The sequence below is a fragment of the Hippoglossus stenolepis genome, chromosome 1, assembly GCF_022539355.2.
Source record: "Hippoglossus stenolepis isolate QCI-W04-F060 chromosome 1, HSTE1.2, whole genome shotgun sequence".
Lineage (NCBI taxonomy): Eukaryota > Metazoa > Chordata > Actinopteri > Pleuronectiformes > Pleuronectidae > Hippoglossus > Hippoglossus stenolepis.
The window spans coordinates 5,535,844-5,791,812 of NC_061483.1; the positions used below are offsets into that span (position 1 = coordinate 5,535,844).

Below are 255,969 nucleotides of genomic sequence, written 5' to 3' on the forward strand. Positions count from 1 at the left end.
GACACATTGTTGGACTTTTCTTTATCACGTGTCCTTTAGGGTTAACAATGTGTGGTAATGTAAATATAAGTTAGTAAATATAAGGTCAGTTTTTGTCAGTTGAACCTTCAAAGTGATGATGTTGACCCTGTTAACTCTAAAATGTTATCTTTATTTAGTCAAACGTAAATTTGTAGTTATCATTCATGATTCAGAAAGAAAAACCTGCCTGAAAGGTCGTGGTGGTTATGAGGCTTTGGGTCGATGCTCAGTAAAAGAAAACGATTCTAACAGGAGAAGCTGAGACTGAGGGGAAGAAACAATGAACCTCTGATGAAGTGATGAAACAGTTCAGCTTCATGTCAGAACACAGATGCACTGGTGGGTGGAACAGCTTCAAGTTGGCTCCTTGCAGACGCAGTTTATTTCTTGGCGGACGCACAAAAACCAAAAACATGTAAAACTCTTAAACTATCAACTATTAAAAGGATATTTCCTCCACGTCCTTCTTCTCATTTCAGATCGTTATTACTTTGATTCCAAGCTGAACATCCCCACCGGCGACTTCGAGGAAGTCCTCCATGACGATAAGGCCGCGCTGGCCTGGCTCCTGGCCCTGCGTCGCTTTGGCATCGTCCGCCTGAAGGGGGCGCCAAGAGAGCGGGGCCAAGTGGCCAGACTCTCCGAGAGGATCGGTTATCTCAGGCTCACATTCTACGGGTAAGTCTGCATGACGTTCATCCACTTCTCTTCTCCAGTCGGCCTCAGCCAAGCCACTGTTTAATAATCTGACTCGCCACTAAATCTTGCTGTTGAATGTTCCACTGTTCATATTTTAGCTGGAGCGGTGCCCGGGAAACGTTGTTGGAGAAAATCAAACACAAAAGATTTTTATTTACATCCTTTATCCAGGGAATCGAACAAGGCAGGAAGACTTTTTTGATAAGATTTCGATTTATATCGTTTAATGTTGAGGAAGATCGTCAATGAGTCAAGTTCTCTGCAGCATTGATTGATGTTTGTCTCCATGATGAGCTCAGTGAGTGTCTGCTGCCTCCTTCATCATCCAGACTTCATCTCTTTGACTTATTGCAGAGCTGATTACTCGAGGACAGAGACGGAGAAAACAACCTAAAAGCATTCCAGCGGTTTTTAAAAATTTTTTTTAAATCAGAATCAGAATCAGAATTCTTTTTATTGCCAAGTATATTTACACATACAGGAAATTGCCTTGGTGTGGTTGGTGCCTTTGGACATAAAAACAACAAATCGGACATAAAACAACAATATATACAGAAAAAACAATAGGTTATGTTATGGGCACGTGCGGTGCTAAGGTGCAGTGATTGGTTCGGGATAGTTACCAACAATATATAAGTTATAAGTTATGTCTTGAGGGCAGAGTCAGTGTGATGCAGGGGCTTGTTTGTGAGCCCCCACTGCCATGGGAAAAACTGTTCAGGTGGCATGGGTTTTGGTCTTGATGGCCCGGAACCTTTTTCCAGATAGAGTCTCTGGAATAGGTGGTGGCCGGGATGGGAAGGATCAGCAATGATGCGCCATAACCTCTTACTACAGTCCTGGAGTGGAACAGGTGTAGGAGAGCTGACAGGTCACAGCCGATGACCTTCTCAGCTGACGAGATGATCCACTACAGTCTGCCCTTGTCCTTGGCAGTGGAGGCCGCTTGAGCAGATGGTGATTGATGAGGTGAGGATGGACTCAATGATGGCCGTGTAGAACTCGACCATCACTTTCTGCAGCATGTTGAATTTCTTCCAGTTACCTTGGGAAGAACATCCTCTGCTGGGCCTTCTTGATGATGGTGGTGATGTTCTCCAGCCCACCTCAGGTCCTGTCACAATTATAGTCCCCCAGGAATCTGAAAGACTCCACTGTTTAGCACAGGGGAGTCGCACATGGTGAGGGGCAGTTTGGAAAGCAGGCTCCTCCTGGGGGCTCTGCCTCATCTCTACAGTTTCCAAGCGTTCAGCTCCAGGAAGTTCTGGCTGCACCAGGAAGCTTCAGAGCTGTCCCACTTCCTCTCTCTGTGGCGGCCTCGTCCCCATTGGAGATTAATCCAATTAGGGTTGTGTCGTCTCTGCAAACTTCAGGAAGTTTGACAGAGGGTGGCTGGAGATGCAGTTGTTGGTGTAGAGGAGAAGAGTAGAGGGAGCACAACCTTGTGGGGCTCCAGTACTTGATGGTCCGGGGCTCAGAGACAAGCTTGCCCAGCCTCAGCTGCTTCCTGTCTGTCAGGAAGTCAGTGATCCACCTGCAGGTGGGCTCAGGCACGCTCAGCTGTGTCAGCTTGTCTCGAGAGGAGAAGAGCTGGGCGATAGTGTTGAATGCGGAGCTGAAGTCCCCCAAACAGGATCCTGGCGTAGGTCGGGAGTCAAGGTGCTGGAGGGGATGTGAAGTGGAAGTCCCATGTTGGCTAAATTACGTACCTGAACCTGTTAGCTCTGTGCGGCAAACTGCAGTGGGAGTCCGGGGAGGTGGTTGGTTATGGCCTTGAGGTGGGTCAGCCTTGCGAGGCGCTCAAGGTCTTCATTACTACAGAGGTCAGGGCGACTGGTCTGTAGTCATTAAGGTCTGTGATCCTTTGCTTACCAGAGGAATTACCTGGTGCACTCAGTCAGAACAGGGGTTTGGAGCGTAAAGCTTCTTCCTCTGCCAGCAGATGAGCTCATGCTGCTGGAAGTAAAGCGGCTGCAGACTAAAGCTGAAGTCCGGCCATCACAGAAACTAGACTGTTTTACGAGCCGGGCATCCAAACGAGGCATGCAAACAGAACAGGGAAGATAACTTTACCTCATTAGCGCTCGACTCCTTTAAATTCATTCCTGTGGCTTATAGAACCCCCTCAAGAATCCCTGCAGGTTCATCTCATCTTTTTTTTTCTCCACACAGCCTAATTGTCACCGCTGATCTTCCAAATCCAAAGTTAAATAATGAACGTGAAGTTTATTAATGAATATTATCTTTGTCCTCAGGCACACATTTCAGGTCCAGGACAAAAACATGGCAAACCATTTGGCCTTCACGTCCAAACGGCTCAGTCTCCACACGGACCATCCTCCGTTACACTTCTCACCAGGAGTGAGTAAAACCTCACTTATGAATTCATGTTCTTGTTTTGACATTTGGCTTTTATGGCCTCCGAGTTGCAAATTGAGCATTTGTGTGTGTGTTGGACTCTTGTAGGTGCAGTGTTTGCACTGCATCCGCCAGGCCGTGGAGGGGGGGGAGAGCGAGGTGGTGGATGGCTTCCACATGGTCGAGCTGCTGCAGAGAGAAGACCCGGAGGCCTACAGGACCCTCACCTCCACCCTGGTGGACTTCTCCGACATTGGGAGTGACTACTGCGACTTCCTGCTGCAGTCCAAGAAACACGTCATCGAGTGAGTGGAGACGAACTGTCACACCACATGTTGTGGTTTTACTCTCATACGTACGCACACGTGTAGCTTCTGTGTTTGAGGCAAAGATTCAGACCCTACACAACAACAGTGAATCACAAAGAAAGATGTGTATCTCACCGGCGAGGGCGTTTGTGTGATTTGAAATGCGACACTGCCATCTGCTGGCTGGGAGATGTTCTCAACACGGCCTCACACTGAGCAGATGTGTGTTTCAGCTGCTTTGTGATTATTCATTGTGTTGGAAAGAGATGTTTAATAATCACACACCTCAAATAATTGTGATTAATAAATAATGTCAGAAAATAGTGAAAACTGTCTATAGTATTATAATATAATATTAATGTGTGTAACTTTTAAAATATGAATGTTTCGTCATTTATTATATTAAACAAAATATCCCATAATACCATAATTAACTGTATTTTTATGGCACTTTTCTTAACAAACCTTCAAAGTTCTCAGTTGAAAGAAAAACATTTAAATGAAAAGAGTGACTAGTGACTTTGATGTGTTTGCTCTGATCAGCAGTCAAACAGTTTTTTTAGTTGAACATTGAATGAATTGATCAGTCGACTGTAAAACTCCCGTGTTTGATTGCTTTTCCTTCTTCTTTCTGAGCAGCGTCGATCGTACAGGCCAAGTTGAGAGGATCAACTTCAACAACTCCACCAGAGACTCGGTGCTGGACCTCCCCGTCCACCAGGTCCAACCCTTCTACAGAGCGCTGAAGGCCTTCAGCGACCTCATGAACCGCCCAGAGAACGTGGTCAGCTACACGATGGAGCCAGGTCAGTGGACGACACCTTTCAAACTGACATGTATAAGTGTGAGAAGGTTAGAAGGAGTGAACATGTGAGTTTCTCAGGGAAAAGTGATTGAAGAGGAACAGAAAAAACACCAAAGGGCCATAAAATTATAACATTTCGAGCTAGCAGAGTATTTTTTGCACTTCCAGGGATTTAATGTTCCAGTTAGTTCTCATCCTGAAATCATTTGTAGGATGTTTGGAAACGAGAACAGTGGAAACAGCTGAACAAGTGAGAACAGTCACATTATTCCTGTATCGCTCTCACGTAACGAGACCAACAGGCTCCACCCTGCAACACAAGGACAGTAGGTGTGTGTCTGTCTGTCGTTGTGTAATCACGGAAAATTAGAAAACAAACCAAACTGTCACAGAAAGATTCGGCTGAAGTGGAGACGTTTGTCTATTGATCAAAAACCAGAGAAGAAACAGCTGCAGATAAAAACCTGAATTCTGTGTCGACTCTGTAACATTTAACATTTAACCTTTTAAACATTTAAATCACGTTGTAGTTCCGTCTTTTATTTTACGTTTTCATTCCTGTTGCACCTGTTTCTTCTGCAGTTTAAAGACACTAGAAGAGAAATTTAAAAACAACTGTTAAAGACGACAAATTAATTCCTTATATTTACTGAAAAGCAGTGGATGGAAACATATTAATGTACTTTTCTTTTCAAAATTTGGTGAAGATTTATAATAAATTTAGATCAAAATCCAACTCCAAATGTTTTTACTTATTTCCTTGTGAGGCTGATATCTGTAGTTTGCAGCTTAAGCCTCTTTCTTTCAGCCTGATGTCTAATCACGAAAGTAGTTTAATAATAATACAGATTATATTATATGATATGATTTGATAACATAACAAAATATTAATATGAAGCCATCAAGTGCTTGAGATCCTTTTTTACAAGTCAGTTGGAAACATGGAAGTAATTCTAACTGAATTATCTGAATGAAGTGGAACGAAAATGACAAAATAACATATCTTATTAAAACAAACTGATTCGAATGAAACAAATCTTCACATCTGAACTTTTTCATGTTTGTTGTATTTCAGGTGAAATGGTGACGTTTGATAACTGGCGCCTGCTCCACGGACGGAGGAGCTACGTCACCAGGCCCGACTGCTCCAGACACCTCGAGGGCGCCTACCTGGACTGGGACGAGGTCATGTCTCGCCTCCGGTTGCTGCGCAACATCGTCCACAAGCACACATGAGCTCGGCAAACCAAACGGTGACATTACGTTTTTTTAAAAAAGGATCTTAGCTAAAGAATAGGAGCTAAACTACATATTGGTGTTGAAGCGCTGAGGTGACGGGGCAACGTGCAAAGGTTCTGAGATATTTGTTAACAGTCGAGAGCCGAATCTTAAGTCGTACGCCAGGAATTTATAAAGCAAACAAACAGCAACACTACAATGCAAAGACAAAAGTTTTTTTAATGATTAATTTCACTGCTTTGTCTTGTCCAGCAGGGGGTGCTGTAGCCCCCTCATCACCAGACTATTGACGAAACATTGTATAAGATTATAATATCATTATAATGATGATTTTGAGTAAATTATTCGAGGATAAAACTTCCTGGTTCTTGTTAAAAATCTATTTACTTTGCACCTGATTTAAGTTACAGTCGGCCATTTTCTCTGATATCAAATATCGATAACGCTACATAGAAATGTTCAGGTGTTGAAACTTAAAGTGAGTCTCTTCAGAAATGATCTCTGGGTAGATTAAGCGTTTATTTTTCTCTTGCTGCTCGTTTGAGAATCTTTGTTCCGCTGGTTTTTAATCCTTTTTACATTCAAATCACTTAAAGCTCTGAATTCTCCTTCAGTCTGAATCTTGAAGTTGCCTTAAATCCTGTTTTAGTCGGATTTCTTTCACTCGCTGACAAATCCATCGCCAAACTCCAGATTTCAGGATAAATGTCTGTAGGTGATCCGGCAACAACTCCAGCCAATCAGAGCGCAGGAGACCAGTCGTCCCAGTCAAGGTTTCTCCAGGTGAACGTTGAGGTTGTGACTCTCCCGTTGACAAACAGTCGTGTGGTGTGAACTCTCAAAGAGTCCGGATCACGAGACAGGAAGTCGTGTAGTGTGACGCTGCTGGTTCCCGAACAGTCGCTGTTCAACATTTGTAAATTAGTTTGAAGTTAAGAACTTTAAATATCTCTAAATAACCTGGTTCGGAGGTTTCAAGAAACTGAGTCAAACTACATCTTACTTCATTATAATTAGTACAAGTTTCCTGTTTCTGCTTTAATGTGAGATTTCAGATTCTCAGGATGATGCTTGTTTAAAACTCTTGTGCCTGAATGTGATGGTGAAGTTTCTGTTAAATATAAAAACTATTTCTACAAAAACAAAACGCATTTCTCGATGTTTTTAGCAGAATAAATACATTTATTTTTTCTTTTCATAGAAAGGAACAAAATCTTAGTTTGTAGATAAACGTTTCAGCGCAGAACTTGGATGAAATGATACGAGATCGATTCTTCTTTTGTGTTTGTTTTGCAGGTTTTATGTTTTTGTTTCTTTTTCTCTCTTTGATGTTGCATGAAAGATCAAAGTGTTGTACAAACGTTTGTAAAACTGTGGCATCACTCGCTTGAATAAACGTCATCGAGCTGAAAGGAATTTCTCCACGTCTGATTCTTTTTACCTTCATCAAAGAGTTCATGTTCTCATCCGTCTGTCACCAGGATGAAGGAACATGTTTCCACCTCCAGGTCCGTCTGCTCCCTGCGATATCGTGTTCACAAGAATCAAACATTCACTTGAACTCAAAGATGAAGAGATTTCTGGGGTCAAAGGTCACTTTGACCTCACTTTTCTGTTTTGCCTTGTGAACACTGTGGTGGCAATTTCTGTTTAATAATGATACTCTATTGTATAATAATACACACATAACATTGTCTCTCGGAAAGTTCCAGACAACACCTGCAGGTGGGCTCACCCCCACACAGCCACCTGTTAACAGTGTATAGAATGAACACAGAGCATACGAGAATCACTTCACTTATACAATCAGAAGCCCCTCCCTGCGAGGAGCCAAAAGGTATTCTTCAGCTTCCTGATGTCTGACCAGGTTGGGCAGAGTTCCTGTCTCAGATCTCCGTCCCAGATCCCTGGTGTGAGACAATCTGTCTCCGAGATCCTCTAATCTTCATTTACAACATCAAAAGACCCCAGTCCTGTATACAATGCAGAGTTCCCCTCACCCATCTCTATCAGACACACTAAGTAAAACCCCTGCAGTGAAGCAATTGCCAAGTCACACATGTGGGGGCCATAAACACTTATAGTCCCCTCTGCAACTCTTGTAAGTCATAGAAAACTATAACTAGAATTTGTTATCTACTTCTTCTAAATACATATCTGTTCTTCTATTAAACATTACACAAATGCAAAATCTGCCATTACAACACGACATCTCCAAAATAACTTGAGGGAGTTCTCTTACATTTGGCAAAAATAATCTTTTGGTTTATAGTATTAACTCATTTGATTTTGGTGGCTGAAGGTCAAAGGTCAAGGTCACAGTGACCTCATGTTCTGTCAATGTAATTTATCAGGACGGCCTGTAGGGACTTAATGAAAACTGTTGGGTCCTGGCTGAGGTTCTACGGAGTTCTACTAAAAAGCACGAGGAATCCACGGAGCTTCATTTGGGACAACTTTTATTTATATTGCCAAAGCTGTATATATTCTATAAATACTTTTTCAGATACTGGAATACTTCCACCTTGCATCTCAGTAGTCGTGACTTCTCGTTACAGCAGCTGGCCAAGTACAATGACAAGAGATGAGCTGGAATAATCCAGTTTGTAAAACAAAAAAACAGTTTTTAGCAAGCAGAAAGAGCCGTGTCTGTTCCCGAACAATTTCTAACAACTTCCAGATCCGGTTTGGTCACGTTCACACCGACATGCGGTGTCATTTCATGAGAGGAACAACATTTCATCAACATCCCACTGATCATTTTCCTTTTACAGCAGTTAAGTTACTAAAAATACGAGCATGTCAGAATCAAAATAAAACCTCTTTCCAGTGACATGGCTGTACCGATACATGTATATTGCTGATCAGGAGAAAACTGTTCACCACAGGAACGCACACGTGCACACACACAAATACACACAATTACACAAACACACACTCACACGTACTCTCGTTGTGATGGGACCAGATTTAACACAAAACAGAGACATTTAGAGACGGTGTGTTTTCCGCAGGGAGCAGGAAACCCAATAGGGGAAAAAATTCGCTGCCAAATTTGTTTTTTAACATTTTGATGCAGTGATGTCAAAGCAGGTGGTTTTTCTTGGTTGTTCACTCTGGTTACAGTTTGTTTTTCTTTACTAATATATTGATCATCTTTACCTTTGCCGAGCAGGTTTTCATGTTTTCGTTACTCAAACTACTGAACCGATTTCTATGGAGTTTTGTGGAGCGTTGGGACTTGACCCCAGGAAGAACCTCAGTACATTGTTAGGTCACATCTGGATAAACGAGCAGATCCAGGAATTTTTTGACCCGCTTCTCTTTAACATGATGAGACGAGGTGTTCGTCCTCTGAGCTGTTTGAGTTTTACATCATTAGTTGGACAAAACAAAAAACTTTTCAGACTTTTAATGAATCGCTAATGAAAAGAATCATTACTTTGATGACAGATTCTTGGTCATTCTTGGATGGATGTAGTTGCTAATTATTACTCAGAGAAAGTGGCTTGAAATACCTGGATATCATTTTCTTTATTAACAAGTGAAACTAGGTCCAGTTTACTTATTTTGAACTCTGGATTTCATTTGGATGAAATCAACATTAGTCTCTGACGAATCTAAAGATAATAAAGTTTTAACTCTGCCGCTCATCGAAAACGCCTGCTGTGACATCACTGTTTGGGGGTGTGGCCAGTGCCAACGCCCTGGTTTGTACAGTTTTTTCCTGTTTGTGATCTGAAGTAGATTCACTTTTAAAAAGACAAACACTAAACAGTCATGTCACATTGAATCGTCATATTCACATCAATCGAAACGTAAAAAAAAAAAAAGGAACAAAAGAAATCTTACATCTTACATTCTCCACCCTGTGAAGCCAGTGAACTCCACTAGCTCTGGCAATGGCTAACTACTCATTAAGTATTGCACATCTAGCAAATGAACAATTGGTAACATTACTCTTTTTTTCCAGGGAAATGTACAGTCAATAAATGTATATATTAAATAAATACTATATATAGAAATATATATATAATATTTATTTGTCACAGGAACATGCAGTTGATAACAGAGCACGGACGAGAAGTTTTACAGCAGAACTAGAACAGTTAACTCAGCCTGGACGGCCGAGCTGGAGAACACACGTCTGAGAACACGTCACATTACCGAAGGGTTCAAACACCTTGTAAGAAGCGTGTACATGCGGAGCTCCGGTGCGGTTTACAGAAGCGTTTTTCAGCGCGGGACGTCCTGCACGATGAGAAGCTCGCCCCCCCCTTCCCCAGTTTAAACTTGGAACAGACTGGAACTTTACAGTAACCACGGAATCACAGAACAACTCACACAGTCGTACGGAGACGAGAGAGGTCTACTCTGCAGTAGAAGTCAAGGCTGTGCACGGGACCTGCATGCACTGTGTGCCTCAGGATGGGGGTGGTCGTGGTGGTGGTGGTGGTGGTGGTGGTGGGGGTACTCCTCCACAAACTGTTGAGTCTTGGCAGCAGGAACGACAGGAGACGTTTCACAGAGTAGAGTCGTCACTTCTCTGGAGTTTAAGGAGCAGGCAAACATTTAGCTAGGTCATCAGAACGACAGCGACGAGGAGCTGGAAGTATTTACATGACATCACGGACCAAACACGCCATCACAAGAAGATCTAAAAGGGGTACGAGGGTCTCGTATATACACGGGAGAGGGGGCGGGGGGGGAGGGGGCAGGGATCGTGTGCTTAGAGTAAAACTATGGATTGTCAGAAAGTCTGTGGTTTAAGAGCCGAGATGCCGTTTCAAGTAGAGAGGCACACAGAGGACGATACGGGAGGGGGGGACGGGGGGAGGCGAGGGAGGTGTGGACTAGCTGGGAAGGGGTCTCGGCGAAATAATCTTGGGTTTCCCTTCCGCCTCCTTCCCCTTCACGGCCGCCACATAGGAGAAAAGGCAGAGGACGGAGTAACAGATCTGATGTGCCTGCAGACGCAGAAGAGAAACCAAGATGTGAGGTGACGTCTGTGGTAAAATATCACAAGGTGCAAAGTCTCTGAAGCAAACTAACTCAAGATATAAAAAGTTGTCCTGTGGAGACTCTGACCAGTAAAAGACACTGGAGGGGTTTTTCCTCACTGGTGTTTGTTTGAACATCTCCAGGTTCATGATGCTCTGATGTTCTGCTCATGGCAGCGAAGCTCTAACGGTTCAGTTCAGACCTTGGAACCAACATCTGTCCTCAGGAGATGTGATCACATGTCGACAAGTCCGTCTGTTCACACCTTCAAAAAAACGTTTCCTGAACGTTTCTCCTGTTGTGATCAGATCCCACTTCTCTGAATGTGGTTTAAGTGTTTAGGGCTCAGGACACATTCAGGGGCGAGTTCAGACCTGAACCTATGATCAGATCACTCAGGACAGATGTTGATATCAAGTCTGAACTGAGGTGGAGCAAAGTGCAACAAAAACAACCATCAGGCAAACCAGGATGTAGAGATTGCTCAATTAAATTAAAATTAGAGTCTCCCAGTTATTTTTATGAACATGAAATAAGTTAAACACGTCTGTTCAACGTCAAAGACACGAGAAATCTCCACAGGGCATCTTTTAATATCCGTCCTTAATCTGAATTTCACATTTGCCTGAATTCAACTCAGAAAACTTTCCGATTCACCAGTGGAATTTATGTAAATGCTTTATTTACAAGTAGAGAATCAACAGTTTATTCCCAGATTATCTCCTGGGAAGTTTCCCGGAAACAAACACTAGAGGACTCACCATGGGCGTCTTGTACTTGTGGATCACCACTTCTTTAGTTTCAGGAACTACGCCGATGCAAGAGACAAAACAAAGAATTCAAAGGCAGCAGGAACCTCAGTGAGTTCATGTCTGAGACATCTGGGGTTTCACAGAGATGGACAATCAACAAGGTGTTAAAGAACTGAAGAGGAGCTCCACACGTCGGTCAGGAGGACGTCCAATGTTTGACAAATGGCTGCTCTACTTTTAAAGAAGCAGTAAAATCCTGGTCGTGTTAAAAATAGATCAACAATCTGCCAAACGAAACACTGGTGGTGAGACGCTCATGACCCACGAGATGGACGAAGGAAAAACACAGATGTGTTATAACAAGAGACCAAAGAGTGTGAAGTGTCAAATAGGAAAAAGAAACCAAAAGAAACCAGAGCCCGATCAAAGATATTCTGATAGAAAAAAGTTTTTACTTTTTCTTTTTACAGATTATAGTATATAAATATATATTGGGGGTAAATAGAGAAAGCAAATATTATTGTACCAAATTGAGCTTTAAGCTAATTTATACTAAACGAATATATCTATGTACTTGTGTGTGTTAGAATATCCACTGATATGATATAATTTTGAGACATAATATTTTTCTCCCTAAAATAAACTCCAGAGTTGGTCGGGCTCTAAAATGACAAACAAAAAAGAGAAAACAGGAAGTGAACTGAAAGTCAAACGACAGGAACAGAGAAGCAGCTACGAGGACAAAGACCCTTTGACCCGGGACCATGTCCCCGTCCACAGGACTTTTCATTAGTAACTGTGAATCCAGAGCAGAGATGAGGAGGCGGAGATCTGGAGAGATGAAGGGGGCCGGGAAAACATCCTCCCCTCCCCTTATTTATATATATTTATATATTATCTTTATATATAAATATAAAAACAACTCCAGTCCCACCACAGATCTCCACTTGAGGCAGAGACGTCAGAGAGAGAGAGAGAGAAAGAGAGAGAGAGCGAGGACCAACGTGGGGAGGAGGGAATCTGGGGTTCAGCTCCGCAAAAAAACGAGAAACAAAAAGAGAAGCGGAGGGAAAGTGAGAGAGAGGATGGAAACTAAACGATGGATGAGGAAATATTCAGCACAGAACTGGTTTGAATAAGAAAGGAGAAAGGTGACAACACTTTACCTGCTGGAGAATGAAGGTTTTCATAGTGGCAAAGATGAGGGCAACATTACAAAAGCAGCACAGAGACACGACAGTAACCCAGCCTGGCTCTCACACCTCAACCTGCTCCTCATACTGATGATATGTGTTGATCTATAGATCAGATATCTGTTACCCTCTTCTCTTCAAGTCTTTTAAAATACACGTCTAAACTACTGTTTGCTTCTTATTATTGTTATATTTGATTTTATATATTTCTGAGGCCTTTTAACACTGAAGTATCCTGGATATGTTTTTTCAATGTAGACGAAACTAGTGATTTTCTTAGTTTAAGAACTAAAACCTTTACATTTTCTTTGCTCACGGTCAAATGGTGATTTTCATTAAACCTTGTTGAAAACCATTATAAACACTTTTAAGCTTGAATGCATTTATTGATTTACTCATTTACTTCAGGGGAAATCTTTAACTCATGATGCGTGAAAACGTTCAAAAAAGTTTATTAACCAATTCTCTTAAGGCTGCGGATCTTCTATATTTTCATTTCTATTCAAAGTCCCATATTTGACCATTTTTTGTGTTTTATTTAAAGAAACATTTGTGGTTTAAGAACCTAAAAACATTTGAATCTCACTCTTCTGTCTGGAGCAACAAAAGGAACATTTTGTGTTGGTCTTGGAGAAACTTTTCTGATTCCTGCCTGTTTTGGTGAAGTAAAACTAACATTTGAAAATAGTAGCCAGGCTGTTGTGTCCTCCCACTTGTCTCCACGCAGTAGAGACGTGTTTCTGTCCCTCTTTAACGCCTCCACGAACAGTCGCTGGCTCTAAACTAAAGAAAACCACATCCTGTACAGAATTCATCCATCACTTTAACACCTGCAGACATCGGTGGCTCAGCTTTTCCTCCAGGAGAACGAGTATCCAATTTATTGAACCCCTTATTCGTCAATACGTTTGCCATGAAGCTGAGTTACTGCCGTGCCGAGTACAGGCCTAGAATCAATAGATGGTGTAATTACCAAATTCCTCCAGGACAAAGACTCCCTTCACTGTATTGCACTTTTTAATGTGACTCAGCTCTATGAAAACCTAAAAACAAACAAAAAAACAAACAAAAACAAGACAGAACATTATTAACTCAACAACACTGGATGAGAAGTAAACACTTTGTATTTAAGAAATGTTAAACTGGGTTTTAATCAGTATGAAAGGTCAAAATAAAAAAACGACTACACATGGATGCAAGCTTTTAACGGCTAATGAAAGAAAAGAAAGTCACACTATGAGAAGTTTCCATGATCGAACGCATACATGGGCGACGGTTAAATGAGGAGAAATGCACCGAGTCCGCTCAAAGCTCGGGGTGCTAATGACTCGTTTCATCAATGAAGTGTGTCACAACTTTAAAGATTACACTTATATTGTTAAACTGCAAAGTGATTTCTTTCTTTTTTTTTTTTAAAACACAACACATTTCTTTTTTTTTTTACGCTCAGTGATGCAATATGGGCCCAAATGATGCAGACATGGAATTTCCATACAAAAATGTAGACAAGGACACAAACTTAGATTTTGCCAAAAAACAGCTACGACAGTCAAAAGGAAAAGATAGAGGAAACAAAAAAAGGAACCCAATAAAGATGTAACTGCTAATAAGCAAACACAGCAGAGGTTGTGTACCTTCCGCTCCTTGCAGGGGGAGAGAGCATGGGAGAGAAATGGTTTGGATTATTATCGGACAGAAGAGCACAGACACTCGACGACACTCCCGAGAGGGCGCTATCCGCAGGAGCCTCGTGCGGAATTCAGATCAAGAGATCTGGCTGAGAGGTTTCCAGAGCCAATATGAGAAAAATGAAAAATAAAATAAAAAAGGTCACAAGACGAAATCGGCCCCGTAAAGGTAGAAAATGGAAGAAAGAAAAAAAAAGAGGACTAGGGGTTTGACTAGGGGGAGAGCTGGATTCACCTTCTGGACTTTAAACATCTCAGTCCCCCAGAGCCCTCCATGCCTCCTCCTCCAGCAACAAGGGCTGGCACCAACACCACTTGCTCACACAGCAGCACCGATAAACTGAGGGCAGCTGATGGAGAATAAACGCCGCTACGGCGAGGACGTCACCTCGGACACAACCACGATCGGTGCTCATTCACTATCGTGAAGAATTTAGTTTTGGGTTTAACTCCTAATGAGGATGTTCCTGCTGCGGAATCGCAAAACTGAGCCTCTTTAGGAATAAAAACCACTCGACCCCTTGAAATGTGAAGCACAAAACTTTAACGTGAAAAGTAGAAGCAGGAAGAAGAAGCAGGAATCATAACAGTGTCAATTAAAGGGTCAGTTCACTGAAATTATAAAACATTATTATAAATCCGTATCTGATTTAATCTGCCCTTGTTTTAATATATTCAATCTTCCTTCAGCTTTTTATCCCTCAACTAAATCCTGAGTGAAATATCCGTCACCGCTACTTTCACCAGCTAGTTGCTGTGTTTATCTTCCTGCTGTTCGATGTGCGACAGGCCGAGGACACTGGGTTTTTAGAGCCCGTCTCCTGAAACAAGCTACGACCGACAACAAACACCAGGAGAGAGTGAACTGAAAGGGTCGAGATGGGAGCTGGAAAGTCAAAATAATGAGCTGAGAGATGCTGAACTGCTTTTGTACAAAGTGAAACTATTTCCTCTGCAGAGAAGCATTAATTTGTAATACCGGGCGAATCCACCTTTATAATAAACAAACCCCCAAGTTGCAAAAGCAAACAGCATTTAGTCAGGGCCCAGCTCTCTGATTGGTTAATTGCATGTTATGTCCAAAACACAACCCTGATTGATTACAAGACTAAATACAACCCTTTGAACCACACGTCTAAACATTGGACATGACGGCTCCTCCAAAGTGAAGCCAAATCACCTGGATCGCCACTTTATGGATTATAAACCCCACATCCTCTATGCTAACATGGTTTCTGTCATTTCTTTTCCCACTGATGAATATTCTTGTTCCTGTTTCTGATCAATTTGGTCTTAATCAGTTAATTGATTGATTAACTTGATTGACAGCTGAGACCAAATCGAGATGTGTGACTGGGACCTCGACGCTGCAGCTCCACCTAAAGATCACAACAGGATATTTAAGCTTCTCTTTTGTAAAGTGGGAGGAAGTAGACATGTCGTCGGTCTTTATATTCAGTCCATACTCCTGCTGCAGACACTTTTTGTGCCATTAAACGAGTGGATTTCTACACAGACTGTATGCACTTCAGACTTAGATCATTAAAATAGAAGCCAACCATCTCAGACCAGGACAAACTTAACCAAAACTGTCGTGGACAGACACCACGAGCGCTGAAGAACCGAACGCTTGTCTAATCTGAGTGAACTGACCCTGAAAATCACGTTTATTGTTGAGTTTAGTTTAAAGACGCAGGACGTGTGAGGAGAAACGCTGCTGTTCAAGCTATCGGACTCTTTTGTGTTGTTGTGTTAAAAGATGCCGAACACTTCTGACGTGTGTTAACAGCACGAGAGGCTGATCCTTCCGCGCGGTCGCTCCTCAAGACTATTCACCTACCGCACATTGTACAATCACAGCTTCACACACCTGAGAGGACAACGTACCGTCTATCGCTACCTGCACAGACGTGAAGACAACACACGACGATGTTCAAGGGTCCCAACTAAAACGTGGAAGTTGCTATTAAAGAGCCAATTATTAATGAAAAGTCGTTGCTGGAGATCCTCCATCGTACCACTGACGCACAACACACACACACACACACATTAACACTTCATCTCCTCCCACACAGTAAATGAACATGAGGTTTGAGCACCACAGATGTCGAAAAGAAACTCGTGTGGAAGGATGTGTTAATTAATGTTTGGGGGAAACGCATGCACACAAAGACACACACACACAAACAAACACAATCTGAAAACTTAAAAAAGCAAATCCATAAAAGCAAAAAAAAAGCACAAACGGAAAGTCTTCCTCTAAAGGAAAAAAACATCAGATGGGAGTAAAGGCCAATCAAATATTGTGCGATCGGTCGTCTCTGCCGTTTTGAATGAGATTGAGTTTTTAATGACAATAGAGGAAGATCTGACGAGATGACGGGAAATGAAACAAACACGTGAGACGAGCAGAAGGACGGGATGAGCTCTGAACCATCAGGAGGGATTTCTTTGTTTTCATGCCCTCGTGTGAGATGAAAAGCAGTTTCTCTGCGCTGGTTCAGCCCTCTTACCTGGCTGTGCATGAACTTAAGGTTGATTCCTTCCAGTGTGACCTGCAGCAGTCCACCTTCGCCCGTCTTCATGTCCTGGACAGGAAACTCTCCGCCCAGCTCCGGCCCTGAAGGAAACCACAGCTCAGAGGTCAGAGCTGCTGTGGATGATTCGTTCTCAAAAAGCATCCAATAAAACCACATGCTGCCGGGATGCAGAAATCTTTTAGCCTATTCTAGTTGTGGATGAACATCGAGGGGATTTAAGTTAAGATGCTGATGAGAAGAACTAATTCAAAAACGTAGAAAATACAAAGAAACAGATTTTTCGAGCTTCTGCAGAGATTGACCTGCTGAAATAAAACACTGGAGTACTCAACCAATCAGGCATCTTCAGCACTACAAGCACCCCCCCCCTAAAGGTAAAGTACGACCGCCGAGCAGAGACGAGTGCTTTTATTTTGATATAAAATGGAACAGAAGGTTTAAAGGAATTCACAGGACTGCAGAGCAACACAGAGCTGTCATGGAGCTTGAAGTTTCCCCCAAACTGTCTGTTACGATTTGTTCAGGTCGATATGAAACTTCTTTTTGTTGCTGCAGCTCATCCAGAGAAACATTTTGTGAGAAGAGCAGGTTGTAAGGACAGTTTTTGAAAGAGTCTAAGAGAAATAAAGACAGAGGAAAGAAAGAATAAGCAAAAAGACAATTCAGCACAGCGAGCTCGCTCTCTCCTCACCTGGTTTAATGCTTTGCTGTCTGGCTGCAGCTCTTTCCATACTGTCTTTAACACAGTAGTAGAGTTCACGACACTGGAACGCAAAAAAGCAAAGTTATTAGAATGAATCGGCAACGTTCTCCTCCAGTGGATTAAAAGTACAGGTCGTAGGTATCCTGACCTTTTTGGTATAGAACTTGTTGAGCTGCGTCTCTTGGCCGTTGCGTCTCCACAGACACAGAACCTTGGTCTTGGGGCAGTACGTCATGTTGATGAGTTTCTCGTACCACCAGCGTTCGTAAACTGTGCCGATGTTGCTGCGCAGGACGATACAGTCGTCACAGACCTGAAACAATCACCAGTGAAGAGTTAAATAAGTTAATTTCCACAGAGCTGATTCATCTGTACAACAGAGATATTTTATTTCAACAGAAATTATGTTTTAATGCTGTTATTTATTCCAGCTCGTGTATTTTTACTGATCAATGTTAAGACAGCTTCAAAAAAACATATAAAAATAATTATCTTGATGTTTTTTATTTTTCAAATTAAAAGCCTACTTATGAGGAACAGCAGAAAAACATTTGGTGTGAAAATCCTAAAAGAAAATACAAATTAATTCCTTATCCACTCTTGACGTAAGTAAAAGATAGTTTGCAGAAGTCTCTTATGTCACAAATAAAGCTCTATTCATAGTTGGTAAAATGGTGGTTGGTGAACTTCCTCTACCTCCATGAAGAAGATGTCTCCTGTGGTGTCAGTTCCGGCGTGAACAACAAACGTTTGCTTCTTGATGTGACGGCTTCCACTGGGCCTGATGGACCACTCACGGCCATTCTGAAAATAAAGCACAGACCAATTATCAATCACACAGGAACATTAAAGGTTTCCTGGAAATAACCATGTAATTAGCTTCTAATTATCAGGAAAACAAAGACAAAGTTGTTACGAAGTTATGAAAGTTGATTTTATAATTTATGCCGATTATCTGAGGCATGTCCATGAAAGAAAAGGTCAATTTAAACCACAGTAATTATACATTGGTCTTCAATTTAATGACAGTTCTTTTATAATGAATGTTTGTTTGTAGACAGATGTTCACCTCCCCACCCCCCCCACCCCCCTGATCCAGCCTTAATACATGTAAACGACTGGATGTTAAAGCAACTCCCTCTTTTCATCTTTAATAAGAACCAGATTACACAATTCTTTTGAGAGAACTTCTCAGGAAACAATCATGGACGCACGGAGCCATAAACCGAGGCAGCAGCAGCTGCATCAACTGAACAAACACAGGACCGATATTCACCATGTTCGCCAGTTTGTCCAGCATCTCGTTGATCTCCTGGCTGTACGTGAGGCCGATGTGGGACTTTCCCATCAAACGTCTCACTTTCTTCCTGATGTCGTTTGTGGTCAACTAAACAAATATTAAAAAGGGAAACAAACAGCAGTAAAAATAATAAGTCAAACAGGAAATTAAGTGAGTGATTTAACGGTTTCGTGATAGGAATAACAAACAGGGCTCCGTACTTTCATCATGAGCATGTACGCTATCATGTTGTGCAGCAGAGTAGCCAGAAGTCTGTCCTCGTCATCCTCCAGACGCTTTCGGTCATGATCTCCCAGCGACAGGTATCTGTGGTGACAGACAACACACAGGAGGGAGAATTAGGAGTTCAAGGGAGGTGCTGGGATCAAACTCACAAGAGGAATCTGGTAACTGTGAATAGGTGATGCTAAAATTATCCAAAGATGAGGCAGAAAGAAAACGTCAGCCGTGTGGAACCTTTCGATCATCTCCTGAGGCCCCTGGTCCATCCCCATGCCCTCGCGCTCCAACATCACAGCGTCTAGGAAGGCGTCCTCCCAGAACTGCAGCTGGTCCCACAGGGTGGAGCGCTCTTTGCCTGAACACACCAGGACAGAGCACGTTCAGCTCCACATCATCACAGCTGATCCATTTAAAAACAACCTAGACCACGTAGGTGCAGCCACAAGAGAAGCTTTAAAAAGATTTCTGTCCCGATCGAATCGACTTAATTAAAATCGACTTAAAAAGATGAAAATGTGCTGAAAACAGTCAGCAACACAAAACATGCACATGTATATGCAACTGATATAAATATAATAATAATGTAATACATAATCTAATGTAAATATTCAACTGTATAAGACTATTTATACATTTTTCATGTTGTTTTCCACAGTTTTGTTGTGAGTTACTAAAAGTTTTACTGCAGGTAATTAAGTAATGATGTTTTAATCTGCTTTCAATCACGGAAAGGACATTTATTAGACATGCAAGAAAATCACATTATAATCAATTAGACCCGTTACAGTTACACATTAGAATGCTTATTAAGGGGATTTGTGGTGAAGCTCGTAACAGATCTTATAAAACATTTGCTCTAATTAACCTTAACTATTTGGCAGCTTTTTATAAAAGGAGCATTGTTGTATTTATAAGAAGAATCTGATGCTGCCTTTAAGTGCTGCTCAGTCAATAATAACTGAGGAAATAATATTTAGTTTTATTTTGATAGCGGCTCTATACAAAATTATTAAAACCTTACAACGAAGTTCATGTCTCAACTTTAAGGGTCAAACAAACTGTTTTCACAGGAGGTTAAAAATGTGTTAAATATTTCACTTGTACCTTCAGTTTACCCCCCCCCCACTCGTATATCATCAAAAGAAACTAATTAGTAATCTTGACATTTTCCAGTCTTATCCAACAGGTGGTGTCTCGTTTGAGTGCGCTCGAGTCATTATTACATTTCCGACAGCACTTGAAGGCAACGTGCACTCATCCGATACGCGAAGCCATGAAAAAGCTTTTAATCCAAGTCGGTCGGACGACTGTGAAAATGCAGGTGAGCAGCGGTGAAAGTGACATGAGTGGAAACATCTCGATCTGCCTGTGAGGGGAAACTCTGACCAGATTCTGCAGCTGAGCTCATATTTCCACCTCTATCACAGACGTGCAGATCCCCAACAACACAGGAAATACCCCACATCACATCAAAGGTAACACACAGAGACCGGCAGATCAGTGGATACACCCCCCCACACACACAGGGAAAAAAGGGCAAAGGCAAAAGATTAGCCCTACTTAGAGAAAAGGTTTCCATGGCAGCATCCTCTAGTTGATCCCAGACGGAGCTCTTATCGCGGCCTGGAAATATTTCCCAGGAGGAGCAGCAGGAGGGAAGAGGAGCAGCGAGAGCAGGGGGGGGGAGAGTTAGTCGAGGAGGTGAGGAGGTTTAATGAGAGCAGAGCGAGCAGAGAACCAGAAGAGGAACAAGAACCAGGACAAACAAGGACAGACCACGTTTAATTACTCTTATCTTTAGACTTTGACCTCAGAATATTAAACTAGAAATATATATATATCAGCACGGTAAAATTCTAAGAGCAATGATCTTATAAGTGTTTATCAATGAAAGAATTGTGTTTCCTTAAACATTCAATCAAAGTTATGTGTTATTCCTTTTATAATCTGTTTTCACGCTTTAGCGACGTGTCATTTAATTAATTTGATATTTTTAAATTTATCAAACCTGTCACACTATGAAAACTATTCTCAGAAGGCGTTGAACACAACTTCCTCCTACTGAGTTCCTCTTCATCACTATATAAAGCTGGACAGTTACATCAGGCTGTAACCTCATCGTTACACAGCTCATTAACATGACACCACTTCTCTGTCATCACATGTCTGACTCTTTTCCTCTAAGAAAACTATTTTCCACTTTTATCAAAAGTTCAAATTCTAAGGAAAACCAAAGCAAATGACTCTTTACCTTCGTGGAAAGTACCTTTTAATATTGTTAGAAAAAGCGATGCAGAAAAATCAGAGCAAACTACCGTGACAGAAAAAGTGAGGGAGTGAGTAAATGGAGGAATAAATATTCAATCACACATTGACTGACGTAACTGTGAGAGAAGGTCTCTGAAGCAGACGGTGGAACGTACCCAGCAGGCCTTCACAGAGGTAAATCCTCATACTCAGGTCCTCCAAGGGCTGAGGGGGGGGCCCCTTGGACAGAGCTGGGACGGGATCTTTGACGCCTGGTTTCAGAGTGTGAGTCCTCCCCTGAAAAAACAAGACAGGGTCATTTCAGTGAACTAAAGAGTGGAAATTAATGTTTGATTTAAAGGATTCAAGCCTCTGAAACTGGGCACCCGAGCTAGGTGAGCCCCAACAGACTATCATTCATAAAAGAAAAATCCAGAGCTTTTAATTTTCCAGTTTTTTAATTCACGCAGAAACCCTCCAGTGATTAATCTCCAGGCGCCTTCTCTGACTTCATATTAAGCTCATAATTCAATTAACTAACAACCAAATTAGATTTACTATCTCAACAAAGAGGGGGTATAACCTGCACATTCCCATTATCCTGAGTCTTTGACTTACAAACACTGAGCTGGTGGCTGGATTGGTTTCTATCTCACTGTCGGAGAGCGTCCCTCTGGACTGAGTCAGATGAGCAGCCATCCTCCCACCGAGGCCGTCTCCCGCTGTGCTGCTCAGGTCACTGTCGGCTCCCAGAGTCTCCCCCGAGCTGTTGCTTATCTAAACATAAAGATCCAGGTGCACGGATGAAACACAAGTGCAGAGGATTTTGTAGAACTGGAGCTTCAGGGACTCAGATTGATGCCTAATCGCTCTGTGTGGAATAAAGTGGCTTCAAACTAACAGCATCTGAAACCTTCACGTGTGGTGTGTTGTGTATGAGTTTCCAGCTCTTCTTTGAAATAGATTTTTATAGAATATTGATTTAAGATTCTGTGTTTTCAAAGGTTGTCCATCATTTTTGCTCAGTTCCTTTTGTATGCATGAACTTTGTCTAATGACGGTTTGATGCATGAGCGATGTTAAATATATACACACACACATAATATACAGGAATTTGCAGCCCTCAAACTGAGTGTCATCAATTATTTGTCCGACTAGTAAGTTTCATGCTGCTAACAATAAGCTAAACGTGGCAACATGTTTTTATAATTATAGATTTTCAAGAGGAAAGACAAGAGTGACAGAGTATCTGAGTTTTACAGATATATATTAGTATTGTGACATATGTATGTTGAATACAAAGGGACAGAGTATCTGAGTTGGCCGTGCCCTACCACTGTGCTGGCCTCTGAGTCCTGGCTGGTTGTTCTCGTCAGGATCGGTGGCTCAGAGCTCGTTACCGACTCAGTGTCGCTCTTCTATAATTAGAAAACATAAAGACAGAAGAAAAGAATTTGGTTGTTGTCATTATCACTATTTAAGAGATAATATGCAGCTTTTCTCTTTTTTCCCCCCATTTGCTAACCTGAGATCCAGATGTGACACTGAGGCCACTGTCGGCACTGATCTGTGACTTCTTCTCCTCTGCATCGGCCACCTGGGGGCGCTGCTGCTTTGCGCCTTCAGACCCTGCAGGGCACACATGATTATCAGCAGGTCGTCGTGAACAGAACCTACACGACCTTCTTACCTCGAGGAGTCGCCTCACTCAAAGCCACCACCACAGCACAGCAACACTGACGCTACAACCATCTAAAAGTGCCAAAGCCTCCATTTCAACACTGCATCACACCGGAGACACAGCGAAGCAAACAGTAGAACACTACCTCACTCGGGGCATGAAATGATATTGAAGACTTTAACTTCCTCCAGGTAAAAAAATACAGACAGTTATGCACTTTATATTTTTCACATTTTCTGTATCCAGTGGTGAGTTTGTTTTTTTCTAAAAAGACCAGACAGAGAAGTGACAAAAGGGGGCAAGCAGAGAGTGCAGTCAAATTGGGGGAAAAGTTACAAATGAAATAAATAAAACAATAAAACTGCAAGAGCGTGACATTAATTCTCAGTCAATGCTGCAGATGTGGCCCAAGTTTCACCAAAACCAACAGACACAGGCAGTTAGGCATGCAGACAAACTGATGGACGGTAAAGGAGACATTTTCTGTTTCAAGTGTGATTTGTATTTATCAGGTGACACGTCGATCCTGACACTTCCTCGTTTGTCTGTGTGTGTTTTTTTTTGTTTTGTGACACTTGAATTTTGAAGATATTTAATAAAAATGTTGGCTGTAAATAGGTAATTCCCAGCAAGCCACTTGAAACTGGAAAAAATACAGTTAAAAGAGCGGGACAGGGCGGCAAGTTTTCATTTCTGTTCATCGGGATGCAGGGAAATAAAGAAAAACACACTGGAAAATAAACTTACTTTGCTCAAGCTGAAAAAGTGACTAAAAATAGCAAATACTTGATTCTAAACGCTGTTAAAAATATATAAAGTTCTTGTCTGACTAAAATGCATATAACCATCACATATTAAAGTCATGGCTGCTGAAGGAACTGAGAAAACAAACCAATACATCCTCATCTTAAGTCTTAATTAAACACAACATGAAACATAGTTCAAATTGTGTTCCAATTTCTCACAACACTTCATCTGTGAGAAATTGTCTGACCCTAGTTGTCGTGTAGCCAATACTGCAAATTCAATGAAAACTACTTAATATGATGAATTAAGTATCATGTTCACTTTGTACAAAACATCAATATATTCTTACTGTAAAATGAAATTACCCCGATCGACCTCTTCTCTCACATGAAGACTCTAAGCTGGTATATTATGGGTTATCCATTGAGTACATGATTATTAGGAGCATTATTAGATTTTAATTGTCCATCTGTTAAGACACGGGTGAGGCAGGTGAGAGAAGGGGGTGGGAAAAGGTCAACAGCCGAGCACCCCATTTGTTATTCTTTTTTTATTTTTCTGGTGTGTGAAAAGTGTCTTACTCTGTGGTTTTTCCAAAGCTTTTTGCTTATCCTGGTGCTTGCTCCACAATTCTACCCAAGATGCATTGCAAGCAAGGAGAGAAAGACAGAGAGAGAGTCAGAGAGCGGATTGAAAAGGCATGTATGGTGGATGAGCATTCAAATCAAAACAAAGAACTCAACAAGCAGTTAGAATCTGTCATTGCTAAACATAGGCGTGTTGTAATGTTTGCATGTAGCTGTGGTTTAAATCTGGACAAGATGAAACGTTTGGTCTCTCGTCGTGTGGGTCCACCGTGTGTGACAGCTACTACGGTAACATTACAACAGCCAGAGCTCCGGTTCCAGAGTCCTGGAGAGCCACACAGTGAAGTCCGACCGAGCTTCGGCTCCGAACCGCAGGACACTGACGCCATCGACTGCATGTGTGCGGCTCTCCAGAGCAAAGGTTAGAGAGAAAGAGAGCGACAGAGAGAGAGAGAGAGAGAGAGAGAGAGCTGGATGATCCGGAAAAAAGAGCATGGGATGGGGTTGAGAGGCCGACTAGCCAGCAGGTGAAATGGAGCAGTTGCAGAAGCCGGGATGCAAGTCTCAAAGCATTCTGTAGAATTGAAGGTGCAACTTCTAAAAACAGGAAGAAAAGGGGTGCAGGTAGGAGAGGTGTCAGGGTGGTTGACTGAAGAGTGTCCCCCGTATACAGACCCAGGAGAATTCTCAGAGAATTAAGAGGTAGAGAGAGTGTTAAAGATTTTCTCAATCAATTGGTTCTTTGGTGACCAATAAAAGAAGCAGTGAAATTTGTCTCTTTACTGGGACTGTTTACTGGGGAGCGATGCTTCCACCCTCCATGCTAATAGCAGAGGAGCTGCCGTTTTGTTTCTACAGCACGCCTCGCAGAAACCTGCAGTAACAGGCACAAGACCGGCACCGATTTTTGACTTATCGATGCACGTACCTCCGGTTTCCTTCGCCCACTACTGCAGATTTAGGATATTGGGAGACCAAAACAAAGACATGCATTCAAGGTGCTAAGAGGCTGACAACAGAAGTCCAGAGGGGAGGCAAACAGGGGCACAGATGTTTGAGGGAGGGGGAGACAAACACACGCAGTCCAGGCTGAAGGACAGGGAAATATTCCAGACACTTTTTTCATGTGACATCACGTCTACGATGGAAAAATGTACAAGTCTGAAAATTCAGACTTTAGATTTTCATTTTAAATCATTTTTTTAGGTTTGAAAATCATTACTAGACACAGAAATTCCCCTCAAGTATTTTTATAAAGGGGATTTTCATGTTGTGCTGCTGCTCCAGTGTTTGAGGTCAAAGTGTGTGGAATATTTTAACACCTGTAAGAATCTATCTGAAGGGATTTTTCTTTGAGACGGTTGGAGGGGGGTGGGGTGGGGTGGGGGAGACTGGTGTTCAGGTTGATGAGCTTGTAGGGGGCTGGGTAGGGGGGGAATCTCACAGTGCACATGCAACCGGGGCCGGAGTGGTGTACACACCAATCGAGGCAATAAAGTTCTCCTCGTTCAGACTCCGGGTATCAAAATGGCGGTCTCCTTTCCCCGTGGGGTGGTGCGGCAGCTGCAGGTGGGGAACATTCAGGAGGCCCTGAGGTCGGGCAGTCTCCATACGACCAGACGGACTCTCTTTACTCCCCGGGCTGCCAGCACTGTCTGTGGGGCTTCGCTTGCGCTTTTCTGGGTCTACACCGAGTTACCGGGATTAAGGTTCCAAAGACAGAGTTCATCAAGTTAAGAAGAGAAGTGGGAGAAATATGTGGGGGGTGCAAACTGGGAGAGGGTTAGCAGTTTTACACAAAGAAGGAAAAACAGCGAGGAAATATTAGCTTTGCAGTTACAGTTAATGTTAAGAGTCAAAATCTCGCATGCAGCTTAAAGCTTAATATTAACACAATGCAAAGACATGGAAACGTGTTAGTAGAACAGGGCCACTGCTACTATGGTTCCCAGCAAACTTCTAATAAATTAATCAAATGTAAACATTCCTGTGCTAAACACCTTTGTGTGACGTACCTTTGGTTTGATAATGTGTCCGTGCTATTTCCAATAGGCTGAAGACACTGGCCATTCCTCCAAGGCCTGCGTTTGTGTACGAGTGCTCCAGACTGGAAACTGTGCACTTCAAGATGTCCAGCATGCCTTTGTAAACCTTCCTGCTCACCTCCTAGAGGCAAGACACAGTGACACGGCTTATAATGAGTTCAACAAGACAAGTGACAATACAAGTAGCTCCTGGTCTGACGATAGAAGACCTCAAAAGTCTTTGAGGTTCATTGCAAGTTCACTTAAAAACATAAGAGTTGCCACAGGGGCAAAAACAAGCATCTCACCACGTCACGTATGATCTCCTGTCGGGCATCTTCCTCCGACTGGACGGCTCTGTTCAGTTTACTCAGAACGAAGACGCGGAGCTGCTCATTCTCCAACAGGCGCCGGACCTTTTTCATGTTGAGCCAGCCGACCCCCTGACCATCGAGAACACTCTGCACCACCTCCTTCAAGAACTGCTGGTTCTCACTGGGAAAAATAACAGTTTGTGTTTAGTTCAACGGAGGAACAGGAACTTTTCCTGCCCGCTCCAAGTAAAATGTACAGAAAAATGTCAGATTGAGCCAATGTGAGAGTGCAGCAGGAAACATCCAGAAAATTCACAGCGAGCAAGTGGGCGTGTCTAACAAATAGAATGCAAATATCTCAGGATGAAAAAGAGGAGTCATTTACGAGAGGACGAAGATGTCAACTTGGAAAGACGACGAAATTCGAGAGTTTTTGGTCATAAGGGTCGACGCCGGTGTTGATGTGCTGTAAACACAAACAAGTTATTTCCACAGGGGAATTTATACGTCCTGTCCTGACTCCTGCTGCTCTACACAAACACCACTGCTCGCCTGAATGTTCTGGACATTATTCTCTTGTTGTGAAGCGTCTGACCTGCACCCTCTCCTGCTGCGTTCTTCATATGTGAAAAACAAACTCTGCAAAATGTCTGGACCCAATTTTCTGGTGTTGGTGTCTGAAAGTGGCGTGGAACATTCGGAAGAATCCATTACCTCGTGTTGTTGACTCGACCTTGAGGAGAGGGGGACTCTCTCTTCACTGTGGGACTGTGCTTGATCACCGAAGACTTCTGGTCAACGAGTGCTCGCGGTGCACGTGCGCCTGGAGGAAGAACCACACACATCAGGAACCATAAACTAGGACAAGAAACTACTTTCTAACCAAGTTGTTTTTTAAGCTAACACATCAAATACAAAAGAGAGCAGTTGACTGTGTGAAGAGGACACACACACCTGGAATCTACTGAAGGTTATCTACTGCTGATCAGACAAATTACTGGAGGTGCTAGAGTCTATTATTACAACAAGAGAGGTGAAGGGCAAATCAAACAGGGATGGTTCACACACCACACACACACACACACCACACACACACACCACACACACAGGTGTCCCAATGGTGCTCTTGGTGGTGACATCACACATTAGCAGCATAGAGATGTGAGGTCAGACAGAGGACAGTCTGAACAGCAACTACATCAGTGACATCATGCATGAAGGAAATAAAGAGATGAGTGGATGATAAAGAAGATGATGAGCCACAATTCAAGGACCCGAGCTCATTATAATACACATTGAATTGATGCTGCTCAGCATCTGCAAGTGAACATCTTGGGTCAATCATTTTATCATTATATTATATTTCCCTCCAACAAGGAGGTTGTGTTTTCATTGTCATCTCTTTGTCGGCCTGTCAGCAGGGTTACTCGAAAACTACAAAACCTATTTCCATGAAATGTTGTGCGTGTGAGGGGGTTTGGATCAGGACCCAAGGGAGAACACATTCAATTCTGGAGCAGATCGGAAAAAACGGGCAGATCCAGGATTTTTTTTCACACTTTCTATGAAGTAAATAGGTTTTACTCATACACAGGTTGATGCTTTTAATTAGTGTTATTACATGAGAATGTTTACAAGCTGTCCTCAAACTGTCTATTGCTACAGTTCCTCTTTTCAGCCTCTGTCTGAAAGACTTGGTTTTAGCTCGTCTCTCTATACGACCCCCGTGCTGATAAAGCCTGCTCTGTTGGTATTAGTCAACTGCTTCCAGCACGTGTAGGAAATGTCAGCTTCTGCTCCCGCTCTACATGGCTCTGTCAGGGGGTGTGTCGGGCTAGTAGCTAGCAAATGTGAGGCCCTAATGATGTGACATCACGGTTCCATGACAGGACTCTCTGGTCCTCGAGATGTATTTGGGGTCACTGATGTGTCAGTACTTCATTCTACAGAGATGAGTTTTATCTCAAGTGGTCCCTCTCCTCGGTCAGTTGTCCAACTCCAGAGCAGAATAAAGACTAGAACATTCACACCACCCAGTCCCCTTCTGTTCCTGCCATGAATCTCAGACTTGGACTAATCAAGAATCATCCACTGTGTAATGCTGGTGTTTCTTATCCCACCTCAGGCACTTGGCCTTGTTTCTGTGAAGTATTTTAGAAACGACTTCTCGTCCTCTCAGGCGACTACAACAGAGCTTCTATTCTTTATTTAGAAAATTCTGCATCAGTGAAAAAGCTCTTTCATTTTCTATCTTTCAGGAAACTAAACTTGATGCGTACGTATATGCAACTTGATCACAATACTTTCTTTGCAACCAAAGATCTTTTTAGATCTTTCGAGAATCAATTAAGCAATTCTATGACCATGATTTCACGTTCACTGCAATACAATAATCTCTAGACAACACTTGAAATGAAATACAAGAAGTTAACGTTTTCTTTAGGACGCTGAAAAATGCAGGTGAACCAAGTACAGTCAGTCACGTCACTACTGCCCACACTGTGAAAAGTGCATTCAGTGGTCACTCCTGTGTGGCGACACAAGATTTCTAACGTTTGTATTGTGGTTTTCGGTCGTGGTTTCAGAATCTTTACACAACTACAACCAACAGGAAGCTGAGACAATCACAGACATAGAAAGAATCTCTGTGGTAACAGCATCGGTCACATTTAACCCCTCATCTTACCCGGTCAAGCTGAAATCATAGTAAGTCAAGCTGACAGACTCTCGGGTGTCTGACTCATGTTAAACAGTTATTTATAAAGATGACTCATTATTAAATATGTGAAAATGTATATATTCATCAAATTGTGTGATGTCTACGGTTAAGAGATTTCTTTCTACACCATCTAATGGTATTTGAACATTCCAAGCGCATGTGTGACATTTCACCTTTTTTATTCCAGTTCTCTCTGTGGCTTCGTCACATAATTATATTCTCCTCTGGACTAAGGATTAAATTATATTGTTTCTGTATATCAGCAGCTCTAAGGAGCAAACTGGCCCTACGGATAATTATTTGGTTAAACTTGATGCATAGGAAAACATTTAGACTGAAAGACGAAACCTAATGGAAAGCTGCATGAAGAAAAAAGGAAGGAAGAGAGAGACTCAGTGGGTGAACTCTTTCAGTGGAAGCTACAGGTAAAGTATTCTACCCCTGCTGGCCCGCTGCATTGATTTTATAATTGGATTGTCACAGTTTATGCATCGCACGATAATGGAAGCACTGCCTGATGAGCAGTGTGCAGGTATGGGGGCGGAGGGCTGAGGGTAAGTCGTTCTGGAGATGTTCTCATGTTTGTTTTGTGAAATGGATTTCTGATGTGCAGAGATCCAGATTATTCTCTTCATAACTTGTAAAGTTTGTTTTCCTTTGGCAATTTTTAAGGGTTTTTAATCACATATTGGTCATCTGTAAAGTCATCAAGTCTGTCAGCTTCTTATTTATTCATAAGTGATCGACTGTGACTAAGCAGACTCCTGAGATCTGCGTCTGTTATCTTGGAACGTGTCTGTGCGCTGCGTTACCATTGTTGCGGTATTATATACGAAAGTAGCACATAAATAATGTACAGTTATGAATGTGAATGATTGTGACACCAACAGAAGCAAAATCCAGCAACAAATCCTGCAGGATAAGTAAGGAGACGTTTCATGTTTTACAAAAGAGAAATAAAAGTGGAAAATGGAAATGTGTAATTTTCTTTCATTTAAGAAATATATATATATATATATATATATATATTATACTTCCCATTGCTTTCATTATGTATTAAGTTTCAGGACTGCAATTATATCAAATGCCAGCTAATGCATCTTGAGCTAAAACTAATAAAGTCTGATATATTACTCCTTCCTACATTCACCCCTCCAGGACGTTATAATGTTCAGTTTTTAATCACGGGATTATTGAATGCATTCTGTGGAACTCTTGAATTGTAATGCATTATATCGACATGTGTTATTTTCGCATAGACTCACTATTTAGTAAATGGGGTAAATAGTATAAACACGTGTCCATATGATGCAACATCATCAGCCTCCAAACTGATCATACAGTTCAACCAACACATCTCGGAATCCTTCATGAAGGAGCATTTATTGTGGGATGTATTTTTAGCTGGGTGCCTAAAATACATAGCCAACTGAGCTTTGCAGCATCATGCCTCATCTATAGAATCTGCTGTGCTATCCAAATAACTGCAATGCCCGGGAACCATCTAGACAACCATTATGTTGCCTGATGAAAGCCTGACATTCACTGATAAAAAAGAAAAAAAACCCATTCAGGTTCAGAATTTGCATAATTTTCACTGCCGTCACTGCTCATTGTGCTCAGCACAATTAAAGCTTGATTAGGCCCAACCCCCATATGTTCTCTGCGGGAGCGTAAAGGACAAGAAAACAATGGCAAACAATGGATGTGGGTAGATTAGCTTCATCTATTCTATTCTTATCCTGTAACTCCAACATCTGCTTCCGTGTTTTGTACTTCATTTGCCTCCCTGTGGCTTTTTCAATTTTTCCTGTGATTGCTGATGTTGGTTCAGGTGTATTTTTCTAATGAAATCTATTCAGAGTCACTTGTGATAGAGTTACTTCAACAAATAAAACCAGACGTACTGTGGAGTGAAAAAACAACAATCACTATGAATGGCAGCATGGTAAGACAAAAAGACTCAATGCTCAACTGGATCGTTGATGACACACACAGTGACTGGAATGAGGGACAGAGAGAGGGGGATGCTGGGAGATGTAGTTGACTGGCTTGGAGAAGCATGCAGCTCACTCGATTAAAGGGCAGAACCCACCTTCTCCGCTCCCCGGGCCGGCCTCAGTAATAATCTCCATTAGAGAATTTAGCCCAAATACTGCACACAAAACCCAGAATTAGTGCCGCGAAAGAGGTGGACAGAGAGAGGGACACCGGCCCAGACACAACCAGTCTGAACATCAGCCCTTAACAGACATGCACACTGAACATGGCGCCAAAACAGAGAAAGAAAATGAAAGTAAAGAGGAAAAGGGCAGACAGACAATAGAATAAATACGTACTGATGGTGTGTCAACCCTGAAACTGTTTGAAAAGATGTGTTATGCTGTATGTGTATAAGCTCATATTCTTAGCAATGACTGGAGATGTTTTTCAATCACCGGGAAGAAATCGTATTTTGAGCACAAAGACAGAAAAGATAATCATGACTAACAGAAGTAACAAGTGTGATCTTCAAAGATTCATCACCGTTTCTGTCAAAACAGTCTTAGACCTCAAAATAGGGAAAGAAACACACAACAATGGAAGCCACAACACACGCAAGCAAAGCAAAAACACATGAGCATGGGCGGCAGGTGGGATTTAAACTTCCAACAGCAATCCAAATACATATATTATGTAAATGCGGGTAACACGGATTAAACCATCCTTCTGTGGTAAGGATGTGCAGATGCCACACCAATAACGGTTTGTCGTCACACGTGAAATCCTCTGACTATAAATGCATCCAAAAGACTCCCACCAGTCACACAGAGGGGAATGGCAAAGGAACGGAAGGGGAGGACATGGATAAACATGATTATGGCATTAAAAGGGGTCTTCTATCTTAGTCCTATGTTAAGGAACAGGGTGTAAGATAGGGAAAAAAGGTCACTTCAAGGATAAAGGAACGCCTAAGTCAGGGGGCTGAAACAAACTACCACACCAGACGTAACATACCCGGGCTGTCAGGGGAATCTGAACGACAAAGACAAAACACATCATGTTCAAAAGGAACAGAACATTTTTTTTTATGGCAGCTATTCCACACGGAGTGGAGCTATTGAGTTAGGTTACCATGCTCCACTTCTTTTTCTCTCCGTTAGAGTGAAAATCCAGAAAAACAGAATTCATATTTCCGTCTGATTATTAGCCATTAAGTGTCACTCCCTGTAATTTAAGCAAATCTTTAAAAAATGTATGGGCTGTGCAAAATTAACTTATTTCAGAATAGTTAAAGTAATTAATATATATTTTGAAGTAAAAGGACCAGATTATCATCATCTAATGTTAATTCCATCTCTCCTTTCCCGAGTTGCGATTTTTAAATCCTTCTAATTTCACTAATCACGTCGCACTTGATGTGAATTGTCGAGTAAACTGTTTAATCCCATTTGATGTAAATACGATACCTGACCGTTTAGATTCTCTCACTCATTGGTTCCCTTCAAAAACTGCCTGTGCACAGATTTTGTTAAATTTACATATGAACAACTAATCAGTAGTCTGTAGCTCATCTCAACAACAAATCTGAAGTCTGTTTTTTCGAGTGGATTTTCCTCTTAAGACTCTTGAGAGAAAAATGTTGTTTCATATATCCTCAATATTCTCCTTTAAAATAGTGCCATATCCATTTGGCAATCCAGAGGGAAGGAAGTCAGGCTTTAAAAATAGCTCTACAAACCTGCTTGATCCATTTCCTCCTCAATATCAATATTGAAATATTCTTTTATCCCCAAAAATCAAACAGAAAAAGAAATACAAACAAACAGTAAGTTAATTAGATAGAAAAATAAAGTTAAAAACACTTCACTGGGTCATTAGTTATGGTTGTTAATGCAGAAGCACTGCTCGCTTTAAACAAATGACTAGATAGGGTTTTTAATTGTTAGAATTGTATGAATGCATGTGATGTGATCTACATTAAAAATATCCTAATAAAACAGGTAAATAACTGCAAACATGTGATGTGATGAAAAAAATGACATTAATGGTAAAAAATATTAATTTATTGAAAAGTATCCTTAAACTTTCCCTCAGGTACCTGTATATTTTAACAAAACATTTTTCTAATCACCTTAATAGACACAAACACCAACTTCCTGAAGTTTACATTGAACAGATGTAAAAATGGTCACATCAGCTGTGATGTCCTACCTTTCAGGCTGGGAAAGGGTGTGGATTTATCCCTCGCTGCCTTGTTGGGGAGGGCGAGATTGGACAAACTGAAACTGGTGCCATGGTTCTTGTACAGATTGCCTGTAGTGGGAGTGACAAGAACCATAGTTATGTCTTTAAGAACATATCACATTGGTCTGATAAGAGCTTTTGGTGCCTTGATTCATCATCATCCACATAAATCCGCCCACTTTTCATGTTTTTCTGGATTTCAGCTGAAAATTAAATGCAAATATTCTTACTGGCAAAGGACATGAGTCCACCGAACCCATCATTGCTGCTGTTGGAGATGGTGGAGTTTGGCGAGCTGTTGCGGGAGTCTCCCTCCCCGTCAGACTCTCCTGGAAGCCTCAAGCTACTGGGACGTAACGGACGCTGCGTCCTAAAGAAATGACCAAAAGACATCAGCGTGTGTCCAGGACAAAATACCGGTAACTTACAATATGGGAAACTGTCAAGCATTCACACCGCATCACAACATCACACCACCAAAGATTCAAGACCACCATGAATGGAGAGAGTCGTATGGCATGCTGGGTTTTGATAGAGAACATTGCATGGTGGGTCAGAGCCCATTTGAATGATGATAAAACATTCATTCAAGCGATGAACAAGTATAACACACTTGTTGCCATTGAGGTTCTGGTTGAATCGAGGGGTGTATGACTCCACTTGCTCCTCTGCATCAGGGTCATCCTCAGCGGGGAAGCCATACTGGGGCTCAAAGTACGGGTTATCATACTCTTGCTTTTTGTTGCCTGGGTCCTGCAGGCCAGTATCAGCTGGAGGCCTGAGGAACGGCTGACTGCCCAGTGCGGGGACAGGGTTCTGTAAAGCAGCGCTCGCCGATGCTTCAATTTCAGGTGCTTCCCCCTGCTCCTGAAAAAAAACGCACACGGATTAATGGGAGCCTCGTTCGACCATATTTATTCTTCTGATAAATACGACATTGAAAAGCTCACGACGCTCAAGTTGCATCTACAAAAACAATAAATATAACAAAAGTGAAGAAGGTTAGAGAAAAATACAGTTTCTAGAGGAAACACTTTGATTAGAAAGGTCACACACGTTGACTCCCTGGATTATTGTACTGGGACTGGAGCTTGCAGTTGTGCTGGAGCTCGAGCGCAGCGGTTGTCCATCGGAGGCTTCAGCAGGTCCCTCCCCACCAGGGGGACCCTCGGAGCCAGGACCTTCCCCGAATTCATGGAAGTCCTGAAACTCCACCTCACTGGCATCTCCCAGTGCAGCGTGGGTAGGAGGGTCCAAGCCTGAGACATCAAAGTAAAACACCATGAGGAGGAAAACAGCATGAATATGGTCAATGTGCATCTTTTAAGTCAAACAACTTACTGGGCGTATCTCCCTGGATGTCCCCTTGGATCATCTCGCTCACCAGGTCACCGAGTGAGGAGTAAGATGAGCTGGAGTCATCGTAAGCCTCACTGTCACTTCCACTGCAAGAAATAAAACTGATCAAAGAGCTGCCAAAATGAAATGACTATAGACTGTATACATAAAGATGGACTAACAAGTCAAAGTACACTTAAAATACATTTTTGCCAAATATGGTTTCTGTCATTTTAGGTAGATCTTATCACACTGATGCATTTCTAATTTTTAAGTTATTTTGTGCTATAAAAATGGGGTGAAATGTTGTGATTGACAGCTGAGGCCGACTCGCCACTGATGTATTGGCAGGACCTCAATACACCACAATTCATTTTTGTAGAACCGGAGGAAGTGCATGTCCTTCTTCCATCTTTACATAGTTTATTTTATGATTTACCGTTCGCAATTTGCATAAAGCAAGAACGCTTGGATGGGATTGCATTGTTGTGCTTAGATTGCTCTTTCTTACCTGTCTGTGGGATCAGATTCGTTGCCATCGTCCTCCAAGGGACCGGCCATGGCTTCAACCAGCTGGGAGCTCCCATCATACACTCTGTACGACACTGGTTGTAGCTGGTGAGCGTACCACTTGGGCTTATCTCCGATCAAGGATGGGTCAAACACATCTGCAACAAAAGTAGAAGGTTTGTCCAACACATTTTCTGTTAAGAATACTAAACAACTCAAATCAACTTAAATGGGTCTCACTGTTATGTATCCTCTGAAAGGCGAGGTTGGTGGGGTTGAGAGCCCACTCTCCGTAAAACTCCACTGCCTGCGTGTGAGAGAGTTTATCTGCAAAGCTAGAGCGCCGTGGCCGAGACGCAAGAAAAGACTGTGACTGGAAAGCCACCACTGGTCGGGGGAAGAGGCGCAGGGTACGAGTGTGCATCTGGAACCCCTGAAGAACGTTGGCGGAGTTGAAGAACCGTACCATGGCCACCCTGCAAGACAGAATTAATTAAGTTTAATATTCCTTGACTTCACAGACAGACAGACTGCAGTCACTGGGAAGAGACAGCGAGGACTCACCTGGTGGCTACATCCACTGAATCGACGTCATTGCCGTAAATCAGAGGGTTGAACTCTGTGGAGGACGGTGAGGCTTTGTCTCGTCCCGGTGGGAGCAGAGGCATCTCCTGACCTTCCTGGAACTTCTCCAGGTTCAGAATAGGCTGGGTGTTCAAACTCATACTGGCCAAGGCCTACGACAAGTAACGGTGACACTAGTTACAAACACAGCAGTGGATTTATAAACAAAAAAAAAAACACAGCGCTGCGATGGACCACCCCCACGTTTGGCATCAACATTTACTTTACAATTAATGGGACAATATATCATAATTTGGGGAAACAATTGGGACCAAAGTATCCGATTGCAAAACTGTAGGGGGTTAAATATGGAAATTATGATTCATGGGATGAAATTATAGGATGATTCAACTTTTTAAAATTGATCTCAATGGTAATCCCAGTAATTGCAATGTTTAAAAGGAAGAGGATAATAATCTATATGGTCCAAACTATAGGTTTTCTCCAATTTGACTTATTATATAAAGCGGCTGAAGGATCAGTTTTATGCATATTGATGCCTGAAGTGGGTGTGTCATTTTGGAGAGGAAGAGCACAAGGGAAGTAAGTCACTATGCATTGAGGGAACTGCTGCAGACTCAAGTGTCAATGTTTAGCTTAGCATAATGGAACATTTAGTTGCTGGGGTTTGGATGAATGTTAACTTTGTCAAAGTGATTAGCTTCATCATATCTTGCTTTGGTTACGAGAACACTCACTGATGCCAAGATAGATGCACGCACATTCAGTCATGCGCAAGCCAGAGCTAAGCAGTGTATCGAGAGGACTGGTCCGAAACATTCTGCGACACTTTTATGCATTTTATTCAAGTCTTGAGAGGAGGAGACAAGTAGTAGTGACAAGCAAAAACAATGTGAGAGAGAGAGAGAGAAGAATATCCGTGCAGGGGCATTACACATTCCACAGGAGGAGAAATAAGTAACCTTATTTTCAGAGGAGAAGATCTGCTTTTGGGTGATCACGGTCAACCTAACCAGACACTAGGAAGGGGATAAGAGAGATGCGAGGAGAATCACATGAAGGCCTGGGATGACAACTTCGTGACTGACACTGGAACAGCACATGACGGAAGAGTCACAACTGTGGCGCTTTCCCTTTCTTTCCTTTATCTCCTTTCAACAGCACTTCCTTTTTTTTGCTGACAGCAAAAACGCACACGAGAATCAAATAGATCTAACTTCATGAAAAAAATCCATTATGGATTTTCTCTTTTTTTTTGCTGTTTTTACCATTTTCCATACAATTCACTGAAGAAAGGAGATAAGAAAAGGTAAATCTGTATTTGCTTTTGAAGAGGTGATGGACAGCCAGGAAAGCAAGAGAGTGTCCGACAGGAAAGAGAGAGAACTGTCAGAGAGAGAGAGAGAGAGAGAGAGAGAGAGAACTGTCAGAGAGAGAGAGAGAGAGAGAACTTTCTGAGAGAGAGAGATCCAGAGAGAGAGAGAGAGAGAACTTTCTGAGAGAGAGAGAGATCCAGAGAGAGAGAGAGAGAGAGAGAGAGAGAGAGAGAGAGAGAGAGAGAGAAATGTGAGGAAAGGAGGAATGTTTGGTTTTAATGTTTAACGTGACAGACAGTGAGGGACACAGACAGGTGACCAAACAACCAGACTTCACCCAGAGAGTCCGGCCACTACGAGACACATGAAGACCATCCATGGTGACCAACTGGAACAAACCAGTGATTACAATGGAGTGGTGATGACAGAAACAAAAACAGCAGATCTTTTCAGACATAGAGAATAAAAATACTTGCACGACAAAAGTACCTGGAGCAAAACAAAAGGCTTAATTGTAACTGATAATTCAGATAGAAAAATGTTGGGTGAGCGGGAAAACAATACAACCAAACCAAAAGTAAACAAATGTGTCACTTCCTGGTGCAAGTATTTTTTAAAGTGGCTCTCAAATCAGCAGTGTTCTGCTTTGGCATCACAATCTGATAATCACTTAAACCATCTTCGGCGACATGTTCTCCATTCACAGATATTCAATATTGTGAGCTTGTTTCCAAATATACAACTGCTAAACTGAGGCTTTGCACACTCCTACACACCAGCCTCGCAGTCACACATCCGCACACAGGGAGAGAGCTGCTAATCACACACAGCTAATGAACCGGCTCTGATTCAAGGCATGTTACACAAAATAATCACTATGTGCACGGGATTCTAACTTTAAAAAACATTCTTTGAAAGTTTCAACAAGACATGAAGTTAAGTTTGAATAAAACACACAAGGAAAGGTCAAATAAAAGTTATAGTTTACGGATAAAAACAGTTTCAGGGTGTTGACTACATAGCTTGTGAAGCTTTAGGGATGGATCTGTAAAGCAACTAAATTATGATACTGGAAATTATGATGCTTAAATTGTGCCCCTGCATCATTTAAATTGATGATTAAAAGTAAAGTTATTATAAGGATTATAAAATTAGCATTGGTTTTAGAACAGTGGAAAAACAATGCCTGGGTACATGGTAATCTAACTGACGATCAACAGCCAACGGACAATATGCAAACTGAATGATCACTTGTTTCCATATCTGCAAAGATGTGAAGGGACTTTGTATGAGAGGGCGTTGGTATCACTCACATGTTAGACGTATGAAAAGGTCTTTCCATGAATCAGAACCTGATGTTTTATTAAAGGGACCCGATTATGCTTTTTCAAATAAATCCTTTTTTATCCCAAACTCCCTGTTAGGCAGCACGTCAGCTGAGCCTCTGCCTCAAACCAGCTGTATTAGCTCAGGCCTCCTTAAAAGCCTGCTTTCCTCTGATTAGCCGAACATCTGGACGCGCGCTGAGAGGCAGCAAACTAGACGCTTGCGAGCACCACCTCATATTTTAAAGGACTTAATAACCAAAGCTAATTAACAGGAAAATAATTGATTTGAAATGGCTACTCTGTACATGATGGAGCCTGAATTCGATCTTGAGTGGGCAGCAGTAACATCCACAGCAAAAAAACATGACAGCAGGATTCCTCTACTTGAATAGTATTACGCTGCTTTCCTACTTAATGTGCAGCATAACGGTGGATTCAGTCTTTCAATGACAATCTGTGTGTAAAAATTTTTTCACATGTGCTCCTGTTTATAGTTGTACATGTGAGAAATGCACAACGGCTGCTGTCAGGAAACACCAAAGGTAACGTTGCTAGCAAAAAAAATTTCTGTCACCAAAACACTGTGTGGTGAACCTGCACCATTAGTTATTTAAATGCAGGAGTACATTAAATTAACATTAAATGTTAGTACTACTGATGTAGACTGTTAAAGGAAAACAAGCTGTGGTTGTAGATGTAAAAAGTAGCGGGAAAGTGTTGGAAACCTTTCAGAGCAGTTTTTGTCTCACAGTAATTAACTGTGCATATATCAATTCTTAGTATGTGAAACCTAAGCCACTTTTAATATAAAAATCTGAAATTGTTAAAATATATGCATTACATTTATATAAATATGTTAATTTCTGACAGGAAATAAAGAAAAGCATAATAGGTCCCTTTAAACAATGAGGTTACAGGGGTAAGTTAGTTACTACAAGTATTTCTAAAGGTTTTTGCTTGGGGAGCAGGGTCCTAACATCTGCTTTTACCTCCAAGAGCTAGAGCATGCAGAGAGAACAGGACGAAAAAGAACAGGAAAAAAAAACAAACATTTGTTCATGTTAGTGCACGCCAAAACCCTTCTCAAATGCTGCCACACTCATGTTCAATACATACAACTGTGTTGAGGAAGGAAATCCCTACTCTTCTCACTGCTGAAAGAGAAGTTTTATGCTTCTATAAGACTTCAAATCACAGGTCACAGGAAGATGCATCAGACGGTGGCTCCACAGGAGTCCCTGAGTTCTAGAAACGTCTCAGCAAAATGCTGATATGTAGCAGTTTGACTGGTTTTTGTGCCGACGGCCATCGTGTAAGAGAATCAGAGAAAGGTCACACAGAATCTAAGAGGAATCAGATTTGCAGTACCTGTTTCAGATGTTTCTTAAGCTCGCATGCTTCCGGCTCTGGAAGAGGTGGTAGCAGCTCTGCATTGGTGGGTGCAACAACCTGCCGGCAAACAAACAGTCCTCTTTAATCAATTCTAGAAAACGTCCCTCCAGGAGCAGGTTAATTAGACATTATCTGTCAGCTTTCCCTGGACATGATGAAAACAGACAAAACGAGATCAGGAGGAGGAGAGGGAACTAATGTTGATGTACCGACCTTGCTGCTGTCAAGGTCCACAAGCCACACATCATCCGGGATTTTGAAATCTGCTTTGTAGAGGAAGAAACTTGCTGGAACGCCAATAATGTAGGGAGTGGGGGCAAGAAGGAGCTGAGGAGACGAGAAAACACACCAGTCAGTCACAGTTCGATGTTACAACCTCAAACAGCATTTGCAATTAAAACAGCAATAAATAGAATTATAAAGCACATTAAAAAAACATCTGTTTAATTGCAATATATCTTTACCTGTTCAGCTGAGGCCATACATGTTGGCAGTAGAGGGATGACAGGGAACATGTACTCCAGAGGGTAAATCATGGCCACAAAGGCCATAACGCTCATTGATAAAGCATTATAATCTCTGGATTGAAGAATGACCTGAGGGAAAAAATACATACATGGGCGTTATTATCTTTATTTTACTGTGTTTCAATACAATTTTTTTAGGTGTTTACTGCCCTGTTTCCTTCATATTTAAATGAACAGACACACTAACACCTCTTGACGGCTTCTTGTGTTGCTCTATTACATTACGATGGTTTATCAATACCTCTTCTTTCTTGTGTAATGTTAAGATGTGAACAACCATTTGACCGTGGATTCATAACAGCAATATTCAAAACTGAGCTTTTGGGAGAAACTTATATCTGCAGCATGAAGTGCTTGAAAGTAAAAAAAAAAAACTCCGACAGCACTTAGTTCAGACTGACTGAATTTAATGATGCATTGAATTCATCTTCAGAATAAAAGAAAATGGATGAATACAAAATGGCCGAGTTTGATACAGATGGTCTATGGACTGTGGGGAGGAGAGGGAGGAGAGAGGTGCAGAGGCTGCAGACAGCACTGAAACCAACCAGTGACTCCACATCGGACAATTAGGCTGAAACACTGAATCACACCCTCTTGCTTTTCAGGCTTTCCATCTTCTTATCTCCTTTCTTCAGTAAATCGTAGACTAAAAATGGAAAATGATAAAAGAGCGACAGCCCCCCAAAAAAAATCTAAATCATAATGACGTTGTAGGAATTGAGGGTTGCACAAATACGTTTTCATATTTGAGAAATGCTTAAGTGACAGAAAGGCAGAGAAACAACCAGTGTCTCTCCAACACTGAGGTCTCTCCGCAGTGTGACTGAGGCTGTAAAGCTGAGATTTGATTGGTTGTACATGAGCCTTTGTATCAGTGTCACTGTAAAGCAAGAGCAACAACACCACACCACCTAAGAAAAACACAGATTCCTATAATGTCCCTACGAATGCCTCCAGTGTTGGAGATAGGAGAGACAGAAATGAAGTCCTTCCGTTCAGTCACTCTGTGTACTCAGTCTTCTATTTACCCATAATCCTTTGTCCAAACTGCTGACGAATTGCTTCGGCGAGCCTCCATCTAACAGAGAATGTCTGATGAAGGACACTCAGGACATTTCTAAGGAGGTCGGTATGAATAAATATAGCTCTGCTTATCCTTTCTCCTTGAAGCATTCGGTCTGGTCTTTAATAAAACCCCACAGGGGATATGGTTGCAGTTTGAAGCCATGCACGCACACATCTCATGTTCCTGCTCCGTAAACATTGGTGCAGAAAGCAAAGATGGACCTGATTGACAATTGATTGGCGGCTGTTAGCATCCTGAAGTCACCGCTGTGCATGTCCCTACCTTGTGCTCTAGCAGTATGCAGCTGAGGACCTGAAGACAGGCGTCCACCCCCAGCAGCTCCAGGGGCAGGTGCAGGGGGAAGTCGACCATTGAGAAGCGGGAGTTGTCAGGCAGGGCGAAGTTGAACGGCCGTTTGAGTTCATGGGGCAACACTTCCACGTCCACACGTCTCTGACCCGCCACGGGTACTGGTGAACGCAGCAACCGGTACATCCAGGATTCAATCTCCCGCAAGTCGGCCAGCAGCTGGCTGCCTTTCTCTTCCACCGTCAGCGCCCCAGTAAACACTCGCCACATGGTGTCCCTGGAAGTGGAAGGAAAATGGGAAAAAATAGATTAGAAAAATAAATAAATCCGGGCTCAGTGCATATGTCAGGGTTGTTTTTACATTTGTTCGGATTAAGTTCAGGGAGAAATTAAATCATTTCCAAAAGAGCAACAAGTTTGCCCCTAACTTCAATATGATGTTTCTGCATTGCTCATTTAGTTTATCACATAATCCACCACTGGAGGATATTAAAGTTTCAATTATATTGAATTTACTAATACATGCACTCAACAGTGATGTTAGGGTTAAAAACTGAAGCGACCACGAGGCCTGAACAAACACCCGCTGAAATCACTAATACGATGAGCAAATGAGACTGAAACACAGGAGAGGCTCTTAAGCAATTGTGAATTGCAAAGTATTGATGTGTAAACCCTCCACTCTACGCACACATGGTGTCATTAAACCCTTTCTCAAGTGTATGCTCTCTGCACGTGTGGCAAAGTGGGAGATAAATCATTAGGCCTTCGGAGCCCTCCCACCAACTGCAGCTGCTACCCAAAGGCAGCCGCAGACCTCAATCTGTCAGAGCCGCCATAGCACAAAGCGCTTGCAGCCATTATGCAATGGCCTGCCTCCCTCTCCGTCATTGACACACCGCAGCTCAACCAACCACGTCTGGGTAAAAAGGATTCTCAGGTCGCTTCAGCCGCTGGATAGAACGGCTTTTTCCAAGGTTGTCAGATAAATGAGAGACATGTGGATCCACTGCAGCATTTTACCAGAGACAAATACAGTGATGGTCTGAGATGAGCTGTGCATTAGCCACTCAATTACTGTTAGTGATGATGAGAAAGCTGCACTGGTTCGACACCTATAAATACACGACTGAGGAGAAAACACGGGCACCAGTGGGTGAAAACCAACAATCACACTGGGCCGAAGCCAGTGTTAAGTGACAGCCTAATTATCACTTTGTCACTCCAATGTTGCAACCTATTGAGTCACCCATGGCAACAGAGTAACCCAACGAGCACTGCAAACTGCCGCATCACAAAGTCATAACCAAATGGTGTGGGTTTTTTTTACTGCCTCATTTCTGCAGCTTTAATAAAATATGAATCATCGGCCATTTTACCACATGAGCAATTCTTTGCCTCAAGTCTAACAAGTGAAATGCCATGCTAAATGCCATTTCACCATGTCGCAGTATACCATGCAGTGACTAGGTTTCTTGTTTTCATTTTCTTACTCAGTGTAATAACTTCTTATTACATTACAGTATTTATAGAGCACAAGGATCACCACACCTTCACAGTCATAACATCTAACCTTTAAAAACTGTCTTCAGCTAAACCGGTGACACTGGTTGAAATAATATTTGCCCGTAACGCAAGTTTCTCAAAACAATCTGATGCAGTACACTGTGAACACTTTGGTTATTTATCATGAAGGTGGAGTGTAGAGAGAACTGTGAAAACATGACGAGCTGCAGATGGCCTGCAAAGCTGCACGGGGCCGCAGCACAAAGGCTCCTGTATTAATTCTGGAACACAAACATACAGGTGGACGATGAGGGAAGCAGGTGGGAAGCATGAAAGCGTGTGAGCAGCAGCAGCACCAGACATGACGTGGAACCGACACATTGTCATGTAGTCGTCTCCTTTTGTGATCTTTTCCAGAACAAAAAAATGCTGAATTACAGCAAACAATGATTTTAAATAACGCATACAGCCTTTTGTTTGTAATGAACGAATGCACAGAATATATTTAATAGCTAACAGATGATGAAGATAGTTATTGGCTTTAGCTACGGACTGATTTATTTGTTGGCAGATAAAAATCAGGTGATATGATAATATCAGTATAAAAAGATCTTAGGAATAATTGCCAAATTTACTTATATAATGTAGTGTAAACTTTTTATTCCCTAATATCAGTATTTGAATCAGCAGCAAAATATCCATATATTAGTTGGACTCTACAATTTACCTTATTTTCTTGTGTTATGAGCACTATTTATTATTTTTACAGGTGTGTATGTACATGAAATAAAATTGTTTATTAATGGCCTATTGTTATTTCTTTAAAGTTTTTCCACACCCTAGTTCTGGGTTAATGTACAATCAAAGGCTTCATCCTTGGTGGTATGAATGTAATCGACAAATTTAATGGAAATTAGCCTATGAAACCATGAGGTCTTGTTATCAAAGTTAAGACTTAGACTCAAGGCACAAGAAAAAAGTATATATAATATAATATATGATCAAAAATAATTCATAAGCATTCACCATCCGACAAGCATGGATGTGCATTTTCATAGCAATTAACTATTAGAAGTTTGGTATTTGTTTAAACTGTATTTCAAGGACTTTTGATAAATGATCTATTAGCTGGAAACCTGGCTAGTGGAAGATTTGCTAAGTGACACTTAAGTAAAGAAAAAAACACGAAAGAATCACAACAACTTAAAGGCAAGCAACACAAATGAGTTGCATCAACAACATGTAGAGGCAATCTCAACCCTCACCTCTGGGTGGCGCGAGGCAGCCCAGCCCGCTGCGTTAGCCTCTGACTGCAGCAGTCCACCAGCCTCTTCAGAATATATAGGCATTCCCTGAAGGTGGAGAAGAACGGGTAGTGGCTGAGAATGCACAGCGAGGTCAGCGTGCTGTTGCGGTTCCTGGGCGCCGTCTTAGCAGCGCTTCGTCTGTGCTGTGGGGATTTGCTGGCATTTAGCTCGGCACCTGGTTTTCTGCCCTCTTCTCCGGAGGCAGGCGGAGCTCCGGACTCAGCATTGCTAGGTGGAGCTAACACGGAGGATGAGCCTCCGCCACTTCCATCAGACCCTTCACTAGCGGTATCTGCTGCCTGTGCGGCTGTGTCTGAGTGGCTGCCCTTGTCCCCGCGGGCACGGTGATGCCCTCGCTGAAAAGAGCGGTAGAAGTTGATGCAGATTCCATAGCGGGTGATTCCTGAGTCTTTGTCGGTAAGAGTGAAAACAAACGAGGAGTCGTCGCGGAGGCTAACCCTGCGCTGGCGGATGCTAAGGCAGCCCTCCGGTTGGCAGAAAAACACCACATCTGGTGGGAGTGGGAAGTCAGGGTGGTCCTCCAGCGGGTAGCGGCGAAGGAGCTGAGGTGTCTGGGCCACAGTGTCACTGCTAGGTTGCCTGGAGGGGTGACAGAAAAACATTTGTTACGTTTTTAAAGAAGCAATTTACAGACTGACGACAAATTAAAGGAAAACCTGAAAGATTTGCAACAAAACAGGATGACAAAACCCCAGAACAAAGGGCACATGAGGTCACTGAGAATAAAAATTATGATCTTCGCAGTCACCAGATCTCAACCCAATTGAACCCTAACTACAGTATGGCAGATTGTCTGAGCTCTTCGCCTCTGTCCATTTGTGTATTTGTGGGTTGCTTTGTTGTCTGTACGATTACGCAAACATCTCTGAACAGATTTCCACGAAACTTGGTGGAGGGATGGGACACGGGCCAAGAAAGAATTCTTAAAACTTTTTTCATAGATTTCCAAGGAAATAATTCTTGGATCCTCTGGCAGTTTGAGCGGTGCAGTTTGGTGAAGATCCAACCACAAATCTGGATCTGGTGAATTTAAATGTTGTGTCATAAGGGGACTGTTGGGTCATGACCAAAGTAAGTGCTCTACTGTGAGCCATTCAAATTTACTTTATTGCTGTACCCATCATTAGCTCTAGGTGGTTGAATAACTCTGATGTAATCTGTTTTCCCTCATAGTTTTAAATTGAATTTGAAACGGCCATCAACTCATGAGAAGTATTTTATAAAAGAGGAATCAAAGCCAAAGTCTTTGCTCACTTCATAGTAAAAACGCAATGTCTAGACAAAGTCCTGACAGTAGTCTGTTGGTTACAAAAGCAAATTCTTAGCTATATTTAGCTTTTGAAATCCAAGAACTGATTTGAAAAAAATCGAAATCAGGGAAACTTCACAAATTACATGCATCTCACCCCATAACAACTCTGAAATTGCCCCTGAAGCATATCGCTTCAAATCCATGAATGTTACAGCAGAGATGCTCGGTGGCCAGCTTCAAAAACACTAGCACCCTGGACTGTTTGCTAATTTTACAGTGTTTATATGACTCATCCTTTTCTCCTGTGGATACTCTGCTTGAAACAATGTGCTACTATGCTACATTATGCATGCTACATCAACTCCAAAGCAAAAACCTGAGAGTGTTAACACAGGGGTGGAGGAACCTCTGGCCCGCAGGCCACAATACGGCCCCCCGAGATAAATACATAAAAAAGCAACTAATGAATTCTAAAATCCTCATGACCAGGGCTCGAGACTAACGGCACCACATCGTCTCAGGAACAACAAAATGTGAACAAGATGAACAGAGATATTCTCCAGGATGCCTCCCGGGAGAAAAGAACTAAATAGTTTATATATTTACTGATTTATTTTTTAAATTATTGCTCAGCCAATGGCAAACTGAATCCAGTGCTGACTAGTGAGCACAGCAGAGCAATTTAGTGTCTATAGCAAAACCTGAAATGAACTGACACAACACCAGTCAACCCATCTGCTCAGTCACAGGTTGTTAATAAATATGTAGCTAAACAAAGAACTGCTATACAAGAGACAGAACGACCACAGGGGGGACGTGCTACTGTCTTTTGTCGTCTCCTAAGCCTCAAACACGTAGTCACATGGTTTGTTTGTGGACAACAGTGGTTGTGGTTTGTGTAATTTGGACATGTGACATGTTTAGCATTAATAAACCTGATCTGATCAGCTCTGGAGCTGCAGGGCGGGGGGGGGGGGCTGCTCGCCATGAGCACAGCCTGAATCAGATTTCACATAGCGTGCAATAAGAAGAAGTAGATCAAGAGATTGTATTTCAGTTCACCAGAGAAATGTCTACAATTACTGAGAGCAGCATCTCTAGTCTTTACAGATAACTCTTTTGTTTTAAACAATATTTTTGAATGTAGCAAAACAAATATAATTATTGCCTCTGCCAAGGAGATTATGTTTTCACCCCGGTTTGTTTGTCCGATTGTTTGTAAGCAGGATTATGCTTAAAACTACTGAATGGAATTTCACGAAACTTTTAGACAGTAAAGACGATACGTCTCTACAACCTGACAGATATTCCCTCAGCTGACATCACTTAACTTCAGTTTTCAAAGCAATGTTTAGCACCACCCTTATGTCTAAGCTGAGGATAACTTTAAACCAAAACTACTACTTAAAGTCAGATTAAGTTCTTACCTTGCTCCAACTACGACTAAGTAGTCGAGAAGGCGAGGGCACATTTTCTTTTTCTCCATCTTGGATTGAACCCGTCCTGTATGTCACGGCATCCAGGATATGTGTTCTGTCTTGAGTCAGTGTTGTCTTTCCAACCGCTGCGACTCGCTCGTCATTGTGTTGATCCCAAAGAAATGACTAAGTCAGACCTGTAACGCACAGAGAAGAAGAAAAAACATTAGCTCAGTTAGAGCTCACGTAAAACACAAGTCTACTGACGTGTCTCATCTTTTACCTCTGTCAGAAACTCTCTATCCAATTGAAAACAAACAAAAAAAAAATCACTTTTATAAGAGTGATTCTTCAGTTTGAGAAATTGTGATGTTGCGCTGTCCATGGTTGTTGAAACAATTAAATAACCCTTCATGGCCACCGGCTTATTTTACAAACCACCAATGTCAGATCAGCAACAGGATAAAATGAAGCCGCACTAAATGATTTGGGAGAGTTCATGATTCGTGGAAAAATGTGGATCAAGAAAACATGACAGAGTTTTCATGTTATGAAACACCGCTGTCAAACTGCTGAGAATGTAACTGCAATGTCACGTTTGACTTAACTAATAAAAACATACCTCAAACAAAATGTACGGTTCGTTCTTAATAAACTTGCTGTGAGTGTTTTTAGATTCTGTTTTGACCATTGTTTCAGCTGCTTGTTTTTGTGGGGGGGGGATAAGGATTTTTCATTAGCGGCTCACTGATATAATAAGCAGCTTAGGGGCCTTAGTGGTGAAACAAGCAACAACCCCTTCTCTACTTGTAGTGTGGTCTTTACAGGCCTGTGACTGACAGGTGAGTGGAGCCTCTTGAAATTGGTGCATGTGTAAAAAGAAAAACATCCCATCTCATAATGGTGAATTAAGTAACTAATTCTTGGCAATGCGCCTTTTTCCTGATCCGACATCCTATTCTTCCACTAAGTTTGTTGGAAAGCCACTCAGTAGTTTTTTGCGTAATCCTGCTAATAAACAAACCGGCCAACAAACAAAGCGAGACACAAAGACATAACCGTGTAATTCAATTATTATATTTGAAGCAATGTCCTCAGTCCTCCTTCTCCGCTGCCAAGCATCAGCTACATCTCTGGCCAAAACAAGTCTCGTCATTAAAAACCCAACATTTTTTTGCATCAACAAACCAAAACAAATCTGGTTTCTTCTACTGGATCTTGTCAAACACAAATTTCCTTTGGTCCGTCAAAGAATTACAAAATGGGATTTATCCTCAATAACCCTTGGATCACAAAAGCACACACGCGTTGCCCGGCAGGAATGAGAAATGTCTTTACTTCTGCCTACGTCAATTGCCGGTGGCAAAGCACCAGCTCTGATCCGAGCACACAAAGCCCTCTGTTTTCTCTGCAAATTGTATTTCATATATCATTCAGCACAATAAGCCATAACTTCATCTGGATGTGATTTCTAAGCTTTGAATTTGGACAAAATTTGTTGTTTCAATTCATCTTTATAAAGCTTTAATATATTTTAGTTTAACTGTTGTATAAATTACCACGCAGGCTATTGCTAGAAATAAAATTCAGATCAACGATGGAATCGCTCAACGATCCCAGTTTAAGATCTTTTTTGGTCCGTTTTTTCCTCTGGCAAGTGAACAAGGCAATTCTCTGACCTCTCCAGTTTCCCGCTCTGCTTTACAGACAAAGCTCCTCTTTCATATCAACTCAAATAGCTCTGTTAACAGTAACTTTATGCACCCAAAGAAAGCATCTCGTGTTCGATTCTGGATACAATGCCTATCAGGGGAATCCGCACAACACCACGCTCCTGCAGCATACCATGAAACTGAGACGACGGTAGAATTATGGAGAGATAAATAATAAAAACTAGGGTCAGGTGACGATTACATGTTATTTTTCACTGACCCTCTTCCAGCCGCTGCTCTGCTAACATCAATAGTCAATTTCCATTATTCCCTCCATAAACTTAGCAACACTGTAATTCAAATCAATTCATGAACCAAGGTTGACCTGCTTAGTTCTTGAGCCCAAACATTTACATAAAGGGTTGATGATGATAAAAGGGGGGGGGGGGGAGAGTTGGTTGCCTGGCTTCACTCAATATGAAACCAGCAAGTCCTTGAGATGTTCGACTGCAAACACGAGACGGGAACAAGGCTTCGGAGCATCATCAAAACCTTCGATACCAAAACACATTCGATCTAGTGAAGAGCTTACACGAAGGAGACAATCGGTCGACTGCCTCCAGCGTGTACACAGACGAGCGGCTGTTCTCGCTCTACCTGGCTGTGTTAGTTGCATATCTCATGCAAATGTGGGTCACGTGACATCACAAAACACCACGGCAGTAACAGCCCAACCACACACAAGCTGTTTCAGGAGCTCGAGCAGCAGTGTTTTCTGTGGGGGAGAATTTACTGTTGACTTCGGGCTTTTTAGCTCTGAAGCAGAACCTTTATATACACACACACACACACACACACACACACACACACACACACACACACACACACACACACACACACACACACACACACACACACACACACACACACACACACACACACACACACACACACACACACAACAAAAACCTAAAAAACACACTAGAGAGAGAAAGTATAATACACCCCCCCTCTAAAGTCCTCTTGTAGTAGAAGTACTCTTGTGGAGGTGATGAGGACACATTAACAACTCCATTCAAAAACAAACAAACCAGGAGGGAGGGGGGGGTCATGATGGGCTCAACTCTACAACCACTTGCAGCGACACAATCATTCCCACTGACATGTCATGTTGTGCTATGAGGTGCAATAATGTGATGTCACTGACATACACTGACCCACAAACAGAGGCCAGAGGTCAAGATGATAAGAAACCATCTGCTTTCTTTATGCCTGTTAGTTACCTGCTGTGTACACCACTGTGTTTCACACCAGCAGGGACACAACCAGCATCGAATAAAGCACAGTCGCTGTCACGTCCACGACAGATTTCACTCAGCATGACTGTTAAACGTTGCTGCAAAATGGCGCCTCTACTAACAAGCTGTTGCTCTTTGATTCTGAGGGACGAATAAAAAACCAAAACGCATGCGTATTAGTAGATTCTATTGTACTGTACATGTTCTGTTATATCATACGGTGTTATACACATTATTATATCTGTCACAGGGAAGCTTGAGGTGTTAAAACATAACTGTGAGGACAAGCTTCCTTCAGCAACTGGAACAGATGTTTGTAGAAAAAGAAAAAGCGACAGTGACAGGATCTACTTGGTGCCACAGCGAGCGGCGTTCAACTCTGACAAACACGAGGCTGAGCTTCAGAAACTCCACCCTGAAACACAAACATCGAGAGCAGCTTTCCACTGTCTCTTAAGGGCTGTTATCCCTGCACTGATAAGCTAATGGATCAGTAATTTAGCCAGTAGGTGTAATGCGTTCCAACTGAGAAAAACCTGGGCGGTTACACAGCATCGTTTATACATGAAGAGGTGTCAGTGTTAAAACCACCACCCCTCTATCACACTAAAGAGAAAAAAAACGGAATATTATCTCTTTTGACATTTTAAATAATCAGGCAAGTCCGCTGTGGCTTCAAGCTTAATTGTATTTACTTTTAAATGTATTCAATTAAAAAAATAAAAGGCCACAGCCCATTAAAAAAAAGAAATATTTAAAAGGCCTCATAATTATCTTGACATTAAAAATAAAAAAAACAAGTTAATTAAACAACTATTAACATCGGGAATTATCCAGACACAGTGTTGTAATTGGGGCTTTTTTAGAAACGTCAACCTGATATGGTCGTGTCAGCTGCACCATCCCTGTGTCACGTTTCCAAAAATCGTATCAATGTCACACGGGCACCTTAAAGCAGCCCGACTATCTGGCACGAACAAAAAAACCCTCAAAGGCAACAAGGTAAATGACAGGAGTGTTTGTATTTAGGTGGCGAGAGGGACAATAAAGTCACACATCCTGACACAAGCTGCCTCTAACCCCCAACAGCCACAGCATGTGATGCAGCTGCGTCCAGTGGGGGTGACTTCATCACAGAAGGCTTCAGATGCATTATGGGTATAATTATGTCTAATAGCTCTACTTTTGAGTAAGGAGCCATTCGCAAATTGACTTGGACTAAATGTCAGCTAGACTCATTTTGAAGGAAGAAGAAAACAAAGCTGGTCCATACTCGATAGGGTCGAGATAGATTTTTGGCACTATAGCCTTAATTGATGGGACACAATCTAGGCGAGGTTCTCAAGCATCCACCCAAAAATTTTACTGATTCTTTCTTAGGTCATGACCCATCCCTCCACAACATTTCATGGAAATTGGTTCTGCAGTATTTGAGTAATCCTGCAGACAGACATCCAGACATACGGCAATGAAAACATAACCTCCCTTGCGGAGGAGGATAAGAGTAAACAGGCTGACAGTATTTGAAGATGTGGTTCGCGCTGCACCACACAGTGAAACGCTGAAACACGTCGTTTTGAGGGAGCTTAACGTCACCGCTCATCACACTTGGTCAAATTATTCAAGTGCTCCCCAAGCCTGACAGTCTCCTGCTGCTCTTTGCATGTTAATGAACAAGAAGGCCACAGTAAACTGTCACTTAACATTAACGAGGATATCAGCACTAAGCAGCTAGTCAGAGCACATAACCCCGTGTGGGAATATTCTATTTTACTGTATTTCTGCATACTACTGAGCACATTGAAGGGTTGGAGGGGTAAACAGTTCATCCTTACTCACAGAAATGGTTAATTACAGGAAGTAATCACAACATATCGCAGAGCACACATGGAAACCTTTTTATCTCAGGTCTGGAAACGTAACTGCCTCCTGGTGCGAAGCCAAAATGGCCATTTTCTGAAGCAGGACCACATCATTATTTTTAGATGAGGATGGAAGGACTTCACCACTTCACTGGTTGTATTGAGTGAGTGAGCCTTGTATTGAACTTTGTTTCGCTCTCTCTCTCTCTCTTTTAAAACAAAAAACACGAGATAAAAGAACCACAACAACAGTGTAATCTTGAAAAGGGGGGAGATAATGATGTAGGTTAACACGACAGATGAATCTGGTCGGAGTTGTTCGCAGGCTGCGCTCTTGCTGGTTATGTAAGTGCGGAGGGGAAGATGGATATGATTCACAGTGTTTCCTGCCAGTCACAGCGACCGGCAGCAACTAGCGATGGAGACTGTTGAATTTGTTTTAGCCGAGTGACGAAGCACAAACGAGAGAGAGAGAGATGAAGTGTAGATTAATAATCAAGTATTGATCGCTGCACACTCACTTTTAGAATTAGATTACCCACGCCTGGTTTGTTTATTACATGCCTGAAGAAATGCAAGAACTGATTTATTACCCTGTCAATAAAACTGGTTAGCACAAAATTGTAGCCTAGACCTCTTTACCCCCCCCTCTCTTATTATGTATGATATTTTAAAGACGTCGTCCGGGCTGTGACCCCCATCTTGGTTGCATTATTCACTTGTAGTGTTAGGTTGTGTGTTTGTCTCATAGACAACATGCACGACATGACAGCTCCTTTTAAAGTGAAGCCGAAAGTGTCTAAATCGCCCCCTGGTGGCTGGCTGCGGAATATGTCCTAAACCTCCTCAATGTTAGTGGTTGGGAAAATCTAAATACAAGTCTCAAAGATGGTTTCTCTCATGTTAGGTCGTTCTCATCACTGAGATCTGAGCACGTGTTTCTGCAGAACCTCGCACAGACTCTTTTGGCGTGAGATGCCAACATTCGTATCAAGGATTAGCATCGTCCATGTTTATATACAAGTCTGAATGAAGATGAATGCATGTGTTAGAATCTGTGTTACATCCTCTTTGTACCCGTCTCACTCTGGTGTCATAACAGTAACAGTTGAATGTGATGACAGGTTGCATTTGGGGCCGGGTGCGATGACTCAAGCCGTCATGTCGAGCTTGTACTTTCTCCTGAGAAACAGGGAGGGGCCTGAGCTCAGCGTGTGGCACATCAAGACATTCAAATACAAATCGGGTATTGAACAATTAACCATGTACCGATACCTTTGTCAATCCACATGTCCATCTGTGTCTAATAATCAACCAGGACAATATTTGAAGTTGTAAAATAAATTGAATTATCACTTGGTATTTTTGGGGGTCACCTTCACAAATGTGCTATTTATTCCAGACATGTATGTAACCTGTCATGTGACACTATCCCAGTGTCATAACGAAATACTATGATACAATATAAATATATGAATGCATGTGCTTTGAAGTTAACAAATGAAAAATGAACACTCGTGCATGACAACTAATTATGGATGACTATTTTTTATTCAGGGTCTATTTGGTGTTTTTGTGGTCATGCATAAATCAGTCATGATAAAAATTCAATTAAAAAAAACATCAAGTAATTCGTTTCCATGGCAACGGCCAAAGCTTCAAAGCATCTAGTCTTTTGGGAATAATTTGGATGTGGAGCAGTTATACAAAAAGAAACCACCTGATAATTACAACAGGATAAACAGCTCTGTTATATGGAGGCCAACAATTTAGAGCTACCTGGAGGAATCACCAGACAAAATGGCTTTGACGCACTTGTATTTTCTACGATTATTATATGTGAAGATATAGCTTCAGCCGACACCTGTCATATCTCCAAATATAAATATATTATACTTAAAATATTGTATTGTCAATATCTCCATTAGCACATACTTCTTCACAGTGACAGCTTTGCAGTACTAGACTTTCATCTCACTGCAGTGAACTTATTCTGGACCTATATTGACATTTTATAATTCTTATGCTCTTGTGTTTGACTGTTTTGTTTGATACAGGATGCCTGGATTTCCCTCGGGGTCAATAAAGTATCCATCTATCTATCTATCTATCTATCCATCTATATTACATTTATATTCCTTTGTATATTTTCTGTTACTTAATCGCTTCAGTGTTTTCTATCTTATTCCTTGTAGAAATTGTTTATGTGGACCAGAATAAACAGAATGACAGAATGAATGAAGTCTCACCCCTGAACGGTAACTAGGATCTTCTAGATAAATATACTGGCTCCTCTAACACGTACCAACTGTGAAAGATAGAGGCTGGTTGAAGTAGAAATACTCTCACAGTAACTGAGTGCGTGTACTTAGTTACTTCGCACTACTGCAGGTTTGACATTGAGTAAAAACAACCCAACAGAGATCAGGCCTCAATGACAAACACGTTTTGACCAGTGTGGGAGGTTAAAACCAGTTAAACCCCCCCACAGGAGACCAGTTCAGTGGAGGTTTAGAGGGAATTTCACCTACAACCTATGGAGATTACAGACGATGAGCTGGAGGTAACTGGGCTAATAACTAGAGATGAGGCGATGCTAACATCTCCCGGTGAATCCCACAGATCCGAGCCTGTAGCCGCAGGTGGTGTTTCCGTGTCCCCAGCTCCGGGACGAGGACCCGGGCCTCGTCCTCCACATCCCTTCCCCCGAACCTCCATCCTCTCACCCCCGCTCCGCTAGCACGACGGCTGTCACTACGCCACGGGTTGGATTAGCTAGCTAGCCGCCTAGCTGCTAACGCTAGCGTCCCCCCGCGGATAACGACACAAATGGATAAAACATGGTGGATTGTTAGGAGGTGGCTTTGTGTGTGGTGGTGATGATGGAATAAACCCAGCGGGGTTGAGCGGCTCGGGTGTCGGTGTGAAAGAGCGTCCTCACCTGGCCGCGTTAGCCGGTTAGCCGCTAACGCTCGCTGCGGAGCCAGCTGCTGCTGATGACGGCCTGGGCGGAGGGTGTCCTGCTCGGTCACGGAGGGAGAGAGGCCGCGCGGGGCGTCTGGATTCGGGCGTTTCTCGTGAAGACCGCGGTGTAGCACCGGGTGTGGAGGACGGGTTGTAGGGGCGAGCTGCGCCCGTGTGGTCCGGCGGGCAGAGGTGTGACTGATGATGGGAGGAGGTGTGCGTGTGCGTGTGTGTGTGTGTGTCCGCCTCTCCGCTCCGCTGCTTCGGTCAGTTCCGACCTGCCTCCTTCACAACATCCCCTCCGACAGCACCGTCAGTCCGCAGGGAGTTCCGCATACTCACGGTCCCAGAGGAGGGAAGCGACGAGCGGTGACACAGCCAGCAGGGGCGGACATCAGAGTCTGTGGTGACGGTGACAGCAGCAGTAATGTGTCGGTCAGGTTTTCACTGTGTTTTATCAAATGACAGGGCCGGTCCCAGCCTTTGTGGGGCCCTGTGTGTATGACGCCCCCCCCACCCCACCTCCATTCTAACTATGGCCAAGATCTCCGGGTAAAATCCGTGACACAACGGGAGGTTTTCTGCACAACATAAGCAACAAATCCTTCATATTATTACTACAAAAGAAACTACTAAAAAAAAAAAATGTTAAGAAAAAAATCCTGTGCTTTTATTTTGAAGGGGATTTTGATGGTATATATTGCTATTAGTCAGTTGTACACTACTCTTCAAGTACTTACTTAAGTTACTGAATTGTTATGTATGTTGTAATACCTTGTGACCGTAAGATGCACTTTTTTGGTTTTTAATTAAAATGCAGCTAATTGAGTGTCAAAGGGAATATTTCCCTCTCGAGCATCTCCACCTGCTGGTCGTTTTGGTTTATCATTGAACTTGTTTTTTTGTGTTGGCATACTGTGATATTCTGGACTATCTCAGGTTCAAACTGCACCATCTTTTCATTAAATACATTTGAGAAGTTGAAACTTTTCCTCGATTTGGGTCGCGGCTTGTCATTAAGGGGGGATGGTGGGTCCTGAAGCCAGACCAGTTGAGAACCACTGGTGTAGAGAACTATATAGTGAGTTCAAAAAAACTTCTTGGTTTTAATAACACATTTTTCTTTATTTTAGTTACTTTCTAAAATAGATACGATGTATGACAGCTCCCTAAAAACGACACCTGGTGGCCGGCTGCAGTATCGGTCATAAATCAAGCCTCAACTGTGTTAGTGGATGTGACACACGGACCAAATTTTAAAAAGTCAAAGTACACGTTAAATACATTTTTCACAAAGATCATTGTAGGTAGTTATTGTCCCACTGATGTACTGTATATTCAAGTGTTAATTTTTCTAGTAAGTTTGTTTTTACTTTGTTATTAGGCCAGTTCTAACAAAGTAACCGGATATATAATAAAATTCTATCTTGACTGGTGACAAATATCTGTGTTCATATAGTTTGAGGTGTCCAAACCCTTTTGGTATAAATGTTCAATGTAAAGGTCTTTACCTTTAAACACAATCTGATGTTTTTATATGTCATGCATCATGATTATAGTGCAGTGCGCTACAACATCTTCTGAGATCAATGAGGAAATCTTTGAGGGACATAAAAATAACTAAAAACATGGTGAGATAAAGACAAATTAATAAGTTTGACCCCTTAAATCAAGTCCCTGAGCATCAACACGTCTTAAGTCTGACGGGCAAACAAGTGATTCCGGTTCCAAACACATAAGCACTACAGCATAGCTTTAATTTATACTGTACATACAAAACAGAAGGTCTTCAGGAGTTACAAGTATTAAAATAGGTTTGCATTTCTATATATCAATATTGTTTAGTGTCACCCTTTGAGGACAGGAATTAAATGAGATCAGATGTCACTTACAGTATATACAGCAAAATTAACTGATACCTACATCATTAACATAACATGTACACCAAGAAACAAAGATTTCAGAGCCAACAACTTGATTCGAGTACAACACGAGAACATTTGTGTCCGTTGACCTGTGGGTCATTAGAACATGGTGGGAAACTTGCAAAGGCTCCTTTTAAATTCAGTGGTTTGAAGTATTTGGCCTCAAACAGCAAACCAGAAACCAAAATGGCAAACTTTACATTTCACTGAAACCCAAAGTTAAGTTTTGCAGAACTGAAACAAATCACTTATAATCTGCTTCTTTTAATTATCGATCCATCTGTCAAAAACAAATCCAAAAACATTAATACAAATGTTAGAGAGGGGGTGTCAGAAAATCCATTACAAACAAATGTGTTCCCATTTTGAGGCTATTAATAAAAAACAAAACCAGGTTTTTGAGAGGGAAGGCAGAAGGCTTCATACAATACATGGTCATATTTTGCCAGGTCACCGTGTGTTAGTGCCGAATGAAAGTGATCCTCAAGAAATTATTTTTACACGTCAGACTGAAATTAAGTTTAGGGACAAAGTTTGTGATGTCAGATGAACAGTGCAGCACATGGGCATGGAGCTGTAGATGTCTTGAGTCCACCTGTATGAACTAAAGCTGCTTTAACTGTGACGACTCTGCAGCTTGAAAATCATCCCACTGTTAAAACAAGCATGTTTGAATTCAATCAACCAACCAGGAGGGTTTTTTTCCATTCACATGCTGCTCAATTGGCCATTTTGTCATTTAATCAATCAAATGAAAAGAATCAATTGTATATATATCACAGATGGATTGAATGGCAGTTTACACAGAGGTCTATGTTTTTTTCCATGATACGAGTGGATCAGTGAATCCTGTGGTTTTTCCATTGATCTCTTCAGACTGGGTTTCAAAGACACACACACACTCCTCTCCTGTGCAACGGGGAGGGACATGAAACAGTAGAATCCTTTTCAGACAAGACATTTTAACAAGTCACAGTAGAACGTTGATGATGTCATTGTTAATGTTATAAGCAACACGCGTGTTTCTACTACTGCAGCATGCCAAAAATATCTGCTGTGAGAAAAGGATGATTTAAAGAATGATTTGACCATTAAGGAGGTTTTTAACTGAAACAAACACGATGCAAACAGACATGTTGGTACTTTACGTACAAATAGAAATAGAAAAAGTCTGCAATTCAATTCATCTGTCACCAAGTGCTTTACGAGACCAATTCAGATCAAATGAAACCTCATCCTGCCTGATGCCCCTGTAACCACACGGCTTTCACCTATTTGACAATGACAGTTCGGTTTTATCTGCTCATGTGAAGAATCATCGTCCCATTTTAGCTGTTAAAAGCTCATTTATTTAACAAAAGCCAAAAGAAACTGTCTCTGAACATGATTAAAAAAGCTCAACAAAAAGCTGAAAGTCTAATGTTGATACTTGTAAGTAGCTCCACACAGACAGCAAACACGCTGCAGTAGCACCGTCTCGTCCAGTTTCTTTTTTTTAAAGCCAGAATAAACATCACAACTATGTATTTACATTTAAATTCCTCTATCGACTGTTACGCAGCATTTTAAGTTTGCACTCCACAGGAGAAATGCCTGAAAATCACAGAATGAATATAAACATCTAGATCTCTGCAGTTACGACAATTAAAAATGTTTCTATTCATTTCCTGATGTCCTCTGCTCCACGTCGACGTAGATTTTTCTTTTAAAGAAGGCTTTGAAAAAGTCTGACCAGTTAAAGCTGTTTGTGTCGAGTAGCAGTTCAAGGAGGATACTCAGACGACGGTAGACCTTGTTTTTCTAATGTGTATTCAGTCACAGATGGTTTTTTTTATCAGTATCATTCGTATATTATCAAAATTAAAAGGCAGCTAATTTCTATGTATCCTGTTCAAACTGTCACGATGATTAGCCTATATCCAAATATGAAAATGATTGTACGGTTTAAGTATGAAATGAATAAAAGAAACTTCTTACATATACATCATGATGAATTAGGTGTTAATAGAGGTTCTTTCTATATTGATTCATGAACATAAACTTTGTGAGGGAGGGGTTTTTAAACTTATCGGAGGAGATTGACTTCCTTTTTTTAAACCAACTCTTCATCTTTACACGGAATTTGAAGACACTCGTCTATTTCGAGGTACCAGTGCGCTGTGTTGAAAATAGAGAAAATGTGTCACTTCACCATTTCCTGTCAACGAGGGCACGGTCTCTCTGTCACCTGCAGTTTGACTTTCTTGTGCGTTGGTTTGTGATTGTACAATCTCGTGGAAACTTCCCCTGTGTGCACTGAACTACAACACTTTTGTCCTGTGAAAATAAATATACAATTTACATGAAAGTTTTATGGGCATCTATAAATGACCAAAAGGGTCCCTTATGCACTTGGAAGAAAACTCAAGTCCTCTCTTAGAAATTAAAGAAGCGCCCCCCTCCCCCGATTCCCAGAGGTGTACTTCACATTACTTTACCTGAGCGACTACACCAAACGTTTGATTTCTGAACTGACATCAAAGAGAACAAACTATTTGTTGCCATATCACGATGCACAATACCGTCCAGGTGACCTACTGCTTCACCCCAACATCAATAACGTGAATATCAGATACGAATCTGCCGGAGCTCAACTCTGTATCCGGTTCCACCTATTGCACGTCTGCAAATCCCTGTTTTTCAGACCAAAACTTCAGCTGTAAAACGGAAAACAGCTCAAACCTGATCCAAACCTTCTGATGATTGTTAGAGGATGAGTACAGAACTGCACTAGAGAGACTTTCAACAAATATTAAATCAGATAAATGGCTTCGGAGCCTGATGCTGGTGTTCAATATTGCCACAATCATGTCAGCATCTACACAAGAGGAAGAACAACAAAAGGCTCGAAGAAAAAAGTAAGTGTCCACGTTTCTTCTCATGAACACAAAACCGTTCAGCAGTCTGTGTGAGAGCGAAGGGCAATGATGCTCTCCTGCCACGAGAAAATTAAATCTCAACGGCTTAAACCAGTCCGTGCGGGAAGAGGTCCGTGTCCCTGCTGGATGCCGTGTCAGTCTCGGACTTTAAAAGCCACAGGAGTGCGACACTAGGTTCGCAGTCACTCGTTGACGTCCCAGATTTCCGAGAGCAGCGGGGGAAGCTTCTTGTCCTGGAGGCGAAGGGCAAAGACCTGCTCCGAGTGGACGCTGCTCAGCGTGCGGAGGCTCACCAGCTTCATCAGCATGCGGGGGAACATCAAGTGATCCTGAGGAAACATTTAAAAAAAGTTTTTAAAACAGGAAGAGAGGACACTTTTTACCCTTCGATCAAGTCTACAATGTGTGTCGCAATGAGTCATGTTGCTTTTAGTTCAAATAAGAAAAACACAAAGTAACAAAGGCTCTGGTGCAGCTGCAGTAAAAGTTAAAACAGTTCCTCTATACGTCCTTTTCTCATCTAACACACAACCGAGCTGCTCAAACCGCCCCCGAGTCTGAACCAAAGGATTTAACCTCACCCCTGACCCAATGTGCTTGTTGTGATGACAGCAATGCTGACATACTGCCGGTCACAAGAGAAGTGCTTATGTAAACCACTCAGCACTTACATGCGGTCTCTTGATCATGATGTAAGAGCGCAGTGCGTCCACGTAGGGCTGCTGCAGCCGCTCCACCAAATCATGATCCTGCACATTTGGTCGATCTAAACAAAGTTCAACAAGCAAAACAAAGATTAGCAAACTGTTAATTCTCTAATTGCAACAGATTATCAGATTGTTTTGATCATTAAAGCCGTGTACATGGAGGATTCACTGCAGATTGTGTATGTTCTGAATTCTGACCTGCAGAGAAGATGTTGATAGCGATGAGCAGAGCATATTCGGCCTCGTCCAAGTGCAGGTCATTCATTCCTTTTGAAAACTCAAAGATGGGGTTGATGAACTCTAACTGAAGCCCTGCGGAGGAGAAGGTTGAGAGAGACACAGGGAAATAAGAGAGATTATTTTTAAAAGAAGAGAGAGTACACTGTGTCTTTAGCAGAGGGAAAGTAATTCTTTGAAACCTGAAACGTGAATTTGAAGTATCGTTACAGGCCTAGGATACAAATGTTCTATCAGACATACCAGTACCATACCATCAGGTAACAAGATGCAGCACCTCTGAATTACAGGCGGATTTAAAACGTGACTGTGGGGCTCTAATTGATTTCAAAATCAAAACATTCAAAAGTGGCTACGGCTGCTCCAACTTTATTTGAAGCATATAAAAACAAACAGGACAATCAGCTTGAGGGATATCGAATATTCATCTCCTCCATGAACACAAATGAGTAAATTCACCTGCTTTTGCGAAATCCTCCTTATTATAACTGAAATCCTTCAGAAACGTGATGCTGTCAATAGCAGGGTTGTACCGGCGTGACGTCTCCAGCAGCATGATCTGAGGGAGACGGACACATTCAGGTATTTGTTATATTTAGTTTTGCAGCAACATTTCCATCCATTCTAATGTTGCCTTACTCAAAAGAACGATTCTAGTCTCTTCCACACAGTGAAGCCTACAAATTTCTAATCAAACACTGGCATGAAATCGGAGTAAAAATCTAAAATCCCAGGGGTCAGTATCGGAAATGAGAAATCAATTGGGTGCATCCCTATAAATCAGGACAAACCTCGATGGTGGACGTCTTCAGCAGAGCGATCTGATCCTCCCTCGTGAGCTCCAGGAAACCAGGAAGCTGCTTCGCAAAATCCACGATCTCCTGGACTGACATGATGGCGAGCTCGGTGAAGTGGGCGAACCGCTGCTGACGCACTTCTCGGTTCTGCAAGTCCTGACTCTGAGGCCACGGCTGTTTGATGCACGCACAAAAAAAAATATACATTAACAAACACAAGCATATTTATGGATTGGTTAAGTTTTTACGAGAAATTGACGACAGATCATCTGTCAAAGTTCCTGCGCACATGAATACGTGTCGTCTATATAGCAGCTGTATCTTCTCCTTCACCTGCCAGGTTATAGCAGAATAACAGCCACCCACACTAAACACCTACGCAAATGCAGCATCTTGTTCCCCGAGGCGTTCACTTACCGTGACTTTTGGTCGTTCGAGGAAAGATCTCTTGTTGCATTGCTTCTGCATGGTCACCAGCTTCTCGATCATCTCCAGCTGCTGAGGATCCAGCGTGGCCACTTCCTGCGGAGGCGTGGGCGTGACCACGGTGGACGTGCGGGCCGCGTCCTCATCATGCTGCTTCTTCATCTTCTTTAATCTGATTTGCTCCTCAGAGAGGACACCTGAAGGTCAGAGGGGATCTCTCAGTTAAGAGGATCGCTTTCATTCTCATGTCATTCACTCTTCATGTCAAAGTACAGTGGAATTTACATTTTCTATATCTTTGAGCCTTTTGGTAAAAGGACAACTCACACTGCTCCAACATGCCGGCCTCCCGACACTTGCGCAGGCGACACTGCTGGCACTTGCGGCGCATGTACATGTCCATTTCACAGCGCCCGTTGTTCTTGCAGGAGTACTGGGCACTTTTGATGACGCTGCGTCGGAAGAAGCCCTTGCAGCCTTCACAGCTCAACACGTTGTAATGGAAACCCGAGGCCTTGTCACCACACACGCTGCACACCTCATTGCCCAACATCTTCGGAGCCGGCCCCTTCTTCCTCTTCACGGGCTGACCATCTACACACATGGAGTGAGGTGATAAATCATATTAAGTAGTTTGAAGCATTTCAGTCAGAGACATGCTTTTAGGCAGTAATGTGACTAAACAGGGATCCTGCAGGTTTCAACACGACTTTTTAGAGAATAGAGTAGAGAACAACACTTGAGGCGCTACATTCTCTATCAAACTACAGAAGGACACAGTGGGTGTGTACTGAGATCAGTTCTGACAATCAGTTCAATGTTGGTCTTGTAGTTTTATTGCAGCTTGCTAGTAACTGTATTGTTGAGACAGAAGTACAACACACGGAGACATTACAAACTATGCAGACCACCAAAATATTTCTGTTAAAAATAAAAACAACCATTATAAGGTGCAAAGGAAGCAGCATTAAATTGACGTTAATATAATTAAGATTTACCTTAAATATTTTGACATATTTAAGACCACTGCTCCCTGTGCACTTGAACAACATAATCAAATTAATAATAATAATAATAATAATAAAAAGTGTAACTATTAAAATCCAAACACATTCAATGAAACTTAGAAGAAAACCTTTCTCTGCAGCTAAGATGGAAAATTTAATAGAAACTTTCATTATGAAACAATACAGCCCGAGCTCACGGTGTTATTACAAAAAGATCTTGTCTGTGACAAACAGGTTTGTGCAGTGTGGAAGATAACACCAGCTACACACAGAAAGATACTGGATGACACATCACACACACGCACACAACACCCGACAACACTGTTGTATCAGGTGCTGACTGAATCTGCCAGAAAACACACAGCATCTTGACCAAATATATATATATATATATATATATAAAACTGAATCATCTACTGGAGCCATTTGAGTCATTCCTGCTCTGACATGATCGTTTTCAGAAAGGAAGAAAATAGAAACACAAAGGGCAGTGACATTAACAGAAACTGCCGTCCTGATTCATAAAGGGGAAACTTCATTTTCTTAAAGAAAACAATTTAAAGACTAAAGGATTCAGATGTAACATTGGCTCAAGTTGTATATTGAAGCCATTTCTCCCCTCTCACCTATGCTGCTGCCGGACGTGTCCCCAGCAGCTGGGTCCAGCTTGATGTCACTCGTCTCGACCGGCAGGGGGCTGCTCATCTCGGTCAGTGAAGGGCCGTTGTGAGGGGGGGCATGGAAGTCATCAGGCTGGGAGAGGTCAGCGAGCGACAGCAGGCCGCCGCGCTTCACTGTGGCGCCTCCACTGCTCTCCTCAACCATGCAGTCCAGCTGCAGCTCAGAGGCCCCTTCAAACACCTTACTCTCATCTGACAGAGGAGACACACACACACACACACACACACACACACACACACACACACACACACACACACACACACACACACACACACACACACACACACACACACACACACACACACACACACACACACACACACACACACACACACACACACACACAAAACCATCTTCAATTCCCTCGGTACGTTACACTGATACGTTTCCAGCACAAGTTTCCACTTGTCGTTATCAGTTTGGGCCATTGTCCAAAATAAACTTTTAGCGTACATTAGCCAAGAGGTGGTACACAACAAGCACACAAAACACATGGAATAAATACGATTTATGTGAAGGTAAGTATTTGAATTTCGGCCATTTAAGAAATGTATTTATTTATTTTAAAAAAAAACATAAATGCACATGTTTTGCTGCATTGTTAATTCTGTCAAATCAAAGCTTTCATACTGGCACATATCAGCAAACTGATATTGATTTGACAGTGAAGGGCTCCTATCAGCGGACATCATCAGCCAACTGATAAATGAGCCGGGCTCTACTGATAACATGTCAAAGAAGCGTCTCTCACCATGACCAACATCTGGGATATCAGTCACAGACAGCGTGGACATCTTCTGCACAACAGTTTGTCATTACGAAACCAACGTGCACCTGTGAAGCACAGACAAGAAGCAGATTTGATTAAAGTGGTAAATTTACGAGTATGACCACTAACCGAGGGGAAAGCTAAATCTCCTGAAGCAACATTATACCTGAGATAGACAGAAACACTATGTTGGCCACCACCTGTTACTTATCTAATGGTGCACAACTTGGATTCATGTCAAGTTGCACCAAACATTGTATTTAACTTAGATTTGAATTCATTGCACAGAGTTCTTTCTGTTGCCAACAGAAGTGTCATAAACAGGAGAGGATTTCTGTCACTATGGGGAGATTGTTTAACTGTATATAGGTTTTGTACAGATTTAAAACAGAGACGAGGTTAAATGACAAAAGTGAAGCAAGTTATCATTCAAGTTCTTGGAAATATCTAAAATATGAAAAGTCTTGTAGTCAACCGGGACCCTGCCGACAAATACGTGCATACAGGAAAGTCGACAGGCCGTGAAAGCAGAAATGAAAGTCTGTCATGCGCCCCATATGGATGCATTTCAGGAAACTGACTCAGCAGACACTCGTGCCTTATTATTTTTAAACAACCTGCAAGAAGGAAAATCAGGTTATAAAATATCCATCCTTCTGCAGTTTATCTCACACGTTAGCCCCTTCTGATTTTGTAATATTACATCCTTTTGTAGGATGAATGAAGCGGGTAAAATCCTCTACAACTGTTTATATAATATAACATTGTCATATGCATTTCCTGGAAGATCAATTCAATTCGCTGTTGCCTTAAAAAAAAGGCAAAAAAAAGTTTCGGAACATTGCTAAAAATGGTCCAATGCTACCAGAACAAATACTTTCAGTTCAATTTAATTATATTTTTATCGCACCATATTTATCTCAAGGCTCTTTACAAAGAAAGGGTGAGACACTGGAGAGTGGAGAGAAATAAAAATTCAGAAACCTCTTGCACAACCACTAACAGGGTGAACGGACACCTGCCTCTACAGGTTGAACTGGTACTTAAGTTTAAACAGTATAAAAGAAATCTATTACGTCATTATTGCTTAACTTGAATTTTTAGAAACCTGAGACGTGTTTGATTCCTTTGTGAACAATCCAAACTAGAACTGAACTGTTTCAAGCAAAGAATTCCTTGTTTATTTTATGTATTTTTTCCCGAATTTAGTTTCGGTGAACACATGAGAAACGCAGCTTAGCAACAATAGACAGAAGAGACATAATCACATCATCATCACCAAGAAAAATCTGTTTGATGTTAACGTGTAAATTCAACATAGTGACAGAGAGAGAGGAAAAAACTTGTGTGGTTTTTAATATATGACCACAAGCAATTTCACTTTTCCATGAGTACAACACAGGGTCATTTCTTAACTTCTCACAAAAGCTGATCACAGGTTCAAGTCAAAAAAGTCAAAATTTCCAATGGTAGTATTTACTGCACGACTGGATTTCTTTTCTTTTCAGGAAGAAACAACAAATGTCTGTTTTAAATTCCATAAACTCTGGTCAGACTACGTGGACGACAAATTAAAAGGAAAACTTCTATGGAACATTGAATGAAAACGCTAAAGTGGTGACGGCAGTAACTTTCCAAGCCCAACAGATAATCGCGTAAACATGGTTTTCATGTGGTGAAGTAGAAGAGCACTTGTTCGAGAAAGCATATAGCTCCACCAACAATCCCATACATGTCTGTCTAGCTCTTATTAAATAAGAAATGATAATCTGCACCATATTCTACAAACTTGTGGATGTAAACAGCCTAAATACGTCTGGTCTTTGCATCACAATTCAAAAATGATTTGTCTGAGAAACTCATGAAACTTTTGAACTTGCAATGTTCAATGATAAAAGAATTTCCTCAATGTGCCCCTTAAGCCAGACCTGCAAAAACATGGTTAAATGGTCCAGTAGTTTTTCAGTATCGCAGCTGAGACGCAAACAAACAAACTCTTTGGCAGAGATTAAGAGGCTATTGTTGCAGCTTTAAGATAAAAGCTTCCACACAGGATGTAGTAGAGTTTCATTTGTGGTTTCTGGCTTTTTCAATGATAGCAGTTATTGTAATAGGTTAATGCGAAAATGAGGAAAAGTATGATTATGACAAATACCATATTTTTCTAATATAATCGTCAGAATGCGGCAGTCACATTGCTATTTTACTGACAGAATCAAAGTCTAATAGGATTTTCTATAAAAGTCGACATTTAGAACCATTTAAATGAGAAAGCAATCTCGCTCTAGATAACATCAGTCAACAGATAAATAAAACCAGAAGGACCACATTTTTATACTAAGCCCCACTCCGCTCAAATGAACCTGCTCCACCGACTCTGTGACAGGCATCGATTTCCACTGATCTTACCTCTGAAGTCGATGTCTTATTTACCGCCGATGCATCTTCCCCACGCGAGTCCACAGCCTCAGTCTGTCAATGTCCCCGCGCCGACGGACGACTTGCTGGAGCGATGAGCCCTGATGCCAAAACCACCGTGAGTCACTGGGCTGAGGTTTAATGACTTGATATCTTGAAGAGCGCGAGGAGAAAAGAAGACAACTCTCTTTCCACTATGCCCTATGGGAGACAGGAGGGAAAACAGACAGAGAGGAGGAGGGGAGGGGGGGGTGAAAGAGGAAACACAAGAGGTTACTACTGGTCATGTATGGCTCCCAACTCCCCACAGAGCTGTGGTGTTCCAGCCTTTTTCACTTTTAGGAAGCAGATTTTACTAAGAACAGCCTCATGCCACAGACACACACACCCCTCAGAATAACCCCAAGCTTTCTACAGTTCTTTCAAAGTAAAACCACTAATGTGGTCCAGTGAATAAGATGAAATACTACCAGAAAGCCTCTCTCAAAGAAATGTCACACAGCATAAGAGAGGGGGGAATCCCAAAAGCAATACTACATCTAGATTGAATGCATCAATCAGTTAACAGTAAAAGACTAATGTGATATTCATATATTGGGAAACCACAAATCATGAGTCTAACGTCATGTCAGCATTGCAGATCATGATGGACGTTTTGATGAGATTTTGATCTTTCCGAAGCAGGTGAACAGCAACAGTTGTTTCACAGGCTGCGTATTGTCTGCTAATCCAACAGGTATCAAGTTTTATTGGGCGAATTCACATTCTGCGGTCGTAAAACATTTCTACTCTTCCTGTGACCTTATGTCATCCCCACCCTGAGTCCTCTGCTCCGGTCCAATGTCCCCTGCATCTTATCAGTCAGTCACCTTTGTCCGTGTGCGTGTTTTCATAGACGACTGGAAATGAAAGCACCAACGAAAATCAATCACAAACAGAATAAAACCAAAAGGCACTGATTATATTTTACACTTGACAACCTTGTCTCGTTACTCACACAGTCATGTGTTCAGTATACATCTACTAGTATGCTGTTAAAAAGCCATCACACGTATAATGAACCGGTTCCCTTGATTACAACCTTCTACAGGTGAATATAAGTTGCTAGTCAGTGCAAAACTTCATCATCCAAGTATGAAAACCAAACAGGATGAGTTCTGGTTGCACATATGTTTGCTGACATCAGATTATCAGGTGTAAATATAACAAATATAATATAATTGACTAATGTTTATTTAGCAATCACTCAACTGCTCAGTTAATTGTTAACAAATGAATCACCAGCGAAATATTCTCGACATTCCTGGATAGACAGAGGATGTGGAGACTAGAGATGAGGCTGAATATGCCTGGTCTGGTGTCGGCGAGTATACGTCTCTATGCACTGTTCTGATACCGCGTCCTTTAAGTATATGTATATGTTTTTATAGCAGTGAAGAAGTGATTTCTGGATAGTGTACCGTTAGACAGAGCTAGCTAAAATGTCTGCAATTTGACAATCTTTCACACTGGAAAGTTCCACGTGTAAAATGGCGATACGTACGCAGGACTTCAGTTTTGAGGGGTGGCGCTAGTGTTGCCAATTACAACTCTAGCAATCTCATAAAACCACTTCCATTCAGGGTTAGTAGTACGCAACTGTTAGAATATGTTCTACAAGTTGTGGTTTGTCTTTAATGCACTGGAATCGGATCGGTACAAAGTCCAGGTATCGCATTTGGCATCGGGAAGGGGAAATGTTTTATTGGAACATCTCAAGTGGAGACGTATCGTCCATCTTCCGTCTTTGATTTCACTGCAGATTTCTGCCCCTGGCTCGTTGCCAACCCCTCCCTAAACGATATAAAACCAAACACTGAATCTGTTACTCAATCAGGTTTTCCATTGTTGCTAGGGAAATAACAAACCCCCGAAAATATTACACCGATGTGACATTTTCCGTTGGAGAGAACACGTGGAGGGTTTACACGGCGTTTGTGAAAATGACTACTACTTCCCTCTCAGTACACCCGATTGTACAAATACAGTCAGCACAAGCGAGTGGGAAACGTCCTTTTCTCAAAGTCTCAGAGCCCCGGCGGATGCAACTCTCCCTGGTGAAGCAAAAACGGACAAACCCACTCAGCAACAAGTCAGAGTGAAAGCAAAGAGTCAGTGCTTTCGGGAGTCAGTGGCTCCACGGCGACTGTTCCCATGAATGAAACACGAAAACCAGTGATGGAAGAAGAAGTGGTCGATCCAGTGGTGCAAGGCCCTGCAGACCCACCCAGTGTTTTCACTTCTTCTCCCTGAAACAGCTCGTGTGGCTCGGGTCAACACAGGGTGGAGACACACGTCCGGTCCACCCGGGTTATTAAGAATGATAGAGATGTAACTCCTGACTCACACTGTGGGGGCAGGTGTGATCACCAACATGGAGGAGGAGAGAGAGCTGACAAAACAAGGGGCACTCAAAGACACGTGTGGGTGGATCAATGACATTCAGAGACGACCACGATTAGACAGACACAGACAACCACCAGGGATAAAGACAGAGAATTAGGAATCAGACTGTCTCAGCCCTTTGTCTGGAGACATTAGCCTCCACAGTTAGCTTAGGTAGATGTTGTCCACAGGCTCACGATGACATTTCGCAACCGGGAGAACTTTGTTGACGCTTAAAAGAGCAAAACAAAAGTAAAACGACTTAAATCACATGTGACAGGTTTGAATCTGACACCTGGTTAGAAAGGTTGAGTGGCTGTTTCCAAACCACAGACCTGCGAACATCACTAGCCAAGTTAGTTAGTTAGTTAAGAAGTCCCCTGCTAGTTAGCTAGGAGGTAAACACAAAGTTAGCCTGAACTTGGGCTTGTGATGACGTGAGTTTGAACGCGAGCGGTGAGCGCGGGTGGATACATGATAACAGATTAGCTCAGATTAGCTTCGATGCTCAGTCCGAACAAGGCCGATATTGTTCACGTTAGCTCAGCCCACCCGCACTCCGGAGGAACTCCCCGCTAACACCTTGAGCTCGGCTAGCTGAGCTAACGCCCCGGTGGCACGAGGAGGAGAAGAAGAAGGTGACGTCGGTGGATTTACCGGAGGTTTCCAGGCGGTTGTTGATCCGGTGAGGGCGACTCCGTCTCCGGCTGTGGTGCGTGTTGACAGCGGCTCTGACAACCGACGCTAGCGTGTTAGCTCGCTATGCTAACCAGCGTACATCCATCATGTGATCCAGCGGCCCGGTCTGAGGCTGCGGCAGGAAGCAGCTGCTCTGCCCTGCGGGAGGTCTTACAGGCAGCGGGGGTAAACGACGACTGCTCTGCCCTGCCGCTGGTCTTACAGGCAGCAGGGGTAAATAATGACTGGTCTGCCCTGCCACTTGTCTTACAGGTAGCAGGGGCAAATAATGACTGCTCTGCCCTGTCACTTGTCTTACAGGTAGCAGGGGTAAATAATGACTGCTCTGCCCTGTCACTTGTCTTACAGGTAGCAGGGGTAAATAATGACTGCTCTGCCCTGCCGCTGGTCTTACAGGCAGCAGGGGTAAATAATGACTGCTCTGCCCTGCCACTTGTCTTACAGGTAGCAGGGGCAAATAAAGACTGATCTGCCCTGCCACTTGTCTTACAGGTAGCAGGGGCAAATAATGACTGCTCTGCCCTGTCACTAGTCTTACAGGCAGCAGGGGTGTATGTCAGGTATCTGTGACCTGCTGTCAGTCTTACAGGCACCATGGGGGTGTCTGGTCAGTGCTTTGCCCTGCGAACAAGAGGTTCATGGTCACATCTTGCCCTGCGGAGTGTCTTACAGGCAGCAGGGGGCATGTAAGTGGTGATGTTCAGGAAGTCATACGTAAACATTCAATGTCCAGCTTATATATTATTGTCCCTCTTCTATTCTCTCATCTGTAAACCTCTTATTTACGTCCTTTTGTTTTCTAAGTGATCCTTAAACAAAACAATCACTTTGTCAGACATAGAACTTATTAAGAAAGTTCTACTTTAACCCCGTCTCAAAACTCTTTTTTTAAAACTGCATATTGACAGAAATATCTGATTGTTTTCCATTTGGCCAACTTACATGATGTTTTAATCACTGTTAATTTATTTATTCTGTTTTGTAAGGTGTGAAAGGCGCCTATAAATAAAATGTATTATTATTATTTATTATAATAATTATTATTACTTTACCTTTAAGAGCCAGAGAAAATAATGTATCTTCAGTTGCATTAAAAGATTTCACCTCCTGAATAACTACACGAGCCGCCGCTAGAGGGCAGACGCTTCCCAGGCAAGACGGGAAGTCAAAGCGGATGTGTACATTTTATTTCCGCCGAGGAAGAAGCCAGAGGAAAACAATCACAAACCACTGATGTTTGTTTACTTCTTCTTGCGCGTTTGAAACGTTTTTTACTAATAATCGCGTAGTTTTTTACCAGAAGCGACACAATGCCCGTAATCTGTGCGGCGACCGGCTGCAACAACAAGTTCGTTAAAGGGTCGGAGATACGGTTTTACAGGTACGTTTACACCGGAGGGGCAGAAGCTTCACGTTAGCTTTACTTTTCTAATTCGATTAAAAACGCAGCGTAGAAACAAACACGATTGACTTTGACTTTAAATCACTTGAATATAAATCACGTCCTCTTTAGCAGTGCAGTGTTTTCAGTCTCATTATTCTCTTCGATAACCGATTCAATAATAAAACCTGGTGCAACTCAACAGAGCTGATGTTAGCAGACGTCCTCGTAGCTATGATAAATCTATATTTCCACCAATTATCAAAACAATATGACATCATACAGTGACTTGTATGTTTGCTGGTTTAAGTGTTTGAGTGTCTGTCGCGTGAGAGGAGATGTGTGTGTCAGTCAGTGGAACAGGAAACACAGTGAGAATGAATAATGGATTCAACAAAAATCTGCAAATTCTATACACAAATGTCCTTTAGTCAGTTAAGACAAATGATCCAAATCTAATCGATGAACTGCTTTAAGAAAAAACAAATGGAACTGCCCACCTGTCGATCACTGAAGATCTGTGGGCTGATACTAAACATGCAAGAAAACTCCAAGAACACCTGAGAACATGAAGTCGCCTGCAAGAAGGAGAATCAATCAATCAATCAATCAATCAATCAATAAGGAAAAGACTTGGTTAAATGCAACAAGTGTTTGCAAGCGATGATACCTGCTGGCGTGGGAGGGTGCCCAGGTTTTTCGGATGTGCTTCAGTTATTGTTTAATGTCTTCCCTACTTTTTTATATTAAAAAGAGGTATTTCAATCGTTTTATTTCAAGTTGATCAGAAATCTAATTTGCTCAAACAACTATCAGCGTAAAGCTTAGCTATCAATAAACAAATTGAATATATTTAGAAAAACACAAAGTTGAAGGCAGTAATGCATCTTAAAGATGAGCTCTGCTCGTCACTGACCCTCTCGAAAAGATATATTGCTGGTTTATAATGATATAATGAAATTTGACAACATTTAATCACATGGAATTGTCTTGATTTCGTGTTAGAAAACCTGACATTCAGCCAGTTGAACTGTATCTCGTCTGCTGATGTTCGACAGAAAACGGCAGCACACATTAAACTTTAAAATCCGCTTCATGTTATTCCTTCGATTACAAAGAGCTTTCAGGGTCTAAATATAAATTCTCTGACTTGAGGCAGTGAACTAGAGGCCTAAAGAAATAATAGTACAATAACATAGATAAAGTAGTACATCTTTGACCGATTTGGAAAAGATCTCGTTCTGCTGTTAAAATGGTTCAAACTGGTTTAAAGCCGTCTCCTCCCTCTCCTGTGTCTCAGGTTCCCGCTCAGCAAACCTCAACTGGCCAGCAAATGGGTTCACAGCCTGGGGATGAAAAACTTCCTCCCGACCATCAACACCTGCCTCTGCTCAGAGCACTTCAGGTCCGACTGCTTCAGGGACTACAATGGCAAACAGTTCCTGCGAGAGGATGCGGTGCCCACCGTTTTCACCGGACAGGATTCCTCAAAGGTGCAGACTCACCACATTATATCGAATATTCCTCGGTGGAGTCTGTTTTCTAACTTATTTTGAAAGCGTGGTCTTTTCATTTTAAGAACATTATTTGTTCATTTCACGCTCAGATTTTGTAATGTTTTCCTTCAGAATCCTGCCGTCGCTTTTGCTCGAAACTGTTTGTCTGCACTCAGATTATCTGCTGCTGCACAAACAGTCTGTGCTTCAGTTCCAGCATTTCAGCAAAACTAAATGTGGAACGAAGAAATAATGCTCTCAAAAGGAAAGAACACGCTCTTGAATCAAGATAGGGAAGAAAGTCCATATTCCATCCTAACAACAGGTGGTGATGACAACAAGTCGCTCTGCTTGATAACTGTGAAAATTCCACAGATTGAACTTCGCAAACGAGGAGTCGTACCAAAGGAGACGCCCGTTGTTCCTCAGATCGGAACGCAAGCGGACAGAGACAAAGCGAGAGAAGCCGCCAATCTACGCAGAGAAAAGAGAGGAGGAATGAGGGTGAGATTTCTGCTGCTGCTGTCTGTACTGTGGGTAGATAATGTGTCACCCTCTGAATGATATAGTAATTACATCACCTAACATGTACTTGTACTTGTTGTCACAGGGGGGACGAGGTGGCCGTGGGGGAAAACAGCTGTCCGACAGGTGAGACACTTTTATTCTCACAGATCCATGACATTGTTGTGATAACAGACATTAATAAGTGAGAGAGTGTTTAAATAAATCCCCTGAGGAGAAAATGCATCAAGAACAGACTCTGATTAAAGAGACGACTCGTTGATATCAGTTTTTTTCCTCTGGATCACGCAGGCAGTCGCTCGCAGCCAAAAGCCGAGTGTACGACAACAAAGGGCGACTGCTCTCCAACGCCAAAGACATGTGTGACTGTCTGGACGTGGACTGTATGGGCTGCTTCTACGCCTGCCCCGAGTGCGGCTCGCGCAAGTGTGGGGTGGAGTGCCGCTGCGACAGGAAGTGGCTTTACGAGCAGGTGGAGGTGGAAGGTGGAGAGATAATCCGCAACAAGTTTGCTCTTTAGTTGACGGTGACTCTTAGGTTGTTAAAGATGGATCCAGAGGGATTCTGGGAAACGTTCAGCTCCAGGTCAGTCTGGTTTTTACGGTCAAGACTCTGAAGCTGTGTAAATGGATCTTCCACTTACATCACGTTCCACAACGCTGCCCCCTGTGGCAGTAAACGGAACAGAACAATGTGCGTGTTCTGCTGAATGTCGGATGTGCATTTCCTGGTTTTCTCTTTTCTTTGTCAGTTTTATGTAACAACTTGTGTTAATAAACTTTTAATATTTCACGTCTGCTCTGTTGATTTAATCGAAAAATCCGCAGAGGAGAGATTAACTGAAGTTTTCATGTCCAGCTGCTGCCAGTGAAATTATCTCAAGCTCCACTTTGTGCCAGTGAGATGCTGAATTTAGTTTCTTTCAAAAACATTAATTTACTTTTTTAATTGGATTATTGCAGAAGGGAAAAACATGAAATCATATTATGTAAGAAACAGGGAACTGACGCTAGGGCTCAGACGGTCTAAAGAGAAATTAAGGATTTGACATATACACATTTAATATGATCTGTTGTGCAGTTGGTGTTTATACAGTTTTGTTGTCAGATAAATATTATTCTCCAGAACAGTAACACTTCAATTCATGAGGAATAAATAGTGAAATTAGGAGCCATTCTAACCTGTAATGTTTTGTTTGGGTATTGAATGCAAAATAAACAAAGAAAGATAAAACATTTTGATCTTTGCTACAGTCGCGCTTCAAAACTCTTCCGTCTGTACGATCCCTCTCACTGCGTCTGCACTGAAACAGCTTGATTCCTCATGTTCTGGTCGTCACAGCCAGGAAAAACAAACAACTTTCTCCCGGTGAAGGCAAAGTGAAAAACTGGGTGAGATGTCAGGACAGTATCGTGACCTGTGATAAACCGGATACGACTTTAAATCTTACGCATGACCACTTTTACTCCAGAAGCTGAAGAATGAAAACATCTTTTGGCACAAACCTCCGCCAAGACCCAACAATCCCCCTTAAATCAACAACAATGTAAAAAAACGTCCAATCAGACAATGTTAAAGAGAGCGATAACAGTTCCTCCCTGACCCCCACACATCCTTTCACTAAGTTGGTAAATCAACCAACTAATGGACAAGGTGAAAACAACCTCTGGAGGTCATTATAATAATTAAATATATTATTTAAAGTGTAATTAAAAGGTCGAAGCTAAACCTTAAATCTAATAGTCCGTCTGTCCAGTGCTCAGTCTTGAGAGGTCTAGAGGAGTCCTTCCTCATTTAACATATTTTTAAGGATAAAAGCCATAATACCATTAAGTTTATCACAGAAGGAACCACCGGTCTAATGTTATTACATTCAACAAGAGGCTTTTTAACAAGGAAAGACATTAATTCACGAGTCTGTTAAAAGTCATCTCAGGAATCCTACTGCTATAAACAAACCCTTTTTTAAAATGTCAATATTGCTTCTCTTATTTCCATTAGGACAGGTTGTTTGATTATCACAGACTGGAGGCGTCCTGTCACGTCCCCCTGTGCACTAACAAACTGCAGCAGGTGAGCAGCATGACACAGCACTTCATCACGCTGCCAAGTGACGTCTCATTTGTACACATCCCGTCGTCCTTGAGCTCGGCCCGAGGTCAGGTGTCACAGGCCGCTGTTTCATTTCCCCTGTCTGTGTCCAGGGAGCAAAGGAATCACAACAGAGGGGAGCTTTTTTTTTTTTTTAAGATGTTGTGTAAATGAGACGATTTCGTGTGCAGGACGTTAAAGGAATGCGTTTTCAGTTATGCCGTCTTCATAATGTATCCTTATACAGAAGCTCATTTTTTAAAGGGGCTATGTATAAATAAAGCTTATTAATATTTATAAAACCGCGTCGGTGTGTGCAGAGAGCGAGTCATTCATCACAGTGGCTGACGTTTTGCTACAAACTCTAATTTAAACGGAGCAAATTGACTTTGCACAGAGAACAGACGATGCTTTAAGATGCGAGCCTCTCGTCCTGCCGGCTGCAGGCGGGGGCATCGATCACAAGTGTTTCCAGACTCCGCTCGTCACTGTCTGACTCTGTGACCCTCGGCCGCAGCTTCATCACCTCCCGTCTCGACGGCGGCGACAGTGTCCTGTCCCGGCTCCCCAGCATCAACCTGGCTCCGGTGTGAGCTGCCAGGGTTCTCACCTGCAGCTCATCCCCCCCCACACCCCTAATCCATCTTCACCGCAGTCCAGTCATCAATTACAAAACCCTCATCCTCGCCTATAAATCCCTCTGTGCCCAGGCACCCTTGTACCTGTCTGACCTCCTCCACCCCTCCACTCCATCCTGGAAACCTTTGTCATCGGACACGGCCTCGCTCTGCAGCCGCTGCACCATCCGGAGAACCTACAGTGACGGGGCATCAGCCCCCCCCCCCCCTCTGGAGCTCTCTCCCATCGGAAATCTGCACTGCCCCCCAATCTCTGGACACTTTTAAAACTCAACTCAAAACACAAAAACAAAACGAACCCAATCAAATGTTGGTGTGGATCCAGATCATCCCGGTGTAACAGGCCAAATTAACCCCCGCCCAGATTAAACCTGGGTATACTTTGGCCCAGGCCAGAGTATACCCTGGGGATAAACTGTCCTAGGCCAAACTATACCCGGGGGTGTAAAATAACCTTGGCCAGACTATACCCCTCCAGGCAGGGCCGGTCCTTCCTATAGGGGACAAAGGCGGTTGCCTAGAGCACCACCTAGAGGGGGGCGCCAAAAACTGCGCCTAGCAAAAACAAAAAAAAAATATATTTATTTATTTATTTTTTGCTGGGCAGAGTAATCTTTGATCTTTGTGGATGTTTTGATGTTGTTATCAGTGTTTAACTTTGAACATTTATATTGTAGCGAGGACTTGCTAGTCTTAGAAGTTGAAGTTTCAGGACGTAGTAATCTTTGATCTTTGTGGAAGTCTAATATTTTTTCTGTTTTTCTGGTTGAAGTAATAAAAGTCTATGTTTTAGAGTTTTAAGATTTAAGTCAGTTAGCTTTCTCACTTAACTTACCTGACAAAGCTGAACCCCCAATAAAATGTTGAAAAATTAAGTAATTCTTGTGTATATCACTCAACACTACTGATATCATGGGGGTATAATCTGGCCTGAGGGGTATAAATTGGCCTAGGCCATAATATACCCGGGGTATAATCTAGCCTAGGCCCCTTTAACCCCAGGTATAGTCCGGACTGGGGGTATACTATGGCCTGTTACACCGGCATTTGTTCTCACTTTCTTAAATATTGCGCGATAGGCCATTTTCTTATGTTTTCATTGCTTACGTGCAGAAGCGTCACAAGCTGCGTGGAAACATGAGCTGGGGGGTCCTTGAGAAGAGTTGATTGCTTAAGTCTGCAGCAACAACAACTCTGTGAGAACCCCTTTAAATTCTATGTTCAGTTATACAGGCCTGACTGCAACGCGCCATGGTTGGAAACCCCCCTGACAAGACCCTATGCTTCTATCTTTCTGGGGCCCTCAAATTCCCTTGAAACACTCCTGCTCACGATGTATGTTCATGTTTATGACCAGAACCATTCATGAGGGACTGAATCCTTCACGTCACGTTTTGTTTTTTTGACAACTTTTGGACGAACTGCAACTAAATGTTTCTTCAGACGTTCATGGTCCCCAGAGGAAATGTAGTAACTCTGATCTTAGTGTCATTTTGTCTACTCGGCAGCTCTGCTCTCATTCAGAACGATGCAATTTCCAAGAAAAGTACACGTCAATCTGCGTCCTCTGAGCCCTGTGTGTTTTAAGGAGTAGTTAATAAAAGATAGAAGTCATAATACGTGTTTGGGATCATGCTGGATACAACACTCCCCCAAAAACATCCACTGTCTTCAGCCTGACACAAACCCATCTACCACATGACTGCATCCATTTCCTCCCGGCAGCCGAGGAGGCCGAGCGACACACTCGTCTATAAACTTGATAAAATGTCGATGTAAGTATTGGCCGCAGCCGTCATCAGAGAGAGAGCGAGGAGAGAGCAGCAGCCTCCGGGGAGCGGCCGGACAAAAACAAGCTGCTATTAAAGGACACCAGTGACCTGAATGGACTGAAATCTGTCAGCAGATATCCAGCCTGCAGTGCATCGAACTGAGACTGATGAGCGTGTGTGTGTGTGTGTGTGTGTGTGTGTGTGTGCGTGTGACAAGGTCTGAAACAAAATCTATGCCAGAATGTGAAAAGGTCTCAGGTCTGTCAGGATGTTGACAGAGAAGATGAAGTAACTGAGCCGTCACAACTTTCTCTCCCTGATTAAAGATGGATCATAAGGACGGACGGGAACACGGCTTCCACACAGTGAAGCCAACGCGTTGCGTTCGCCCCCTGCTGGCTGGTTGTAGTAACGCTCATAAACCCCAACTTCTCAATTTTAGCGGATGGGACATGGGCCACACTAAAACTACAACTACACGGCAAATTAATTGTTGTTTTTTAAGTTTTTTAGTTATTTGATGTTTATATACAGTTCTGTGGTTGTCATACATTTTCTAATTAGGACTCAATATGAAGAACAACTGAGGGCGAAGGGATTGTCTTGATTCTTTTGTAGGAATCTGTTCTTAAATGACAACTTTGAATTTGACTCTATGATATATAAAATAAAATAAAATAAATAAAGATTAGATTAAATACATGCTATTACAATGTTATTTGATCATTTTCTTGTATTTTACATCAATCTGCAATATCAATAAATTTGACATGACTTGATGCAACATAAAAAGTGAATTACAAACCATCTTAAATATGAACAAAATTGAACAACAGTAGCTGTTGGGATATTTCAGTCTGGATGACGACAGTGAAAAGTGAAAAACATCGAAAATGATCTTCAATTGCTGCTTTTCTCTTTATTATATCACTTTTTTATTGAATATCTGTTGGTCCCAGGTCCTGATGTAGAGACATCACTTCAGGCTGTGAAAGGTTATGAGAGACATTTTACTGTATATCTTTTTACATGAACAAATTATGAATAATAAATAAAATAATAATTACAGGCCCCACAATTATCTATTATATATTGTTAGTGTAAGTTTTTGCCTCTGCTGCGATGAACATGGGATTTGGGCGTTGTTTTGGATTTGAGATATCAGATATCCATGATTTCCAACCTTTGCCTCAGGGTCTGGGACTGATTCATTCAATCCACCCTGAGCTGGAGAAGTTACGTCTTCAGGGGAATTACTCAGCTCTGGTTCAGGTTTCCACTCTTCTTCTGCTTTTTATCTGCCAATGCTGCCAGAAAATATAAATCTCTAATGAACTGCTTCAATTCAAACCTTCTCAGATTCCTTCACGTCACATCTGTCCTCTGCCGGCTTCACACCTCTGGCTGCTTCTATTGAAATAAGACACGTTGGTGCAGTGATAAAGTTCAGGCAGCTGCTCACACAGTATCTTAAGGGCACCGTCCATCTCCTGCTGCCAGCGTCGTCCTCACTCGTCACTTCAGCTGCTCTGAACTTTTCCTCTAAGCCTGTAAACAAGTTAAAAACCTCTCTCCTCTCCTCTCCTCTCCTCTCCTCTCCTCTCCCTCTCCTCTCCTCTCCTCAAATTTCTCTTCTCTCCTCTTCTCTTCTCATTTTCTCTCCCGAGCTTCCTTCAGTCTGAAGAAAACCTTTTCTCCCACATCTCATTCCTTTTCCAGCCTCATCGATCCTTCTGTTCCGTTATACGTTCAATCATTAATCACTTCATTGATTGTTACACTCTTTATGGCACTTTGGTTGATATCAAATACAACTTTTCAGATTAAGTGTAACTGCAATGAAAAGCCTCTGAGGGTGAAGGATAGCCTGTGTACAATGCTAAGATCTTATATTGTCATAATGCAATTTCGTTGTGACGTGAATAAATGATGATAAATGATTAGTTAATCTTAGTAAACTGTGGCCATCCTGTCACTAACATCAATATTGTCTCCAATATTTTCTGACCATATTTAAGTTGACCTATTTTTGTTTTTAATCCACATATTATAATTATTATTGACTGTGTGAGGAAGAGGGAGAACCCTGACAAACCCCAGCAGACACAGGGAGAACATACAAGAGGCGTTTTTGCGAGTCCCAGAAAGTGGAACACACAATTTCTGGAGAATCCATTTATGAGAAAAACAATTCTGCAGACCTTAAAATACACCCAGACTGTCACAACAAGCCCCGTGGTGCCACTCGCTCTTTTACGAGTGATCTTTTAAAGGCAATAAGAACCAATATTTCATTGTTTGCAGCTGCATATTTTTTCTCCCCCTCTTTATTTAGAAAAACGACTCGTCCTTCTCCCTCCCACCAGAGTCATAATTGCACCTTTCAGCAAACACGAAATACTAAAATGAATCAAAACACGGTGGGTTTTTTCCCAGTGACCTTCATTCAGCGCTGACAACACATTGTACCGTTGAACCTGAACTCGACGCCGTCCACAGTGAAGCAGCTGGTAAGTTGACAAGTCACCACACTTAGCGTCGTTATTAACAACTGGTCGTGTTAGTGAGTTAGTTCTGTCTTGAGCAGAGGCCTCCGCCTTGTCCGTGACACTAACAATGTGCAGACTCAGAAACTACACGTGCTATTGGCTAAGAAGTAAGGGCTCCTCCATCCTGTATCGTAGGAACAATGACGGTCCCTGGTGGACTTAGAGGCGGAGAGCTGATTTATTCTCCTCATTTCTCTGCAAAGTCCATTAGTTTGTCCATTAGTTCTGCTCTGCTGGGATCTGGGATTCCAGTTTCCCCCGAATTATAAAGCGAAGAGATAAAAAAAACAAAGCAGAGGCAGAACTGGTCCGTGTTTCTTCCCAGGGAGAGAATATTTCATGTTTTTTTGCTGACTGCTCACATGAACGTTTCCTCAATCCAAAAAGCACAGAATACCGGCTGTTTGTACTTTCCCTTCTTTCTGATGAGCAGTTTTCTTTTTTTTATTTCAGGGCAAATAATTCACTGTGACACAATATAATGGCTGAGATTCACAGGTTATGCCCGAGAACACAGAACGTACCACACGGAGGCTTTAAGGGGGAGTAGTTTTAATTGCTTATATGATACAACACATTTCAAAGATTAGGAAACAAACACTTGAGCGTTTATTTCAGTCCAGTGTGGACAGAGAGAGAGAGTGAAGGGTGGTCAGACAGCCGGGTATGTCTCCGGGAAAGGGGCTGCAGTCAGTGTCGTCCAGGTTACATATGGAGCAGTGGCAGTGTCTGGCCACAGGGTAGGTGACAGCCACCGGACAGCCGTTAATGTGTTTCACCTCGTACGACCAGTCACCGTTACAGCTATTCTGTTTATCCGGACCTTCTTTGCTGATGTAGACCGGATCCTGTCGTCGACGACAACAACAACACACACACAAACACAACGATTTCAGAGGAAAACAAAAAGTGAAGGAATGACAAACCCTTTATATAGATGCTTCTCAATTTTCAAATGAATAACATCTTATGAGAAATGTACCTGACATGTGACTTTTACCTGCAATCTTCACAAATCAATCAATCAATAAATGTTTGATGACCTAGTACAGGTTAGTACAGTAGATGATCAGAGCACAGATCAAATAGTAAGACCAATGAAAATGAAACACAAATGCAATAATACAACAAACGACTTAAAAGACTAATTTTACAATTAAATGATTACCCATGATCCCCGGCTTCCTAAATCAGAAAAGCTGCTGCATCAAATCCACCAAACTCTGTATAGAATTCTTCATATTTAAAAATTGTTCCTGGTTGATAATGGAGATAAACGCTGGTTCTGAATAACTTCCAAGTCTTTTTAACCGATCCACAGTTCAGCTTCACTAACTTACTGGACCTTATTGTGACGATTGGAGCTGCAACTCTCAGTGAGTTCCACATTTCTCACAGGAGATCGAACCCACTCACCAAAGTTACATAGAGCAAGAACAGACACTCAGGGTGAGGAGTGAGAATGAAAGAGGAAACATTCTCCACATTTACAGTGCACACGTCTCACTATGGACAAGTTCGAGGCAGAGCTGGAACCGCCCGTTACCTTGTTGTAGCACTGTCCTGCACACACGGTGGTGTCGATGTACTCGGTGCTGCCACAGCTCTCCACGGGGATCCTGACGTTGGTCGGACGGCAGTCGAAGCTGCAGCCCTGCCCCGCCCCTGCCACTGCCGCCAGCACTGTTGCCATGACGACCAGCTGCATCCTCTGCTGGGTGCAGCACAGACGTCTGCCACGAGAGGGGAGCAGGTCTCGCGTCACACATTTGAAACCGTGTCAGAGGATCCGAGGAAGTTAATGTGGGTTTAAGTGTGACAGTGATGCTTTTTTTCTAATAGATCAAAACTTAAGGTCAATTAAATAACTTTTTTCTGGACGTTTCAATCACATCTCAGATTTAAGGTTGAGGTACGAAATTTGTCAAACTCCTGACAAGCGTATTTGTTTTCAAGGTCAAACGTGAACTGTGAATTACATCTCTGCGTATTTTTGACACTATGAACAACACAAATTGGGAAAAAACCCCTCAAAGATTCATCTCTCCTGTAAAGCAGAGAATTAAATTAGGATAACACAGGAGATAAGTGGGGACATTGTCATTTTCAGTGTAGTTAGTGTTGTTAAAACGTTCTTCAAGCTGCGTCTTTAAACAACAGTCTGTAGAAAACAAGCGATCAGGGAATAAAGATGAATAAATCATAAGAAGATAAGAAGAATTTACATATTTAAAAAAAAACTTTTTAGAGTTAAACTCACCTGAGGTTTCATCCTCAGTGCCAAGAAAATGATTAAATTATAGTTGTCAGAATATACGATACCTTAAATAACCTCTACATACACGGAATAAATATTATTTATGAATACATATTATTTTAGCAACACTACAGTGATGCAATCAATATACGATAAACCTATGATAAATCATGTTTAGTAGTTTGCATGTAGTCTACACGAGTCCTGAACAGGAGACGTACCTTAAGAGCTCTGTTGTCGCTTTGAATCTCTGTTGTGAGTCTTGTTCCTTCTCTTACTCAGTAAACATCTGTACCAGCGTTCAGCCTGTGACTCTCTCCCTCCGCTACTTAAATAGTGCTGCACATAAATCCATTTAATCTGTTTGGCCTTGGTCGGGGGCTATTTTTCCTTCCCGGTGAGACTTAAAAAGGCGAATCCCAGTCTCTTTTCCTTCAACAGTTCAGGGATCGGCTCGTGGCTCAAGGCCTTTCCTCCTACACACGAGGAGGAGCGAGTCGGTATCTTCAGAGATCTTGTTTGGATTACGCGAGTGAATGGTTTAGATGGATCACAGAAACATAAACACCCATCTGCCCCCGCAGCGAGACGGAAAACACTGACAGTAATTAATACGCCACCCTTCTCTCTATGACTTTGTGTTATTTTTTTCCAGTGTGTCAAAGGCAATAACTTGTCTATGTATATGCACTTTAGTGATAATGTATACAAAATATGCGTAGCTTACTGAAAAACCTTTTTATTGCTTTCCATAAAATTCAAAATCAATTCATGACCAACTTAATTACAAAGCCTTTTCAGAGAATACACCAAAAATGTGACATTTTAAGTGTTTGTTGCATCTTCCAAATAATTCTGCCGAAAGTTTTTTTGTTTGTTGAAAAATGAGACCATCCAAGTGAAGCGGTACAGAGTGTTGACTTCAGCCCATTCATCTCAGGAGTGAGATTCAAAAACACTGTAATATTGAAAAAGACTCGGCCGGTGACTTGATGCTAAAAGAAAAACTAAAAGAGTTTCCCAAAGTGAATTTAAGAACTTTTCTGTTCACGATTCCAAAACTGATTCATCAACGTCTACAACTGCAGAGAGAGGCTCCATCAGCAGGAATAGATCCGTATGAATAATCAGACCCTGGAACATCTTTTATTACTAAGGTGCCATTTATTTTTCACTGGGATCCAGTGGTTGAGGGATTCATTAAATCATCAGGTTACAGGCTGGGAAATGTACTTTAAATATCCAAAGTAAGTTAAGTACAAGTAGTACTTTTCTTGACTCAATATAGTTTTTTGCAGCTGAAGATGCCTTCCGAACCTAAGGTCTGTTGCATTAAGTAACCAGAACAGCACTCAGAAGAGCAAACACCTCCATCAAGGCCTCTTGAATTCAATCAAGCTGCATTCACTTCCACACACTCATAGATATCAGTCCCCTTAATACACCTGTTCTCTGTCAAAACCTCCCTCGACCACAATATCAGAGAAAGTGATAAAGGATTCTTGGACGTGCCTCTTCTGTCCAGATCTACCCCAGAATCTGTATGGTTTCTTTCTCTGCTTATTTCTTATCCTTCAACCAAGTTTTGTGAAAATCATTCAGATGTTTTTTTTGCGTAACAAACAAACAAACCTCCCTGGCAGAGGTTTCTTTATTTGGTTTCTTACATTTACTTTTGTAAAAAATACTTTGCATATTGAAACACCTCTTCATTTAGACACTGTGTTACACACAACATCTATTGTCCATCCAGAGAGGGGGGGGTTAAGAACAGAGGATGCCACACCTTGTTGAGCCCTATGAGGCAAATTGTGATTCGTGAATATGAGCTATACAAATTGATTGATTTGATTAATTGAGAGGTAGAAAGCCATTCCACACTGAACTAATCATCTATAAGTCCTGCATTAAAGTGAAAGTATCCGCAAAATGTGCTTCAAGTATCAAAGTGACTCCAAACTGTGCTTTCAGTTCTTTTCTATACTCCTGCTTGACTCGCTTTCGTCAGTGTGTGTTGTGTTCAGTCAGCACTGCACCACGAGCTGGACACTCTGCAGTGACAGTGGAATATTGAGGCAGCAGCCACAGTTCATCCAACTGCTCCTCCGTCTGCCCTTGCGGCCTCCAGGGACTCCTTGCTCCCCAGCGTCCTGCTGAACTGCTGTACCTGCCTAACAAGGACTGCCAGGACTTTAACAGAGCGTCTGCCACGTCCTCTGAGGTGCTGCTTCCTTTAGGAAATCTCAGCTGAAATGCATCACTGCTGCTAATGCGGTTTGTCCTTAATGAACACCAGTCGTAGCTGATTAATCTCGTATTCGGAGAAGGACACATCATTAGTCATTTCCTGACTAGCTGGTAATTCTTCTATAAAATGAGTGCATCCGCACTGAAAATTGATGTATTAAGTGCGCAGCTGAAAACATTAGGGTCCGTGCCTGCGCTGCATTGATATGCTAATCACATAAAGTGGAACCTGGAAAGGGCAGGTAAGACTTTCAAGTACATGTCAATATTATGGGTCTAAAAATAGCTAATTTGTGCTGCAGCGAGCTCAAACAAAACAATAGTCTAGAGTATTAAAATGAGATTCCCCCGTGAGCATCTCACTTCTCTCTGCCGCAGCCGTAAGAGGAGAAGGCCTGCACTGTAATGTCACATTAAAGTCTCCTGGGAATCAATTTGGAAATGATGGATGAGGTGATGGTTTCAGTGCCCAGAACGATTTTCTGCTTCGTAACTCTTAAAACTGCAATAAATAAAAAAAAACATCACCTTTGGGGCGCGAGAGCTCAACCCAGTTTTTATATGAAGCCACATATAAAACAGCTCCGAGCTGATGCTGACATCACGGATTTGAGTCGTGGGTCATTGGGTTTTAACTTGGGGAACAGAATCTTCTCGCTTTTTTTATCAACAGGCCGTAAACCCAGCGATAACAGGACTAACAACATCCACAAACCCACTCAGTCACACGCCGCTCCCCTCCTCCGCCTCCCCTCGCCTCCTCTGCCGCTCCATCTGCTACAGTGCGAGCTCGTGATCACGGTTACAAACAGAAACACACTCCTGGAAGACAATTGTGTCGCATGCAAAAGAAAACCCACTGGTCGAGGCCCTGAACACACTGCATCACGTCCCTCCTCCCTCCACAGACGCCTCCACAGCGCTGCCAAGGACAAGACTTTTGTTTGGTGACTGTGCTGCATGTGTGTGTATGTGTGTGTGTGTGTGGAAGTAGGTGGTAGGTGTGTGTTTGTGTGTATCGACTGCTCGGAGATTCTCCACTGCCTCCTGTTCTCTCTGTTCACTCGACTGTTTTTAAATCCTGTTGGTTCTAAATCCCACAGAGATCATTGGTCCAAATTGACCTAAAACAAGCCTCCACACACCTGTGACACCTTCACTGGTCACCGAGAGAATCTGAACATTTCTTTTGAATTCATTTAACTAGTAAAGCTTTATTTTATGTCCTCATATTTATAAGTACTATATAGATATTTCATACGCAGCATAATGCAGGTGTTAGCAGATATACTGTATTATGTAGGGTTTACTCGTGACTCAGAAGTGGACAGTAAAACAAAGGTGTAATAATAATGTAACTCCTCATAGGTGAAGTTATAATATCTGTGTCTGTACCTAAGCACATCACACTAAAATCTATTAGATATTTCATTTTACTTGGTTTAATCAACTTATTACCAACAAGTAAGCTGGTATCAAGTGTCTGATGATGTGTGTCTGATCGAATCATGTGATGTGTCTGGTGCGAAAGACAATTTGTCTGGTTCTATTGGCAATGTTGGTGCAGAAAAAAGATACTAAACTTTAGCATCTGGTAATCTGCTTTTTTACAGGCAAAATCAAAAGGCAAACATTGTTCTCTTCATATAAGTTGACCTCACAGAGCTGGATGTGTTCACTGTGTGTGTGTGTGTGTGTGTGTGTGTGTGTGTGTGTGTGTGTGTGTGTGTGTGTGTGTGTGATGCAGGATGGAGTTGTAAACAGATGAAGCTCTGTTGCAGCTCTGGCATCAGCTCAAAGTGCATGTGAACCTGTGAGGCCCCTTCTATCCTCACTCCATCACCCTCGAATTATTACTGACCTCCCCTGGTGCTGACTGAGGAGCACACTCAATGAAGTGCAAGGAGTGAGTGTGCATGATGTGTGTGTGTGTGGGTGTGTGTGTGTGTGTGTGTGTGTGTGTGTGTGTGGTGGGTGGAAAATTGCCTCCATGTTGTGCAGGGCATGAACAGCTCCTCTAATATCTTATAGGTAAGTATCTGAAACACAGAGAGAGAGAGAGAGAGAGAGAGAGAGAGAGAGAGAGAGAGAGAGAGAGAGAGAGAGAGAGAGAGAGAGAGAGAGAGAGAGAGAGAGAGAGAGAGAGAGAGAGAGAGAGACGACTGTGAGAACGAGCTCTTTAAAGAACCGCTGAGTGATGCCTGCACCGTCAGCAGCACCAATTATTTCACAAGGTAAAACCATCTGCCTTAAATTTTCCAGATTTCCTCTTATGAAAACAAAGCAGGGCATCTTTCAGAGATTCGGCACAAGCAACCCAAAAATATCTGGTAGTAGAACTAGAGGTTTTAAAAAACACCTCAGGGAATGATTAGGATTCCTTAGAGGAATCGTATCTGTTCTCCGGTTCTGGAATAACACGCTGTTCTTGTCCTAATTAGAGTTTTTGAGTGGAATGGATGGACTGAATCAAATGGACAGGACTTCAGGGGCTGCACTGATTACTGCATATCCCACTTCCAGGCCTGCAGTGTGTACCTGCAGAAAGAAAAATCCAATTCTCGGCACAATCAAATTAAATCGGGGAGGTTCCAAAGGTGTAAATTAGACCTTTACTGTCCCATAGTGCACAAGAAAGGGGATCAAAATAAATCTGTGGTGGCAATCGAGTGGTTGATCAATAACAGTGACTCGACAGTTAGCTCGCCGAGATGCTGAGATCTTTTGTTTTTCAAACTCAGCACACCTGCTCTCACTATGTGCACTACTGACCAACACCATCCGCACTAACGTCTGCTGTAAGACTGTTGAAAAGATGGAGCTAAAAGTCACATTACAGAATAATGCAGAGTGTAATGATTCACTATCTAACCTCATCATTTTAAGTCAGAGTCCTTTTCTTCATGGTAAGACTGTGACGTCAATCTAATTGATCTAATAATTCCAAAAAATCTCTTGTGTGTCTGTCTGTGTGTATGTGACTCACATATTTCGAGAGGTGTTCATCTCGTCGGCTTCACACTTGGCGTGTGTGTTGTTCAGGGCCGAAGGAAGTGCAGAGTGGAATTTGGTGCAATTTAACAACAACTGATTTCTCCAGTTCGGGGTTCTGCGTACTGACTGTCCATTCACATCTATTTTTACAGAGTTATGAAGTCCTTGTTCCAACTTCGGTGTGTTCATCTGCTTGGAAGTTGGAATGTGTGAAAACAAACATGGACACTGTGAACACAATATGTTGTATTTGTGTGTTTAGGGCGTTAAAAAAACCCCACCTCGACACCTCTGTCCAATATTTGCATAGTAAACAAACAGCAAAGAAAGAGGATGTTGTGTTAGAGAAATGTTTCTCATAAGTTTGCAAGAGACAGAAATATAACAATTGACAAACACACATTTAAATCTATTTGGAGCTGATTGTAAAATTAAGTTATTTAGCTTATACTAAAACATTTCCGCTGACTTTCCAAGTTGTTGCTCCGACCTGAGATGTCAATTGTCAACATGTCAATTTTCCCAGTCGGGAGCAAACTTTCCTGATCACGCCGAAACCACGGGAACGCACAGTGAGTCGACGTGGTCATGTTTACCGTTTCAGAAGAGAAGGCGGCAACCAGCATCACCACAGATCGAGCAAACAGCCCATTCCCAAGAAAACAGGTTTAGAACGGGCACTGCACTGGTTTTATTTCTAATTGCAGACGTCAGCACAGACCTTTAGATGATTTATTGCATCGGCCACTAATCATCAAACTGCTTGTTTGTTTCAGGTACGACGCTCAAAAACAACTGTCCTTTCGTCAGGTATCATTATTCCCACAAACTGTGGAGAATACCTGTGTATGAATAATAGTTAATGAGGCCACATTTATAAAAAATCACCAACATATTCATTACACTTACTTGTCTGAGGGTTTCCAATACTCATCACTCAAAAGAGGTCATGCATTCTTAATAGCTTGTTTCAAAAGTAATGCCTTCTTTGACTAATTAATACCTGAACACATCGTCAACACGGCCATTTGTTAGTCTGCGTGTCGCGGCACAGTCTCCACACTCGTGACTGTACTGTGAGAAAAATCCGGTTGTTTCAGGTCATGTGAAAGATGAAGAACACAGGGAGTAAGGAGCTCTGCTGTTTCCGGGCCGAGAAGGTGACCTTTAATTATACACTGTGTGAATGTGGTGCTGTGGTTTTAAATTGTATTACTCTGATTAGACGGTGAGGTGTGTGTGAAAGTGATGTGGTCACACTGAGCTCATTACACCTCAGTCCTGTTGGGGGACATTTTCTGATGAGGCCCAGACTCAGTCACTACGTTTACATGGACGGGAATACACTGACCCAATTCTATAAGGTTCTATAAGGAGAAGACTGCTTGCTGATAGGATATCCCTTTCATATTCCTGTTTACAAGTTCATAGTCTGATTATGACTCACTCGCTTGTTTACACTGGAACCCAGGACATGTGTCGTCAAGCGGTTGGTAACGGTCACATGTCGATGTCGCTTCATGCGGGGAAAACTCCAATAAGACGTTATACTGTGATTAAACACGTCAACACAACCTGGCGACCGCAGGGCCCCCGAGCAGAGCGCTGCTACACTTCACGGCTTGTTGTTATTGTCAACTCTAGATTTATGAATGTTTTATTCTTTTTTCATTTCCCAGCACTTTTTTTTTTTATTAGAAAACAAAGTTTGGCTGAGATCTGAAAACCTTCAGACCTCTGAAAACTTCCTTGAAATATAACCCAACAGAGAGAAACCTGGAACAAGCAGGACTGATGTGAACACGTAGCTGTTGGCCACACAACTCTGCCTCCGGGATATGATGTTCATTCTTGCGTTAACAGTAGAATATGTAGAGGATGAGAGGAAAACAAAAACTTGTCGAATTCAAAGAGTCTTTTTTTCTGTTGTACGTTGCCTGTACTTCCTGGTTGAAGCTAAGACAAACCTCAGAGCTCCTGGTTATAGCCCTTGTTATGTTGATTTGCATTATATTTCCATATTGCAAGTTCATTTAATCTTTTCCTCCTGAAAGGTAATCAGTAAGTACAGTAATCAGTCACTCTTTCAATCTTCACTCATTCATCTCCATCTTCACTATGTTGCAATAATGCAACATAATCTTTCTTGGCTTCTATTCCACAGAAACATTAATTTGAATATAAATTTTACATAGCTAACTAAAGAGTCGGTATCAATTATTCACTTGCATTTTGTTCCAAATATATGCCACCTCCTATTGCTGCGTTTACAACTATTAATGACATAAACAAACCTTTGATTTAGAGGGCTGTTAAACTCTGCATTAACAGATCTCTAAATCAGTTCAGGAGAGAGAGAGCTGATCTTAGGTGCGTTCAAACACGAGTTCTGCCTCGAAGGGAGCAACAGAGGCTAAGTTGTATTTCCTCTTGGTTTAAAAGCATTAATGTTCCTCGACAACATCACTTATTTATATTTTCATGCCTCGAGCAAAAAGAACATTTATAAAAAAGCTCTCACTCTCAAACCAGCTGGAATTTTCCAGGGTTGATGTTTGTACATCACAGACATTTATTTGGCTGCATGTGTGGATTTGATTTGTATATACGTGGTTTAATATTGCTTCCACTATGACAAGACACTGAAGTTGTGTTATATTGTAATATAACAGATTGTACATCTGCAGCATTGGCACAAATTCAGGGTTTTTTCTCTCTGTTTATTTATTGACTGAACTTTTCTTGGATACACTTAAAGGATAATGAACAAATACCATGAATTCACTTCTAAGATAAGTGCTCTATATGCTTAATCAAATATCAAAGTATAAAACAACAAAACTAAATTGAGTTTATATTTTCCTGCTTAGTCACAGGGGAGACTGCACATATATGAGGATTTCTTAAGGTTTGTGAAGCAGAGAGTTCGTCAGTTAATTGATTAGCCTGGAAAATCCAAGGTGACAGGTTCAGATGTCTTGTTTAGTCTAAAACCTATAAAGATAATCAGCTTACTGTGAAATAAAACTGGGAAAATAGACACTTGAGAGACAGGAAACAGCATTTTTAGTTTTTAGGGTTAATTATGATTTGATAGGCCTGGTGCAGTGTTTCAGTGCAGAATATAATGGGGGGAAAGAATATGTTGGAATCGGTGTAGATGTCTCCACTGCTGTAAATTCAGACTTTTACACGTCTGTGCAGGTTCAGGTGAAATATTGTTTTGGATTTCTTGTCCTGTGGCGCAAACTGGGTGAGGACAAAATACCGAAACGTTTCCCAGACTGATTCCTAAGAGTAAAATATATATTTTCTAAACCCAGCAGTGCCCTGTTGTGGTGGGTAGAGGGGGTGATCTGTTTAACTCCAACTTCCCGAGCATAATGACGTTACATCACAGGTAATGCATTTCATTCGGGGGGGGGGAGACACCGGTTGCCACCCGGCAGTGGTGGTGAAGGGCAGAGGAGGCTCGGGTGTGAGACTGCAGCACGGCGCGCAGTGACCGGCTGCGTCCACTGGGGGAGGACCGAGCACCGCCTGCGTGCGCTGCGGCGCAGGAGCGACTTTCTCACCGAGGCTCTCCATCATCACACAATGGGAGGGACACGGGAGTGTAGGTAGGGCTCCAGCGGCAGACAGACAGATGTGTGATGCTCAGCCTCCACCGCGGGGCCGTTCCCCCTCGCCTCACTGGAGGTAAACTTTTACCCACCCTGCGCATCTTTGCGCCGTGACCGTGCGGAGCCGCCGCTGATGCCAACTCGCTGCCCGCGCTGCACACCTGCCCCCCTTTCTTTCTTTTTTCTTTTTTTAATTTTGGGTGATAAAACCCCATCACCGCTGCCTGTGAACCGGGAGCGATGCAGCACAAACGGGGGCTGAAGTGGCACCAGATCCTGTTGAATTGAGGCAAGACGTCGAGACGCAGCCCCCCCCCCAAAAAAGTGTCCTCCAGCTCCAGAGTGCGTCAGAGCACAGTGGATGTTATCATGGTCGCTGCCTGGATATACGATCGAGGGATTTGAGATATTGCCCCCCACCCCCCTGAAATCAAGAGGGGAGATTTTGGGCAAAAAAACAAGCAACTGCATCCTCACCTAGCCTACCTCCTCCTCTTCCTCCTCTTCCTCCTCTTCCTCCAGCAGATCTGTTTGTAGAGGGCTTTGCTCTGGCCCCCTTTTTCAGCTGTAAGTATGGATGTCAGAATGAGGGGAGGCTATTTTAACGAGTAGAAAAAAATCCGTGCGTAATGTCTGCGCTAAAAATATATGTCATCCACGCTTTGATCCCCGAAGCCCTCTCACGTCAGCCCGATAATAACATCAATAATAACGATAATAATAATGAGGTTATTAAGTTTTGACTGCCTCACATTAGAAAAAAAGACGCGGTTAGCAACCTGCACTGTGCGGTCGCCAAAACAACCACAGACATCAATGTGATCACATCGTTTTTAATGTTTTTATTTATTTATTTATTTGTTGCCTGAACCAACTGCTGTTGTCTCCTCTCCTCGCAGCTCCAGAGCGGCAGGAGGATAAAGTCAGGGACATTCACCGGAGCTCCATCACACCCCAGCACACAGACCCACACTCCTGTTCCTCAGCGCAGTAAATGGCCACACACGAGTGAGCACGGACGCATTTTGGACGCCAGCCCTGCTCGTGGAGGAATTAACCACCTGATGGGCACCGGAGGAACCGTAGGGGGGGGGAGACTGTTTGGGTGTCGCTTGTTGACTTGGTGATTTGTGATGGCGAACAGATAAAGGGCGCTGCAAGTTTTGTGGCACGGGGCGTGTGCGTAACAGGCTGTGCCCCCCCCGGCCGCTATCATCCAAATATAGACAGACGTATATTTTGGGTTATGGTAATGATGTCATAACCCGCTGGAGGCCAGGAGGAGGTGAATATCTCCTGTCATGTAAGTAGCCACATGGACGGCACCCAGCATGGACCGGATTGAGGTGTGTTTGTTATCGTGACGGTCTCCTATTCCCAGTACCGAACCAGTTCATGCCTCGTTCTCCGTCCGCGCGCGCTCCGAGCTGCAACTTTTACCCCCTGGCCTGCGCCCGCGTCGCCCAGTAGGAGCGAGCCGACCCTGAAGATGGAGTTCGCCATGGTGGGTGCGGACGGCGGGTGCAACAGTCACCTGCCGTACGGATATGCCGGGGCTCGCGCACGGGAGATGGAGCGCGACAGGGAGCGCGAGGCTGCACAGTCTCGAGCGGCGGCTGAGGAGGTCTCGGCCGAGGGTGGGAGCGGCGAGGAGGAGGAGGCGGCGGCGGCGTAACGGGGTCCACATCCACCTCCTCTACCTCCTCCACCTCCACCACCTCATCCTCGTCATCCTCATCCTCCTCCGGCGCTCATCTCCTTAACAACCGGCAGCATCAGTCTCGCGCCGCCTCCTCCTCCGCGAGCGCCAACATCAGCGGTACCGCCTCGCGCTCCTCCTCCGCCTCCTCCTCCTCCTCCTCCTCCTCCTCCTCCTTGCAGCCGCCACAACACCAGCAGGAGCCGGAGCAGACGCACCGAGTTCTCAGAGAGCGCAAAAAGCAGCGCGGCGTCGGCCGGTGGAGACGCAGCCGGACTACTCTCGGCGGGGACCTGCGCCACTCGGAGCTGGCCCTGCTCGGATCCGAGGAGGACATCATGATCGAGGAGGAAGAGGCCGAGGGCGCCGAGGAAGAGGAGGCGGCGGAGGAGGAGGAGGAGAAGAGGAGCAAGAGGTCGAGCTTTCTGTGCAACATGGATGATGAGGAGGAGACGGTGTCGATCACCGACCGGCGACCTCAGTCCGGATACGGGAACGTGTACAGCGAGTTCGGCTGCTGCGAGCGAGTGGTCATCAACGTGTCGGGGCTGAAGTTTGAAACTCAGCTCAAGACTCTCACCCAGTTTCCGGACACTCTCCTGGGAGACCCCGACAAGAGAATCAGGTACTTCGACCCGCTGAGGAACGAATACTTCTTCGACCGGAACCGACCGAGCTTCGACGCCATTCTTTACTACTACCAGTCGGGGGGGCGGTTGAAAAGACCCGCCAACGTCCCGTTCGACATCTTCTCCGAGGAGGTGAGGTTTTACGAACTCGGGGAGGAGGCGATCCTCAAGTTTCGGGAGGATGAGGGCTTCGTGAAGGAGGAGGAGAAGCCGCTGCCGGAGGACGAGTTCAAGCGTCAGATCTGGCTGCTGTTCGAGTACCCGGAGAGCTCGAGTCCCGCCCGGGGCATCGCGGTCGTGTCCGTCCTAGTTATTGTCATTTCCATCGTCATTTTCTGCCTGGAGACGCTGCCGGAGTTCAGGGATGAGAAGGAGTATCTGCAGCCGCGACTCAACTCCACCGAGCCGGACCACGGGTTCACCCCCTTCAACGACCCCTTCTTCATCGTGGAGACGGTCTGCATCATCTGGTTCTCCTTCGAGATCATAGTCCGCTTCTTCGCGTGTCCGAGCAAAACCGCTTTCTTTAAAAACATTATGAACTCTATAGACATTGTCTCCATTTTGCCTTACTTCATAACTCTCGGCACGGACCTGGCGCAGCACCAAGACAACGGGCAGCAGGCGATGAGCTTCGCCATCCTGAGAATAATCCGCCTCGTGCGGGTGTTCCGCATCTTCAAGCTGTCCCGGCACTCCAAGGGGCTGCAGATCCTGGGTCACACCCTGCGCGCCAGCATGCGGGAGCTGGCCCTCCTCATCTTCTTCCTGGTCATCGGTGTCATCCTCTTCTCCAGCGCGGTGTACTTCGCCGAGGCGGACGAGGCCTCGTCCCAGTTCACGAGCATCCCCGACGCGTTCTGGTGGGCCGTGGTGACCATGACGACGGTGGGCTACGGCGACATGAAGCCCACCACCGTGGGGGGGAAGATAGTGGGCTCGCTGTGCGCCATCGCGGGCGTGCTGACCATCGCGCTCCCGGTGCCGGTCATCGTGTCCAACTTCAACTACTTCTACCACCGGGAGACGGACAACGAGGACCCGTCGGCGGTGGTGGAGACCCTGCCCCCGGGGTGCCCTTACTTCCCGGACTTTCTAAGGAAATTCAAAGGCTCGCCCTCTGGATCCTCGATGGGCGACAAAGCGGAGTATATGGAGATGGAGGAGGGGGTCACGGAGTCGCTCTGTGGCCTGGACAAGAGCCCGAGTAAAGGAAACGGCACAGACATAAGCAGAAAAAACAGCACTAACTCAAAATCCATTCAGACTGACGTGTGATCACAAGTAGAGTTTCGTTTCGTGTTCTTTTTGGTTTCTAAAGAAGAATATTCCCTATAATATATTATATTATATTATATTATATTCCCTACGCCCAAGAGCAGGTGGTCCCCTCTGACACACGTTTTACGCACGCCACACACACACACGTGCACGCACACACACGTGCAAGCACACAGACACCAATTGGCAGTTTTCATTCTCTCCCATCTCAGAACAATAGCTTCTCCTAAATCCTCTCTCCACACAGAAGAACCAACGATTAGGAACAAGTACAACTAATATTTGCCTAATGGGTTGATTCATTAATCCATCTAACCTGAATGGGCTTCCGAATTCGACATTAAAATGGAAATTTGAGACAAGACAACCTTTGCATTTGCACTTTATGGGTTTCATCGGTCAATAAGAGAATGGACAGGGGGCAGTGGTTCTTTGCTGTTATGCAATAAAGTTACAAATTTGTTTGCACTAATGTAGAATTTGCGCTGGGTTTGGCATCTTTTTATTTCAGAGACAAAAACTGCAGGCCATGCAAATGGCAATAAGTTAGTCATCCTCCAACTTAGCTGAAGAATGTTTGAGCGACTTCCACAAAGAGAGCAAACTAAGGATAATAACAACCCCTCTAATATGCTGCCAATGGAAATTGGACTCCGACAAAGGAAAAGTCTAAGAGATTTATTACTTGTCCAACAGTTAATATTAATTAAACCGTCATTGATAAGACAAAGCATTTAGTAGTCATCAAATGAACCAGGGCTAGAATTATTTTTATGACATAACTTCCACAACAGGCCTCAAAGGCCTCATGTTGACCCACCATGAGAGCTAAGCACATGAGTCATCCGAGTCAAAAAGTGGCTGGAGAAACGACTTACCCCGCCAGGTTTTTGTATGGACAGGCTTGGAGCCTTGGCAACAACAGTTTCCCAAGTTTCATTTAAACCACCTCAAAATGACAATATCCCTTTACATGGACGCAGATGGAAAGCTATAGCAAAAATGACTCTGTGTTGTGGAAACTCCGCGGAGGGGAGTTTGTGAGCCACTTCCTCTCCTGTCCGCTGGACTTTGTGCACAAAATATTTTTTTTCTCAAGAGGACTATGATTACCTCCGAGCTCAGAGGATCTTCAGGATGTGGATGTCTTCCAAGGTATGTGGCCTGCAGTTCATGTGTGACAGTGATTTTCATTCAGTGATGATGCAAACAACTTGTGTGTTTAGATAATGCAACACTGTTAAAAATATCTTAACCTAACCTTCACTTTGCACCCTCGGTTGTCCTTTATCAACGAATGTGTGCGTAATAGTTCGTGAAATACTGTAAATTAGGATCGATCATGGTAAACATGACGTCATCATGTGGTCAGGTAACGTCCCTTCTCATTAATAATAGCAGTAATGATCTCATCCACCTTGACACGAGGTCGGCCTGCTGAGAACTCGTGTCAGTGATTTTGGAAGATTTAGCACAAAGGATTCATTAATAGAGTGTCTGGATAGTTTACAGATGCAGTTTGGGATTAGTTGGTCTTTTATATAATTCTGAAAATAATGCTTAATCACCACCGAGTTTGCTCTGCTCTGTTTGACAGCTTTCTCTGTATTCAAGTCAAAACAAGTGATTTAGGTTTGGAGGTTCTTTTGTTTGTCTCTGCAGTCCATCCACATTATTGATTCACCTTGTATATCAAGTGTAGGACGAGGACATTGTGACATGACGCACACTACACTGCATTTATCTGTCAGAAACATTTACCATCTAATCCATGTGGTTCTACAGATATAGCAAAACTAGTTTTCATTCGAAATTGCCTTTTGGTGGTTTGACCGTCACTTTATAGAATGATGTAGAATATGTGCAGAGTTTGACACTTTGGCTGTTTTCATATTCATCTGGTGGGAAAAGCTTCAGTGTGCTCAACTTAAATCTGAATCAAAGAAGTTTGCATGAGCAGAATTATTGTGGCATCGCATCAAAACAACAATCACGGTCCAATACACAACTAACATCAGTACAATGGAAATGGACTTTTCAGAAAGCTACAAAAAAGCAGTTTAACTTTAAAACTTGGCAACAACTGCATATTCATATTCACCTTTTTCAATGAGAAAGGATTATATATGTAATCTTGAGAGATTTAAACAGGTAACAACATCAAATGTTGGGAAAAAGTTGAGGTCAAGTTCAAATTGTTGCTCTCAGAAAAGTCACAAAGCCGGACTGACTCGACACGGCTCGGCAGGTTTCTGAGTTATAGTAACTGCATCGCAACTTCATTTAAAGTTGTCTCTCCTAACTTTTGTCACAGTCCATGGACATTTGCATTTATCCAGGAGGTCCATTCACCCTGTCAGTCACTTCATCAGAGCTTCCCAGCTTCCCCCCCAGCACATAATCACTGCATCAGCACACAACACAGAATAATAAATTGCACTGTGTGTTTGTCTCCTTAGAGGAACTATTCATACAAGATATTTTCAACACCTGCACCCACACACGCCCACACACAGACACACACCATGCTGGCACGGGGCCACAACTCCTCTTGATACCTCACACTTAGCACTTACATAATATGGCTTATGGCAAGAGGCGCAATCCAAAACATTTTTCAAGCAAAGTGTGTGGGTCAGGCATATTCTTAGGCCTGTAGCTGCTGAGCTGACTGTGAAAACAGCCTGTTTCATCCCGAGCCACAGAGAAAGAGCTGAATGGTTTGGACTGTGCATAGCGACCTGTTGTCACGTGCACGGCGAGTCTTTGTAGGGCAGATTTAGAACATATGGCCGGGACATGTGACGAAGTGAGAGTTATTTATGGTTAATGTTTTTCAGAAAGGTATTCCATGCCTGTCAAAGGATGTGTGTGTGTGTGTGTGTGTGTGTGTGTGGGGGGGGCTGCATCATGTTAAACCAGGGGTTTGTTTCATAACGTAAATAGTTGGAACCATGTTGTTTGTGATATAAGCGTTTCACAAAACTATCATGCTAGCTATGCTGGTAGCTAACAGACTATGAGCCGTAGACTGTAAATACAGATGGATGATGTGTTTCCACTTCTTTAAACTATCCAGGAATGAAGCCAAACTATCCCTGATATGCAAGGCGGCCATCTTGCGACGATGATGTCTTTCAATGTAGCGATTGGGGGATGGACCCGCTGTATTGAGGTCCTGCGGATACTCACCCTCGACCAATCAGTCTCCGCTGCCAATCATGACGTTTCACCCCATTTTTGGGGGTTGTCATGTCGTCCATCTTTGTATATATGTTTCAAACAATCATTGTTCAAACTACTGTGGTTTTGGGACGTCGTCGAACTTCGGATGTTAGTTAGAAGTGCAAACAAGTCGAGTTGGTTAACAGGAGGTTATTTGCTAGTTTTGCTCATCAATGAATAGTTTGAGTCACTTCGCTGCTTGACTTTATTTTGATGAGGGTTTCTGGAGCGTTTGGTCTTTTGGTCAGAAAAGATAAACAGTTTGAATATATCACTTTAAGCTTTGGAAGCTAGTGATGTCGTATACGGACTAAATGCTTTATTGACTTATCATTTGATTTGAACTGACAGATGATGCTGAAAGTAATTATCCATCACAGCCTCATGCTCTTGTGTTTTATTTTACAGTGCTTCACTGTAGTGCACAGTGCAAACAATGGTAAATGGCAGAGTGGCAGATTTTGCTTGTTGAAGGAACTCTTGTGGTAAGAGATTAATTTCTCTTAGACCCAAAGCTAAACGTCGGGCAACGTAAGCAAGTTCACAGAGGCCCCAGGTTTTCTGTGTGGCAATTACTTGGTTGTACTTGAATTAATTACAAATTTGGTTGATGATATGCAAAACACAATCTATCATAACTACAATTACAAACTGAAGAGAACGACCCTAGAGTGGCTCCTGCATCTTTACCCGATCTTATTGGTAAGTCTGGCCCATGGTTCAGAGTAGATAATAATGAGTCACATAAAAAACATTTACAACCTCCTCTTATAACACCATAACAGAGGACATGAGGCATAAAGGATTCGCTAAAGTAGAACGGCACTCAGTCGAGTGTGTACGTCTGCTAAGGGCCAACTGTCCCCTTAAACTCAATGAAGCTGCACCAAATTTCACACACTCATAGTTATCAGTCCGCTTAATGTGACGGATTTCCTTTCTATGAAGATTCATTAATTATTGTCTGGGAAATCGGTGAAAACACCTTGGCTGATAGTGTTAAAGGATTTTTGGACTTGCCTCGTTGTTCAGATCAGTGCCAAAATGTATTTATATAATATTTAATTTATTGATATTTTAGTTTAGTGAAAATCTGTTAAGCAGTTTTTGTGTAATCCTGCTGACAAACAAACAAGCTGAATAAAAATCACACGTACAAAAACATATAATTTTATGTTTGGATCAGACTGTCTCAGTTGGGCTGGTTTGGATTTAGATGTCTGTGTTTGGCATCAGCTTTTAACTAATGTTTTTACTGTGTTCCCAACATCCCACTTCTAGATTAAAACAACCTGCTCTGCGTAAACAGAAGTGAAACCGTGCTGACAACCGTAGATCACAGTCACAGCCGACCATGCTGCTGACAAACGGCTCATCTAGCTGTTCAGAAAACGACTCCGAGCTGCAGCCAAAGACATCCTTCAATCTTTCACTTCCACAAATAGGATATTGAATGAGATTTAAAAATATTATTCAACGGGGCGAGTTTAGTAGCAGGTTGTTAATGGCGATAATGCAGCAGTGTGGTAAGACTCTGATTTTTACATTAGACCTTGTCATAAAAAGTTTTAATATTTAAGCTCCTGCACACCAACAGTTGTTTTAGTCAGTTGTGTTTACTTTGCATCTATATATATAAAACCAAAAATCATTGTGTGTATGCTTTTGTGTGTGAGTCATTCAACCTTTGCAAACCTTAAAAAAAAAAAAGAAAAAGTGAACTGTTAAGTTTGTTGGCTTGCAGTTTTCTCCCTTCCTGCTTCTTCTCTCGCCACATCACCGCCTCCTGCTGAGCAGCGGAGTAGTGTGAAACCATTGGCATGACTGTGTATTATGTCACTGGCATGCTTGTGCGCTTGTGTGTGTGTGTGTGTGTTGCTGATACAAGCAAAACAAGGACCCAGACATCAAAACATTGCTCCGCAGTGGTCAAAAACTAGTGGTCAAAATCTCTGCAGGGCACCTTTAATGGAGCACCACCACCCTGACCACCATGAAGGGGCCTAACAAACCCACAACTGCTGACATGAAGAAGAATTGTTAAAATGGTTGAATGAAATTGTGTATTTAAGGGAGAGTACTGTCCAGTTAGGGTCAGGGTTAGTTGAGAAGTGAGTTGTTAAGTGGTTGTTGGAAAATGTGAGGTCGAAATGTGGAAAAAAACATGGATGCTGTAAACAAAATGTGTTGTATTTGTGTGTTTAGAGCATTTAAACAATACCCTTGAAAACTCTGTCTAATAGTTGCGTAATACCGAAGAGCAAAGAGAAAAGGATCAGGTGTGACAGGCAGATAAATCATTCAAAACGTACACAGACAAAAGTGGCGTTAGGCGCTTTTGATAGACGGATCTGCAGTTTGCAAGTGACAAGTAACGACAAGTTGACATTAGAAGCTACTGTTTAAAGCTGAATGTGAAATTATCTGACTTGGTTTATAAGTGATAAGTAAATTGTTGTCACATGAATCTTTCCAGTCAGGAACTAATTTGTGTGATTCCTCAATACTTAAAGAGGCTGTATGCAAGTTTATGCTATTGCTACATAACCCATGTTTACATTGCTGTTTACCAAATGAGTTCAGCATCAAACTTGATTCCTTTACTTGTTGAGAGCTGTTTCCAACAGTGGACAAACAAAGCCAACTTATTTCTATCACTACTGAAGTTAGCATGCTAACTAGCCCCAACCTGGCCAGTCCATCAAGTCCCTCTCAGATAACGAGTCACAATAGCGTCCAGTCCGAGTCACAGTTCAGATTCTAACCTTTTGCAGCGCCTGAAGCTTTTTGGCAAGCGGCCATCACCACCAACCACCCCCGGCAAGAAAACACATTTGGCGGCAGAGGAAAATCTAATATAGCACCTTAGTTGTACTGTTAAGATGTAAAATGTGCCACCCGCACAGCAGAGAGAAGTAGATGTCCATTAAACAGTGTATACAAGCCCAGATGTTATCAACCAAAATAAGTGAAATCGACAAGAGCACCGAATTTCCAACAAAGCTTCAGCACATTATTGCAGACAAAATAAATAAATACTTAAATGTCAAGCATTTAACCAGGAGTTCTTCTTGCCCTAACAGCTTTTCCACTGACCCATTTGGTCATTTTTTTCCACATGCGTAATGATTTAGTGAAAAAGATCATTGATCAAACCCAATTACAGAAACTGGAACAACATAATGACGTCGGCTTGTTTGAAAAATTACCTTAAATGTAAGTATAAATAATGAATTCATAGATGAGCTGTCATGCCTCGCTGATAAAATCTTTTTCTTGGGAGTAATCAAAGCAACATGAAAAGGAAACAACGAAAAGCAGTGAGGAATTTCATGAGGCTGGAATGTCTCTCTATTTAGGCTTTCTGTCCTGCCAAACACATAAATCAGACCTGATAAAGGGCCGTCAGCTCGGCCGCGTTGCCAGCATAAACAATACGATCCTAGCTGTTGTCATCACATGAGAATTTACGGTAGTTGTTGTCCCTAACCCCCGGCGTGAGCTAGCTTCTTGTAGAATCATTAACAACGGTTCAAACGGGACGGGGGTCGATTCATCAGGTTCAACTTGAGAAGGCGGTTGAGTGATTGTAGCGGAGCCGCTGTCTGAACCTGTTGGTCAGAGGAACGCTGAGAGAAACCGAGCGAGCCAAGAGCCGTGAGTGGTGAGATAAAGACAACAGGCTTTTAACCAGGTGAGAGGAAATAAACCCAGCGCTGCTCTGTGGCTAAACCCCTCCCCCAAGCAAAGACTGTCCAATCATAGCTTAGCAACCTTAACGAGGCACGGCGTTCCCATCATGCTCTGGGTTTGGATTGAAGTGGAGATACTGGTGTGATGTCTGAATAATAAGAAATAAACAAAAAAGGCTCCAATGTGATTCAATATTTGAGGCAAACACAAAATATTTTCTATTTATTCATGAGGAAAAACACACCAAGTATAACGTCTGCACAAATTCTGCACTTGGCCGTCAAGAAATATTACTGACGTTGGAAGAAGTGAGAAGAAGAGTAATCTCATCATAGACTTCAAGAGCAACAGACTGTGGAGTAAATCTGCCGCCATCATTATAAACTGTGTGACAAACAAAAAAAACCAACAACATCAACTAACTTCCTGTGTCATTAACCAATTAAATGGTCCACGTTAACGCCGTAGCTGCTCCGGGACATCGTGTACTCGACAGAGTCTGTTTGTCACCTGCGGTTTTTCCATGTAAACACAGTGTACACACACGGCCCCGTCTGACGAGAGCAGTTAATAAAGCACACTTGGGATTTCAGCCCCAGTGTAAGTTTAAACCAGCTCGTGGTTTCCATGTAGCAGTTGCATAATGTCGCTCTATTGAAGGATAGCAACCTGACTCCCCCCCTCCACTCCTTCTTATTGGCTGCATTAATCTGACAGTATCCCAGGCTTTATTGTGTTACTTCATTCTAGACGTGTCGATCGTATTGCCAATTACACATAAGCCTCCGTGTTGGGTTTCTCAGTTTCTGACAAATCCGCTGCTTGTGTGTTTAGAGGAGAAATACGGATTTGGGCTTTTAGATTCCACAATGGTAAATTTAAATTGAAAATAAAGATTACAAAAAGGTATATTTACAATATGGCACGGTAATCCTGTTCTGCGGGTTTACCTGCAGCGTGCTCAGAGGTATGTGTGGTCGAAATGTTGATTAAGTTCGCTGTCACATACAGACAATCTGGGCCAACAGAGGATTTAAGATTTGTTGTGGCATTGGGAAAGGTAAGCATTTCAAAGATTTGTCATAACAAGTTTCTTCCCCTCCCTCACTTTCCAGCGTGAGACCTAAAACTCCACGACGCTGCAGCTTTTTATGACCAAGTTTGAGATTTGATTAAATGAAACAGCTGCTCAACCATCATAAAAAAAAAAAGTTTTCTCTCTCGCTCGCTGTGAAGATGAGCTGGTGAGCGGAGGACAGGCGCCCCGCTGCCCCTGCAAAGTTCTGCGGGGCTGCAGACGCTGATCATCAGCTGCGGGACTCGAAACACAAAACACACACATGCTCACAAACATCAGTGCAAAACTGTAAATATAATTAAAGGCCATGCAGGAGTCATTAGAGGCCAGAAGCAATGTCAGCATTTAGCTCTGGACACATTAGAATGAATTTCATCATTTAAAGATATTATATGTCACAATATTTCATTAAAATGTCTAAACAACTACTCGTTCTCTTATATTGACCTTTACATGTGGACATTTAAGTGTAATTTAGTTGCGTCTTGTGATTTCCTGTCATACTAATTATTGATTCACGCGGTTTTACTCTTTGTTTTCATGATGTCTCACTGGATCAGTGTCAGAGCGGGAATTAAACACAGACTGCGTGCCACTAAAAGTGTTTGTCTAAAAATACCCCGAGCCAGTGATGGTCACGTTAGACAACAGACAAATTCTCCTTCCTGTACAACAAGGACTCGTGTAGGACAAAGCGAACGTCAGTGACACATTAATGTGCTGTCATTTTTAGGATGTGACACTTGGGCAGTTGTTAAGTTTTTTGAAAAGTACATTTAAATGCGAGTCCTTCGGCGACATATTCAAATAGAGGAGACACAACAGCTGCAGTTACGAAACTGAATTTGTAGGTTTACAACAACTTTGGCTGTTTCCACTCAGTCTTTGTGCTTCGTCAATAGTGTCACCCACGTAACAAGAGGAGGCTCCGGAGCCTCTGACTAACGATGAGTCAAATTATGTACATTATTCATGCAGACATGCTATATTAGGCTGCGGCATACATCGCATGCAGCATTAACTTGAGCAACACATTACAATACAAATATGGGCCTCAGAGTGGAGTGTGTGTGTGAGAAGGTGTGAGGGATTATTTACACCTTCTTTAAATCTTTAAACAGAAGCTTAAAACCATCTCTTCAGCCTGACTTTTGATTCTGTATGGTTTATAGACTAATGTTAAATGTATTCACTTATTTTATTGCATCTATGTTGTCATTTTATTCCCTTTATACTGTAAATATTATTTGTATGTGTCTTTTATGTGTTTATTCCATTTTATTGACTTTTTTCTTGTCTACTTTTGTTTGGTTTCGTCTTATTTTTATTTTTGGCTCATCGGTCAATTGCGAAGCACCTTGAACGGCACTATCCTGTAAAAAAGGTGCTATGCAAATAAAGTGCGATTGAATGTTTGATGGTGTGTGTGTGTGTGTGTGTGTGTGTGTGTGTGTGTGTGTGTGTGTGTGTGTGTGTGTGTGTGAGAGAGAGGTGGTTTTGAGTACTTGTCAGGTGTTTGCTTGTCTATCTGTCTAGATTTGTTCAACTTTAAAGCAAGTTCAAGACGCCCCAGACGACCGAGGACCCAATGATACAGTAATTACTACATGTAAAGTAAAGTACCCATGTAATTATGTAGTATTTCCAATGAAGGCAAGGGTTGAGTGCTTTTACAGACAGTGATCTGGGCCAAATTGATGGGTTCTTTCTTGGCCCGTGTCCCATCCATCCAAGAAGTTTCCTGGAAATCTGTTCAGTAGCTTATGCATAATCCAACCAAACAGCAAACACACAAACGGATGAAAACACGTAAAAATGTTTTCATAAAAATCTGAAAACTCTGTGCTCATTGACCATCTCATCTCCACGTGAACATCATTTACACACCAAAACATAAGATGAGCTCTGTGCTACTCATCGAGCTTGTTTGATGTACGGTACTTAAATCACTCTTACTCGCGTGTTAGTTGAAATCACTGAAGTCCACAGAGAAGGGAAAACTGGAGATCTGTGTTTGCAGCGAGATGGAAATCTAAATGCACTGATTCATCATCACCTACAAATTTATGCTGCTCAGTGTAGAACACTAGTAACAATCCCTCATCTGCTCGTATCCTTTTCTCCAGAAACTGTTGGGTTTTCTTACATTTTTCCTCGACCTGTCGGATATCAGCAGCTTGACAAAATGTTCCGGTGATTACATCGTACACAGTTTGATAACCCTGTCAGTAAGCGGTATATCACCATTACCTAATAGACAGTACAGGGACGTCCTGTATTACTCACTCGCGCTGCTGAACAGAGAACAACTTGGGTTTAAATCCAGATCAAATCTGAGCATTTTTCTCGGTGCCACGTGCAGCTGAGTACACGTCGCTCATCGGGGGGGTTTTCTCCACCAGTTCTCGACAGTGTGACGACCCGTGATTGTTAATCGGTGATAGGTGATATCCAGTTATGTAAGCGCCACATGTGAGTCAACATCGGTTACAGTCAGACGACCTCAGGTCTCGCCCCGTGGTCAGTCTCGGTCGGTGTGGACACGGAAAACACAAATCCTAGATAAGCCAGGATCAGGGGGGGGTGTCTCCTCCTGTATCGATCAGCGTTATGTAAACTTGAGCCCGGCTCACAAACATGAGAGCGTTCTCGGCTTTTGTCCTGCCCGAGCCGCGGTGCTACGTGGTGGAAAATGGCTGCCACGACCAGACCTCTGCAGACCTCTTCTCCCACTCGTTCTCTCTGCTCCCCTGCTTTGGAGTGACTTGATGCTTTTATGTGGAGTGACTAATGCTCGCTCTAAAGGGCCCCGGGTGTATCTCACTGTGTGTGCATGTGTGCGGGTGTATGTGTGTGTGTGTGTGTGTGTGCGCGCAAATGCTCGACGCAGCCAATCAGCGAGCCAACATGAAGATGAGTCAGTTTCATGGTCTGCAAAGATCGAGATCCCCCACACACACACTTCATCTCGATCCATGCAAATGGTTTGATTTGTAATCGTGCACAGGAGTCAGTGTGTACCATAACGCTGGGGAGCCAATTCATGCGCATTGAAGAACAGCGGGATGAGAGTTGGAGGGGGAGAGGACGAGGTTGGAGGTGAGACTGATGAGGGCAGAGAGCCACAAACAACAACACACACTGTGGTTTGTACTGAAAGAGTCGGGGTATTGTGCATTTGTGTGAACACGTGTGTGTGTGTGTGTGTGTGTGCGCCTTAGGAAAACTGTGAGACTGTCAGATTGCCTGTAGGTGCGTTGACGGTATTTTCCTTCATCACATTCCGACGTCCACGATCACCTCCATCAAAGAGGTTAAGTTTCCCCGTCTGTCTGTCTGTTTGTTTGTTTGTTGGCACGATTGCGCAAAAACTACTGAATGGATTTTTCAATGATGGGAGGATGGGACACGGGCCAAGAACGAATCCATCACATTTTGGCATGAATCAGGACAAAGGGTTCGGGTGAATCCAGGAATTCTTTGACATTTTTCAACATCGGATTATCCCAGGATACAATAAATGGATCTTGATGAAAAGATAATCTGATATATTTACGGGATTGATGTTTATGAGTGTGAGCAATTTGATGCGGCTTGATTTAATTGAAGGCAACTGGACCTTGGCAGTGGTGTGTGTGCGTTCTACTGGTTTGTCTCTTTCACTGAGACTTCAGTAAGATTAATAATAAGTAATAATGTCCATTTTAAAATGGCTTGTGTTGCTTTGTGTTTCTCTAATAGTTATAGTGATAGTGTTACAGTGTGATAGTTATTTAGTAGTGTTGTTATCACAGGGACATGCAGAGTAAAGCATCTGTGGCAAAAACCACTCGTTGTCTGTTTTGGCAGAAGTTTTCTGTGCCCATTCTTCATTTAATTTAATTTATTATTATTCTAAGTAAGGGTTCCAGGCACAAAGTTGAGATGAACACTTACAGTGCCAGAAGGAACTCTTTCTTCTTTAGTGAGTGAATTCCCATCATGCACTTATCATTATGTGGGTGGGGCGTCACAGTGGATCAGTGTTTTTCACCTTGCAGCAGGTTTATGGATGTAATGATGACTAATGCAGGTGGTTCACTCAGCAGACGTTGGTTTGCCTGAAGCTTGTATTTTAACATAGAGTGCACATCATGGTTGTGTTGTGTTTTTAGCGGCTGGCTCCTCTTTGTGTCTTTGTAATGTGTATGCAGGGGACATTTCTGGCGACATTCCACGTCTCGTAGTTGATTAGCACATTAACGCGGTAATTGCTGACTGGCTATCTGAGGTGAGAGACGCTTTATGAGAGAAATGGGACGTGGGTGTTGCACGTCGCCTCCCTCCACAGTCCCTGTAAACACAGACAGAGAGCTGAGGGCAAGAAGAAGAGCGATTTAAAAAAGATGAATTCAAAGCAGCAGCTGGTCAGCGACTGAATCACTGCTGCTAAAATATCTACTCACACATTCTTACACATTAACACTCTCCTCCATTATGTTTTCCATCCATATCTGTTTTCATCTCCGGCAAATTACGTTTGTATGCTGACTTGTTTTCTCAAATACGTGATTGGAAACATAACCGCTGCCTGGATTGTGTTCAAATCTTTTTTTTTAAAGGCAATGAAAGTGCAAGTGGTACAGAGGAAGCTGCGGTGCACGCTGGAAATACAAAGTGCAGCACTCTGACTCCAGGGACTCGAGTTAGTGCTGAAATGAACAAACGACTCACTTCCACTCGTTGTCCGACACGACTAAAATCTTCCACCCGGCTCTCGTGCAGACTCGCTGCCCTCAACGCTACACGGGTCTGTGCCCGACAGAAGCTGCTACAAGAAAAAACTGCTGAGGAGAATTCTTGGGAGCTTCAGGGTCCGACAGAAAGGTTCAGATAAAAGAGTCGGACAGTGGACTCAGTGCTTGTTAGCCTCTTAACCTTGTAGCGTGTGGGAGTTATTCCTGAATCCCCCTGTGTGTAGACTTTGGGGACGGGTTGGTTCAGTCACGTTTTGTTAAATTACTGTAAACGTGTTCATGTAGCATCAAAATAATTATCATAGTAAGTCAAGTAAAACTTCGTCTTGATTCCAGAACCATCATCTTGTGACATTTGGGAAGATAATTGTTCTATTTCCTCTCAACAGTTTGTGTAGTTTCCAAAGATGCGCAACACTTGAAACTCATTTAAATAGGATATGTGCCAAGGGAAAATAACACTTTAACATCCCAACATTAGTTTGAGTTGTGAGTCCCATGTGTGGTTAGAGTTCAGCATCAAAAGCACTGTGGTTAAAGTTAGGAAAATGACCATAGCGTAAACACTTCCTCTTTCAAATCCCTGTTGACTTGCTCCGCATTAAACCGAGTCCAAGTGCTGGGAGTCCTTTAATATAAGTTTGTGACAAGGGTTAAATGAGAAGATTGAGACTACTCTCAAGTCTGTATGACGAATGTGACGTTACTAAAACCCAGTCTGCTGTTTAATATAAACTATATTGATGCTATACTATGAACTAATGTTAAAAAAAACATTCCTGGCTCCGAGGTGGCACTTTTTAAAGTCAGCTGCATGAAGTTGGCCTCCTCAATCTTGGGAGGATTTTCAGACTTGGACACAAACAACAGAACGCCCGTCGGGCTCAGCTCGGGCTCGTTTCATTTCCTAAGTTTTAAGAAAATCGGTTCAGTAGCTTTTGCATAATCCTGCTAACAAGCAGCAATGAGAAAAATAACCTCCTTGATGGAAGTAATAATATTCACGACATGTTTTGATCAGTTTTACGTTAGGATCTAGGTCATAGTTTGATGTGTGACTTAGTAAACCCGTGGTGTTGGGGGGGGTCTCATCCTGTGCCAGTTGTCGTTTTCACTTTCACTCAGATAACTTCCCCTCTCGTCTTCAGCAAATATCTATTGAATGTAAACTGTGATTCATCGAGCCGCGTGACTCTTTCCCTCAGTGGGTCATTGCCTCCCCATAACCCTTTTTGATCTCTCACACACACACACACACACACACACACACACACACACACACACACACACACACACACACAGCACTTCCACTGGCTTCCCCCCCGCTTCTCTTTTTTCCTCCTTTCATTTACTGCAGCAGGTTGGCTTTAATTTATTTACGCCACTTTACCTCTCATTCAGATAATTTGTTGTCAGGCCTCTCGGCTCCGTGTCTCTGCCTCGGCTCATTCTATCCACTTTGGCTCCAATTAGTGTTTTTCTCTGTGGCTCTTTTTGAGGTGAAAACTGGTCATTTAGATTTTCTGTGCTCAGATGTATGTAAATGAGGTTTTAACGTGGGCTGTAGTGGCTTCAGAGGATGAGGCTGTGGTAAGATGTTGTTTTTAAAATGTGTGAATTAGTTTTTAGGAGAGCAGTGTTTTTGCACATTGACATGTGAACTGTTCTGACGAAGCTGAGAAAGTTTCATTTTTTCGTGGGATGAAATCATAATTTTACTGAACTTTCGTTGTGTTTATTTTTCTCTCATGGATCCGATATCAGTTAATGATACGTCTGGATGCCAATACTGCTCGTCCAGTTTTTCTAAGGAACTAGTAGTTGATTTCAGAAATGCCATGACATGTTGTGGAAATAATTCTCCCTGCGGACGACTGTTACCAGTTTTGGCTTCGCTTATACCTCAGAGGGTGAAAAACGCCTTAATGTTCAAGGGACTTTGCAGTTTCATTTTCCTTGGGCCAGGTCCACGCAGCTATTTTGGAATCGCTTTCACTGACGTCTGTTGGATTATGCAGCGAAACCACAGTGTCCTCTTTTAGGATTTTTTTGTTTTACTTCTCAGGCCACTAACAGTAAATCCTTTCTCCCTGCAGCCAACTCCTGGTTTTTTATACAGTCACGGTTTTCTGCCTCTTCGTTAGAACGCTGGACTTTGCAGTTGGCAGATTTAAATTGCCGCCACAGCACTGATGGAAAATTCCATTAAATTTTGTTGCTGTTAACAAACGGTTGATTTGTTGATTTTCCTGAAGCTGCATCGTCTCCTTGTGTGGGCCCGACATCTTCTGCACAAACAGAATATCGGCTGAATAGAAAACATGAAAGTAGACTGCAGGGTATTTCTCTTTCCTTCAGTAATACTCAGAGAACAAGTTTGGGGCAGTAATATATATTTCATACCATTGCTATCCCTTTAATATTTTTCCACTATCTCCACCAGCCCATGTTTTATTACATACTTAAGATAATACAGGATTTTATAGCCATTAGCCGCATTAAGCACATTCACTGCCTTTTTACTGCATCTTTAACTGTGACTGAGACAGTTCAGTAAATCTGTCACCACTGCAGATAATATCACACCTACACTTCCATCTCCTCTTCCACACCGTCGTTAATCATTAGCAATCGTAGCTGTGTTACAGAGGCAGCGTTTATTAGAGAAATATTCCCCAAAAAACCTCACTCAAAAGTTTCAGGTTTGTCAGAACTGGAAACTACAGTTTAATTAAAGTCATTGTAGTTAACCAGCAGCTTGAACTGGAGCAGCTACAATACCTTTTCAGTTGTATTTTTTAATTTCATGTACTTAAACACTTAAAATCCCTAAAGTAAAATGTGTCACTTTTACTCACAATAAAAACTATTTATCTAACTTCTTTCAAAATGAAAAAATGCTCTGTGTAATAATAATAATAATTTTTAGTTTCTACTATTTCCTTGTGAAAACTTGATAGGATGTTAAACCACTTTTTATTTGTCATTGATCATATTTATTAAATTCCCTTAAGATTTCCGTTAAGATAAGATTTCTCTGATGGACCTTATAAACCAACAGCAGACATTTGTGTCGGTTTCCTAACTAAATTGATTTATGAAAGAATGAATGAATGGTGACAGGTGAAAAGAAGGAAGAAGACAGGTGAATAAATGATTGAATGAATTCATCTTTAGAGCTAAAGTATGTATAATGAGTGAGTGAGTGATAATTCAATCATCTGCTTATTAACAGAAGAACATGTGGGTGAGAATAAAGGAATAAATGAATGAATGAGTTGATGAATGGATGACACTCAGTGTTTGAATGAAAGAAATGAGAAAGAATGAGAAAGACCGAACGAGTGAATGAGTCAAACAATGTTGTGTTTAAACAATGAAACGGATTTAGAAGACCAATGTATATTTATGAGGTTTTTTGAGTCTAAACAAGATTTCGAAGTGATTTAATCCGAACTATTGAAAATACATAGATTCTTAAGTATCTCATTGTATATTTTGCTCATAAATCGAGTGAAATGTGGATTTTCCTCACGTTAACATGCAACAATAAGAACCAAACCCTCCTCGTCCTCGCTGAGCGTCTCTCGTTCTGGTGCAGTGTGTCAGCGTGTGCATGGGGAAAGACGTATTATTATTAGTTATCTCAGTGTTTGCCTCTGTGGCTTTCCTGTGAGCTAATTGGAGCCCTCCCATGTGTCCCAGCTGAGAAACTGCATGTTTGTGGTTAAAAATAGGTACAGCATTTCCTGCTGTGCCAGGATCAGGACTCGTTTCAAAAAGACCCCTCCTCGCCGCTGCTTGTTAATTCTCAATCCTAGCTGCTGCCTCTAAAATCCAGTAATCACGCAGGCCTACAAATGTGAACAAAATACTGTATGCACTGAAGCATTTTGAAAGATTTATATGTCGTCATTATAGTAACAGTGGGATTTAACTCTTTACACACCATGTTTTTCTTACAGTACATCTATCTACTGACTCTAGAAATCTCATGTATTTGGCTCAAATTTGTCAGGAGCTGTTCATCTTATTGGCTTCAATGAGAAAGAGGATGTGCAGTGTTGAATTTAGTGTGAATTGGACATGTTATAGTTTCATTATGATTAAACTTTGAACTAGAATGGCACTAAGTAGAGGCCACACCTCCGCTAAGGCCCAATAGTTCCCCAAATCTCACACATTCAGATATCAGTTCCCTAAACTTGATCGGCTCTTCCTTGATCCACAGAGCACCACATTTCGTGGTAATCTAGTAGTTTTTGCATAATCCTGCTAACAAACAAACAGACAAACAAAGAAACAAGGCTAAAAACACAACCTCCTTGACAGATTTCTGACAACTATAGGATGTTGACGACAACGGCAACGACAAAAGATTCTCCAGTTAAGGATTCTGCGTTCTGAGTGGAGCTTCACTGAACTTTGAATTTACACGTGAACAGCTTTGTGTGCAGCAGCAGGTCTGTATTTGCTGTGGCTCGATTACTGCAGGGTCACTTTTCACAGTGTCAGAAAGAAAAAAAGCTGCAACCAGCATCACCACAGAACAAGAAAACAGCCCATTCCAACCGACCAGTTACAAAAAAACACAGTGCCATTGTTTTGTCACATATAAAATCTGTCAGCGTTTTCCTAACATGATAATTATATCAGCATCAGTGTGAAGGATCCTAGTTCATATAAACTGGCAAATTTACTGTGACTGCAGATCCCAAAGTGCTTTTTGAGAAAATGTACAGTAGATGTAAATTTGTAAATACAGCCCAGGCCCCGAACACTGACTCAGCAGAAGAAGTTCCACTGCAGAATATTTGATCCTGATTCATATTAGATGTGGATGTTTGCAGGTTGATGCAGGTTTAATATTTTTAGTTCCACCACAAACTTTATTATAAACAACTAAATAAAAAGAAAACACAAATACAACCAAATCTCTGGAGCTTGAACTAAGAAAATTAAATCTTGTTTTATGTAAAATCCAAAACACCAATTATTTCTGCATTGTTTAATCAGTAAAAGATTTCATATCAGCAAACATAAAATGCTGACACTGGGAAAAGGCTCTAATATTGGCTGATGTTATCTTATTATCAGCTCTACTGAATATATTATTATGTTTTTGGTTTCCTTTACTTTTCCTCCAACGCTCAACTGAACACAAACATAGATCCGAGACAGTTAAATGCTGAACCGTGGAAAACGTTGACAAAAAGCTCATTGCTGTGCAAAGCTTTTAAGGCTATTGAAAAAACATGAATATATTTTTTTTTAATCATTTAACTTGACATAAAGAGCAGTAGAAAGGAAAATTTTAATCTGTGTTTGATGCGACCACCCTCTAATCTTTTCCAAGGCACTTGGCTGGTGGGTTGTTTCTGAGCGTCTTTGGGAACTTGGCTCGGTTCTTCTGTGGTTTCCTTCTGTCTCAATGTTTTCATGTGATCCCACTTTGACTCTGTGATGTTGAGATCAGGACTCTGTTGGGGGCACAGACTTGATTTTTCCCTTTTTCTTCTCGTTGAAGATTGTACTTCATGACTCCGACTTTGTGTTTGGGGTCGATGATCGTGCTGCTGATTTAATTGTGGCCCGGCAGACGCCTCCCTGATGATGTTTGCATCGTACAAATCTAAACGTCTAAAGTTGTGAGTTGTTCTTCGATAATATTTCATCTCCACAGAACCACTGATCCTCCTGCTCTCACATCTCTGCTTTCACAAAAGGAAAACTAACATTTTACACTGGTGGTGAGTTTAATCTGAGCTTTTTCTCCTGCAATGGTAGAGAGGTTTTAGTTTATGTATACGCATCGGGGGGGCTCTGGCTCAGCAGGTGGCGCAGGTGGTCCGACAACCTCTAGTCCGCTTGACTAAGAGTCGTTGGGCAAGACATTGAACCCCCCCGATTGCTGCTGACAGCTGTTCTGCCAGTGTGCGAATGAAAAATCACTGCATATAGAAGCTCTGAATGAGTGAGTGTGCGAATGAGTGAATGTGACTTGTGGTGTGAACCACTTTGACTGGTTCCAAGAGAAGCACTATATAGTCCATGAAAACCCTTTTTTGAGATGTCCTCCATAACTGTTCATGATGTCATATGACAACACTGTCGCACATATATTTAAAGTGCTCTGGTGATGCTGACAATAAAAATGATTTTCGCTTATACGTTGCGGTACTGACGTCCTACAGACTTTTTGGCTGAGGCAGCAGTTACAGGAAAACAATGGACAAGACCCCTCAGGGTTAATGACACTACGGTTTGTGCATCTTCTGGTGGATTCTGTTGCAGAGATGCACAGATATTTGTATAAAGTAGCAGATTTAAACAATATTTCAGGAGTCAATCAGGGCCGGATATCAAGATAAAACGTTTCATTATCGTCGATACTGATAATTAACAGGATAAATGTCACATTATTCTTTGTTTTGAGTTTATGGACTTGAACGATTTTGGCTCCTGAGTGAAGGTTGTGGTTTTAAACTCTTTTTTGATGAGCAGAGAATGACAAACACTTGATAACCGGCAAAGTATTTAACAAATCCGAGGTAGATCCATTGTGCTATATGTCCTCACCGTGCTTACACAATGCATTAGCACTATATTGACGGTAAATTATATTGTGACGATATCATTTTATTCCCCGGCCCTTTGCTAAACTATTTGTATTTGTTCCTGGAGGTTTTGCCCTTTTCCGTGGTCATTTAATCTCAAACAGCCCAAACAAACAAGGAGCATTTGATCAATGTGTTGTGCTACTTGCACAAAACACCGACCGGGGGTTTACAAAACTACAGGAAGGATTTTCCACCCCTGGAAGTATTTATTCTATCCCTCATTTTAAATGGTCGTGAGATAAACGGTACAATTACCCTCATGTCATTACCGAGCGCAGGATGTTGCTGGATGACAGAACATTGCATTGGAGTCAGTTTTACTTGATTATCAGCAGCATATCTCCAAAAAAGATACAGAACCAATTTCCTTTCATTCTCGTGGACAGACAGACGTTCCTATTTTTCTGCTGCTCAATGCAATTAATAAGACGTGAGTGCGGACATGGATCGGGTCAAACTAACAGACACAAACCACATTTTAAATCTAAATATAATAAATGCACGTCCAGGAAATATTCACATGCAAGTGACTGGTGAGAGGTTTTCCGATTTCATTTAGATTTATATTTGTGGTTTCATTCCTTTTTTTATATCTATTGTTATCTCCCTGTGCACACCAGCCTGCCCCCCCCGCCCCCCATGTGTCAGACTTGATCAATTGGCTCCATGTAAAGTTGCTCCGACGTTGCACTTCACATGTATTGTGAAGGAAACACTCATCCCGAGGACGGGGTGGAGGGCACCGTAAGTCATTACAAAAAGAAAACCAGTGTTTGGGGTAAATGTGGTCATCGTCTTGGCAACAAGGACTGGAATATCTGATTGGGCCGATCTGTCTATGGAAAACACTGTCCCCAAGTGTGTGAGTGTGTAAGAGTGTGTGCGCGTGTGTGAGTGTGTGTAAAGTCATTTGTGTGTGTGTGTGTGTGTGTGTGTGTGAACATTTGCACTTTCTGTAACTCTGCACTTTTCTTTTTTCTCACCTTTTGTTTGGAAAATGTGAGATTTTTTTCCAAACAGAGAACTGGCAAACAGGGGGACTGTAGAAAAAAAAGATTATATATATATATATATATATGAGTGACTTTCAATCAGCCACATATTCTGGAGAGAAATTCCACAGCTCAAGAGAAACCGTATGATATCAGTAGCAGTTGCGGGTGTTGGCGGCTCGTCGGGCTCCGTGCCGTTTTTAAGTGGCTCTGTGTAACAGCTGGGGAGCAGGTTTTTAATCCACAGTGCGGGGCTGAATTCTGATTATACTGTGAACGTTACACCATGTCTATTCAAATGCAGGGCTTGTCCTGTCTTCAAGGCCCACACTGCTTCTGCAGCAGCTCATCTGTGGCACCACATGAAGAGAGAGAGAGGAGGAAATAACACAATAGCGTCCACATTAGAATTTGCTGAGTTTTCTCTGTGCCTCTATCATTTTTTTTTTATAGTTTTTACTGTATGTTTATATTTTTATTGTTTTCAAGGTCAGTGTTAGTACTTTGGGGCTGCAATGCAGATTTTGTAAACGCCTAAGTTGCCCAGAATTTGTCGGTTTTATTTCACATTTCATATTTCCGGGTCTGTGAGCTTGTTGGGGGTCGTACATTTATTTTAATGACCAGTAACTCTCTGGGTTGGCACTAGGGAATAGGCTTGTCTCAACCTAACCAACCTATCTTTTAGTGTTTTACTTTTTTTAGTTAAGTCTATATATTACTCCAAAGGCATTCAGTGGAGTCGAACCTCCGCCAAGGTCCAACAGTCGCCTTTAGTTCTGCACCAAATCCGTCCTGTTCATTTGGACAAAGATATAAAACTGTCGAAGATACATAAAACTGTTGATCCTTTACAGAATCCACATTATCTAAGCTACACATTGGTGGTAGTTACAGGTTTGTGAAAACATGCCAACACATTTAAATTGATGCCAACACATTTAAATTGAAAAGATGCACATTTTTAAACTTTTTTATTGTCAATAAATCCATCATTTTCTTGTCTCATGTCTCATCTTTCCACCAAGGTTTGTGGAAATACATTCAGACGTTTTTGCGTAATCCTCCTGACAAACAAACAAATGGACAAAGGCGGAAATTAGGCAGAATTAATAATGGCTCTTCCCTTGTTGTGCTTCCGATCTCATTGTTAATGGATATGATATTGATAGCGTAGCACATCTGAACCATTTTCGCTCTGTGCAGCTTGTAATTAGCATCAGATGTGCCACTAATGTCCCTCTGAAAGATTGCAGCAACATTAGGCAACAGCTCCCTGTTTGCCGCTGATTTACGACACACCGTGATAAACGTTAAGTGTTGAGTTGAAAACAGCTTTCGGTCATTTGTAATGTTTGACAGCTGACGTCATCCGGCTTGACGACCGTCTACTTAGATTCCACATAGTGAGGTTTCATTACCAGTACACAGAAGGCAGATGACAGGAAGTCGCAGAGTCGCTGCCAGGTGGGGTTTGTGTAATCTGAGGTGTTTATCTGAAAAGTTATCCAGTTACAGATCAAATTTATGAAGCCGGACATTGACCAACTGGTCCAGTCGTGTATTTGATCATCAAACAACAACAGCAAACATAATTAGGGTTGTGTAGGTTGATATAGTCGGATCTGTTTTGTCTGACCAACATAAAAACCCAAATATATTCAGTTTACTCTCATATAAAGAAAGGTTTTTGCAATTTTTCCTTCAAATGACTCAAAACTTTTGCAGGTTCATGAATTAATTAATTAAATATCACCCCCGATATAATTATCTTGTAGTCAGAGTGAGAAGTGGTTTGTTGGGAGAACGTGAAATTCCCATTTGAGTTCCATGGATTCCTTCTCAAACCAAATTCTGTTTTTTTTCCCCCTTAATTAGGAGCCTGTCTTAAATCCCCAAACCACATTAAAGTGTAACACACACACACACACACACACACACACACACACACACACACACACACACACACACACACACACACACACACACACACACACACACACAGATGTAATTTAGAGCATGTCACTTGACAGTCACAGCAGACTTTGGAAGTACCGACTCGAGCGAATAGTTTCCACAAGGTAGTGTTCAGAGTGAAGAGCAGCTAGAGAGCAGAGCTACACGCTACGTTAGACTGTAAATAATCACAATGCTAATTCTCTTGACAGGTATCCTCATCCTCTTTAATATTTTTCCGCCATGATTCAGATTTCCCAGTCCCCGGGAGGATCAGAGGCGAACGAAATGAACTTTTCCACCTTTTGACAAGCGTAACTTTTCAGTTTAACTGGGGGGGAAAAGCGGAAAAGCTGCTCTGTTTATTGCAAATAAAAAGTGCTGCTCTGCCAGTGTAGATCTCTGGTGTGGAAACCTGCTACACACAGAAGAATTTACGGAGAAATACAGTGGATGAGGGCGTTTATACACAACGCAGATAATTTATGTTGCCCTGAAGGACCTCTGAAAGAAATCGAGAATATTCCGACGTGTTAACAGCAACTCTCAACAGAAGGATTCGCTTTGTGTCCAGATTGAGGTTTTAATGACAATCCCTGGACGCTGGCCCACAATCAACCCAGTAATCACGACCGTTATACCCCTGCAATTAACCACAAGTGTCTAATCAAGCAGCACAGAGGGAAAGCAAAACCCTTTTTCAGTCGTCCACATCAGCTGTTTGCAGAACCCGTCGTTTTTCCTCCTGAACGCCGGAATCAGCCGCCTCGAACCGACGCCAAACAATCTCATCTTTGTTCTGCTCTTCAGTGGATGAATCCAGCAAAAGGTGCATGTAGATAACCAAGAGTACAAAGAGAGGAGCGGGCTGCTGCGACTGCATGGGACAAATATACCAAAATGAATCATATATTTGTAACTAGAATAGCATTCAGTAGAGCGAGTACCTCCGTCAACAGTTCTCCACATTTAGATTCACTAAAACACGCAATTTCATTTGGATCTGCGCAAATTGCACATTCATCAATATTTGTAAATGTATCTTAGAGAAATTAATGGAAACGTTGAAACTAAAATCCCTATCTGACAATGTTCAAGAAAATAGAATTCCTGGATCCACACCAAAAGTTTAACGGGTTCTTTCTGACTCACACCACATCCTTCCACCAAGTTTCATGGTAATCAGTTGTTTTTTTGCATAATCCGAATATCAGAAAAACAAACAAACACAGACGGAGACATAACCTCACAGTAGAAAGAGATGCTGTCATCTTGTTACATGGTGGCAGAAGTAGAAACATGTTATGTTTCTCTGCTCCACACTCGTGATTCGTGGTTTCACTAATGTCACTGCAACTTGCGGCTGTGACATATAAACAGGGAGCCTGACTCTTGTCCACAGAGGAGCAGCTGCTGTGTGTGTTTACAGTGCAAACAAACAAACTCATGTTGTTTTAATAAAGAAGTCAGTCAATAATTTTTTCCATCATGCCACTAGCAACCAAAATCTGATTTCGTACTGCGCACGGTGCAAGTAGTTTTCCACACAGCATCGGGACGGATGAAATGTTGATGCTGTAGCACATGTACGGTCAGTTCCTGTGAATCCACATTGTGATGACATGGAAAACCCTGGTTTAAAGACGTAAATACAGAATATAGATCTATCAGTAAAGCACAAGCTGATTGGATAATCATGAACAACTTTGGTACCATATATGTATTATGTTTGAATAAATTTGAACCATAAAGTGAAGCCAAACTTTCATAGATATACGAATTATGCCATTTTGTGTTGATGACTTAATTTGTTGCCCAATTTCGGGATGGAGCCACAGTATCGAGGTTCTGATCAAACATGTGCTCGACCAACCACAACCTAGTCTCATCTGTCAATCATGACATTTCACGATGTTGTTTTTTTCGGAAATATGAACAATTGTGATGAAAACTACCTAAAATTACAAAAAAAACTTCTTTGAGAAAGATTTATTTAACATGTTCTTTGACTTTTCAGTTTGGTCCATGTCCCAGCCACTAACCTGGTGGAGGTGGGGTTTATAAGCTATACTGCAACGAGCCACCAGGGGGCTGTCAAGGCACTTTGCCTTCTCTTGTGGGGAGCAGTCATGTCGTCCATCTTTTTAAAAAGCTGTAAGGTTTGAACAAATGATTTGTCAGGTCAGATTTGTTAAATCTCGAGTTTTTTTTAAAGTAACCGCCCTAGTTCAGACTATTGGATTATTATGATTATCTTCATGCAGGGTACGGTGGTGCAGTGGTTAGCACCGTCGCCTCTGGGATCGAACCTGACGGCCAGCCAGGTCCTTTGTGTTTGGAGTCTTCTCTGACCTGCTCAGTCTGAGGTTAATTGGAGACTCTTAATTGGAGAGGTGTGAATGTGAGCGTGTCTGTCTCTGTACGTGAGCACAGTGCAGAGTGAACCCTCACCCAGGCCCTGCAGGGATTGGCTCCCCTCACAGCATAAGCGGTATAGATAACAGGTGTTGTCCCCGGCAGACTGAACACCTTGAAGGAGGGTTAGCAGTTACACAGAGTACAGTACAGAATGAGGTGGGAAAAGAAGCAGCACAGTTTCTAGGGGAAAAATAAACCTGTAAGAGAGCAGGAGGATATCTGGTTCAAAGACACTGAAGGTGTTCGCGTGGAGCTGTTTCTCCCCCTCGATGTCATGAAAGCAGCACAATGTCTTAAGTGTAAATACAGTCTGTGCTCTGTGCTCAAAAGTCAGAATGCAAAATACTCCTGAGTGCCTCTTCTGTTCAGAGCAGGAAAAATAATGTCACCTACAGTCAAAAACGTGTGGGAAATATGCATCCAGTGCAACAAACGGATTAAGTACGAGCACGGAATTAGCCTATTATGACTTTTAGTGTTCCATTCTTGACGGGGATTGAATAAATCTGCGTCAGGTGGATAATAATAACACAGTGTATAGTCAGTGCACTGGTGTACTAAACTGGGGGCTCAGGGTAAATCTGAGGGTTACAAGATGGTGGCAAGGAAAAGAAGGAGAATCTGAGCGTCAGAGATGCAGCGCTCCAGTTTTTTCACCCAGAGTTTGACACCGAAGCTCATCGGCCGACATGGAATCTGTAAACCTCTCTGTGTGAAATTATTATCATGTCTGTCGAGGAGGTTTTCACCCCCCCGTCTGTTTTGGTTGGTTGGTTTGACAGGATGATAATGAAAAAAAACTACTGAACACTTTTCCTTGAAACTGAAGTATCGAAACATGGGCCCAGGATTGTGGTACAGATCCGGATCAGGGGGCAAATCCAGCTATTTGTTTTTAACATTGTGAGAGAGGGGTGTTTTTTACCTTTCTTTACCTTTTCTTGAGGGAATAATTCATGGATGTTAAAGAAAATAAATACACGGCTTGTTTACCGGACTGATATCTATGAGTGTGGTTTCATAACAGGACTGTTGGGGCCGTGGCGTAGGTGCAAGTCTAGTTTTCAACTTGAAGCTGGAACTACAGTTTACAGTAAGAATGTTAAAATACAAAAATGTGCTGGTGCAAATTTATATTTGATTGTTTGTTTTTTTTAGAGCTGAAACTATTATAATAACCGATTAATCATTTCAGCCTTTTCTTTTATAAAGCAAGAATACAACAAACAATCTTCGGTTCCATCTCTTACATTCTAAGCACGTTCTCCTTTTCTTTTCCTCCGAGTAGAAAATGAATCATTTGAACTACTGATTGGAGAAAAAAAAACAAAATCAGTTTGGACGTCAAAACTGAATATTCTTGACAATTTTCTGACATTTTGTAGCTTGAAGGATTAATCAAGAAAATGATCAGCGGACGCACAAACATGAAAACAATTATTAGTTGCAGATCTAATTGCTTGGAAGGTTTGTGAAGCAGCTTTATTACAACACATCAGCCACGTAAACACACACACACAAATTAGATCAGTAGCTCTTCTCTGACACAATAAACACAACATGCAACAACTAAACCATTCTAGCTGTGTCCACGTCACACAGCCACAGATTTAATATCCCGGAATTGTGGACCGGCTGTGGATTATTGCTTCATTATTCATCCGAGCAAACTGCCAAGTGCAGGTTTTGAGGTGAGCCGAGTCAAATCCAACAGGTAAACAGGGTAAATGTGTGAGTCACTGCACTCACATGTTCATGTCGGGCACTTTTACACATTTGTAATAACTGAAATACAAGATAAGAACAAGATATAATTTAGGAAGCTAGAGCCCAAACCGATATGGAGTATTATTAGGGAGTAAAGTGTGTCTTGTTTATGTGTTCTGAGAAGTAATTGATCCAAGTCCATTTAAAGCTACTAATGTCTGATTTAATCAGCTATACAATTTTAATAATCACAACTATTATACGAGTTGAATATTAAGATAAAGTCAAGAAAGAAAACAATATTTGATTTGATTGAAAATAGATAAATATTCTTGACATTGAGTCAGCACTAAATATTGACTAGTTTGATAAATATTTGTAAGTTGATCCATTGTTTAATTAATTTCAGCATATTTTACAGTTTTAACCATAAGCTCAATTAGAAAAGACTTCAAATTATAATAAAATAACGTGAAAACACAAATTAGTAGCTTATACATAGAATTTTTGTTGAAAATGGAAAATGTCTTTTCTACATTACTTCTTCTGTAAAATAAAAGCTCATATTGCAAACGCTGATACCGATACGTCGATGAAAGACGACAGATAAATCAGTCTGGCTCACTAGGAAACAGAATATATGCTTTTTTCTGCACCACCTCACTACCAGGGATGAATACATGTACTTGAGAGTTGTCTATTAAAAGAAGGGAGCAGGATGGAGAAGAGACAACTGGAAGGTGATCATTTGGAAAACAGCCAACAGTTGTGGGGAAATGTTTTTGCTTGAAAAGGAAAAGAAGAGTGAGTCTGCCACGTTTCCCCTCAAGATCTTTAAAAAAAAAAAAGCCAGACTGTGTTTAATTAGATTTCCAGGTTGGACGTTTTCCATTTTCCATTCCCAGTAAATGAAGAAAGAAAAACCTACTATTAACTTAAGCTGGGACTTCTGAGTGACATGGCTTGTTAAGATTTACTTGTGAAAGAGAGTAAATAGAGATTTCTTGAGAGAGGCGTGATTTGGGGGCCGACAGGAGACGCTGTGAGACGCGTCGGACAAATTAATTCAGCGGTTTGACAGGACACAGAACTGCGGTCCAGCTGTGGGAAGACTCGGTCGATCACACTCACAGACGGAGCAAAGCTAAGATGTGGCTACGTACCATGGTAACAAGGAGAAAGTTGGGTGTTGGTTTATTGTGTAAGTGTCAGACAGGTTCTATAAATGCTGCTTCGGGGGTGAGTTTACCTCAGATCACCCGGTTTCTTGTTTGTGATGCATGTGTGAAGCAATTTACACTCAACATAATTGTCTGTTGTTCTTAAAACATATTCAAACATTTAAATGCAGTCTCTGAACCACTGGGTTGACCATCATGGCGGTTTACGCCTGTCAGATATTTTCCCGGCGATGGTAATTATCCTGAAATGTGGATTTGAGTGTCTCCCAGGTCTCTGCCCCCTTGCCCTCTGTGGCTGAAGTCCGTCTCTGCCATGTTTGTCTCTATTTATTTTGTTCAGCTGAGCTGCTGCATACCTCTCAATATGTCTCTGCGTGATTCTGCAGGAGCAGATGTTGAGTGGGCAGTAATGCGATGTCTCGTCTCGCGAAGACACACCTCTGCTTTGCCAAGAAGACGAGTGGGAGGGTGGTTAGAAAAAGGGCAACAAGGGCAAAGCCATGAAATCCTGTTTAAGAGATCAGCCTCCGGTGCTGAGCTGAATACAAATCATCAGCGATACGATGGGATTGTGTCTGTGCTGCTTTGTTTGTTGGTGATACATATATATGCATTACATCACACAGCAACTACATTGTTTCATATCTGACCAGATAAACTTGCTGGTTTCAGTGTCTAATTTCTCGTTACTGGTGTATTGACTAAACCTCTGGCAAAATACAATTAAGTCTTGGTTTATTTTTTTTATCTTTTTAAATCAATTTCAATCCAGCACAGTTTAATTTAACAGATTGGGTCGGTGGGATTACTCTGTCGGGTCAGAGCATGAAACCGATTCAGAGCTGATCAGACTCTGGCCTGTAGCTAGAAATGAAGAATTGATTATTGATATCATCAATCTAATTAACCCAAGATATTATTCGAGGTATAGGAACTCCCTTTAACACACAATAGCAGATTTCTTGGCCATTTGTAGGCAACAGAAACAAGTTGTGAACACAGGCTATATCATCGTGGTTTAAGCATAGACTATAAATAAGAAAACAACCTACACTCTGGTTATGAAAAGTGAAGCCAATGCGGAAGAGCCTAAAACCTGTATTATCTCAAATGACCAGCAAAAGTAATGGTTGCACAAATAAGTCTGTTTCTATAGAAGTCAATGGGGAAATGACTCTACTTCTCACTTGGTTTATAACATTACTAAACCATTTTTTCAAAGGAGTTTATGGTCTAGATCTCTAGCTTCAAAGTCATGGTCCCATTTAGAGTTAAATGTATCGCTGACCTGACCTCATTTTAACAATACACACCATCACTAATCAATAACACAGGACACAAACAAGTACCTGAAGTTTACTTTGTTTGTTTGATCCGCTCCAGAGTTTATGAGACATTGAAAAAAAAAGGCATCAGGGTGTAAGTGACCGGAACGATCCAGATTCAAGATCCCACACCATAGATTAATAACTAAATAATAAATAAATGTGATTGTTTAGTTTGTGTGAAGTAACAGAGACGAGCACACACACACACACACACACACACACACACACACACACACACACACTCTCTCTCTCTCTCCTGCAGACACGGAGAGAGGCTCTTCCTGCAGATCATGACGCAGCGCAGTGTTTTAACTTCATTGTTGCAGAGGAAGCGATTCCCTGTTCATCCAGGAACATAAACATGGATTCAGCAGGTTTTTGATAAAGATCAGTTCTGCGTGTTTAGTGATTAGAAAAGAGCCGAGGAGCCGAGGAGCCGAGTCTCTCGTTGACCGGCGCTGAGTAATGGGCCTGGATGCAGTGGCGCTGCCAAGAGTGGCGCTGCCAGAGGGGCCACCTGGATACAGTAAAGGTTATAATCAGAGTTTTTTCACTACACAAGCCTTAGTGCATTGATGTGGAGGGCGTCTAAATAATTACATCACTATTGATCTTATTATTTATTTATTTATCTATTTATCTTTGGGGAGGGACGCAGATCACGATCCGTGGAGGGGATTCACTGCTAGAAAACACTGGCTTTTAGAGCTTCTTCCCTGCTGTGACTGAAAACAATGCTGTGAGAGCTGTGGGAGTGAAAGGTTGCACAACGGACAAACTATGACCTGAACATCACTATAAATCTCTGTAAATCCAATGGATGCTGGGGTTTTGGGAGCGATAATCCTCTGAAGGTTCATCACTTAAAATGACACCTTTCGCAAGAGGAAGACGTGTCTGTGTCAGGTCCACTTTTCCCACATTAAATGTCGGAAAATTATCACATTTTTGCAGTTGTTTAACTCTTTTACTTCAAACTAACTTGCTACACAGCAAATGAGCTTAAGAGGAGATAGTAAAATATCTCAGCCACCTCTTTATTTTTTTATTTCACACTCCACAGTTGTTTTAGTTGTTGCTGCAGGAGATAAGCAGCCGCTGCTTTTAGAGCCTTACAATCAAAATATTCAATAACACAATTACAATGGGTCAGTCTGTGAAAGACGAGACCTAGTTTGTCATTTACTTTGCAAATTGGACAATGCATTGCCAGCAGCCACCATTACCAAGGAAAACAACAGTGATTTTCATGCTCCGCAGCACAACTGGCAGGCGTTTCCATCTGCTGCTGGTAAGTGATTGTAGGCGTTTCATTAAGTCACTGTGAAGAGCACATGTGAGAAACGCCTGCGGGGGCACGAGACGGAGGAGGCTGGTGTAGAGGTGGTTCGACGTGACTGAAGGGGATGAGCAGATGATGACGGTTTTTATTTTGGCTCAGTGGCTTTGTGGCTTTTGTTCACACAAATTATGAAATTGCGCTTAATGTGGCACAACCGCAGGAACAATGTTTACATGAAATAAACAGCAGCCAGTGTAGATTAAAAATGATGCCTCTATATCATGGAAGCTGTAAGAAAACCCATTTTCCAGGGAAGCAGCAGAAAAACTGACATCAAGAACCTCATGCAGGAGAGGAACTCGTACCCCAGGACGTTCTTCTCCACTGAGAAACGTAGCTCAAATGATTCGAAAGAATAAAAGTCATATTTGGATAAAAATAGTCAGTACTGTGCAACGCTTTTCAGCATAAATATTTAGATTTGTATCCACCATGGGAGGCATGTGATCGGCCTCGAATTCTTCTGCAGCACGACACGGAGCCCAAACGTACAGGCACTATCTTCTGCACCGTGGAGAACAAGGAGTCCTGCAACAGATGGTGCGACCCCCACAGAGTCCTGATCTCCACATCGTGGAGTCAGTGTGGGATCACATGAAGAGACAGAAGACACCGAGACAGAGACACCGAGACAGAGACACAGAGACAGAACACACCCGCAGAAGAACTGAGGCAGGAGACGCTCGGAACAACCCTCCTGCCTGGTGTCTTTAAAGACTGTGCACTGGTGTCGGGAAGTTTGTTTGTAAAAGGATGATCACAACAAATATTGATTATAAGTATTTGTAAAACTGCACTTCGTATCCATGAAGTTAATTAATAAATAGAAAATAATATTGGCATTAATCTTGAAAGCATCCTTTACTTTAATCACTTTTATATAATGTTATGTGTTGCATAACATCCAGTTCAACTATACCTCTATCAAGCTTGGGAACAACTACCAACATTCATAATATTTTTTTAATTATACAAATAATAATTATTGCTAATAGTACTAATATTGCTGCTACTACTAATAATAATAATAATAATATAAATAATAATAGTACTGTATTTGTATTACATTTTCCTTAACAATTTTACAACATGCTTTACAAGCAAGAAAAAACACCAGACAGACAAAATGGGAATGAAATATTGATAAAACAAGAAAACATTAAGACTTAAGACAATAAAATATTAAGACGGAAGACAATAAAATATTAAGACTTAAGACTTGGGGGCGGCTATGGCTCAGGAGGTAGAGCGGTTCGCCCAGTAACCAGAAGACCAGTGGTTTGATCCCTGGCTCCTCCACTGTGCATTTCGAAGATACTAACAGCAGTGGGTGTCTGGTGGACGATAGAAAAAGTACTGGGTATGAATGTGTGCGTGTGAATGGGTGAATGCAACTTGTCCTGTAGATACCGTTCAGTGGTGGATTAATACTGGAAAGGTTGACACATTTAAAAAGAATGAGGGTGTATTAAATGAAATGCAATCCCACAGCAGTCGTGGAGGAATTTTCAGACAGACTCTGTCGTCCCCGAGAGACACGTGTCATAAAAACACACTTTTCAAACTTGACAGAATCGTGTGAAATCCTCTGCACACACACACAGAGCAGTATCGATTGGCACTGACCCCTGCAGCTCCTCAGACACACTTAACCATATCAACACGTCTTATTTAAAAAAAAATAAAAAACATCTGCAGCCAACGTTTGACTTCAGCTGCATTCATATTATGTTTCTTTTCCGCTCTCCCACTATACTCGTTGACATTGTGGAGTCTCAACCTTTCGTTCTGTCAGTAAGTCGTGGGTCTGAAAGATTAGATAAGAGCTGCCGTCTCTTTTTATCAGCGTCACACAAAAGAAAAACATCTAAACTTATAGATTATTTGGCTGCTGGCATGGAAGTAATTGGCACTAACCCAGTTTTCAGCTGCTTCTCTTCTCCTGTACCTTCCTACATATACTGTACATTGGTTACGTAAGAGAGAACAGTACATTTGGAGAAATGGATGCGTCTTTGTTCAGAGGATTCTTGAAAAACAACAATAACCAGGAAGGTGAAGTTATGTCTGCCGTGTTCAGTATGTACGTCTCGTTTTTGGCAGCTCTGTCAGCGACGGGGCTTCTTCAGAGTAAACAAGAGCATCTTGGCATTAATGATATTTTCTGACCACTGCCTCCGTTTGTGTCCTGCCTTTAATTCAGCGTGACAGTCTGCCACGGTGTAATGCGACTCGCTGTTTTTCGCACATGTGCTTTCCAAGCAGCACCTCTCACCCTCAGACACAAACAAACACACAACACCTGAAGCTCGGCTTGTCATGGAGCAGCTAACACATTTAATGAGGCATCTGCGAGCGGACAGGAAAAAAACGTTACGGGCCCGTCTGAGTTTGTGCGCGTACGTGGACAAGTCAGCCCTAAATGAACGCCATCAGATGAGCAGATGTGCGAGGATTTTTTTTTCTTTCCTCCCTCCCCACAGAAAAGTGCTGACAGAGAGCTCGGTGGCAGGGTTGAAATGAGCACAGTGTGTGTTATGTCCCCGGCGTACATCGTGCCGCACATAGCGCTGATCCTGGCCTGAATATTTATAGTCTATCATGCGTTCATCTGTGTATGTCTGTGTGCGTGTGTGTGTGTGACTGGGAAAGCCAGTGTGGATCTGAGAGCCCTGCAGGGGTGTGAGGCAAGAAGCAGCAAGAGGCAGAAAATCCCTGCTGCCTTTGGATTAGTGTCAGCGAGCAGGAAGCCAAGCACCGTGCTACATGTGCCCGTGCACTCTCCTAAAGTCAGTCCCTTCAGGATTATACTCATCATTATTATATTTCACTTTTTTCGGATATCGCCTAAATTTGTTTGTGTAATTTGTGATAATTAACGGAAAAGATTGCGGCGCGTCTATTTGTTGATGTTTAGCCAGATTGGTAATTGCTGTCAAATGACTGTGAAGCGTGGAAATTGCAGTGCGATGCTCTGCCGTATACGTGGTCGACATACAACATCTATTTGTCAAGGTTTTCAGCTCTGAATGTGATTTCTGCATCCGGCATGGTGGGCCTGTTGCCTTCCAGAGAAGAGAACAGCGTACACATACTTTTGTGGGTCCTGATTGCTGCTCATCATCTGACCTCTCAGTCCCCAACAAGCCCCCGGACACTGTCCCGCTAACAAACAGCCCCGTCCCCGTGTGTTTTAACACCACCTGAGAGCTCTGAGGCGTCTTTTGAATAGAGTGACAGGTGAGTTCCTTGTGAGGCTGCTGCCGGGGCTTTGATGGTGATAGTGTTGAGTGCTAGTGACACACACACACCAGAAGATTTAGATGAGTCTATTAACAGACACCCTTCAGCTACACAGAGGATATTCTGCAGGGAGGGAGATCTTAAGTGCAGCCTGTCATTATCATGCAGGTGTTGCTGAAAGGGGTGAAAGGTGAGTTTTCTACCTGCAGCGGAGTTGTTTTGTGTTTGCAATTGACACGACAGCTCCCCAACAGTGAAGGAGAATCATCTTGATCGCCTCCTGGTGGCTGGCTGCAGGATAGGTCATAAACCCGGCCTTCTCCATGTTAGCAGAGGTCACATAGGGCTTCACAATTTAATCGTATTCACACCTGTATGCAAGCTAATTTCTAACTAACAATGATTCTGCTGCATCAGAACAAAAGCAGCTACTTTCTCCCAAAGGACCTAAAGCAGCACATAATTCTGCGTTATCTTTGTTTTCTCCCTCAACCCATGACAACGCTGCGTTACCCCACGTGATGCAGAGAAGCACACAAACCAGCAGAGAAAGAGAGAGAATGAGAAAAGTGGAGATAAACGGAAAAGATTCATGATCTCAATTCTAAGCAAGAAAATCATGATTGTAGTTTTTTCCATAATTGTGCCACATGCTCAAATGTTCAGTTTCGCAGTAGGTTTGGCTTAATGAGTTATTTCATGCTATAAAACACAGTGAAACATCTTGATTGACAGCCGAGACTGACTCGCAGTTGGTAGAGGAAGTGTATCAACGGGATGTCGATACCGCGGCTCCACGCCACCCATCACTACTGCGCAGACTACAAATCACTACCAAAATCACAAGATGGCAGCGCCCACACACAGGATTTCTTTAAGCTTAATTTTAAAACAACGGGAGGAAGTGGAGATGCTTTGTCCATCTTTACATACAGCCTATGGTCAGAGTTGCTCTTTACCAAGCTGAGAAACCCGGTGAGTGTTAAAACGAAGGAGGAGCACAAATGGCACATTAATAAAACCATGAGCTCACAGCCTGCAGCCAGTGACCACGCCTCATTGCACTAGTGCATCCTGATGGATAATTCATTGTTTTCCCTTTTTAATTAGTGGGTGTTGTTTTCCGTTTAAGCCACCATCCCTGATGCTTTTTATATTGGTGGCATCTCCGTATATATTCAGATCCCAGCAATTAAGCTTCTGATTAAAATGTAATGTTATTTACATATAACCAGGCTGCCACAGGAAACACGTTCCAAACATCCAACGACCGAAAACACCCCCGTTATATTAAAAACTGCACAAAAATATAATTTCATTTTATAGGAAGAGTTGTTTGCTACACAAGAACTCATAGGACATTACGGACAACACACTGGTTGGTTATTCCCATGTTAAATTAAAGAGGGGTAATAAGACCCATTCAAAACTGATTTATCCTTCAACTTCCTTGTAAAAGAAAAAGAAAAAATGTCAAGGGCAGCTGCAGGGTCGCTGTGCAGGCAAAGTAGTTCGTAATGAGAAGACGGTATGTCTCATTTCCCGACTTGATTCAGCCGTAATAGTACTTACCGCCAATGTCCTCACCTATTTGCCCTCTCGAGGGGAGTCTGTTCCGGTCTGGGGTGCAGACATTACTGCTCCGTCCATGTGGAAAACATTTCGGCTTTGCCATCAAACTGCACAGGGTCAAGACTAAAACTCAAATGTCAAAAGAATTCGCAAAGCTGTTTATATGGACGTGGTCCTGTTGAATAAATCTCATTTCAAATCCAGGTACAGATGCAAAAGCCTGATTTGCATTCACACTGAACCACACATACTGTAGAAATACTGTGGACGTGCACCTGTTTGCATATCAATAGCTCTGTAGTGTGGCAGTGAAACGCTGCCTTCTAGAAATTATATCTATGTATTGACTACATTTTTGTTTCCGCAAATTATTTGTGGTGACATAATCACTGATTGGATTATGGATTATGAGCGTGAGTCGTTAACGACCTGATGAGGATGAACCTCAACTCTTGCTCAATGTCAGCGGGGATCGGCTCCAGCCCCCTTAGCGACCCTCAGCAGAGGAGATGTTCTGATTCCATTTTGACCTTTTTCCCATGGATTCTGACACCTGGACTTTGTGAGTCGGCCGATACACATTTCTGATCAGAAACTGAAGTCTTGCATACGCATGCATTTTCCTGTTTTACTTGTGGGACTTTCCAGCTTGATATATCGGCGAATTGCTGACATTTTAGTTCAGTGTAGCGTTAGCTCTGGTTATCACTACACTACTGGAAATCCCTTCCTCCTCACTGATCTAAAAACACTACAGGAGTACAGGGAGTACAGTGCAACAGCTCTTCAGGAGCAGCAAAGAAGAAGTGGTTTCTGGGAAAAGAAAATTGGAAGGTGATGAAAAGTCAAGAGGGTCACAGGGTGTTTTTTTTCTGATAGATGGTCGTTCGTAATGTTTCTTTTCAGCCTGGTCTCTCTCTGAACTCGCGCGTGTGCTCTTGAGCTCACGTATATGTTTCCTGCAAAGGAGCCATTTGTGATCCTGGTGACCACTTTCTGCAAGTGTCACAACTGCAGCAGCTTTGTCAAGACCTCCCACTCCCCTCAGAAAACCAATAACTGGCCCTGGTTTACAGGAGCATGATAATCAAAGTGAAACAGCCATTTTATATCACTTGATCCATTGAGTCTGTAGTCATGTTCAGCGGGGGGGTGATTTTGTTTTCATTTGCCGTGAACAATCAGTTCCACCAATGTAATTTTCAGATTTCACAGAGGCTGCACCCGCTTGTTGTTTGGGGCAAATTTCTCACATTGATCAAGGAAATGTTTAGATTTGTACGGTCGCATTGATCTCATCCATGTTTGCTGCTATTTTTCATGACCCAATTCTCAATGCCACCCGGCTGTTGTTCCCGTTGACAGCTGAAAACTGCTGGAAGGGAACAACAGCCGACTGAGATGATTTGCCACGAGATGTGGGCAGTGAGGCTGCATGAAGCTGTACTCCGACTGCATGGAGGAGAGAATATGTGGGGATAAGTTAGACGATTTCTAAAGACATTTTCACACCTTAAAATCTGGACCGTGGTTTAACCTCGGGTTCATGTCTTTGTTATGTTGTAAACATTTGATCTGTTTAGTTTTGGTTTCACATTGGAATTTAGGGAGCGGACTGTTTTTATATTGATTCTCTTGTAGTGTCTGACGTCAGTTCAGCGACGGTATTGCAAACTTTTTTGAATACTTAGCATAGAAGAAAGTAATCTTTCTGTTTTTAATGGAGAAAATGAATGAAGCGTTTCACTCTATTATTTTCATTGCCACTGTAATCTCATTATGGTATTACTACCTCGTCGTTCAAATATTATATCATCGGCGGTGAAGACTGCCGCTTCCTCTTCTTTTTCTTCCTCTATTGTTCAATGCTGCAATTGGTCCAAAAATTCGTAAACTACCCAACAAACCAAACCATGGATCAGTTTAATCCGGATTGAGACCACCTCTTTTGCTCAGACTATATTTTGGTCTGCTGGTCCGGACTGTGGTACAAGGCACAAATCACACCTGTTATACTGGTTAGGACCAAATAAGGTAGGTGTGAAAGTGCCCTTAGTTGAAATGACGTCAATCAAAATGTATGTGTCCCAAAACAGCAACACAAGTTTCATAAACCTGGTGAAATAGCTGTTGAGTCATTTGGATTTAATTACTTTTATTTTCTGTATTAACTTTTATCTCAGCCCTGCTGTTGTGTTAATATTGTCCTTTGGGGCTGTGACAATCATCCCTGGTACAATCTTTTCCTGCAAACACCGCAATCATTTTAAATACAGTCCCTTGAACAAACAGCGTCTGGGTAGCAGGTGGTTTTGTAGATCAGAACACGTTTAACCTGGTGCTCTTGGCTTGGCCGTGAGCAGTCAGCATCCTATAATGTGACGGGCTGTGAGATGAATCTGCATGTGGCACCGCAGAGCAGCCCTGCCTCCTGCTGGGCCACGTAACTGAGAGCATCCAGGTGTGCAAACAGCTGCTGGGCCAGGTACACGATTTACACATCGACAGTCGTGGCACAAGCCGTTACTCTGAAGATTGTGTTTTAGTCGTGGAAAGCAAATGAACCAAGTCCCTTCTCTCTGTATCGTCTGAACATTGAGTCCCACCAGCTCTCTGATTCAGTGACTAATTTAGAGTCAGACGTGTGTGAGATTTCAGCAGAACTCGGGGGAAATATTTCTCCTTTATCACGACTGGTTTATTGCTAAAACTCTTATGAGAAACTGTCATCTGAACTGAGGTGGACTGCTCATTGTATTATAGTAATGTGTCTCTGAGGCGAACTCTGCATGCGTGTGGTGAGGCGATACTACGAACACGTGAATCAGAAAGGAAAGATGCAGCTCTATTTACTTTAGTAAGTTAAACTCCTTAAATAAGAAATCCTCAATAGGATAAAAATTTGATGGTTTCACTGGGGATTGAACCCAGGACCTTCTGCGTGTAAAGCAGACGTGATAACCACTACACTATGAAACCACTGTCGTTCCTTGTAGTAGTTTGGTAGTTTTTTTTGTCAATAAATTCAATCAAGCCGCACCAAATTGCTCACACTCGGATATTGGGGGCCAGCCGACCAGAAGCTTTGTTCCTTGGGAAATCTGTAAAAAATGTCATCTTGGAATGTTAGAGAAAGTGAAAAACAATACCAGTTTCAGCCCCTTTGTCTGGATTCATGCAAAAAATGTAACGGGTTGTTCCTTGGCCCATGTCCCAGGTGTAATCCAAACAAACAAACAAACCAACGCAAAGGGGGCGAAAAACACAACCTCCTTGGCGACGCAAACAAATTGTCTAATAAACATCACATTACTCCAGTTAGATGCTGTTAAAATATGGCAACTACTCTGTCAACTTTGGCAAACAAACTTTGCCAGCCTGCCAACCAGGCCTGAAGCTCCTGGGGCTGCCCCCCCCGCTCCCTTCCCATTCATCACATTCGGTCAACTCACTGCACCACAGCCTTCCATTAGGAGGAAATTAAGCTTGATTTCTTGCCATCATATCAGCTCATAAAATACCCAGGCAGGTATTTTTAAATGCGGTCGCACAGTTTGTTGTAATTACGATTGTAAACCTCAAGCAAAGTCACAGCTTGGTTCACCTCTACCTCGTCTCAACTAATACTCGATTGCGTTTTGCCGTTGTCGTCTGCAACTGTTCGCACCCTGGAGCTGCTTTGATATTTCAACACATACACCTGAAAAGAGAGACTCCAGTGCTGAACACCACGGTGCCTCACACTGCACTTTTCATTTTCTTTTCCCAGAGCGACACAGTGACATTTGAGCCTCGGAAGACAACGATGAATACTGTAATATCCAGGACATCCTCGGCTCTCCTCTGGATTCACTCTACAGTCGCGCATTGGCAATTTCAATGTCTCCAACTCTCTGTGTGTTCAGTGTTTATGCTGACCTGAATATTGAATTCTATATTTGTCCTCTCACCACTACAAGTGCAGGGTAAACGCAGGACATGGTACCTGTGTGTATTCACCAAAGCAGCTCGCCAAACAAACAAAACCTGAAATGTAAACAAGCGCAGATTTAGCTCTTAAGTCTTAATAAGGGAATTAGATAGAAACACTCAGTGTGTTTGCTGTAATTGCCTTGTGCCTGCCGCAGCTATGATTGCATACAGAACGTCTTCAACTCCTGGGAGACTATGTGGAAATCCTCAGATTATTGAGGTGGAGAATTATACAACAGCTGCTCTGTTTAAAGAGAACGCTCGTCCCTAATAGTCTGCATCTTAATAAACACAAATAGCTATGACACAGAACAGTTATTCTGTGAAATGTTTTCGCCCCACAGGGGGTAGCAAGAATAACATAAACACTTTGTGAAGAAGGAATTGGAATCATTTTCACAAACACAGCGGAGGGTCGTATTAGGCTGAAAGCCAATTAGCATGTGTGTGTCCGTCAGTTGCTTTTGGTTTGGTTGTGATCAACTTGTGTGGTTTCCCTCTGTCGCTGCAATTCTTCTGTTTGGCATAAATAACAACGATTTCTTAGTCCGATGAGGTTTTTCTTTGTTGAGGACCAACACTACTGCTCAAATAATTTGGCCTTGTAGGATCTCTGCTTTTACAGGCTTAGCAAACTGTATGCTGCTATTACTTAAGTACAAGTTACATTTCTGGAAGGTACTTCAATTGTTGTTTTATTTATAAAAATCTGTACTACGTTTTGATGTAGTTTCATACAAATTTATTGAGGATTTTTTAAAATCATGTGAAAATCGCTGGATAAATTGAATTTACACGACCACACATTCTTATATCTGCTTTCAGGACATCACACAAACGCAAATTGATTAGTTGTTCAAGGTTAAGAGACCTTTATTGTCATGGTTACAGTGTCATATTTTAAGTAACTCATTTTAAAAGAATCTGACGTCCTGTTTGGCTTTGCTGATATATCCATCCACCTCAGATGTCATCCATTCGTGGACGATGTCTCTAATGAGCAACGTCCAACAGCGTCTCCTGACTTCCTCCTCTGCTCTTGTCAGGATTATGACGGCCGTTCTGTTTCTTACTTTAACATAAACACATGCTCCTCTCGAAAGAAAGTAAATGTCACTAAGCTCTGCCTGTCTGTAACAATTCCATTTCTTTTGCATATCATCTTCTGGTAAAACCTCAATTTAAGTCTCCCTGTTAATAAACATTTAAAATGCCATTACAACTTCAACTTCATTCGAGTGTTTTTATTAATCAAATTGATTTGCTGAATGGGGGGACTTAAAATAAGGTTTTACATATCTCTGTGCTTTTGTCGAGCTTAATTTGTGTGATTAAAAAATATGAATTAGATACATTTATCATTAAAGTATTCATGATTTAAATTTTTAGAAGAAGTTCAATCAACATTAACGCAATAATATTAAGGTTAATTGAATTTTAACATGACCATTAACCTCGGCTGCACACCAGCAGGCTTTTCATTACAAACTCACGCTCTACAGCCGAACTCTGTTCAAAACAACAGACTCATATTCATTCTAGTGGTAATCCCAGAGACAAAATATGTATGAAATGGTGCCCAAAATATGAAGTGTTTCAAACCGCTACAAGGTACAAAATGCTGGATGGCGTTGAAGTGTGTATTAAGTGTGTACTACATTGGGAATATTTACATTTGATGGAATGGTGCAGCCTTAAAAACATACAAATTAAAACAATGCTCTTAAAAGGTGAATAAGATGAGTTTTATCTTTCAGCTACTGACGGGGAAACAAAGGGAGACGTGTATGTAAAGGAGTTATTGTAACGAATAACTTATCATGTACCTAAATGTGTACGTAGGACTGTGCTTAACAAACCTCAGACCTGTGCTCTCCCTGAGCCCTTCAGAGGGAGCTGCTGCTTAACGAGTGTGATGATTATCAGTGGTGGGATGCATGTTGCTCAGTCACTGGGTGGGAGAGGAAAACATGTTCAGTATCAGTTTGACGACTGGGCAATTTGCTCCGTCTTCACGGTGCCATTTTCTCAAGAATGATGACAGAGTTGCATCCGTTTCCTGTTTCTGTCTCTGTGTTGCAGCGCTGCCAGTTACAGGGAGAGGGAGTATCCGCCCCCAAATCTCTGGAAATTGCAGAGAACAAGCAAAACATTGCGACCGGTCGTCTTGAGCACGAGCGGACACTGATAACAACAACAACAACAACAACAACAACAACAACAACAACAACAAATGGACGGGACTCGGCATTTGGACGAGTGGAGATGAGAGCTGCTGCCTGACGTCAGTAAATAAAACCCCGGAGGGTTGGGACTGAAGTTGGCAAATGAGTAAGTCGTGGCCCAAAATGATTGCCTTAATTACTACACATATACAGATGTATGGAGCGATGGAACTAAGAGACTTACACGAGTTCAAAGATGTTTTCTCTACATGTGAAAAAAGTGTCTTGTAAGGAACAGATGTGAATATTTTAATATGATAGAGTTAATGTTTGGTTGTAACGTCGACATAATGTTTTAGTTGGGTCGGCTTCGTAGGTGTCATTGGTTCCTATAAGTGGTGAGTTTTGCTCTCTGCTTGAGCGCAGTCAGCAGTACGACTTCAACCTATTTTTATCTTGTTTCATATCGTCAACCAAACAAGGCTGGCCTGAGTTGCTCGCTCACTCGAAAAACGCTGGCAACTTGAAAACTTAAGTCATAACACATGAAAAATCCTCATCCGCAGAGTGTATAGAGGGATCGGGAGAAGAAACGCGAGACAAATACTGACTGACTAATTGCAACATCAGAAGTATATCCTCTTACATTAAGATCCACTCACACTAAAGCAAAGATGTCAGGCAGATAAACATCCTCACAAATATCCGCCACACTCACTTTCTATCACAGAAACAACGGCGGATGAGACTCGCAGGGCGTTTGTCTGCCCCCGAGAGTCATCGACATAACGGCGAAATACCTTAGGTTTTTTTCTCAGATGCAACTTTAGAGCTGACCGGCTGCTTTGTTGATGTTTTCACTTTGACTTTAACTGTATGCAAAAGCAACATGGACGTGTGTTCTATATTTTTTTAAACCTAGCCTTGATAATTACATAACCAAAGGTGAAACCCTGAATCTATTGTATGTTGTGGACTTCTGGAAATGTTGTGATATAGATGCACACTGAATAGGAGAAAAAAAAAATGTAAATAACAGACGTTTATACTTGTGTGTCCTAAGATGTGTTGCAGGTTAGAGTAAACTGAGACTTTTTACTTTCTTTGACTGTTACGACCATCGACCATCACCATCTGTGTTCGGTTTGTCCTCGCTGATACAATACTGGTCTTCATATTGTTGCGAATGCTGCTTCAACATTGTCCATTCTCATGTTTTTTGGCATTTGAATTGAAAATCCCCCCTTTTCTCTTTGATTTAACAAACTGAAACATGAAGTCGCTGATGTTATTTGTGCAGCTTTGTCAGAGAGGCAGCGGATCGTGTTACCTCACTTAGACATGCTGTGTTGCCCATGAGAGAAATTATTACAAGAGGAAGTTTTATTTTACCTTTTATTGGAAGGAGTAATAAGTTATATGACATATTTTTATGAAGACAGTGTTTTATTTTCATATATTTTCCTTTAAAAAAATTCCTTAACATACTATGTTAACGATTAGGACACTCTTAATCTCAGTGTCTGTTTCAAGAAAAATCCAAAGTTCACATTCTTGTTCTTTTCCAAATATTCATATCTATAATTACCTCAATAATCGTATTCCTCAGAAAAGCTGTTTACTGAATGTTCCAGATATTTTCATAGTGTCAGACCCACAAAATAGCCACAATACTTCCAGTACCAGAACTGTCAAATTTGCAAAAGTTGTTGCTTCTTTAAAAAGTTAAATTACATAAAACCCAAGAAATTAAAGAGTAAACAGTGAAGATTGACTTAAATAAAAAATGTATAAATCTCATTCATGTAAAGATGAAATATCATCTCGTACACCTGAGAGTTGAAAAGTAAAAAATGAAGAGTTAAGTAAGTAAATTTTTACATTTTCAAGGATAAATCCAGTCACCACCCTTTCTTTGAGATTTAGATGAGAAGATCCAAAACCATTTTGCTGCTACTGCCTGCAGCCATTTAGCTTAGCTTAGCATAAAGACCATCTTATTCATTTAATTTTTTAATTTATCAACATTAAACTTCTGCCAAGGAATAGTCGGATACGTAACTTTCCCAAATTTCCCTGTTAGACTTTGTGTTTTTTGAAGGATTGAACAAACTTGAAACAATGATCAATAAGAGAGCGATAGACAAGATAGTACTCAGGTCTTTGTTTGCTGTTCCCCCTGTTCCCAGCCTCTTTGCTAAGCTAGGCTAACCAGCTCCACCTGTATTTGCATATTCTCTTCACAGACATGAGAGAGGTATCGATCTTGTCATCTAAGACTCAGACACACAAAAAAACACAAAAAAACAGAATACGCCTATTTCCCAAAAAGAAAGACAAAGAAAATAAATAAATAAAAAGCATAATATCTTTTTCAAGCGGTGGTTTAAATACTAATCTCGTCAGATTACGTGCTGACGGAGGCCTGAGCTGGGGCCGGCGTGTGGTGAACCCAGATCCAGGACTATCATAACCAACAGCTAATAGTGGCCAGAAGCTGCACTGCAACAATACTGATAAAGTTGTGAGAGACAAATTAATCTATTTAGTCGTACATTCAGTCGGGTGCTGACACGAAGCAGCACGAGAGATGCACAGCCGAAGAGTAACACGCTCACAGGTCGGCACAAAGCTCAGGATCAGCCTGAGAGTCGAACCTCGAGGCCGCCGCATCAAATCAAGCAGAACAAACAAGAGCAAAGAAAGAAAACAGAGAGAATTCTCCTGAACTGGACAGTCCAACCCTTTTCCTCAACCTATTAATTAAAGTGATTTATTTGGTTAGAGGCCACAATTAATGTCAAGTTGCACCGACACAGTGCCCTCACTTGAATCTGCTTCCATCAGGAGGAACCCGGAGAAGGGCAGCGTACTGTAAAGCATGAGGGGAGAGGATGATAAAGGTCGATAGGCAGATTTTGAAGCAGATTAAATATTACAGGAGGAAAACTAATTTATCCTGGTGTGAGCTGAATGAGAGAATAAAAAGGTCATAATCCAGAGTGATCCACACGGACATTTATCATGATTCTAGGACATTCAGGTCATATCATGAGCGGGAAAAAATATATATATACAACAAATTTTCTTGGACTTATTCGTGCTACATGTTCCTGTAGATGTTAGAATGACCTGCAGTGATAACGTGTTGTAACTGTCGTGATTCAGCACCGTTAATGAGTAGATTTGAAAAAGCTGTTAGGGAGGTTAACAGTGAGTCTGTGTGGGGACATTAGATAAAACACAGAACAAGGTGAGAGAAGAACAGTTTAATTACGTTCACCTCTGAGCTCGATTTTCTAATGTTTCTCAGCATCAGGGCTGCTGGCCCGAGGAGGGGGAGGAGGAGGAGGAGGAGATTTACCCCACACAGTTTAATCATGTTCAGTTATGCTCTTAAAAATATATAAATATAAGAATTTAACTCATTCGCAAGATAATTCTCACTGGGGATTGATTTCGCGTTAGGCAGAGCCGTCCCGGTGTCCACATGGTGAGAAACTGCTGTTCAGCTCGAGCTCACGAATTTTTCCGAGGCCTAAACAACTCAGAGACTCGTCCGATCCTCTCTGTGCTTTCAGCAGAGCAACTCGGGCGAGATTGACTTTAGGATGAATGCCTCCGCTAATCAATAACAAAGGCTTTCTTCTAAAAAAAACAACCAATTGACCACAGATCTAAGGCCACACGCAGAACAACAGCCCAGTGTTAAGATTTAGTGATGTACTGAGTTTTTGCACTGCTTCCAGACATATTTGACCGATGCACGTCACAAAATCGGAATAATTTTTTTAATGTATGAACGTGCGTAAAATAGGTGCTGGGAGGAAGTTCCTCTGTCGTCTGTTTTATTTGCACCATTAAGCAAACCATAAACTTGGGGGGGTTTTTTGGGTCATAAAAGAGAAAAAGTACCTCAAGCAAATCTTTTGGGTATTGATTAAACATTAAGATTTTTAGTTATAAGAACGAGACTTAGGCTTTGTTTCAACCGATAAATGAATAATAATAAAATAAACAGGAAAAATAAGAGTTTCAACGTAGCTGTAACAAACTGGATTGTCTGTTTCTTTTCTTTTTATTGATCATCTGGGTCGTGTCAATCTCTGTGATGCTACCCAGAGGAGAGGAGGAGCTAAATCACTGGGAAATAGTGGAGGAAACAACCATAATGGTGTAAAAAAACCCACATTTTATCCGAACAATCAAATGAGGAGCAGGCAAACTGGTGTAATCGTAATCAGGATGGACGTGTTGATACGAAACCGACTTTTTACATATCTGAATTAATTTATCATGTATTAAATTTAGTGTAAAAAAAACACTTCACATTCTACGCAGGCCGCATGGTCGACATTTTCTTGCGGCTTGGTTTTGACTCACACATTCAAAAATAAAGGTAATGCATCAGTCTGAGGACGGAACTGTAACATGCACCGTGTTAGATAACACCAGGGACCCGTTTTATGTCTTAATCTCCTTATGAACAAGGTGGCTTATGAGGAGCGCTGCAAAAACTGTTGAACAGTGACGCAGTCGGAATTTATTTAGTATTCGTGCTGGATATTACGTGACTTGACTGGATTTTGGGGTTGTTCTGCACAGTCTGCCTCCTGCGGAACAGTATTGGTGCTCTTTGCTGCTACAGTGTTTGCCCGGTCACATCTGTATCGAGGAAGTTGTCCCGCGTAGAAGATAAATATAAAGGCTTTGCAGAATTCATATGTTTGTTGAAAGGCCTCGGTGTACACGGCCAACGTGAGCTCTTCACTGACGTCACTGGGTTAATAACGGAGTTATCACACGTCACTTGATCATCACTTAAAGCTGTCATTTTGGTTGCAGATAGAAGACGACACATTCTTTCAGACATTATGATAATGATTAAATGATAATAGCCTTCATTAGCTTTAACGTCACACAGATTAAACTTGGTAATATTGGAACACCTTTAGATTTCCGGCTCAGAGTGAGGAGACCATGTTATGCTCAATCAAGAAGGGGAATTAAATGCTTAAGTGCTAATCCTTAAAAGCGAATTAGCATTTCCACCAATTTAATGACGGCCGCGGACCTGATACAGTGTCGTGAAGGGTGTGGTTGGAATACGAGAGCAGTGCCCACATGCACGTCTTGTGGTCGGAGCACAAGTTCTTGTTCCTGGAGTGTCACGACAACCTGTGAGTTCGGCGCTGCCAGAGTTTCTTTGAGCAAAGAAGTGTCTGTTTGCTTCAGAACTGCTTGTCCTGGCTTCTGCAGTCTTCTCTAATATTTGTGAAGCACTTTAGTCAACCAAGTTGTTTTAAATGTGCTTTATTAATAAAATTGACATTGATTTTCTCTGGGTGTTTCGGACAGATATGTTAACACACCCTTAATTACACCGGCCTTCGTCCATCGAGCTGCGTGACTCTCAAGACGGAGCTCTCCAGGATGTGAAGTTAATTGGCAACAGTTTTGATGATGGTTTTAGTCATTTCTCAAGCACCAGCGCCAAATAGTCTGTGTTTCAGACAGGGCTGTGCAGTGAAAGTTATAGAGTCAAATCATCAGTCGGACGTCCCATCGGTTGACTGATGATTCTTCAAGTTGAGCAGTTTTTTCTCAGTCAGAACACAGTGTACTTCTGGGGCCATTTCAGTCCCAGAAGTACACTGCAGAGTCAGGGGTCCTGGTTTTCAAGCTGCTTAAGTTATTCCACTACATCAAGTCGTCCTCTACGCTTGGTGTAGCTGTCAGCAACAGGTTCATCCAGCTGCAGACCCGGACCAAGGGTCAGGCTGAGGGATATGGAGGCAGCCCCCCAGAGAACTTGCCTGTTCAGGCTCCGTCCCAACGTTATCTTCTGCCTTCTGCTTAGACTTATTGATCACAGTAACCTAATATGATAAAGTCTTGTGCTTTTATTCGATATCTAGTGTCAAAAAGGCAAAAAATGTTGTTGCACATTTCCAATCCATCATTAGAATAGCTAGTGCGCATTAGGTTGAATGGGTAACTTGGCTTCTTTGTATATTTAATGAATATTAATGTCACACTGAATATCCTGCTGAACGCTGATGAAAACCCCGGCAGCTTTGCTTGATGGAACAAATCGTTGATAATGATCAGACAATTCTGACTTGATAGACAAAACACTTATTTAGGAACGGCCCCGTTCAAGCATCGCAAATGTGAAAGTTTGATATCTTCAATTTGCCACTTGTGATGGAATGTTTTGAGTTCTGGACCGTTGAACAAAACAAGCAATCTGAAAAAACAACCCCTAACTATTAGACATTATTACATTATTGTAAAACGATTGATAATTGATAACATGACAAAATAACTGGCAGAAGTGAAAAATTATCTTTAGCTGCAGCAGAAAACAGGGAATTTCAGAATATTACGTAATGTCTGCTGTGTGATAAATGCTCCGTGCTCTGTAATATGGCAACATAATGTTTCATATCACTTTTGGTAATAAAAAATTCAGTGCTCAATGCCCTGGGAGCTCGACGCGCTGCATCTGAGGAAACACATCCGAGTAGACACAACACAAACTAACGAAGAAAACATTTTTCAACAATATGACGACACTTGAGCAGCCCGTAGAAAACAAGCTGAACTAAAACAGGTTTGACAACATATAGATATCAGAAAACACAACGAAACACAGAAGAATAGTGGTTGTGCTCTGTTATGTTTTATGTTATCATACTGGTGAAGATGTGGTTTCTTTAAGTGCACTGCATTGACTTCTCAGGGCCGCTGTAATACTTGCATTTAAAGTATGAATGATGCAAATACTCTGAAGAACAAAGCTTAAGTCGATGACTAGATGCTGTGTACTTCACAGTTGCAGCAGATATTGACATATTTCCCCTTTAATAAGCCTCCAAATTTATAGGCAGGGAATCACTGAGTATGTATACGATATTTTACGTGTAAATCCACTTTCCCCCACAAATCTTCTGATTAATCAATCCACGATATCATCTGCATTTAGCTCAGAGACTCTTAACAGTGAATAAACTCTGGATAACTTTGTTCTAGTTTCTGAACTTCACTCCACAAGAGCTTGATGGTGGACGCCCACTGTGTGTGACATTGAAAATCAAAACCTTACAGACGGAGAACAAACTGAACGTACTTGTGAATTTATCACAACCCGACAAGGATGGGATTCAAACCCGTAATATTCAGGTGTCTATGCAAGCTGGTTGCAGTTTGGTCAGCCGACGCCACGGTTACATTTACACGTTGGAAGTGCAGCACATCCACATCAGTCATGATGGTTCACACAGTCATGTCACCTGCAGAGAGGTCAACTATCTGCAAAGATGCTGCAGCACAGACGCAGTGTGGTGGAAACTGTTTTTTCCAGGATGCTCGCGGTGGTGTCGAGGGACTGAGGTCGCATTTGCTTCAATGTTACTGCTTCACGTACGTGTTTGCTCGATATCCAAACTGTTCACCTGCTGCTGTTTTGTCTTGACTCCAAACAAAAGGAGGTAAATCATTATCAATCAGCGACAATTACTATTAACGACCATGTATAATATTTCTACAGTTCAGGTGTTGAGAAATATCCATGTGAGGTTTTGGCCAGCCTTGCTTTTATTCTGCATGATGCTTTGTTTTGAGAAAAATGCATCCGAACCCAAGGTATGTTCGTATTTCTTTTCCCGAGGGTGCTCCTCTCCTTCTCTTTCACTCTCTCTCTCTCTCTCTGTATCTTTGGAGCTTGTCACTTCTGACCTTAATCCTCAGTTTTTTTGTTTTTCTCTTTTGTTTTCTTCTTTGTTTTACTTTTTGGTAAACCTTCCAACTTCTGGATTTTCTACATTCATAACATTTTGTAGACAGCAATATGAGATGTGATTGAAAAATGGAATATGTGCAATGTTGATTAAAGAAAAATATAATATATTCAATAAAAATTCAGAAAACAGAAGTGTTTTGAGATGTTCTTTTTGACAGACGTGAACCCCTGCAGCTTCTGCTGTTATACATAATATTAACTGCATCTTATTTATAAACCTGCATATTAATACTGGAATGTTTTCTTGTTTGTCCCGTGCTTGTGAATCATGTTTACTTCTGCTTCATTTGTTTTTTTAATACTCAACAATGACACTAATGTTGTTTCTTCAGGACAACTTCTCTATTACAGGAAAGTCTGGTACATCTGCAAATCAGCTAACCAGGGACCTGTAAGACTCATATTTTAGAGGAGACATATTCTGCTCATTTTCAGGTTCATAATCTTAATTAGTGTTATTACTTAAAAAGGTTTTCATGCAGAAAACACATCACTTTCCTCAGACTGTCCATTGCTGCTGGTCCTATTTTCAGCCTCTGTCTGAAACACTTGGTTTTAGCTCCCGTCTCTTGAAGGCCCTCCTCCCAATAAAGACCAGTTTGCTCTGATTGGCCGGCTATCCCACTCTGTTCTGATTGGTCAACCAGTTCCAGCTTGTGTCAGAGATATCGGCCTCCGATCTCACTTTACCTATCTTTGTCAGGGAGTGTGCCAGACCAGCCGCTAAGGGCCATTTCTTCACATGACATTGTGAGAAAGTATTGGCCGGACAACTGATGAGAGGTGCTTGGAGAGTAGTGTTCTCGCTGGGGGAGAGGAGCTCCATTTACTGTGGACTTTAACTTTGCAAACCTTTTATATACACGACAAACCTATACAACAAAGTAGAGGAAAGAAAAACTGAAAAAGCACGATATGTCTCATTTAATACCTTTTTCTACCTGTGATGTGAAAACGTAACATTTACCATCTTCACATCAGGCGGCGAGAGAAAGGGATGTACCTGCATCTGGTTTAAAACTAGTTTGAAATACTACGAACATCAGCACATTGAAAGAAAAACAAATTGCACTTGTAGTTGGGGAATTTTGAGACAAAATGCTGAGTTGCTCCCTGTAGAATGCAGCTTTAAAAAAAACTGATTTGATTTGACTGAGTCAACAGCTTCTCCACTGCTGGTTAGATTCGAACTTCAGGGGGAAGCCCTGCTCTTACTTTAAATGTGCTTCTTTCAGCTGTGTAAGAAATGGTAAATAGTGTTGCTAGAGAGCACATCCCATAAATTATATTCACAGGTCTTTCATCCCCTCTCACATAAAGGATCCAACGCTGTTTAACCTTGAGGCGAGGGTGGTATCAGCAGCACTTATTAAAAGCCAGATCAAGTTTTTATAAAAGAAGAGAATTGTTATACTCTTCTCATTTCTTGCAGCTCAGAAAGTTGTGATAACGGTTTGAAGATAATTTAGAAAGACAGAGTGAAGCAGGTCAGTCTCTTCTCTGGTCAAGCCACGGTTCCTTAGATACAAAATGTACCACAGATTAGTTCAACCACAGCGAAAGCAACAGTAACATCGGGACTTAGTTTTAAGAAATGTTCAATACATTAAATATTGTTTATTTATGTTTATCATTACCTCAGACCTTTTGTTTGTTTGATGGTTGATAAGCAGGACCTACACAGGGGGCAGTTGCTTCACTTTCTATAATTGAAAAGGAAATAATTAATGGATGTTGATAAAACGAAATTGGAATATTTACGGGGTGATCTAGGGATAGGATTCTTTCAGCCGCTGTATTGTTAGAGATTTCAGTTGAGATCCAGACAAAAGGGCAGATCCAGGAAGTTTTAGTCACTTTTTTTCATTAGTGGATGAATGCACTCCAGTTCTTATGTCATGTAATCCAGTCCTGGTGTCAGCATGTAAAGAAGTTAATTTGCTAAGACCCAGCACATCGTCCAGCGGGCGGTTCTGTTTTCTGCTAGTGGAACTGCTGGGACATGTTTATGAACATTAGCTCGTGTCCCCCGGTCAGAATCCGCTCAGTCAGCAGAGGCCGAGTATCATGGTGACAGAACGTTTTCATCCACAGTGGCCTTTTACGGTGGCTGCTTTTGAAACCCGACGCCCGAGCCGTTCATGTTTGACACTGTTTAAATATTTTAAATGGGTCCTTTGTGGTGCAATTACTTGACTCTTGGACGAGCACCAGTTCATCCATCAGGCTGGTGATGGACGCGCTGCAGCCGGTTTGTGCTCTGCCTCCTCGCTGCGAAACACAACAAGTCCTGTGAGGATGCAGCCTGCTCACCTTGAATAAAACCTTCACGGACTGTAATAAACGTTATTCATTATATTTAATGTCTCACAATCATTTTAGAAACTAAAGGAGGTTGTCATAAGTGTGTTGAGCGTGACAGTGACCCTGAGAGCGTCGGTGTATGACTCTGGGGTTTGTTCACACAGAGAAAATTAGACCAGCGTGAAGATATATATAGTAGCTCACCCTTTACAGCTACCTCCACAAAACCAGACAAGGTCCACGAGTTCTGTCCTACACCATCACAGAAGCAGAGACACACACTTTTAAGAAACCCTAACAAGCAGTAAATGCTGTATCTGCACCCAGACATGGACGACTGCTCTGTGATTGGGAGAGAACCTGAAGAAACAGTGATGGGGAACATTTCATTGACTGGTTTGCTCCTATTGTCGTATTTTCAAAAGCAAAAACTGTGAATACAGAATAGAAAGTTACTTGTGGAAATTTGTCTTTGGCTGCAAAGCAGAGCACAGGGTCTGATACGATTGGTTAAAAATAGACTGCACATCATAAATATGTGGGATTCTACGACCAACATAACAAAACAAAAAAAAAAGAGAGACACAAAAGGTTTAATTAAGTGAGTCTATAAAAAACACGGCCTGCAGACAAAGGTATTTTGGTTGACAGAAGATGAAATGAAAGATTGCTTTAAGTTTCTCTTTTTCTGTGGATACGCTACATCGTCTTCCAGAAGGACGTTTTTCAAATGTAACAAAGAGTTTGAGAAGAGTGTTATTTCTGTTTTGGGTTTGACTGAAGTCGGAGGTGGTGTGTGTGAGTTTATATTGTTGCATCCTGAGGTAGAAATGAGGACAAACCTCCGGGCATGCAGCGGACCTGAAGGAACAACTCTCACTTGATGTGTTCTTGCTTCTTTCCCATCGTGTTGTACAGTGTCTCCACAGCTTCCACATTTTACTTGTTCAGAAGTAGTTATGTAGAGTAGCTGCAGAATGGCCACGAGTGTTGTTGTGTGCATTGCACTCCACAATCTAAGAGCATATATGAGACACAAATCCAAAAGGCCCTGTAGTAGCAGTTACTGTTCTAAACCTGATTGCACTTGCTTAAAAAGTCAAAGTTTCAGTGAGAATGATTATTTTTCGCTCTTAGTTTAATTTCAACTAAAACATCCGGACTGAGGTAAACAAGTCAGAGTGCTGCCACAGCAAAGTCTCAGCTTCACACTTGTCACAGCTTCTGTCAGAGTCTGCTACTGTCTTCCAGGAAAAGACCACATCACTCAGAGGTGTAAGACGACACCTGACAGGGAACAATATCTCTGGCACATGCTCGGAGGCTGCTCTCATACATTCATGCCAGTGGATTTGGCGTTCACCGTTTCCCCTCCGTGTGGAAACCCAACGCCGCCGCACTCGACGCTGCAGGTCCCTGTAACCCAATCGGCCAAATCCCAAAAGGTACCTGCCCCTAGCGCCTGTCGCATGGCTGCGGATGGAAAAGTTGTCAGCAACAATTGTGCTCGCTGCTACAGACAAACTGTTCTTTTACATCGAGGAAATATCAGCAGGCCTTGTGCCAGGCAAATACAGCATAGCTCAGGCCAGTGACCTCCTCAGGGGAACATTTACCAGCTTCTGCACTTAGTTCCAGTGGCGCTGACCTTGGATTTACTCCCCTGGCATATTCCTTTCACTGTCAATTTATTAAATTTGACAGTCCCTGACACTGGATAGACGCGTTGTCAAGGAAACACATATTTCTCTTTGTCTTAGATGATAGATTTATAGGGCAGGAACCGAGAAACAACGTTAGTTTGATGAAGGGAGCTATCGAACACCGTGAGAGATAAGTCCTCCGAATGCAAACACACTGACAAACCGCAGCATCGGATCAATTCTCAGGAATCGTGAGGAAAAAGCGAGCTGGAGAAACACCACCGTGAGACTTCATCACCCAATTCCCATCAAACCATCAGTGATTTCAGTTGGATTTATTTCGGCAGCCCAACAGCTGCTTTGAAGTCCGGGGGATTAAGCAGCTTGTTGGGTTTCAAATCTCTCTGCATACAAAGTGAGAAGAACTCACTCTTTGAGTTGTCAGGAACACTGTTATTAATCTGATAAGACTTTCCAAAGTGTGAATTCAGTCTGAATGTGTTTCTCCTCGCAGCCTTCCTGCAAAACGCCGAGGAAATAGATACTAGTCAGACATTCTTGGTTTCATAGGAAGAGTTTAATCCTAATATTCAAGATGCTTTTTTTTCCTTTGCACTTGCTTTTTTTCACAGCAACAGAGGCTTTTGGGGTTCAATATTTTTCAAAGGTGCCAGTGCCTTGTCAAAATGTCAAATCTCAAAGCTTCCCTCCACCCAGAATAGAGCCTCTGACAGATCTCCATCCATCTCTGACACTTGAAGGTGTGATGGAAGAAGGTCAAGGGTCAATGTGTCCCAAACAGGCCCAGGTTTGGACTGGCATCTGTACTTAACGGGTCTGGCATCTCTGTGTCAGGGCCTCCCACGGCGAGGATGTGTATCTTTGCTGCCCATCATCACTGCTGACTCCAAGGTAAGGTGGGGGGGAGAGTCTATTTCTGGTTAGAGACTAAAAAATGTGTTTTCTCATGTGGTAAAGGAGCCTGAGCAGGTGACAGCGTGTCCTTTTCCACCTCGCTCATCCCTCCCAGGCCAGACAGAGCGTTTCCCCCACACGCCGCTTCCTCAGACTGTGATGCATGTTAATCGTCGTACAGTCAGGTCACCACTGAGCACTTCAACGCTGCGTCCACGAATAGCAGCTCAGCTTCATTCTGTTTCTGATTGCACGAATCAGTCACCACCGGCGAAGCTCACTCCCTCTCGAACACAGAGAGAAGAAATGAGGCACTGACATCATTGACATCTGAATTAGTCATGTGATCGGTCTCGCTCCGCTCGTCTGCAGGAGATCAATCGAAGCGTATTCCCCAAACTCCCGATGGAGGGTGGGAGAGGAGAAACGGGCAGTAACTTTGGGGAGAGCGGAGGGGAGGGGAGGGGAAGGGAAGGGAAGGGAGGGTGTTTTCAGTTTTGAAAAGCACTTGGGTGAAGTGTATGAAGGGAAATTTCTGTTTGTTGTCATGGTAACAGGCAGTGTGGTCTGTGGCAAAAACATATCCCTAGCATAGAGGCTTCATCAGGATCCAGCAGCGGCTCCTCGCTGCACAGCTCTCCTCCTCCTCCTCCTCCTCCTCCTCCTCCTCCTCCTCCTCCTCCTCCTCCTCCTCCTCCTCCTCCTCCTCCTCCTCCATTTTGAACGCTGATTGTGTTGCAAATGTTGAATGATCCGTGATGCTCCGACTCACATGGAACACACAGATCAGCCGAGCCGAGGGGAAACAGGGAGAGATTCTCATGTAAAACACGGCTGTACTACAATCGGGGGTGTATAGGCTTCGTAAAGGGGAGGTGAGTCATTGTCAGGGGAAGACGTTTCTTTTCATAGTGTGAAGGTGAGAGGTTAAAACAAGATGTCAGCAACATTTACTGTAAGGGTGAAACAGAACAAAGTAAGAGGCAGATTAGAAGAACCGTGAAGTGTTAACATTTTCCTCAGTGCGAGAGGAGTTAAAAGCACTCGGATATGATACATATGATTATGACCTTTGTTGGGGCGGTTAGAGATGCTTCTGTAAACACTTTCCTCAGGTGGTTTGAGCAGAGGCAGCGCTGGACATTTTTGACATATACCTACAATTATGCAGATTACATTTGCACGTCCGCGGGGCTGGTTGATTGCAACTGGATTTTATTTCCTACAGGGTCTGAACATTCATCGTGCTTACTCTTGCTTAGCCAGGGATAATTTGTAGGGGCTCACGCAAGCAAATGCTCAAGACACTTTATATTCATGATCTGTTAAAAAATCTTGCTAAATGAAAATATATTCACAATACATCCGAGGGTTTGATTTACTCCCGAGGTCCTGATTTCTCCAGTTTGAAGCATCGAAACTGTAAAGACATATTTTTTTCATTACACGATTTTTCCATATCACTTAATCTCAATTCAATCTTGTGGTTTTATGAAGAGGCCTAGAGATTGTATTTAAATTGCAATGAAAATGTATTAGGGACATTATCATCCAACTTTTATTCATGTTCAGCCCCTGTCCATTAGTATTTAGCAGAATTAAACAAAGACACCAATTCACCAATTTACCCAGAAATTATTCATGGGTGTTGATGAAAAGAATCAGGTATGTTTAGTGGACTTATGTCAATGACTGTGTGTTATTTGGCTATTGGCTTGATTGCAGGTAAGGGGACTATACATTTTTATGTAGTACTTTTCAAATATATTGAAAAAATGGTGGATTAAATTAAGGGTAACACAATGGCTCTCAGGTTTCACCACAGCATTAAATGAATATGTTCTCCTTGTGTTTGAGTGAATTTCCTCCACATACCCAACATGGCAAAAACGTGCATTTTAGGTGAATCTGGAAGTTTTTAATTGCTAAATTTTGTGGATGTAAAGTATTTGTCGTTCACCCCCGGCTCTCACCCTATGTGATATAAATACAAGTTTAATATATATGACAAATATAAAGCCTCAAAGTCTCTGGAAATGGAAAATAACCTGCCAACTGTCAAAATTAGGATTAAGTTTATGGTAGGATGGGGATTAAAGCCTGGAATTAGAAACAGACAGGGTTTCAGGTTCTGTTTAAGGAGTGACTGGTGTCAGTGGAGGTCGACAGAAGTGGGAGACAAGACGTTTGTGTGTGCTTGTGTTTTCATGGAGCAGGAACAATGAATCAAAAAGCAGGGAAGCCGCATCATTGTTTGTCTACAACGATGCTGTGCGAGATCTGGGACTCGCCACGTTTGAATCTGACAAGTTTCAGACTTCACTGTGAATAAAGTGAACAGAGAGATTCCTACACACCAGAAAAACACACTCTAAATCTTTGACTCTGCCTCTTTCATACACACATACACACACACACAAAGAAAAAGACAGTGAGATTGACTAAAGAAAGCACCATATGCAGATGCAGCATGTGGCTGCCATTCACTCTTTGACTGTAATCCCCTGTGCAACCAGTGCTGTGAAGTGACTGACGTCTGCTGTGATCATCTGTGAGGAAAGACACACACACCTCCCTTTCCTTCAAGACAACACGTCTAAAATTAGCACGACCTTTTTAAATATCTTGTTTTCCTGGTACAAAAATAGAAATAAAAATGGCTCGCAGGGAAACAAAAGCCTCCCTCACATTCTCCACATCACACAGTCTGCGCCTGGGAGCTCAGGCTTTGCATAAAGTGAGCATTGATAAATTTAGCAGCGCTTACGTAACTCACGCTCAGTTTGAATGTTACTGATGAGGCAGAAAAAGAGGCTCGTTTCATTCCTGCTTCCGTCTGCCGACGAATTTTTTGCGGGAACGTGCAGGAAGTTACGCCTGCAGCCTCCACGTGAACATTCACCTCCACAAACCGACAGAGATGCCGTCAGTGTGTGGTGGAGTCAAGCGTGATCCGATTTCACTGTGCAGAACAAATAGTGCAGAGTGTTAATATTCAAAGAATCTTCACTAAAGAACTCTTGTTTTACAAATAGCTTTGACAGTAAAAGAATAAACTCTGTCAGTTCTGCAGGATGTGTTCTTTTCTCTTCACTGCGTCCGCAGACAGGAAACGCTCAGATGCACTGAAGCATAATGGTAAGAGCGACCCATCACCGAGCGTGTTAGCAAGAGGACAAACGACTCTTTTTCACTCTGGATGGACAACGCTGTGTCAATTTGAATATCACAGTAGACGCAGTCACAGCCACGGAGCCCAGGACTTTATTAATTCAAGAAAGAGGTGATGCATTTCAGTCTCGCGCACACGCTCCTGACTTGGCTTCTGTGTTCGGCGCCGAGGACAGACGGGGGAAACAAACAGCGCCGCAGCCAAGTGGATGTCAGTTCGTCTCATCAGCAGGAAGAAATTACCTGTCTCCAGACTGTTGCTTAGCTGCTTCTCTGCTCCACAGCAACATCCAAAGACTCGAGGGGAGAACATACTGAGGGGCTGCACACAATCTCTTCCAATTCTCCTCTGGCAAAATGACCACCCAGCCATGCCAAATGTGGATCAGGAGCAAGAGAGAGAGATGAGCATAACACGGGGCAAAAGGAATTCTGGGTAATACAATGTCAGTGATAAGCCCGTAGATACTCCTCTGTCCATTTTGTTCAACATGAGCAGATACTGTGATGGTTGTAGGCCCACTGAGCACGAGGTGGAAAGGACGGGCTCTCCACCCGCTACTTGTGATGACGTAACGTCGGCAGAGCGGCGCAGCAGCAAAGTGGAGCAAGAAGAGACGGATCTTCATGTCGCAAAGAAACTTTAGCTGGAAAAACATACAACATAACCTGTCGTGATATAGATATAAATCAAGGACAGTGTTCTACATGGCCACAGTTACCAGACAAATGTATTTTGATGTTCTGTACTGTTGAATTGTGGTTTCTACATAAACCATCATTCAGCTTTTTTATGAGTCAATTGAAAGTGAAAAATGCAGTGGATTGAAATCCAACTAGTAAATGACGGGATCAAGGACATTTGACTTTCTGAGAAAACTTGGGTTCTTTTATTTACTAGGTTTTTTAATTAGAAAAATCAAACAAAAAAGAATAATTAATATTTACTTAAAATGAATCATTTGCACAAAACAGATATTCAATATTAATGTATCCACATTAATTAAATTAAGTAATTAAGGATAATGTGAATTAATCCCGCTGCACTTTTTCATGGATGAGCAGATCATCTCAACTGGAAATGTGTGTGTGTGTGTGTTTGTGTGTGTGTGTGTGTGTGTGTGTGTGTGTATTCTGAAATAAATGTTGAATAAATGATGAGAGACAGCAGGTGAACCCAAAGCCACAGTAAACACACAGCAACCTGGGACAGATGTTCTGTCACGAACACAAATTACGTTATTAATCTACTCGCAGATCTCAAAGTGCCAGATAAACTTGATTACGTGCCGTAACGCAGTGACGGGCAGCCACTCAAACTTCCCTCCTCCTGATGAAATGTGAAGGACGTGGTATGTCGAACCGAGGCAGATGGAAAATGCAGTCCCCGAAGCCCACTTTACTAATTAAAGTCTAATGATACATGATGTTAAAATCTCGTCCCAGGCCATTTTTTCGCCACACGTCTGGGTACAAAGACGTACGACCTCTGGCTCCCACAGATGCTGTTACTAAACAACAAGAGGCGGCCTTTCACTCTATTTACTCGCTGCATGTCTGCGATGGAGTGAATTCAAATGATATCACTTGCCATCAACTTTGTACTGGGGATCATCTGCACTTATACAATCCAGTCCAGCTCTCATCATGTTGCACTTGCTAATGTAAAATGTCCACAGGTTTTTTCCCCCAATCAATTACAGTGGTTTGTTCTTTTTATTTACACGCACCACAAGCACCAAATATCAGTAGAAGTCATCTAAATCAGATAATATGGATTATGACTGTTAGATTATTAAATCTCAGTGATTTACGGATTTATGGTTTAAAGAAGAAGCAGTTTTTCACATCTTGCATTTGAATTTCCGTCAACACATTTGAATTATCAGGACTGAAACACAATTTCAGGCATCAGCGATTTAGGAAAAGTGATAATACATGACAAGGTGTCTTCATAACAGACCAGTAAGAGCTGAAATGTGGTATTTTTCCATTTTTACTAGCAAAATGGCCGGAGTTATTTATGTTGTGTAAAGTTCCCAGAGCAAAAGTCCCTAAGAAGTCAAAAATCTGACGTCTGGGAAGCTTCACTCAATGAAAATAATGGCTGACCCCCGCTTGTGCTCTTTGTCCCCTTGAAAGCAACTGGTAGTTATCGTCATATGTTCTGGGACCGTGCCCAAGTGCTCAGAGTCTGGAAGACCGCCGCCTCCAACCTCTCCAAGCTGTTTGAAATCAAGCTGCCCTGCTCGCCTGGTACACTCATCCTGAATGACTTGACAAGTTTGGTGCTTTACTTTGACTGAAAAAACACAAGCTGTTTGAATTCAGATTCAGATGTGTATTTGTTTTTATTTTACAAAAATGTTCAGTAAAAAAAGAATTGAATGGAATGAATGGGCATGAAACAACTAAATCATCAGTTTAAGGAATAAGACGCTGAACTGGAAATAAATCTGGGTTCTGACAAAATTCTGGGTACAAAATTGTGCAAATAAAAACATGAGGAGAAGATTTAAATACAAATTTTAAGGTGCAAACATCCAATCACTGCACTATAAAATGTCACATGCACTGTTGCATTAATAAGAGCTTAACATTATGCTTTGTAACAGCCTGTGACTTATTTCCCTCTCTCTAGCAACATGAAAAAAAAAACATGATTCTAAGGAAAAAAGCTTGAAAAAATTCAACCTGATGGCCATAAAAATCAACCATGCAGAAGAATGTGGTTCAGGGAACACATATGGATGAATAAGACTCCAGCACAGTGTAATTCATCCCTTCACTGTTTCATAACGAACCAAAGATATTTCTATTTAATCTTTTTTCTCAAGCCATATAACATCATTTCTTCCCTGTGTGTGTGCATGCATATATTTGTTAAAACAAATACACAGGCATATGTCATATAAATATATGTCAATAAATGATGTAGTGTGTACTATATCTGCAGAAGTAGCTGCTGCAGTAATTCAGTATATGGATGGCTCACAGCGTATAAACACTGAGGTTTCTGGGAGAAAATCCCAGCCCTTTGTTGTCAACACTTAACCGAAGTCTGCATTGTTAAGCAAACAAAACCTGTAGAAAACCAATTAAATAAAGGACACCGTGCCTTGCAAAGAGCACGGAACCCATTCCATTCACCGTCTATTCACTGGAACGGGGACGTGGTCTCAGACTTTGGGACCAAACCACTGTTTGTGTCACACGTACAGATGTAGTACAGAGTTTTCTACCCTGTGGTGTCGAGCTCCTCCAGCTCAGAAGCTGTGAAGGACAGAAAGCTCTCCTGTTCGTACTGACACCACACGTCACCGGGAGAGGGGGAAAGAGACAGGGAGAGGATGACACAGCCATCATCCCCTCGTTCACTGGTAATATATATATATATATATGTATATAGAGATAGCAGGGAGGGGTGCGTGTGCTGCAGCCTGCTGTACGCCTGCAGAAAACATGACCCTGCCCATCTCCACTAAACCAAACACCAATACACACCAACTTCCTGCCGGCTGGAAGCTTTAAATCACGCACACAAACAAATGCAGACATTCACTGGCTGTTTGGTGATGCTAAGCTCTTGTTATAATGTGCACACTGACTCTTCTTTTATTACCTCCTATCTCTTTCTGCTCTCGTGCCCTTTCGTCGGCGAGGCCTGTTCCGACAATGTCAACAAACATTTGAAGATGCGTTGCGTTCATGTGCACCTTTTACTTCAAATCAGCAAATAAATATTTATGTGAGCAGTCGAGACATCCGCGGCGACTGCAAATAAATCCATTACTGTTGGAAATCAATCTCCCTCCCATACTTCCCACTTTAACAGGGCACTATTAAAATTGCCATTCATGTTTAAATAACACCACAAATGTTTACGCTCTTTATAAATTGCTTCATTTTCTTGGATGTTTCTCTGTCATAAAGCTTTGCTCATTAAGATTCTAGTTGAGTTCTTATATTCTGATCCTCCCTTACTATCGAAACCAATTTCTCTGCTGCAGCAGTGACAGAGTTTTCCCAGAGGGATCAATAAAGTTTCATCTCATCTTCGCTGCACAACCATCAGTAAAATTGGGAACAGGAAGGTGACCAAGAGAAGCCCTGGTACTTTATGTCCTATATGTTTGTATATGAATAATTACCCACAGAGAGTCATCACCTGAGTCGGCAGTTTTAGCTCATTGTTCAAACTCCTAAATTCTGCTCTCACAGTCTCTAAAAGTAAGCAAGCTGCTGTTTTCATTGAAAAAAATATATCTTTATACATGACCTGCTCAATGACAAACAGACAAAGTTAAAAACTGAATATGCAGAACATACTGCGGCATTCAGCTGCTACAGGAGTCGAGTTCTGTCATCGGGAGTTGGTAGATATCAAAAGCAGAGTAAATAGACAACGGATATTAGACTTGCATTTGCCAGGTGACCAGAAATAAAACTCCAACTCAGATGTTAGTTTTGTGTTTCCTCTGCTTCCTCATTGGCAAAAAGAAATCTGTGATTGTAGCTTTACAGAAAATACACCAGACTTTTTATGTTGTCGGCCTCACTTTTTATTTTAGTTCATCACGCTTGTCTTTTTTTACAAGTTGTTATTTAACAATTTGATTGTGAATGAATCAGCTCCGAGTCCAGCAGGACGGCAACAAATTCTATCTGCTAATAGGTTGTTGGCAATCCTCAAATGTATTGAATAATCTGAACCATTTATCAGGAAGTAAAAGCCCTCACAGTAAGTAAAAGAGAATAAATGGTTCTGCACCAAAAAATACGAGAATGTTTGCAAGGAATTTGTACTATCATCCTTTTTATTTTAACGCTGATGCTGAAAATAAACACAATAAACACATTTTCAGACAAACCAAAAAGATACATATATATATATATATATATATATATAGCAATTCACTTGTTTTAAGCTCAGTGAGTTTATTTTTGCATTAAACCTAATGCAGAGGAATCCAAAGTGTCCTGGTTTTAATTGTGCAGGCTTCCGATTTCTCAGCTGACAGTTTATTTTATCAATGATGAATAGGATTTAGCAAAGGCCAGTGAGATTAAAGACTAATTGAGGAGTGCCAACAAAAATGAGTTGGCACACTACAAAAGTTTTGAGAGGCGAGCTTCCAGCTGCCTTCTGTTCCCTGCTATTGATCATAAGAGGAGACAGACTGGCAGGATGTAGTGATGCTGTGCTGGTCCAGGTCCCCAGACTGGCTCTGCACAGGAATTCATATCTTTGCTGGTTTATTCATGGACCACCTAATAAGTTCTACACTGATTCTGGTTTAATGTGCCGTGTGTTTAAAGCAACACTTTCCCTTTGTTGTCTTCTCGCATGGAGAGCGAATGCTGACTAACTGTACTGTATTTCATCTCTAAAAATAAATGGAGGGATATCTCAGTATTACTTTCTGTCCTTGTTTCTATATTCTCAACAACTGCTCATTTGATGGACTTCAAACTTGGCAGGTGTTGAGCTGAGGACCCGAGGACGCCCCCGGACCTCGATGAGACTTCACCTGTTGCCCTTTTTAGGTTTTAGACAAGAGGAAAAAGCAAAACTATGCAACGAGGGCAGTGCAGCTCCGGGACAGTTTACAGTGCAAACACGCCAAGGTTTTTAAGAAAGGTGGAACTCAACTGTGACAGAACTTTCTACGCTGTTACCGACATGCTATCGGATGAGAGAGGGGGGTTTTGCTCAGGATCCTGCTCAGGAAATTCAGTGTTACGTTTGTTTTGGATGATGCTCTCAAAAAAGTTGCAAGCTGGATTGATGCAGGCCCAAACTAACAGGCACATTATGAATGGGCAATTCACTAGTTTATTTAAAATTCACTGTGTATGATATACTGTGTGATACATTTAAATGGAACAGTATGATGCAATTCAATTAACCAAACACTTTTTAAACATAAAGGGTGACATGCTCTCACTTTAAAGCATCGTCCAATAATATAATATAAAGTGCATTTACACACATCTGTATGATATACTGAAGTGCATTTTCAACACTGTGCAGTCATTCACTTATTTTAATTTCACCCCAAATTTAAACAGCATAAATTTAGCAATTCTACCGTAACGATGCTGAGAAACTAGTTCAGACTGACACATATGACTAAGAAAACCTTAAGTAAACAGGAATGCTGTACAAATACCCTCTCGTTTCATCCACACCTTAGTCACAATCATGGCTACACCAGTAACCATTGAGTTACCACTGAGGGAGTTGGTGTTCTACAAGACAAGAGGGGTTGCCAGTTATGAGTAGAGCCCCGATATATTGGTCGGCCGTTACGAGCCTTTCACAGACAAATAAATATAAAAATATAATGATGTATGTCTTGTATTTGTAGATGGTGCTCATTCTAAACACAACGGTTATTGATTTCAAGTTCTCATGAAAACATAACAATGAATATTAGGCTCCATTTCTGCCAGTAGATCACCCGTAGTCCTCAGAGATCTGAGCTGAGGAGTGGCTCCTCTGTCATTGTGTTTTTAGGGGGGGGAACCTCGGCTCTTGTGGTTCCTCAGCTTCAGGCCTCCACCAGACTTATGGAGGCACAGATGACGATTATCATTCCGGGCCGATAAAACTGACCCACATCTGTCAGCAGCCTGTGTGTGATTTGTTGAGTGAACCACAACAGCGAGTGATGAATGGACCTGCCTCCTCCACTCAATATGAGACCGGCTGGCTCGTGGTCCAGTGCTGGGACGCCTGACAAGAATCGTTAAAGGCAAAACAACTCAAATGTCCAACATTTTTACATGGTTGTATTTAAGATTTCAACATGGAAAAAATGGAAACTCAGAATAGTGATTAAAGATATAGTAGTAAATATTGAAGTATAAGCATTTCAGGAGGATAGCAAACTATATCTACTCAAATATTGTACTGGTATCTTACTTGGGTATTTCCATTTTAGGAGATTTTATACTTTTACTCATTAAATCAAAACTGTACGTTCAATAGTAAATAAACTCAAACTGAGAACAAAGTCAGGTCAATATCTAAACAACTAATTTGAATGAATGAAATGTAGTTTTCTAAATCTGTAGAAAATGAAATCCTTAAATTTATCCGAAACACAAATGTAAAAACTGATGATTCAATTTGGCATCACTGTATAATGTATATACTTCAACTGTACAGTGTTTTTATTGTGTTATTAGAAGGGTTTGGTAGTTAAACATTAAAATATTAATTTATATATATTTATACAATCTACATATGTTATAAGCAATGTTATAAGTTCCTGAGATGACAAGTAACATGCCAAGTGAAATCTGTGGAAAATGCCTGTTACAGTTAAATAGGAGGTTGAATTTTATAACTTGGTAAATGCTGTATATAATGTTTCCATATTGTGATTAGCTATTGAAGAAATGATCAGTAAAGCAGGCGACAACTCCTGCTCCACAACATATTTATCCGTCAAATTAGATCTCATAAATTCCTGCAGTAAACATGTTTTCTCCGAGACGCGTTGGAAGATATTTCTGAAGGAAGAGAACTAAGGGAATTTACAGTGAAAGCCCATCAAACTTGCTCATCCTCCTCATCTCTTAATACACTGAGGCTGAGCTGCCGGTTGGACTGAAGTGGATTCCCCTTAGGTACTTTTTTCTGCAGCGTGACTAAGTCCCTGTTATTTCTTCCCCCCAACTACAACAATAACAGCTTTGGTTTGCTTTTTTGAACAAAGACAAAGAAAAAAAAAACCCACAGAGGGCAAACTACACGTGTCGCAGTTTGTTTTGTGGCTCTAGGACGTCTGTGTGCGTGGCATGGAAAAATACAAAGCTCTTAAAATGACAACCGTCACAGACACTGCTGGTGGCTGGGGACAAACTGCATGAGTGAGTGATGCAGGATGGATGTTTCCATTCACGCCACAGTTTAACAAACTGGTTAAAAAGCTTGTGTTTGGTTTTGAACAACAGACACAAAGGAAGATGAAATACCTGAGCTCTGATCAAACCGCATTCTGAAATGCAGCACTTCTCATTGGTGGATTTGGAAATTGACTCTGACACACCGTATAAAACTTGGGTTAATCCAAAGCTTATGGTGACGATGATGAAGGAAAGATGGAAAAACTTTAAAAACATTTTCAGTTTCACTCACACACATATTACTGTGTTCTATGTTGGCAGAAAAGAGACGTCTAACTGCAAACTGGCAGCTGATAGTCTGACATCATTCGGCCACATCTGTAAACCGGTGAATGCATTGCTGCACCTTTTTCCTCACGCTCACAAACCACTCCAAACACTACAAAATGCTCTATATGTCTTAAATAAACATGAAATTAACTGTTCTCAGTTTAAGCAAGAGCCAACAAGTAGAATAACAATGACTGTGCAATATTTTACAAAGAACCTTTCAGTATTTCCAGTATTAGTTATAGTCTTTGTTCAGTGAGTATTGTTATTCTGTTTTTGTATATTTCAGTTTGCACACAATACACATTTTATTTTATTACTTTATATTTTGTATTATTATTACTGAGTCTTTATTCCCTGACTGCTCTACTGAATTGACCGCACCATATAAAGTTCTTGTGTAGTGGTAAAACCAGTGCAACAATAAACATCTTGAATCGTGATGTTCTTGTTTTATGCGGTTGCACTTTTAGAAATGGAAAAATGTATCTCAAACACTTACGCTGCAAGTCAAGAAAAATGGAAAAACTTGCCAGAGAGCTGACAGCTACTCACACGGTCCATTTACTGCAATGAATATTGATGTTAAAGCCTGAAGTATATAGCAATTGAAATCATAATTAATTAATTCCTCAGTGAAAAGCATGAATAAACTAATAAATGTCTTGCCCTAAAAGAGCACTGGAAAACAAAGAGGACTTCCAGTCTTAATTTGCAGGAGCTATATGGGTCAAAAGTTGCACATATGTGTGTGGTTCACTATGACAACACTTCTGTACGCTAGACATATTCAAACTGATCACGGGAAATCATTCTCTGGACCTGGCTTGTGTCACATCCAAGTACAGTGCACGTCCCCGACACTTCCTGCTTTTCCTGAGTTTGAGATTCCGGCGGCGCCCCACATGCCCCAGAATCAACACGACAAGCCGTTGATCACTTCTGGTCATTTATCTGTCAGGGACCGCCCAAGTGAGGACCAACGATTCCCCACGACTCAGTCACACAGCCACCTCCAGCTGTCGGGCTCAATGGCTGTCGGTGGCTCAGCGATCACAGTTTCAGGCTTTCTGACTCATGCACCTCAGTGTGGGATGATGTCGCTCTGCTCAACAGAGGTAGTTCCATCTGACAAGAAAACACGTTTGCAGTCATGGTGAAGGAGAGGTGGGGGGGAGGGAGTACAGACCAGGTGGGGGTGAGGCAGTACTGTCCAGAGGTGAGTATTTGGTGTAATGACTGTGTCTGTATTTAATTGTATTAGTTACTGTGGTGTTTGTGTCAACTTGCAGCTGCAGCTTGAATTTCACGTGTGAACAGTGGGTTGAATTTAATCCACCAGCTTGCTAATGCACTGCCGTAACACTGTCAGATTCAGGATGGACAGTTTGAAATAAAGATCAAAGTTAATGATGAAATCCTCAAATTCTCTGCTTCAAACTTTGCACTTTATTAGAGCATCGGGAGGAGAATGATTAAAAAGCCTTCTGAGTTTCAGTGTCTGTCCATATAAAAGTTGAAAGAAGAAAACTCCACGAAGCTACGTTTTTGAGTTTCCTTGCTTTTTGATTGGTCTTGTCTTCACTGCATTCACCAGTGTCTCAAATACCGTCCACAGTTGAGAACTAAGAAGTTGCTTTGTATGTTTATTGGCTAACGGCTGCCAAATGTAGTTGTCTTATATGGGACTGACAATGCATTTGCATTTACAACACAAACAATGTGTCCCTCACCGACTCCACAGGCGATTGGCTCATCAGATACTTCCACGTGCTTAAACACTATTAAACTGCATCTTTACAACAATAATAATAACAACCTGGATTTATACAGGTGTAAATGGGGTATTTCCTAGCAACTAACAACAATACTGGCGGGAAATGATGGAGGGTTTATCACGCCAATAGAAGAACGACACAAAATCCCCGCCCCTCGAACAATATGCCATCAACTGGCCATATTCAGGAAAACTGAGAGGTGCAAACTTGAATTGCAAAAAAGAAACTGAAAAACAGAGACAACAAGACGATGAATACAAGCTGTGATTTTAGATGCAGATCAGATTCTTTCACATTAAAGCGCTCGGTCGTATTTTTTAATGACGGTAATTCTGTGTTGCAGTTTATGGTGGATGGTTTGTGGGACTGAACTGTAATTAAAGTGGGAAAATGCATTTTAATAAAATGGATAAAAATAATTTACCCTCTGTCTGTTAACTTAGACGCGTCTCTGCACATCACACCGGACTCTCTGTGCAGGCGTTGGTTCTGGCCAAAGACCAATCGATTTCTGGAAAGCTGAGTGGCCAGTGCCCAGATTGTTATATCATCATTCATTGTTTCAGACCCATACGGATTAATCTGATCACAGCAGGATAAAAATGGTCAATCAGGCTGTAATGCAGCTGTAATACTGAGTATGACATTAGGTTCCAGCCCCACTCGAACAGGAAGGGAGGCTGGGTGGGTCGCTGCAGGGAGAGGAAGCAGATGTCCATCAGTGAGAAGCTTCATCAATCAGCGAGAGAAATTCTCTCACAGCATCTCAAAACCCGCAGATTGAATTAAAACTGGCTTGTGCGTCACTGAGATGTGATTAAACTAAACACAACAAATGTTAAACAGGTGAAACTTGAGACACATATATTGCTTCTGTTTTTAACCGATTCTCTGACATGGACAGAAACTAACTTCAGAAGTCAACTTGATTAATATTATTGTAAATTATTAGTAAAATTCAATATATTTCAGTTGCCTCTGTGATGCTTCTTCATACAGTCCTGTAAGTTCAACTGGAAAAGGGACTTTGCCAGCTACCATCCAGCTCAGTGGCTGTAATGTGAAGGCTTCCCTCCCCGCCCACAGACAGTCAGTGAGGTCAGCTCTTGGTTACATGACTGTTTTGCAATCAACCTGATACAACTGCCCCGCGAGGAAATTGGTCTAGTTGACTGGGAATGTGGTCGGGTAGGTTTGTACTGTATCATGTGACAACAGATACAAGGAGGGTTTTTGCAGTTTTACATTTCTGGTCAATGAATGCAATAAACATGTGTAATAAAAATAAATAAATCATCAATTCTAAGCAAGAAAAATGTGATTCTCATTTTTGTGTCTCATATGTCACGTTTATGAAATGTTGGGCTGTGCTTTGAATACATACAGCACAACAGGCACACAACAATAACAAGTGTTTTCCCACAACAAATTGTGTAGCAAATTGTCCTCACTGTCACATTGCGTTAAAGCAAGTGCGGACGTCTGAACAAATAAAAAGAAAAACGATCGAAGCCGGAGCCACGTCAGCGATAGCTACAGCGGCCCAGAGCGAAGCTAACATCCTCAGACGCATCTCAATTGAGTCAGTGATGCAGCCCTAACCCATTTCTAAATGAGCGTCTGGCAGAACCCTCATTGTCACAGCAGATAGGTTGACTGCACAGAGTCATGTGGACAAATGGTGAGGGCGTTGAGCGGCGAACGGAATGAGAATGACCAAGAGAGACAGAGGGAGACAGGGGGAGACAGAGAGACGGACAGAGATGGCAGGAGGCAATGTGCTGGTTTATGCAGCTCCCACACACATCCCCATATTGTCTTTTTTGTTGCTTTTGCAAGGATGATTCTGCGATGAATCACCCTGTGACCTACATCCAGGCAGCCAGGCTTACAGAAAATTAAATAGATATCATTAGTTGGCTGTTCCCATTCACTTGTTCCACTTTACAGTTGTTTCATAGTCGACCGCTCCATTAGGGACGAGGCTCCCACTTAACTGTTGAGTTAAGGACGTGTGGCTGTGTGCATTCAGCTGCTGCTTGATTGGTTTGTCTTTTTGTTGATGTGTAAATGTGAATGCATGTGTTTTGGGCTAATCTCAGTTATCTCTTATTTGCATTAAAAACTCGAATTACCAGCCTGAAGCTGTATGTGTTTATTTAGAGGCAGAATTATATTCTACCACAAGAACATGATGTCACTGTGACCTTGACCTTTGGCCTTCCACCACAAAAATCGAATCAGTTCATCTTTGAGTCTAAGTGAATATTTCGGCCAAATCTGATACAACTTCCCACAATGTCTTAAGATGTTAGGTTATTGTAAACAATTCAATTTAATTCCATTTTATTCGTATGGCGCCAAATCATAATATACGTTATCTCAAGGCACTTTACATAGAAGGACCAAGTAATCTTTGAGTCCAAGTGAATGCTTGTAACAAATTTGAAGAAATTTCCTCAAGGCATTCATGAGATATCGTGATATCAACAAGGCAAACAGAAAGTCTGCATTGTGAGGTCACAGATATCTGGAACTTTGACCTCTGACCACCAAGATTGAATCAGTTAAATCTTTACTCCAACTGAACGTTTGTAGCAGATTTGAGGACAAACCCTCAAGGCGTTCTGGAGATGTTCACAAGAATAGGACCGACAGACAGACAACCCAAAACCGTAATGCCTCCGGCCACTGGCTGTCTCCGGCATGGAGGGCATAATAAAACATTACATTTAAGTCACCTCTAAATGTCAGAGTGTAGTCAGCTGGCAGATTGTTATTGTAAAAGTTCTCTGCACAAAATCATGAAAGTTAATATAATGTAATTATTTTATTCCTTTTAATTTGATGTCTTGTCGTCCTTCTCTTAAACTCAAATCAACTGACCTTTCCAAGTCTAACTCACATGAGAACGAGATTTATTAAGTGGATTTTAAACTGATTCAACAAACAAATCAAGAGGAGAATAAATCAAAACTTCCAGACTCACTTGACCCCCAAAAATATCACAGCACTTGAGCCACTGGTTAAAATTATGTTTTACAGATAGTCAGAAAAAACTTGCACTAAACTGTTGAGAAAGGCACGCTAAGCCTCAGCCTCAGGATCTGAGCAGCGCACTCCAATGAATTATCATAATGAGCCGCTCATGGATGTCGATGTCTATGTATGACAAACATGCTGCTCCGAGCCTCCCTGAGGCAACGCGTACATACATACACTGCATATCTTCGTGTGAGTCCACTTTACTGTTGACTGAGTAATTCGGTGCAGTGTGCACTCCTAGAAAGTCATTTTCCTCTCGCTCAGCATGGGGGAGGAGGCTGGACTCATCCAAGCTAAAACAACAAACTGCACATGAATATATCTGTTTATTTGGGGGCAGATGATGATATTAGAGAGTAAAACAATTCAGGCTCATATATATATATATATTCTAAGATGTAGTTGTCGAAACCCTTATGACAAAGAAATTCTTATAATTACTATAAATAAAGAGAAAACACAAATACAACCAAATATCTGAATTTCTTTATGTATAAGTGTGTTTGTTTCTGTAAGATAAAAGTTTATATATTTGCGCATATTGGCAAAATAAATGCTGACACTCAAACGTCTGTGAAAGGCTCACATTGGCCGATATTAATACATAATACAATAATTACACCAGTCTTTAATCATCACAGCCAATGAGAGCGCTCCTCTTGTCTCTTGTTTTGAAAACTCCAACTCCATTAATGCCAATTATGAGGCAACTAATGTAGTTCAAGTTTTGTCATTTCAGTAAGAGAAAGGATTTGTTGCAGAGGGCAAGAACGACATTGTCAGTTATGGAGAACACAGGCCTCCTTCAAGTGCAGCCGTCTGAAAGCTCCTCTTCACCCCTTTAGACAGTCAACACAGTGTGGCTGAAACACAAGTGTCGACCTTAATACGGCCGCTGTGTTCTGGAAGGAGCTTGCAGTTCACAGTCGGAGCATTTCCAGTCCAGGAATGAAACTAAATTGAATTTGAGGAAACTGTGATCATGTTTTCACAGAGCTCCCAACCTCTTGTCTACCACTAAATCCAAATATATATATAACCCCCTCTGTTTCTCTCACAAACACAAAGCATTGTTGTGTTGTGTTTTCACTCTGCACATTATACACCGTCACACGCTCTCTTCGGTGCTGCAGTCAGAGCTGGCAGCCTCGACCCCCAGCTAGTAGAAGGACAGGGAGGGTAAACAGAGATACATGTGCGTAGTGAGCGAGGATCCTCCCTGCCCACACACTCAATGGCTTCACAGTCACATGTGAGCTCAAGAGCCTCTTGTCAGATGACGAATCGCTGTTACTCCGTTATAGTCGAGATAAACAGGATTCAGGGGCCGTTGTTGTAAGACTGAGGCACTTTAACAGTGAGTTAATGGGATGTGAACAGTCTGACACGTTGGGGAACTCCGAGCCGACCTGCAGAGTGGCAAGGACTTCGCTGGAGCAGAACAATTCTCCAGTTTAATGTTGGACCTATGCGTCCTTTCAATTGCATTTTTAAGTTTAACAGATTTTTGGGACTCTGCGAACATCCCCATAGGATCTGTGAATACAGCAGTCTTCAGCAGTAGATCATGACCGAAACTGAAATAAATGATGCAACATTTCCACTAAATCTGACTAAATATCAACCAAAGAAAATCTTATTTGACTGAAATCGTGCAAACTCCTCTGCTAATCGACTACAGACCTTAACTACAATACAGAAGGTGATTATATAACCACAAAGAACCAAGGGCAAACCTTCTGTGAACACAGCATTACAGTTAAGCACTGGGATAGTTGGTAGAACCTCTGAGAGCCACAGTGGAATCTGTAGGTTTCATGAGGATTTACCGTTTCAGTAAAGATATATATTATTCCTAGATCGAAAAGAAAAACACAGAGAGCGAGGATAACTCATAATGACCTTTGGAAGCGATACTCTTTGAAGCTATCTGTCACCTCCATAATCCTCAAAAGAGCAAAGTCAGAACGCAGTTGTGAATAAAAGGAACTGAGCTCAAACCCACACACACGCTCGACGCACTCACATACATGTCCTCTTCCATTCCCTCAGTTATGTAACCTTAATGCAACCGACAGCTTGACTAAGACATCCTGGGCCGATCTGGTGATCGCCGTTTACTTCACATGATGGGGAATTCATTCATTCAGCGCCATGTTGAGCTGACGACCTGGGTGTCAAAAGAGATGAATCATGTGGGAAGGAAGCCCGGGCTATAGGGGAGAACCTGTGTGTGTGTGTGTGTTTGTGTGTGTGCATGAATATAATGTGTGTGCTTATGCCCATCTTCATTTTTAGCTGTTAACACGAAGAAGATCTGCAAATCTATTCATACAAACACCTTCCTCTCTTTTCCTTTCTTTGCATATAGAGTATATATGTGTGCGCAGAGTAATTCAGCTGTGATGCTGGAGAATCTTGAAGGACTGGACTGCTGCAAGCTGCCACGTGAGGGTCAAGCAACCAGCAGAATCAACCAAAGGCGTTAATAGACCCGTAGACAGCAAAGCTCCCATAACACAACTGTTCATAGAAAATTAATAAATAAATATGCTTATTTGTTATCAACACATGGTAATAATGTAATTGTAAAAAAACATAACATGTGTTGTAGATAACACAATTAAACAAAAACACAAATGCAACCAAATATCTTGAACTTGAATTCAGAAAATAACATAAATGCTGATACCGATATGTTTGTGTAAGGCTCATATCGGCTGAAATGAATGGCCAACGGATAAATCTGTCAGGCTCTAGTGAAAATCAATTCCTAGTGGCACGTATCCATTTGTTATCTAATAAAAACGTATGAAACATCAATAGAATCCCAGTCAATGTGGTCCATTGGATCATTTAATATTGTTATAGCTTCTAGAGCTTCATTTTAAGATTCAATCCTTGGGTTTAATTGTCTTTAAAGAAAAATAAAACTAATGCTCTGGTTGCAGCTCCTCAATCCATTTCCTTAGTTTTTCTTTGGTGGTGAAGTTAATGTCTCTGGGTTTGGGGCCGTTGGTGGGATGGTGGTGAGATGCAGGGCTCCCAGAGGCCTTTGCTGCACCGCGCAGGCGAGTGCAACTGACAGCCAGGCCCAGAGTCGACGGTGACAAATAGTAGTGGACTTTTTTATGCCCTAGCAACTCGCAAAACCCCAACCGCCACCTCCAACTTCGACACACACACACACACACACACACACACACACACACACACCCTCTGCACCCCTACCTCCTCCTCCTCCATCTCTTTTCCCATCAGTGGAACAAACAGAGATCGGAGGCACAGCCCATCAGCAGCTCCGAGCTTCTCCAGCAGGCAAGGAAAAACATAAAAATAACAACAATAAAAAGAAAAAATCTGAAATATTATTCACTGTCATGCTCCTGGCTGAATCTGAGGGGGGGGGACTCTGAGGTGATGTACTGAGGACTGTGCAGATTAAAGCAAGGATCAAATTCCTGCAGTCACCATTTCAACACATTAAAAAGTTGTTGTTAAACTGTCAACATCGTTAAAACTGGAGTTAGTAAGAACTTGATTAATGGACAATCTGTCATAAAAGTTAAAGTGATTTGTGTTGATGTTTAGATTTTTTAGAATCATCTGACGGAAGTTGGTGATTAAAATCAGTCAAATTTATGTTGTACATAAAAGAACTTGGAGTAATTTGCTCTGTAAAAAACTAAAATATCATAAATGTGTCTGTCTTTTTTACTCCTTTATTTTGTGGTTCTGGTGATTTGAAATAAAAAAAAGAGCACATCCACTTAATTATTGTGCAACTTTCACGTTTTAAGTTCAGTTTTGAGCTTGATCCCATTGATGAAGTGGAATCTGCCATGTACCAACCACATGGACGGTATATACGTTATATCAAACTGCACAGGGTATATGAACTAGCAAAGTGATATGGATTTGTCCAACTATCCATACATGAATATTAATGTATATTTTTAAAAATGGAAATGAAACAGCCTGTTCCTATACAATATATCGAGAACGAGCTGAAAACTATCAAAACATGGACGTAATCTCACGGTTTACAGTGAGTGAAGCTGAGTGAGGCAGTAATGGAAATGGCAGCTCGCAAAATTCAGCAGTTGACAATGAGAAGAACTGTATTGAAATGTGTGAAAATGTGAAATGATATTTACAAGTATTACATGGAAATGAATATGAGCTGTGTGCAAGATAATAATCATGTTTACATCCCTAGAGCCTATGTACAGTATCATCCTGTAGCGAACCATATGGTTCCAATAAGAAACCTCCAAAACTACAACAGCAACCAAGGGGGAAGTTATCCAGAAGCCAATGTCATTAACTGCCAAATTAGTTAATGAGTCGTATGTGAATCTACACATTGTTGATGGGGCTTTACATGGGAAGGATCGTTTCTGTACGATAATTCTAAACTTCTGGTTTGATTCTTCAACATTTCCCATCTGGAAACGCTGTCTACAGGGCACATGCCCCCGGGTCCAAGGGGTCAGGGGCTGCAAAATGACCACGACACAAAGTGGACAAAAGGAGAAATTAATGATCACAACCTCTCTTTGAAAAATAACTACAAAGAGATGAGGATGACCATAGACAGGAGCAAAATGACCACAGAGGCAATGACCACAACAATGTGACAAATGACCCCAAATAGGTGTAAAATGAGCTAAAACGGGTGCAAAATGACCACAAAGATACAAGATGGACACAATGACCACAACATTATGAAAAATAACTATAAACAGATGCAAAATGACCATTTAAAGACAGAATGGAGTCTATATCATTGTAGAGTACAGGCTCATAATTCATCCACCTGTAAAACTGACCCATGTCCATTTTGAGACGTTGGGCCTCTGAGCCATCGTCTCCTGACCTGCAGCCAAACGTTAGAACTAAAATGACAAATATTGTAAAACCTCTGTGAATAAAATGTCAGACTCTTTAAAATCTCTTTTACTGATGAGGTAAAAGATGCTAACACAGCAGAGCAATGGAGCAGCTAGCTAATTAGCCACCAACAAGGCCTAGCAGCTAGCTAATTAGCTAGCTTAAACCCAGGTTAGCTTCAGCAGCTACACCCGCAGACTGAGCTTCTTACCTCGGAGAAGTGACGGCGGACATCTTCTCTTCTTCTCTTCTTCTCTTCTTCTCTTCTTCACACACGTGTAATAATCCTTCATGGAGACTTTTTAAAAACTGGAGTCAGGAGGGAAACTGCAGCTTCACCGTCTGAAGAAGTTAAACATGTCGCAGGATTTTCACTTTACCACAAACAGGTAATAACCAACTGTTGACAGGTCAACTTTGATCTTTTATTTAAACCGTTTATTTGAGCTCTAATTGAAAAGTTAAATAAGCCGAATTGTTTATCAGTAGCTATTGTTAGCCAAGAAAATCCCCCCAGGTCATAACCAACAATAAATAACTTTAATACAGAAGAAAACTTTAAATGTTGATGTTTCTCAACCAAGTTCTGTTGTTTGACAGATTGTCTTTTTTCTCTGGTTTCCACGCAGGTTAATGAAGGTTTATTTACGGATGTGACGTTTCTTACTTACATATATACATTACTACATAAATACATACATTAAGTACATATATACATTACTACATATATACATTACTACATTCATACATACATTAGGTACATATATTACTACATACATATATTACTACATATATACATTACTACATAAATACATACATTAAGTACATATATACATTACTACATGCATACATTAAGTACATATATACATTACTACATATATATATTACTACATATATACCTTACTACATTCATACATACATACATACATAAATACATACATACATACAGCATTTCGGTGCACTCATCTTTACCTGTAACCTAATTATAGATGTGATTTACTGGTGTTTGTTGTGATGCACGATATATTTTACAGCAGCAGAAATGTACAGTGGGTGTTTAATTATGGATTCTCCTCCCCTTGCCACAAACAGCAATCAGCATGGGCCTCCTCCTCTTCAAGCCCCCACTGGGTGCAGGTGCACGAGCTCTCAGCTCCATTAACAACACAATAGGCCGTGCGTATTTCTCTTGGCCTGTGGTTGCTCTTTAATTACAATTTCACCTTCACATTTTTATTCATTGTAAGCTGAATTCATTAAACAGCGTATCTACATTCCTCATCTCACCTCGTGTCCTTATCCGGGCATGTCAACGAGCATTTTATTATACACTTTAAAAAGTGTTTTAATGTACATTTAATGTCCCTGGTAGCTTTGGTCAGGTTCATTGACCCCCGGCACTGTTGAGACGCTATCAATAAGATATCTAAAGTGCACATGCAGCGTTTAGAATATTCAGAAATCTAATGCAAATTACTGCATGCAAAGATATGCACACAAAACAGACACACACACACACACACAAAACAGGGAAATGTGCTTACTAGTGCCCTGTCATTATCACGGTAATAAATTCAAGCAGGCTGCAATTGTAAATACACATAAAGTGCAGTAAAGCTCTCAGGCGGATAGTGAACTCGGTGAAGGATCTCATCAGGACTCAATCGACACCTCGTGATGCCTGCGGCCGGCTCACAACATCATTAAAGATCCATCCCACCCGAGCCACCACCTGTTCTAACTCTTGGAAGTTACAGACTGTGCAGTTTGGACTTCCAGGATGAAAAACAGTTCCTGTCCCAGCAGTGGTGGTTCTATTAGAGCACTCTGCTTTTACCCTCATAGTTCACCAACCCCCAGTGTGAAATAACCGGAGCACAAGCTCAGTAGTCTCATGTACCTTGTAAGTCTTTTGTCTTTTTTAATCAACATTCATCTTTCTGTCCTTTCATTACTTTTATAATTCATCACATGTGCTGTGCACCAGGAGACTTGTGTAATTTTCTTGTCTTGAACAATGACTATAAAACTCTGTCCCTTCCAGTCTTGTTTTAGACTCTGTGACGAAACATGTTTGAGATCATCCAGAGGCTTTTAAGGAGTTTTCATTAAAAAAATAGCATTAAAAACTTTCTACTAAATCATAACCAATTGAAGATGGAGTTTTTTAGTGTATTGATTCACTGGAAACTGGTGGTAGAGAGTTACCTTAGTGCATATGTTAAAGCACCTTATTAACTGTGTGAATAAAAGTATAGTATATCCATTAAATACTTCCATTCCACTCCATTATGTATATATATATACTTACTACTCCAGTGCTTTTACTCCATAATACAGACACATTATGAATTATCATAGTTTAAAATACCAAATGTGGAGTTTAAATGAGCTCGATTTTGACTTCAACAAAAATGTTCTGTATTTGGGTCACAAAATAAATCTGAATTCATATTTAACCAGAAAGGTCCCATTGAGATACAACATCTTTTGCCAGAGTCCAGATGAAGATGTGCAGCGATGAAGATGAGTCCTGAGATGATAAATAGGACAGAACAGAGGTCAAAACAAAGTTTTACTCCACAAATACTTGTTTATCTTTTGGACTTTTCTCTAATCTTTCTTTATTTAATGAAATATTGGATATTTGGGCCTCACTGGCTCCTCATTCCACATCTACAGCTGCAACTCTGCTTCCATCCCTGAGGGGCACACACACCCAAAGTAATAACCCCCTCTCACACAGATACAACACAACCCCCGGGAGTGAGACCAACAGCCAGCTGGTGAAAGCACCTTGGAGGACGTCTGACCACCTTAGGACTCAGAATCTCCTCTGCCTACATGGGATGTGACCCAGAAGAGGGGAAAAAGGATGGAGAGCCAGATGTTGGAGGCCGCTCCGCTTCAGGGGAGAGAGCGATGGCTGGAGTGAGCCTGAGTGAGCAAGTGAGTGACAGAGGGAGCGATGTCTGTGCTGTATGGTACTGTACCTGCATGCAAAGGGATGAGAGCCACATGTGAGCCGCCTGTCAGCACACAGCAGCTCTACCCCCCTCCCCCCTGACGCACGTCCTCGTAGTGGCTCCTTTCTTCAACAGATGTGCAAGTGACATCTCGTAAAATCTGGGAGGCAGCTCAGCGAGAGGTTTTATTTCACACAGCTCAGTGTTCAGTATTAGTCTGAGCGGAGCTTGAAAAGCTGCCGGGGCTCAAAGTCTCTCACTCGGCTGAGCCAGTCCCTCTCAAAGTGGAGGAAAACGTAAATGACTTATGTAATCAACACCCTCCCCTCACACACACTCACCCTAAAGCAGTGAACTCAGCACTTAACAAACACGGTTGATAAATGTGTAAAAACAGTCAGACACAATCAGACGTGTTCAGCAAGTCAATTTACAGTTTGACCAAGTGCAGCAGATTAAAACGGACGATTTACGTAGCTTCTCCTTCTGCTGCTGCTGCGTAATGTGGTTCATCCCTGACCCAGAGTCCGGACCATCACGTGGATGATGCTGAGGCTGTGACTCTGTGTTGATGGATTCAGGCATGACTTGGATTTTAACACACTAATATCCACATGTTTATAGCAACAGTGTGAGTGTGCATTCATTCAGGCAGATATGTATATGCGCCGAGGGACAGACGGTGAAACAACTCATCTTTGCAGCGACTGGATTTATTTCACGATTACAGTGCATTTTTTCTTTTTTCCCTTCACATTGGATTTTCCAATTAATTTCAATTTCAGTTGGCAGCCCTCGACAGCCAAGACAAAAGACTTTTTTCCCCCATTTTATTGAGACTGATTGGCCAAGAGTGTTGCTGCCATCTACAGACTCAAGATTACATTTGTTAGCCCCCTCCACCTCCTCCTCCTCCTCCTCCTCCTCCTCCTCACACATACACAATGTAAACAGCCCAGGTCTTGAATGAAAATGAAATGACCTGAGACGTCTCCGCCTGCAGCAGAGATGTCTGGGGATGCGGAGCGAGCACGCGGCTAAACATGACAGCAGATTATGTTGAGACCTCCGGTTTTCACCTGCAGCAACAGCACAGGATTAGCCGGCTGGAAATCACAGTCACTGCCTCAAAGCCCGTGTAACATATTCTACCCATAGAAATACCTGCACTGCTTTATACCCCATTTTCTTTATGTGAAGTTCACACACAGATGCTGCTCAGTAGTTTCTAACTTTTTATGCTTGTGATTTCTTTAATGTTTTTGCAGTTCCTTGTCAAAGATTGAATATTGAATATTGAATAAATGTTTTTGTCACGGAAATAGTTAATTAACCACTGTGGGCCTGAAGCTGAAATAAAGCATCATAAACTATTTCTTGCAACGGTTTTAATATTTACACAATTAATTATAATAAAACTTTTTAATGAAAAATTTAATGTGTTTACAGGAATACATTTTTGAATGAATTCATTAAATAATAAAATTATTATTCACTATCATAAAAAACAAAAGATTAACATCTTTTATGCACCATCAAATTAAATCATTTGATGGTGCATCTCGAGTAAAAACACTTAAGTAAAACTATAAAAAATAAACAGGCTACAGTGGCTAAACAGCTTTGATGGTGGATGCACTTGTTTCCTGTTTTTCTGTCCACATGCTCTGTATTTCTAATTGTGGACAGATAGTTAAGAATAATTTGCCCTTCTCCAACTAATCCATTTGAAAATTTGGAGCCTGCGTAGGTAAAATATGCAAAGATTATCCATCAACTCACAGGAGACCTCTTTGGGGGGTCCTGAACACTGATACTCAACCTCATCTCAAGCCTAACTCGACCCCAGCGAAAGGAGGAGCCATTTCAGCTCATGATAAATGGAACAGGGAAACCGAATCAGAAACAACAAATTCTTAACCTCAGGAGTTAAAGTTAGAGTTAAAAATAAAACCAACCATGCCCAAAATTAGACGCAGCTTTGTGCGCCCTTGGGTTCCCCTGCCCTTGGGCGACCCCGGGAACGAATGCCTCCGTGTTGCTCCTCCTGTCGTCAGCTGCAATCTGTGGCAAAGCTCTCTCCCGTCTGTTCGTCCCGCGGGCACAGAAATCACATCATCTCCCAGGAAAAAAGGTTTAAGGTGAAGAGTGTACACCCCCCCCCTTCTCCAAACAAACACACACACACACAGACACACACAGACTGAAAATAGCAAACCTCTCAGCTGGATGGGCCCAACAGGCCAAGGTGCAGCGGGTGACATGTGCACCGAATGGACAACTGCTTAGTGAGTATTGGAGGAGATATTTTGGAAATGTCACGCACCGGCATTATTAACATACCCCTGGTGTTAGGCGGGATGTGAGCTGTCACAGTAAGCGAGCCGAACACAGGGAGGCCTGCACGGCTGGAGGAGGAGGAGGGAGAATTATTATGGTTTGTATTAGGACGGAGAAATTTCTGTCGTGCGTTTAGATTCACACTCCAGCAAGGTTAAAGGAGTTGCATTCCACAGATGTCCGCTCCTTTTGAAAAGGTGCCCTGTTAAATTACCATGTGTTGAACTACTTTCACTCTAATGGAAATGATAAATGTTGGAAGAGAGAGAAGAAAAAACCTCTCTCACCCGCTCATTTAGCCAGGGATGACTCAGCTTTTACAAGGTGTGCTGCGAGAGCACCTTCAAGGGGCTGCCATGACAGTACACGCTGATTTCTGTCCTTTTCGTTCCGCCACTTGCGCCTTGCTACACAAAGGGGGTTGGTTTTACACCGGCAGCTCCACAGACTGAGAAATGGCTTAATTTGCATTGTTAGCAGTCCCAATGGAAACCAATTAGTCTGTGAGCTGACTGGCTGCTGGTTGATTTCCTCTCGCTCGCTACAGAGAACACAGAGAAGCAGATCTTCTGATGAATCAATTGTATGTTTCGTACCAAAACAACACATGCTGAAGCTTTTTTGGCCTTTCTGAGTTGGAGGTGTGAATGTGTTTGGGGAGGGGGGGGTGTGATCCTCCACAGCCTCTGGGTGTTTTGCACACTCTGACCAGCTGTTTTCATCAGTGTAGTGTTGTGCTGGTGAAAGCCTGACAGGTGCTGCCTCCCTGTGTTTGCACTCGGTAACTGCTGCTGTTACACAATGACGCTGATGCACAGTCACTCTCGACAATACAGAGGCGGTGGGGGGGGTCAAATGAGCTGTAGCCTCCTACCCCGCAGCAGAGCAACACACGTCACAGGCCCAGGTACAGGTGATAGACTCGAGCAGCAGCTGCTCACATCTCACCTTCAAACCACAACACTACAGTAACATTAGTGAATTGAGGTTGGATTAATACACTAATGCACCTGTAAGCTGGTGCCAATTGTGTCAGGGCCACTGGTTACAGGCACATGGTTTCTCTTAACACAATAATGGTTTATTTGGGCAGTTTTTTGGGATGACTTGACCTGGTGAGTGAAGGACAGTCGCTCAGCGTTTGTGCAGCGCTGCCGTTTAAAGTTATTAAAAATGACGGAACCGCTGCTGCCTCTTGTTTAGTAACGGCTGCTCGACAGCTGGGAAAGAAGCACTGCAGAGACAGAGTGAAGTGTTGACTGATGTTTATTCAGAGTAAAATAAATCCCTGGATTATCACAAAGACAAAGAGATACAGCAGATTAATTTAATGTCGTCTTTGAGGCACACGGGATAAGATCATTTTACTAACAGTGAGAAACTCATCTACTAACACGTGTCTTGTTAAATACAAAATAATACATATTCATGGTCTATTGGAAAGTGAACTAAATCTTCATTTAGGAAAACAATCTAAAAAAGAGAGGCATCAGTAGAATAAGGCTGGAAGAGAAACAGTAGGTCCTCACAAAAAGTTACAGTCGACAACTTTGGCATAAACCCCTCGTGTAAAAGAAAAGGTAAAAACACAAACATGAACTTTCTAATGAGCACTATCAGTGGCACTGCTTGTATGTGTCATTAACACAATCACAACATCACTTCATTAACAGAGAAGCAATAGAGAAAATGGCACTGACTTGTGAACCTGCACGTTCTCAGACAATCGTAACAGGTTAGTGTAAAACATGACGATACACTGACATGACACTGGGAAGAATCATAAGGCATCAAACGGGAAATAATCGCTCAGAAGAAAGCACATCAGGTGTTGGAGAAAATCATCGTTTACAAAGTATAAAAACTAACAATTAAAAAGTTTAAAAGGCCGCGATCGAACAGAGATAGACACTGCTTGAGTTTATGTGAAAACTAAATGTTTCAGTAGAAGAAGACCCGTGATGTGGGTTGGTGGAAACTTGCTGCTGGGAGAGAAGTTGCTGCTGCTGCGACCAGGATTAATAATTTCTGCAAAGTGCCAGTTTAACTCCATTGATCTTTACACCACCCTCTCTCTCTGGTGTCACACTAGACCCACACATATCAAAGTACATCAAGGGAATCAGAGTGGAAGAAAACTACAATGTTTTAACACAATGAGTTACACAATCTTGTGTTGTAACTCTCATCAGTTTCTCTCAGAGGCTTTTCCTCACAGCGCTTGTGGAGCAGAGACAGTAATTTAAGTGCCTAATTACTTCAAGAAACCTTGTAGTGTTCTTCCACCCTTTGTTTACCGAGAGGAGATCTTCTGATGTACGATGGGATCCCTCGCCAACTTTCTCCTCCCCCTGAGTGCACGGCAAAGAAAAGAAGCTATGGGCTGTTTGAGTGTGGCGCGCGGTGATGAAGTTACCTCCGTCACCCACACACTTCTCTTCTGTTGCTTCTCTCAGTACGGCTCTGCCTTTAGACTTCGATATAGGCAGCATGTAAACACCATCCCGATGATCTGGGGATTGGAGTGAAGGAAGGAAGGAAAACACAATTTAACAAAAAACCTGCAATCTCGATGGATGCACTGTGCATTTATTCAGTCTCTGTTTACGTGATGAAAAAGTGGAGATTGCTCTTTGCTCACCTGTACGCAGGCAATTCCGACACCGACCGCTCCAATGATCTTCAGGTGGTCCAGGATGAATTTCTCCAGTTGAGTGATGCAGCCGCCCTAAATGAAAAGCAAAGTCTCGGCTTCATGTTGGAGTCTCACTGCAAACAAATGCTATGTATACACCTCACATATGTACTTGTCCCAGTGCTGCTCTTACACCAAAAAGAAGTCTATTCTAAGACTCTGAGACATGACAGAAATACAGATAAGGTGGTGGAATCTCAACCCCGCCGACACCCAGCATCACTCTTCATCACTCTTCATCCTCTCACCTCCACCTTGTAGATGTTGGACGGGTGGCTCCTGCGGCCACACAACTCAGTTTGAGTCTTGCAGCAGCTGTCAGGCACCTCCCTGTAGTCGGAGTCTCTGGAGCGGATCCAGATGCTCGCGGCCCAGTCGGATGAATTGTTGCTCCCACAGCACTTGAACTGACACGGAAGACGAGAGGAAAACATATTTTAGCTTCACAGGTAGTTGGAAGAGTTGAAACAAAAACCACGAAACATTAGAAAACCGTTTTATACCAACAACTATACTTTCCTAAATCAAAGAGAATTAAAACCCAGTTTAATTTGTACAAGTGGAAGTTTGCGTGTTTAGATTGGTGCACTTTAGATGTGATTCAGAGCTAGAAGAGCTGCTTCCAGTCAGATAAGATAACTGGCTGCAGAAAAAAAAGGAGGCCATCAATCCTCTCACCGACCGTAACTTGTCAGGAAAGCGAACAAGCTTTTTTTAGCAAAAAGTTAAACTATTCCTTTAAACGTGAAAGTGCAGAAAGTCCAAACAAATGGCTGGAAATGGTCCAGAATAAAAAGTTAAGAACAGTATAAAAAAGAAAAGTATAAAAAATAAATGCCGACATCTGATAGCCGGGGGGGGCTTTTCAAACTCGGAAACCCGAGCATTAAATATAAACCAACTACACCTCAGATTTATCAATTTTTCTTTGTGTGCTGTCGACTGGTGTGAGCCGAAGAGATGGAAAATACAGCAGAGAACAGAAAAGTCCATTAAGCTTCAGTCAGAGGGACGACAATCGGATTTGTTTTGACTCACCCCATCATCAAAATCTCTAATCTGATGGGATGATAGGTTTCCAGTGAACAAGCCACATTTGGGTCCACGTGACTTGGATAAGACGCTCAGGTTAATTTATAATATGAAGCTGTGGAGGCCTAAAAACGTCCAATTTGCTTTTGGGTCAAAGAGGTTTACTGTAAAGAATAAATATCAGTTATCGTCTAAGACTTTGTGCTGCAAAATGCAATTAACCGACCCTCCAGACACGTACCTCCTGCTGCAGCTTGTCCACAGCCCTGGTGATGCCTTCGTGGGACTTCTGTTGATATTTCTGGGTCATGGTGTCCCTCAGGTTCTGCTTCAGCTCCTCGTTCAACTGTTGACACACAGAAACGCAGACAAATGCATCAGCAGCCGGGTAGCAACCCCAAAAACCTTGAACACGACCATCAGTGATGTATTAGTGGCAACTGTTGATATTTCTACCGACGAGATTCATACGACACAGGATGTCATTGCTCTCGACAAAACACGTCATGGACAACAGCTCTGAGGTGGAGACGAGGACCAAAACCGGGGCGAAGACAGAACAAGTCTGTGTTTTTTTTTTTGTTCTCCAGACCAGTGGCAGACAACGCTCACTGGAGGAGTGGGAGGTCTGGGGGGGGCTCAGTTTCTATGGCAACAAGCCAGCTGGGGAACCACTGTAAATCAAAGCCTGAAGGAGATATCAAGGGAATGAATTATGAAGAGAGGGAATGGAGGACGGGGAGAGATGAGATGGGAGGTGATGATAAAAAGAGGAGAAAGAAGGGAGGAGGAGGCAAAGTTAAGCTTTTTATTTCACCTGTTGACAGTTTCTGCAGCGGTGTCGTGATAAAACAGCAATTCCAGGTTTAAAATTGCTCAATAAGTGGAGACAGTAGTGGGGGCACCATTATGGCTCTGCATTACCCAAATAGAAATAAAAGCATATATGAGTTTGGGCCTCCATTAAGGTGGTGGTGGCATGGCCATAAAAAATAATCAGGCCAGTATCTTTCAGCTGCAGAGTCACACAGATCTGCAGATCGTCCTTTATCGAGAAAGTAGCAGCAAGTGTGTGTGATGACAGGTCAGCGTGCGCCATCTAGAGGCAAAGGAAGGTAGCAGCGTCTGCCGTTTGGACACAGGTGCCACCTGAAGATTATGACTGATACACCTGCAGGATTTTTCTTTTTCCTAACTGGAGTCATAATGCCCGGTGCAAGGAGAAGAAACGAAGAGGCAGAATCCAGAATCCTTAAGGATGTTTTTGAACTGGGTTGTTTTAGTGGAGGAGGCTGAAACAGATATTATTATTATGATGATTTTGGTGAAACCTCTCATATGAGAGACAGCAACTACAAAGGCAGGTGGAGCACTTATTGGCTGCACGTGGAAAAAGTGCAATAATTATTACTCACTTTGCCTGAAGGAGGCAACACTGAGATGTTTACATGAGCAGGTGTAAACTGCTGCTGCCGTCACGTTCCTTTATAAAAGGTGGAGGAGGTTGTAGCATGCCCCCCCCCCCCCTCGTGAAGAATCTGCAGCTTGTTAATTGTGAATAAGTGTTTGTGGGGGAGTTACAAGCAGGTTCCATGAGGTGTTTGGCATCTGGGAAAAAATGCAAATGCACAGTTTTCTTCAACTTATCACTAGAGAAAGAGAAATAATAAGAAAGGAGGAAGAATAGAGGAAGAGGAGTGGCGTTAAGAGATTTTAGCAACGCTCTTCGGAAGCGAGTAAAGGAGAGACAGATTTAGGAAGCAGGACAGAGCTGTGGAGCTCAGCGACTGCTTGTGTTCACAGTGGTGTATTATGAATGAGGCAGTTATAAAGATATCACTGCACCTCTAGACTGAGAAAAGTCCTGTTGCCGAGCTACAAGCACAGCAGGCTTTAGTACCATAGTCAGGGAGGGACCGGTACTGGTGGAGAGCAATGTCAAGTTAATATTGCACAAGGAAAAAAGGGCCTGATTTGTAGCTACTTGCAGTGCAGACTGTAGAAGTGAGAATGTGAATGTGGCAGTAAAACAGCTCAGGCTTAGTTTTGCTTTTACAATAAACTACAGTGAATTAGAAAATAATCACATACAGAGTTGTATCCCTTTTAATCATTAACCTGTATGACTAGAGTCTTTTAATCTTTCTTTCTTTGGTGAGAGAGAGCAGCTCCGTCTGTCTACACCAGTTGAGAAAAAATCTAAATATGTTTTTAAATGAATCTGACACTGTGCATTCAGCCTTGTTATGTGAACGACTGGAGGCATTTTTCGTTCCATTTGGACTAAATGTAGCACGAGTAATATTGCCGGTCTGATATTTGTATTTTTAATGTGCCGTCTCATATTTACTCCCTGAGATCTCATTTGTCATGCTGGTTCTGTCTCCGTTCAAATTACATGCCATCGCCACGTGGGAAACTGAAAGTGTTGTGTGTGTGTTTTATTACAACACTTTCAACTACGTGCTCAGATTAGGTTGCATGAAATATTTGTTGAGGATGCTCTGTTGATTTAGTACATCAGTAGTGGACATAGTAACATTACCTTTGAGATTCACACACAATAAATCCTTTGTGTCAGATTTTAAATGATGCTTTTTGTCAATTGAAATATTTTTCAGCCGCTCCCTCAAACGTATCATGATTCATTGTACAGTACATTTAAATATACTATTCCTTCAATGGGACCAGGGGGGGGGGGTTACCTGCTGGTAGTAGATGTACGCCAGGACGCCGGACAGGATCTCCAACAGGAAGATACACAGCAGCAGGACAAAGTACTGTGGACAAGGGGAACAACAGAGGAGAGAAAATACAGTCAATGGATTCTTAATGTGATGAAACAGATGAAACAGTTTTTAAAGTCAAGGTAGTTTGAACAAAATATAAACAAGACACCAGCTAAGGGTGATGAGAGTGAGCCAAAACTGTAAAGCTGCGACTGGACAGCTAAAAGATGTAAACCTCCAAGGTTAGCATGAGGCAGACGTGCAAAATGTTAAATCAATGAGCATAAATGTGATGATTAACTTTTCAATTCAACATGGCTAAGAGAATACAAAAATGTTAACTTTAAGAATTGGCTTACAAGTAGTCAAAAAAGACAGTTGTACAATTTTGTACATTAATAAAACCACACACGTTTCTGATGTAGTCAAATACAACTGCACCAAGTAGAGCCTTAAAAAAGCGTTTTTTAAAACTTGGATTTGCAAACCTGATGTTCTGGATTGCTTTACAGTGGACATGTGTAAGTGATAAACTGGAACCAGCAGGGTTTATTACATGTAGACATTGTTCAGCACACAAAAAGCAGCCCGACAACAGTTAGGTCAAGCACATTGACATAAAACTCTTCTGTGCATTTTATGGTTTCTAATCATTCTCAGCTTTTTTTGCTCCAAGTCAGTTTATTAAATCCTGAAACTACAAAAACTTTGAGTAAGTGCTCAGGGGCACATCCCACCGGCTGTGCCTCTAAGTGATGTTTGCTTATCGTCGGTATCTGATTCGTGACCAGACTCAGGAGTTAGAGGGAAGGTCAGTTTTTCATGCCTAAGTTTTTATCAGAACTGAAGAAGAGAGGAGATTTTAATCGCACCAAAACCTTGACCCAATTCCCTCCGGCCTGCTGCTAGCAGAGGGTGAAAATTAGCCCGGTAATGTGGATGTGGTCTTTGATTTGATAGCTTGGTCTGATTAGATCTCTGAGTGGCTCTGGGTCTGAATGCTGAGAGGACTCAGATGCTTCGTGATGACGTGTTGAAGGTTCGAAGAGAAGCGGGACAACAGAGGAAGGACACAAAGATCCCAAAATTGACTTCTTGTGATACTAAAACTAGGTTTTATGTTTGATGATCCTGTGCTCTCACTGTGCTCCTCGATCTAGCAACACCTGTCCATTAAGTGAAAGTTCCTTCAAATGACCAAAAGCACAACGATGATACCTTTGAATCAATTTGGTGTCCTGCATAGAATTAGCCCCAAAAAAGGCCTCTACATTTGCAACAACTATGAACACTTAATTTCCAACAATATTGGACATTACGACCTATCTGTGACAAAGTGTAACTTGGCCTTTAGGCTTGTTGCATACTTCCCTCTGTAGCCTCCACAATGTGCACTCACAAACCTCTGCAGTTATGCAATCATGGCCGGCAAGCGACTCTTCAAATTTGAGTCATGATTTCCCCCCTGTTGGTAACTGGCTCTTTGGTCTGTGGGTCCCCCCCGACACAACCACTTTCTCTTCCAAAGCACAGATAGCTAAATAACCACGGTGTAAAATATAAGAAGAAAGAGGAAGCAAGTAGAAAACAACACACAAGATTTACAACGCTGAAACGGAGCCAGTGCTGGGCCAGTGTACAAGTTTCAACAAAGATATATCACACCACAAACTAGGTCCACTGAGTAAATACAAGTCCGTGACAGCACCACACTTAGGTTCTGCAGCTTTTTGTACTCTCCCTATCACACACACACACACACACACACACACACACACACACACACACACACACACACACACACACACACACACACACACACACACACACACACACACACTTCTTCTTTAACCATCACATCTAAACCCCTAACCCTTACCTAACCTAATTGCAACCCAAACCCTAAAAGATGGAAAAGGTCCTAAAGATGACGAGGAGACACACACATACACAAACATGCAGCCACTGCAGACTGCACTTCTCTGGGTCTGCTCCCATTATACCTATGTACAGTATTTGCATAATGCAGAAAATCTATTTCCATCCCAAATGCCTGTGCAGAAATTGGAAGAAGGGCTTTTGTGTATTCTGCACCTGCCGTTTGGAAGATGCTGGAGAAGGACTTGAATCTCAAAGAAATCTTTAAAACTAGAAGTTAAATATTTCTTAAGATGTCGTTGATATTAACTTGCCCTTCTACAAAGTGGAAATCTTGAAATGCTCTTTTCAATTTGGTCTTTTTTGTGTTTTCTGTCTGCAGCTTTGTGCTTTTGTGTTCTGGTTCTTCTTAGAAAAAGAGATTCTCCAGCTCGATGCACCTTTCCTTGATAAATAAAGGTTCAATAAAATGTTGTCCATCTTCTACAATCTCTTGCAGCCTCGATGACAGGTGAGCCGTGGCTGTAATCTCAACTCTTCAAGCTGCACCATGAATTCAAACAAGAAACACACAGGTGAGTTCACTTTCTTCACAGTTGCACACAGACACAAACATCCTCAACCTGGTATTAGTTGTTATTCATCACCATGTAGAAATCAATGAGCAGTGAACTTGGTAAATATCCTTTTTCACACAACACTGAGCAGAGCTTTATGTCTCACTCCTTGTTGAATCGTGACAGATTGTCCTCAAATAACTGTGCTGCTGAATAAATGCTCGAGGTTCATGAGCAATGGTCATAAGAGAAGTCATGAAAGACTCATCGGGTTGAAGAACAGACCGGCTGCGAGCGGATCAGCATGACAGCAGGGAACCACGAAGCAGCGATCGCTGTGACCTTTGCCTCTGCTCGCAGGTCTGCCAGTCTGGTGCCTCAGATAAATACCCTCCAGGGCAAAGAGACAGAGGAAACTAATACAGTTAAATAAGAGGAAACTAAATTCAATTAAATGGGGAAAATATTGAGATGCTGAGAGGCACAGACTTTGTGAGTATTTGTCCTTATATGTGGCATTGAGTATATTCCTTACAATCAAGTAGTGGTGCTTTTCTGTATTTTATATATCCATTTAAACTAAATACTTTATTAAACTGAATAAACATGACTGCTCCCAAAAAGTGAAGCCAAACTATCTCGATGAGCACCAGCATGGCTGCAGTTTAATCATGCACCCTGTTAATGGATGGGACATGTGCTAGATTAAAAAGTCAAAATGCACGTCAAACACATTTTAGGTGGTTCTTATCACACCGATGTTTGTTCAAGCTCAACATTAAGTTAGTAGAGAGAGGAAGTGAAGACATTTTGTCCATCTATATATACACAGTCTATGATTGGACCAAACATGAAACTGATGATGTTGCTTTGGTTCTGAGAAAATCAACTGCCAGATGCAGCCCTGCTCTAAATAAAAAGTTTAAGTTTAATTTGTGTATTTATTTATCCATTTCTAGCTTTTTGTTGAGTGAGACAGGCAGAGAGAAATATAAATAAAGACAAAAGGAAGATAAAAACATAACATTACAGCTGTAGAGATGAAGTAAAAGATATGTAGAGAGAGAGAGAGAGAGAGAATGAGAAAGAAGTAGAGAGAAAGGCAAAGCACGGACTGAGACAAACTCCGACTCGTCCAACACATCCGGTCCGACTGCATGAAGTCACTTTCTCCACAGGTGGATCCAGCCTCTGTTAGGACTGTTTTCCATTTGGCTCTTTGTCATTTGGAAGGAAAAACTCTCTCCCTCCTCTCCCCCGGTCAATTACGCTGTTCTGTCGCTCTTCTACAAAGCAGACACCCCCCCTTCCAGTAAGAGAGTTTCCTCTTTTTTTTGTTTCTTTGTCTACCCGACCTCTCTCTCACACCGTGTACAGATCATCTCTGATATAAAGTGTGATACGTCCTTCCCTTTAATCAGCAAACAGCTGCACAGAGTTTATTTCCACCTCACAGCTGCTGATGTTACGGCCGCATAAGCTTTATTTTGTGGTGGAATTTGTTGACCTTTTGGTTGCGGGACACTGTTGCCAATCACCGCTGCTCTTTCGTGTACTTCCAGCAGTTACCAGGCACTCAACACATACAGGAAAACAATTAATCTACCCCCCCACCCCACCCTCCTCCTCCGCCCTTATGTTTGCCCTCTTTAACAATTTCGATAGCATCTCTCCTTGCTGACAAGTTCATTCCTTCACTGTGATTCATCGCCCTAATCTCGGCTCTTCAGGATGCGCAGAGCGTTTCGAATCTACTACACAACACCGAGGAGAGGAGGTGGTGCGCACATCTCGATTTACACACAACTGCTGAGTCACAAATCAAATAGTCTGGACAAAGTGAGAGCTTACAGAACACCGATCTATAGACCTTTCAATTATGTTTTAAAGACTCGAAAAAAACACACATAGGCTGCCCGGGGAATCTGCTGTCAGATACTGATAGTACAGATACCTACATGTGCAGTATACCCCAATCAGACAATGCAATCAGACAATGCTAACTTTTTTATATTGTAATAACTAGTGCAGTGGTTGTTCTTAACCTGCCTGTTTGAAAGTTCAGTGACGGACCCAGAACACAGAGCCCTGATCTGCAGAATCAGTGGTTGTGAATGCAGTGTTGTTACGATCGACATCACTTACATTGATGAGTATAACGCTGCTAAAGAGCACCGGTCGCAAATATTCAAAATTCGAAATATATTAATATTCAAAGTATCGGTTGTCCAAATCGCACAAAATTTGACATTTCCAGTTTATTGGGCGAATAAAAGACGTTTTGTTTTTTTAAACGAGAAAGGGTAATTAAATGTGGCCTTAATTGTGTTGGTGCAGCGGGTACAGAAATGTCTAAACTCATTGTTCTCTAGAACCTGCTTACTATACTAAATAAAACCTACATTTAATATATAATAAGTATGTATAAGTATAATAAGTATGACTGTGGGTTCTGGCCGTATTTTAACACCTGCCTTTTCTCAAGCTGAAAATATCTGGCTGAGCCGAATTCTTGTGGATTCCGCTGAAAACTGGATAATGGCAAGGATGACGCACGATCTGGCAAAGCTTGTGAGGCAGAAACATTTGAGTGGTGCCAACAGTGATGTTCCTGTATAGTGTGTGTATGTGTAGTGTTCCTGTCTGTGTGTGTATTTCGAGCTGCCATGCAGGTGTCTCTGCTGGAAAAACCTGAGCTCTGTCTGTGTTCAGCATGTGTCAAATCAAAATGAGAGACGTGCTGTCTCCTGTGAAGTTGGTGTTTTGTCTGACGGCAACCTTGGCCTTTATTGTTTCTCAGCACCTGTGCGTCTGGCACCAAAATGTCCTTCTAACAAACTCATTATTTCCGAATGTCGTGTATTGTCCACATTTACTTTTTGGCTTAAACTAAATCCGTTCCTAAGCCAAGAATGACCTCAGTGAACAAATAAATTAATGAGCATCCTCCTGAAGAACAACCTGAATGAACTCCGTGACATTTCGTGTCTCTCCTATTATCACCATATGTGAAAAAGAGGCTGGAGAAAAATGGGGCATAACAATTGGGAGTTTACAACCTAGTGTGATATGTTAAACTGTATAACAGGCAGAAAATAACAAGCCTTTGTGATACAGAAGCAGTAATTTCCTGACCGGCATGGACAACATTTCAGAAAAGAACATTCCCCGGTAATATTAGATCAACGGAGGTTAAGCTGCATGTTAAAAACATAATTCAAGCAAGACTAATTAATGCCAATGCTGACAAACGTAATAGCTATCACTAAAAACTGGTATATGTGGCTTCTCGCCCAACAACAGGTGATCACAGATCTAACCTGAGTCTATGAGCTCGAGATGTTTTGCTTACCAATGATTCCCACTATGTTTGGTTCGATTTTGTTTAGGTTTCTCAGCCTGAGTGACTTGTGTTACACACACTTGGATTTCTCAACCCTGACGTGATCTCTTACCACTCGCAGCAGCCTCCTCTCCTCCTTGAAGGTGGCGCAGCAGCCCAGCACGCCTGTTACCATGACGATGGCTCCAGCCAGGACCAGTATGTAGGCGGAGGCAGCGTAGGTCTTGGAGGAGAGAAGGCTGATGTAGTCGCTCTTCTCCACCAAGGTCCAAACACCCACCGCCATCACAATGCCCCCTGCCACCTGGGAGGAGAGCACGTGATTAGAGCAGAAACACGACTGTGGTTCCTGAAACAGGATTTAAATGATTTAATATGAAACTAAGCTTCAAAGCGATGAAGGAGGAGCCTGAAATTAAAGCCTAATGGTCGCCACACAAGATAAATCGAATCTAGAATCAGTTCATGCTGCAATATTACTGTGAATGAGCCAAAAAGAGCTGCTCAGGTGCCATTAGGTGATGACTGAGCTTTTTCAGCATCACAAATTAGAGGATTTGCTGCTTTTCTTTGTCCTGAATGACAACAAATGTAATATTTGTGTGTGTTTGACTGTTGGTCAGACAAAACAAACTAGCCCCTCATTAGATCACTGATCTCCAGATCTCATATCCTGCCCCCCGGTCACTTAGGTCTCCCCTCACATCAACTCCTTTCACTCCCCCTGTCTCTAAGAACTAAAGAAGACCAACCTTTTCTCTGTTGCTGCTCCTAAACTCTAAAATAACCTCCCATCCCACCTTAGGTCTTTTTATAATTATCATATAACATAATTTAAAAACCTTCCTTTTTAATCTTGCTTTTAATTCAGCCTGATTCTGTCTTGTGGTTCCGTTAATTTATCTTTTCTCGTCTCATTTACTTTCACCTTGTGTGTCTTTTATTGCATCTTCCTCTCACACTGTTTTTATTTTCTATTCATCCATTTGCTGTGTTTGAAAAGCACTTTGGCTCAACTCCTGTTGTTTTTAAACGTGCTATATAAATAAATCAGATTTTATGTGATTGAATTTTTTTGGGGGGTGTTAAGAATTGAAATAAGAAAATTATCAGATTAATTGATCAATAAGATAAAAGGTAGTTGCCCGCACTTTTACTTTTTCAACACCAGCCAGTTGGGAAAATTCACTTTAAAATGTTTTGAGATGCAGGACTTTAACTCTACACAGCAACCATATGGTCTCAAATCTGAGGACTTATTATAAGCCCACAGGAAGGACTGACTGTAATCAAAAACAAACATAAAAAAATAAAAATCTATGCTTCAATCCATCAAATGAATACTTTCATAGTCCAGCTTTATCTAAGCCATCGGTTGAAGTGAATAGGAGGTAAATCAAATCAAGACGATATATTACTACGAGGAGTCAGCAGATGGTGCAGCTCTGCTACAGAAATCTGTCATCCTGCCAAAGCCGTCAATCTAACTGCCTGACTAATTCAGATTTAATGTTTAAGGCAAGAGGACGACCACAGAAAGTAGACACTGACTCAGACTGCACCACACCCAGAGAGAGAGAGAGACAGAGAGAGACAGAGACGAGAGAGAGAGACAGAGAGAGAGAGAGAGACAGAGAGAGAGAGAGAGAGAGTCCAATTAAAACTCTTAAGTGACTACTTTACAGGACCAGTAATAAGCTATATAACCGTCTGTTCTTTTTTTAAATGTATATTATTGCCTGATAAAACAGCAGACTTCACATTAACTTGATGTTAGAGCCGTGCAGCCTGTAAAAGTCAGGGATCCTCAGTGTTTTTCATCATAACTGCCTGTCACCACCTGAGAGGTGAACAGTTCCACCCTGACATGAAGAGGTGTGTTGGTGCTCAATCAAAACTACAGGAGGTTTTTAAACGAGTCCAAATCTTTTTTAACTTGACATATATAAAAGTGACACTATTTCACAATATTTGTTAAAACGTTTCTAAAATAAAAGCCTCTCACAACGTTTTACAACCATCTTGCTTCCTGAATAAAACATAATGACCCACTAACAACAGAATCAAGTGTCCGAACATGGTTCAGTCGTTGCAGTAACTAAACCGTGTTGTGAACACGACGCTCGGTTGCGTCTGTACCTGCTGTTAAACCTGAATGAGACACATGAATTAGTGAACCCTGTCCAAAGGTGATTGAGAGATTCCACAAGGGAAATCCAAACTGTGGTGACCCCTGGTGGCAGCAGGTGGTAACGATGGCAACTTTTGAAAGTTAAAAGGACCATGAAGTGAATGAGATGTTATTTCAGTGCATTTTCGGATTCAGGAGGCAAACATGTGCATTTAGTAAAATACTGAATATGTGTCATTTATCAGCTGGATGATACTTTTCAATGTCCTCGTGCACAAAGTGTGTGCACATGTAGTTTATTATTCTGCATTTGATTTTATTATGAACATTGCTGACACAAGAAATATTTTGTTTTGATTGTATTGCACTGTGCTGTTGGCTCAAAGTTATCTCCTTGGCCTTGATAATATTAACAAACACAGCAGATAGCAAGTTTATTTTAAATAATAATTATAATTCTTATGTAGAACGCAGCTGTTGTGATCTTAAAAATGTAAAAATAATCATAAAGGAGGAACATATGATACCCTGTACCCTATTATGAACATTAAACAAATCAAATCAATCATATTTATTTACTTATTTAATAAGCATTCCCTTTTTTTAAACTCAATCTGGTGTTAAAAAACTCATAAAAACAAACAGTGCATCAATAGTCAACAGGACATCGTGACCATATGTTGCTCCTGAGGTAAATGAACAGCTGTTATTCAGCAAATTACTTTATGGAACTGCAGTGTGTTCATTTAGTTTAGTCCAGAAACACCAGGTTTGCCATTTACATGCAGCTACACTAAAGAATTTTTAAATGATCTCACAATCTCACGCAAGTCAACGACCTGGTCCTGAAATATCCATCTATCTGTATCTCTGGGGTTTGTCTCAGTGCTGCTTATCTGCCAATTTGAGAGCGATCTGATTCTGTCAGACAGATGATTATCACATATGGGCCGAGCTGTAAGTGAGATTTCACGCTGAGAACGAGACAGCGACAGTACGGCTGCTTCACTGGTGTCTCACTCGTATTGTACATCACACAGCCGAGTCATAAAACCAGTTATTTGTAGAGGTTATTGAAAGTTTTGAGGAATTCAGCTTTGAATGCAGCTTCTGTGTGAAAGAATGCAACTTGGCTTTGATTCTATGAAGTGGAAACGCAGCAGGCCTTTATCTATTGCCAGAATAAAAATGCTTTGCTGACTGGTTCGGAGTTTTATCAGCTGACTTTTCCATTTCATAATATGGAAATATGTCAATTGAGGACAGGCATAGTACGTGTATTACTTTCCTTTTAATAAGGATATTTTATAGTTTGTCAGAGATGAGATTAGTTTCTCTGTTTCATTGAGTATTGTCCTGGAAATTTCACCCTCACATAACCTCTTTCTCCTTCAGCTAGTCTCACATACCTCTTTGGAACAAATGGCTCATTCCAGAAAGCTCTTATCTGGCGTTCCTTCCCTCCCTATGACATGTAGAGAAACTACCTGCTTCATCTCAGGTCATTTCTCTCATTTTAAGTCGGTAGTAATGACTCTGGGTTGATCCTTGTTTGCTCTTTAGTTTCACATTCCCACCACAGTTTGTGTTTCTTGCCCAGTCCGACTTCTTTTCAGACTCGCTGTGTTCAAAGATCCCAGCAATTAACTTGGTGATAAAATGTTATAAGGCATGACCAAATCAAAAAGATAAATCAGGATGCAATTAAAGTTACGCAACCAGATTATAAAAGGTTGTAGGACACGCCTGCATTTTGGAAAAACTCCGCCCGAAACATGCAGGAGCTTGAGGAGCTCTTCAGACAAACTGAAGCACTTGTGAAGTCAAGTCCTTCGTGTTGGCTCAACTCTGCCCGACGGAAACTTACCCAGAAGAGAAAGTTGAACGTAAACAGGAGGTATTTCAGGCAGATGGTTCCACATTTTTCCTTTTTCTCTTCATAAGCCCCCATGCTGCGAAAGACAACAGATCTTAGGTCAGTTAGGACAAGGTTACTACAGTAAGAGATGTTTTCAATTGCTACAACACAATCAATACACAAAAACTGGTCAAGAGCTGAAATCTGTCACAAAGAAATGTGATGGTGAAGACAAATGTGACAAACAAAGACTCTTCTAATAACTGGAACCTTTATATTTACATTTAAAAACTCATGACAATGGCAAACACCTACGTTCGTCACTAACTTATTTCCCCGATAGAGAAACAATGCTTTTTTTAAGTTCCTTGCAGCGTCAGAAAATACTTTTGTTGCAATTAAATATTTTCTAAAATTCGATCTCAACAAAATAATAAAAGAGAATAAAGAAATCACAGAAAATGTCTAAAGATTTAAAAAGGGACAATTTATTCGTATTATCCAAGGTTCCTTCTCTCATTAAAACTTGGTAATAAGGAAAGTGATGTCTTCTTTTTGCCCCAAACCCAAATATATTCAAATTAAAGTCATATATGAATATAATGAAAAGCAGCCAAACCTCAAAGCTGAGCAGCTGGAACAAGAAAAGTTACAGCTTCTCCTAAAAAAGAATTTAAACAATTGAATTTAATAAATGGCTGCAGTTTAATTAAATCAACTAATCAACTAATTGTTGCAGCTTTAAACTGGATGAAATCCCAGTGATTCTCTGACCATGTAAAAAAAACTTTTAGCTTAATTAAGTGCATTGAAAGCCGGTGATTTGCTTAGTAGACAAAGACTATAGGGCCCTAAATATATTGCTTGTGTGAGACCCTTTTACCAAATAAGATGTTACAGGGCTAATGGCGGCCGTGTGGGGGGGGAGTGAGCATCAGATCAGCAGTGTCGGCAGAATCAGTGAGCTGAGTTATTTCATGTGTATGCAGGGAGATCCATGACTAAGCACTGAGTAGGAGCTGAGAGTTCGCCAGCGGCTGGAAATTATACCCACCCGCCCCCCCGCTGCCTGGTACAAACATCCAAAATATTCTTATTTTTCTCCAGAGAATTCAATATTTTCCACAGCGTGCGTTTCTACGATCGGATGAATGACAGTTCAGTTCACACAATTACTCGTACTTGGGCTGAATGATTAAAAAGTGTCACCGGTTTTCTTTGTAGAGGATTGAAAATAGATTTATCCCGACAATCTCTGTATTTAAACCACAGTAATTGACAGTGTTAAACCTTGATACCGTTTTTACAGTGTCGAACACGACTGCTGACTTTTAAAGATTTATAGACACAGACGTACAACACTTGCTTCTCGCTGCCTCTATCTCTGTTCCCTGAGTCTGACATCTTTCTTTCCAACCGCACAATTTTCTCGGCTGACTTGCCAGTCAAGCCCGGACTCGCCCTCCTCCTCGCCCTCCTCCTCCTCCTCTGACTCCCTCTTATCAAACCCTCCTTCCCCTCCTGACTCTGCCGTCTGCTCCCCCACCTTCACGTACGCGACTGTCGCTCCAGACGAGTGCTCCGCATGAATGACCGAGTCTGTCTGGGCCTTCGTCTGTCGACCATCTGTTTTCCGTGGACCCTCTTGGCGAGTTCCTGTTAATTAAATTTTCTAACGAGACTTTATTGACAACGCCATCTCTTACTTTTCAGAGCAGCTGAATCAATAGAGGTAACTTTCCGTTTAAAAAAATGTTTACAAGATTAAAATGGAAAGACACTACAGAAGGAGCGTCTCCTCTTCATGGAGAGTTTAACTTTGGAGAACTCTTGATCTTTATAATGCATCTTGTTAGCTCAGGATGTGTTGTCTTTACTCAAGGGCACATTAAACGAGACCGGTCCCTCTATCTCAGACTGTGGGACACACTCACCACCATTCACATTCAGTGAGTTAATGCCCCGTCTTATCTACTCAAGGAGATTACAGCAGTGAAATACTCGGAACAGGTCCAGGATATTCTTTATCGTGTACATAAGCAAACAGATTGTCGTGAGGGCCTCACACGTTACAGGTCAGTGAAGGTAGATGAAGCCTTTTCAGGCCTGTTGGGAGAGAAATGATCATTTACTGCCGCTTGTTGCACAAATCACCAGTTTTATATTATCAACCATGTATTTAACCATATTTTCGGAAGCTCTTACTAAAATATTAACTATTGTGCAATGTCTTATCTACGATTGATCAATAATTCAACATAGAAGGGAAGTCAAAACGTGGAGCTGTCGCTGACTCGTGTTTAAGAGTCAAAGGAAATGTTTTAAAACTTTGGAGTTGAATGAACGTAAGGGAATTCCAGAGATTAGTCCCTGAACAGATTCTTATTGGCAGAGGAGTTCCCTTAACCCTGCGTTTGCTTGACCAGACTTGGAAAAACAAGTGATGGGATTTACCTGTGTGAACACAACCTTTTATTTGATGTAGACAAAAGAAGTTCTGTATGAAGTGAGTCACGTTTTGAAGTACACATGAATCACATCTGTGTCACCTCAACACAATTCACCTGAGACACAGGAAGAACAGTCACACAGGAAACAGTCTGTCTGACTTAAACACTAATCATTATACTGTCTCTCGGTTACTTTTAAATAATTTACTTTAGGGGAAATAGTCAAATGTCCTGAAGGTGACATCTTCATGTTGTTTACTTTGTCTGATCAACAGTCCAAAAACTAAAATTTAATTGATTAACACACATTAGACAAAGATTACTTGATTCATTCACTTCTTCGCTGCTCTAGAACAATAACACATTCTATTACGACTATAACATCTCTCAATTACTTTTGTAACATAGTTTTTTGTGATAAACCTTGTTTGTATAAAGAAAATAGTGAAATATCTCAATCATGTGACACTAAAACAGTTTACTTTGTCTAATTAACAGTGCAAAAACTACAATTGCCCAATTAACAGATATCAGACATAGAAATGCAACAAATCCTCAATCGATTAATTGATCGATCGACTTATGGTTGTTGCTTTGGACACAAAACTAACCACACTTCATGATTGTTATTGTTGAGCAGGTTGTGTCTAAAAGGGGAAAAGTTAACAATGCATTTCTATTACAAATCCCAACTTGTGTCTGCACAGAGGTGGAGAGACCCCCTTGTGGTTTCGAACCCACAACAGTCCTCTGTATGAACCACGTTTGTTTCCATCACACACATTAACCTTCATCACGTTATAGTTCATCACGTTATCCAGAGGTTATCCAGAGGTTCTCCGGAGTTTGGTGTTTTCCTCGGTGTTTGTGAGCGTGAGGCTGCGGGAGCATCTGGAAGCTAACGCTAAAGCTCCGAGCCCCCCGGGGGGGGGGGGAAACCACCTATTTAACCCAAAACCACCTGTTTGTAAAGAAAGTTACCGCCTGGTGACAAGTTGTGGTTTAACTTAGTGTCCGTGTGACGCAGGTACATGTTGCGGCTGGGTCGCATATTATAAATAAACACGGTGTTAAAGATGGTGGGTGCTAGGCGGCGGGTGCGTTGTGAGCTAACAGAGACCACTTCCTGCTCCGTCTTACCTGCCGTCCGTCGGAGCTTCTGCCGGGGGAACACGGATGAAACAATGCGGGGGGAGATGTCCTGGACGTGGCCGGGGTTTAAGTCCACTTTCCTCGGACAGAAGAGTTCGCTGACAGCCGAGTGGAGCAGGAGGACGAGAGGAGTCACGGTGCGGAGCTGAGAGAGGGGGGGAGAGAGAGGAGGCTGCGGCGGCTGGCTCCACCCCGGGCCACCTTCACTGTTCCTGGGCTTTTCTTCTGTCCCGGGGCGATGGTTTCCTCCACCGAGGCGTCAGCAGGAAAACAACACGTGGGAATAAAGGATTAATATGAACTTTAAAACCCAGTTCATAACTATATTAACTAGTTATCTGACTAAGTTCATCTTTATTCACCTCATCAGATTAAAACAGCGGTTTGGTTCGTGTTTGATTTGGTCAAAAGGAAATAAACCAACATTTAAGTGTGTGTATGTATGTGTGTTTGTGTGTATGTGTGTGTAAGTGTGTATGTATGTATGTGTAAGTGTGTGTATGTATGTATGTTTGTATGTGTGTGTATGTATATGTGTATGTATGTGTGTATGTATATGCGTGCATGTGTGTGTGTGTGTACAGTATGTATGCATGTTTGTATGTATGTATGCATGTGTGTGTGTATGTATATGTACAGTATGTATGCATGTGTGTGTGTGTGTGTGTGTGTATTTATGTATGTGCATGTGAGTGTGGGTATGTACATGATTTGGTCAAAAGGAAATAAACTTACATTTAAGTGTGTGTATGTATGTGTGTGTGTATATGTGTTTGTGTGGGTGTGTGTAAGTGTGTATGTATGTGTGTATGTATATATGTATGTGTGTGTGTGTGTGTGTATGTATATATATGTACAGTATGTATGCATGTTTGTATGTATGTATGTGTATATGTACAGTATGTATGCATGTGTGTGTGTGTATTTATGTGTGTGTGTGTGTGTGTGTATCTGTACGATTCTCAAAAGGCTGACATCGTTACTCTGAAGCAAACAGAGCTCAGCTAATTGAAACAAAGTGATATAATAATGAACACACCAAATACAAGTAGAGGTTGAGGATGAATAGATTTAGTTTGAAAGGTAGAACATCTCTTTTCTTCTGACATCGATTAAAGCTTGAATGCGTGTATTTAATAAACCCTGCAGTGTATTGATCTCATGTCAGATCAATAAACCATTAGGAGGAGCTGACCAGGTTAATACTGTAAGAACACACTGGTGCCACTTTCTGAAGATGCCTTGTTCTTAAAGAGTTTATAAAAGGTCATTACTGGATAACAGATCATTTACTTATGCTTTATAGATCAGTTATATATTAAGAAGAACAATTCACCAGCATTGGATTTATTATTGAGCTGTTTATTTCATTCATATTTAATTCATTAGGGATGCTTCTAATGGTCTGGTTGTTCCTATGGTTTGAAGAACATGTGGACATTAACAAAGAAGCCTTCATGAATGATTTATTAACAATTATAGACAAATAACTGATGGTCTGTTAAACCCATATCCTTTAATGACTCATTTAAAACTGCATTCTTGAACTGTTAACAAGGTGCGATGCTGGAGGAGGAGTTTCCGCAATCATTATTGGGTTATACTCAATCTCAAAAGCTATATTTAATACTTTATTAAACACAGATAAAGTAATAAATAACATATTATAAACCATTTTAGATTTTGAAATGGTTATAAAGGGTTTATTATTATATACTTGGTTTCCACATATCACAACATTAGACAGTGGATGTCCACAGCTGCAGTTACCAACATGACCTCCTTGTTAATACAGGTCACTACTTGTCTCAATGTTGCTCATCAGACCCAGTGACGCACTGGTCTGTGTCTGTGTGTGTTGAGGCACATTCACCACTAGATGACAGTGGTTTTTCTTTTCTCAGCTGCAGGTATCTTTCCCAGAATCGTTACCGTAATCCTGAAGAAGACACAGGAGAAGCTCTGACAGCTTCACTGAAGAACCCGTCATCATTTACTCATCGAGCCTTAATCTGTTGACCTTCCTAATACGGGTCAGTCCACAGTGGGGGACAGACTTTATTGAACATACGCACAAAGAAATACATTTCATCTCATATTTAATGGGGAACTTTGCATAAATCAATTAATCAATCAATCAAACTTTATTCATACAGCACCTTTCAAACAATCAATTTCAGTTCTAAGTGCTTTCAAGTGATTGACAAAATATAAAAGAAGGATTAATAAATTCAGACCAATGCACTCATACATTGTAAAAGATTACATCATTTCTTTTCATCCGCACATTATTAATAACATTATTTTTAAAACTACAATCATGAATAGCTGGAGTCTGCTGCCATGAAGATCAGTGTAAACTCATCACAGCTCATAGTATGTCTCACGACAAAACCCTTGTGCCTGTCTATTAGAGAGGTGTTGGTGGTGGGGGGTGGGGGGGTGTTAGAGCTGTTGCTAGGATGTAGAGACAAGCTGTCAATCTGTGCTGTGGCCTCCTGCATCATAAGGAGACATACGGACAGCGTCAGCCTCTCAAATCAACCTCCACATGCAGGTAAACACACTTTTGTGCTTCGGCCGCAGTTTGATAGAATAGCTGTAGAAATCCTGTGAAAGCAAAAGGAGAATATTGATGATTTCCGTGTAAAACAAACAAGCTGATCTGTAGTTTCTTAAGAAGATTAACTGGAGCGATACTGAGGACGACAAACTGGGAGCTCACTCACAGCAACAAAAGTTTTGTCTTTTAAATCACACCTCTATTATTGTCAAAGAAAAACTAAATATCAGACATAGTTTGATAAAACCTAAAAAAGTAAACGCACATTGATATAACTCTTCTTCTCAAACGTGTAGCCAAAGCTGTGGGAAACCGTGAACAAGATGTTTCACCTGTAAAAACCTTCATCTGGTTTTATTTCTCTTTGTTGATGCACATTTGCAAACGGTGGAGCTGCTAACCCAGATTCCCATTGGGACGTCTTTCAGGAGTGAGGCAGACTCCTGGCTGAGGCTCCGGTGTCTGTCGCTTAATCTCCCTCGCACCTGCTGAGGCCCGGCCAAGCTGTAAAAATAGGGGTCATAAGAGGATCCGCCTGGTGTCGGTGTGAGGGAGCCGGCTGGAGAGTGATCCTGGCTCAGGAGAGGCCCGAGGAGCCGAGGCCAACATTTACAGTCGCTGCTTAGCCAACACTCACAGCGGCGTCAGTGAGAGGAGAAACACAAACAGTTTGTTCTTAAGTGTGGATGAGGCGGAGCAACTCACAGTCTGATTAAATCTCATTAAAGTGGGGACAGAAGCTGATTTTCTACTTTCTGGTAAATATGTGATTTCGTGCTTAAATGTCCTGATGGGATTTAATTTCTAATCAGTGTAGGAACTTGTTTTGGAGGTTTAAAGTTTAATATCTTCAATTGAAATGTTTGTGAGGTTCTATTCAACCACATTACTACATAATAGATTCTCCCACTTGCCTGTATTGGCACCGATCGGTTTGGTTTTATTTGTCCGGGTCTGTAAGGTACGAGGCTGAGAAACACGTCAACACAATCAGGGAGGTGGAGTAAATTTCATTTTTGGTGCTTTATTTACTGAAAACATAACATTTTAAAAATTAAATATCGGATTCAATGTCCCTGTGACTTTGTTTAACACACAACAATCGACTATTTCACTGGTTGAACGAAGTTGCAACGAAAACTAATGACAGAACAAGAGAAACAGAAATGTGAAGAAATAAAACACAAACCATCTGAGGAGAAGTTTATTTGTGCACATTTTAAACAACAAAGCAATTCAAATCGCTTTTCATGAAATACAAAGTGAATTTTAACAAATTGTGAAAGCAAAAGCAAAAAAGGATGAGAAATTGATTTTTGGCCCTAAACTATTCATTCCTTTCAAACCAACAGCAGCACAGAACTCTGAAAAATAGGCTGTTATATTGTAATTGTGAGTGTCATATTGTTCGATGTGAAGCTTTTTATGTGTATTGAAAAGTGCTATACACATAAAGTTATCATTATTATTGTTGAGTTGGGAAGATTTATGCTCTTTAAAATTTCAGTTTATACTGACATTTCAATATTTTAAAAAAGGTGCAAAAAAAGTCTGAAAAGTATAAATTTTATCTGCCAAGGTCGTCTGGGTTTCGTTTGCTTCTTTGTTTGTTAGTTAGCAGGATTCCGAAAAAAACAACATAACCGCTTCCTGTGAGATTTTGCTGTTGGGTGAGACCCGAGAAAGAATTAGTTAAACTTCGGTGAGCATCTGGATCAGGGAGCAGATCTTTGAGTTAATTTTCACAACATTTTTGTTGATTTGTCACAGAATAATAATCTGAAAATCAGGCATATTCAGGGGACGGATATTTATGAGTGTGTGCAATATGCTTGATTGAATTCAAAGGACCTTTGGGCCTTGGCAGAGGTTTGAGGTCTACAGCGTTAGACAGTTAAATAGATTCATTGTGAAATGTTTGGATAAGTTTTGTAGGTCTGTATTTTTCTCTTTCAAATCAAGTCTCTGCATCAGGTGCACGTGAAGCAATAACACCCTAAAACAAAGCCGGCACAGTTTATCAGAACACTGATGAGTCTCTTGTTTTCTTCCACAGAATCTCTGCTGGATGTAAGATGGACACTGATGTCTGACCCGTTGTGGCCTCCCAGTGCACGAGGGCTTCACTACCACACAGACTGGATTGAGCTGCTTGTAAAAACTATGTAAAACAGCTGTGACATGCTCACATCTTCCTGGCAGCTCATCCCAACCCAACACTTACTCTCCCATTTTTAACGGACTTCAGTTTTTCAGCGAGTGAACAGGAGCCCTGATGTTGTATCACCTCACCTGCGTTCAGGAAACCAGAGTGGAGTCATTAGAACGCCTCATCAGGAACCCCACACAGTCAGGACCGTAGTGTGTGCGTGTGGATTTATGTTTCTATGTAGTGCATGTGTGCGAGAGCGGTGCAGCCTTGGATCCATCGTGGAACCACAGTCCGCCCGGGCGCCCAGCCTTCGGGCCGGAGACGCTCCAGACCAGCAACTACTCTCTGGTGCTGCTGATTCAGCTCAGCCTGCTCTCCTTCGACCTGTTTGTCAACTCGTTCAGTGAACTGCTGAGGACTGAACCGGCCGTGCAGCTGGTGCTTTTCATGTAAGTTTACAGACAAGCATCATCGTTGGCTCCAAACAAACTAAAAAATCCTCTGCTTTGGAAGCTGCAATGACATGAAATGATATTTTCCTCCTCTCAAAGTTTGAATTTCCTTCTCTTCTCTCCTTCTTGTGCTTCTCTTTGACAGAATCCAGGACATCTCCATCCTGTTCAACGTGATCATCATTCTGCTGATGCTGTTTAACACCTTCGTGTTCCAGGTCGGCCTGGTCGCCATATTGCTAGAGCGGTTTAGAATGCTGCTAATGCTCTCTGCTCTCTACCTGACCTTGAGCATCATACTCCACTCCTGGCTTATGGTACGTAACAGCACAGGAGAGTAGTTACCAGTGTTGTCAGGTGACTTAACAGATGAAAAGTTGTCCAGTTCCCAAACACTTTGGTTTCATAAATGAGAAGAAGAATATCTAGTATAATAATTTTCATTCTCTCTGTCTTTTAAGTAAAGTGACATTCCCTGTTTTCTATCATCTTTTCAGAATCTGCGTTGGCTGAATACCAACAGATTTGTGTGGACAGACGGTCTTCAGGTTCTGTTTGTGTTCCAAAGAACAGGTGAGATGATAAGTTAAATGTCAAATGTATTTATGTTCACTACAACTTTTCCTTAAGCATGTTTTTTCTGTCAAAAAGTAAAGAAAGGAGGTATACAGTACATTAGTTAATATTCTTTAAAACACCAAGTGAAGCACATAGTACTGTACTGATCATATAAAATATATTTTGAATTGGACACATGCTCAGTTTACGGGACTTTTTAATGACATATTCAAATTCAGCTGATGTTTTGTTTTCTTTCGGCTGAATTTATTAAAATAAAATAAAATAAATGTTGGTTTTCCCTTTACCTTTAACGGGCTAATGTCACCCTGTTAACTTAATGAGTCTCCTCCTTATTCTCTGAAGGAGGAGACTGATCTCGTCCTCACAGTTTTATCGTTTCCGTCTGTCCTCAGGCTCCAGACAGTGATCACACAAAATGATGTGGGTGTGATTTTCATACACATATAAGCTCCTAAGTGGATAAAGGGATTTATTGTCTCGCTGTTGTTCTCTGCAGGTGAAGCTGTATGAGAACTTACTGCAGCCTTGTTCTCTGTGTCTGTGTGTTTACTGTGTTAGCACCCACCCAGCCAGACAGTTAGTGGGTGATGCAGTGTTGCGTCACCCACTTCACCAAATCTCTCTAATCATCACGTAAAGATAAGACACGGTGAAGTCTGCTGACCTCAACTGTTCTTTCATGATCCTGAAGACGTAAATGCTGGAGGGGATTTACAATGTCTGATTGTCTGTGTACAGTCACGTATTGTAGCTACCTCAAGTAAACTTTATCATTGTGAACAGTCATAATAAACAGTAGGAACTTGGACTCGAAGGGTGAAATATGCAAAAAACAAAAAATACGATCGATGCCACAGCAAACATGTTGTTAATACACATTACAACCAAATATACACACTGCACTGATGACAAACGTTTTCCTTGGGACACAAAAACCTATTTTAAAATCATAAATGTCAGCGTCTGTGATAAAGTCACCTCGGAGTCGTTACTTTTTATTAATATTTCAAGACACTCTCACTCAGGGAACCTTAAAAATAAAGTAGAATGTGGGAAACAAGTATATTTTTTTGGTATATTTAACCTTTTCTCCCATATTCCCCCTGTTCCCAGCCTCTGTGTTGTACTACTACTTCTACAAGAGGACCGCGGAGTACCTGGGCGACCCTCGTCTCTATGAGGACTCAGCGTGGCTGCGAGACGTCTTCGCTCAGGTCAGACAGTGATCACACGATGCCACAGACGCCAGAGCCGGAGCACGGATGGAACAATTTACACAACATGTGGAAAGATTTCTTTTATTTAGAAACATATAAGGGCAAAAGTGACCATCTCAACACATTTGTTTTTAAAGGTAGAGAGAATGTATTGTTGATACATTTGCAGTCACAGTTACATTTTGGAAAATATTAAAAGTATTCTGGTCTAAAATGCATTTCTTGAAAGCGCAGGTGCCAAAATCTGGCAGGATTTATTTTTTAGAACATTAAGGCCAGAACGTCTCGAGAGTCTTGTTTCTTTGCTGTTTGATGATAAAGGTGAATGAAAAGGTTTCTCCCGTTACATTTGTTTGAATTCTGTCGGTATTCTGTCACCACATGCCCTTTGTTCGTTTCTTTTTATAATGCTATGAATTTTTTAAAAGACTATTCTGCATTTTATTTATATGTATTTGAGATTGTTTGTGTGGAGCTTTGAGTTTGTTTGCACTGTCAATATTGAACTTGAACTATTGAGGCTTTGGCTTAGTCGTTGATTTACACTGTCTGGAAAACGTGATAAATTACGTGAATGTGTGTTTCATTTGCAAAATAAAGTGTTAAATACAAACGGTGTACATGTCAGTTAAATCATTAACACCCTGTGGCAGAGTTTGCTCCAGAGCATGAACTTGGTTGTAGGATTGTAACGGACAATGCAGGTAACATGAACTAACAGAAAAGGCAAGAAACAGGGTTCTATTTCAAACAAAGAAACAAAGATAACAAAAAGAGGAGGAGCATCTGGGGACTCAGACACTCTAACAGGGACAGGGGACAGTTATGACTGTAACACCAGGCGACTGAGGCGGAGCTGATTCTTCAGCTCATTGAACTCTGTGAGGAGAGACTTCTTCTGCAGTTTAAACTGAAAACACGAAAAAAGAGAAGAAAGGTTTTTGTGAGTCTGGAGAAAAATAAAAAACCCAAATAATAATTCACGTTACTCAAATGAAAACATTATGACAAAATGAAGGATAAACACAGAGGCTCAGATGTGTTTGTGTAACCAGAAAACAAAAGCATATATAACAGAATATCTATGAAAACATTTTCTCTTGTTATTAAATGTGTTTATTTTTCGATTCAACAAGGAATTCATAAGCTTTGTTTTTGCTGTTTTAGAAACAAATGAAATGCAACAAAGATCAACTACGTTGAAAACACCACTCACCCTCACTGCAAACTTATAGAACTGCTCCGCTTCCTCTTGTCTGCCGGTCTGAAAACAAATGGTTCGTCACATGTTAGATCAGATCCCTGAGGAACAGAGAGCAAGTGATTTAAGTGCATTTAAACTGTGTCCCAGTTCAGGGGCTGCATTCCTGCAGAGACGCAGCCCACTCACACGTGTGTCCTTTGAGGGGGAGTTGAAGGTCGAACTAAACTTGCTCTGCAGGATTGTGGGAGCACAGGATACACAGGCTGTGCTCCCATATTTGGGTAAAGAAAGACTTCATGTGGACCCATTGTGTAATTTTTTTTAAACCGAACTGGGACGCAGCTTATGTGTTTTCAGAGTCGTCATCACTCACCCTGAGGCAAATAAGAGACAGGTAGGCCCACACCTCTGCATTCTGGTTGTTTAAATGGTTGGCCTCGGTCAGAGCCTCCTCGGCTAGAGACAGATTGTCCAACTACACAAAAACAAACACAACCACGGCTCACTTCTTTTCAAAGTTCATAAAAGTAGTTGCAACTCTTGAATCCAAGTTAGTTCTCAGTACTTTCAAGATTAACCTGGGCTTTGTACACCATATAATTACAACTGTACTTCTAACATGCAACTAGGGATTTCATAAGTGTTATCACTAAGCCTCACCCTCCTTAAATGTCATCTGAACAATTTTTACATTTTTATATATACACTTAAATATATAGTTGATATAATTTCCGTCGTTGTTCTGGAAGTGGAGCTTTACCCGGTAAAAGGCGGTGCCCAGTCCCAGCCACGTCAGGCAGGAGGGCGACTGTTCACAAGCCCGCAGGTAGACCCCTTTGGCTTTTTCAAACTGAAAGTTAAATACACAAAAGAGATTCAGTTACTCTGAGTTAGTGGCTTGCAAATGGTGTTTTGTAATATAATCAAGAGCTTTAAATGCACATTTAATGAGAATGACTGTGATTTCTGTCTTGTCTCTAGAGCACAGTGTTCTGTTTATGACACACATACACATTTATAACATGATCTGAACTGTCTCAGTATCTGACCATCTTATTCCGGAGGTAGATGGATCCCGAGCGGAGGAGAACAGGGTGAGAGTCAGACGGCTGCTGCGGTAAGTGCAGGCTCCGCTCGTAGCTCTCCTGGGCGCCACTGAAGGCCCCTCGCAAGAAGTGGCAGTGACCGTTCAGAGCCCATATGTCTGCATCCTGCTCACAGGGGAGACAAAGCTTTACAGGTAACCACACATTTTTCCACCCAGTCCTCACCATAGACTGAAGGTTGTTGCTCAGTGCTGCAGCCAGTCGACTGTGTGTGTGTGTGAGTACCTGATCTCTTTGAAACAGTGCCTTCTTGAGGGTGGCAGCAGCACTGCGGTACTCAGCTTTGAGCAGCTGCAGCTGGGCCAGATGAAAGAGGTAGGAGACGCTCTGACCTCCGTCTGAACACAGGAGCTCCTGGGACAGAGCGTGCCCCGCCATCTGATGACAACACAACCGTGTCAGCTGACAACTGGCATCTTTTACACTTTGATTTTGTTGGAACTGTACATAAACTTGAAGGGACCCTCTTATCTACATATTTGACCAGTGGCTTAACAAACCACACGATGCTGAGTGTGTTTTTACCTGCAGTGCATTGTTCTGCAGCAGGAACTTGACAGCCTCTATGTAAATGGTGGTGGGACGTTCTGGAGCAGAACTGTTGCTGACACTTTTTGCTGAAGACTCTTTGTGCCTCTCTGAGTTCTGGTGAACGAACTCTGGATCTGGGAGAAAAAACACAATAATATTGTCGAGAGTGTACGACAAACACACAAGATAACACAAGCCTTATTTTCAGATGGTTCTTGCCAACACAATGTATCTAAACCATGCACAACAGGGATTAGGATTACTCTCTCACTGCATTTTCTATTTACATTTGAGTTTTTCTGGCCTGGGGTCCCCTCACCTTGATTTACATCAGGAGACTGACACACAGGAGTGGCTGTGTCCACTTCCCCCACCTGCTTGGTTTTCAGGCCTCTGCGTTTCTTTTTCAACTCCCCTGCTTGTGGTTGCTTCTTTGCCATGACTGCAATCAGCTGCTTTTTGGCCTCCAGAAAAGCCCTCTGAGCCAGGATGGGTTCATTCTGCCACTCATGGAGGAAGCCTGGGCAACGGACCACGAGAACGTGAAGACAGACCATAGTGAAATCTTCCATACATCTTTCTTTCTCTACTAATGTTGTTAAAGTTTTTTGAATACATATTTAATACCTGTTTTAGACTAGTTTAAGAATACTCATGAGGATTTTCTCATGAAAAGCTTTTAAACAGGACACTGAATCAACATTATGTTCTGGAGCCAGACAAATTAATCTGTTAGAAGCTCTTAAAGACAGATTTACGCATTAACCTACAGCAGTGAAATGATGGAACACATAACTGCCTTAAAGAAAAAGGAATCCAACTATTAAATTAATAACAAAACTACACATAGACCGTATCATTCAAAAAATTCCTGTGAAGCTCGACCATTACAGGAGGGTCCATCATACTGGGTGAACGTTAACTGGGTAGAGATTCGACAGAAGAGGGTTGGTAGTAGCAGTGTTTATGTTGTTGCAGTTAGCAGCAGGTTCACAGGTAAAACAGCAGGAAAATAAACTTCCATCTCACCCAGCAGCGTCCAGGCCACCACACTGGGAGGGCCTTTGTCCGTCGCCAGCTCCAGGAAGGTCCGAGCATCGATGTAACGTTCAGACTTTGCTGACAACACGCCACACATCATAAGGCTGCGGAAACAAGGAAAGGATCCACATTTACATTTTCTGCATCAGATTATTTGGATGCTGGTTAAACATAAATCCTCCTGAGTCGCCTTCCAGTAAAGTTAGGATGGGCTGTCGCTGATCCAACATCTTCCTTTTCACACAGTTTCCAATGTACAAAATGACAAAGTGAATTAACATCTGTAATAAAAGATATGTGATGAGGTGCAGGGGAAGATACTTTACCTATTAATTTTATTTTATGTAAATTAGCACTGACTGGGAGCAGAGGCCCATTGAACTGGAAGTATCTTTATAATGTCCTGTTATATAATGGCAGTACACCTAATATTATTTTAGTATCTGTGATGGATAAATAATCACGATAGATAGTATATAGGCTCTGGACAGAGGTGAGGTGAGGACCCAATTGTAGATGCTACACGAGGACAGATTAAACGAACAGATTAATGGGCTTGGCACAGATTGGCAATCAAGAAAGCAGTGGTGTCTTAAACTCCCGAGCAGAAGGAGCAGAAATGAGACGAAACTTTGTAGTAAAACACTAAAACACCGTCTGGGGAATAACAAAACTTGAAAACACTGAGAAACTCACGACACACTGATGAGAAACTGCAGTGATGAAGACAAGGAGAAGAACAGACTACACACTCAAGCAAAGACAGGAATCTAAAAACCAAACGAGAGAATATCTTCTGTGGGAATTGTTTTAAAATAAAAACTCTCAACAAAAAGAAATCCACAAAGAAACGAGTAAAAAAGTCTTTCAAAGTTCAACAGAACCCAGACAGGGGCAGAATGATGACAGGGTTCTGCTCACTGCTCTCAATAAGACACAATCATGCAGCCGTGCAAAACAGGAACCACGAGATTAAAGTTTGACACTATGGTTTTAGATGAACTGGAGCGTGTCTAACCTGGGCTGATGTGTCTGCTGGATGGATACCGCATCATGGAAACACTCTTTAGCCTTCATGTGGTCTCCAATCAGCATGCAGAGACCCCCCCACTCAAATCTGTGGGAGGGCTCATTGGGGTTTCTCACCACGAGCTGTGGGAGAATAAATACAATATTCACTAAGCACTCGGTTATTTCACCTACCAGTCATTATCTGCACTAATCACAGCTGTAGCACACACACACACACACACACACACACACACACACACACACACACACACACACACACACACACACACACACACACACACACACACACACACACACACACACACAAACACACACACACACTGATACAAACAAACAGAAGCCCTGCAGTTTGTATATTTCGTACAGTAGTGAGTAATTAGCTTCCAACGCTGCTCTGTTTAGCGTATATCTTGCTTTTCAACTCTATTTATTTTTGATTTAGGAGCGGATGCATTAGGCCTGACGGGCATGATGTCGTACCTCGTGGCAGTAATGAGCAGCCTGATCATAATCCCCCGTCACTTGAGCTTCCTTTGCAAAATGTCTGAGCTGAGAAGAACTCAACTGGAATTCATCCGTGGAATCCGCATCAACATCTTCTGAATAAATCTGGAGAGGAGAAAACGAGTATATATATGTTATATGTGCGTGTTTGTGGTCCAGGTATTACTCACCAGATCTATTAACACAGTCATATTATGGGGATTTCTCTTATTTATGAGGACAAAGAACAAGTACATTTTAAGGTGATGACAAGTGTTAAGGCTGGGGTTAGTTTTAGGTTAAGATTGGCTTTAGGCTAGTAGTCAGTATGGTTACGGTTAGAGAAAGTCTTCAGGAAATCCATATAGGTCAATGTAATGTCCTGAAGACACGACTTGAGTGTGTGTGTGTGTGTGTGTGTGTGTGTGTGTGTGTGTGTGTGTGTGTGTGTGTGTGTGTGTGTGTGTGTGTGTGTGTGTTACCTTGTTGAGGGCGATGTGCATCTCATCCACCAGATAGACGTAGAGCTTACTAACGAAAGCCTTTAGATCCTGAGTGTCAGTGATTGGATCTGTCTTCCGCATTTTGTCACGTACAAGCCTCACCACTGCATGCTACACACACACACACACACAGAGACACACACACGTATATTGAAGACTGTCAGGGTTCCTGCTACTTTCACCTGTGTGCTGTATGCAGTTGTTCTGACCTTCATCTCCTCCTTGAAGGCGAAGTATCTCCCAGAGACATTGAGCGCTCCCATCAGCTGAACTGCCACTTGCTCCGGGCTGATGTCTTCTGACGGCTTGCATGTTGCTCCAAATAATTCCCGATACTGGTCTGAAACTTGGGCCACCACGCTGCCTACCTGCCTGTGGAACTCCCCCACAGCCTGCAGGAGCACACACCAGCGCAGAGAGTTTAAAGAATGTAAAGAAAGTTAGCATCTCTCCCCTGATGTGTGTGGTTTATCTTGTGTGTGCGAGTGTTTTTGGCATGTTTGTGTTACTGTGTGTGTGTGTTTTACCTCTGCTGCTCTGCGAGGACCATCTAGAGGAAGAGCTCTGGGTGGGATCAATGCCTTCACCCTGCAGGAGGAAACAGAGACACATTCTCACCCACTAGTGTTTCACAGTCGGTAAGAAACCCACAGGGCCATGAAGAAATGTATGAACGTGTCACTATTAGAACTAAGAGTTCATGTTGGTGAACAGTTCATTGTCTGATAGCTTAAGTTTGATTTGCTCAGGGCCACAATCTAGAAACATCGTAATCAATAGAACGGGGTCAAGCTCAGCGACCACGGGATGCTGGATTTATGTAACACGTTACCTTCTGGACAGTTCCTCTGGAGAGGTAACGGGCACCAGTGGTTTCTCCAAGGAAATCTCAATGATCAGGTAGGTTCTGGATTCAGAATACGTCTGTCATTCAGAGGAGTGAGGTGTCAATATGATGAAGGCTTTCAGAAGTATCACATAACAGTAAGCAGGTAAAGTGAATATAAGTTCATAGTATTTATTCACAAGCGATGAATCAATCTGTAATAAACCGTGATTAAAAACACAGTTTTCAGAAAATGACTCATCATTACTGAACAGTGTTTTGCTGCCGTTTAGTGGAAACTTACATTTTGGTCTGTGTTGACGTTCGGCTCCGTCTCGGTCGGGCTGTCGTTCTCGGCTGGAGCAGTCTTGCCCTGATTGGCAGGTTGCTGACAAACAAACACAACTTTTACTTTAAACTAACAGATTTCCCAAAAGTCGTACTTTGTGAAACTGAAAGAATGAAAATCTGATCTGTTTTTCATTGATGAATCCAGAAGAAATTGTTTTTGCTCGGGTTGGAAAATTTGGAGAATTTGTTTTACAGTTTCTATCTTATATGATTTTTAAATTTTCCAGGAATTCTGTTAATTAAACTGTCTTTTAACAGGTAACTTTTTTCCCAGTGAGGACCTTTCTCACCTTTTTGGCTGGATCCTTTGAATCCTTGACTGCCTTCTGTCCTCCATCCATATTCTTCCCTGCCTTTCCCTTGTTCGAGCTTACAGCTGAGCTGGTGCGAGCTTTCATCTGTTTGGATGCAGCCTTCTCCAGTTCCTTTAACACACTGACATTCCTCTTGGCCTTTGAGCACAAGACAGATGACAAACTCTCTTTAGTTGAAGCTCAGTAACAGAAACACGGTGGAAGCAGTATTTGGGTTATTTTGTATATTCAGTAAAGTGCAGTATACATCCTTGTGTGAATTTGTATGACCTTTTTCAGCAACTCGGCCTCGGAGAAGGCACGGACACTGTACGCTCCTCGGATGCGTCTGATACCGGGATACAGCAGCTGCCCCATATCCACAAATGCCACACAGTGGGAGAGGATCTCTGACGTCTCCTCAGCCGACTACACAAGGCAAGAAAAAAACACACACAAGGACAAATTACACAAAATGTTGCATTAACTTTCCTTGAACTTTAATGCGATTTTGCCTGAAACAATTGTGGATGTTGTCGTCCGTTACTCTGATCTGGTTCAGGCTCGAGAGCTAACGACACAGAGCCAATACACAATGGAGAAGAAACTATTGAATAATACTGTATATATAATATTTCCAAACCTATACTTCAATAACAAAGCTCTCTCACCTGCTTGCTTCCTGCTTTTCCTTGAGGAGCCACCGACCTCATGATCTCCACTGGCCACAGTCTGCTCTCAGTGATCTTCTGTCGTAGCCTGAAGTTAGAGTCACAAACATTGATAAACATCTTCTCAGATCATTCTCCTGAGCCATTATTTTACCACTTTTCTTTACAGGGATCCAAGTTGTCGAATACAATCTACCAGAATCCTAAAATGTTCAGGCATAGTCTTAAGATCTAATGTCCTTTCCAGAATAATCTATTTGTAGACATGACCATCAGGCAGCATGGTGGACAGATAGGAGGAGGAGGAGGAGGAGGAGGAGGAGGAGGAGAGGTGAGTTGTGTGTTTCACTGACCTGGCAGCTCCTTTTGCATTCAGGAGGCAGCACATCTCTGTGTCCCAGCTCACCCTGCTCTTCGTGGTCTCTGCCACGTTACGAAACTCCTGGTCCTGTAGGAACATTCGAACCTTGACAGTTATCGACAGTAACGTGGCAAACAGCTCAAATCAATCAATGAGATGTTGAAGCAGCAGACGGAGGCCAGATCCACAGCTACCTCTAATCCATTCAGCTCGCCGTCCTCCTGCTCGATGGGCTCTTCTTGGAGATAAACTCCAGGCATGAAGTGGTTTCCTTGGACCAGTAAGGCCTGATTGGACCTCTTCTTCTGTCTGCCGTTCACCTCCCTCTGCCCCCCTGGCTTCAGCTGCCCATCACAAAACACCAGGGCCTGATCTTTCTGGAAGTTAGAGGAAGAGTATACCCACAGTGGTTAAATCATTAATCCTGGAAACATTCATGATTGAAGTGGGAACATCTTGTTTTTTTTTCCTGTTACATTTTGATTTACCATGACCGTTGTACAGCATCAGTACCTTAGATCACAAAGGGGTAGAATCTCGCTAGTTTTTGTTTTTATCTTAGAGGGCTACACTTCCTAACACTTTACAAGTTGTTCAGTAAAACAGTTCATTAAAACAGCTCAAAGAAGCTAAATTACAAAAACAGTGCAGCATTCACCTTAGCCATTACTGGGACCTCCAGGGCAGCAGTGAATGTGAAGGGAGTTGGGGCGGCATTGGACAGCAGCGTCCAGGACTCAGGGACGGCGTAGGCTGTCTCTATGGTGACCTTCAGCAGGTTGGAGGTCGACAGTTCAACCTCAGACAGAAGTGGAGCCGACACACTGACACTCACGTCCAGGGTCGACTGCTAAAAGGGGTCAAATGATGACGCTGTTGGATTTGCTTATCAACAATTATGTTGTCTACAAATGTCATAAAAGATTGTAAACTGTGCCTGAGTTTTTCTACCTACGGTTACACAACCAACTAATTATTGTTTTTTAAACAATTGTGTTTTTTTTGTGGATCCTTATCCTGCACACCTGGCTGTTTTTTTCTTTTCCTGCTCCTCCTCTATTTGGCGCCTGTGATAGAGCACAAGCATTTCTGAATAATATGGAAGGGCTGCAGATAACAAGTGAAACTCCATGTGAACCTCCATAAATCCTCGTGCACCATTTTATGTCCAACATTGCTCTATTGTTTTGTATTTGCCTTAGTCCTGAAATGTTTTAACACTGTTTAACGATGTGAAACACTTTGTGCCTGTGTTTTGAATTGTTCTGTATAAAAAACTTTAATTACAAAACTAGAATTATATTATTAATATTTCTGCTATAAACTGTAGAACTTAGATAATAATACAGAAGATGTGACCTCTCTCCCTGTGCCTGGCAATAACTGAGTGATATTATTAAATGAGTGATACATTATGATTGTTATATATTACTGAATTATTATCAGTCCAACCTTGGACTCCTTGGTTGAGGGGCTGGTCACTGGATGCAATGGGACAGTGGCTGAGAAGCTGCACTCACCTGAAGAAGAAGAAAGTCATGTATTCACAGGATTCTTCTTTCCTGGCCTCCACAGCTGCACCAGTTTGTGTTATGATAAAATGCAGACATATTGTGAACATGATTTCTAACATGAACATCTGTACCCTGCAGCAGCGGCATCAGGTCGACCACAGCCTGGCCCAGCACCACCATCTTTGCCTCAACTTTCTTCTCCTTGGGCTGGAACTCACTCACTGTCACTGACGACCAAAAAAAACACAGTTTAATCCAGTGAAAATTGAAGACAGTACCGAGCATTAGGACTCCAGGCCTTCTTCTGTTTCATTTAACACTCAGCAAATTACTCCAAATGATATTACAAGGATCAGGGATAATTGTTTTAGTTTAAGCTGCAATTTACTTGTCTCCAACCTAAGTTTGTGACTCATGGCTGCTGGACCTGCTGTGTCCAGACAGAATATCTGCAGACCGGTTAACAAACCTTTCAAAAACATTTACTGACATTTTTCACAGGTAATCAAAAATTAACAATAAGGCTAAATAATGGGACTTTCTTTTAATTGGCTTGTTAGGTCAGGTAGTTGTCAGTGAGCTAAGAAAGTGAAAATATTAAGAAATTAACTCCATGTACATGAACTAGTTGTGTAGTTACACTTGTTTGAAATGTGGGTTCAAGTCTCAGGTAAGTAAACATATAATAACTAATATAACAGCAGGTTGTAGGTCAGTAATATGAAACTTACTCTTTTCCTAAAATAACAATAGATCAGCATTTTAATCACTGGATGTATTTTTTCCATTATTGGAGAATGTGTGCAATCTGCTGTTGGTGTATCAGTTTGAAATAAACAGCTAAGCTAAGTGTGGTTATCAAGGAGACACTGTGGAGCAATTGGCATGAACAACAGAATGAAACAACACAAACTCAACTTACATATGATTGGCTTGTTGGCCATGTCACTGAGAGCCTGCACGTCACGGACACAGGGATAGTTGCAGGTGAGGTTGTAGTCGACACGCTGCTCCTCAGGGTCGTACTGCTTGTTCTCTGACTCTCCCAGCAGAACGTTGTCCACTTCAACCTGCAGAAAGCTCTGGAAGCTGTCCACCTTTTTCCCTTGCTGAAAAACAAGAGGAGAGACAGAATAAATAACATGAGGTGTGGACAGTCATCCAACGCACTCACAGCCTCAGCTGATCGAACAGCGTTTTCAACGTGTCCCTGATCGAGTCATTCAAGCTACATCTTGCAAATTTGAACATCAATCAAAAGCATTCTGACATAGGGTGATAAAATAAATGAGTCCCATCAACTACAGCACAGGGTGTAAGGATCATTCACTCTGGGCCAATTTATGCAATCAAACAAGACTTCGAGCCTCATGAACTTTTAATCTCTGTCTTTGTTATAAAGAAACAAATAAAGATAATGAGGAACTAGTTTCCATAAATGCTCTGGAGGGGATCAAATATTTTCAGATCATTATAAACTGTAAGAGCAGATTTGGTGTCTTTCCCTTAAATCACCCTTAAAATCATGAGATCTCTGTATGTGATAGAAAATCAACTTACACCCCTTAAAGTCACATTTTTTACATATGAAACGCTGAAGATGAATAATACAGAAGTTTTATTATCATACATTTCGCTTTTTCTTTTAATTGATCTATTTATATAGCGAGTTCAAGGTGAATATACACATTTCCAAACCTCTGTTGCTTTGGTAACTTCATTTAAAGTGGGTGGAGTTAGTAGTTAGCATGTGAAGCTAACTTGTCACTTATCCTACTAGAACTAAAGTTAAACTCAGACTCACCAGGTTTTTTCCACAGGTTGTAGTGATTTTAATAAAGACTGCTTCTGAGGCATCTTTGGGGGTCTCCATTGTGAACACTGACGACAGAATAACATTCAGCAGTTAGCTGTTAGCAGTTAGCCTCTTCCTTCAGAGCAGCAGATTCACGTTTCCATGGCGACAGTACACATGCTGGTGCGTTCAAGTACAATCTGAAATATCCTGACTGACAGACCAGCAGGTGTAGATAGATAGATAGATAGATAGATAGATAGATAGACAGACAGACAGACAGACAGACAGACAGACAGACAGACAGATAGATAGATAGATAGATAGATAGATAGATAGATAGATAGATACATACATACATACATATAGGTAGATAGATATAAAGACAGATCGATAGCGAAGCACTGTGCGGGCCCAACTACTTGAGAACTCGGATAAACGCGTCACTTCCTGAGTTCGTCACGCGGCGATGGACCACGCCCACTAATCATGCATTACGGTCCACGCCATCTAGTGTAACACCACACAATGAAAATTTGGTGTAAATTGAATTAAAGTTGTAAAACGAGGCTTACCTTCTTTTGGCAGTAGGTGGTGCTATCACTATCAGTACTTACAGACTAATAAATCTGTTCAGGTCAAAAACACTATTGTTTCTCTTCAGATCGTATCAATCTTTCACCTTTGAAACAGTCTAAAACATCAAAGTAATCGATGACCACTGAAACTGTGACATTATGAATTCTTTGATTAATGAATCCTTTGAAGTATTCTTTTATATAAAGCCAGGGTGGAGTTAAATAGTGAGTCACAAACAAGTGTTATCTTTTCAGCTTAAAGGGATAGTTCACCCAGAAATGAAGATTCCCTCATTATCTACTCACCCCTATGCCGATGGAGGGTGGGAGAAGTGTTTCAGTCCAAAAAACACTTTGGGTGTTTCAGGGGTAAACAGTGTAGCAGCCGAATCCAATACAATTGAAGACATTAGTAAACTATCTTCACACGTAATAAAACAACAGAAAAAACATAACATGCCTCCATACTGCTCGTGTGTTTTCATCAAAGTGTCCGCAAGCCCCGACATTCATATTCGACTTGAAACAATGTAATTTCCAACGTGTTTTAAACCTAAAAGTCCACCAGAAGCGGCTAAGCTAGCTGACGGTGTAAATGATGCTGTTTCGAGTCGAATTTGAATGTCGGGGCTTCCGGACATTCGTCTGACACCAGAGAAGCAGTATGAGAAGTTTTTTATTTCGTGCAATATTTTATTTAGTGGTCGGTGCTCTTCACACTGATTTGACATTCATTCAGTTTAGACTTATGCGCTGCTTAAAAGGACAAATTTTTATTATAGCATTTACTGTATCAAGGTGGCCCCACCTGGCCCCCCTTAGCAGCGCCACTGCACTGAGGCGCATTACTCTGCAAGTCAACAAGTGACTCTGCTCCTCTGATGTTTTCTATTCACTCAATTTATAAAAACAAGTGTAATATTTGTTGCACATGTGTATGTATAGTTATTGCACATGTGTATGTATGGTCTTTGCACATGTATACATATACCTATTGCACATGTCTACATATAGTAAGTGCATATTTGTACATGTAGTTTTCACTGTGTGTGTATCAGTTGTAATAAATATTGATAAAATTGTACTCGGATAAAATCTACTTTGTATTATTGAGCTCAACTGTGCGGTAGAATGTGTAATAATGTCTAACGTGTACGATATGTGATGTAAACTGTCCTCCCCGGCACAGGGGGCGCTCCACCCCCGGGTCACCGCTCCTCTGGCACCGCTAGCTTGTGATGCTCCGTGCTCGCACCAACAGCTAACTACTTCCGGGAGTGTTATTATCAATGATTTTGTCACTCGTGTGAGATCAAAACACTTCTCCGGTGTTCGTCTTGTGTTGTTTGGGAAAATGTCGTACAACTACGTGGTAACAGCGCAGAAACCCACGGCGGTGAACGCCTGCATCACCGGTAAATACCCGCCGAGCGTTGAGTGTTTTTCCCGCAGCCCTGTTCGCCACCTGTGTGTTAGCCGCCGAGCTCCCGCGCTACGCGTCCCCTGCTCCGGACAGGCCCGTAGCCGCAGCTAGCCTTTGTTTTGCTAACTCAAATGTTTGCTTGCGACGTTAGCCGCGGGTTTACCGTGCGCGGGCCGCGACACCGACGCGTCCCGGTCGTGTGTGTGTGTTCCCGAGCCCGAGCAGCCGTTGTCCCGGGTTCGGTGTGTAGCTGGTGTCGGGTTGAACTGGTTGTCCCACCACAGATCAAAGGAGCGTTTCCCATAATCATTATTATCCAATAACACGTTATTTACATTAAACTGTGACACGTGCACGTGTTGGAACAATAATAAGCAAGCTAATTGTCCTTTGATGTAACGGGCCAGGAAATAGAGGAAATGTAAAAGCAGGTGTTGACACCGTTAATAAACCAAAAGCACACGAGTTACATGTTCGCTCCCGTTGCATTCACTTCCATGTGCACGTGTAACTACACATTTTAACACTAGTGTCACACCTGAACACACGTCTGAGGTACTTGTACTTAACCTGAGTATTTCTATATCATAGACATTGTGTACATCTGCTATTGTACTGTTTACAATACATGTATTTCACATCTTTAGCTACCGCTTAATCTATAGGTTGAGATTTGCGTACAATACAGGAAGAGCTTATGAGAAAACATGGGTTAGTGTAGATTGAGGTACTCATCAGGATATATGAGTACAATATGGAATTTGCATTGCACAAACAGTATGAATTAACCTTTAGCATCTGTATAAACCTTAATTTGTCCTTGTTATTGTGATATTATGATGATAAGATGACCTCTGTCTGTTCCCATATCTGTGAAAAGGCTTCTCTCCACTCTTGTTCAGAACATACTGATGAATCCAAGATGTACAGATGATGTCTTAAATCAACATTTTGTTTAAATAACAGCAAAAAAAACAGACTAATAAATGACTGAAATGTATTTTTTTATAAAACTGATTGACCATTGTGTTGTTTTTAGTAATACTAATTTGGATACTCTGATTTATCAACAAAAATGCTATTTGCTGGTGATTTTCTAAATTAAGACTAATTTCTTGGTTTACTCGGTTCCACACAATTTTTACGAATATTGAATATTTTCTTTACACCAAAAACAGGTAGTTTGTGATGTGATTTTATGATAAATTGATAAAAGTCATCATCTTCTCTTTTCTCATTTTGATTAATAAACACTAAATGTTGATGTTTTCAGGTCACTTCACCTCTGCAGAAGATCTCAATCTGCTCATAGCCAAAAACACACGGTTGGAGATCTATGTGGTCACACCAGAGGGGCTGAGGCCCGTCAAGGAAGTGGGCATGTATGGAAAGATTGCTGTTATGGAGCTCTTCCGGCCCAAGGTAGGCATTTTGAGTATGTATGTGTGTATAATCAATAACTAAGTGGAATGTTTCTCAATTTGTTCAAGTCGATAATCCTGGTTTCTGTTTAATTAAATTTGAAATAAAGCAAATAACAGAGAATTATGAATAAATTGACAATCATCCCATAATATAGTTGGCTTAGGGCAGACAGGTGGATTCATACACTGTTAAGATCTGTCTCTTCAATTTAGGCTGGCTGAGATTGATCATATAATCAATGTCACTGCTGCAGCCTGTTCAAGTCTGTTGATTAAAATAAAATAAGGCTGATGGATGTTTGCTCTTTGACGACTTCAGTGTCTTTGTTTTTTATTTGTTCAGGGTGAAAGCAAAGACCTGCTGTTCATTCTCACATCCAAGTACAACGCCTGCATCCTCGAATACAAGCAGAACGGGGACAGCATTGATATCATCACACGTGCCCACGGAAATGTCCAGGTGGGTAATACGGCAAAACAAGATACGCTGTACTGTAATATTTAATCAACAAACACATGGATTTCAGGGGATTTACCTTTAGATCATATAAAGAGGAGTGTATATTGTGAATTTCCATCATTAAACTTGTTAAATACACCAGTGTTTCGTTCATGTTCATCAGTGGAATTCTCAGATCTCAGTTTTGAGTATAAAACATGAAATCGATTTTGTACCTTCACTTTATTCAACAGCAGTCTGATGACACACCAGATGTGATATATTCTTTTTTTTGTGAAGTACAGTACACTGCTGCCATAAAACATTTCTAAACCAAATGCTCTTTTTATCAGGATCGTATTGGACGTCCCTCTGAGACCGGCATCATCGGAATTGTCGACCCAGAATGCCGCATGATTGGTCTGCGGCTTTACGACGGGCTGTTTAAGGTGATCCCACTGGACCGGGACAACCGCGAGCTCAAGGCCTTTAACATCAGACTGGAGGAGCTGCAGGTCATCGATGTGCACTTCCTGTACGGCTGCCAGGCTCCAACTGTCTGCTTCATCTACCAGGTACAGGAGGGGAGAAGTACATGGAAGTAGGAGTGTGTGTTTGGTGTTTGTAAATTCGATATGTTGTTGTATTATGTGTGGAAGCAGTTGAATGATGATGAGGATGACTACGACTTAATTTTTGTTTATACTCCTGCCTTAACGTTGCAACCTGGTGTCCTGTTGTGTACTGTAGGACCCCCAGGGACGCCATGTGAAGACCTATGAGGTCTCTCTGAGGGAGAAGGAGTTCAACAAGGGCCCCTGGAAACAGGAGAATGTGGAGGCTGAGGCGTCAATGGTCATCCCAGGTAATCGGTGCTTATACTGTATAATAACTAAAGTCAACAATTAGAAATTAGTAGCACAGAAAGTACTGCAGTCACGTTTTTGTCATCTAGTTTTTATATGGATTTCAGTAGATTATGTATTCAGAATATAGGCCTATTACAAATGCTTTCTGGCTTAACAGCCCTTCCCAATAGAAAATGCCATATCTGTATATTCAACACTTAGTATAGATTAAATTAGTATAGTACAGATTTTTCCTCTCAGAACCTTCTGGGTTTTTAAACATTTAGGAAATAAAAAAGCGCCTCAGCAAGGTGGAGCGAAGGCAGTTGGTGAGTAATTGATCAATTAACAACCCAGAGGTAGATAATAAAGCTGTAACATATGGTAATAGAACGTTATTAGTTGCAGCCATACTTAAACATCAGCCTGTTTAAAATCCACAAACTGTTTAAATCCCGAAATTGTGCAGATTCAGCATTTTTTCACACTCTTGTTTATGTGCTTGTATTTTAGTGCCAGAGCCATTTGGTGGAGCTATAATCATAGGACAGGAATCCATCACCTACCACAACGGAGACAAATACTTGGCCATTGCTCCTCCTACTATCAAGGTAAAGACATCACATAAAAGCTTTTGCTCTCTTTTTTTGAGATTATAACATTTATGTGTTATGTAAAAATCCTTTTAAATGTTTTCATTGAATTTCTTTCCAGTATGTTACAGCGTATATTCGCGTTACGGGAGCCGTTACTTTGGAAATTAGAGTTCAATTAAACACCAGATCTGTAGCCCCCATCATGTAAAGTATAAAGAGACAAGATGATTGAAGGGTGTGTCTCACGTGTCTCAGCCCAACAACTAACCTTTTTGTACAAAGGACACAAAACAAGTTAGGAAATTCTCCTGCAAGGTTGATGAAATTTAGCGTCATAGGTTTCTCCTCTTATCTGTGTTGTCAGACACACACACACACACACACACGTAAACCCATCATAATTGGACTGTCTCTGCTTGACGGGTAAAATTCACTCTCATGTTAAATGGGTAGTAGAGGCTCCGGCAAAAATTGTGTCGAGTTAAAAAGGATGTTTTGCTGCATTTACGAGACCCTGAGGTGCACGTGTACGTTTTTTTTTTTGGTCATGAATCTTGTGTTTGATGTTGAAATTGGATTTAAAGGAAGGTTTATAACTGCTGTGATGATGACTTAATCTCCCGATACACCGCTGCTTTTAGCGTTATCAAGATGAAGTTGCAGTCTGTGCTGTCGTGCACATTCAACAAAGCTCAAAGGAGCTCTTCAGCATCATCCTGCTTCTATAATTAGAGAATATTTTCTCACACTCACTCGCTGCACTTTTCTGCCAAATGTTGGAAAAGAAAGGAGTAATTTTACTTGAAGTTATTTGGCTGTAGCAGCTTCTAAGTAAGTGTTGCACAGTTTTGATCTGTCTTCATGATGAAAATGTCTGTGTGAGAGTTAATGACTTTGTTGATAACTAACTTGTCAGACCGATAAAGGGTCATTGATCCGTGTTCATTCAACATGAGCTTTTTCTGATTAACTTGACGATTAGGGGATGCAATCAGATTTTTTTTTATGATTTCTATTAAAACTCTGACTCAGTAGCACATGAAAATGTTCACTCATCCACCTGCTGTAGATAAAAAGCACGAGAATGAGATACTTCATGCTGAAATAATTATGTGTCCCATATTTAAACTGAGGTATGAAGTACTTGTTTTATAAAGTGTTTGATACACGTTAATGGTGGTGCTCATTACTTCTGCCAAGGAGATGGTTTCCCCCCACTGTCCTTTTGTTTATTGGTTGGTTTGCATGGTTTATTATTTGTAAGCGAGATTCCGTAAATAACTCCTGGATGGATCAGCACAAAACTAGGTGGAAAGATGTGATATGGGTGATATGCAGTGATATGAAGTTTTGTGCAGCTTGATTGAATTTAAGAGGACTGTTAGGCCTCGGCAGAGGTATGCTCACTATTGAAGGCCTTTATTGTTTGTACCTGAATGTTTGTCAGTTATGTTGTTCGCTGCAGAAATGTCACAATCTAATGTTTAGAGCTTGTTGTCCCTTTTGTAATTTAAATGTCTCGACTTTCATGTTTAATATCCATCCAAGGTTTTTTTATCACAATTAACAGAATCTTCTTTTTCTTCCTTTATTTAGTATTATAATAGTTTTTAAGTAACAAGGAAGTAAAGTAGTCATTTTGTCGCAGTACAAGTAAGAGGTAATCTCTAAAATCTAAAAAATTACATTTTAAATATGCAAGTTGCACGGAGTGTTGTTTAGCTGCACCACAAAGTTGTCCTCACAGAGACACTGATATCAGAAATAAAAGATGCACCTTAAGTGTAGCTTGAAATGCATCCAAGCCTCGAGTTATCTCATCCTGAGCAGCGGCTCATATCTGTGTGCTGTTGATCAGTCCTGTCTCCAAACCGCCCTCCCTGATTATCTAACTCAATTGTCTTGCAAGCTGTCTTGTCTCTGTTACAACTCTGTTTCCATCGTCGCATCGCCCACCATTACTCATTAGACGTTAGAGGGAAGAGGTAGTGGAGCTTCTGCTATGTGACTAATGGAATCATCCATTCTAAATGAAGCTGACGTTTTTATTTTGGACTTTCTTTCGCACCTAATTTTCCATTAGTATTCAGTGTGTGCGGAGGCACACTTTTAGTGAAGACACAGATGCTTCTTTTGATATATAACAACATTTTTTGACAACTAATTATTACATTTTCCCTTTCAAGCTCAGAAGTGAAAAATGAATGTGACTCCAAAGAAGTTGTGGAGCTTTACTTAATGTGTGTGAGCTCATATTATACTTTTCTGTAAATTGGCCTATGTTGGTTCGGCAAACTATTTTCACTCGCAGAATCAAACACGCTAATTGCCTGCCTTTCAGTTGACAGGATTGCAAGAGGTTTTTTGAAGCTGTGACAGTAAAAGTGGATAAAAAAAATATAAGCAACACAACAGGCTGGAGGATTGTAAAAGAAATGATTCTTGTAAAGGTTCGATCAAGTGAGAAATTGACTCCGCTTGTACAGTAGACAATGACAATAACAACACCTTCCTTTGGAGGAAGAGTAGAGCAGGCTCAGTCACACATTGTGATTTTGATGGCAATTCCAATCATGATTTCTATTCCAGCCTGAACAGCAACTTATCTAGTTGTGATAGTGGAGACAGGAGGCTCCAGTCAAAAGCATCTAACAAGTTAAAGTGTTAACTTGGATTAAAGCTGAGAGTTCTGTTCATGGGAAACGTTTTATAAGACAAGTTATGTATCACAAGTAGAAATGTAATCGAGGCTTGATACTTTACAATTAAACCACAATCTAATCTTTATTATAAATATAAAGAAAACACAAATACAACCAAATATAGATAATTTTTAAATGGTTATTATTGAATTATTTATCCTCCATCCGCACACATCTTGGTCACGTGTCATGTTTAATTTCCATGTTTAATGGATCCTTTTTAATATGCTTTACATTATTAAAACAAATCTGCCAGTGTATAATTTTTTTAAATATTTAAATATCAAAATATGTTTCAGCTCCAACAATTTTGTATAAGTCACGCTCCAACTCCTACTATTGTGCTAAATCTTTCAATATTAATGCCCCCCGTGTGTCACATTTACATTTGTAATCGACTTTCAACTTATAATGGAAAATGTTCCCGGACGTGTGGAATCCTTTTCTTTATGTATTAAGCTTCATATTCATCCTTTTGTAGCGTACCCGCGTTCCTGCCTTATTTAATCCTTGCTTCTCTCGTCAGGCAAAGTTTGAAGAGTCTGTAGTTTAAAGTTTTGCCTAGGGGAAACTCCTCACTGTTCTCCTTCATAATGACAGATGATAAAGCAAGCGTAGTGAAGAAAGGTCCCTGTGGCTATACTATACGTTGATGTTTTCATACAGTACTCAGATAAAGCACGAGGTGAGCCCCATCTTGGCACTGATTTAATTTGTGCAGGTTTTGCAGGCTTTTGAACGTTCTGCATGTGTCCCTGTCTCCATTTCAGCAAAGCACCATCGTCTGTCACAACCGAGTGGACCCCAACGGCTCGCGCTACCTGCTCGGGGACATGGAGGGACGTCTGTTCATGCTGCTGCTGGAAAAGGAGGAGCTCATGGACGGCACAGTGGCGCTCAAAGACTTGCACGTGGAGCTTCTCGGAGAGGTGCTTTATTTATCGTTTTCTCTGTATCTCTGCCTGTCTTCACTCTGTTCACCTGCCTGTCCTCTTGTCTTTTCTCCTGTCTTCGCTCTCCACCTCAACCGCCCTTTGTGTTGTTTGAATATTTTCCTCCCCTGCTGCCTTTTTTCTCTCAGTCCCCACTTTGCTACGATTGACTTTTTAATGGTTTATGGACCTGACAGGAGATAATGGATCAGTCTGCATGAGGAGAAATGATCCCACCTCTTTGTTGCTCGCTTGCCAGTGTGTCACTTATCCCTTTTAAAGTTGATTTAGACGAGTCAAGGAGTTTAAAAAGGTAAAATGCTTTCATTGATAGTCTGCAGAGTGATGCGGGAGCAAGGCAACAGTCGAGCAGAGTAGTTCTGTCGAGTCAGAGCTTTTAAAATCATTCTAAATGTCAACAGGTAGCAGTAGCTCTTCATTAAAGTCGTTGACAGAAAGATTCTTTGTTCTATATGAATAGTGGTGTAGATTGTGTAAGATCATCTACAACAGAGATCTGTCTGTTTTTCAGATAAAACCTTCAAATGCTCGAACCTGCAATTTGAACACATGTTTTCTACTGTTCCCTCTCTTCCATTCTGCAAACAACAAATGTTCATCAATACCATTATCTGCCTTCACCGTCATTTGTCTTTCAACATACTGAACAACATTTGTTCTCAGTGACCTTTCTCTTCCTGCTGTCAGACACAAGCTGCTCTGCAAATAATCATTATTTTCATTTACTAACAACCTGACAATTATTCTCGATTAATAATTAGTTTGTTTTAAAGGTCAAAAACTAACAAAACAAATCTCATCTGAAATTACCACATCTTAAAGTGATGTCTCATAATTGTTCATTTTATTTTGCCAACAGTGAAAACAAAACAGTTGGGTAGGAAAGGAAGAAAAAACCTGTTGAAACAATTAATCTATTATATAAATTGGTTATTTGTAGTTTTTTATTGATTTTACACAAAGTCTGCAGTGATAAAAACTTAACTTAACTTTTAGTAAGTGTGAGAATTTGCTGCTTTTATTGTTTCGCATGACAGTGAGTTAACTATGATGATGAACTGCTGATTAGACAAACGGAGAAATGTCATGTCTCATGTTAAAAGATTGACTAAATAAATGATTAATCATAAAATAATAGGATTATTGATCGAAAACGAAATGATAATTAGTTGTAGCTCCACTGTGGCCATGACCTAAGAGACTAAAATGTCTTATGTTCCTCTCCATTGACAGACGTCTATTGCTGAGTGTTTGACCTACTTGGACAACGGGGTGGTGTTCGTCGGCTCCAGACTGGGCGACTCACAGTTAGTGAAGGTAAGTAGTTATTAAATTCATGAAGTTTTGACCAGCTGTAAATACAAAGGTATGTTTTCGGGTTTTTGGAAGTGTACTACTGGTCAGAAGTGTTAGAATCACCTACATTTTCCCTCTGTTATATAAATTTACATGTTTGATCGTCTCTGTAATTAATGCATAGAACAAATAAACATTATCATCTTGTTAAACTAAATTTAATTAAAACATTTTTACCTGTCCAGAAGCCAAACACACACTCCTGACCTTCCCTCCACAGTAGAAACCCAATATTGTTTATAAATCTCGCTCTAACTCTGATAAGTTTACAAACCCTCTGTCCTATTCATCCCAAACCAGCTGTATGGAGTCTCAGCCTGGACTCTGTGCTGCTCCTCCATCAAGTGAGGCCACACTCTCGATTGTTTCAGGTCATTATGTTGCTGTAGGATGAACTTTTGACCACTTCCTTTGTTATTGCCCCTTTCTTACTCCTCTGATAGAAATAAACACCACTACTCCCTGCAGTGCACTATTGTCCTAATAATGCATCAGCGGGTGTAGTCACACGGTTTCGCACACCGCCTTTGCACAGACAGAGGGTTTGTAATTAATCAAAAGTTGGGACACCTATAGGAATTGGTAGCAAACTTCCGAGGCTTAATTTACTTCCACTGCTGCAGGAAAGATGTTGGAGGTAAACAAATTTCTTATTCCCTGAAAAAAAGCATCTATGAAGCTGTTTTCTATTAAATTTATATAATGTCAGGGTCTGGTGACCTAAACTTTGTCTTTTTTTTTTATACCTGGAGAAGTTTAGCACTTAACTTTATACTGTGAGCTGCTGAAATTCCATAAAAACAGGAAACATGTCGATGAACAGAAACAAGTCTAACAAAAGCAATCACTTTTTAAAATTGCCACACAAAGATTCAAAGGATAATTCTCTGACCCATATAACAAGCTTCCTGTTTCATTGTAATCCGTCCAGCGGTGTTTGTGTAATCCTACTGACCAACGGATGATAACATAACTTCCTTCATGGAGGACAAAAGACAAGTGGTCATTGGTCTGAATCTGTTTGTTTCTCTGCAGCTCAACGTCGACAGCAACGACCAGGGCTCGTATGTGGCGGTGATGGAGACGTTCACTAACTTGGGGCCCATCGTTGACATGTGTGTTGTCGACCTGGAGAGGCAAGGCCAGGGTCAGGTAAAAAACTAAATCCTGTATTTGTCTTTAACTTCACAGAAACATTACAGTTTTACACTGAAATCAATCAGAGTAGAAGGTTTCTTGAGGTATTCACCAGAAGAGGTAGGCACGACACGGTGAATACAGAAAACCTTCTTTACAGTCACTGAGTACACGGTGCGGCTTGTGGTCAGTCCTCCTCTGTGTTTTCCTCTTGTCAGCATCTTCTTCCTTTGTCTGCTCTAATTCCTTTGTTACCAGTTTCCATTTACATGCACCTGGTATCCCAGTTGTGTCTCGGTATGATTTAGCTGGACTGCAGTCATACCTGGTTGTTAAAATGCATCTGGAGTACACAAAGCTAAATTGTCTTTCTTGTTCCATTACAAAGAGGCAGATTGCTGTGCCTATCATTTCCTCTAATAATATTTACACCCTCTAAAAGTGACAGTGAAGACCTCTCCTCCTCCTCGGCCGTTCCCCCCGTCTGCCTGTATGCTAACAACTCATCATCTGTGGCACTTGTGTGTACTTCAGTTTGTTTACCTTCAGCAGTTATCGCACACTTTGTATTCTGAATATGATGTGATTCATAACTGAATGTTAAAAGGCAACATGAAGACACAATCTACTACAAAAGGTTAAAAATATAATCTCTCTTTTCTCCGTAATATCCAAACCTGATTCTTTCTGTGTTCATTTCAACCAGCTGCTGATTGAGTCCTTTGTTTTTTTTTTGGCTCGTTCTTTGACAAATAGATGCAGAAATCTCCTAGTTTTACCCTAAAAAAAACCAAACAAACACTTGCGCTTGTGCTCCTTTGTGTCGAATCACTGAGGCAGCTGGAGATGTTACAGTGAAGTATGGAGGGATGCAGTACAGAGGGTTTTGTTGGCAGGTGTTTGAGACCAGGCCTCCGGGTGCTTGATGTGGTTCCAGAGGCAGCGGTCCACTGGAGCACTCAGCCAGACTCTGGGTACAGCCCAGCACATATTCAGTCACTGACTGTATTCATCCACATATCCTCTAAATCCAAGCACAATTGTTTCAATTTTGCTATTTGCTGAAAATCCCACGGAGCATTTGACCTGGTTAATTGGTGCAGGCTCATTCCAAGACAGTTGAGGATTGAGGCATTGGCTGCGGGGCAAAATAATATAACCTCGGATTTAGTGCGAGAGTCAAAGGAGAAAAATATTGTATTCACACACAAATCGGGGTTTATGAACCTACGCTCAGTCAAACAGAGTGTGTGAGTTCATTTGCAAACACGCTCGGGGGGGACTGAACGTGGGTTGCCAGGTTTGCAATGGTTATTTCCATTAGGAAGAAGGTGTTGGGTGGCAGGTGGTAGGGGCTGAGATTATTATGGGCTGTGGTATTAATCCTGTTAGTGTTCCATGGCTGAATGAATAAATTCACATTCTGGTGCTCTCCAGTCAGACTGAACAGACGGCAGGATTATTTACCTTCAGGGTGTTGGATCCTGACTCTGTTGTCATGTTTGTGTTGGCAATCTCACTCGAGCTCTATTATAAACTGATACTGATTCTTAAATCTGTACAACAGCAGCTAGTAACACTCACTGCTGTGACGCTGACTGGTACTTCTACCATAACTTGTACGTTTCATCACATCTTCGTCTAGAACTGGGAGCACTATTCTCTACTCTGTTTACAACTACAACCACCACTGAACCTGAATATTTCAAGCAGTGTTTCCCCTACCATTATATTAGGGGGAGCCCCTTTTTTTAATATAGCGCCAGATCTCAACATAAGTCATTTAAGGTTACCTTTCCTATGAAACAGGTCTATAGCTTGCTCTTTTATTAAACAAACTAAATGGCCTGATGTTATTTATCTTATTTACACGACGGCATGTCATTTCTGTCTCTACATGGTCACGCGTTTAGATTTCTCCTCTGCTCTCTGTATCGCGCACGGCGGAGTTCCATCCCGATGCGCACACACGCACACACAGACACGTGCGCGCACACACACACACTGAGAAACACATGAACATCATGATTCCTTTAAGTTTTTGTGTCCGTGTATTTCTTAAATACTAACTGGAGCAGAAATGATTTTCAGACACAAAATGTAAATATTCCCTTTTTCCAATTTCTGAAATGTGAGGCCCATTCAGCATCAATATGATTTGAAAACTAATTATGCAGTTTGAATTTCAGTTGATTGCCTCACTGACATTTGACATTTTGAAAATCATAGCATGCATTTAGTTTTATTGACAAAACACTTGCCAAATTCATATCAGCAATTAGTGGTCATCATTTTGTACGTTATTGCCACAGATTTTAACGGTGGGAAAAAATTACAAAAAATGGTTGTATAACATAAAGGAGTAGAATTAAAAATGAAAAGATGTTGAAGAGAACAACAGGCTAATCCTCATAATATTCTTTGAAAAGGACAGAAATCTGTCTCCTCGTGTCTCACTTCATGTCTTTGTGTCTCTCTTTGCTGCTTTTAGCTGGTGACATGCTCAGGTGCATTCAAGGAGGGCTCTCTTCGGATTATCCGCAACGGCATTGGGATTCATGAGCATGCCAGCATTGACCTGCCGGGAATCAAAGGTTTGTGTGCTCTGTACGTGTGCGCCTGTGTCTCTTCACCCCTCTCTCAAGTCTTGACTTTATCTGGACCTTAATCCTCTGCTGACTTGACAGCAGAGCCACTTCAACCCACACATCTGTTTCTGTCGCCTGGCCAAGACACCAGCTTTTGTTCATCTAAGCTCGGCGTGTGAGCGCGGCTCGGTATCACCGAGGTTAGGTGTGTAAAACAACGAGTGCTGCTATGTCTGCACGAGTGAGCTGCCAAGTTGAAGAAATCCATCCATTTTAATGACGGCAGACACGTCTTAATCCCTGAAAATTAGGTCCTGCTCCCTTGGTGGTTCTGCGGTGCTTAAATGAGACACACAGGCCAGTTCAGGTCTTCTCGCACTTGTTAGGCTTCAGCTTTTTATTGACCAGTTCTGCCCTAAAAGTCTCAGACGCTGCCTTCTCCCCTGGCCTCTTGATGAGAGGCAATTATTCACTCAGCCAATCAATGGCTCTCCGAGGGGGCCCTGCAACCTGTACATCTTCCAACATGTTAACATTTGACAGATGTAATAGTTAAAGATCGAATTGGGTGCTTGCTGGATATTGTATTTCTTTTACCCTCCAGAATGATGGAGAAAGCGTCATTTCTTTCTAACACAATATTTTTTGCCGGTATTCCCTTCAAGGTTTGTGGCCGCTCCGCTCTGAGGCCGGTAGAGAGACAGATGACATGCTGGTGCTGTCTTTTGTGGGCCAAACGCGGTGAGTGTTTGCCGTGCGGCATGCCAGATACTGCACAGTCGATTCTGGATGTCGTTTTAAGAGCATGTTTACCCCCAGAGTGTTGATGCTGAGTGGTGAGGAAGTGGAGGAAACGGAACTTCCCGGCTTTGTGGACAACCAGCAGACGTTTTACTGTGGAAACGTGGCGCACCAGCAACTCATTCAGGTTTGTAAACACACATGCACACACTTGTTTCATCAGCTGAACATGCATTGGTTTAACATTGACACTCATTTGATGTGAGCCTTCTCTTCTAGAATTAACTGAATTGCCGTATATTTTTCATTCAAAATTAATTATAGCAATGAAATTTTCAACTGTGGCCTTTCCTTCATTTAATAAGAGACACTTTGCTGCAGTGGAATCATACATGATTGAAAGGGGCAGTTTTGAATATGAAGAGCGCAAAAAGGACTTCATGTATTTTAAACTCGGTCGAGATGAATATAGCACTTCATTTAAATTCAAGTTCCGGCCTGCCTTTTTGAAATGAGGATGAAACCTGCGGGGAATTCTGCCGACTGTTAGACCTTCATCCACAAATTTTTTACGTTGTTATGACAACCAGCATTAAAATACAAACCTGTTCATGTTCTAAGAGGATTTGACTCTTTCCCCCCCCCCCATCAGAGTTAGAGGAGTTCACTGTGACCTCAAACGAAAAATGGTTTTGGTCATAAACAAAGAATTCATGTGGTACTTGTGACAGAATTTCACGCACACAGGAAAAATAGTGAAGTAGTATGGACAATTCACATCCAAATGTTAAAAGGTCAACTTCACCGTGACTTCATAATGTCCTGTGACCTTTTTTTATTAAATTCCTGCCAAGAACTCACTACGTATATTGTGTGTGGACAGAGATCAACTGCTGCTTGACTTGTTGGAGGAGGCGAACAACCATGAGGCAGTAATTCTAGTTGAACATAATCTCTGGGCTCAAGAATCTAGTATAAGCATCGTTTGTTAGGTCGTTTTTGGATTAAAAGAAAATTGATTTATCTCGTTTTCATTGTAAAATTGTGGTAAAATGATCTTTGAGCTTTAATTTATAGTTTCTTTTCTGTCATTTAAAAAGTGCAGCAACGATCCTGGCACAGACTCGCATATAAACAGTGGGATTTGCTTTGAAGCTTATTTTAACTCCCAGTCTCCGCAAAAATAATCTTTAAAGGGAAAACTGTGTGTGTGCAGATCACGTCAGGCTCTGTGCGCCTGGTGCTCCAGGACAGCAAGGCATTAGCGAGCGAGTGGAAGGAGCCACAGGGCAGGAACATCAGCGTGGCCGCCTGCAACCACACACAGGTGGTGCTCGCCGTGGGACGGGCCCTCTACTACCTGCAGATCCTGGCCGGGGAGCTCAAGCAGATCAGGTACACACACACACAGGAAAGGTCAGCTGTCAAGATCGCTTAAGCTGTTTTCAGACATGAACTCTGAAATAAAAAAAAGTCTGCTAAATTGGGTCTTCACATTTCACACACGAAGAACACTGTCCGGGTCATTCTCGGGACATTTTACTTGGAGGCTGGCAGGAAAAAACTCTGGAGAATGTCCAGAGCAACTGACATTTGCGTTCTTACTTCCAGCTCCTCTGGATATTTTCAGGAGAATGTCCGGACTTCAGTGCATTTCAGAAAGCAGCATTATAAATTCAGGCTGTACTTCACTCCTCCTTATCTGTGGATTTATGGAGCTTCTGATTTATGACAGTATATATAAATACATGTAGTGCATCAATTCAACCCCCTTTTTATAGTTTTTATCATGTGACAGCAGCTTAGTGCGTAAATTCATTCAGATCCAGATCCGGAGCTTCAGTTAATGTTCAGACCAAACATCAGAATATGTAGAAAGGAATCCCAGTGATTGTGGCAAGGTGTTTTTGGGGAAATTATTTCTGGAACGGCTCATCTGCTGGGATTTTCATGCATGAAAGTCCAGTGTTTACTCAGAATGGTGCCAATAATAAAAAATCATCCTCTGAGCCACAGTTCTGTGGATGAAAAATGCCTTGTTGACGAGAGAGGTCAGAGGAGAAAGAATATAAACAGGTTGGCGCTGACAGGAAGGCTACGGTAACCGAGTAACCTCTTCAACAGTGAGAGAGAGCAGCAAAGCATCTCAGAATGAACACGTCGAAGCCTTGAGGCTGATGGGCTTCAACAGTTAACGACCACATCAGGTTTCACTCCTGTTCGCCAAGAGCAGAAATCTGAGGCTGCAGTGGGCACAGGCTCATAAAACGGAAGAATTCAGGATGTCAATGAAATAAGAGATGCACATGCTTTGAAGGGATGGTTTGATGTTTTGAGAAAAGTGCTTATTCACTTTCTTGTCTCAACTTCGATGAGAGGTTTTAAACCACCCTAATGTCTGCATGGGAAATGTGAAGCTGGAGGGAACGGTTAGCCTAGCTTAGCACAAACACCGGTGGTCGTCCTGTCCGGATGAACAAACACAATACAATCAGTTAATTATTTTGTTTTATAGCTTTAGACTTGATGGTTGGTGAATTCTGTTTCCTTTGGAGAGAGTCAGAGTAGCTGACTCCCATGTTTTCAGTTTTTGTGCCAAGCTAAACAAACGGGCTTTTGGCCGCAACTGCGTATTTACTCTACAAAAACAAATGAATGTATTCCCTTAAACGTCGGGACTATTCTTTTAATGCCAACCATGTCTGTGTGAATTTGATAGTGAGGTTATAAAAGCTTCAGAGTAAATAGGAATAATCATCATCCCTTCAATTAACCCCGGGCTGTGACCTTAATAAAAATGCCCTTTGCATGAAGACTAAAGTGTAGAAGTAACCAGTTATAACTTAAATTCAAAGTGAAAAACAAAAGTCGACTTCAGAGACTTAAATCTTAATGTCAGGGAAACAAATACTCAACTCAAGTTGTCAAAGTTAACACGATACATCAGGGAACAGTCGTGAATACACAACAGAACTAATTAATCACACATTCATTTACTGTTCAGAAACTTTTGTGGTATTATTTTCCTGGAACGTACTTACCTTGCTGCTGTGGTTTACCCTTGTGACTGTGTTTGTGTCACTCTTACAGTAAAACTGCCTCGAGCCAATATTTTTTACAGTACTTCTCGAGGGTATGAAAATAATTTGTTTGTTTCCTGTTAAGAGAGGCACACAGCTTTCTAAAAATGGCAGCCAGAGCTTCATGAGGTGCAAAGTGTTTGAAATAATGTTGTTCCTACATCAATAAGGAGCCGGGTTTGTGTGGAAGCCTCAGATGTCAGTAAATATCAGAACGTCACAGTTGGATTTAAGGTGTTTACTTCGCTGAAATACTTCTACGTCTAATACTTCCTAAAAGTGCAAGTACAAGCTCAACACACCATACAGTGATTATTCTTACATTATATATCAATTATTGAGTAGCCAACGGGATAAAAATCCTCTAGGTTCTATGTTACTTTATATTTACACAATATATGTTTTGATGTAAATATCCTGGAAACTCGATTTATGGATAAAATAATGTGATGATAGTAATTTGTGTTTTCCAGGTAATAAATACTCGCCTTGTTAAAAAGAGTTTAAACAATCCTTGATTCGCCCGTCTGTCTGAATTCACTCCAGAGTTTAATGGGTCTGTGACCTAATTTACATTGTCACACTCTAAAATAACATGTATTCGTATTTATAATCAGACATAAATATTCAGGATAATTTGTATTATTGCTAATACTCCACACAAGAATATGCATATCGAGATTAATGAGTCACACAATTCAAAATATGATTGTTTGATCCAGATTTCACAGAAAACCTCTTACATCCACAGTATTGATGGATGCAGCCATTTGTCCACAAATTGCTCCACAGAAGAAAAATATTGCAGCACTCGAACAGAACAGGCACAGAGAATCTGCTGTTAATCATTGTCGCATTCGTCAAGTGGAGCTGTTGTTCAAGAACTAAAGTCACAGCTTCGATTAAATGAGGGGAAGAAATGAAACTGTGAAATTTCCCACAGTCTTGTAGGAAATAGAAATGTCTCCTGGGAACGGTGGGAACTTACAGCTCAACTCACCAGATGACTGTGGAGTAATTCTCAATTTGCATCTCACGTACAGGTGTCGAGCTTTGTCGTACAATCTTGTTCACACAATGTGCAGGAACAGCTTGCTAATGTTTTTTCTCACGTCCTCGATGCCTGTTCTCAGCACCACGGAGATGGAGCACGAGGTGGCCTGCCTGGACATCACCCCTCTGGGGGAGGCTGGCGCCGAGTCACCGCTGTGCGCCGTGGGTCTCTGGACGGACATCTCAGCCCGTGTGCTCAAACTCCCCTGCTTCACAGCCCTGCACAAGGAAATGCTGGGAGGAGGTGAGAGAAATGAGCAGTAGAGAGCACTGACTCGAGAAAAGGAAAGCTGTTCCTGACTTGTAGAGAGAGATGGGTGGAACTAGATAATGTCAGCCCATTTGAAGTTTCTTTCTACAACTCGACAGCGCACACACAATATCTCTGCTTCACAGAGGCATGAAAGCCGAGATTCACAACCTGAGAAACCCAGAAAAGAAACTCGTATCTCAGTTTTTCACAGTTACTCACCCTTCAATAAGCCACAGGCTGAGGACAGACCTGGAGAGATGTGTGGCACTTTATCTGTGAAAAAAATAACTGAAAATACGAGATTTAAAACGAAAGCAGACAGGAAACAGATTTTTACAATTTAACCCCGTTTGTGTTTCTGTAAAATTGGCTTTTATCATCATCATCAATCTCAGTAATTCAGATTTTTGATTCCAAAGAGTTGCTTTTTGAACAAAAATGGTTTGTTGGCTGATCAAAAAAACGCTATCCATGAGGAGAAAATTCACACAACCCTCCCTACACCCTTAAATAGGACTAAAAATACAGATTTAAGAAAGATCTGGTAAAAATTTGCTTTATTAAATGTATGTTTTCTGGCGTTTTTGCCTTTTACTTAGATAGAAAGGAGAGACAGGAAACTGGGTCAGGGAGTAGGTGAGAGACACACATGGAATTGACCAGCTGCCCAAAAGTGAATCCTGTGACCTAATACTCTGGGAAGATTTTCCCATGTGGTCGCACCTCCACCATTCAGCTACTACGTCCTGCCAGTAAAGATCGGTTTAAAAATATCAATTCTACCTTTGATTTAATCAGTAGTTGTCCAAGCTGTTTCAGTTAAGGTGGGACATTTACAATCGTCATAATTGGACAGAGGGTTGAAACAGGAGAAACTGAAAAATCTGTCATTAGGAAAATAATGCAATTGTTTATTTATTTGCAGCCAGTCCAGTAATAAAGGGATTTTTCAACACTCCCTTTCTTGCAGGGCATTAGATCAATACTAATTTAATCTAACATCAAGCATCGAGCAGGCTTTTAGCTTAGCTTTGTTTAGGGGGCAACATATTTTGTTTTCTGTTTTTCCTCACAGTCTAGAAACAGACATGACAGTTTGTTTTTTTTGCGCTGCTTGAAAAAAGGATGAATGTGAATAATTGAGCTGGAGGCTGTGGTAGTTGAGGTTTGTTGCCCCTTTTGCACTGGACAGACTCTGCAGCTATTCCCTTAAATTATCCAATATATAAATTCGAGTCTATGAAAGTTGAGCACTAACTAAAATGGATTTTATCTCCAGTTTATAGATGCCAACGACATGTCCCGCTAAGAACCTCACTTTAAAGTATGTACTTGTTGAGTACTTGAGCATGGACGATGCTGCAAACCCAGACACATTTAGTGCACCATTTAGACTCTTGAGCAATATTCAAGCTTAAAGTTTTTAAATATGTAAGAGGGGACTTACTCGGTTAAACTTATGAAAAAGTCAGCTGTCACTGGAGACACTGGAAGTTTCATAACACGGTGAACTGGCACAGGCAGGACTCTTACTTTCCAATTAGAAAGCTTCACCCATGAAGAATATCTCCACACTCTCTCCTGCAGTGTCACACTTATTTTTCAAGTGCGTATGATTGACAGCTACTCGGTGCACAAACTCTGCAAACCCCCTGGAGGAACAGTCTGACTGCAGAGTTTAGTTTTTATAGGTTATGAACAGGAAACTTTCAAATCAAGAGCTTCCACATGGTTCTAATTGTTTATCTGAATGCTTTTCTTAATATAACACAGTCATTTGTTTATATTTCACCCTTTTGGGCCCATTATTTCAAATAATTGATCCACGTTTGCATGGAAACATTTTAAAGTCGTCTCATTTCGAACAACAGCAGTGCTGAACAGCTGGCACTTAATCACAGCTCAATGTAGCTTCGATGTGATTATTCTGCAGTGAGAGAAATCCATGTTTGGGAAGTGGAAAAGACAGGAGACTTTATATTTACCCCGCAGCATTCAAATGTTCATTTTTTTCAACCAAAGATAAGTTTCCATCCAGTCAGGCCAATAACCACGATTGATTTTTCTGACAGAAACTTAGCTGCAGACATTTATCACTTGGGTGTTCATCCACAAACCTGCGACTCCAGCGTACAGGAAAAATAAATCACTCGACTGTGTGTGTGTGTCCGTGTGTCCTCAGAGATCATCCCTCGTTCAATCCTAATGACCACCTTCGAAGGCAGCTACTACCTCCTCTGTGCCCTGGGAGACGGAGCGCTCTTCTACTTTGGTCTCGACCTGCAGACTGGTAGGTCCTTCACATCACCATCACTGCTTATCAGAGAGCTTCTCAAACTTCTCGCACTGGTAAGGGTCTCAAGGCAGAGCTGTAGGCAGCTGTCTGAGAACGTCAAAGTCACAGTCGGCTTTATTGATTAAGAAACCTCATCCTACCTGTACAGATTTCAATTCTGTACATGCTTACCACTTTATTCAAGCTTTGTTGAACAAGAGTATGTATTTTCTTTTATTTTTGATGGTTTTAAACATGCTGTGTGCCAAGTTTCACGTAACAGAACATTTTAGACACAATAGAAGCAGGATTTTAGAAAATGCTGCTAAAGGAGGAGTTCATCGAGTCTGGCTGTTGGTATTTAAACTAATCAGAAAAGCAGATACACTCCTCACTTCAGTGCTCCTGCAGATGCTTTGCTCCCAAATGCAGGCATGTTAATTGCCAGGGTTAAGCCTTTAAAAACTGGGCTTGTGTCTTATACAGAGTGGATGTGGAAGTAAAGCAGACATAATATTAGATGTCATCAAACAAACACAGCATCTGAAACATGACATAAAACTAGTGAGTCTGGTTTAGAACAACCTCTGAATTCGTCTTCAGGCTTTTCAACTCACAGAGGTCAGATAATAAACACTCAAGGGCTCAACTATATTCAGGCTGACCATCAGGATGACTGGGTCACATCCCAGTGGGCTGCTGCATTAGTGCAACGGTGCACTGTCACTGTGCTGACTTTAATTTCTCTCTTTTGACTTTTAGATAGAAGCATATATTTGCACCGTCTCTTTTATCCAACATTATCAGGCAATGTCTTTACATCAGTTTCTGTTAACTATTCATCACCATATTTGTAGAATAAACCAGACATTAGTCACAACTTGAACTTTCTTTACCAATCAGAATATCTAACATTTTCAAATCAAGACATCATACGTGCTGTACCTGTTGTTCCTGTCGCTGTAATCTCACCTAACCTAAGTGATGAGATATAAGAGTGAAATTCAGCCATGTTTTCAAAAGCAAAACAGCCCATTGGAGTGCAGCTCGACATTATTTTGTTTAATTATTATTCTGTCTAAAGAAACAGCGAAAATTGGCAAACTGTCGCAATTGAAATCGTTCGTTATTGAGCCTGAAAATGTCTTAAAGGGTCGATTGATCGCCATAATAGTTGCGGATTAATTTTCCTTCAATCACGGTTAATGGACGAATGGTCTCAGCTCTAATTTCCAGGCTGTTAAAGAAACCTCAAATCAGGAGCATGGATAATGCTATAATCGAACAACAGAGTCATGTTATGACAGTCAGGTTCCCTGTAAACATTAGGCTCAATAACAGGAAAGACTCACAAAAGGGAAATTGTGTGCTTATACATATTCTTATAATATCGATTTGGTTTGTTCAGCTCATAGTGTGTGTGTGTGTGTGTGTGTGTGTGTGTGTGTGTGTGTGTGTGTGTGTGTGTGTGTGTGTGTGTGTGTGTGTGTGTGTGTGTGTGTGTGTGTGTGTGTGTGTGTGTGTGTGTGTGTGTGTGTGCTTTGGGACAAAATACTCTGTCTAAATAGTTCTTGGCATATGACTCTTTTGACCCTGATTGGAACGCCCACTCTCCAAACTGGATTTTAACTTTTTGTTGCCGTCTCATTTCCTTCGCCCCAGGTGCTCTGAGCGAGCGCAAGAAGGTCACCCTCGGCACCCAGCCCACAGTGCTCAGGACCTTCAGATCCCTGTCGACCTCCAACGTGTTCGCCTGCTCCGACCGACCCACCGTCATCTACTCCTCCAACCACAAGCTCGTCTTCTCCAACGTCAACCTGAAGGAGGTCAACTACATGTGCCCACTCAACTCTGAGGGCTATCCTGACAGGTCGGCAGCAGAACATGTCCCGCTTGTGCATATTTGTCAGTCTCAGTCTTACAGAAAAACAATGAGGCTGCACTAAACTGTGCTGTGAGAAGTCTGTAGCCACTTTCTTTTGTTTTGATCTACCAGCAGAAGCGGTCGGTTCCAACGTGTTGATTATAAAATACAAACAATCACCCTCTCTTTGATTCGTTGGGAGTGCTGTGTATTGTTTCACTGCGTAAATTCATCTTGTTTTATGTTTATTTTACAGTCTGGCTCTGGCAAACAACAGCACTCTGACCATCGGTACCATCGACGAGATTCAGAAACTCCACATCCGCACTGTTCCCCTCTACGAGTCTCCCAGGTCAGTTCTCTGCTTTGAAAGTGAACTTCACATAAACATTTCACACCCATCATCCAAACAAATATCCTGTTAGTTCACGTTTTGTTACAGTTCTGTTGAATCTTTTTTCTTGCCCTCTGCTTGTCTATCAAGTGGCAGACAAGACATTAAAACATTGAGTACAGTGTTTCCCAGAGAATTCGATTCTACACGTAGCTACCTGGGGTTCGGTCGTTGCTTAACCTGGTCTATGTTGTGAAATATCCTAATATATATTCTCATGTCCTCTAACGTGATACCAGAGAACTCCCTCTCTCTCTGTGTTTCTCTTCAGAGCTTGTGCGATCATCAGTAAAACTGTCTCGCAATAAAAACAAACTGACACATGTGGTGTAAAGCGATGAGAGTTTGACCTCTAGTTCACTGATGGTTGTCCTCTCGAACAGATTCAACAAAAAATAAAAGTAAAAAATGTAAAAAAGGTTCAGTGAATATACCTGGACGGCCCACCCAGTGAAGTCTGTGTGGAAATCTGTGCTGAAAACACTGGATTATTGTGTTTTCCAGTCGAAACACAGACAGCAGTCTCTCAGGGAACTTTTTTCTGAGCCCTTTTGCTCTTATCATGTTAACCAGCATCTTCCCCTCAGCTTGTTCTCACTCCTCTTGTTTCTCTCTCCGTCTGCGAACATCCCACCAGGCGGATCTGCTACCAGGAGGTTTCCCAGTGTTTTGGAGTTCTGTCCAGCAGGGTGGAGATTCAGGATGTGAGCGGCACCACATCTGCCGTGCGCCCCAGTGCGAGCACTCAGGTACCGTTGCTCCATGTTGTGCTCAGACAATAAAACACCCAAGGGCTTGTTTGTTTTGCACTCTTATCTAACCAGGCATGCTGACTGAAAACTTTATTTATAGTCTAAGACTGGGGCTTTGTCAGGAAAACAAATGTCCTGTTAGACACCGAGCAGGTTTAGTGGGGCTGGACTTCATAAAACAGAATTTAGTTCATCCTGTTGATAATTCGATTATTTAATTTGATTGTATTTTGTAAATAAGAGTATTTTATAAAAGAAGAGTATATTAATTTAACCCTTATTAATGTAAATTAAGTTTTCTATTTTGGTTTCGTTATAAACCCCCCTAAATATTATTTATTATAAAAAGTTTAATCATAGTTAAAGAATATACAATATATGTATTCTTTTTGTTTCGGTGTCACTCCAGAGACACGAAGGTGCAATAAACGAAGACAGAGTAAACCCATTTTATAAGTGCTATACCTGCTGGAGCTGCATTTAGCTGTTGCCAGTGTTCAAATCAAACTCAAATAACATTAAACAAATTGTTTGATTTGTTTCCAAGAGACACAGTTAATAAAGTTTCAGCTGCCAAGTCAGAATAGTGGGACGAACATTTAAGGAAGATTCACGCTTGAGGAGCCAATCAAAAAGTCATTTCAGCCAGATTTGTAGTGACAGCATGTGGAGTGCTCACTTAGCTTGGCACTGTGGTGTCCCCAAAGAGACGGGTGTGTACTCTGTGTTTGTATTTACTGCATCAGCAGCTCGGCTTTGTAAAGATGACACCTCTCACACGTGATGGCCAGAAAAACCTTTCACTGTTTTTAAATTCGGCACATCTGCTGCTACAGACGGTTCTGACAGCGCTGTCGAACTGACTCAGAAATCAATTTTGAATGTTCTCCAAAGCCTTTATTAGCTTTCTCTGTATTAGTTCTTTACTTTTGCTCCTGCTCATGAATCCACATCCTTCCAGGCTCTCTCCAGCAGCGTGAGCTCCAGCAAGCTCTTCCCCAGCAGCACCTCTCCCCACGAGACCTCCTTTGGTGAAGAGGTGGAGGTCCACAGTCTGCTAGTGGTGGATCAGCACACCTTTGAAGGTGAGACAGCTAGATGTACAGTTTCCATTTGATCTCCCAAAGCTGGTGCTTTCATATGGGGCGGCTGATGGTAAAATAATGTGCTCAGTTTGGAGAAAAACTAGGTCAGTGTAGAAAAGTCTTTCCACAGCCCGGTCCCAACACTAATTCATCAAGCTTTCCTACGTTAAGATCTGATCTTAAAAATATGTGCACACTTACATTTATCTGTGTCTTTCCTTGATTTAATCTCATGCCTCATTTAAAGTTATTTTAGCACTTTCTGTTTATAAAGCTGTTGACATTATTAGTTAATTTCTAAAATAAACTCTGGCTCTTTATGCAATAATTCCGTGATTAAATGCTTTGGCCATCACACAAACCACTTCCCCTGCATGTGGCAGCTCTTTGCTCCGTTCTGTTTTGCATTGCAGATTTTGCTGCGCCAAAGCCTTAATTTAAAAAAAATTCCCGCAGTTGCCACACCTGCATAAATTAGGGTATGTTATATGTTAATACTATGTAAATAAGGGACTGGTTCAGCACATTGTGTCCACGGCCGACTCCAGTTCATCAGTGTGCGATCAGATAACCTTCTCGTGTAGATGCAGTTAGATTTTAATCAGTCACATATGTATATATTATAATGTGGTAGGTGAAGCTTCTGCTTTTTGAACCAGGGTCACGGTTTCCGGTTGATATTGAGCTATTTAACGTTAAAAAAAAATACTGGAAACAGTTACTACACTTGAATCTGTCCGTTATTTCTGAGCAGTTCCTTCAGAATTGTCATCTGACGTGTCAGTCACAGGATTTTCAATTCTTTCCATTCTCCAGGTGCTTTATGATCAATGTAAGGCTATGTAAATGATGTGTTAATGGATTCATCATTATGTGCATGCCTTGATGTTAAGGAACATGTGATTTATTACTCTACCTTACCCTGGAGTTTATTCTTGCTTAAGCCCAAGTGCCTGGGATAAAAAATTATTTAAACCAGTGATAATAATGGAAGGTGCCTCTGGACAGATGCAGTAAAATGAACTGGAGAGTGAAAGAGATAAATAAACAACAATGTTGTGTCGACCTAATTAGGCGCAATACAACAAACACACCAAAAAACACCTTTTGTCTGTATACTAAGAATGTAGAACGTGGATAATTCCAGTTTGTTACATCATCTTTCTGCAGCATAACGTCTGCCAAGTTCAGAAGCAGTCACAGATGCATAAACGATGATAAACCAACCTCCATGTTGGCTCCATGTTGTTTGGAAGATAAAATAAATGCACATTCTCAAATTGTTATGCAAACTTTACATCGTAGATCTTCCTCACAGTTGACAACCAGAGTCCTGGGTTCAACTCCGATGTGTGATACGCTCTGGAGTTCTTTCACTTTCTTGTGCAATTAAGGGTTTTTTATCGACATTTCAGGTGTCCTTCCATTTTACAGCCTGACAGACAATGTCTGGGGCCTGAAATAATGATCAGTGCGTTCGTTTGTGCGGCCGTCCGTCTGTAATAATCTCATTTCCGGATCAAAACTTCAAAACCCATTTGGATTTTCTCCGTGAAACTTTACAATTATTATCCAGACAGCAAAGTGGAGCCTTTTTAGATATTTTCATTTAATGAGAGAAATATTACGACTTCAGGTAAATGTGATGGCACCCAATTATCTGCTCTGTCAGGTTTTGTGGGAGCATGGGGGGAGGGGGGGGTGTGTATGTCATCTCCTTATACTCTTGTTTTCTACCTCTAAATGAAGTGGTTCAGATAATATATCTGTGTATGTGACCACACGTGTTGTTTCATGTTTGACCGGCCAGATTGTGATGTAGCAATGTCCCCGTGTTCCCAGACAAGCAGACTCCAGCTGTAATAAACCAGAGTCCTCTTTTTACAACTAAAAGCCGAAGGACAGTCGTGAAAAAATAAGCACCAGCTGATTAACAGGGCGATGCATTGTTCTGCTCTCGCATTCAGTTTCCTGAGGGATTTGTGTTTTGTATCTCCATCAGTTCTCCATGCCCATCAGTTCCTCCCCAGCGAGTATGCCCTCAGCATGGTGTCATGCCGTCTGGGAAAAGACCCGTCAGTGTATTTTATCGTCGGCACCGCCATGGTGTACCCAGAGGAGGCCGAGCCCAAGCAGGGACGCATCATCGTCTTCCACTACACCGATGGTCAGTATCCTGGCTTCTCCTTTAGCTCTCTCTGTGTTCCCCAAACAAACAAAAACCCAAATGCACTTTTCTTGTCTTGTTCCTCCATCTTGTCCTGTTTGTCCTCTCATCCAGCTCCTTTTACTTTGCTCTCTTTATCCTTCACCTGGTTTCATTTTCTCCCCCCCAGTCTCTATCTTCTTTTTTTTCCACTCACGGACACTGTGTCCTACCTTGCTCTTGCTTCCTCCCTCACTTAATCATTTTCTTATCACTTCTCATCAGACTTTCCTCCTCTCACCCCTCCTGATTCCCCTCATTTCTTTTCATACGTCCCACTCCAGGTACATTGCTTGACTTTAAATTGTCCTCCCATGGCTTTTTATTCTCAGCTTCTTACTCTGAATGCCTCACCGACTCATTTTCTCCACATCTCTTTCAAAACTGTTGACTAGCACACCATGCACCATTCTCGTAGGTGCTGGTTTAGTTTGGCCCTGAGCGTGTAGCACTCTGAATGTTAACTCCACGCTGACTGACGATGTGCTCTTCTTTCCTGCAGGTAAGCTGCAGACCGTGGCTGAGAAGGAGGTGAAAGGAGCTGTGTATTCTATGGTGGAGTTCAATGGCAAACTGCTGGCCAGCATCAATAGTACAGTAAGTGGTGCATGATGGGGTCTGAGTTCTCAGCAAGGCATACAAAGCACTTGGCTTTAACTGTACTGAACCGCAGTCATGCTCATATGCAATACGTGAGAATTCCTGCAGAGTAAATGTAGCTTGAATATTAAATTAGCCTCCAGGTGCACTTTGAATTAAGTTCCTCTGTCAGATTCTATATTTTACCGCAGACCTCACTGTCAAAAAGACATAAAGAAATGTAAGTACAATTTAAAATCTTTCTTCTCAGCCCTTGGGAAGTTCCCGATGTAGTGTGTCTTTTAAGTGAAGCTCTCTCGTCGTTTCTTTTCCATTTTCCACCTGAAAAGACCTGGTGTTACCATTTGTCCTGAGTGGTCAGCTGTTAAGTTCAGGTCTGAAAGCTCCCAAATCTGTCCTCAGATCACTCAGACGAATGGTAACGCCAGGGGCCAGGTGGAGGTGAAGAAAGACAGATTGTTTGGTGGCCACAGAAGTGATATCATTAATAAAAGATAACGCACTGAGTGGTAACGTGTTGCTGCTGCGGTTAATGAAGTTAAAGCAAGTGAGAGTGAATATGACACAGAGGAAAGTGCCTGAATTAAACAAGCGGGAGGCTAAAAGCAAGTTTCTCATTGGAATTGAAGAAGAAACTAGTTTTCTGGGAGCCATTTGTGAAGCAAGTGAAAATAGTTTTTCCCTCCCCTCTAATATGAGTGTGTGACTAATTGATTTAAAATGTCACATTTGGCTCTGAAGGGACCGTGACCAGCATTTCTTTCTTTCCTTTTCCTGACATTTTATCGGCCAAATAATTATTTCTCATAGTTTGGATTCAGATAATGTCATTTTCACCTGAATCCAGACGTTATATTCTCTCTTTTTCTGTTTCTCTTCTCATTTCTATCAATTTCCTCGACCATTACAGAGTCTGGTCCAGTAGAAATTCTCTTTTAGTTTCATACTCTGTTTTTTATTTCTTCTCATCAGTGAGTCAACCTCCGGATGACTTGTCTGCTTCAACTTTCCTTTTCTTTGATTTCTTAAGAAGCATGTGATCTGCTGAGGAAGAAAAGTGCCTCCTCTGTCAATTCAAAGTCCAATACGTAAATAGATTTATTCTGTATGGATTGCTGTGTGAAATCACTTGACATACAGTTTAAAAGAAACCGCTTCTCCCCCCCCTACTGTCCTGAAATGCTCCGCTCATCCACATCGAGCTATATATAGATTAAAAGGATTAAAAGCTTGAAAAGGCGGCTTTATCTTAATATATCGACAATCAAATAGTCATGGGTTTCCTGTTTCCGTCAAGTCATCACACAGCGTTCACTTCCTACCACCTCCTTTCTTTAAAGCTCGCCACAGTATTATGTTAAAATTACTTTTGGCTACAAGCAGCAATTTTCTCATATGACATATTTAATTCAAAACATCAGTCACAGAATTTGCAGTTTTATTTTGTGTCAGTTTCTTTTATTCAAGGAGCTAATTTCTCCACCTAAACTCACTATGACGCAGCAAAGTTACACAATCGTTGCGGTCTAATCCATCATGGAGGTGATTTCAATTTTCCCCCTTGACAGCAGCCTCAGGAGACCATCATGCAGCTCGGTGCAAAGCTGTGACATTAGTCACTTGTGAAACGACTTCATAATTTACTTGTCAGTAAATTCATCGACTGGACACGCTGACATTTTCTTGGCTGTAAATGGTTAACTTCATCACTGTTGCTTGTTTAAACTCCTGGAAAGGCTTGGGAACTATTCTGAGTGCAATGACCTCATCTGTGAAAACTGAGTCATGTCAGGTAGATTTCATTGGCAATGGTGGTGAAGACAAGAACTCCCATGATCCCACGCTGCTTCATTAGTCATCAAACTAGGTATTTTTGAAGGATGAAGTTACATATTACGCTTAATATCATGTCACACTCTGTCCCGTGCGTCAACCAGGGAGCATCGTGAGTCAGGATTGATCTGGATCTGATTCTAGTCTCTATTTATTTTACTTTGGGGAGGATATAGATGTTATAATTAGGCCACAAAATTACCTAATGTTTTCCAGGTCTTTAAACGGTTCAGGAGGTTCCACTTTATCTTCAGCAGCAGGTGCTGATGGTAAAAGTAAGAAGATGGGGTCACACGTTTCCCTTCAATTCAATTAAGCTGCACCAAATTTCACACAATCACAGATCAGTTCCCTAAATAGATTTTTCATCAAGATCCATAAATTATTCCCTGGGAAATCCGTGACAATGTCAAAACACGTAATGTCTTGAAGAAAGTGGAAAAGAAAATCTTGGATCCATCCCAACTTTTAATGTTTAACCACCGTGGTTGGAAGTAATTAATTCAAGAACTAAGAATCAAAGATCTGGAGTAGATAAATATGTAATACAGGCAGGATTCTCCCTTTTAAGTATTATTAAAAAAACAACAACAAACATTTGTTTTGTGCAGCACTGTGCAAAGATTTAGCCCAAAGTGCTTCACATGAAAGGGATTAAGATGAAGAAATAAAACGGAATACGAGAACAAAGAAAAGATGGAACGTAAACAATAAAACAATGAAGTGTCAGAAGAACATTTGGTGGAAAAAATTGTAAGAAAATCAAAGACTAAAAATGTCAAAGCCATATGAAGAAATGATTAAAGGTGAAGGGCCCATTACATGACATACCACATTGAGACGATCGCCCTCTGAAAGAGACCAACTGAACTCCATCAGGTCTTATTTCTTCTGCTTACCTTAAAGCACATTTAACATTGCTGAGCCCACATGACTTCATGATGTCAAATAAAAAGTCATTATATCCAGAGTCCCCCCCCCTCTCTATCATTCATCCACCCTACAACCCTTTCTTTGAAATTGTCAAACAGTGCAAGTGTAATTAGCCGTTAAGTGTTCATGCAGTGTGACGTCCAATAACTGGGATTTTTTTAATCAGCGCCTCACGCTCTCTGAGGCGGATCATATCCAGAAGTGATGAAAAGTAAAACGCCCGGTGCCCATTCATCCAATTGTGCCAGAGCTAATTGCTCTTAAACAATTTCTCACCTCGACGGTTTGTTTCAGGTGCGGTTGTACGAGTGGACGGCCGAGAAGGAGCTGAGGACGGAGTGCAACCACTACAACAACATCATGGCCCTGTACCTGAAAACCAAGGGGGATTTCATCCTGGTGGGAGACCTGATGAGGTCCGTCCTGCTGCTGGCGTACAAACCCATGGAGGGAAACTTTGAAGAGGTGAGATGTGAAGGAGGCGGAAACGAAAGAATCCCAGAGGTTTAACAAGTTGAGCCTAGTTTCCGTTTGCTCTCGACAGGAAGGAATTAAAAACACAAACAAAGCTGGTGTTTGGTGTTTTTATCCACACTAACACGTTGCAACTTGTATTTGGTGCATGAATATTTTCCCTCAGTGTTGCACCTGACATATACTCTACATCTCATCCTTTTGATGAGCCGAGTGTAAAATTGATTTGCAGAGATGAAGCGATTTGACGGGTCCGCACACTGGCTGAACTCCTGCTGTGCAGCTGTGCTCATTGTGTGAGAGAGCACAATAATCAATATAGAGGGAGAACAGGCTTTATTTTTTTCCTTTTTCAAAGGAGACATATTCTGTTCGTATTCAGGTTCATAATTCTAACGTTGGTTGTGACTTAATAAAGGTTTACATGCTCTAATATTGAGAAAACATCACTTTCCTCATACTGGGTATAATATCGGCTGAAGCTTCAGTGGTTCCTGTGGGGAAGAGGAGCTCCCTTTACCACAGACTTCAGACTTTTAACTCTGCAGATCTTTTACATTCATGAATGTAAAGTACTAGATGAAAGAAAAACCGCACAAGCCTCATATTTTTCCTTTTAAACCTTTAACCATTGAAATTGCCTTATTCATACATTTCAAACCATTATTTTCCCAAAAAAGCAGCTGTAATGAATATTTATTGCATCGCTGATGGATCCTCCTCATTCTGACAAACCCACAGATTTTTCTCAACCCATATCTGTATTGGTTCATCTCAGCTCTGTGGGGCGTTGGAGAATCTCTCAGAACAGTGTTTTGGTTTTCCAGCCTGCAGCTTTACTGTTTTAGTTCATCCACTCTGCTCTCATCAGCGGGTTTTCCCAGACGCAGCATGCGGCTGTTTGCAGCAAAATAACTCTGAAAATCTGTTTCATGCTACCTGGCCGGCACCAAATGACAGACTTGTTTAAGCGAGTGGCTGCTGAGCAGAGCTGATATTTCCCTTCGGGAGACTGAAAAGAGGCCAAAAATCGAATTTCTTAAAATGCTAATGTAGGTAAATAAAGAACAGGGTGTAATCAAGTTCACTGTTAGAGCTTAACATGGTTGTAATATGTCAGGGTTGTGTTTACAGGTTTTCTCTGCTTCTCCTGCATAACTCAAAACACGGTTACAGGTTGAGTTGGGCATTTGGAAAACACATTAATTCATTAGTTAGATGAAAAGATTGATCCCCGTCTCATCAGTGGGGTAAATCCCAGTATGAAGCTGGAGTCAGTAACCAGTGGTTAGTTAAGCTTTGCATAAACGTGCAGCTGTGTCCACAAAAACACACCATGTTCGTTTTTCTGTTGCTCAGATTGCTCGTGACTTCAATCCCAACTGGATGAGCGCAGTCGAGATCCTGGATGATGACAACTTCCTGGGGGCCGAGAACGCCTTCAACCTGTTTGTGTGCCAGAAGGACAGGTAAGCAGAACCTCTTATCTTAAAGTAAAGAAAAACTGAGGTCATTCAACCTTTCCCATAATCATTATGCTCCCCGGAGCTGCTCCTCCAGAGCCGAGAGAACAGAAGGCTTCAAAATAACCTTCAACGTTCATCCACTCAAATCCGCATTGGGTCATTAGGAGGCCACACTGACTCCCATGATACTTTATAAGAGCCGCATCTTTGATACTAATGTGATGCAACAGCATTGTCCTTGCATTTGTTTTGGAAATCATGAGTCAGCCGTGCTGCATTTCTCATTTTCGTCACGGTTATCACACAAATGTTGATTTCAAGGAAGAGATGTGGCCTGAAAGTGAGTGTATTACATTTATGCCACCACTTATTATGCGCCTAATATGTCAGGTTGGACCACTCAATGCTTTTGACCTTTAGTTTTGTATCACATCTCTCTTCTTGTTTCTCTCCACTGTTCTTCACCCTTTTATCCATTACCTCTCCATCATTCCTTGACCTTTACCAACGGCTCTCATATCTTTGGCCCTCTTGGTTTTTCTTTTGCCAAATCGATCGCCCCTGCCCCCAACATTTCCTTACCCTTCCTTTTGACATCTTTTTCTCTTTGTTTTTACACTTCTACCACCAACATTTTTGTAATTCCTCCCCTTCATCTCTCCCATATTTTCCTCCCAGCGCTGCCACCACAGATGAGGAGCGGCAGCACCTGCAGGAGGTGGGGGTCTTCCACCTCGGGGAGTTTGTCAATGTCTTCTGCCACGGCTCACTGGTGCTGCAGAACCTGGGAGAGAGCTCCACGCCCACCCAGGGCTCTGTGCTCTTTGGCACCGTTAACGGCATGATTGGTAGGAGCACGGACAATTTAACACTCACACAAGCATTTATATACACACACACACACACACACACACACACACACACACACACACACACACACACACACACACACACACACACACACACACACACACACACACACACACACACACACACACACAAACACACAAAGCACAAAATATTGCTGCAGGTGAACCCTCGCTGTGTTACACCTCAAACCATGAGCTATTGGATCATTTGGGAAACATGCTTATTTAGTGCTTCGGGAGAAACTGGTCAGCTTATCTCTATCAAAAGCTGACAACATCTTGTAGCACCTTAAACAATCAATAAGTAACATGTCAGTTTATTTAATAACAACCCAAAAAATCTAATAATCAGAATTGTAGGCCTCAAAGTGTCTTAAATATGTTAAAATACTAATTCTTATGTTTAGGTAGGTCTTGATTATATTATTATTCAGTTTTCTAATGTCTCCATTGTTCTTTATCTGTAATAAAACTTGAAACAAGCCCAACGTGGAGCTGATAACTTCAGTCAAGTAGGAATTTAAGACTGTGGATACCTACTGTCTCTGTAGTTTGTCAGATAACGTGGTGTTCTGAGGGGTTTCTCCATCTGGCTACTTTACCTTTTATTCAATTATGGGTGTTAAGTAATTCTGGGACTCTGATATTCTTCGGTCTGTAAATTCCTTCTTTTTGGTCTTGAAAAGTCTTAAATTGAACTTGTTGAAACATCAGCTGAGCTAACTGAGAACCATTCACTCTTTTTATCTTGTTTTCAAAAAGTCTTGCTATTCCTTTTAAATTCTTCATTTTTTGTATTGGCCCTGGATTCTCTCCTCCAGGGCTCCTTCATCCAATTCCATTCAACTCTAATAGCATCGAGCCGCACAGACAGTTTTATTTCTGAGCTCTTTGTTTTGTGATATACACAAGTGAGACTTCTGCCTGCAACTTGATTCAGTGAAGATGCTCATTTACTTTGTGCAGCTGAAAAGTGTTTGGAATTGAAAAATTACTGCATTGTCCCTGCAGCTCAGGGTAATCCACTGACATCGCTGTGAACACTTTTGTTTTAGTTTTGGCAGAAAAGAGTAAACCCAGTAATCAGTTCCCAGTGACAAAACCGCTTTATAGTAAAAACAAACATATGTATACAATAAAATCTAGTTTAAAAACTCATGAAAATGTTACTATTTGTTCATTTAATGCAGGAAAGCAAAGATAAATATGAGAATTAAGATTATATCCACTATGACAAATCAATGAATTATAACACACAGTTCTCATTTCAAGCTTTTCCAATAACCATCTGACAGCAGCACAGAGACCTCCAACCTCTGTCAAAACCATTTATACTAAACTGATGTTTCCATTTCTGCAAGAGAGTGAGACATCTCAGTTTTTCACCTCATTACTCAGATTTAAACTAGTAACTTAAAGCCTGGCAGTAATGATGGCAGAGATGAAAAACAGGCGGTGTGCATCATTTGGACACAGCAGTAAATTACCCCATGCGCTCCCACAGCGCCGACGAGCAGCACATTGCATCACCTCGACGCCCTCTGCGATTCTTTAAAAAGTCTCTGAGGGAAGTTTAACAGGAAATGAGAACCACTGTCGCACAGTCCAGTGAAAACTTCCCGCAGTAGCCCGTAAACCAAAATGGTCTTCGGTGTATAATGAAGGAAAAATAGCCCGGCTAGTCTTATCGTTTGTTTGATGGTCAGATAGATTAGATGTTTCTCAAGAGGAGCTGTAAAGTCACATGATTATTGTGCCTAAAAAGAAGTTGACAAACTTTTAACAACCCTGTTAGAAGAAGAGTTGAAGTAAACAAGAATGTCATCTAAGGTTTAAAATCATTTTACACAAACTCAGAACTTTTAACTTGTCTTAAATGTTGCACTGTGAAAACAATCTATCATGAATCGATACTGATAAAACTTACCAACAACCATATGCATCTTTATTCAGGTAATTGATTCACACGATACTTTGCACCAAGGTACTTTTGACTGATGACAGAATAAAAAAGAACAACGGAGTCATTTATTAAAATAAGTTACGATCCTTGACAACTGAAACAATCATTCAAGTAATCGATTATTTTGATGAGCTACTTGATGAAATGATTTATTTATGTAAAAATGACAAACAGCTTCTCAAACAATTCCCTGATATAATAAACTCCGGATCGATCATCTCTGGGATTTTGACGGTTGACTGTGCAAAACAAGCCAATATGTAATAGAGAGAATATTGGCAAAAGAGATAAAACAACAGATAATGCAAATTAAAGGGTTCTTGTGTAGGATTTAGCGACATCTAGTGGTAAAGGTGCAGATTGCAACCAACTGAATACCCGTCGCCTTTTCCACTGGTCAAAAAAACAAATTTCGATGTGAATGGAATAACTGGCATTCACTCCCGGGTCAAATGACTGTAGTCTACATGGTTTTTATCGTTTGTGGCTCCGATCAGCAGGGATAGAAACAAGACACCCGGGTGAACGCACTAAATTGTTCTTCCACTTTATTTTGGCAGTTTAGATACTGATGCTGCACCGTGTGTACCTGACAACTGTGTATACCCGCTAATTTAGATTTAAAATATGTACAAGAATGTGGAAGATAACCTGCGATAACCGAGTGGCGCTAATTCTCCGATGATGTGCCGTTAAACAGCTGCAGAAGAAGAGGACACATGAGCTAATATGCGAGATCCAACTTTTGGCGATGGAACCGAACGACTGAATCCATTAATCGAGAAAATCAGTGATAATGAAAAAAGATTGTCGGTTGCAGCCCGACCGTCGTCCTGACTGTTCCCGGCAGTTTGTCCCAAAAGTCCAACTCTTTTGCTGCTTCGTGTGCAGTGAAACGAGCTCTGCATTAAAACTCAGTGCAACTCTTTGTGCTGTCAATTTCACTGGAAATTATTTCCCCGGAGCATCAGAGTAATGCACTCACTGTCACGGCCGTTGGAGTTTTTAGCGCAGAGGAAAGCACGCTACTCCCTCGAAGCTCTGTGATTCCACGATTATGCTGGGAAATCACTCGCTAAAATAAAGCAATTTTGAAAGGCCCTGAATAATTAAGTATAAAAATCAGGCTACTTTACTCCCGACATAGTGCCAGCATACAAACATGAAATCTGCATGAGAAGGATTGCAGTCACACTAATGATCTTTTCATTTATTTATCGTACATGTTTCGTGAGTTCCACTACTTCCTTTCCTCAAGAAAGTGTTTATCGTCTGCTGCACTGTTGCCTGATATAAATGTGTGTGTGTGTCTGTGTGCGTGTGTTAGGTCTGGTGACCTCCCTGTCCGAGGGCTGGTACAGTCTCCTCCTGGACCTGCAGAACCGCCTCAACAAGGTCATCAAGAGCGTGGGCAAGATCGAGCACAGCTTATATCCTTGTTATGTACATGTGGACGCTCGCCATCTGTCGCAGGCGACCGGCTCTGACCACCGGGGTCGTCCTGTCGGCTGTAAACCAGACAGTAAAGGTGATGGGAGTCACTTTAATTGGCTTTGAAGGAGTTTGATGCAAGTGTCATGTATGAACTGGTTTCTATGTGTTTACTCTACAACCTGATCTGATATGATTTGCTCTTTTAGAGGTTAAACGTTTAATCTCTTATGAAAATAAGTGTCCATAGCATCTTGATCGCCACCTGGTGGCTGGCTGCAGCATAGCTCACAAGTCCTGCCTCCTCCATGTTATCGGATGGGACATGGACCAAACTGTAAGTTCTGGATAGTGGAAGGAATTGCAGACGCATTGCCCATCTTTATATATACAGTCTATCCGTGTACCAGTACTACAGTCGATGTTAAATAGAGGTGAGGTAAAATAATTTCACAAGATTTTATATATCTTATATTTTATACAGAAAAAGTCTGTAATATTTTAATGATGGTTTTGATTTCAAACCTGAGAAGCAGAATTAATTGGACAACTAGAGGTTTGATTGCACTTACAGTCCAAATAGGTTAGAAGTGGTTCGTACTGGACATGTTTTATTAATAGGTTTCAAATATACACTATATTTTTCAATCTAATCTTGTTAAGCTGCAGTTTAAAAACCTGTTTCCAGCAGAGCCAGTGCTGTATTTCATCTCACTATTATACTACACCAGCCGTGTGGCACACTGCTGTTTTCATTACACCTCTTTTTCATCACGCTGAATATTAGCTGGCTGCGCCCGAGGTGAGATATTTGATATTGTACCTGAAGATCGACCCTCGGGCGAAGCAGCTGCCTTGTATTGATTTTCCTTGACTGCGCTGCACCTGGAGGTCCTTCCACACCGAGCGGAAGACGGAGCAGGCCACGGGATTCATCGACGGGGATCTGATTGAAAGTTTCCTGGATCTCGGCCGGGCTAAGATGCAGGAGGTCGTCAGCACTCTGCAGGTAGGAGCTCGTGTTCATCCACGTCAGCACCGATTTTGAACCGGCTGAAATGTGAATTTAGTCTTTTTTGCTGCACTTTTCCTTTATCCTGCTTTCATGAGAAGAAATAAGGCTTTTCAGTATTGTGCAAACACTACAGTGATTCATACTCCTATTTAACAGGCATTAAAGGCAGCTTGCTCAACAGCTCCCACGGCCAGCTTGTTGTTGCCGCCTGTGTTGACCTGTAATGGGCACGAATACAATAGTTAGTTTATTAACAGGGAGGCCTAAGCTTGTTTTTAGAGCAACTGGAGCATCTGGTGAAGAGGTGATGTAAAACTGCTGCTTACATTTGTATTTTTGACTCAAAGCAACATTGGACAGTTTTCCTGAGTCGCTCCTGAGAGGGAACAGGGCACAAGTTTCACGGCAGAACAGGTGGCGCCGCTCTTTGTTTACCTGCCAAAAGAGCTTTTGGCAGGTAAACAATTAATTATATGCGGCTTTGAGTCTGTCTTCACACACGTTGCTCAAATTGCAATTTTAAAAAATCCCTTTTTAGCTCTGGAACAAAGGCGATTCTGTGTTTCCCTGACAGGACCAGATGATAAAAGACAATCCAAAACATTTGAGCCAGTCTTCTGCCAAGAAAATTCCCTTTTCTATTCGAGTTTTGCTATAAAAAAAACAACTGTCTGCACATCATCAGAAAACAGTGAGAAATCTCCATTTCCTGAAGCTCAAGGTTGATGAGAACAGGCAAATTGTTTTGTCTGATCAAATCCAAAATTCAAAGATTTAAAATGTACTGTTCAGACGACAACAAGCAGCAGAATCTCATGTTTGAGAAGATAAGTGCATCGTCCGTTCTGAGGCTGCCTGTTTGGAACGGGCAGCTTTTCTCTCTGAAAGTGTGAAAGTGACCTGCAGGAAGTAAAGAGCTGCTGCTGCTGGACTCAGAACCTGCAGCTGCTCCACCGCTGCTGCACAAAGAGACACTCACCGGATTAATCGACTAATCTCAGCAGCTTCACTGAAGACGCCATAAAAACAAAAAAATAAGGGTTTTTATCTTTAGTTACTTCGTTTGCATCACGTTGAGTTGCAGAATATTGATGACATCAATACAATGAAAACCACATTTTAGTGCATGTGCCTGTTTATCCGTTCCTGTAATGTGACATAAGTGAGCTCTGCTGGGCTCAGTCTCGGCAGCGGAGGCTCATAGTTTGGTTTCGATTGCAGATCGATGACGGCAGCGGCATGAAACGTGAGGCCACAGTGGACGAGGTCATTAAGATCGTGGAGGAGCTGACGAGGATCCACTAACGTTACTGCCACCCGGACCCCCATCAACCCCACCCCACCCAACCCGCTGAGTGAGAGCAGAGTCACGAGGACAAAGTCTCTGCAAAAAAAACGACGCGAAAGAGAATGGATTGTGTTTTTTGCAGATTTGTAAATAATTATAAATAAACAGTATGTGCATGTTCGTCCTTCAGACTTCAATGATAAGTCGACTGCTGAGACCCTGAAGGTGCTGGACGACGAGTGTAGCACTCCTCATTCAGACGACAGTCTCTAGGCGAAGTGCGTAAAAATCCTGTTTGGACAACAGAAAGACCAAAGTCAAGACATTGGTCCGAGTGTGTTGGAGTTTGTGTGCGTATGTGTGATTGCGTCTGTGTGGAATAAAGAGAAACCCCCACGTGGAGATTCTCCTCAGTAAAATCCTCCTGGTATATTTGTGACAGTTACTGGCAGGTTAAAGGTTCGACAATCCTCGACACCCCCACAGTTTAAATCTGACACCCAAGTTATTGTTGAAGTCTGGAGTGAAACACACGTCTGAGAAACAAATTGAGGAAATTGTAGATTTATAGCTATTTTGTCTGTGTGATGTTTTCTTTGTCTATTCTAATAAATTTGCTTTAGTACTGGTAAACACCCGAGTGTCACTTTGTCTCTGTTCCCACCTTCACTCCCGTCAGAACCAGTCGCCTCTGCTTTTATTCACGGACGTTTTAAAAGTCACTTAATTTGTGTGGTTTTGCTGATTCAGTGAAGTGGATTTATAACATGTTCAGTTAGTTGGTCTACCTCTTAATCTTTCAACAAATATTTATGGATTGCAATAAAAAAATTTCAGCAGATATTCATCTCATAAATCCTGATGAATTTATCGATCTTCTGAATATTTAAATTTCAACATCTAACATATTCATAGATCCCAGATGAATCCTACTGACTTTGATGATCATCTGAATTTCAGCCCATGCCACTGTGTGAGGTGGTTTTCATTTCCATTTGCTTTGCCCGCAGCGTTACTCAAAAAATACACAACTAACTTCTGTGAAACTTTGTGGACGTGTGGGTTATGACCCAAAGAAGAACCCATTACATTTTGGAGGGGAGCTGAATGTGTGTGTGTAGAGGAATTTCACTTTCTTTAAAGAGTTCTGGTGTTTGGCTTGATGAAGATCTGTTCTCACCGAGCACCCTTCAGAGGATGAATTATAATAACTTGAATCTTTCACCTTATGCCATCATCAGGTTTTTAATTCTTTGTCCAATGCTTAAAAAACACATGATAATTACTTAAAACCAAGATGGTGAACATTGTAAATGCTCAATAATGTGAATATTTACTGGGTTTATTGGTCCTCTGGGTTGTTAAGTTAAATATCTTTGAGTTTCGATCAGACAACACGAGCAACATGACAGAAAGAAACATTTATCCCCGAAAAATGTTTTCATTTTCATTTTAATCTTCATTAATGCTGAATCTATTCATCATATCAGGATCAAATTGCCTAAAAGGATCAAATCAAATACTGCGTTTGATGTAATTTTCCATTTTGATTCATGCTCAGATGTACAAATCAACACATCTTTAATCTTTATGGATAGAATAATGTCACAGAAATGTTTGCTTCGCGTTTTAATCCATTTCATAGTTTAAAAACAAATCGAGAATTTTAAACACATTCATGAAAGCATTAAAAAAATAGAATGGTGTTAATGCCCACATCTCAGCGTGTAAGTGAAAAACTAAAAACGAATCCCAGAGTTGCTGGGACACGTGTTCTTCCTCGGGTCCTGCTCCACCTCTTATAAACTGTCATGGAAGTAACAGGTTTAACAGTGATTCTGCTGAGTGACCATGAAAAAACAACCTCCTCCGTGTCTCAAAGGATTAGAAGATTCATTGATAATAAGAAAATCATTTGCAGCCCTTGTTGGATCTAAACTGCTTCAGGTATTTTGAGCATCGCTGAGCATTTAAACTGTAGTTCAGTATATAAATCCTCTTTACTCAGGCCAACTTTGTACATGTAGACACAGATTTAACTCATTTACTATCCACGTGTCACCATTAAATGCATTAAAACGACTCTACAATCACTGGTGTTGACCTTGTTTATCCTATAAAAACAACATCCTGGTCTTTGAGTCGATCCCCAGCCCGATGCAGCCCTAATGAATCTATCTCACACACTCACACCAGAGGACATGGAATGAAAATGAAGCTCTAAATATCTGTGTCAGTTAATCAGCGTGTATGCATATTAAACACGTGGGGTTTCCTCCCGGTTTCCCTGTCAGACCGGCTCGAAAATGCTGACGGTTGCCGAGCATTGTTTTTCCCAGGCACCTCATTAATGTC

At 41.7% G+C, this 255,969-nt stretch overlaps 10 protein-coding genes and 1 non-coding gene across 53 annotated transcripts in view; 5 read left to right on the forward strand and 6 right to left on the reverse strand.

Annotated features, from left to right (window-relative positions):
• bbox1 (butyrobetaine (gamma), 2-oxoglutarate dioxygenase (gamma-butyrobetaine hydroxylase) 1) overlaps window positions 1-6,842 on the forward strand; it is a 25,026-nt gene extending 18,184 nt beyond the window's left edge. Inside the window, exons 4-8 of the mRNA XM_047340424.1 lie at window positions 501-699; window positions 2,976-3,081; window positions 3,187-3,383; window positions 4,026-4,192; window positions 5,267-6,842. Of these exons, the coding sequence (XP_047196380.1) occupies window positions 501-699; window positions 2,976-3,081; window positions 3,187-3,383; window positions 4,026-4,192; window positions 5,267-5,427 (830 nt within the window). The 3' untranslated portion in view covers window positions 5,428-6,842. The remainder of the gene's footprint in view (window positions 1-500; window positions 700-2,975; window positions 3,082-3,186; window positions 3,384-4,025; window positions 4,193-5,266) is intronic.
• A 2,315-nt stretch (window positions 6,843-9,157) lies between these two features.
• madd (MAP-kinase activating death domain) lies at window positions 9,158-55,508 on the reverse strand. 40 transcript variants are annotated; one of them, XM_047340641.1, is made up of 40 exons: window positions 55,007-55,508; window positions 47,263-47,450; window positions 44,521-45,162; window positions 41,723-42,026; window positions 40,309-40,440; window positions 40,058-40,171; window positions 39,821-39,901; window positions 36,771-36,827; window positions 35,788-35,960; window positions 35,464-35,699; window positions 35,225-35,381; window positions 34,717-34,820; window positions 34,432-34,634; window positions 33,989-34,236; window positions 33,606-33,745; window positions 33,343-33,444; window positions 32,870-32,911; window positions 31,244-31,303; window positions 27,144-27,252; window positions 26,815-26,895; window positions 26,424-26,610; window positions 26,107-26,257; window positions 25,573-25,776; window positions 24,086-24,136; window positions 22,602-22,705; window positions 22,411-22,494; window positions 21,695-21,853; window positions 21,253-21,373; window positions 20,390-20,452; window positions 19,064-19,184; window positions 18,808-18,913; window positions 18,584-18,694; window positions 18,004-18,111; window positions 17,456-17,620; window positions 17,296-17,368; window positions 16,578-16,684; window positions 14,011-14,019; window positions 13,350-13,419; window positions 11,193-11,239; window positions 9,158-10,397 (listed from the first exon to the last, which is right to left on the reverse strand). In XM_047340641.1, exons 2-40 carry the CDS (start codon window positions 47,319-47,321, stop codon window positions 10,284-10,286), a joined length of 5,199 nt encoding a protein of 1,732 aa, XP_047196597.1. In that variant the 5' UTR covers window positions 47,322-47,450; window positions 55,007-55,508; the 3' UTR covers window positions 9,158-10,283. The 40 variants fall into 40 exon arrangements, with proteins under 40 accessions (XP_047196597.1, XP_047196615.1, XP_047196596.1 ...); XM_047340659.1 differs by having other exon boundaries at window positions 34,106-34,242; XM_047340640.1 differs by having other exon boundaries at window positions 22,414-22,494; window positions 33,989-34,242.
• Window positions 55,509-56,767: 1,259 nt separating this feature from the next.
• nr1h3 (nuclear receptor subfamily 1, group H, member 3) lies at window positions 56,768-70,298 on the reverse strand. 3 transcript variants are annotated; one of them, XM_035162272.2, is made up of 12 exons: window positions 69,996-70,298; window positions 67,732-67,813; window positions 66,906-67,115; window positions 64,479-64,561; window positions 63,673-63,918; window positions 62,325-62,633; window positions 62,031-62,236; window positions 61,608-61,787; window positions 61,276-61,375; window positions 60,778-60,891; window positions 60,544-60,638; window positions 56,768-60,201 (listed from the first exon to the last, which is right to left on the reverse strand). In XM_035162272.2, exons 4-12 carry the CDS (start codon window positions 64,519-64,521, stop codon window positions 60,055-60,057), a joined length of 1,440 nt encoding a protein of 479 aa, XP_035018163.1. In that variant the 5' UTR covers window positions 64,522-64,561; window positions 66,906-67,115; window positions 67,732-67,813; window positions 69,996-70,298; the 3' UTR covers window positions 56,768-60,054. The 3 variants fall into 3 exon arrangements, with proteins under 3 accessions (XP_035018163.1, XP_035018154.1, XP_035018171.1); XM_035162263.2 differs by lacking the exon at window positions 67,732-67,813; XM_035162280.2 differs by lacking the exon at window positions 67,732-67,813 and having other exon boundaries at window positions 62,367-62,633; window positions 69,996-70,292.
• A 901-nt stretch (window positions 70,299-71,199) lies between these two features.
• LOC118114342 (ADP-ribosylation factor-like 14 effector protein) lies at window positions 71,200-74,231 on the forward strand. Its single transcript, XM_035164752.1, has 5 exons — window positions 71,200-71,418; window positions 72,719-72,911; window positions 73,290-73,418; window positions 73,525-73,565; window positions 73,731-74,231. The coding sequence occupies exons 1-5, from the start codon at window positions 71,348-71,350 to the stop codon at window positions 73,957-73,959; spliced, it is 663 nt and encodes a 220-aa protein (XP_035020643.1). The 5' UTR covers window positions 71,200-71,347; the 3' UTR covers window positions 73,960-74,231.
• Window positions 74,232-81,024: 6,793 nt separating this feature from the next.
• fshb (follicle stimulating hormone subunit beta) lies at window positions 81,025-83,121 on the reverse strand. The gene is made up of 3 exons (XM_035151359.2): window positions 82,968-83,121; window positions 82,036-82,222; window positions 81,025-81,337 (listed from the first exon to the last, which is right to left on the reverse strand). Exons 2-3 carry the CDS (start codon window positions 82,195-82,197, stop codon window positions 81,104-81,106), a joined length of 396 nt encoding a protein of 131 aa, XP_035007250.1. The 5' UTR covers window positions 82,198-82,222; window positions 82,968-83,121; the 3' UTR covers window positions 81,025-81,103.
• A 9,407-nt stretch (window positions 83,122-92,528) lies between these two features.
• kcna4 (potassium voltage-gated channel, shaker-related subfamily, member 4) lies at window positions 92,529-144,383 on the forward strand. Its single transcript, XM_035159883.2, is given in 3 exon segments — window positions 92,529-93,256; window positions 93,259-96,374; window positions 136,365-144,383. Coding segments are annotated over 2 exon segments (2,115 nt in total). The 5' UTR covers window positions 92,529-93,099; the 3' UTR covers window positions 95,217-96,374; window positions 136,365-144,383.
• trnav-uac lies at window positions 133,217-133,289 on the reverse strand. Its single transcript has one exon. It is a non-coding gene; the product is annotated as a tRNA-Val (tRNA).
• A 32,358-nt stretch (window positions 144,384-176,741) lies between the features above and the next one.
• On the reverse strand, window positions 176,742-195,539 carry LOC118112227 (CD151 antigen). Its single transcript, XM_035161376.2, has 8 exons — window positions 195,307-195,539; window positions 191,726-191,810; window positions 187,840-188,031; window positions 181,926-182,000; window positions 179,462-179,566; window positions 178,437-178,595; window positions 178,135-178,221; window positions 176,742-178,005 (listed from the first exon to the last, which is right to left on the reverse strand). Exons 2-8 carry the CDS (start codon window positions 191,807-191,809, stop codon window positions 177,946-177,948), a joined length of 762 nt encoding a protein of 253 aa, XP_035017267.1. The 5' UTR covers window position 191,810; window positions 195,307-195,539; the 3' UTR covers window positions 176,742-177,945.
• Window positions 195,540-197,752: 2,213 nt separating this feature from the next.
• On the forward strand, window positions 197,753-202,897 carry LOC118105467 (transmembrane protein 138). Of its 2 annotated transcripts, none has more exons than XM_035153301.2 (5): window positions 197,753-197,875; window positions 199,938-200,482; window positions 200,631-200,802; window positions 200,983-201,058; window positions 202,181-202,897. In XM_035153301.2, exons 3-5 carry the CDS (start codon window positions 200,677-200,679, stop codon window positions 202,291-202,293), a joined length of 315 nt encoding a protein of 104 aa, XP_035009192.1. In that variant the 5' UTR covers window positions 197,753-197,875; window positions 199,938-200,482; window positions 200,631-200,676; the 3' UTR covers window positions 202,294-202,897. The 2 variants fall into 2 exon arrangements, with proteins under 2 accessions (XP_035009192.1, XP_035009202.1); XM_035153311.2 differs by lacking the exon at window positions 197,753-197,875 and adding an exon at window positions 198,419-198,639.
• On the reverse strand, window positions 202,350-214,243 carry cfap70 (cilia and flagella associated protein 70). The gene is given in 26 exon segments (XM_047341167.1): window positions 202,350-203,194; window positions 203,501-203,548; window positions 203,862-203,963; window positions 204,249-204,338; window positions 204,538-204,699; window positions 204,820-204,972; window positions 205,120-205,259; window positions 205,445-205,645; window positions 206,155-206,270; window positions 207,185-207,318; window positions 207,679-207,807; window positions 208,164-208,295; window positions 208,394-208,576; window positions 208,712-208,772; window positions 209,017-209,108; window positions 209,315-209,398; window positions 209,652-209,813; window positions 209,946-210,083; window positions 210,326-210,413; window positions 210,679-210,773; window positions 210,881-211,063; window positions 211,345-211,545; window positions 212,130-212,206; window positions 212,332-212,427; window positions 213,123-213,309; window positions 214,005-214,243. Coding segments are annotated over 26 exon segments (3,210 nt in total). The 5' UTR covers window positions 214,074-214,243; the 3' UTR covers window positions 202,350-203,107.
• A 1,562-nt stretch (window positions 214,244-215,805) lies between these two features.
• On the forward strand, window positions 215,806-254,247 carry ddb1 (damage-specific DNA binding protein 1). Its single transcript, XM_035153276.2, has 27 exons — window positions 215,806-215,988; window positions 217,270-217,418; window positions 217,764-217,880; window positions 218,213-218,434; window positions 218,610-218,724; window positions 219,221-219,318; window positions 222,776-222,934; window positions 224,192-224,275; window positions 225,350-225,466; window positions 227,943-228,045; window positions 228,705-228,780; window positions 228,859-228,967; window positions 229,997-230,175; window positions 232,994-233,157; window positions 235,349-235,456; window positions 237,104-237,311; window positions 237,562-237,657; window positions 238,337-238,448; window positions 239,413-239,536; window positions 241,539-241,703; window positions 242,245-242,339; window positions 245,403-245,573; window positions 246,942-247,051; window positions 247,727-247,896; window positions 251,208-251,310; window positions 252,197-252,320; window positions 253,548-254,247. Exons 1-27 carry the CDS (start codon window positions 215,928-215,930, stop codon window positions 253,629-253,631), a joined length of 3,423 nt encoding a protein of 1,140 aa, XP_035009167.1. The 5' UTR covers window positions 215,806-215,927; the 3' UTR covers window positions 253,632-254,247.
• Window positions 254,248-255,969: the final 1,722 nt, after the last annotated feature.

Coding starts and splice junctions, on each gene's coding strand:
- madd (XM_035161917.2), bottom strand. CDS start 47,321: ATGGAGAAAAAGAAAATGTGCCCTCGCCTTCTCGACTACTTAGTCGTA. Junction 18,914..19,063: donor CCTCAGGAGATGATCGAAAG/GTTCCACACGGC, acceptor CTGTCACCACAG/ATACCTGTCGCTGGGAGATC. Junction 18,695..18,807: donor CGTACATGCTCATGATGAAA/GTACGGAGCCCT, acceptor ATATTTGTTTAG/TTGACCACAAACGACATCAG.
- nr1h3 (XM_035162263.2), bottom strand. CDS start 64,521: ATGTCCACGCTGTCTGTGACTGATATCCCAGATGTTGGTCATG. Junction 63,919..64,478: donor TATCCCAGATGTTGGTCATG/GTGAGAGACGCT, acceptor CTCCTCTGTCAG/ATGAGAGTAAGGTGTTTGAA. Junction 62,634..63,672: donor CACGTCCGGCAGCAGCATAG/GTGAGAGGGGAG, acceptor CCATGTGTGTAG/ATGGTCAGCCCGTGAAGAGG.
- LOC118114342 (XM_035164752.1), top strand. CDS start 71,348: ATGCCCGTAATCTGTGCGGCGACCGGCTGCAACAACAAGTTCGTTAAA. Junction 71,419..72,718: donor TCGGAGATACGGTTTTACAG/GTACGTTTACAC, acceptor CCTGTGTCTCAG/GTTCCCGCTCAGCAAACCTC. Junction 73,566..73,730: donor GGAAAACAGCTGTCCGACAG/GTGAGACACTTT, acceptor TGGATCACGCAG/GCAGTCGCTCGCAGCCAAAA.
- fshb (XM_035151359.2), bottom strand. CDS start 82,197: ATGCAGCTGGTCGTCATGGCAACAGTGCTGGCGGCAGTGGCAGGGGCG. Junction 81,338..82,035: donor CAGGACAGTGCTACAACAAG/GTAACGGGCGGT, acceptor CGTCGACGACAG/GATCCGGTCTACATCAGCAA.
- LOC118112227 (XM_035161376.2), bottom strand. CDS start 191,809: ATGGGGGCTTATGAAGAGAAAAAGGAAAAATGTGGAACCATCTGCCTG. Junction 178,222..178,436: donor CCAACATCTACAAGGTGGAG/GTGAGAGGATGA, acceptor CTTTTCATTTAG/GGCGGCTGCATCACTCAACT. Junction 178,006..178,134: donor TCGGAATTGCCTGCGTACAG/GTGAGCAAAGAG, acceptor TCCAATCCCCAG/ATCATCGGGATGGTGTTTAC.
- LOC118105467 (XM_035153301.2), top strand. CDS start 200,677: ATGCTGTTTAACACCTTCGTGTTCCAGGTCGGCCTGGTCGCCATATTG. Junction 200,803..200,982: donor TACTCCACTCCTGGCTTATG/GTACGTAACAGC, acceptor TCATCTTTTCAG/AATCTGCGTTGGCTGAATAC. Junction 201,059..202,180: donor GTTTGTGTTCCAAAGAACAG/GTGAGATGATAA, acceptor CCCTGTTCCCAG/CCTCTGTGTTGTACTACTAC.
- ddb1 (XM_035153276.2), top strand. CDS start 215,928: ATGTCGTACAACTACGTGGTAACAGCGCAGAAACCCACGGCGGTGAAC. Junction 225,467..227,942: donor AGAGGCAAGGCCAGGGTCAG/GTAAAAAACTAA, acceptor TGCTGCTTTTAG/CTGGTGACATGCTCAGGTGC. Junction 245,574..246,941: donor TGGAGGGAAACTTTGAAGAG/GTGAGATGTGAA, acceptor TCTGTTGCTCAG/ATTGCTCGTGACTTCAATCC.